Here is a 240,668-nt window from a genome sequence, read left to right as displayed (position 1 = left end):
CCTTGACTAGATGGACCGTAGTCGGCAAAGTAATGTCTCTGCTTTTGAATATGCTATCTAGGTTGGTCATAACTTTTCTTCCAAGGAGTAAGCGTCTTTTAATTTCATGGCTGCAGTCACCATCTGCAGTGATTTTGGAGCCCCCCAAAATAAAGTCTGACACTGTTTCTACTGTTTCCCCATCTATTTCCCATGAAGTGATGGGATCGGATGCCATGATCTTCCTTTTCTGAATGTTGAGCTTTAAGCCAACTTTTCCGCTCTCCTCTTTCACTTTCATCAAGAGGCTTTTGAGTTCCTCTTCACTTTCTGCCATAAGGGTGGTGTCATCTGCATATCTGAGGTTATTGGTATGTCTTCCGGCAATCTTGATTCCAGCTTGTGTTTCTTCCAGTCCAGCGATTCTCATGATGTACTCTGCATAGAAGTTAAATAATCAGGGTGACAATATACAGCCTTGACCTACTCCTTTTCCTATTTGGAACCAGTCTGTTGTTCCATGTTCAGTTCTAACTGTTGCTTCCTGACTTGAATACAGATTTTTCAAGAGGCAGGTCAGGTGGTCTGGAATTCCCATCTCTTTCAGAATTTTCCACAGTTTATTGTGATCCACACAGTCAAAGGCTTTGGCATAGTCAATAAAGCAGAAATAGATGTTTTTCTGGAACTCTCTTGCTTTTCCCATGATCCAGCAGATGTTGGCAATTTGATCTCTGGTTCCTCTGCCTTTTCTAAAACCAGCTTGAACATCAGGGAGTTCACGGTTCACCTATTGCTGAAGTCTGGCTTGGGGAATTTTGAGCATGACTTTACTAGCATGTGAGATCAGTGCAATTGTGTGGTAGTTTGAGCATTCTTTGGCATTGTCTTTCTTTGGGATTGGAGTGAAAACTGACCTTTTCCCGTCCTGTGGCCCCGGCTGAGTTTTCCAGATTTGCTGGCATATTGAGTTCAGCACTTTCACAGCATCATCTTTCAGGATTTGAAAGAGCTCAACTGAAATTCCATCACCTCTACTAGCTTTGTTAGTAGTGGTGCTTTCTAAGGCCCACTTGACTTCACCTCCAGGATGTCTGGCTCTAGATTAGCGATCACATCATCATGATTATCTGGGTTGTGAAAATCTTTTTTGTACAGTTCTTCAGTGTATTTTTGCCACCTCTTCTTAATACCTTCTGCTTCTGTTAGGTCCATACCATTTCTGTCCTTTATCAAGCCCATCTTTGCATGAAATGTTCCCTTGGTATCTCTAATTTTCTTGAAGAGATCTCTAGTCTTTCCCATTGTTGTTTTCCTCTATTTCTTTGCATTCATCACTGAAGAAGGCTTTATCCTTTCTTGCTATTCTTTGGAACCCTGCATTCAGATGCTTATATCTTTCCTTTTCTCCTTTGCTTTTCGCCTCTCTTCTTTTCACAGTTATTTGTAAGGCCTCCCCAGACAGCCATTTGCTTTTTTGCATTTCTTTTCCATGGGGATGGTCTTGATCCCTGTCTCCTGTACAATGTCACGAACCTCAGTCCATAGTTCATCAGGCACTCTATCTATCAGATCTAGTCCCTTAAATCTATTTCTCACTTCCACTGTATAATCATAAGGGATTTGAATTAGGTCATACCTGAATGGTCTAGTGGTTTTCCCTACTTTCTTCAATTTAAGTCTGAGTTTGGTAATAAGGAGTTCATGCTCTGAGCCACAGTCAGCTCCTGGTCTTCTTTTTGTTGGCTGTATAGAGCTTCTCCATCTTTGGCTGCATAGAATATAATCAGTCTGATTTTGGTGTTGACCATCTGGTGAAGTCCATGTATAGAGTCTTCTCTTGTGTTGTTGGAAGAGGATGTTTGCTATGACCAGTGCATTTTCTTGGCAAAACTCTATTAGTCTTTGCCCTGCTTCTTTCCGCATTCCAAGGCCAAATTTGCCTGTTACTCCAGGTGTTTCTTGACTTCCTACTTTTGCATTCCATTCCCCCATAATGAAAAGGACATCTTTTTTGGGTGTTAGTTCTAAAAGGTCTTGTAGGTCTTCATAAAACCGTTCAACTTCAGCTTCTTCAGCATTACTGGTTGAGGCATAGACTTGGATAACTGTGATATTGAATGGTTTGCCTTGGAGATGAACAGAGATCATTCTGTTGTTTTGGGGATTGCATCCAAGTACTGCATTTTGGACTCTTTTGTTGACCATGATGGCTACTCCATTTCTTCTGAGGGATTCCTGCCTGCAGTAGTAGATATAATGGTCATCTGAGTTAAATTCACCCATTCCAGTCCATTTTAGTTTGCTGATTCCTAGAATGTCAACGTTCACCCTTGCCATCTCTTGTTTGACTGCTTTGAATTTGCCTTGATTCATGGACCTGACATTCCAGGTTCCTATGCAATATTGCTCTTTACAGCATTGGATCTTGCTTCTATCACCAGTCACATCCACAATTGGGTATTGTTTTTGCTTTGGTTCCATCCCTTCATTCTTTCTGGAGTTATTTCTCCACTGATCTCCAGTAGTATATTGGGCACCTAATGACCTGGGGAGTTCCTCTTTTGGTATCCTATCATTTTGCCTTTTCCTACTATTCATGGGGTTCTCAAGGCAAGAATACTGAAGTGGCTTTCCATTCCCTTCTCCAGTGGACCACATTCTCCACCATGACCCGCCCATCTTGGGTTGCCCCGCAGGCATGGCTTGGTTTCTTTGAGTTAGACAAGGCTGTGGTCCTAGTGTGATTAGATTGACTAGTTTTCTGTGAGTATCGTTTCAGTGTGTCTGCCCTCTGATGCCCTCTTGCAACACCTACCATCTTACTTGGGTTTCTCTTACCTTGGGAGTGGGGTATCACTTCACGGCCACTCCAGCAAAGCACAGCCACTGCTCCTTACCTTGGACAAGGGGTATCTCCTTACCGCCGCCGTTCCTGACCTTCAACGTGGGATAGCTCCACGTGGAGAGTTTAGGGACATAAAATGTTCATCTTCAAAATTTTTCCTATGACATCTTCCTATGGTGTCTACAAAAGTCCAGGTTTTAAGGGGTTAGTATATTTTGACGTTTTAATTTGTGTCCATTTGTTACCAGCGCAAAGCACTTGGCAGAACCATCATTCTTATACTACTGCTTAAACTAGCTTAAGCAATGTTTACACGACACAGATATGAAATAACAATCTAGCTGATAGATTTACTATCTGGAAAGTTGTGAGTGTGCGTGGACATGTTCAGCCGTGTCTGACTGCAACCCCATGGACTGTAGCCCCCCAGGCTCCTCTGTCCATGGGATTCTTCAGGCAAGAATACTGGGGTAGCTTGTCACTACCTACTTCTGAGGATCTTTCTGGCCCAGAGATTGAACCCGCATCTCTTGAGTCTCCTGCATTGGCAGGTGGATTCTTAACCAGCTGCACCACCTGAGAAACCCATATAGAGAGTTACTATGTATTAAGGAGAGTGTCATTAGTAGCTATTAAAGAAAATATTATCTTACATCTGTCTAGTGTCATTTTCTTGAAAAATATTTCTACATATATACTTTCATTTTTTTCTCATCTTTGAAGTAGAGAGGAATACTACATTTACTTTATTTACTGCATAATATGAATAATAGGTCAGAGATTAGGCAGAATTGTGTAAGTTCAGTCAGTTCAGTCAACTCAGCCATGTCCGACTCTTTGTGACCCCATGAATCGCAGCACGCCAGGCCTCCCTATCCATCACCAACAACCTGAGTTCACTCAAACTCACGTCCATTGAGTCGGTGATGCCATCCAGCCATCTCATCCTATGTCATCCTCTTCTCCTCCTGCCCCCGTCCCTCCCAGCATCAGAGTCTTTTCCAATGAGTCAACTCTTCTCATGAGGTGGCCAACATATTGGCGTTTCAACTTAACCATCAGCCCTTCCAATGAACACCCAGAACTGATCTCCTTTAGAATGGACTAGTTGGATCTCCTTGAAGTCCAAGGGACTCTCAAGAGTCTTCTCCAACACCACAGTTCAAAAGCATCAATTCTTAGGCACTCAGTTTTCTTCAAGTCCAACTCTCACATTCATACATGACCACAGGGAAAACCATAGACTTGACTAGATGGAGATTTGTTGGCAAAGTAATGTCTCTGCTTTTGAATATGCTATCTAGGTTGGTCATAACTTTCCTTCCAAGGAGTAAGCATCTTTTAATTTCATGGCTGCAATCACCATCTGCAGTGATTTTGGAGCCCAAAATATAAAGTCTGACACTGTTTCTACTGTTTCCCCATCTATTTCCCATGAAGTGATGGGACCGGATGCTATGATCTTCCTTTTCTGAATGTTGAACTTAAGCCAACTTTTTCTCTCTCCTCTTTCACTTTCATCAAGAGGCTTTTGAGTTCCTCTTCACTTTCTGCCAAAAGGGTGGTATCATCTGCATATCTGAGGTTATTGATATTTCTCCCAGCAATCTTGATTCCTCTTGTGCTTCTTCCAGCCCAGCGTTTCTCCTGATATACTCTGCATATAAGTTAAATAAGCAGGGTGACAGTATACAGCCTTGACGTACTCCTTTTCCTATTTGGAACCAGTCTGTTGTTCCATGTCCAGTTCTAACTGTTGCTTTCTGACCTGCATACAGGTTTTTCAAGAGGCAGGTCAGATGGTTTGGTATTCCCATCTCTTTCAGAATTTTCCACAGTTTATTGTGATCCACACAGTCAAAGGCTTTGGCATAGTCAAGAAAGCAGAAATAGATGTTTTTCTGGAACTCTCTTGCTTTTTCCATGATCCAGCGGATGTTGGCAATTTGATCTCTGGTTCCTCTGCCTTTTCTAAAACCAGCTTGAACATCTGGAAGTTCATGGTTCATGTATTGCTGAAGCCTGGCTTGGAGAATTTCAAGCATTAGTTTACTAGCGTGTGAGATGAGTGCAATTGTGCAGTAGTTTGTGCATTCTTTGGCATTGCCTTTCTTTGGGATTGGAGTGAAAACTGACCTTTTGCAGTCCTGTGGCCACTGCTGAGTTTTCCAAACTTGCTGGCATATTGAGTGCAACACTTTCACAGCATCATCTTTCAGGATTTGAAATAGCTCAACAGGAATTCTATCACCTCCCATAGCTTTGTTCGTAGTGATGCTTTCTAAGGCCCACTTGACTTCACATTCCAGGATGTCTAGCTCCAGGTGAGTGATCACATCATCGTGATTATCTGGTTCGTGAAGATCTTTTTTGTACAGTTCTGTGTATTCTTGCCACCTCTTCTTAATACCTTCTGCTTCTGTTAGGTCCATACCATTTCCTTTATTGAGCCCATCTTTGCATGAAATGTTCACTTGGTATCTCTAATTTTCTTGAAGAGATCTCTAGTCTTTCCCATTGTTGTTTTCCTCTATTTCTTTGCTTTGATTGCTGAGGAATGCTTTCTTATCTCTTCTTGCTATTCTTTGGAACTCTGCATTCAGATGCTTATATCTTTCCTTTTCTCTTTTGCTTTTCACTTCTCTTCTTTTCACAGCTGTTTGTAAGGCCCCCCAGACAGCCATTTTGCTTTTTTGCATTTCTTTTCCATGGGGATGGTCTTGATCCCTGTCTCCTGTACAGTGTCACGAACCTCTGTCCATAGTTCATCAGGTACTCTATCTATCAGATCTAGTCTCTTAAATCTACTTCTCAGTTCCACTGTATAATCATAAGGGATTTGAATTAGGTCATACCTGAATGGTCTAGTGGTTTTCCCTACTTTCTTCAATTTAAGTCTGAGTTTAGCAATAAGGAGTTCATGAATTGTCTAAGGAGGAAATTAAATATGAAATAAGATTTTTCACCTAGTATAATTTATCTGATGGTTTTATGACTATCTCTGATTTTTATCTGAAAGTATGAGACTCATCTGCTTGTCTCATACCTTAATAGGACCCTTAAACTTGAGCAGTAATTAAAATTTACCTTGTTTTGTGCCTTCTGTGGGGGCCCAACCAATCAGGCACACAAAAAGAGATACTGCAACTAGGTTCAACCCTAGTTAGGCATGCAGAAAACCTGTGTTGTTGGAATTCTCTGTATTCTCTACTATCAGTATATCCTAGACACTTCTAGAGAGTAAAGTGGTTGAGACATGCTCTTTGTTTTACAGAGGAGTCAAGGCCACAGTCAACACTCTTGGCCATCTTCCTCTTCTAAAATGACATGGATCTGAACAATTTTATATATCATATAGTTTTTCATTTATATGCTATATAAACAATAAAGCATATAGACGCATATACACAAAGGTTCAAAGGTTGATAAGCTACATCCTATAGGCATAGATACAGAGACTCAGGGCATGGTTATATCTGTTGATTTGTGTCTAATAATCAGAAGTCTTTCTTGGTGTGACTGAAGATTTTAGTCAGCAAGAACCACAGTTTACAGATACAAGAGAAAACCAAAAAACTATACAGCAGCAAGGTCCATATATCTTACACAAGTTATCCACTAGGTGACTTAGAAATGAAATGCATTGATTTTTTCTTAGCAGCAACCCTTTTTGTACAATATTGTGTTAGCTCGGTTCTTAATTTTCTTTTCATTTAAAAGCTTAACATTGCCACATGTTCTGTATAATACTTCTGGTTGATGACATTTTATGAGAAATGTTGCCTTGAAGAGGAAACTTTGGAACCGAGGGCTTAGGCACATTTTGAATTGAATACATTGAAACTTCGAGAAAACCTTGATCTGCGAGAAAATGGCTCAGAGAGCAGTACCCTTATTACTCCTTTCTCCTGTGAGGGAAACAGCCTCTAAGATTAGACTTGGTGCAGCAGAGCTAATGGAGGTGCAATTACAGGTCATTAAATATCATGATGCCAAAGTGTTTTGTTTCCATTATGCTGTTTTTGTTCTTTTGAAACCCAAGGTGAGAGGTCAAGCTGAATTGAACAGTCATGTATAAAAGCAGACAGTAAACTTTTCACACCTTGACATTTTAAGAGTTCTGAGTAGTGCAATCCTGGGAAAGTTCTTACTTCTCCTTCTTTATGCTTTGAAGTTTTTTTTTTTGTTGTTGTTTTTGAGAATGATACAAGATTCTTTAGGTCTTCCCTGGTAAGCTCAGATGGTAAAGAATCTGCTTGCAATTCAAGAGACCCAAATTCAATCCCTGGGTCAGGAAAATCCCCTGGAGAAGGGAATGGCTTCCCACTCCAGTATTCTTTCCTAGAGAATCCCATGGACAGAGGAGCCTGGTTGGCTACAGTTCACGGGGTCGCAGAGTCAGACGTGATCGAGCAACTTAGATTTCACGTCACAGGATTCTCACCTGTACATTTAAGATAGTCTGAGCACAGAAAAACAGATTTTTATATTGTTTATATGTCTTAGATTACTAAACAATGTACATAATATGAAATTAACTAATATTTCTGTGCATATATCTGTGAGTTTTGACAAATGTATGGAGTCTTGTAGCCATTACCACAATTAAGATAAAGAACAGCTCCTTCATTGCCAAAAATCCCCTCATGCTGCCAGTTTGTAGTAAAAACCTCCCCATCCCCAACTCCTGGGAACAGTTATCTGTTTTAGTCTCTATAATTTTGCCTTTTCCAGAAAGTCGTACAAGTGAAATAATACAGCCTGCAGCCTTTTGAGTCTGGTGTCTTTCCCTTAGCAGAATGCAATCGTGATTCATCTGTCTGTCAATAGTTTGCTTCTTCTTACTGCCGAGCAGTATTTTATTGTACCAGAGTTTGTTGATTTACTCACCAGTGTAGAACACTCAGACTATTTCTAGGTTTGGGGGATTATAAACAATGCTGCTGTAAACATGATGCACTGTCAACACAGGGTTTTGTGTGAATGTGAGTTTTCATTTTTCCAGGGTAAATGAATTCCTAGGAATGAGGTTGCAGCTAATATGGTAAATGTGCATTTAAGTTTATAAGAAACTGCCAAATTGTTTTCCAAACCGACTTTACCAATTTGCATCCCCACCAACAAGATGTAAGAGTTCTTGTTTCTCTGCCTCCTTGTCAGCACTTGGCACCACTGGTCAGTTTTATTGTCTGTCTTGTTCTTTTCATTTCTTATCCTTTCTAAGAAGTGTGTAATGGCATCTCATTATGGCTTTAAGATGGTGAGCATTTTTTCACGTGCTGATTTGTGATCTGAATATCTTTTTTGGTGAAATGTCTGTTCAAAACTCTTGTCCATTTTTCATTAGATATTTTTTCTCTGGTGATGCAAGTAAAATCCAATGATGCAAAGAACAGTATTGTATAGGAACCTGGAATGCAGAGCCATGAATCAAAGAAAATTGGATGTGGTAAAGCAGGAAATGGTAAGAATAAACATCAACATCCCGGGAATCAGTGAACTAAAATAGATGGGAATGGGCGAATTGAATTCAGATGACCATTTTATCTACTACTGTGGACAAGAATCCCACAGGAGAAATAGAGTAGCCCTCAGAATCAACAAAAGAGTCCAAAATACAGTACTTGGGTGCAACCTCAAAAATGACACAATGATCTCGGTTCATTCCCAAGGCAAGCTATTCAACATCACAGTATGCTGAATTCAAGTCTATGCTCTTACCACCCATGCCGAAGAAGCTGAAATTGATCAGTTCTGTGAAGATCTAGAAGACTTCCTAGAACTAACACCTAAAAAAGATTTTCGATTCATCATCAGGGACTGGAATGCAATAGTAGGAAGTCCTGATATACATGGAGTAACAGGCAAGTTTGGCCTTGTAGAACAAAAGGAGGCAGGGCGAAGGTTAACTGAATTCTGCCAAGAGAATGCATTAGTCATAGCAAATACCGTTTCTCAACAACAGAAGAGACAACTTTACATGTGGACATCACCAAGTGGTCAATACCGAAATCAAATTGATTAGATTCTTTGTAGCCAAAGATGGAGAAGCTGTATACAGTCAGCAAAAACAAGACCTGGAGATGACTGTGACTCAGATCATCAGCTTTTCATAGCAAAATTCAGGCTTAAACTAAGGGAAATCAGGAAAAACAATATGCCAGCCAGGTATGATTTAAATCAAGTCCCATATGAATTCGCAGTAGAGGTAACAAACAGATTTAAAGGACTAGATCTAGTTACCAGTGTGCCTGAAGAACTGTAGACAGAGGTCCATAATATTGTACAGGAGGTGGCAAACAAAGAAAAATAAAAGCAAGAAGGCAAAGTGGGTGTCTCAGGAGGCTTTACAAATAGCAGACTAAAGAAGAGAAGCGAAAAGCAAAGGAGAGAGGGAAAGTGCATCCAATTAAATGCAGAGTGCCAAAAAACAGCTAGAAGAGACATGAAGGCCTTCTTCAATGAGCAATGCTTATAATAGAAGGAAACAACAAAAGGGAAATGACTAGAGATCTCATCAGGAAAACTGGAAGCATCAAAGGAGCATTCCACCCAAAGATGGGCACAATAAGGGATAAAAATGGTAGAGACCTAGTAGAAGCTGAAGAGATCAAGAAGAGATGGAAGAACTGTATGAAAAATGTCTTAATGAACTGGATTACTACGACGGTGTGGTTAGTTACCCAGATCCAGACATTCTGGAGTGCGAAGTCAAATTGGCCTTAAGAAGCACTGCTGTTAATAAAGCTAGTGGATGCAATGGAATTCCAGCAGAACTTTTCACATCTGTAGCAGATGATGCCATCGAGGTTTTGCATTCATTATGTCAGCAAATCTAGAAGACCCAGCAGTGGCCACAGGACTGGAAAAGGTCAATCCTCATTCCAATTCCCAAGAAGGGTAGTATCAAAGAATGTGCTAACCACTGGACAGTTGTACTCATCTCCTGTGCTAGTAAGGTCATGCTTAAAATCTTGTGTGCTAGGCTTCAGCATTATGTGAACCAAGAACTTCCATTTGTCCAAACTGGGTTAAGAAAAGGAAGAGGAACTAGAGATCAAATTGCCAACATTCGTTGGATTATAGAGAAAGCAAAGGAATTTCAGAAAAACATCCCTGTTTCATTGACTACATTAAAGCCTTTGACTGTGTGGATAATGACAAATTATGGTAAGCTCTTAGAGAGACAGGAATACCAGACCACCTTACCTGTCTCCTGAGAAGCCAGTATGTGGGACAAGAAGCAATAGTTAGAACTCAGAATAGAGCAACTGATTGGTTCAAGATTGAGAAAGGAGTATGATAGGGCCATCTGCTGTCACCCTGTTCATTTAATCTATGTGCTGAGCACATCCTGTGTAATTCTGGGCTGAATAAGTTACTAGCTGGAATCAAGATAGGCAGGAGAAACATCAACACTCTCAGATATGTGGATGATATCACTCTAATGGCAGAAAGAGAAGAGGAATTAAAGAGCCTCTTGATGAGAGTGAAGGAGAAAAGTGTAAGAGCCAGCTTTAAGACTCAAAATTTAAAAACCTAAGATTATGACATCCGACCCTATTACTGCATGGCCTATAGAAGGGGAAATGGTGGAAATAGTGACAGATTTTCATACTGTTCATGGGGATGGCCATCTGATGTGAAGAACTGATTCCCTAGAAAAGATTCTGGTGCTGGGAAAGATTGAAGGCACGAGAAGAGGATGACTGAGGATGAGATGGTTGGATGGCATCACCGACTCAATGGACATGAGTTTGAGCAAGCTCCAGGAGTTGGTGAGGGACAGGGAAGCCTGGCATGCTGCAGTCCATGGGGTCACAAAGAGTCAGACACAACTGAGTGACTGGACTGAATTGAGCGACAGATTTCCTCATCTTGGTCTCCAAAATCACTGCAGAGAGTGACAGCAGTGATGAAATCAGAAGACGATTGCTTCTTGGCAGGAAAGTGATGACAAACCTAGACAGTGTGTTGAAAAGCAGAGACATTACTCTGCCAACAAAGGTCTGCATAGTCAAGGCTATGATCTGCCCGGTGGTCACGTACGGTTGTGAGAGTTGAACAGTAAAGAAGGCAGATTGCCAAAGAATTGATGCCTTTGAACTGTGGTGCTGGAGAAGACTCCTGAAAGTCCCCTGGACAGCAAGGACATCAAACCAGTCTATCATAAGGGATATTAACCCTGAGTATTCACTGGAAGGACTGATGCTGAGCCGGAAGCTCCAGTATTTTGGTCATCGAATGTGAACAGATGACACATTGGAAAAGTCCCTGATGCTGGGAAAGATTGAGGGCAGAAGGAGAAGAGGGCATCAGAGGATGACATGGCTGGATGGCATCACCGATGCAATGAACATGACTTTGGGCAAACTCTGGGAGGTGGTGAGGGACAGGGAGGACTGGAGTGCTGCAGTTCCTGGGGTCACAAAGAGTCAGACACGACTGGGTGACTGAACAACATTTGTTTTCTTACTGTTACTTTGAGAGTTCTTTAAATTATTGGTATAAATCCTTTGTTGGTTTTGTGAGTTGAAGATATTTTCTGTAGTTTATTTTTCACTTTCTTCACCATCTTTTATTGAGAAGATGATTTTAGTTATGATGCAATATAATCAATCTATTATTTTCTTATGGATCAAGCTGCTAGTGTTATTCATAAGAATTCTTCACAACCCAAATTCATGAACATTCTCTCGCGTGTTTTATCAGAAGATTTATAATTTTATGAAGTATAAATTATAGGTCCATGATCCATATATAAACTAATTATTTAAATAGGATATGAAGTGTGGGTTGAGGCATATAATTTTGCATATGAATTTCCAATTGTTTCAGGCTTCCCAGGTAGCACTAGGGGTAAAGAACCTGCCTGCCAATGCAGGAAATTTAAGAGACACGGGCTTGATCCCTGGGTTGGAAAGATCCCCTGGAGGAGGGCATGGCAACCCATTCCACTATTCTTGCCTGAAGAATCCCATGGACAGGAAAGCCTCGTGGGTTATAGTCCATACAATCACAAAGAGTCTGATACAACTGAAGTGACTTAGCACACACACATCCAACTGTTTCAGCACCATTTGTGGAAAAGATTTATCTTTTATCCACAGAATTGCTTTTGCACTTGTATTAAAATTCAATTGACTATATTTTTGTAGGTCTCTTTCTGAGCTCTCCATTTTGCCCCATTGATTTATGTGTGTAAACTTTCACTAAAGCCATACTGTCTTAAGTAGATTCTTTACTGTCTGAACCACCAGGGAAGCCCTAAGTATCTGATATTATAAAATAAGCTCTTTTATCCTTATTCCACTATTATCAGTAACTGGGTATAGTATAGTTTTCTCCAATAAAACCTAGACTCCAAGCAATTTTGATAATAAAAAGAAGCAAACACAAATATAGAGAATAAAGAAGCAACAAGCACAGTGGGAAGAGAGAAGGGAGGAGGAGCAATATAGGGACAGGAGAGTAAGAGGTGCAAACTGTTAGGTGTAAAGCAAGCTACAAGGATATACTGTACAGCACTGGAAATAGCAAATATTTTATAGTAACTCTGAATGGAGTATGACTTTAAAAAGTTCCTAATCACTATATTATATACCTGTAACATATAATATAGCACATCAAGTGTACTTTAATTTCAAGAAAAAGGAAAAAAAATTAGGAGGCCCATTTCTGTTTGACAGAGTAATATCATTTTACTTTTAAAATCTTCTGAACAGATAAAACTACCTACTTGTACGATGTGTTTTTCACCTTTTCTGAAGCGAAAAACAGACTTGAAAAGATAGGTTGCAAATAGAGGTGTTGTGTTTCGTATTCAGTTCACACAAAGGAAAAACACCTACCTCTATGTGAAAAGGTTGTATTTCTCCCATTAAGAAACAGCCATGAGCCGCGCTCAAACACGTCCAGTACAATAGCGTCTGGATTCCCTGGTGGCTCAGTGGTAAAGAATCCGCCTGAAATGGATGCAGGAGACACAGGTTTGATCCCTGGGTTCAAAAGATCCCCTGGAGAAGGAAAGGGCAACCCACTGCAGTATTCTTGCCTGGCAAATCCCACAGACAGAGGAGTCTGGCAGGCTAGAGTCTATGGGGTCACGAAAGAGTTGGACAAGACATAGTGACTAAACAACAACAGTGATAACGTCTGTTCTAAGTGGCTTGTGTTGTTAGCTGACATACCTTTCTCACTGGTCAGTGCTGATGCAGTCTTTTTTTTTTTGGCTGCACATCTTGGCAAGTTGGATCTTAGTTCCCTGATCAGGTATCAAACCTGCTCCCCCTGAGCTGGAATGGTGGAGACTCAGTCACTAGACTGCCAGGGAAGTCCCCTGATGCATTAATGTTTGTTAAATACTCAAAACTCACTCCACTCATGAATATTAACATAATATTTAAAATTTCCCTTTGGAACATAGTTCATTTAATTCATCTTCTATATGGTTGGAATTAGAGATTGAGGATAGGCAACATTCAGACACACCACCTACAATCCTTTTAGGGGGCAAGGAAGGAAGACTGTCAGAGAGACTTAGTTTATGTATTTATTTTTATTTTATTTTATTTTTTATGGTTGGAATTAGAGGTTGAGGATAGGCAACATTCAGACATACCACCTACAATCCTTTTAGGGGGCAAGGAAGGAAGACTGTCAGAGAGACTTAGTTTATGTATTTATTTTTATTTTATTTTATTATTTTTTAATTGGATGCTGATTACTTTACAATATTGTGGTGGTTTTAGCCATACATTGACATGAATCAGCCATGGGTGTACAGGTGTCCCCCATCCTGGACCCCTCTCCCACCTCCCTCCCCATCCCATCCCTCAGGGTCATCCCAGTGCACCAGCCCTGAGCACCCTGTCTCATGCATCGAACCTGGACTGGCGATCTGTTTCACATATGATAATATACATGTTTCAGTGCTTTTCAGAGAGACTTATTTTAAAGATGTTTAAGGTCATCTCTTTTTGCATTGTCAGTTTTTCAAAATGCTTGGGTATGTTCCTTGGAGAATACTCCAGCTGGTTTGCCTCTGCTATGCTTTTCTCCCTTTCTTTGATGTGATATTATTGTTTTGCCTTTTAAAAAGGAAAAAAAAATGTTAAGAGGATTTAGTTCATTATTCATCATAGATCACTTGGTCAAAGTTCGTAGTATTAACTGTCTTTCCTCCCTTATTGAATGGATGTGCATCTTTCATCATTTGTGGCAATCCTTTTGTAGCTCATTAGCTGTCCTTCAGAAGTGTGATGCTTTGGATATTTTCAGCGGAGCATTCTTTGAGGATAGTTTTGTGCTGTAAACCCCATTAATACTGTTTGGGGCCAATTTATTGGGTAAGTGTATCAAGCTTAGAGATATTATTAATAGTCAAAGATAAAGTCTGATTATAGAGACTTTTAGACTACTTCAAGACTACCTTTCTTGAATGTCTACCTTTCTTGACTGACAGCACGTGTTTTCTTATGGGGCTTGTATGCCATCTCAGAAGCCAACTTCAAAAGAGGGATTCCAAGAATATTTTCAGCATTAGTCCTTTAGATGTCAATGGTTTTCCAGTGTGATTGTTTCAAGATGGTAATCATTTAAATGTGGGAATTCTAGAAAGTTTCCTTTATACTTTATTCTTTGTTCCCATCATATGGGTGCGTGAGTGCTAACTCACTTCAGTCGTGTCAGACTCTTTGTGACGCTATGGACTGTAGCCTGCCAGGCTCCTCTGCCCATGGGAGTTCTCCAGGCATGAATACTAGAGTGGGTTGCCATGCCCTTCTCCAGGGGATCTTCCCAAACCAGGGATCAAACTCCCGTCTCTTATGTCTCCTGGATTAGCAGTGGGGTTCTTTACCACTAGTGCTGTCTGCGAAGCCCTCCGATCACAGACACTCAGACAAATAATTAGGATTAAAAAACCTTTAACTAAAATGTCGTACATAGGTTATCACCTCTTAATTTCATTTATAAGAATCCTGATCTGCCTAACACTAATAATCAAATCCATTTTGATAGTGAAGAGATTGAATCATTTCAACAGCTTCAAATGATCCAATTTTTAAAAAATCACAGAATGCATGTTTTCATTGATAGATGAAAGCTGGATATTGGATATTAAGAACATTTTTTAAACTTTATGGTAATCGTCATCTATGTTTGGACAGTGAGAAAAATATGCTGGAGGTAGTCATGTGAAGTGCTTATGATTTTCAACCTATAAATTTGAATGTTTAAGAAATATGATTTCATTTTCCTTTAAAGTAAACTTAACTTTTAGTTTACATTCCCTGTTTTACTTGAGAGAAATTTAATCTTGGGTCAATTTGGAGTTTTTTCCATTGTTTCAGGGTCTTTTTAGTCAATTTAGGATCTTCTCAAATCCTGGATTTGGTCGATTTCAGCAGTCTAAGTCCTTGGCATGGATATTTTGCCATCTCTCCTGGTAGCACTGGCAAGATTGTGCCATATCTGGTTATTGAGTCCTCAAAAGTTGTATCTTCCTTGTCCTAAACATCAGCATTCATCGAGTCTGTTTTGGCAATTGCTCAGCCCCTCTCAGGAAGACACGGGAAATATGTGGCTGTTCCCTTATGCCACTCTGGGTCCACAGGGGCTCTCTGATGCCATGCCCATCCTTTTTTGGCTGGAAACCTTAATGCCAGCCTTTGCTACTCAAATGCTACCATGCCAAGCATGGCATAATGTATTTTAAAGAAATTTGCTGCTTACTGAAATCTGCAAAGTGAGTTTTAGGTTGCAGGCTCCTATGGGATTACCCAAACCCCAAAACCCAAACCTGTCTAAGGAGTTGGATTCTCCCCGTGGCTGACTTGGTCTGGTGTCAGGGGAGGGTACAGGGCCCCTTCCCAAAGATTCAAGAGCATCTAATCTCACTTCCTCTCTCTGCTATTTGTCTCCTCTTCCCAGCCCAGATTATTTTTACATTCTCTGAAATAGAAAAAAATTAACCTTGAATTTCATACATCATGATTTTCTCACCTTTAATGTTTTTTTTTTTTTTAACATTTTAATTTGTATTGGAGTATAGTCAATTAACAAGCAAAGTTGTGATAGTTTCAGGTCCATCCACCTTTAATGTTTATATAAAGACTTTGGCTTCTGAAACGCAGAAGTCAGTGCTTTATTTTGTTCTTTTCTTCCTAGAGGCTGTAAATTTAGAATTGATTTAGTCAATGGGAGTAGAATCACATGAGTAAGAAGAAATGACTAGGAATGAAGAGAGACCATCCAGTTATATAATATCAAAGTAGGAAGAGTATGGTTGTGTATGCATGGCGTTCCTCAGCTTACAGAGTTTTAAACTGAAGGAAGTGACCCTAAAATGCGAGGCTTCCACTTTAATGGAGCTATTGCTACTGTGAAACAGCTGTGGAAATCCCTTTCAACTGACCGATCTTGTCTTTTAGCAACTTTCTCTAAGGCTTCGTTTGCTTTTTGTTGTTGCATTTCTTTCCCCCGTACAGTTAAATTAGGAAAGAAATCTTTTCTTGGAAATACACAGGCCCTTTGGGCTCTAGCCAACTCTATTACAAAGACATCTTTCTGTGTACCTCTATTTAACAAAGAGAATTCCTGCTGTATTATCCAGCTGTGCATAACCGAACGTGTCAGTTCAGTGACTCTTTAATGAATCTCCTTTTAGTGTCTGCCCTCTGGACATAAGTATGTCACTTAAATATTACTTTATGGTTTGAATTGAGTTACATGGAAACATTTTGAGAATGGAAAGACACGAGAGTATTTTACTTTAAATAACTCCAGAACAATCATAGTCAATAGTTGAGTGTCCTGGTTAGTGAACCTGGGCACGTTGCAAGCAGAGTTAGCATCTAAGGATATGTATCACAGCTAAAGCCCATCCATCAGCAGATGCCTTTTAGTGAGCACCAAATTCCTAAATTGGTTTTGATGCTGGTGTTGACTAATGATGGGAGGGGTGCAAAACAATTATGCATCTAAAGAAAATAATTTTTAGTTTACAAGACACTCTTTCCCAGGTGAGAAAATTTGGATGAGGGATGCTCAAAGCTTGGTTAATCTATTGCAGCGGCTATGCTTGACTCCACATCAGTCAGTTCAGTCACTCAGTCATGTCCGACTCTTTGCGACCTCATGAATCGCAGCACGCCAGGCCTCCCTGTCCATCACCATCTCCCAGAGTTCACTCAGACTCACGTCCATCAAGTCCGTGATGCCATCCAGCCATCTCATCCTCTGTCGTCCCCTTCTCCTCCTGCCCCCAATCCCTCCCAGCATCAGAGTCTTTTCCAATGAGTCAACTCTTCGCATGAGGTGGCCAAAGTACTGGAGCTTCAGCTTTAGCATCATTCCCTCCAAAGAAATCCCAGGGCTGATCTCCTTCAGAATGGACTGGTTGGATCTCCCTGCAGTCCAAGGGACTCTCAAGAGTCTTCTCCAACACCACAGTTCAAAAGCATCAATTCTTCGGCGCTCAGCCTTCTTCACAGTCCAACTCTCACATCCATACATGACCACAGGAAAAACCATACCCTTGACTAGCCAGACCTTAGTCGGCAAAGTAATGTCTCTGCTTTTGAATATATTATCTAGGTTAGTCATAACTTTTCTTCCAAGGAGTAAGCGTCTTTTAATTTCATGGCTGCAGTCACAATCTGCAGGATTTTGGAGCCCCCCAAAATAAAGTCTGACACTGTTTCCACTGTTTCCCCATTTATTTCCCATGGAGTGATGGGATTGGATGCCATGATCTTAGTTTTCTGAATGTTGAGCTTTAAGCCAACTTTTCCGCTCTCCTCTTTCACTTTCATCAAGAGGCTTTTGAGTTCCTCTTCACTTTCTGCCATAAGGGTGGTGTCATCCGCATATCTGAGGTTATTGATATTTCTTCCAGCAATCTTGATTCCAGCTTGTGTTTCTTCCAGTCCAGCGTTTCTCATGATATACTCTGCATATAAGTTAAATAATCAGGGTGACAATATACAGCCTTGACCTACTCCTTTTCCTATTTGGAACCAGTCTGTTGTTCCATGTCCAGTTCTAACTGTTGCTTCCTAATCTGCATACAGATTTCTCAAGAGGCAGGTTAGGTGGTCTGGTATTCCCATCTCTTTCAGAATTTTCCACAGTTGATTGTGATCCACACAGTCAAAGGCTTTGGCATAGTCAATAAAGCAGAAATAGATGTTTTTCTGGAACTCTCTTGCTTTTTCCATGATCCAGCGGATGTTGGCAATTTGATCTCTGGTTCCTCTGCCTTTTCTAAAACCAGCTTGAACATCAGGAAGTTCATGGTTCACCTATTGCTGAAGCCTGGCTTGGAGAATTTTGAGCATTACTTTACTAGCGTGTGAGATGAGTGCAATTGTGTGGTAGTTTGAGCATTCTTTGGCATTGCCTTTCTTTGGGATTGGAGTGAAAACTGACCTTTTCCAGTCCTGTGGCCACTGCTGAGTTTTCCAAATTTGCTGGCATATTGAGTTCAGCACTTTCACAGCATCATCTTTCAGGATATGAAACAGCTCAACTGGAATCAACAAAAACAAGACCAGGAGCTGACTGTCCCTCAGATCATGAACTCCTTATTACCAAATTCAGACTCAAATTGAAGAAAGTAGGGAAAACTGCTAGACCATTCAGGTATGACCTAAGTCAAATCCCTTATGATTACACAGTGGAAGTGAGAAATGGATTTAAGGGCCTAGATCTGATAGATAGAGTGCCTGATGAACTATGGAATGAGGTTCGTGACATTGCACAGGAGACAGGGATCAAGACCATCCCCATGGAAAAGAAATGCAAAAAAGCAAAATGGCTGTCTGGGGAGGCCTTACAAAAAGCTGTGAAAAGAAGAGAGGCGAAGAGCAAAGGAGAAAAGGAAAGATATAAGCATCTGAATGCAGAGTTCCAAAGAATAGCAGGAAGAGATAAGAAAGCCTTCTTCAGCGATCAATGCAAAGAAATAGAGGAAAACAACAGAATGGGAAAGACTAGAGATCTCTTCAAGAAAATTAGAGATACCAAGGGAACATTTCATGCAAAGATGGGCTCGATAAAGGACAGAAATGGTCTGGACCTAACAGAAGCAGAAGATACTAAGAAGAGGTGGCAAGAATACACTGAAGAACTGTACAAAAAAGATCTTCACGACCCAGATAATCATGATGATGTGATCACTAATCTAGAGCCAGACATCTTGGAATGTGAAGTCAAGTGGACCTTAGAAAGCATCACTACGAACAAAGCTTGGAGGTGATGGAATTCCAGTTGAGCTGTTTCAAATCCTGACTCCAGATAGCCGAACCTAAATTTTACATTATGTGCTGATTTGTTTCGTCTCCCACCACTGCACCCTGCTGCTTTTGATGTCTTGTCATTAGGACACAGAAGAGAAGGGCCAAATCTGCATAACCAGCCCTGGGGATCCCCGCCTGCCTCCCACCAGTGCAAGTATAACTACCATGGGCAGCAGCTGCTGCCAAGAAGCAGGCAGGAGAAGGGACTTGTGCCCCCTTTCAGGATGGGGACATTTATTTTGCTTCTGACAAAGTAGGGGTGGCATGAAGTTCCTGAGGCAGGTGTAGGGACCTGATGGGGTGAAGGCTTCTGCCAGGCACACCCTATGGAGTCATCAGCCACATGGACTAAGAGAATCCCTGGATGGGCCCGTATTTATCGAGGACTTCCAGGCTGGGGCCATGTCAGGTGCCCACACAGCATCTGTGTCATCTTCTCATGGTGTGTGGTTCACAGTGTTAAGAGGCTCAGTGTTGCGGGTCCTCCTGCCCAAAGAATGTCCTGGCACTTGGCACTGTGTAGACCTCTGCACTCCTCTAGGTTTATCAACACTGCATGCATGTGTGCTCAGCTGCTTCAATCGTGTCAGACTCCTTGCCACCCCATGGACTGCAGCCCGCCAGGCTCCTCTGGCCATGGGATTCAGGCAAGAATACTGGAGTGGGTTGCCGTGCTCTCATCCAGGGGCATCTTCCCCACCCAGGGATCCAACCCGTGTCTCCTGCATCTCCTGCACTGCAGGTGGATCCTTTACCTCTGAGCCACCAGGGAAGCCCCTCATCAACCCTGCTTTCACGAAGAAACGCTTGTGCTGGCCCAGGCTCCTGCAGCAATGTAGGTTTTGAAGATGACTTGCAGTTTTCTGCTGAATTTTTTCTCACACTATTCTATGATTTCTCAAAATCTTACCTATACACTAAATATCACCTCCTTCATAAAGCTTTTCATGTCTGAAATTCCCACTGAACAAATGTTACTTAAATGTTAAAGAACTCTAAATGAGAAAGAAAAAAAACCCTCAATGATTCAGGAATTGTTTTTGCTGTGTAGGAGACTATCTGACTACTTATTAGACATGTATTAGTGATACAAAAGTCTTTATCATCATCCCCACCTACAAGAGCTAATAAATTAATAGCCCACAACCAACCTAGCAGACTTCTGCAAATTTTTTTCTTGCTCAGACAAGCATACATATCTCTTGGAGTTTATCTTTTTATGGAAATAAAATTATATTATACCCATGACATTGCAGTTGTGTATTTAGCTTAACAATAAGCCCTGGACATAAACTGGTTACAAAGCAATATGCCTAGTGGCCAAGGCTTCAGGGTCACACTGCCTGAGTTCAAATACAAGCCCAGGAGCTAAATATTGTGTAACTTTGGGAAAGTTATTTAACCTATTAGTGTTCTCATTTGTTAACTGAGCAGTAATAAATCATTTGAACCTCTTGGGGTTGTTGTGATGGTTAAGTAAGTTAGTACATACAGAGTGCTTACAAGAGCACACTCAATGACTGTAGCTGTTACACATTGCCTGTGTGGGTCAGAAAATATGTATATATACACACAAATATAGTTTTATGTAAATGAGATTACCAAAATGCTTTCATTTCAGTATAATATTTCTTTTTTGTTTCTCCTTTTAGTCTATTTCTTTTTCTTGCCATATTTGCTTCTTTTGCTCCTACCACTTGAAGTAATATCAACCTTAGCAAGTATAAACCCTCTTCACAGGACTTCCCTGTGGTCCAGGGGCTGAGAATCTGTCTTGCAATGCAAGGAACATTGGCCCAGGCCCTGGTCAGGGAAGGAAGATCCTACATGGCCCAGAGCAACTAAGCCCTCTAGCTGCAACCACTGAGCCTGTGCACCACAAGAGAGTCTGCGCCTCAAAACAGAAGACCGTGCATGATGCAGTGAAGATCCTGCATGCTGCAACTAAGACCCAGCCAAATAAAAAAATTTAAAAAAAACCGTAACTACGGTCATCGTACACGAATTGTCTGTAAAGTCCCTGATGACTGTTGAACCAGATCTCACACGTATGCTTATACATTTAATATATACATGTGCCCACAGATGCTCATGTGTGTATGTTTGTGTCATTGTTTGCTCTGCAAAAGTGAAACCATAGTATATACACTTTTTTGGCATCTTACTTTCTTCATGCACTCATTGCTTTTGGGAACCCCTCAAGCTTAGCATATATGAACAATAATATTGTGCCCTTTGGATTACCTGAATTTTCTGAATTATCTGAATAATATTGTATTCTATGGATTACCACAGTTTATCCCTTTGTATACACATTTATTGCCACTATCAAGAGTACTGTAATAAACATTTGGGCTCACATATCTTTCGTTACTGGTGATTATATTGTAATGGGATATATACCTAGGAGATAGATTGCCCTGTCAAAAGGTTTGTGTTTTTAATTTTAATAAATGCTGCCATACTGCTTTCTAAAGAAGCTGTACCCATTTGCATTTCCACTAGCAAAGTAGAAAAGACTCTTTTCCACATATCCCATGGACAATGTTACCATTATTTAAAATTTTTACCAGTCTGCTAGGCATAAAGTAATAGTTTATTGTTAACTCTGTTTCAATTTCCCTATTAGCGAATTTCAAAATATGCTTATATGTATTTACTGGCCATTTGGATTTGCTCATCTATGAATTGCCTATTTATATCTGTTGCTCATTTTCCTCTTAGGCTGTTGCCTGTTTCTTTTCAATTTTTAAAGCTCCCTTTATATAATTATAGCTTTTAAACCCTATCTGTCATCTGCATTGCAAACATGTTTTCTAGGTCTGTTATTTGTTTACTGTCTTTATTGTCTTCTGCCATACCACAGTTCTTTGTTAATTTTTATGTATTCCCTAAAGTCCTGATAAGATATTTAAATAAGATTTAACACTTTTAAATAATCTACCTTTTTAATATATGACATGAACTAGGATTATTACTTTAATGTTTTCAGGATGGATGCCCAGTTTGGGGAGAAATTTTGTTAAATACAGATTTTTTTCCTCTTGATTCTCTCTTCTACTTTCTCTTGGTTTGTTTTATCATTGTCATTCTAATTCTCAGGAAATATACTAAGATGAGTTATTTTAGTTCTTCTTTAATAGCAGAGACATTTAAACTATGCATTTTCCTTTGGCTGAAATTTTCACTCTTATAGGTTTTTGCATTTTTCATAATTGTGGTTTATAACATTTGGTGAGGTGCACAGATTGTAAGTGTACAGTTCTGAGTTTTGACAAATGCATTCAGCATGTGACTATTAAGATATTCATTCGGCTTCTGAACAGGACGGTTTTGAACTGTGCAGGTCCACTTACACACATTTGTTTTTCAGTATATACAGCAAGCCCTCCATATCTGTGCTTGTGGAATCCAGGGATACAGAGAGCTGAGTATGTTACTTGAGCATCTGTGGATTTTGTATGGTTTTAGAGTATTTCCATCAACCTAGAAAGCACACTCGTGTCTTTGTCTGGTAAATTCCTTACAACACCTAGGAAAACAGTGCTCTGATTTCTGTCACTATAAACTAATCTTCCTGTTGTAGGACTTCATATAAACTGAATAATTTAATGATTCTTTTGAAATTCTGATTTATTCCATTTAGAATAATGTTTCAAATTCATTCATATTTTTACATATACCATTATTCAATACTTTTCATTGCTTAGTAGCCAATAATATATGGATAGAGCATAATCTATTTATACTCTCCATTGCTGCTAGATATTTGTGTTGTTTCCATCTACTTTACTAGTGTGAATAAAGCTGCTATGAATATTGTATACTTCTTTTTCTGGTCTGTTTAACTATTTCTCTTGATTAAATACTGATGAACTTTGTAAGTAACTTCCTGTTTCTGAAGGGGTTTTTATCATTTTACATCATCACCAGAGTGTGTAAAAGTTCCGGTTGTTTCACATGCTTGCAATATTTTCTGCTGTTAGTTTCTGTAATTCGAGCCTTTCTAGTATTTGTGAAATGATATCTCAGTGTGGTTTTAATTTGCAGTTCCTTGCAAACTAATAATGTTAAAAAAAAATTAAGCACTTCACATTTGCTCTATTCTGTCTCTTTTTTTGTGAAGTAGCTGTTGGAATTTTGTGCCAATCTGGGGAGAGCTGTTTGTATTTTTTAGGCTTTAATTTAAAGAATAGCAAGGAGAGATAAGAACACCTTCCTCAGTGATCAATGTAAAGAAATAGACAAAAACAATAGAATGGGATAGACTAGAGATCTCTTTAAGAAAATTAGATATACCAAGGGAACATTTCATGCAAAGATGGGCACAATAAAGGACAGAAATGGTATGGACCAAACAGAAACAGAAGATATTAAGAAGAGGTGGCAAGAATACACAGAAGGACTATACAAAAAAGATCTTCAAGACCCAGATAACCACAGTGGTGTGATCACTCACCTAGAGACAGACATCCTGTATTGCGAAGTCAAGTGGGCCTTAGGAAGCATCACTATAAACAAAGCTAGTGGAGGTGATGGAATTCCAGTTGAGTTGTTTCAAATCCTAAAAGATGATGCTGTGAAAGTGCTGCACTCGATATGCCTGCAAATTTGGAAAACTCAGCAGTGACCACAGGACTGGAAAAGGTCAGTTTTCATTCCAATCCCAAACAAAGGCAATGCCAAAGAGTGCTCAAAATACCACACAGTTGCATTCATCTTACACACTAGCAAAGTAATGTTCAAAATTCTCCTAGCCAGGCTTCAACAGTACGTGAACCATGAACTTCCAGATGTTCAAGCTGGATTTAGAAAACGCAAGGAACCAGAGATCGAATTGCCAACATCCGCTGGATCATGGGAAAAGCAAGAGAGTTCCAGAAAAACATCTATTTCTGCTTTATTGACTAACCAAAGCCTTTGACTGTGAGGATCACAACAAACTGTGGAAAATTCTTAAAGAGATGGGAATACCAGACCACCTGACATGCCTCCTGAGAAATCTGTATGCAGATCAAGAGGCAACACTTAGGACTGGACATGGAACAACAGACTGGTTCCAAATTGGGAAAGGAGTACATCAAGGCTGTATATTGTCACCCTGCTTATTTAACTTATATGCAGAGTACATCATGAAAAATGCTGGGCTGGAAGAAGCACAAGAGGAATCAAGATTGCTGGGAGAAATATCAATAACCTCAGATATGCAAATGGCACCACATTTACGGCAGAAAGCAAAGAGGAACTAAAGAGCCTTTTGATGAAAGTGAAAGAGGAGAGTGAAAAAGTTGGCTTAAAGCTCAACATTCAGAAAACTAAGATCATGGCATCCGGTCCCATCACTTATGGCAAATAGATGGAGAAACAGTGGAAACCGTGAGAGACTTTATTTTTTCGGCTCCAAAATCTCTGTATATGGTGACTGCAGCTGTGAAATTTAAAGATGCATGCCCCTTAGAAGAAAAGTTATGACCAACCTAGACAGTATGTTAAGAAGCAGAGACATCACTTTGCCAACAAAGGTCGGTCTAGCCAAAGCTATAATTTTCCCAGTAGTCATGTATGGATGTGAGAGTTGGATTAAAAGAAAGCTGAGTGCAGAAGAGAGTGTTTGCTATGACCAGTGCATTTTCTTGGCAAAACTCTATTAGTCTTTGCCCTGCTTCATTCCGTATTCCAAGGCCAAATTTGCCTGTTACTCCAGGTGTTTCTTGACTTCCTAATTTTGCATTCCAGTCCCCTATAATGAAAAAGAAATCTTTTCTGGGTGTTAGTTCTACAAGGTCTTGTAGGTCTTCATAGAACTGTTCAACTTCGGCTTCTTCAGCATTACTGGTTGGGGCATAGACTTAGATTACTGTGATATTGAATGGTTTGCCTTGGAAACGAACAGAGATCATTCTGTCGTTTTTGAGATTGCATCCAAGTACTGCATTTCGGACTCTTTTGTTGACCATGATGGATACTCCATTTCTTCTAAGGGATTCCTGCCCACAGTACTAAGATCATGGCATCTGGTCCCATCACTTCATGGGAAATAGATGGGGAAACAGTGGAAACATTGTCTGACTTTATTTGGGGGGGCTCCAAAATCACTGCAGATGGTGACTGCAGCCATGAAATTAAAAGATGCTTACTCCTTGGAAGAAAAGTTATGACTAACCTAGACAGCATATTGAAAAGCAGAGACATTACTTTGCCAACAAAGTTCCGTCTAGTCAAGGCTATGGTTTTTCCAGTGGTCATTTATGGATGTGAGAGTTGGACTATAAAGAAAGCTGAGCTTTGAAGAATTGATGCTTTTGAACTGTGGTGTTGGAGAAGACTCTTGAGAGTCGCTTGGACTGCAAGGAGATCCAACCAGTCCATTCTGAAGGAGATCAGCCCTGGGATTTCTTTGGAGGGAATGATGCTGAAGCTGAAACTCCAGTACTTTGGTCACCTGATGCAAAGAGTTGACTCATTGGAAAAGACTCTGATGCTGGGAGGGATTGGGGGCAGGAGGAGAAGGGGACGACAGAGGAAGAGATGGCTAGATGGCATCACCGACTTGATGGACGTGAGTCTGAGTGAACTCCAGGTGTTGGTGATGGACAGGGAGACCTGGCGTGCTGTGACTCATGGGGTCGCCAAGAATCAGACACGACTGAGCAACTGAACTGAACTGAGTGCAGAAGAGTTGATGCTTTTGAACTGTGGTGTTGGAGAAGACTCTTGAGAGTCACTTAGACTGCAAGGAATTCCAACCAGTCCATCCTAAAGGACATCAGTCCTGAGTATACATTGGAAGGACTGATGCTGCAGCTGAAATTCTTTGGCCACCTGATGTGAAGAACTGACTCATTTGAAAAGACCCTGATGCTTGGAAAGATTGAAGACAGGAGGAGAAGGGGATGATAGAGGATGAGATGGTTGGATGGCACCACCGACATGACAGACATGAGTTTTAGTAGGTTCTGGGAGTTGGTGATGGTCAGGGAAGCCTGGAGTGCTGCAGTCCATAGGGTTGTAAAGAGTCAGACATGACTGAATGACTGAATTGAACTGAATTGAAGTTTTAATTTGGAATATTTTTTTATTTATATAGAAGTTGCAAAGATGCCATTGAGTTTCCTCTATGAAGATGAATCCTTCTCCAGCTTGCCTTAATGTTCAGTTCAGTTCTGTTGCTCAGTCGTGTCTGACTGTTTGCGACCCTATGGACTGCAGCACGCTAGGTTTCCCTGACCATCACCAACTTCTGGAGTCTACTAAAACTCATGTCCGTTGCGTCAGTGATGCCATCCAACCATCTCATCCTTTGTCGTACCCTTCTCCTCCTGCCTTCAATCTTTCCCAGCAGCAGGGTCTTTTCCAGTGAGTTGATTCTTTGCATTAGGTGGCCAAAGTATTGGAGTTTCAGCTTCAGCATCAGTCTTTCCAATGAATGTTCGGGACTGATTTCCTTTACAATTGACTGCTTGGATCTCTTTGCAGTCCAAGGGACTCAAGAATCTTCTCCAACACCACAGTTCAAAAGCATCTATTCTTTGGCAATCAGCTTTCTTTATAGTCCAACTCTCACATCCATCCATGACGACTGGAAAAACCATAGCTTTGAATAGATGAACCTTTGTTGGCTAAGCACTTTTTAATATGCTGTCTAGGTTTGTCATAGCTTTTCTTCCAAGGAGTAAGTGTCTTTTAATTTCATGGCTGCAGTCACCATCTGCAGTGATTTTGGAGCCCCCCAAAAGTAAAGTCTGTCACTGTTTCCATTGTTTCCCCATCTACTTGCCATGAAGTGAGAGGACCTGATGCCATAATATTAGTTTTCTGAATGTTGAGTTTTAAGCCAACATTTTCACTCTGCTGTTTCATTTTCATCAAGAGGCTCTTTAGTTCTTCATCACTTTCTGCCATAAGGGTGGTGTCATCTGCATATCTGAGATTATTGATAATTTTCCCAGCAATCCTGACTCTAGCTTGTGCTTCATCAAGCCCAGCATTTCATGTGACGTACTCTACATATAAGTTAAATAAGCAGGGTGACAATATACAGCCTTGACGTACTCCTTTTCCTATTTGGAACCACTCTGTTGTTCCATGTCCAGTTCTAACTATTGCTTCTTGACCTGCATACCGATTTCTCAGGAGGCACGTCAGGTGGTCTGGCATTCCCATCTCTTTAAGAATTTTCCAGAGATTGTTGTGGTCCACACAATCAAAGGCTTTGGCGTAGTCAATAAAGCAGAAATAGATGTTTTTCTGGAACTCTCTTGCTTTTTTGATGATCCAGCGGATGTTGGCAATTTGAAATCCGGCTCCACTGCCTTTTCTAAACCCAGCTTGAACATCTGGAAGTTCATGGTTCACGTACTGTTGAAGGCTTGCTTAGATTATTTTGAGCATTACTTTGCTAGAATGTGAGATGAGTGCAATTGTGTGGCAATTTGAACATTCTTTGGCATTGCCTTTCTTTAGGATTGGAATGAAAACTGACATTTTCCAGTCCTGTGGTCACTGCTGAGTTTTCCAAATTTGCAGGCATATTGAGTGCAGCACTTTCACAGCATCATCTTTTAGGATTTGAAATAACTCATCTGGAATTCCATCACCTCCACTAGCTTTGTTCATAGTGATGCTTCCTAAGGCCCACTTGACTTCACAATACAGGATGTCTGTCTCTAGGTGAGTGATCACACCATTGTGGTTATCTGGGTCTTGAAGATCTTTTTTGTATAGTCCTTCTGTGTATTCTTGCCACCTCTTCTTAATATCTTCTGTTTCTGTTTAGTCCATATCATTTCTGTCTTTTATTTTGGTCATTTTGCATGAAATGTTCCCTTGGTATCTCTGATTTTCTTGATGGGATCTCTAGTCTTTTCCATTCTGTTGTTTTCCTCTCTTTCTTTGCCTTGATCACTGAGGAAGGCTCTTTAACCTCTCTTTGCTATTCTTTGGAACTCTGCATTCAAATAGGTATATCTTTCCTTTTCTCCTTTGCCTTGTGCTTCTCTCCTTTTCTCAGTGATTTGAAGGCCTCATCAGACAACCATTTTTTCTTTTGGCATTTCTTTTTCTTGGGGATAGTCTTGATCACTGCCTCCTGTACAATGTCACAAACCTCCATCTGTAGTTCTTCAGGCACTCTGTCTATCAAATCTAATCCCTTGAATCTGTCACTACCAAAGTATAATCTTAAGGGATTTGATTTAGGTCTTACCTGTGTGGTCTAGTAGTTTTCCCTACTCTCCTCAATTTAAGTCTAAATTTTGCAATAATGAGTTCATGAGCTGAGCCACAGTCAGCTCCCGGTCTTGTTTTTGCTGACTGTGTAGAGCTTCTCTATCTTTGGCTGCAAAGAATATAATCAATCTGATTTCGGTATTGACCATCTGGTGACGTCCATGTGTAGAGTCTTCTCTTTTGTTGTTAGAAGAGGGTGTTTTCTATGACCAGTGCATTCTCTTGCCAAACTCTGTTAGCCTTTGACTTGCTTCATTTTGTACTTCAAGGCCAAATTTGCCTGTTACTCCAGGTGTTTCTTGACTTCCTACTTTTGTATTCTGGTCCCCTATAATGAAAAGGACATCTTTTTGGGGGTGTTAGTTCTAGAAGTTTTTGTAGGTCTTCATAGAAATATTCAACTTCAGCTTATTCAGCATTACTGGTTGGGGCATAGACTTGGATTACTGTGATATTGAATGGTTTGCCTTGGAAATGAATAGAGGTTATTCTGTCGTTTTTGAGACTGCATCCAAGTACAGCATTTTGGACTCTTTTATTGACTATGATGGCTACTTATTTCTTCTAAGGGATTCTTGCCCACAGTAGTAGATATAATGATCATCTGAGTTAAAATCACCGATTCCAGTCCATTTTAGTTCACTCATTCCTAAAATGTCATTCTTCGCTATATAACCATGTTAACTAGAATGTTAACATTGGTACAGTGCTTTAACTACATTGCAGACTTTACTCAAATTCATCAGTTATTGCAATTAATGTACCTATATTTATATAGTATTATTCATTAAAATCTGTATATTATTCGAATTTCTCTAGTTTTGACTCTCTGTGTTCTGTTCCAGGACTAAATCCGGAACACCACTTTGCATTGAGTTGTCATGTCTCTTCAGTCTCCTTCAGTATGTGACCACTTCTCAATCATTTTGCTTCTGTTTTTATTTTTCATGACCTTGATAGATAGAAAAGTTTTACTGGGCAAGTATTTTGTATGATGTTCCTAAGTTTGAGCTCATCTGGTATTTGCTCATGATTGGACTATAGTTACGGTTTTTGGAAGGATATCACACAAATGAAGCTCCCTTCTAATCACCTCATGTCTGATTACACACGGTCTCAACATGGCTTTCTGATGATGTTAGCCTTAATCACTTGGCTAACTTAGTGTGTCAAGTTCCCACTATAAATTTACTATTTTCTTTTTCCAAACTCAGTCTTTTTGACTCCATTCACTAAGTCCATCTCACAGTCAAGGGGAGGGAAATTAAGTATCACCTCCTGGAAGAAATATCTATATATACTATTTGAACTTTTCTGTAAGAAAGATTTGTTCCTTCTCCACTATTTATGATTGACTTATTCATTTATATCTGTAGGGATTTGTATATATTTATTTTATTTATATTATAACCTAATCCAATTACTATTTTGGTTCACTTTATTCCACCTTTGGCTGCTGGGAAGTCTTTTGCCTCCTACCTCCTTTGGATATTCAATATTCTTTTTCTTCTCCTTTTTCTCCTTGTTACCATTTTTCTTCTTGCGCTTTCTTATTTTCTAGCATGAGGTGCTCCAGGCTCATCTTGTATCTTCCCTGAACGAGCCCTAAATTCAACCTTTTTCACAAAGAACCATGAGTCCTTTTATTGGACAAAGATATTAGAAAGCAAGATGTAGACAAATATGCATCCATATATTTATATTTATCTATATGTATATACTTTAAAACATACATGAATTCATGTTGACATTGATGATCCTAATCCAGCATCACAGAGTTCATTCTAATTAACCTACTCCAACCCCTACCACTTGCTCATTTGTAACTTCTTCCTCAGACAGTGAGAAAGCTGGATCCTGTTAGCACAATTTGTTTACTTTTTGTTCACCTCTGACATACGTGCAGTTTCAGAATTTCTAAACTACAGCCCTGTGAGAAACAAACTTGCCAACTAGAGTTAGTGTTTGCTTACAAATCATTTTGGTTTTTACTTACACTGTCTAGTAAAAACACAGTTTTCCAAGTTACTCTTTTCCATTCCCACTTTAGTGATGTTATGTCATACATATTTAATACAGTCAGACTCATTTATCACAGTCTGCATTCCATCCTGTCACCACCTGACATCTGGTTGAGTTTTTAATATTTGCATATGGTAAAGTTACTTTGTATTGTACCATTCAATGGGGATTTGACAGATGTCTAAGGTCATGTATCCATCATCCCAGTACTATACAGAACAGTTTCATCACCTTAAAATTCCTTTGTGTAGCTTTATTGTCAATTTCTTCTTAATTTCCCAATTCCTAGAAACCATTATCTGTCTTCCATTTCTATAGTTTTGCTTTTTTCCCGGCATATAATCGAAAGTTTATATATGTAGACTTTTGTTCTGGCTTCTTCTCCTTAGCAAAATACACTTAAGTTTCACCCATATTATTGTTTGAGTAACTTGAGTAGTAATGCATTGCGTAGATATACCACAGTTTGTTTATCCATTCACCTGTTGGAAGGTATCTTGCTTGTTTCCAGTTTTCGACCATAATGAATAAAGCTACTATTGACATTGGTGTACAGGTTTTTGTCAGAACCTAAATGTTCAGCTCACTTGTATAAATTCCTGGGAGTTGAATTTCTGGTTTCTTTGGTAAGTATATGTTTACCTTTATAAGAAAATGTCAAATTACTTTTTAAAGCAACTGTGCATTCTGCTTCCCGGAGCAGTGAATCATGGTTTCCGTGCTCTGCCTCCTGTTCATCATTTGGTGTTGTCAGATTTGTGATTGGTTTACAGAATTCTTTATGTATTCTGGACACTGGTCCTTTGTGAGATACATGCATAACAGATATTTTTTCCTAGTTCAGTTTTTATCCCTTCATTTTCTTAACTGCCTTTTGATAAAATTTTAAAATTTTTCATGAATTCCAATTTATTAATTTTTTGTAGTTAGTGCTTTCTGTAAACTATGTGAGAAATCTTAGGCTATTTCAGGTTTGTGAATACTCTATGCTTGTTCTAAAATTTTATAATTTTAATTTTCACTTTTAATCTGTAATCTATCTAAAATTAACTTTTGTGTATGATAAGACGAGCATGACTATAAGGTCCATTTGTTTTCCATATGGATATTCAGTTGTTCCAGCATCATTTGTTGAAATGATATTCAAATACTTAGGTTTATTGAAAACCAGATTGTGTACACAAATATGGGTCTATATCTAGACTTTCTATTCTTTTCCAGTGATCTATTTTGCTATACATCAATATCATACTGTCTTAATAAAAAATAACTTTATACAAAATTTTAAAACATTAGTGTAAGTCTTCCAACTTGGTTCTTCCTTTCCACATTGCTTTAACTATTTTGTATTTTCAATTTTTTGAATTGGTTTGTTAATTTCTTCAAAATACCTACTAAGGTTTGAATTGATTTGTCTTTGATCTATAGATTATCTGAGAAAGAATTTGCATGTTTGCAAGACTGAATCCTCGAACATACTATCACACTTCATTTATTTAAATTGTCTTTGATAATTTTTTTCAACAATATAGCATTTAGTTTATAGACCTTGAGATTTTTCATTAACTTTTCCATTAGTATTTCAGTATTTTTTAATGTTGTTGTATATGGTATCATTTCCTTGATTTCATTTTCCAGTTGTTTGTTACTAATAAACAGGAGTTCAGTTGACTTTGTGTTTTGACCTTATATTCTGCAGCCTTAATAAATTCACCAATTTGTTCTCATACTTGTTCTGTAGATGGTTCAAATTTACTAAATGTATAATCATATCATCTGTGAATAGAGATTATTTTACTTTTCCCTTTTCATCCGTTATGTTTTTTATTTTTTTTTTCTTGCCTTGTTGCACAGGATAGAACACCAATTCAGTATTGAACAGAACTGATGGGGATGTGTATCCTTACTTTGTACCTGATCTTTGGAGGGCAAAACACTCAGTGTTTCATCCTTAAATATGTTAACGACTGTAGCATTTTGAGATTTTTGGCAGACAACTTTTATAAGGTTGAGAAAGTTACCATTTATTCCCAAGTTGCTGAGAACTTTTTCAATTTTTTTTTTTATCTTGAATGGGTATAGAATTTTGTGAAATGATTTTTCTATATTTACTGCATAATCACATTTTAATTTTTTCTTTTAATATTTTAATGTAGTGTATTATGCTGACTGGTTTTCAAATAGTAAGTCAACCTCATGTTCCTAAGATAAGCTCTAATTGGTTGTGATGAATTGACTTTTTATGTATCTCCAGGTTTGACTTATTGGTATTGTTAAGGATTTCTAGGTACAAATTCATATAGGATATTGGTTTGTAGTTTTATTTTCTTATAAAATCATTGTCATATTTTCATGAGTTGTACTTATTGACCTTGTAAAATGTTGTAAAGCATTCCATTCTCCTTTATATTTGGAAAGATTTGTGTAAGATTATACTATTTCTTCTTTAAATGTTTGGGTGAATTCATAGATGTTACCCAAGCCTAGAGTTTTCTTTTTGGTAAGGTTTTAAATTATGAATTCAACTATTTACAAGTTAATATTTTGATATTAACATTATGATTATCTAAGTCTTTTTATTAAGTCTGTTTTTATAATCTGTGTCATTCAGGTCATTATCAATTTTGTCTGTGTTATCACATTTATTGGCATCATATTTTTTAACACACCCTATTTCCTTTTAAGGTTTGTAGAATCTGTAATGATCTCTTTCATTTCTGATACTGGTCATTGTGTTTTCTCTCTCTCTTTCTTTTTCTTTTTTTTTTGAGAGATATTCACAGTGGTAGGAAGTAGTTATGTATGTTACAGCAACAGGTAGGTTGTCAATGTCTCTTTTGAGACATAAGAGGAAAGCTTCTAGCTGTTCATTCTCCTTGTTCTCCTAACCTCAATGGTAAAGAAAACTTAGTCCCCATGTTTATCTCTTCTGTAAATCTTAGAGACCAAAGAGACCCCACATCTCACTAAGAATATCATAGACCCACCCACCCATTCCAGGGTCTTCATCCATCCACCCTAAGTTGCTTATGTCCAACTCTATGACCTATGGATCTCAGCCCAGCAGGCTCCTCTGTCCATGGGATTCCAAGCAAGAATACTGGAATAGCTTCACATTTCCTTCTCCATGGGTTTTCCTGACCCAGGGATCAAACCCACATCTCTTAGGTCTCCTGCATGAGCAGGTAGGTTTTTACCACTAGCACCACCAGGGAAACCCTTCCAGGGGCTTAACGACAAGCCTTCTCCTGGATCCACCTCACTTAGTTCCTTGATGTAGGGCCCATCAGTGATGTCTTTTGAGTCAGGCCTCAAATGATACAGATTTATGACTCATTGACTCATGCCCTTTAATTATATTTTGCTTGCTGGTACCAACAGCTGCTGGTCCTTCAGGAGATTGTAGGGTAGCGTAAGAGTTGAAAGTGAATGAAGTTGGTATATGTTAAGGTGTCCAAATTTCCATTTCAGGGTCCAAATTTTATTCCTTAAAGTTCATAAACATTGTCTAGAAGACTCTATCTAAATATTCCCACGGCATTTCTAGTACTATAGTCAAGCTCCAGAGTCACTTCTTATTTTTAACTCCGTATATTTCATTTTGTCCCCAAAGAATTTGCAAAGGGACACAGAAGCCAAATCAGTTAATTGTACTCTTGGAATAAGGAACTCTTTTCCTTTTTTCCTCAGAAAATTTTAAAGAAATATTATTTATTTAAAAATTCTAATCAAGAGGCATCACTATATGACATTTTCTCTCAATTTGACCCTTCCTCAACATTCCTGAAATGACTGAAAATGTTGCATTCCAAGCATTTCTGCTTGCTGAATGCCACTTCGTTTGCTTCTATTTCTCTCCTTTCTCTCTTCAGTTATAAGACCATTTACATGAAGATGGCATCTTAAGATGGCTTATCAATACGTTATGATTATTTTCACCTGTAGCAAGGAATGCTCTCACATCTTTTATTGTTGCCATGGAAGAAATTATGCTATAAAATAAGAGAATTTATATTTCAGTTAGAGTAGAATTTAGGTTGGATAGATAATGTTGAAAAAATGAAAATGTGTCTGCTATTTGTACCCAAAGAAAAACAAAGTATAAATTAGATAGTAATTAGTTATTTCATTTTGAGACTATGTGTAAGAATATAAAAAATCAAATGTGGAGCTAAAGTGTGTGCATTTTACCCATTCAATAAAGCTAAGGAGTGTCAATCTGTGTCTTGACTGCTCTTTAATCTTTGTCAATTGAATCGGGTCACACACAAAAAATCATGGACTGCAGCATACCAGGCCCCTCTGTTCATGGGCTTTTCCTGGCAGGAATACTGGAGTGGGTTGCCATTTCCTCCTCCAGAGGGTCTTTCTGACCCAGGGATTGAACTGGCATCTCCAGGGTCCCCTTCATTGCAGGTGGATTCTTTCCCACTGAACCACCTGGGAATCCCTCTATCTTGAATATACTTCTGTTTTAACAAGCTAGCCCATAACTTAGATCATGATTCTTCCAGCAAGACAGGAACAATTCCATCTGTTCATGAAATTTCTCACAAAATTAATCTTCAAAAATGAAGTGTAGTCATTCATCACAGAGGTCACTGAGTTATACAGTAATTTCCTTAGAGTCTCTACTCGGGAGAATCTTTTTTCTAGTTTTCCAATAAAATTCATCCATGCTTGTTATGTCTTCATTATCTTCCAAATTATAAATAAATATTGTCAAAGAAGGTAGTATTTGAATATTGAAGAGAAGTAACTTGAAGGTAAGCTATTTTGAAAATTGATAGAGACACTATTTAAATGGAAGGGTAAATTACAAAATTTAACTTGAAGTTGAGGCATAGTAGGTAAAATATATGACTTCAAAATATTTCAAAAATTATTGTCAGAAACCAAACACAATTATGTCTAATGGACTATTTTGAAAGTTTTCTCTTTAATTTTATTTCTACAAATATTTTTCTTCTTTTAGGCTATCCATAGTTCAGTATTTGGATCCTTGCTATCACATATAATTTGCTTTCTAATAGTTTTTTAATTTATCCTCTGAAGAACTCAATTACTCTGAACCTTCTGAGACTGGGGTGTTTGGGACAGAGAAAGAATAAATGAAGACTTTTTCTATGCTTGTTTTCTTTCAGAAGAGCTGATTTTATGCGGCACATCACGATTAACTAGGGACTGAGCAATCTGACTATGCCGCTTTGCAGAACAGTATGGAATGTCATTCTTTGGACAGTTTTAGAAATGGGCAAGGATATGCATGATGTAATTGAAGGAGCTCTGAGTTGAGTGTTTAATATGTTGTAGTTCCTGCGCTAACTACTTTATATTAGAGTATTGTATTGGTCACAGGCTTCTGAACCAGTCTGGTTTTGAATTTAAACTCCACTTACTGTTACGAGATGGTGGGCAACTTATTTAACCTATCTCTGCCTTTTATTAGTTAGGAAAATAATACTCTGTCTACCTGTAAGACTTGTTGCAAGGCACATAATCGGGGCTACATAATATTTGCAATTCCCTTTAACATTTAAACCTAAAAGAAAGCACTGCTACTACTTTTGTTTTACAGATGACAAAGCAGATGGTTAGAGAGGCTCCACAGCTTGCCCTAAGTCATCCTCCTAGTTCAATGGCAAGATCAGAATCTGAATCTAGGCCTATTTGCTTTTAAAGACATTATTCTTTATGATTATACCAGATGTGACTCTGCTTCTAAATAACTGTACGATACTGGGGAAGCTAGTTAACCCTTCAGAGCCTCCCTTATACAACTGTATGACTAACGAGAGCCCTGGGACTTAATATAAACAAAAAGACTGACCCACTTAGAGGAAGTCTCTTGTTTATGAAGTGAGGAAGTCTCTGTCACTAGAAGTGAATTGACATGATGCGGTAGGAAGCTAGCTACTTGCTAGCTGTAAGGTTTTGGGCAAACAAACCAGTTTTCTCAAGTCTAATTGAGATTCAGTCATTATCAATTTTCAGTGCCTGCCAGTGTTACACCAGATTTTCCAGGCAAGAGTACTGGAGTGGGTTGCCATTGCCTTCTCCGTTTCTAGCTGGACTGAGAAAACCATTCGATGCTCAGCAATAGAGTTCCATGTTTTAGGAACCAAACTGTCAGGAAATTATACTTTATTCCATTCTTCTATTTTTTATATATTTTTGGAGTGGCTCTGCCACTTCTTAGGGATTCATTTTGAGTAATTACTTTTCTCACTAAGCCTCAGGTTTTTTTTTTTTTTCCTTAAATTCGTGAACTGAGGATAATAAGAACCACTTCCGTAAGTTAAATATGGTAGAAGAATTAAATATGATAATGCATATAAAGTGCAGAACAAAGTGTGTTCTAACAATAGCTCACAGTGTGTGCTAACTGTAAAAAGTTAACTGGTGAGAAGAGCTCTGAGGATATGAAATGAAATAAAATTTGAGTGTATAAATCTTGTTTCTTGGAACTCTGATCCAAGATGATAGAAAAGGCCAACTGTTTTCTTAAATTATGATTTTGAAATTTTCTGTGATTCATGTTTTCTTTGTCTACCGTTAATATGGATAATCAAGGAAATCGTATATAATCAAAATTTGATATTATTATTTTGCTAAAAATGTTGGATTTTTAAGCACAAATGTTTGTCCTCAAAACTGTGTGATGAATTATTAAGTATATATAGGCCGGGGGAAAGGCAGAATGCCTACCATTGATGATTTTCAAATGAATGAAGGAGTTTGCAAGTGTTTTCTGAGGTGTAACTCATCAGCAAGGGCATGAGCCCATTAAACATGGTTTTGTCTAGAGTATCAGGTTTTTTGAAAGCATGCTGAAATCGTCTTTTTTTCTATAGGAGTTCACAGTTTCACAAACAATATTTCTGAAGAAAGTCATAGAGAGGACATAAGCACAAAGGAACAAGTATTGAAGAAATCTTTGAATTGCATTTGCGGGCATGGCTTGCCCAGTGAGGATATTTTATTGGAGGCACTGCTTTAGACAAACTGAATAGGAAAAGGAGTTTGAGAAGGTTCCTAGAGAAGCTAGAATTCTGTAAGATAGATCAGTGATGGAGTCAAAGAGCCTGCCAAGTTGTGAAAATAAAAAGTAGCACATTCATGTCCCAATGTAACTTTGGGAAGAGGCATCAGCAGGAGTAGAACGGATGGACTAAGGGTGTATTGAGCTAATTTGCCTAAGAATAATATTAGGACAGCAGAAAGTACACTGTCTTTATATTCAATTTTAAAATTTCTCTTAGTGGCTCCCCTGCCAGACAGTCAATCAAGATGCTAAACTTAGAGTCACCTTTTATTCTTCTTTAAAAAAAATTTTTTTTTTGATGTGGAGCATTTTAAAAGTCTTTACTGAACTTTTTGCAATATTGCTTCTGCTTTATGTTTTGATTTTTTTGGCCATGAGGCATGTGGGGTCATAGCTCCCTGACCAAGGATTGAATCCACACCCCCTACATTGAAAGGTGAGATCTTAATCACTGGACCACCAGCGAAGTCCCTCTTTCTTCTCTTTTACCAAACTCTTTTGGGTTGATTTTACTCTGTTCTCATGAACTCATGACTGGTTTTGCCATTTCCTATATGGGCTCAACTCCAGAAGAAATTTCCAACAAAAATGACCATTTCTTACCTCAAATATTTATTTTTTTCTGAATTCACAATGGCTCCCACTTTAACAATGGACAAAGTACAAACTCATCTTTCCATTCTAGGCTTTCTCTTTGAATGTAGTCTTCTCTCTTACTGTATATAATAACTCCTTCCTAAGCATCCAGTACTCTTGCCTGGAAAATCCCATGGACGAAGGAGCCTGGAAGGCTGCAGTCCATGGGGTCACTGAGGGTCGGGCACGACTGAGCAACTTCACTTTCACTTTTCACTTTCATGCACTGGAGAAGGAAATGGCAACCCACTCCAGTGTTCTTGCCTAGAGAATCCAGGGACGGGGGAGCCTGGTGGGCTGCCATCTATGGAGTCACACAGAGTCAGACACGACTAAAGCAACTTAGCAGCAGCAGCAAGCATTAGGTATGTATCACATGTTCTCTTAGGTATCCATGATCATGTGATAAAACACTGTGTGCCCTTGTGGGGCTACAAGATCAATATTTGAAACATTCCTTAAATCATAAGTTACTTGACACCCACTAACATTGCTATTATCAGTTCACTTCAGTCGTTCAGTCATGTCTGACTCTTTTCGACCCCATGAATCGCAGCACGCCAAGCCTCCCTGTCCATCACCAACTCCCAGAGTTCACCCAAACTCATGTCCATCGAGTCAGTGATGCCATCCAGCCATCTCATCCTCTGACATTCCCTTCTCCTCCTGCCCCTGATCCCTCCCAGCATCAGAGTCTTTTCCAATGAGTCAGCTCTTCACATGAGGTGGCCAAAGTATTGGAGTTTCAGCTTTAGCATCAATCCTTCCAATGAACACCCAGGACTGATATCCTTTAGGATGGACTGGTTGGATCTATAAGCAAACAAAAAAGAAAGAAAATAACAAGTGTTGGAGACGCTATGGAAAAATTGGAATCTTTGTGCACTGTTAGTGGGAATGTAAATGTTGTAGCTGCTATGAAAAAGAAGCACAGCAGTTCCTCAAAACATTACACTTAGAAAAAAATACACAATCCAACAATTCCACTTTTGGACATATACTCCAAAGAATTCAAAGCAGACTTTAACAGATATGTGCAACCCTTGTTCACAGCTGCATTATTCACAATAGCCAAAAGGAAAGCCACCCAAATGTCCATTAAGGGGTGAATGGAAAATATGGCATATATGTATGCAATGGAATATTATTCAGCTTTAAAAAGGAGGGAAATTCTAAGACATGCAATAAAATGGATGAACCTTGAAGGCATTGTGCTAAGTAAAATAACCACTCACAGAAGGACAGACACTCTAGGCTTCTAGTTACATGTTAAGATAACAGTTGTCAAATTCACAGAGATGTACGGTGAAATAGTGGTTTCTGGAAGCTGGGGAAGGATGGAATGGAGAGTTAGTGTTTAAAGTGTCCAGAGTTTCAATTTGAAAAATGAAAAAGTTCTGGAGACAGATGATGATGATGAATTTAAGTGTCATGTATATTTTACCACAATAAAAATAAGAGAAAGAAAATATTAGATAATAATTAGCAAGTCATATACTCCCCCAAAAATTGAGTTAGCAAGGTATATGAAATCCATGTTGTTGTTCAGTCTCCAAGTCATGTCCAGTACTTTGTGACTCCATGGATTGTAGCATGCCAGATTTCTCTGTCCTTCCCTGTCTTTGGAGTTAGCTCAGATAGAAGTCCATTGAGTTGGTGATGCTTTTAACATCTTGTACATCTCATCCTTTGCCATTCCCTTCCCCTTTTGCCTTCAGTCTTTTCCAGCATCAGGGTATTTTCCAGTGAGCTGTCTTTTCCCATCAGGTGGCCAAAGTATTGGAGCTTCAACTTCAGCATCAGTTCTTCCAATAAATAGTCAAGGTTGATCACTTTAGGATTCCCTGCTTTGATCTTGCAATCCAAAGGACTCTCAAGAGTCTTCTCCAGCACCACAACTCAAAAGCATCAGTTCTTTGGTGCTCAGCCTTCTTCATGGACCAACTCTCCCATCTGTACATAACTACTGGATAAAAATCATACCCTTAACTATATGGCCCTTTGTCAGCAAAGTAGTGGCTTTACTTTTTAATACACTGTCTAGCTTTGTCATAGCTTTTTTTTTTTTTTTCTCAAGAAGCAAGCATCTTTTAATTTCATGGCTGCAGTCACTGTCCACAGTGATTTTGGAGCCAAAGAAAATAAAATCTGTCACCGTTTCCACTTTTCCCCCATCTATTTGCCATGAAGTGAGGGACAGGATGCCATGATCTTGGTTTTTGAATTTTGAGTTTAAAGCCAGTTTTTCACTCCCCTCTTTCACCCTCATCAAGAAGCTCCTCAGGTCCTCTTCGCTTTCTGCCATAAGAGCTGTATCAGTGCATATCTGTGGTTGTTTATATTTCTCCTGGCAATCTTGATTCCAACTTGTGATTCAGCCAGTCTGGCATTTCTCATGATGCAATCTGCATATAAGTTAAATAAGCAGTGTGACAATATACATCCTTGCAGTACTTCTTTTCTAATTTTGAGCCAGTTAGTTGTTGCATGGTTCTAACTATTGCTTCTTGAGCTGCATGTAGTTTTCTCCAGAGACAAGTAAGGTGGTTGGTTCTCTCATCAATTTAAGTATTTGCCACAGTTTGTTGTGATCTACCCAGTCAAAGGCTTTAGCGTTGTCAACGAAGCAGAAGTAGATGTTTTTCTGGAACTCCCTTGCTTCTCCATAATCCAACAAATGTTGACAATTTGATCTCTGGTTCCTCTGCCTTTTCTAAACCCAGCTAGTACATCTGGAATTTCTCGGTTCACATGTTGCTGAAGCCTAGCTTGAAGGATTTTGAGCATAACCTTGCAAGTATGTGAAATGAGCTCATTTGCATGGTAGTTTGAACACTTTTTGGCACTGCTTTTCTGAGACTGGAATTAAAACTGCCCTTTTCCAGTTCTGTGATCACTGCTGAGTTCTCCAAATTTGCTGGCTTATTGAGTGCAGCACTTTCACAGTATCATCTTTTAGGATTTGAAATAACTCAGCTGGAATTCCCTCACCTCCACTAGCTTTGTTTGTAGTAATGCTTCCTAAGGCCTTCTTGACTTCACATTCCAGGATGTCTGGCTCTAGGTGAGTGACCACATCATTGTGTTATTCAGGTCATTAAGATTTTTTTTTTTTTTTTTTTGGATAGTTCTTCTGTGTATTATTGCCACCTCTTCTTAATATCTTCTTCTTCTGTTAGGTCCTTACCGTTTCTGTCCTTTATCATGCCTATCCTTGCATGAAATATTCCCTTGATCTTCCCAAATTTCTCGAAGAGGTCTCTAGTCTTTTTCATTCTATTGTTTTCCTCTACTTCTTTGTATTGTTTATTTAAGCAATAAACTTTTCTCGCCTTGCTAGTCTCTGGAACTCTGCATTCAGTTGAGTATACCTTTCCATTTCTCCTTTGCCTTTCACTTCTCTTCTTTCCTCAGCTATTTGTAAAGCCTCCTTATACAACCACTTTGCCTTCATACATTTCTTTTTCTTTGAGATGGTTTGGTCACTGCCTTCTGTACAGTGCTACAAATCTCCATCCATGATTCTTTAGGCACTCTGTCTACCAGCTCTAATCCCTTGAATCTATTTGCCACTTCTACTGTATAATCATAAGGGATTTGATTTAGATCATACCTGAATGGTCTAGTGGTTTTCCTTACTTTCTTCAATTTAAGCCTGAATGTTGCAGTAAGGAGCTCATGATCTGAGCTATAGTCAGCTCTATGCCTTGTTTTTGCTGACTGAAAAGAGCTTCTCCTTCACTGGCTGGAAAGAACATAATCAATCTGATTTCAGTGTTGACCATCTGGTTATGTCCATGTGTAGAGTCATCTCTTCGGTTGTTGGAAAAGGGTATTTACTATGACCAGTGTGCTCTTTTGACAAAACTCTGATAGCCTTTGCTCCACTTCATTTTGTACTCCAAGACCAAACTTACCTGTTACTCCACATATCTTTTGACTTCCTACTTTGGCACTCCAAAACTCTATGATGAAAAGGACAGTTTTGGGGGGGTGTTAGTTCAAGTAGGTTTTGTAAGTCTTGTGTTCATAGAACTGTTTGATTTCAGCTTCCTTGGCATTAGTGGTTGGAGCATAGACTTGGATTACTGTGATGTTGAATCGTTTGCCTTGGAAACAAACCAAGATCATTCTGTCATTTTTGAGGTTACACCCAAGTGCTGCACTTTGGACTCTTTCATTGACTATGAGGACTATTCCATTTCTTCTAAGGGATTCTTGCCCACAGTAGTAGATATAATGGTCATCTGAATTAAATTTTCCCCATTCCTAGCCATTTTAATTCACTGATTCCTAAGATGTCAATGTTCAATCTTGCCATCTCCTGCTTGAGTATGCCCAATTTACCTTGATTCATGATCCTAACATTCCAAGTTCCTATGCAATATTGTTCTTTACAGCATCAAACTTTAGTTTCACCACCAGACATATCCACAACTTAGCATTGTTTCTGCTTTGACCCAGTTGCTTCATTCTTCCTGTATCTATGAGTAATTGCCCTCCACTCTTCCCCAATAGCATATTGGACATCTTCCAATGTTCTGGTGTTACATCTCTTTTCCATTTCATACTGTCCATGGAATTCTCCAGACAAGAATACTGGAGTGGATTGCCATTTCCTTCTCCAGTGGACCACATTTTGTCAGAATTCTTCACCCAGGATGGATGACCCATCCATCTGGGTGGCCCTGCAGGGCATGGCTTATAACTTCATTGAGTTAAGTAAGCCCCTTCACCACCACAAGGCTGTGGTCCATGAAGGGGAGAGGAAGTCCACAGACAATGACAAAAAATATTATCATGATGAAACAAAATGAGAGGAAAGATAAATATATAATAAAAGTTCTCCAAATAGGTAGAGAATAAAAGGATAAGACAAAGATAATTAATAAGATATAAGAGAAGAAAATATAATTGAATTGAGGAAGAACACCAGTTTGAAAAGTGTACAGGCTCTTTATTAATAAGTATAATAAATTAATTAAAAAGAAAAACACATGCTTTGGGGCCATTTTTCCAAAAATACATTCAGAAAACACTAGTCCTATATGACGTTCTGAGTGGAGAGAAAAGGTTACTATATATTAATATATTTTGGAACTAGTATGTATATATTATCTATCTCACAGTGTTAGTTGCACAGCTGAGTCTGACTCTTTGCAACCCCATGAACTGTAGCCTGCCAGGTTCTTCTGTCCATGAGATTTCCCAGACTGGAGTGGGTTGCCATATCCTTCTCTAGCGGATCTTCCCAACCCAGAAATTGAACCCAAGTCTCCTACATTGTAGGCAGATTCCACTTCATAGATGTTTACAAAACTCATGAGCTCTGAGGATCCCTATGATGAAAAAACTGTTAATTTGTGTCTAACCCAGCATTTTCGTGATCTATTTGAGCAAAAAGTCTGTTAATATTCTAAAACACACCTTGGAAAGAATTGTATAACTGAAAGCACATGGGTGACTTCCCTGTAGCTAAGACTCCACACTCCCAATGCAGGGGGCTAGGGTTCAATCGCTGGTTAGGGAACTAGATCCCACATGCTGCAGCTAAGAGTTTACATGCTACAAGTAAATATCCTGAGTGCTTAAGACCTGGTGGTGCTGGTTCAGTTGCTCAGTCGTGTCCGACTCTTGTGATCCCATGGACTGCAGCCCGCCAGGCTCCTCTGTCCATGGGATTTTCCAGGCAAGAGTACTGGAGTGCATTGCCATTTCCTTTTCCAGGGGATCTTCCCGACCCAGGATTAGAACCCGGGTTTCCTGCATTGCAGTCAGATTCTTTACTGACTGAGCTATGAAGGAAGACCTGGTGCAGCCACACAAATAAGTAAGAAAATAAATAAATATTTTTGAAAAGTAGATAGGATTTTTTTAGTTGCGAGGCCTGGGTTTGAATGCCATTTTTCTGTGTCCCAGTTTTCTCAGTTATGAAGTGAGCATAATAATAATAATAATAATAGCATCTACTTTATGAAGTTGAATGCTAGAAGTTAAGATTGCTTGACAAAGTAACCCATTCGTTGATTTAATTAATCAATTAACCAGTTACCACCTATTGACATACAGTATAAGGTAGTATCTTGAAAGATTAGGATTCTGAAAGGGCACAAGTTGATAGGGAGATACGAAAATTGAGTCTATAATTGGGGATCGTCGTTGACCTGAGTGATGTCAGCTCTATAACTGACACCTGGGAGTTTGTTTGTGTGTGTGTTGATGGTGAGTTGACCAGAATTTCTTAACATATGAACAAAGTTAAAACAAATTTGGGATTAGCTAAACTATGAGTCAGTAACTACTCCTACCAATAAAATAAAACTTCGTGATCTCATATAAAACTGAGTACTGGCCTAGGAAACTAATTTGTCTGGGTCTTTGTACCATTAATTATGTCCCTATATGAGCTGCTGGAGAGATCTAACCTTTTTCTCAATGTGACAGTTTTCCTTTGCAAACTAAAATTCAAAGAGAACTCTAATGTTGCTTATTGCAGTTCATCAAAGGATGACCTTGTGTGTAATACTTGAGATAAGAAATTTTAAGGATTATGCATATCTTGGGTTTTTCCTAAGTGCACATAAAATAATTCAAATATGCATAAAACCTTTGCTTAATTTGATAGACTGCATCTGAAATTCTGTCCTTGAATGATTATCTGAAAGTCCTGTTCTTCAATCTATGTGTTTCTGACCTTGGGTAATTTTTTAAATAACAAAATGGCCTTGACTAGTTATCCAAAGTAGGACATGTGTTCCCAGCAGGTTTTCCTGGGCTCTTGCCCATAAATAGATTTTCCTTCCTGTGGTTCCCTCATATTGCCATGCTAACAAATGCATGACTTCTGTAAGAGTGTTGACGTGTGCTCCATGATTATGACCATTAATGCTAATAATGGTGCAATCAATTTGCATTAATTACCTTGTTAAAGGACTCACCATTGGCAAAACAGAACAAAATCCATTATATTGTAAAAACAGTTCCAGAATGTTAACAAGTAGAATTTTATAGCATTCTGTGTGATGGATTACACTTTTAATACTTCAAGTAATCACGGGAAACTCTACTATCCAAGAATTGGTTATAATTCACAAATATTTAGATCTTAAGCTAACTCAGACTTGTAAATTCTAGGTCATATCCAGGAAAATAGAACCTAATGGAATTGTCCCTTGGGATAAATGGTTTTGATTTGCAAAATATGGTTTGAGAAATACAGCAGCTCTACATTTTATAGAGACGGCCCTCGGCATAAAAAAATAATGTATCTAAGAAAAAATTTAAAGGATTAAATATATACGTATTCATGTACTTTAATTTTTGATGCTATATAAATTTAATATTTTTCAGGTATTATGAATATGTTTGGGAACTATATTCGACTAAAGTCAAATCTGATGTATAAGAATGTGTCACTTAGAAACTTTATAAGAAAGTTTCATTTTCTGACATAAAATACTTATTCTGATGCTTTTGTTTCAACTTTGAAAGTTCAGGGGCAATTAACTTCATTTGGCATAGTTAGAATAAAGTTGTTCTCAGAATAAACAGATTCAGATTGTGCTGATTATTACCATATTCATAGAATCAGATTAGTTTTCCTAGGATTTTTAAACATACACTCTTTTATAGAAACAAAATCTTATATCCTACTTTCATATTATAGAAAATTTACAAATATATATGTAACATGACTTAAAAATTAACTTGATAAAATAAATTTTACCTCAAAAGGTATATTTCTTGACTTTATCATGTGATATAAATTTAAGGCTTGACTTGGCTTGATTGTGAAGTGTGAGCAGAGTGTAGATCGATTTCATGTTAAGTTTGTGGGAAAAGAGAAACTAACCTCTCTACAGTGATTTTCTAGCAATTGTCTAAGGTGATCAAGTCACACGATTTTAAAACTTCTTAGAGCCTGGAATAGATTGAAAATGATTAAGAATAAGGTTCCTTGAACATTCAAAGTGGGAAATTTCAGCATCATGACAGGAAAATATTGTCTGGTTTCAATTTACAGAAGAATAAATATAATTTAATGTTCTGCTTTAGAATATTTTTCACAGAATATAGACAAATATATTAGCACTAATTCCTATAGTGATCATTGATTTGGATGAAGTAGTTAGGATTATTATCTTCATTTTAGAGACGAAGTTGAGCAAAGTATAGTACCTAAGACTTAGATTAAGTAATAGCCCCAGATCACACACCTAGCAAATGAAAGAACCTAGATTTGAATGTAGAGCTCTTTGACTGCCAAGTCCCGAATCTTGATCATAGCCTACGATATACATGATCGATACTATGAAGCAGTGCTATGATGTTTGCTCCCTCTATTAATGCATTAAAACTTAAGATATCCCTGGGAAATTTGCCAAAAACTTCTGAGAATTATTTCCTACAATTGGAGTAAAATTTCGCCCTTGTTTTAACAATGCAGAAATTATAGCTTATATGTCTCCGATCTGATCAAGCATATTTTCTTTAGCAATCTCTATACAGAGTTAAATATAAAGATATTCTTTATGCTGCTACAATCAGGTAGCACCTCACACCCACCAGAATGGCCATCATTAAAAAGTCTACAAACAATAAATGCTGGAGAAGGTGTGGAGAAAAGAGAATACTCTTACACTATGGGTCAGAATGTAAACTGATACAACCATGGTGGAGAATTGTATGGAGGTTTCTTAAAACACTAAAAATAGAATTACCATATGACCCAGCAATCCCGCTACTGGTCATATACCCAGAAAGTGAAAGTGAAAGAAAGTGAAGTTGCTCAGTTGTGTCCAGCTCTTTGTGACCCCATGGACTGTAGCCTACCAGGGTCCTCCGTCCATGGGATTTTCCAGGCAAGAATACTGGAGTGGGTTGCCACTGCCTTCTCCAAGAGATCTTCCCTACCCAGGGATTGAACCTGGGTCTTCTGCATTGTAGGCAGATGCTTTACTGTTTGAGCCACCAGGGAAGTCCACCATATACCCAGAGAAAACCATAATTCAAAAGACGCTTGCACTCCAATGTTCATTGCAGCACTATTTATAATAGCCAGGACATAGAAGCAACCTGAATGCCTATCAGCACAGGAATGGATAAAGAACATGAGATACATATACACAATGGAATATTGCTCAGCCATAAAAAGAACAAAATCTGCTCATTTGTAGAGATGTGGGTGGACCTAGAGTCTGTCATAGGGAGAAAGTGGGGCAGAAAGAGAAAAAATATATTGCATATTAATGCATATATGGATAATCTAGAAAAATGTTATAAATGATCTTATTTGCAGAACAGAAATAGAGAATAAATGTATGGGCACTAACAGGGGGAAAGGGGAGTGGGATAAATTGGAAGATTGGGATTGACATATATATACCCTATTGATACTGTGTATAAAAATAGATAACTATGAGAAGCTACTGTATAGCTCAGGGAACCCTACCCAGTGCTCTGTGGTGACCTACATGGGAAGGAAATCCAAAAAAAAGGAGGGAATATATGTACACATAGAGTTGATTCACTTTGCTGCACAGCAGAAACTAATACAACATTGTAAAGCTACTGTACTCCAATAAAAATTAATTTTAAATGGCCATCAGTAAAAAGTCTACAAATAATAAGTGCAGGAGAGGATGTAGAGAAAAACGAACCCTCTTACACTCTTAGTGGGAACGTAAATTCATGCAGCTGTTGTGGAGAACAGTGTGGCATTTCCTTAAAAAAACTAAAAAGAGAGTTATATGTGAGCCAGTGATTCCACCGCTGGGCGAAATGTCTGTATATTGAGAGAAGACTAATACAAAAAGCTACATGCATCCACTCCAAAGTGTGGGAGCAGCATTCACACTATAGCCTGCATGAGAATCTTCAGTGATGAGGTTTTTTGTTTTTGCTTTTAATGCTTAGTGATTAAAAGAGAAGTTTCTGTGAACTTCCTATAGACTTTGTGGCTTTATTTCTCACACTGGCTGATAGTATGTGCTACACAGAATCATGCTTTGCAACGAAACAAACAATAACAACAAATAAAATATAGCCCCTCACACTTTTTATTTTTAAAAGGGCTTTTATGCTTTTCGATTCAAGTTTTCCTCAAGTCAAAGGGGCCCTGCTGTTGTAGACAGATAATAGCCAGAGTAAACTCTATTTCCTTCTTTGCTAGCTCTGTGACTTAACCATTGAGCACTCAACCAAAGGGACAGGGGAGACAGGAATCCACCGCTCCCCATGCCTTGGTCAAGCTGTGTCATCCAGCAAGAATTCCTCCAAGCTTGGAGATGCATTCAAGTTTTGTGTGTGTCAGTAGTTTATAGTTTTGTTTTTTTAATTGCTGAGTAGTATTTCATGATATACCAGAGTTTGTTTAACCATTATCCTCTTAAAAGCCTCTGACTTGCTCCCACTGTTTGACTACTGTGAATAAAGCTTCTATGAACATGATATAAAGGTTTTGGGGAGCACATAAATTTTAATCTCTCTGATGCTGAACAGCACAATTTCTGGGTCATATGATAATTATATGTTTTGTTTCATAAGAAACCACCAGACTGTTTCCCAGAGTGGCTGAACATTTTCCATTCCCATCAGCAATATACGAGTGATTCAGTTTCTCAGCATCCTTGCCAGCACTTGAGGTTATCACGAAGTTTTATCTTGGGCTTTCGAGGGGGCTCAGTGGTAAAGAAACTGCCTGCTAATGCAGGAGATGCAGAAGACATGGGTTCTATCCCTGGGTTGGGAAGATCTCCTGAAGGAGGAAATGGCAACTCACTCTAGCATTCTGGTCTAAAATATCCCATGGACAGAGGAGCCTGGCAGGCTACCATCTGTGGGGTCACACAAAGAGAGTCAGACACAGCTCAGCACTCATGCTAAGTTTATTTTAGCTGTTTTGATGGGTATTTGGTGATGTCTCATGTTGTTGTGTTTTCAATGTGCATTTTCCTAATAGGTAGGTTAATATATATATATTAATAGGTTAATATATATATATTATGTATATATATATATATAATGCTATGCTAAGTCACTTCAGTCGTGTCCGACTCTGTATGACCGCATAGACGGCAGCCCACCAGGCTCCCCCATCCCTGGGATTCTCCAGGCAAGAACACTGGAGTGGATTGCCATTTCCTTCTCCAATGCATGAAAGTGAAAAGTGAAAGTCAAGTTGCTCAGTCGTGTCCGACTCTTCGAGACTCTATGGACTGCAGCCTACCAGGCTCCTCCACCCATGGGATTTTTGAAGCAAGAGTACTGGAGTGGGGTGCCATTGCCTTCTCCCATATATATATTAGATAACCTAATATAAAGGTTAATCATATTTTCATGTGCTTATTTGCCATCTGTACATTCTCTTCAGTGAAAGGGCTCTTCAGGTCTTCTTTTAAAATTAATTAATTTTAACTGGAGGCTGATTACTTTACAATATTGCGGTGGTTTTTGCCATACATGGACATGAATCAGCCATGGGTGCAGATGTGTGCCCCCATCCTGAACCCCCCTCCCACCTTCCTCCCCACCCCATCCCTCTGGGTTGTCCCAGAGCACCGACTTTGAGTGTCCTGCTTCAGGCATCAAATTTGCACTGGTCATCAGATTTACACATACAAATTTCAATCCTGTTCTTTCAAATCATCCCACCCTCACCTTCTCATAGTCTAAAAGTCTGTTCTTTACGTCTGTGTTTCTTTCGCTGCCTTGCATATAGGATTGTTGTTAGTATCTTTCTAAATTCCATATATTTGTGTTAATATACTGTATTGGTGTTTTTCTTTCTGACTTATTTGACCCTGTATAATAGGCTCCAGTTTCATCCACCTCATTAAAACTGACTCAAATGCATTTCTTTTTGTAGCTGAGTAATATTCCATTGTGTCTCTTTCATCTCTTTTAAAAAGTACTTATGTTTCTGGCTGCGTCAGGTCTCCGCTGCAGCACACAGGACCTTTGTTGTGTCATGCAGGATCTTTTGTTGCGGTGCACAGGCTCTCCAGTTGTGGCACGGGCTCAGTAGCTGCAGCACCCAGGCTTAGCTGCTCTGTGGCCCATGGGATCTTAGTTCCCTGACCAGGGATCAAACCTGCATTCCCTACATTGCAAGGTAGATTCTTGATCCCTAGGCCACCAGGGAAGTCCCATTTCTTCATATCTTTTGCCTGTTTTCAAATTGCATTTTTTAAAAACTGTTGTTCCCAGAGAACTTTGTTTACCTAGGTAACAGTCTATTGTTGAATATGTAGCATGCAAATACATTTTCTCACTCTGCAACTTGTCTTTTCATCCTCTGAACAGGATCTTTGCAGAACAAATGCTCTTACTTTTGATGGGATCTGAGTTACCAAGTTTTCCTTTGATGTCCAGTCTGATAACTCTTTGTGTAGCCGTAGATCCCAAAGATTTTATTTTTTCCCCTATAAGTGTATTATTGTTGTGTATTCACCAAGTTGTGTCTGACTCTTTGTGACCCCATGGACTGTAGCCTGCCAGGCTCCTCTGTCCATGGGATTGCCCAGGCAAGAATACTGGAGTGGGTTGCCATTTCCTTCTGCAGGGGATCTTCCTAACCCGGGGATCGACCCTGCATCTACTGCATTGGCAGACAAATTCTTTACCACTGAGCCACCAGGGAAGTGCGAAAGTTGTATAACTTTATGTTTTACATGGATGTGCATGCTTAATTTTGAGTTAGTTTTTGAGTAATGTGTGATGTTTAGGTTCTTTTTTTTTTTTTGCCCATGAAAGTCCAATTGCTTTGGCATCATTTGATGAAAAAGTTGTCTTCCTTCCCTTAAATTGCTTTACACCTTTGTAAAAAAATCAATTGGGCATAAATGTTGAATTATCTGTACTGGTCATTGAACCTGTGTATTTATTCCACTTACTATTATAGCTTTTCAGTGGGTCTTTGTATCAGAACAATTCCTTCTATTTTATTCTTATTTAATTTAGCTATCCTATAGCTTATACCTTTCCATGTGAATTTTAGAATAAGCTTGTCTATGAATTTCATTAAGCTGGTTGTTCAACTTTGGGGGAGATCTGACATCTTCACTGTTTTGAATCTTCCAATTCATAAACTTCCATTTGATTTCTTTCATTAGCATTTTGTAATTTTCAATATACAGATCTTGTGCATATTTTTAAAGTGTAAATCTAAGCATTTCATTAGCTTTCAGAATAAATGTTGCTAAATTTTGATTTGTTTCTACAGGTTAATATATAGAAATCTGACAGATATGTATGTTGGGATGATTTTTTTTAAAGTTGTTCCTAGTGCAAAGACCTCCTGTAGTATTATAAGTTTTCATTAGTTAATTCATTCAGCAGATATTTCCTGGGAGCCTTCTGTATGCCAAGAACTGTTCTAAGTAATAGGGATAGAACACTAAAAAAAAAAAAAAAATTTAGAATTCCCTAGTGGTCCAGTGGTTAGGACTCTGAGTTTTTACTACCAAGGCCTCAGGTTCAATCCCTAGTTAGGGAAATAAAATCCTACAAGCCATATGGTGAGGCCAAAAAATTAGGTAAAGTTTCTGTACTGTGGGAATTAAATTCTAGTTGAGGAGTAGGAGTGGGGGGCAGGGGGTACAGAGAGGAAACAAACAAAAAGTATCATGTTGTAGATGGTGATAAGGGTTATTGTGAAAAATAGTGCAGATTAAAGATATGGTGACCACATCATTTATCTTCCAAAGTGGGACATCTTTCAGGGTGACAGATGGCACTGACCAAGTGGTGCATAAACAAGAGGTGTACACTTGGATCCTCCCAGCAACCTGGTGTTTATTGACATGTTCCTTAAAGTCATGGAGCATGCTTCTTGAGGTTGGTGATGCTATTGTTGATGCCCCCCACCCCCCCAACCAGGCAAGATCTAACATAAACACACCTGTAGTCACACAAAGTTGGGTTTATTAACTCATAGCAATGAAGAAGACTGCACATCATAGGAAGCTGGGATGTCTTGGTAAGAGGTTGTTAAGACAAGCCTTATTATAGGGTTTGACCTTGTGTTGTGTGATTTTGGAGAACTTTCAAGGAAGTGAGGTTTTGCTCTTGATTGCTTACTGTTAGAAAGTCAAAGCAATTCTATGATTTCCTTAATAGTCTTAATATGTGAGGTGTAGGGCACAAAGTGGAGCTACGGCTGAAATTGATAAAGATGCAGCAGTCACTCATATTAGCAGGAGAAAGGAGAGTGTTTGACAGTGTTCCTCTCTCTCTCTCTCGGTCTCTACTCACCACAATTACAGACTGCTTTTGTTTTTGTCTTGATCTATCACATCACAAAATAGCCTTGTCTAATGGTGGTGTTCTGTAAAATTGTTTGTAATTCAAGAGAAAAATGCATTTGCCTGGCTATTATAGCGAGGACAGCTCCAAGCTGATGGTAGATGAGGGCTGCATTTTCTTTCTTACTTTTTTATATAATGTAGTCAGGGCCAGCCCTTCTAACAAGAGGTCACTTGACCCAGCGGATGTGAGAATCATGGGACGTCTAGGGTCCAGCATACAGACTGGAGAGCAGCCAGTGCCAAGGCTCTGAAGTGGGCATGTGCTGGGCATGTTTAGGAGCAGAAGGAAGGCCAGCATGTGGCTCAAGTTTCGAGAGGCAAATGTTAGGAAATCATGCAGGGAAGGTACATGTGGTCCAGATCATGCAGGATCTTGCAGGTAATTGGAAGGGCTTTTGTTTTAACTCTGGATGAGATAAGAATCCTCTGAATTCTTTTTGTTTTTCAGTGTGTACAAGACCTTCCAAAGTCCTCAACTATCCTTTGCCCCTGCAACCATAAGTTCATTTTCTAAGTCTGTGAGTCTCTTTCTGTTTTACAAATAAGTTCATTTGTATCATTTCTTTTTAGATTTCACATACAAGGGATGTCATATGATATTTCTCCTCCGTCTGGTGTACTTAGTATGACACTCTCTAGGTTCATCCTCGTTGCTGCAAATGGCATTACGTCATTCTTTTTAACAGCCAGGTAATATTCCATTGTATATGCGTGAAGTGAAAGTTGCTCACTTGTGTCCAACTCTTTGTGACCCCATGGACTATACAGTCCATGGAATTCTCCAGGCCAGAATACTGGAGCGGGTAGCCTTTCCCTTCTCCAGGGGATCTTCCCAACCCAGGGATCAAACCCAGGTCTCCCACATTGCAGGTGGATTCTTTACCAGCTGAGCCACGATATATGTACCACATTGAATTGATTTGAGTAGAGTTAATCATATAAAAATTATATATTATTTTAAATGTGTAAAATGAAAATAATATAAATGAAATGAAAAGTAAAGTAAAAAATGAAAAGTGGCTTGTAAATCCAAATAAAGATGATTAGATGAGACTGCAATACAATTAATATAGGGTAATGACATATAGTGTTTGGGGGAGAAGGGAGTTATTTACAGATGATGATTCTGGAAAAACTTGCTGAGAGATGATACTTCAATAAACTCTTGAATACTACAAAAAGAGTCAGCATTCCAAGGAGAGTATATGAATGTTCTGAAGTGGAAAACTTGGCAGGTTTGAAAAATAGGATAAAAGCAATGACACTTGAGAACCATGAACAAGGGGAGAGTGCTGGGAGGTGAGATGGTGAGCAGTGCCCAGTGTAGTGAGAAGCCACTGAAAGGTTTTAAGAAGAGAAATGTTATAACGTGATAGAGATTTTTAAAAGATCATGCTGACTATAGAACAGAAAACAGACTGAAGGGGTTACAGTGAAAAGCTATTGCTGTGGTCCAGGTGAGTGGTGAGAGCTTAGATCTGGGTCAGATGATAGATTTAGATTCAAGATAAATTTTGGAATTTCAGCTTTTAGGATTTGCTTTTGGGGTTCAGTGATTCTTAGTTGAGAATGATTTTCAGCCCTCTCCCCCAGGGGATATTTGAAAATGTCTGGGAACATTTTTGGTTGTGATTGCTGGGGATGTGCTGTTAGCATGAAGAAGTCAACCAGTGCTCAGTTGCTCAGTAGCATGTGACTTCTTATGGCCCCATGGACGGTAACCAGGCTTCTCTCCCCGTGGAATTCTCCAGGCAAGAATACTGGAGTGGGGCACCATTTCCTACTCCAGGGCATCTTTTCAACCCTGGGATTCAGCCCATGACTCTTGTGTTTCCTGCACTGGTAGGTGGATTCTTTACCACTGGTGCCACCTGCAAAGCCCTGGATGCTGCTAAATATCCTGCTGTGACCAGGACAGCATCCCCACAATATGAATTATTCAACTCCAAACATCGGTGATGCGAAGACTAAGAAACCCTGGATTAGAAGTTGCGGGAGAAGAGTCAATGATGATTTCTATGTTTGGGACATCAGCCATGAATGATGTTCATTAGTCATTAGTTTTATGATGAGAAAGAAGGGAAGAGGAACAGTTTTGCATTGTGACTACCACATGGAATGAAGTAGCATACTGTGGATGAAGAAATACTCAGGTATTTCACTGAATTTGTGCCAAGGTACTCAATTCCTGTCTTACCTGTAAATGATAGTTATGTTAAAGTCAGCTGAGTAGATTCAAGAACCCAAACCCAGAGAATTCAAGCTTCTCAAGTTTTCACTTGCAGAGTTTTTTGTATTCTGGGTTGAGCCAGTTAATGATGGCTCAACCATCATTATGCAACTCCCATCTATACAAGAGAGGCATGAAGAATAAATCCGTGTAGACACATGAAGCACAAAACTCCTCTCAGGAAGGATGCTTGCTATGTGTCTCCTGAAATTTTTCCGAGATAAGAGTGACAATGACAGATATTTTTCCTAGATACTTTGGGTAATAAGTAGGAAGGTACCAACTGAAAAATGTTTGAGGCCCTGGGATGTATGAGGACATGAGGTTAGATGTTGGAAAATGTATTAAATGAGCAGTGAATAAATGAATGAACAAACCAGCAGGCAGGGAGAGCGAAAAAGGCCAAGGCAAATTATTACAGCTTGTGGAATTTGTTAAATGTACTTTTTTTTTTGGACAGAAATTTATCTGAAAAAGTGATGTTTCATGCTTGAACTCAATTCACAATCACAACTAGGAAATTCTACTGCTACTGCTACTGCTAAGTCACTTCAGTCGTGTCCAACTGTGTGTGACCCCATAGATGGCAGCCCACCAGGCTCCCCTGTCCCTGGTATTCTCCAGGCAAGAACACTGGAGTGGATTGCCATTTCCTTCTCCAATGCATCAAAGTGAAAAGTGAAAGTGAAGTCGCTCAGTCGTGTCCGACCCTCAGCGACCCCATGGACTGCAGCCTTCCAGGCTTCTCCGTCCACGGGATTTTCCAGGCAGGAGTACTGGAGTGGGGAGCCATTGCCTATTCTAGTAAAGAGAAAATGATAAATGAACACTTTCTTCTTCATTGTGTTTCTAGCTTACAAAGGTAGAAATAAAGTCTTAGATACATATTTGTGAATGAAGCACAGCCCTAGCTGTTGGATTTTGATTTCTTTTTTTTTTTATTGCTGCTTTTCAAAGATGTCTTTTCTTAGTCAGTCAGAATGGTCTTCTACCTTACGTAAATGATGGCATAGATACCAGAAAAATCTATAAGTTTGAGCTGCAATTATATTTTTGAATTTTTCAATTTCTGTTAGTATTAATTCCCCGATTAAAGAAATCTATGGTGGGGACTTCCCTGACGGTCCAATGTTTAAGACTTAGCCTTCCATCTCAGGGGGTGTGGGTTTGATCCCTGGTGGACTTCCCTGGTGGCTTAGACGGTAAAGCATCTGTCTACAATGCGGGCTACCCAGGTTCGATCCCTGGGTTGGGAAGATCCCTTGGAGAAGGAAATGGCAATCCACTCCAGGACTATTGCCTGAAAAATCCCATGGACAGAGGAGCCTGGTAGGCTACAGTCCATGGGGTAGCAAAGAGTCGGACACGACTTCACTTTCACTTTCAGAGGAGCTAATATCCTCCCACAGGCCTGGTGGTCAAAAAACCAAAACATGAAACAGAAGCCATATTGTAACAAATTCAATGAAGACTTTTAAAATGGTCCACATCAAAAAAATCTTTAAAAAATAAAAGAACTCTACAGTTGCTGAGATTTCATTTAATTCAGAATTATCAATGTCACTTTCCTTGATGGAAGGGAATTGGATAGTTAGGAGACTGTTAAAGGGAGTTTTGAGTCTTTCTCCTCCAAGTCGGAAAGGCTTATAAACAGCTCCTTATTTTTAGCTCTGACTGCTAAAGCCCCCAGGTCACTTTGAAAAACTTGAGGGGTTTCAAAGACTGCTTTGTTTTCGGCACCATCCTTCCACCAGGACACTGTAATTCATCATGAGTAAAAAATGAGCTGTAGTCTCTTCAGTATAACTTAGCTTCCCCGGGCATGTACCAAATACCCAGTGGAGTTGGTTGGTTCTCCTTGCAGGGGCCAAGAAGACACCAACTGTGAGTTATGCATGAGGAAAAGTCTGCAAGCTTTGTGTCAAGGTCACTGGCATGTCTTTCTATAAATAGCAAGTGATAATGCAAACCATGAAGATATATAAAGACAAGGAAACTATTGCTTGACTGGGGAGATTTTCTTGGCTTTTCCTATACAAACCAATCAAGGCTTGTTCAAAAAGATGATTCTCAGTGCACATATATTGATACTGTAAACTATTTTTCATTTTTTCCTTGTGTGTTCTTTCCACTAGGTTTGTTTTTACTTGTTGTTACCAAATACTATGTGTTCATGAAACTGTATTTGAAAGCACTAATTTGACTGTTGAGCACAGGATTCAGGTGTAAGATCCCTATTGTAAATAGTGAACGTAGAATTGAAATTTCATGATCATTGGACTGAATGAACTGCTTATCTCAGCATATTACAGGACTGTCATAATTTCTCATTAAATCTAAAATACATCAGAATCCTGATAAGTCTGACCTTGAATGATTAGTTTATAATATAAGAAGTGTCTATGACACTCTGTCTTTCAAAGAACATTGCCATTATTCCTAAGTGAGTGAATGTGTATTAAGTCACTTTAGTCATGTGTGTCACCCTGTGGACTATAGCACCCCAGGCTCTTCGTTCATGGAATTCTCCAGGCAAGAATACTGGAATGGGTTGCCATGTCCTTCTCCAGGGAGTCTTCCCTACCCAGGGATCAAACCAGAGTCTCTTACATTTCCTGCATCGGCAGGCAGTTTCTTTGCCACTAGCAGAGCCTGGGAAGCCCATTCCTGAGTAAACTTCAATAGAGACTTTTTAAATGGTTCACATCAGAAAAATCTTTTTTTAAAAAATGTTCTGCGAATAGTAACTAGAAGAGCATGTCCCTTTTCTTTGCTGCTCCACCTAAGCTTCTGAGAATATGCCTGTAACTATGGAGGCAGTTCTTTAGGAATGCTTTCCTGTAACTTGAAAATCAACGCCCAGTGCAACATCCATATGTTAGTCCTTTTGCATGGCTTGGGGAAGGATACACGTCCTATTCTGTCTGAAATGGGAAGATATTCCGTGCACGTAGTGAGAATCTCTAATCCCACAAAGTTATTGGAAAATATAAAACACTTCTCTGAAGGTGGTATAAAAATACCCAGATACTGATAAATCTTTTGCTCTGCTGTTTACTCAGGGATGGGCTTCCCAGGCCATGCTAGTGGCAAAGAACCTGCTTGCTAACACAGGAGAAGTAAGAGACGCAGGTTCCATCCGTGGGTCAGGAAGATCCCCTGGAGGAGAGCATGGCAACTCACTCCAGTATTCTTGCCTGGAGAATCCCATGGACAGAGGGCCCTGGCAGGCTACAGGCATAGGGTTGCAGAGTCGGACATGACTGAAGCGACTTGGCACGCATGCACGCACATCATCCGCACTATGTTTGTAAGGTAGGATGTGCCTTAAACCAGGGGTCCCCAACCCCAGGGCCATGGACCAGTACCATGGATAGGAGCCAGCCACACAGCAGGATGTGAGTGGTGGGCACACAAGCGAAGCTTCTTCATCTGTATTTACAGTCGTTCCCCATTGCTCGCATTACCGCCTGAGCACTGCCTGCTATCAGGTCAGCAGTAGCGTTAGATTCTAGTAGGAGTGTGAACCCTATTGTGCTGCAATCATCCGAAAGCCATCCCCCCACCCTCCCAGTCCGTGGAAAAACTGTCTTCCATGAAACTAACTGGTCTTTGGTGCCAAAAAGGTTGGGGTCTGCTGCCTTAAACACTCAGGCTGTGGAGACAGCAGAATCAGATCTAGCTCCCAGGAAACTTACTATCCTGGAGACTCAGCAGTAGAATAGGAATTATTTAATAACTATCTAAAATGTTTGTTGGAAGAGCTAAATGTAAACAATTCATCACTTGTTTAGCTCAGAGTAGGTGATAAAGTTTCTTACTTGTCTATATTACTCCTTTTTGGATTTCTGAAAAATCCAAACCTGCTCATTTCCTAACCTGTTCTTAGCCAGCTTTCTGCAGTATGCAATTGGATTACCCAAAAGTCAGGTGAAGTCTGCGCTTGGGGTAATAGCAAACCAGAGGTACAAATATAGGTTTGGAGTGAATTTGAGCTTTTATATTTAAGCAGAGAGCGGTTATAGGATAATCACAACTCTTTTGGACATTCTTGCCCTTATTTTGGGGGTCAATATTATTCTTGTTTTGAATTATACATAGTGAGTTATGTAGAGACTTGTAGGTGTAGCAATGTAGGTGTAAGTGTAGGAAAAATGATCTTTTAAGTGCTTATAAGCCTGGTTGAGTATATGACAAAGGTCCCACATGTACAGAGGGCTGGGCTAGATGTCAGGGCAGAAAGAATAGTTTCCACAAATGGCCTGACTCTGGATGTGAGCGTCAAGGCAGGATCTACCAGGTGACAATGAAAAAGGATGGTTTCTGCCTCCGTCTGTATTTCTATGTTAGGAGCAGTGTTTCTGTGGAATAGAAGCTACATTGACCTGCTTTTAAGCCTTAGCTCTGCTCCTGAAGTTCTCTCAGTTCTAATAGTCCATAACTTCTAATTTCTATTTGTAATAATAAAGCAAATTTCAGATCAGGAATAGCCAGATAAGACAGAGGGACGAGGCAGGGTAGTCTGACTAGAGTAGAAGAAGGCAACGGAAGAAGAGAAGAAGAAGGAAAGACAGGCCAGGAGGAGGTCAGGGGAAGCCAGAATGAAGGGGAGAAAGAAGAAAGGAGAGAGGGGTGGGAAAGAGAAGACAAGGAATATGAAGGAAGGAGAGAGGAGTCACAGAGCCTGAGTGCTTAGGCAGACAAACTTGTTTCCACACTCAGCTCTGCCCCTTCCTGGCTGGGTGACCTAGCCTTGGGTAAGCTGCTTTGTCTTGTCAAGCCCAGGGTACCTTTCAAGGGGTCTATCACATCTCCCCCAGGGAAGTTTCAGGAAGTAATACAAACTGTCAGTGTGTGCTGGTTTAATGCTCCATAAATAACGGCAGCAATGATGGTGGCGCTGATGGTGATGATTATGATACGATCACGATGATGAAGGGCAAAACTAACAAATTTTCAGAAGTAAGAAAAAAAGAGGGAGAAGAAACCTGGAGAATAGCAAAGTATATTAGGAATAAAAAGGGAAAAAGCAAACATGAAAGAGGTTCATTTTTTGAATGCCATGTAGATTCGGTTGAGGCTTCACCCCAACCTTCTTCAAGGAATAGCATCTCTTTCTCTTCCCCGTGATGGCAGCCATGCCCCTCCACTAGATAGATACAGGTCATTTACCTATTCACCGGCTGCCAGAGGCACTCAGTCCTCACGTCTGTGATATTTACCACCTCCTTGCGGACAGAATTGTGTCTTACGAGCTGCAATCCAGGACTATAAGTTATGCAGATTGGGGATGGATATATGCTCATTCTAACGCTATATATCTTTTCAGAACATGCCAAAAGCAAAGAAATTATTCTTGATTCCTCTTTCTATCATTCATCAAAAAATCCTGCTGATTTTACCTCCAAAACGTGTACTAAATGCATCCACTTTCTTTATACTACTATCTCTCTAGCCTGAGCCTTCCTTGGCAGTCACCAGGTATTCTAAGACAAGCTTTGCTTCCACTTTTGCTTCCCACAGTCTTTCCCCAAAGGTAAAATTATTCCCCTATCAAAAGCATCCTATGGGATGGCCTCCCTTTGCACTTGAATAAAATCCAAACCTTTTCTCTTTGTTTACAAAGCCCTGCATAATCACTTTCATTGACCTTTCCAATTTCTATTCTGCTTTTCTCTTTGCCTTTTACCCTCAGGCCAGACTGAAGACATTTCTCTCTATTTCTTGAACTGGCCAAGTTTTGATGTTTCCCTTTAGGGCTTTTCAAATGGCTCTGTCTTTTCTTTCTTATCTTCATATGCCAGATTCCTTCTTGTCATTCTGATTTTAGCTTAAAAGTCACTATATGAGCAGCTTTAGATTGCTACTCCATGCAAAAGTCACCCAGTCTCTTGGGGCATAGTAAACAACTTTATTTCTTCACACCAGCTCTTCTCACTTCTGTTTCTCTCATGTATGTATCTGGGCATATGTATGTATGTGTGTATATGTGTATGACTCCTTGCCCAAGAATTTCAGCGCTAAGAGTACAGAGGTCACACCTGTCTTGCTTACAGAATGTGTCCTGGTGCCAAGAGTTATGGCTAGTATATAATAGGAACTCAGTACATAATCTGTTAAATTAATGATTCAGACTCTGAATACAGAATCCTTGCCAGTATTTGAAATTCTTTGTAGGTAATCAGCATTCCAATAAAGCTGTTAATCCAGAAAGCTTTTCCATCCTTCTTCTAATTTAATAAGTTAATAATGAGTAAAATTTGCTAAGTCAGTAGAGATACAAATAGTAAGAAATGCTCCTTAGAAGAAAGTTCAGATGCTTTTATTTTTTACTTTCAACATACAAACAACTCAAGGCATCCATCTGCCTTGAGGTGAAGTGGGATTAAGACTGTTAAGGAAAGAAAAAAAATCATTTATTTTATGACTTTCAATACAGACTCTTGCAGCAAATCGGTGGCTTTAAAAGCCAGAGGCTGTTGAAAGAAAAAGAATTTTCTAAATCTCTATAGCTCCCATTTAACAGTCTCAAATGCCAGGCCTGGCCAAACTAGATCAGATAATTTTATATACAGGCAATCTGTGATAGAGAAAAGATGAAGTAGAAGAAAAATCTGTCTAATCGAACCCTGGAGAAGGGGAAGAAAGATAAAAAGAAAATATGGGTAAAAGTCAGAAACATACCCTCTTGGTCTGAACCATGAGGCCATAGGAGTGTGGGTTGTTGACATTCTTAGGCCTTGCTTCTCTTTTGTGACATGGTCCTCATGCATGGAGGGGCTGAGGCAACACAGAGGGGTGGGCTTGGGGCCCAACACAGTTGACAGGACAAACCAGCCTGGTCAGTGTGCCTGGGGACTCTGCAGTCTTGAAGCTTATATAGATGGCAGTGTACGGCCCAGCTTCAGTTTCCCTGAAGCATGGGTTCCAAGGTGAGAGCCAGCAGACCCAGCCTAGGGACTGTAGTCTTGGCCAAGACTCAGAGGGTCTGCAGGGCCAGCCAGCCAGAGCTGAGGTGAGGCTGAGTCAGCAGGCAGGGCCTGGACCCCAACCCACAGGCAGAATAGAGACGCTTGGTGTATTGACTCCAGAAGTCACGTGTTGATACTAGCAGAATGCTCTGGAAGAGACTGGCCTGATGACACTTCAGGGGATCAACTAACTCGCAGCAAAGGAGGGACATGCCCTCCTCTGTGGCTTCCTTCCTCCCAGTACCAAGAGACGAAGTAAATGTTGTCCTGATCCCTAGACCCCATCTCTGAAAGAAGCAAGGAGAAGGTGTGACTGAGGACAGAGCAAATATTCCCAAAGGACAGGTTATATAATACCCAGGTGTCTGGTATAAATTAATGGCTCAGACAGACATTTTTTGTCTTTGGCTGCATCAGATCTAGGTGTGGATTCTGTTGTGGCCCATGGTCTCCCCTCTCGTTGAGGTGCTGCATGCTCAGTAGTTGTGGCTCCTGTGACTTAGTACACAGACTTAGTAGTTGTGGTTTGTGGGTGTGTGGGATCTTAGTTCCCTGACCAGGGAGCAGAACCCACATCCCCTGTGTTAGAAGGCAGATTCTTAACCACTGGACCACCAAGGATGTCCCTCAAATGGACTTTTGAACTGACTTGAACTCAATTCTTCCCTCCCTCCCTCCCTCACTTTCTCCCCTTTTCTTATGCCATAGAGCAGGTAAGGAATTTGGGGAAGATCAGAGCAGTTTCAGCCAAAATTATGAATCTACATTTTCTCTACATACCTATCATGTGAGTTGCTTTTGTAACTCATTTTACCTTATTAAATGGAAACTCGTTCTTCATTCTGATTCCTTAAATATTTACTGAATATGAATTATCTTCTCAAACTGAGACTAATAATATCAACACTGAATATGATTTCTTAAATGTTTCACTGTTTGTGTGGATATAAAAACATGAAGGAATACATTTCGGAAGACATTTGTCTATTTAAGCCAAATATTAAGAATATATGATTGCACAGCTAGAAGATTATATATATTGTTGTCGTTCAGTCACCAAGTCATATCTGACTCTTTGCGACCTCATGGTCCACAGCCTACCAGCCTTCCCTGTCCCTCAACATCTCCTGAAGTTTGTCCACGTTCATGTCCGTTGCATCGGTATATATGCATATATAAAATATTTTTAAAATTCTCAATAAATTTTCTAATTACAGAAGACATGAATGTTAGGAAAATTTGTTATATATATTTAACCATATATAATAGAAACAGATCGAGCACAAAATTGGTAGCATGTTATACATTCTGTTTTTACCACCTTTTTAAAAATTGATATTATAGTAGCTGGTTTATATATCATGCTATGTACCATGTTCAACTTCTAAACTCTTCAAATATTCATTTAATCAGATTGAGAATATTTTCCCATACCATTAAAATATCTTCAAAAAACAGTTTTTAATTTGTGTGTAATGTTCAATAATGCCTATATATCATGATTTATTAAACCATAGCTCTAATGATGGATGATAAACATTTCTTCTATAGAAATAATTCTGCTTATAGATAAAACTTTGTGTATATCTCCCAATCATAGCTTGTATGAGAGTGAGGTTTATTATTGATGGATTAGCCTATTATCAGCTATTGTCACCTTCAAACAATATGGTCTTTGCTTATTCTCAAAATGCTTTGAAGCATCTGCTTTAAGCATCCACGTAAAATGAATGAGGTTTGACATACTTTAAATTTTGAAATTAGTTACAAATATGAATCTCTCGAGTATTTATATAGTTTATTTTTCAAATTAAGTTTCAATGCCCCTTTTAAAAGAAAAAACCTCCAAAGAACAAGTTTTAAATTGTATTATTGATTATTTTTAAGTGTCTGTTGATTTAAAAATTTATGGTAGCTTGTCAAATATGCAAATAGTCTGTGGATTAAAACTTAATTAATTCACTGGTGCAAACTCTTTAGGCCTTTCATAAATATCTTAAGAATTACTTTGTATACCTGAGAGGATTTAAGAGATAAGTGAATTCCTTTAAAACTATTCCAGATGTATTGTTTTTCTCTAATAAAAAATAGTTGTCCTTATAGTTAATTTAAGTAATTAACAGTGGCTCAGCCTGTTTCTTTGGAAACATGTTATTTAGGAAATAGTCAAGGGATAGTTGGGATAAAGAAGGATTTGTTAGCATTTGTTTTATTTTTAAAAGAAAATAATCTTAAAGTTATAGAAGCTTTAATTAAACACTGACTTTAAATTCTAAAAATTATTTATAAATTATTAGGCAGTTTAAAGTAATTTTACAGTGTAATAATAGATACTAACAATCCTCAATGCAATATTATGATTTTAACAGTAACATTCTTCCTTTCGGCTCTAGTCAATACATGGCATTCATTAAATTCTACACAAGTCTCTGACAGAGTTAATTGTCTAAGCCTGTTCAAAAGGCCAAAATTTCTCTCAGGGAATCAAAACATTATGCTGGAAACCAAGGACACAGATAAGAGAGTGGACTTAATTTAAAGAAAAGAGATGAATCCTGCTCAATAAACACTCTCTACTTTGGTTTTAATAGCTACAGCTTTTTTTTTTTTTTTTTTAAGCACCACTTCAGATCAGTTTAAACCCTTGAGATCCAAACAAGACTCGCGGTCAGCTCATAAGCCAAACTCACTGAATTTTGTGTCTAGTACCTTAGCAATTCTATAACATCCAGTATTTTACCCGTAGGTGGAACATAGTGGGAAAATAAATATATCAAGCTTCCAAAAGGCCAACTCTAAGAAGGAAGGTAAGACAAACATAGAATCTACAATCCCAAAATGCAAAGTAAAATCTTTAAGCTGGTACTCATGATCCTTAGATGTGGAGTGGACTGAAGTTTAGTTCAACACTATTAATTAAACAGTGTAGCAACTGTGCAAATAAAATCACAGAAGATTAAGACCTGCTTTGAGAATCTTTTAATATGTTTAAAAGTAAAACTGCTGATCCCAAACTCATTTTATACACTCTTCAAACATTTATTAAAACTTCCACTACATGTTGGCCCCTGGTCTGAAATTTGTGGATCTAGAAAGTGAAAGATGTACGCTCTGATTTCAAAGGAGAATGAACGTACCAGAAAACAGAAGAATGTAATACAGTGAAATGGGAATGGTGAAAGAGTAAACTTGGTGCTGGAAGGAAGAGTCCAAAAAGTTTCCTGTGAGAGAAGAGGGAGATGGTAATGCTCAGTCTTGGAAGGTGTTCTGAAGGATGAATGCAAGTTAGCCAGATGGATCTGGGTCAAGGAGCAAGGAGATCTTCTGCAAAGAGATGTCAGCTTGGGAGAGCTTGCGCTGTTTGGGGGAACATAGCAGTAAAAGGCTGGGAACTAGAGTCATAATATGTGGAAGCAAGATAGAGCGTGAACCTGAAGAAACATGCAAAGGAAGAGCCTCTGTAACTTGCCAGTAGCTGGAATTTTATTTTGAAGGCTATGGGAAGCCACTGGAAGGTTTATAGCAAGGTTGGATTCTGACCAGGGGGAGGGAAAAGGTTAGAAAGAGATATGGCAGAGGCAAGGGCACCAACTTAGAGCCTACAGCAGGAATCCAGGTGCAAAATGATCAGGTCACCCTTCCCTGTCCGCAACTCCATGCATACTCATATTTTGGACTTTCTACTCTGTGTGTCGTAAGCATTTGAAAGATGCTTTTCCTGCCTCTTCGGAGAGTAACTGTGCTAATGATGATAATGAATATCTGTGTGTCAGACACTTCCATACCCTTTCCAGTTCACAAATGACATAATCCTCAGAACAGCCCTGTGAGGACTATCATTATCTCCATTTTATAGGGGAAAAAAAGGAACAAGGTAGTCACAAGTGGGTGGCAGAAACTTGCTTGAGTCTGTTTTTGACCAATTTGCTCTCATTACTGTCTTCAGTAACATCATTCTTTGGATAATTTCTTTCCTTTGTCTTGATTACTCTCCTTAGTTTGATTTTGATTTTGTTTTGGCTTAGTGAGTTTTCAGTCACCCATGCCCACCCATTTTTCAGTTTCTGCACCTAGACTTGATCCTGGTAGGACCCTGGGTTGACCTCTCAGCTGAGGTCACCCACGTCCAGGTAAGACTTCGCACTATAAACCATGAGATGGAGAAGAAAGGGTGTAAGGTTCTCACAGGCTAGAATCTGGGGGATTTGTTGACTAAATGCACATATTGGGTTAGGAAGCAAACAGGTACAAGGGTGTTAGACCACAATTATTGGTTGTCAATATTCAGTGTTTACATTATTAATATTTAAAAATATTATTCACTGTGACCCACATAGTGAAATGTGACTATATTTCCTTTTTAGTATTACTTGTCTTTTCTCTGAAATTAATAATTGCCTTAGGGCTTCCCTGGTGGCTCAGAGGTTAAAGCGTCTGCCTCCAATGCGGGAGACCGGGGTTCAATCCCTGGGTCGGGAAGATCCCTTGGAGAAGGAAATGGCAATCCACTCCAGTATTCTTGCCTGGAGAATTCCATGGACGGAGAAGCTTAGTAGGTTACAGTCCATGGGGTCGCAAAGAGTTGAACACGACTGAGTGACTTCACCTTCACCTTATTTTTTTAATTTGCTGTTTCCCATGTACGTATCATTATATTGTTCCTCAAGTCTCTGACAGAAATAGAAATCTTTTCTCACTGTATCACCCATGAGGAAATCTGTCAAGTTCATTTTTTACTTGGAGACATCTCTCTGGTCTTCCTTATATCCTCTTTTAATCAGACAATTTGCTCCTTAAGGCTGTCTGATCTCTGAAGTCCTGGACTTTCCTTTACCATCTTTCTGTGAGTTGCTTTTGCCTCATTTCTATATCCTGTATTACATGTCTTCCAATTTCTTATTCTGTCTCTTGGCTTTGTTGGAGCATGTGTGCTAAGGTGCTTCAGTTGTGTCCGACTCTTTCCGACCCTATGACTGTAGCCCACCAGGCTCCTTTGCCCATGGAATTCTCCAGGCTAGAATGCTGGCGTGGTTTGCCATGCCCTCCTCCAGGGGAATCTTCCTGATCTAGGGATTGAACCGTCATCTCTTATGTCTCCTGCATTGGTAGGTGGATTCTTTACCGCTGTATTATCCCACAATTGCTGAGAAAGAGCTCACGAAAAACTGGGCAGAATCCACATTATGCCCCACATAGATAGACATAGATAGTTAATGATAGACATGCATTCTGATTGATGTTGGTCTTCTGTCCTGATCGTTTTTGAATGTTTTAAATTTCTTGTCAACATATAAGGTAAATATTTTGAGAATTTGCATGTCTGAAAATAACTGTATTCTAAGAGATAAGCAAGTATTGTATATTAATACACATATATGGAATATAGAAAAATGGTACTGATGAACCTAGTAGAGACCAGACTTGTGGACCCAGCAGGGGAAGGTGAGAGTGGGACACACTGAGAAAGTCTTGACATATATATACACTATCATGTAGAAAATAGATAGTAATGGGAAGTTGCTAAATAACACAAGGAGCCCAGCCTGGCACCCTGTGATGACATAGAGAGATGGGGTGGGGAGGAATGGGGAGGCTCAGGAGGGAAGGGGTATATATATATATATATATATATATATATATATAGCTAATATATATATATATATATATGTGGCTAATTATCCCTGGTGGCTCAGAGGTTAAAGCATCTGCCTGCAATGTGGGAGACCCGGGTTCGATCCCTAGGTCGGGAAGATACCCTGGAGAAGGAAATGGCAACCCACTCCAGTATTTTTGCCTGGAGAATCCCGTGGATGGAGGAGCCTGGTAGACTACAGTCCACGGGGTTGCAAAGAGTCAGACACGACTGAGCAACTTCACTTTGTCTAATTATGACCAACTATGTATATATACATATATATATATATATATAATTATGACCAATTTGCAATTCATGGCAGGAACCAGCACAAAATTGTAAAGCAATTTTCCATCAATTGAAAAAAAAGGTAAAAATAATAAACTCATAGGATTAGTTTAGTAGGTATAGAATTCTCATTTGGACATCATTTTTACTCTGAAATTGCAGTTTTTGCTAAATTTTCTTCAAATTCTGGTGTTAGGGTTTATATGTCCAAGTGAAGTGAAAGTCACTCAGTCATGTCTGACTCTTTGTGACCCCATGTACTATACAGTCCATGTAATTCTCTAGGCCTGAATACTGGAGTGGATAGCCTTTCCCTTCTCCAGGAGATCTTCTAAACCCAGGTCTTCTGCATTGCAGGCAGATTCTTTACCAGCTGAGCCATCAGGAAAGCTTACTTATACATTCAGAATAATTCTAAATTCTGCTTTGTAGTAAGTGACCTCTTTCTTCTCTTTTGAAGTGTTATGGATCTTTTTTTTTTTTAATCTCCATTGCTCTGGGAATTTCTACTTTTTTTCATTTATTAAGATGTATGTTCCATGAGGTATTTCAGTATGATAACTTTTGGTCTTCATTTCTGGAAATTTTTCTATTATTTCCCTGACAATTTTCTCTGCTAAAGTCTCTTTTTCCAGAACTACTACTATTTTAACACTAGAACCTCTGAACTAATACTCCATCTTATATTTCCTCTTTTCTATTCTCTGTGTTTTCTGTTAATTTCCAAGGAGTACCCTCAGATGTATCTGCTCAAACTTCTCTGCAATTTTTTATTAGGGCTACCCAAATTTTGATTTCCAAGAGTTTCTTTTTGTTTCCTGATCACTTCTTTTTTATAACCTCCTGTTACTTTTTGGATTGTCTTTTTTTGATCAATAATTAATTTTATTGAATTTTCACTAAAAATATAGGTTTATCTCTTTATTTTACTGACATATAAACAACAAATAAAAATTGTATTTATCTAAAAAGCACAGTATGATGATTTTGTATAAGTATGTATTAGAAATGATTATCACAATCAAGCTAATAGTCACATCCGTCATCTCACCTAGTTACTTCTCTTAGCTCTAAGAATAAAACTTATAGTTTCTATGAAATTATCATTTGGTCTCTGGATTGTCTCTGTGTGCTGAGATTTTTTTTTTTAAGTTGTTTTGCTCTTTTTTGCATTAAAGGATTTCCTCTTACATTCAATGATCCCTGGTGGTCCATTTGTGTTTATGAGAACTAACATCAATGTGTGTGTGTGGTGGGAAGTGCCTGTGGAGTGGTGAGTTTCTGAATAGCGACTTTACTACAGGGATCAGGCAGACAGTGAGCTCCAGACCTTTCTTCTTGGGCCTGTCAACTTCTCCATAGAGGAATTACCTAATCCTTGGCCTGGGGAACTGACTTAAGCCTGCTGTCAGCATTCTGGGAGCCAAGTGAGGGAAGGGAGCATTTCTTCAAACTATCTGAAAAATAGCACTGACTCTTGTTTAATTTGTTCTGTATTTTGTCCAGATTTGTTGGGATTACTGAGACTTCTCTTCATGAACAATTATGGTAAACATCTGGGCCAATCCTAGAAACTGTGATTGTCACTATATACTCTAAACACTGTAAGACTCTAAAAAATCATCTTTGCAGGTGATTAAGTTGTTTCATCAATTTGCCATAATGACTGACATTTTTAGCACTAAACTTTGTGAACAAAGCTGCCTTTATATGCACCTATGTCACCTGAAAGAGTATACGTCATCGAATAATATACAATGTTAGCTAGTTATCTCTTAATCCAGATTCTCTGAATGGCAGGCAGACAGATTTCTTTTGATTGGGAAGAGAGTAAAGGAAACACATAAAATGCATGATATGCTAGCCTTCATTTCCCTACTGGAATATCATAACTGAGGAACCTGGCAGATTTTGTGCCGAGTAGAAATGGAGAAAGAACACAAAGAAATAGAACCACCAGAAAAATTAACAAAATTAATAGCTGGTTGACTCTGTAAAAGTAAGAACTTAAAAGTAACCAGAGTGGAAGGGGCCCCGTAGAATGTGTCTGGGGGTGTTTTATGGATCAGTTCTCTCGAGCAGTCCTAAAGTAGAAAAAGAAATATGATGTGGAGGTGACATCACTGAGAAAAAGGGATTGTTATCTATCTGTCGAAATATCTATCTATCTACCAGGTTATTAAGCATTTTCTTGTAATCTAAGTAAGCTATGTAGACTCACAGGTACTCATGCAAAGAGAATTAGAGAAATAGGGTTCTACATGAAATGTTAGAGTTAAAATACCACATTTATCTGAAATATCTGAACTATCCTGATCATTGAGACAAAATTGTGTCAAGTCTGCATTTTTAAAAGCTTATGTCTGTAAGTATTTAATATGGTTGGATCCAACCAAAGAAAATAAATAACTGGATTTCATAGAGTTCAGAAAATTCAGAAACTTCCCGAGTCCCAGAACCAGTGTTTGGCTGCATCACCTTGGTGATGAGGCTGCAGAATCCAATGTCTAGAACAGTTTTTATTTCCCTGGGTGATTCCAACAGGCTTGGCTTGCTCACTGTTTTCTAAGGACCTCGCTGCTCGGACACTGAGCTCCTCCATAAAGGGATGCAGGTAACTGGGAAAGTTATGGCTTGCTCTAGGTACAGCTGGAACCTGGGACAGGGAGGAAGCCAGCAAAACTACTACTGAGTCTGCCCTTCCAGGAGCTGGGAAACAGGCCACTCTTGTTTTCTTAAACATCAAGGCCAAGCTTCACTGAAGGCAGGGTTGTTTAATATTCAAGAGCTCAGGCTGAAGTCCATCTCTACCAATTATATTACTTACACTTGAATTCCTTTGCTGTTTCAAAGAAAAGGTCTGTCTTCTTTCTGCTATTGCTTTCTTCCCACTGCTAGCTCTGTGCATGCTCAGTCACGTCAGACTTTCTGTGACCCCATGGATTGTAGCCTGGCAAGCTCCTCTGTCCGTGGGATTATCCAGGCAAGAATACTGGAGTGGGTTGGCATTTCCTTCTCCAGGGGATCTTCCTGATCCAGAGACTGAACCCACATCCCTTGTGTCTCCTACATTACCACTCCACCACCTGGGAAGACATACATCCCGTTTATTTCTTGTGTTTGTGGGTTGTGCAGAGTTGTGGTGCAGTGTTTAAATATTAGCTGTGTCTTATTAAACAGATTAGGTTATGATCTGATTTGGGGAAACTTTACAAATGAAAGGTAATAAAGGATGAAAAATTTGCCAGTAATGCAATATACTACTTATTTAAACTAATTTTAAATTGAGGGATTAGGCATTATATTATCAAGGCTTTGCATTCTAACCCATAGAGATTTATCTAATGTTTTAAGCAAGTATTTTTTAGACTTTTTGTAAACAGAACTTTTAAAATGGAACAAGATTTTTAGAGGTACTCTAATTTGAAGATGCACTCAGATAAATCCTCTTACAAAGCCAGAAGCTGCCACCTATTTTATCTGTCTTCAAACACTGGATTTGAACCAGAAGTTAGAGAGAATTTCAGATGTTCTTTAAGTTTTTTTCCAAAAGACTTTTTATTGGTCCTTAGTCTTAGCTAGATTTTTTAGGGGAAAATAAAAAGAATGAAAAGTAAGAATTTCAAGCATCTAATTTGCGAGTTGAGTTATATGAAATACATTTATTGAAACATTTAGGATTTCAAAACTAAAGTTCTTTCCCTTAGCAGTACTCATCTGGTTATTGACTAGAGGTAAATTATAACTCAGTGTTTTGGTTTCATGTTAAATGAGAATTAGGTGCCTAGGCGGAGAAGGCAATGGCACCCCACTCCAGTGCTCTTGCCTAGAAAATCCCATGGATGGAGGAGCCTGGTAGGCTGCAGTCCCTGGGGTCGTGAAGAGTCAGACACGATGGAGCAACTTCACCTTCACTTTTCACTTTGATGCATTGGAGAAGGAGATGGCAACCCACTCCAGTGTTCTTGCCTGGAGAATCCCAGGGACAGGGGAGCCTGGTGGGCTGCCAGCTATGGGGTCGCACAGAGTCGGACACGACTGAAGCGACTTAGCTGCCGCAGCAGCAGCAGCAGGTACCTAAGAGCCAAATGATAAAAAGGACTTTGTGTAACAAAATGTTTTTAGGAAACTGTGCATGTGATTAACAAGCAAGTCTCTTCTAAGCTGCTGCTTTGTTTTCACAAACACTACAATCTTATTTGATGGGAAATGAGGACAACTTACATTAGCAACCCATGTTCTGAGTTAATAGCCTGTCTAACTATTAAGTCATATATGTGTCATTGAGGTAAAAACTGAGAGGAAAGGAAAAGAAAGATGTCTCTTCTTAAATTTCAAGAGAACTTCCCACCTCCTTTTCTTGCCAATACTCTAAACTGGGCGTGAATTTGGTGACTGCTGGACAGTTTTTGGTGTGGATCTTTGGGTCAGTCTGCAAAGTACATGCCCTGTCTATCATTTCTAATCCCTGGTTCTTAACTCAGGACTTTTTGTTTTGATAAAACAGTGAGTAGAAAGGGCTGGTCAAGGTAGTTTAACAACGTGAAAAGGCATGAAAGAGACTCTTTGCCTCATATTCATAAGACTTTCTTTCATTTTTATAACCTAAGGCAAATATTAGATTTTAAGTGATAAAGATTTTTACTCTAAATTTGATTAGGGATCATTCTGAAAAAGCTCTGCATATCTCAACATGGGTAAATCTTGACAAGGTAAGCTTTAAGTGAAAAAAAAAAAGCCAGTTGAAAAGAATTAATTGAATACAGTACCACTTATGTAAATTTTAAAATGCTTGGTATTTTTATGGCTACATAAGCACATAAGAAAAGCATATTTACAGTCACAAGAAGGATGAGCACCAACTCTAGGAGGGCCTCCTCCTTTGGGAGGAGACAGAGGAGAGGAACAGGATGGGCTCAGTGAATCAGGACTATGGTTGTCATATGTTTTTTTTTAATCAAAAAAGGTGAAAAAATATATCTGAAGCAAACATGGCAAAATGTTGGTAACTTTTAAAATCCAGGTTTACACTATTTTAGGTTATTTTGTAATATTTGCTACTTAAAAATTGGCAAAATTTTTATAAACAAAAAAGTCTCCAAGGTTGCTAAAATACTGGAGATTTAGCAAGGCTTTGTTGAGAATCTACTGTGTATTAGGTATTAGGGAGAGTGGCATGAGGGTGACTCCATCCCTACCCTAAGGATTTCACTGTCAAAGGGGAAAGAGATACCCTTGACATAATAAATACCCATAATCATGTTATATGTGGTCATCACAATCATGTTATACATAATGGTTTCTACATGGAACGATTGACTCTGAGATGATGCCTTTACTGGCTGAATGTTAATGAAATCTAGCCCAAGATAATGACAAAAAAATCATCACGAATTGAATTTTAAAAATAACATCTTCATATTTAATATTTCAAATGGATTGCTAACAAGGTATTCTCAAAGAGAGGTTCTCAAATATAACTGGCATATGCTCCCGTGTAATTTATTTAAATAAATATTCATTATGTACCTTAGCAGGTTTCCTTTGTGGTACCTTCTAGCTCTGTCTTTATGATTCATATTTTTGTTCATGGAAATGTTGTCTTCCCAGCTAGATAAATCTTTTCAGAGAGGGTTGTCTGGTTTTTATATTTTTATCTACCAATCCCTAGAGCTTTAAGTATATATGTATTATTTATGTGCAAACAATAGCAATGGTACAATAACAATACACAATAGCAATGGAAAATTTTTATTGAATGCCTACTATATGTTATAGGATCATAGTAAAAGAGTACTTAACTCTGAACTCAGAATTGAGGGTCAAGGGTAGTGGGAAACATACATAGATTTAAAATCTATATTGCCAGAAATATGTGGATATAGTATGTGAAAAATGTAATGCCATATATGAAGACGTTACAAACAACATACATCACTGCAGGCAAAAGAAATACTGTGGTTAATTACCAAGAAGTTTGGCAAGGCATTTTGGAATCTGAACAACACACTGCTGGTTCCCCTTCTTAAGAAAATATTAATGCAAAACAGTGAAGTTTTTTTATACCCAACTTTTGTCCAAAAAAATACTACCACAAAACAGCATTCTACTGTTGGGGTAGAAATAAAAACAAGGAAAAAAGGCCATTTATTCTGGTTATGGCTGTGCTTGGTGGCTAACAGATCTTCATCAGAAATTGTTAAAAATAAAACAGTAAATATTTGACATCTCAATTTTAATTAAAACGAGCATAATGTGATACCAAGGTGAGAAGAATAGAAGAGATCCCTGACAAATCGGCGAAGAGGGAACAGGTACAGTATCTGAGTCACAGGAGTAAATACACACCACACCTGTTGCCTCAACAGAAAACCCCATTCCTGGAACCCTTACTGTGTATGTTATTTGCATACATTGGTCCCCTTAGCAACCAACTTGGGGTTCTAAAAATTTTACCTGAACCGAAGACCTGTTTGTGGAAGAGTTTTATCTGTGTCCAGAAGACAACATTGATAACAATGAAAGGGGGGAAGAATCAAGCAAACCCAGAAATGTTGAAAGCAATTATAGTTGCTAAGGAGATAGAAAGTAAAGTCAACACAATTTAAAGGCCAGTTGTGGCTCAGCTGGTAAAGAATCCACCTGCAATGAGGGAGAATGGGGTTTGATCTCTGGGTTGGAAAGATCCCCTGCAGAAGGTAAAGGCTACCCACTCCAGTATCCTGGCCTGGAGAATTCCATGGACTATATAGTCCATGGGATCACAGAGAGTTGGACACAACTGAGTGACTTTCACTTTCACTTCAGATAGCAACAGTTCAAAATGTTGGGGCCATAGCCAAAGGGAGATCCGAGTATGTGCACGGTAAAGAAAGTGGCAACATCCCATCTATAACGATGAGAAGAGAGCTTTAGGTCTGTTTCTGGGCTCCCAGTATAGCCTTATGAGCCCCGTCTACTGACTGTCTGCCTTCCTAACCCAACTGGATCTCATCCATCCACCTTTGTTGGCTACATCCTTGTAAGGACTTCTCTGCCATCAGGTGGGATGGGCAAGGCTTCCTGCTCTAGGAAGAAGCCTTCTGAGTTGCCGAGTCCTCTTCATTCTAGAACAGAAAGGCTAGAATATGACCCCATCTTTTGCAGCTGTATTTTCCTTCCTGAATCCCTGTTGTTCATTTGGTTCCTAAAAGCCAGTTTCCAGGTGTTTGCTGACCAAGCCCCAGAAGATTAATGATCTCCTTTTTGTTTTCACTTACCTCGGATCCATCACCTTTCCCTCTCTCCATGGTTTAGGGCTATCGGTGCGAGTAATACTATTAATAGTGACCAATGTTTACTGAGTTCTTACCCTGTTTAGGGCACTGTTCTAATACTTATCATGAATTGATTCTTTTAGGTCTCATTAACAGGTTGAGGTTGATTACTTTTCACCCCCATCTCACAGATGAGGAATTAAGGCACAAGTAAGTGCCTTAAGTGGCTGAGCCTAGACTTGAATCTGGGCAGCTCACAGTTTTCACCAGTGAACTACACTGACCTTCATGTGAATCTTATGTGAAGACAGAATTATATGAGATAATAAAGAGCATGAAAGAAATACAGTGACTTTCAATGTGCTAAAAATACCTTGATGTGAAAAATGCTTTCTGATGATAAATGTCACAGTTACCGTGAAATCCTCTTTGAAAATCATAAGAGCTGGTGATTTTGTGTGTTGGGATACTGGTGGTCTTTAATTTACACCAATTCAAAAAAAAATTGCATATACTATGTGTTTTAAGAAATAAAAAAATTCAGATAAGATACTTGTCTTCAGAGAGCCTTAGTCTAGTAGAGAAAGCATGACATGGAGACAAATATACACACAAGAGTAAAAGATGCTATGAATTTATAGCAGGATCCATAGACAATTGCGATCAAATTTATCAGAGGTTAAGAAGGTTTCACAGAGCAGGATAGTCAGGATATATGGTCAGGTAGCTGTCCTGATCAAATTTTCTAACTATATTTTTTTGTTTTCCAATGTCTGAAGACCCAGATTTCACAGGAACTTGGGACTTCATTATATCTTGTTCTTATTCAAATTACGGTTACAGGGATTAGGCAGTATTGAAGTGTCTATGCTAGTTCTGTTTTCCCAGTGAGTGTTTTGACAATTCATAAATAGATTCAGATCTCCCTTTGGCTATGGCCCCAACATTTTGAACTGTTGCTATCTGAAGTGAAAGTGAAAGTCACTCCGTTGTGTCCAACCCACTCCAATATTCTTGCCTGGAGAATCACATGGACAGAGGAGCCTGGCAGGTCATGGTTCATACAGTCGCAGAGTTGGACACAACTGAAGTGACTAAGCACACAAATATTATTTGCATAACTGGGTATGTTAGTCCTTGCATGAGGTTGACATGTCTTATGGCTCTTAAGCTTTGAAAAAAGCTTTCTAGAGATTGTGACAACCCTGAATTAACATTTTGCCTTCAGTTATTACCTAATTGTGCACATTAATTATCTCATGGAGGAGTCTGCTGTGATGATGGGTGAGAAGGTCTGTATTGTGAGTGGCTGCTTAGGAAAGGTCACAGTGTTCTCTATAATGTCTAGTTTTAAAACATTTCAGATGTGATTTCTCAGCTGAAAGCTGAACCACCATAAGAGCATTCCAGGGTTACGAACCTGCATCTGTTGGACTCCACTGGCAAGCTGTTGCAGGGCTAGAGACAGATCTCCAACTGAAGTATCTGGCAGTGTGGCAGAAGTAAGCAGGTATTAAGCTGAAAGTATAGTTAAGGCAATTCCATCAGAAATGAGTTGCAACATCTCAGAGGAGAAGAAACAACAGCGCTCAAGAGGCATTCTTTCCAAGGAGGAAGAAAAACTTGAGATGCCACTGGAAGTGTAAGTTTTTTCATCATATGTGCAGTGCAATGCACATTTGAGCACAGTATTTTGAGTAAGTGATAATTGCTTCCTCTGCAATACACACTGTACCTGGAGCTCCAGGAAAGGGACACGTAAGCAATAAAAGAGAGTTCCCATGTGTGATCTAGCAGGGAGGGTGAACAGCAGCGAAACAAGACAGCAGGACCAGGACTAAGGTGAGGCTAGTGAGGCCAGCCTCTGCACGTGCAAGGTTGGATCCTCTTTATTCAAAACTGCAAGCTTTTTGTTCGCCATGTATTTTTCACATTAAGATTGATTTTTAAATACTGTATTCAAATATTATTTATCTGTGTTTTGATGCCCATTTAAATTTTGTGCCCCAGGCGAGTACCCTCTCACTCACCTTAGCCTAGTGCCAGCCCTGCATGACTACAATTGAAATGATATTTCAACACTTGCCATAGCCTAGAAGATAAAATCATTGCATTCTATTGCAGATGTGACCTCACAGGGCATCTGATGTTACCTGAACCCAGAGGCTGGAATCAGAGAGCCTCAGGACCATGTGCAGCCTACAGATATGTTTTGTTTGCCATTATCATTGTTTATTTTGGGACAATGACTTACCCTCCTTGCTAGATCACACACACATGGGAACTCTCTCTTATTGCTTATGTTTCCCTTTCCTGGAGCTTCAGGTACGGTGTGTATTGCAGAGGAAGCAATTATCACTCACTCAAAATACTGTGCTCAAACATGCATTGTACTGCACATATGATGAAATAACGTATACTTCCAGTGGCCCCAGACATGGAACAACTGACTGGTTCAAAACTGGGAAAGTAGTATGACAAGGCTGTATATTGTCACCTTGTTTATTTAACTTAAATGAGGAGTACATCATGCGAAATGCCAGGGCTGGATGAATCACAAGCTGGAGTCAAGATAGCTGGGAGAAATATCAACAACCTCAGATACGCATATGATACATTCTAATGACAGACAGTAAAGAGGAACTAAAGAGCCTCTTGATGAGGTTGAAAGAGGAGAGTAAAAAAGCTGGCTTAAAACTCAACATTAAACAGACTAAGATCATGGCATGTGGTCCCATCACTTCATGGCAAATAGTAGGGAAAAAGTGGATGATTTTTATTTCTTGGGCTCCAAAATCACTGCAGATGGTGACTTTAGCCATGAAATTAAAAGACACTTGCCCCTTGGAAGGAAAGCTATGACAAACCTAGACAGAGTATTAAAAAGTAGAGACATCACTTTGCCAACAAAGGTGTGTATAGTCAAAGCTATGGTTTTTCCAGTAGTCATGTATGGATGTGAGAGTTGGACCATAAAGAAGACTGAAGGCCAAGGAATTTATGCTTTTGAATTGTGGTGTTGGAGAAGACCCTTGAGAGTCCCTTGGACTGCAAATCAGATGAATTAATCCTAAGGGAAATCAGTCCTGAATATTCATTGGAAGGACTGATGCTGAAGCTGAAACTCCAATATTTTGGCCACCTGATGGGAAGAACTGACTCACTGGAAAAGACCCTGATGCTGGGAAAGATTGAGGGCAGGAGGAGACGAGGGCAGTAGAAGATTAGATGGTTAGATAGCATCAATGACTCAATGGACATGAATCTGAGCAAACTCTAGGAAATATTGAATGACAAGGGAGCCTGGTGTGTTGCAGTCCATGGGGTCACAAAGTCAGATGTGACATGTGACTTAGCAACTGAACAACAACAACAATTTGAAATTGAAAGATGTCTTCTAAGACAATCTGGATATCTGACTTCTCTTGGAAAACTGGAAGGTTTAACACACTGGATCCATGTTCTTTCATGGATTGACTAAATATGACTAGAATATCTCCTCCAGTTCACTGGTTCACTAGACCCAGTTCATGCATATATGTTCCTGCCTGATGCTGTGTGCATTGTGATTCTGAGCCCTAATTAACTGCAGGATTCTTTCAATAATATCTCTTTATAGTGGACTTTCATTCATTTAAGGAGTATTTATTTTTGTGCTTATTGTATGTAAGATATTGTGCTCAGGAACAAGACGATGAGATCCCTTCTCTGTTGGAACTTGTTTTAGTCCCACACACAATGTTATGGGTTGAATTGTGTCCCTCCCAAAAAAGGTATATTGAAGTCCTAGCCCCAGTACCTGAGAATGTGACCTTATTGGGAAAAGGGGTCTATACCAAAGTAATTAAGTTAAAAATGGGCTTCTCTGGTTGCTCAGTGGTAAAGGATCTGCCTTCCAATACAGGGGACACAGGAGACACATGTTAGATCCCTGGGTCAGGAAGACACCCTGGAGAAGGAAATGGCAACCCACTCCAATGTTCTTGCCTGGATAATCCCACGGACAGAGGAGCCTGGGGAATTACAGTCCATGGGGTGGCAAAAGAGTCAGACAGGACTTAGCAACTAAACAACATCAACAACAGGAGGTCATTAGTTGTGCCCTGATCTAGTATGACAGGCATCCTTTAAGAAAAGAGAAATTGGGACACAGAGCCAGACACAAACAGGGAAAATAATGTGAAGACATGCAAGGAGAATATGCCCATGGGGCTGGAGCGATGCACATACAAGGCAAAGAATGCCAAGGGGCAGCAAGGATTGATGGAAAATACCAGGAGCTAGAAGCAGTGAGAAGGGATTCTCCCTGAGTGCTGTCAGCTTGATTTCTGACTTCTCGTCTCCAGAACCGAGATAAAAATGTCCGGTGTTCTTAGCCACCCAAGTCTTTGACACACTGTCATGGCAGCCCTAAGAAACTAATACAGGCCAGTGACTAAATAATTTGAAGAAGTAGTTAAATAACAATTTTGACCACAATAATGAGGGGAGAGTCCAGAATGGTACGAGAGTGTATCTGTTGGGGTGATGGGTTGGTCTTGTTAAGAGGTTATGGGGCCTTTTTTGAGGAAGGAAAATCCCATGAACAGAGGAACATAATGAGTCTCAGAGTTGGACACGACTAAGCGTGCACACACACACGTCTTAGCTGAAGCCTGAAGACATAGTGTAAGTTAGTTTCTATAGTAAGGGAAACAGGCAGAGTCTAGGCTAGAAGGACTGGTATGTGTGAAGACACTAAGGAAAGAAGGAACAGGGGATACTCAAGAAACTGGAAACGAGAGGAAAAGCTGGTGAGCTGGGCCTATATAGTAGGTATATTGATTAATCAGCTATGTTACATTGGGGAAATTATTTTAACTACTCTGAGGATAATCACAGTGGTAGCTCAGAGGTTAAAGCATCTGCCTGCAATGCGGGAGACCCAGGTTTGATCCCTGGGTTGGGAAGAGCCCCTGGAGAGGGAAATGGCACCCTACTCCAGTATTCTTGCCTGGAGAATCCCATGGAAGGAGGAGCCGGGTGGGCTACAGTCCGCAGGGTCTCAAAGAGTCAGACATGACTGAGAGACTTCACTTCACTTTCACTTTTATCTCATTGGTTGTTCAGTTCAGTTCAGTTCAGTCATTCAGTCGTGTCTGACTCTTTGCAACCCCATGAATCGCAGCACGCCAGGCCTCCCTGTCCATCACCAACTCCCGGAGTTCACTCAAATTCATGTCCATCGAATTAGTGACACCATTCCCCCATCTCATCCTCTGTCGTCCCCTTCTCCTCCTGCCCCTAATCCCTCCCAGCATCAAAGTCTTTTCCAATGAGTCAACTCTTCGCATGAGGTGGCCAAAGTACTGGAGTTTTAGCTGTAGCATCTTTCCTTCCAAAGAAATCCCAGGGCTGATCTCCTTCAGAATGGACTGGTTGGATCTCCTTGCAGTCCAAGGGACTCTCAAGAGTCTTCTCCAACACCACAGTTCAAAAGCATCAATTCTTCAGCACTCAGCCTTCTTCACACTCCAACTCTCACATCCATACATGACCACAGGAAAAACCATAGCCTTGACTAGATGGACCATAGTCGGCAAAGCCTCTGGTTTTGAATATGCTATCTATGGAGGATTAAATGAAGAAGTAAATGAAATGATCTTAAAAGAATGGCCAACACACATGCTCTGTTAGATGTTACCTCTTGTTACGAGTCCCATTGTTCTTGTTGTTACTATGATTATTCACAGGGTAAACACTTTCAAGGCCCTGAGAATGCCCCTAGACTATTAGTCTCTATGGTGAAGGCAATGGGAGATTAGTGTATGCTTCAGGGCTTCAGCTTAACTGGGTTTTATCTCTAAAAGCTTCCTCTGGCCACACTGTGGAGGATGGATCAGAGGTTAGTGGAGATGAGGCCGCTGGTGAAGGTCCTGGGGACAGGTGGCCGTGGGGGTGGCAGTCTTCTTGCCTGGTTCACTTTGTAGAATTTGGAGAGATTGCACAATCAGCTCAACAATTTTAAAAATTCAAGAAAAAGCTGCCTTCTTCCTTTCTTTCTTATAGAACAAACATGCCTTGGGTGATGCATAGGTTTTTAATCTCAATTCTTCCATAAACTTAGTAGAAGGCCTTGAGCAAGACTTGTATATGCTCATTTAATCATAGACACAGAAACGTATGAGGGAAAGTTAAATTCTATGTGTGTATGGTGACACTGGGCTTCCCTTGTACCTCAGCTGGTAAAGAATCTACCTGCAATATGGGAGACCTGGGTTCTATCCCTGGGCTGGGAAGATCTCCTGGAGAAGGGATAGGCTGCCCCCTCCGAGATTCTTGGGCTTCCCTTGTGGCTCAGCTGGTAAAGAATCCACCTGCAATGCAGGAGACCTGGGTTCAATCCCTGGGTGGGAAGATCCCTTGGAGAAGGGAAAGGCTACCCACTCCAGTATTCTGGCCTGGAGAATTCCATAGACTGTACAATCCATGGGGTTGCAAAGAGTCAGACACAACTGAGTGACTTTCACTTACAATGACATTAATGGTGATCTGACATTAAGATCTCTGGTTACTGAACACATTAACAAATATCTTTAAAAGAGTTCAAACCTCACAGTCTCTATTTGCTTTTCTATTGCCTTTCTATCTTGTGACTTAATTTTAGAAGAGAAATTGAATTGATTTGTTCGTCACACACAAAAATTGATTTGTTCTTCATTGTTGTCAGAATCTGCGTTCTCAGGTGAAGACAAAATGCTGGATTGGCAAGTTTTCATAACCAATACAAGTTAAATAAAGTACTGGATGTGCTGAAAATTCATTAAGAAATGAAAGCCATCAAGAAAAAAATTTAAGTTTAGTTCTCTCTGAATTTATGGCTGATTTTTATAAAAAGCACCACATTTGATATAATTAGTTTGCCTAATGTTGGCAGACTTTAAAAATTATTTAAAAATGAATCCATTGTTAGTCTAGATACATATCAGTGAAATGTTCATTTCCTGGTGATAGTGTATGATACTCAGCTTTGAAAGGAGGAAGAAAATTTGGAGTAGAATTTCCTCTTTGTAAACTAAGTAAATTCTAATGTTTTCGGAATTTAATCGTAACAGAGAACCATTATGATAAGGATTTCTTTACAACACCCTTAATCAAGACCTTATTTTCTTTCGAGCAAAGTTATATATGAATGTTAACTTATTTTTATAAGTAACACTTAAATGTACTTACGGTTTAAAGAACTGATTTTATATGCAAAAGTTGGGTGTTTTGATTTTCATAAATTTTCAAAACTGAAAAGAAATCGCATGGGACTAAGAATTGCCATTATAAGAGAGAGTCTTGTTTACATTTTAAAATCTTATCACTCTTCATATTTTTGTGTAAACATGTATAGTATCATATATGAAACGAATCTCCAGTCCAGGTTCAATGCATGATACTGGATGCTTGGGGCTGGTGCACTGGGACGACTCAGAGGGATGGTACGAGGAGGGAGGAGGGAGGGGGGATCAGGATGGGGAACATGTGTATACATGTGGTGGATTCATGTTGATGTATGGCAAAACCAACACAATATTGTAAAGTAATTAACCTCCAATTAAAATAACTAAATTTATTTTAAAAAATAAATAAAACCAAAAATAAATTAAAAATAAAAAATAAATAAAGTAAGCAAATATATAAAGCCATTAAAAATATTGCTGAGTGTTATATATTTTAGAGTGACTTTAATTTTTGCAAAATGAACCTCTTGATAAATTTTGCAAAGTTTAGTGGAAAAAAATGACTTTTTTTTTTTTTTCATTTTTTAGGGTGAGGTACTTTAATCTGAAACCCCCTCAGTAACTTGATGACATTTTTCCAATAGACACAGACATGGTTTCACTGGTGTGATTCTTTCCTTATTTTGACTCCATGATTAGAACGATTTGGTGTGTCTTTTTTCCTAGAGTGTATCCCTAAGTACTAGAAAAATGCCTGTCTGATACATGTGCATGCCTGCTCAGTCACTTCAGTCATGTCCAGCTCTCTGCAACCTCAAGGGCTGTAGCCCGCCAGGCTCTTCTGTTCATGCGATTCTCCAGGCAAGAATACTGGAGTGGTTTGTTGTTCTCCAGGAGTTCTTCCTGACCCAGGGATCGAACCCTGGTCTCCTGCATTGCAGACAGATTCTTTACCGCTGAACCACCAGGGAAGCCCCATCTGATACACAGTGGTGCTTAACAGTGAGAGTGAATGGTGATATGCGCCAGTGCCCCGCGTGATTTGCCAACCCTGGGCAGAGGGCCCGAGTTGTCATCTCGCCCAATTTCTTATCACTGCAGAAACCACCTCTGTGATGGTGAGCGTCAGTAGTTCAGTTCAGTTCAGTTCAGTCGCTCAGTCATGTCCGACTCTTTGCAACCCCATGAAACCAACTCCCGGAGTTCACTCACACTCACGTACATCGAGTTGGTGATGCCATCCAGCTATCTCATCCTTTGTCGTCCCCTTCTCCTCCTGCATCACTCCAGCCTGAGACCTACTGCTCGAGACAATTCATGTATGGGCACTGCCTCCATCTACCTCTTTGTTTTCTTTGCTCTTCTCCTTGTAAGTCCAACTTCCCTTCTGATCGACATATTTCAACTTTAGGTTTATGAATATTTCAAAATCAATACATTTTGGCCTTTTTTAAAAATTGTAATTTATTTATGGTTGTGCTGGGTCTTCCTTGCTGCACGGGCTTTTCTCTAGTTGTGGTGAGAGGGGGCGGCTCTCTAGCCGGGATGTGCTGGCTTCTCACTGCAGCGGCTTCCCTCGCTGCGGAGCACGGGCTCTTGCGGGGGTAGACTTCAATAGTTGTGGCTCCTGGCCTCTCGACACAGGTTCAGTAGTTGTGATGCATGGGCTTAATTGCCCTGAGCATGTGGGATCTTCCTGGATCAGGGACTGAACTCGTGTCTCCTGCATTGGCAGGTGGATTCTTTATCAGCTGAGCCACCAGGGAAGCCTCACTTCGGCTTTTGAGGAACTGCTTTCTTAAAGTAACTTTCACAACTCAGGTCTGACTGATACTTCACAGCTTACTTGGAATTTAACTCTTAGAGGTTGTATTACTATCTGTTGCTGCATGGAGAATTATCCCAAAACTTAGCACCTGAAAACAAAGAAACATTTATGGTTCATAGTTTTTCTTTTTTAATGTTTTCAATTGAAGTATAATTGATGTACAATGTTGTATTAGTTTCAAGTGTACAGCAAAATAATTCAGTTATATATTGATATAGACTAATATGCATATGTGTATGTATATATGTACTGTTTGTGTATTTTGGAAATTAATCCCTTGTTGGTCATCTAATTTTGCGAATATTTTCTCCCATTCTTTAGGTTGTCTGCTCATTTTATTTATGGCTTCTTTTGTTATGCAAAAGCTTTTAAGTTTCATCACTTAAGTTTCATCATTTGTTTATTTTGGTTTTCATTTCCATTAATCTAGGAGATGGATCCCCCCCCCCCCCAAAAAAAGTACTGCTGCAATTTATGTCAAAGAGTGTTCTGCCTATGTTTTCCTGTAGGTGATCTCACAGTTTTTGAGGCTTAAGCATTTGGAAGGAACTTACTTGGGTAGTTGTGATTCACGGTCTCTCAAGAGGCTGTACTCTCAAAAGGTGTTATCTATGACTATAGCGATCTCCTGACTAGAAGGGAGAGGGATCGGCCTCCAAGCTCACTTATGTGGCTGTTAGAAGAGCATAGGAGACTCACTTCCAGGTTCACACAGGCTTCTCCTCTCCCTTACGACATGGAAGTTGGCTGCCACCAGAGGGAAAGATCCAAGACCCTTACCCCAGAGTAAGAGGGCACGCACAGGAGGAAAGCCACAGTCCTTTTATAACCTAACCTGGAAAGAGGCATCCCATTGCTTGCACTGCATTTTGTTCATTGAGGGGGATGGGTTTACTGCAAGGCATGAATACTAGCAGGCAGGAATCATTGGGGGTCAATTTAGACATCCCCATATAGGTAAATCATTTCTCTCTTCCTCCAGTTCCTTGCTTTATAATGTTTTGATTAGGTCTTTCTAGTATCAGAAATCTCAAGACCAATTGGTTTATACAAAAAGAAAATGTGTGTGGCTTATGGTGTAGTTTGATACAGGGAACTGATCAAATGTTGTCACAAGGACCTGGTCATTTTGGTTCTATCTGCTCTTTACTGGCTTCATTCTTAGGTAACTTCTCTTCTCTTGCTGGCATAATAGTCTCCCAAACCTTCAGGTTCAAGGTGAGAGGTATAGCAGGAAAGCCTCTTTCCTCGGAAATCCTGGCATAGGTTCCATTGACTGAGTGGGCCATAGGCCTGTGCCTGAACCAACTGAAAGACCAAGAAATCGTGACTGTGTTACTGAGGCCCAGGACACACACAGCACCTGCAATCAGGGGTGAGTCCCACAGGAAACATAACAGCCATTAGCAGGGAAGGTAAGTGGCCCTGGAGGGACCATATCAGGCAGGCATTTCACAGAAGTACTGCCTATAGCTGTCGACTCCTCTGAGTTTGCATGAACTAGAACCTCGGATAATGGCCACATTCTCCCCCAGCGTTTCCTCCCCACATGCAGGGGATCACGGAGTCCCGTTGATCTACTGATGCCACCTCTCTTATCCCCTCTTCCGCTCCCATCCAAGTCACCACAAAGTCCTCACCTGGACTAAGCAAGAGCATCTAACTCCCTGGGTACATGTTTCCACTTTTGTCCATCTCCTGTCTCTTCCCCGTGTAGCAACCAGAGTGATTTCTTTTAAATGCCATGTGATGAAGTTAGATGAAAATTCATCAAAGTCCCAGTAATTAAAATCCAAGGCGTTAATACCTGGTCTCTGCCTGCCTCTTTAGCTTGACTGCGGTCTGTCACCAGTCTTCCTCTCTGAGCTCCCCACATTCTCCAAGCTTCTTCCCACCACAAGGAAGGGCCACAAGCTTCACCTTCTGCTGAGGAAGCTCTTTCCTTACATTATGTCTCCCCCTCTCTGCCCTTGCTCATCATCAGGGCCCAACTGTGATGTCACTTTTTACAGGCCTTCCTGGACCGTCCAACGTTAGGTACTCTCATTGTGTTCCATACCTTCTCTTTATTGCACTTTTCAGAATTTTCATTTTAGGTTTATTTAGCACCTTCCCCCTCTGGACCATAAGCTAATGAAAGCCGTAGCCTTGCTCTAGCCACAGAGCTTCTGTTTGGTTCCTCGTAGGTACTCAATAGACATTTGATAAACGTGATGCATTTCCCTTATTTTAGACTTGTGCAACTGTGTTCTCCAGAGGATTAAATAGATGACGAGATGTACTACAGAGTTGAGATCTGTTGGTGGTCTTGTTCGGCCGGGAGCCCCCTGGTTCATTGGGTTAGGTCAAGCACAAGAGAGAATGAAATCTTTTTGAGGACCTGCAATGTTAAACATATATATGTGTTTAGTTCTTACAACAATCTCTTGCAAGTTCAGTGTGGTATTCTTATTTTATGGATGAGGGAACTGATGGTCAGAGAGAGAGAAGGACTCCCTCAAATTCACATTGTTCACAAGTGGCAGAGTTAGGATACTTACAGAAGTGACCTTGATTGTAAAATTCCAGGTCTGAATGGAACTATGGAAAAGTCAGTGGCATGTTCTGTTTTGTTTTTTGTTTTATCTTTGAGTAGGGCAAGGTCAAAAAAGAAATTAAACGTGAAAGTGAAGTAGTGTAGATTTCTTGCTTCTAGTTGAGCACAACAGAATCTGAAAGCACTGGAATGAAGGGAGTATGGAATTTGGGGTGCAGAATTTTTATTATGTATTTCAGGGTTTCCCATCCAGTAAAATAAAGTTAGCAGGTGTTGCATAGCCTGGGGCTGGGAGCATGAAAGAAATAGAGTTCATCTAGTCTTTCTAAACCACCTTTGTAGATGAAGGTGAAGTCGCTCCGTTGTGTCCGACTCTTTGCGACCCCGTGGACTGTAACCTACTAGGCTTCTCCATCCATGGGATTCTCCAGGCAAGAATACTAGAGTGGATTGCCATTTCCTTCTCCAGGGGATCTTCCTGACCCAGGGATTGAACCCGGGTCTCCCGCATTGGAGGCAGACGCTTTAACCTCTGAGCCACCAGGGAAGATGCCCTGAAATGCAGACGTAAAATTAAACAAGATAAACCATCTCATTTCCTTGTTTCTCGAGTTGCAATGATACACAAACTAGTCTATTCCCCCTTTTTCCCTTTTATCTCAAACATGGTGAGTAAGCACAAGAAGGCTCTTAAAGGAGTAGGAGGCTTTAACTGAGGGACTGTATGGGGCTAGAGTCAGTGTGGAGACTAGTTTCTTGGTTCTTTTGAATTAGTTGTGAGGTGAGGCTAGCTTGTTGGAATGATTCCTACTAATGTCAAAGATTTAAATTTTGTTTGTTTTTAAAATTTTAACTTAATGTCTCTGTAAGTTAAATCTGTGGCCCCCTACCCCCGGCCCTATATGTACGTGTGTGTGTGTCTGTGTGTAAGTGTCTCTGTGTGTGTGTCTGTGTGTAAGTGTCTCTGTGTGTGTGTCTGTGTGTAAATGTGTGTGTGTGTGTGTGTGTGTGTGTGTGTGTGTGTGTGATATGAGGATATGCAAAGGGGACCTGAAAGACCACTGCAGCACCTGACTTGAGAGAAGGGAAAATGGCCAATCAACATTTGGGACTGGTGGTGAGTCTTACATCCCATGAGTAAGGGAGGCACTACATAGGCACATTTATTTATTTTTATTATTTAAAATATTTATTTACTTACTTATTTGGCATCATCTGGTCTTAGATGCAGGCCGCGGGATCTTCACTACATTACTCAGCCTTTTGTTACGGCGCACGGACTCTCTGGCTGTAGTCCACAGACCCCAGAGTGCATGGGCTCAGTAGCCGCTGTGCAGTACATGGGCTTAGCTGCTCCACGGCATGTGGGATCTTAGTTAACTCACCAGGGATTGAACTGCTTCTCTTGCATTGCAAGGTAGTTCTTCACCACTGGACCACCAGTGAAGTCCCCACAGGCAGATTTAAACTATGAGTTAATCTCCCACTTTAGCAAGCATTAGCCAACTGGACAGAGGACTAGTGCTTGGCAAAGGGTGGCTAAATTTGCAAAAGACCCAAATGCAACAGAAAAGAACCATCAAGTTGTTAATTAAAAGGGGAAAAGTAAAAAAAAAAAAGGATATGCAAAATGTTTAGGGTCATTTTACTAGGAGAACAAGAAGCCTATAATACGGTAGAAAATGATTCTGAAGTGAATTCATTTCATTTTCTATAAATGTAAGCTACCTAGTTCCAAAAGCCTAGAAGGAGGTCAGGTAAATGATGTCTGCAATCACACTTTCATTCATATGTTTATCAAACACCTATTTATCTGTAGTCACTGGTTACTGTTGATACTATGGGGAACATAGAGCCATGGTTTATATCCTAACTGAACTGTAGTCAGTTCAGTCACCTAGTCGTGTCCGACTCTTTGTGACTACATGGGCTGCAGCATGCCAGGCTTCCCTGTCCATCACCAACTCCCGGAGCTTGCTCAAACTCATATCCATTGAGTCAGTGATGCCAGCCAACCATCTCATCCTCTGTGGTCCCCTTCTCCTCCTGCCTTCAATCTTTTCCAGCATCAGGGTCTTTTCCAATGAGTCAGTTCTTCGCATCAGGTGGCCAATGTATTGGAGTTTCAGCACCAGTCCTTCCAATGAGTATTCAACTGAGCTTACGGTCTGATTAAGGAACTGAGCTTACTGAACTGAGCTTACAGTCTGATTAAGGAACTGAGCTTATTGAACTGAGCTTACAGTCTGGTTAAAGGAGCACAACACAACGTGAGAGGTGCACAGACAGAAGTATAAGTGTGACGCCAGACTAGGGTTCAGGAGACACTTCAACAGCTGGGGGATCTGGAGAGTAAGACCTACGATGGTTAGTTTCATGGGTCACCTTGGCTCGGCTATGGTGGTGGTGGTTTAGCCGCTAAATCATGTCTGCCTCTTGGGACCTCATGGACTGCTAGGCTCCTCTGCCCATGGAATTCTCCAGGCAACAACACTGGAGCGAGGTGCCATTTCCTCCTACAGGGTATCTTTCCCACCCAGGGATAGAACCTGGGTGTCCTGCATTGCAGGTGAATTCTTTACAGTCTGAGCCACCAGGGAAGCCCCTGGCTAGGCTAGATCACCCAGCTATTTCATCAAATACTTGCCTAGGTGGTGCTGTGGAGGTATGTTGTAGATATGGTTAACATCTACAATCAGTAGACTTTAAGGAAAGATTACCCTTGACGATGTGGGTAGGGCACAACTAAGGTTTTCCAGAAAAAAGGAAATTCAAGACCGAAGCATCAACTCTTGCCTGATTTTCCAGAATTATCCTAGAGATTTCAGATGGACCTGGCAGCCCCCATAGTTGTGTGAGCCAAAATAAAATTCACACACACACACACACACACACACACACACACACACATCTTATTTGTTCTGTTTCTCTGGAGAACCATACTGGTGCAGGATCTTAGTCATGTAAAGTTGGGAAGAGGACTGGGAAAGGTGTGTGACGCAAGCTGACAATATGTACAGAAGCCAGGAATGAGAAAAAGCAGCCAGACCAGGAAGCGCCTTACATGAAAGGGTTTTACCTCGGCGAGTGAGAGGATCAGATTCACAATTTACAAAGGACATCCGATTATTTTATTATTGAGAGCAGAAGTCAAGAACGCCGTTTCAATTCCACCAGGAAGGAATTCCTAGTAAGGGAAATATTTTTAATAGGAGAAAGAAGGAGACAGCCAGCTGAGTCTATTCTGGAATTTAAAAAGTAATTTGGCATTTCAAATCGTCGATGGCCACAGCCTCGCATACAGCGTTCTTTTTACAATCCAGAGCCTTTCCGCTTTACCTCCCTCCTTCACGTCTATAGCTTTACGCGAGGAAATTCTCCTGGTCCCTGGGGAAATGCTCCAATCTGACCGAGCAGCGGTTCTGGAACATAAACTCTCTCACAGCGCTGGAGGTGGGAGGGCGGAGGTCAGCAGGGGATTCCCGCTGCGCAAGTGGGAAGGAGGAAAGAGTTTACAAACCGGCTGAAGTTCCGTTACAGCCTGTGTGCGGCGAGAAGACTCGTCCATCACAGCTGCAGCCGGGCGTCTGCCCACTTTCTGCCCGCTCTCGTGCGGGTTCGGTTCCCGCCCCACCCCCCTCCCGCTCCCCGATCGCCGGGAGTCCAGCTGCCCCAGCGCGGCGGTCTGCCAGTCTGGGAGACGTCTAGGTTCCTGACAAGCTAGGATCCGGGTGCGGAGGTGCGCGCGGAGCACCGAGTTCAGACTGAGGTCCGAGGGTCCTCACCGACCACATTCGCAACCTCTGTGCCCGGCCAAAGAGGTCTTGCCCTGAGAACCAAATGGATTTTTCTTTCATTTCCTTTGCATCCCTAAATGTCTTCACCCTGGCTCCCGGTGCCCTCCCCGATTCGATCAACGTTGTGCTGACAAAAGCTAGTTGCCCAGGTCCAGCACCCTGGAAGATGGGGGGTGGAGGTCGCTGGGGCTTGATAAACCTTCCCCAGGCGCGGGCTGGAAGAAATCAGCATCCTTATTACTGCCCCCACTCCAGGGATCTCAGGGGGTACGTTTCTGTACAGCCCTGGTGGGGGAGGGAGGAGAGGATGCCCACGTGCTGGAGTCCAGGACCCCGCTCCCCAAAGCTCGGTCCCACACCTTGCAACCCGACCTGGAAGGAGACAGGTTGGAGCCGGGTGTACCCGAGAGCGTGAGTGAGGATGTAGAGAGAGGGGGCAGGGTTAGCGGACCGGTCGGAGAGAAGAGGCAGCAGGTGAACCCAAGGGCTGGGCCCGCAGGCAGGGACGCGGATTGAGGGGGCCCTCGGAAGAGCCAGGGGAGACGAGGCGAGGGTTGGGTTCGCAGGGCTGGCGGGGAGGCGAGCCCAGGCGGTGAGACGGACGGGGAAGGGGGGGCGGGGAGCCCAGGGGGAGGGAGTTCCGAAAGGAGGGAAAGGAGCGAGCCTGGAAGGGAGAGCGGCGGCGGCCGGCCGAGCTGCGAGCTGGAGGGCGCCCGGCGCGCCCAGACCGTGCCATCCCCACCTTCGCCCCCGGGGCGCCGAGGGCTCTGCCGGGGAGACGCACAAAGACATGCGAAGAGGGGCTGAGCGAGGCTCGCGCACAAAGACGCCAGGGCGCACAGCCGCTCGGGCTGCACCCACCGCCCCCGCGCCGCGCCGCGCCGGGGCCGGGCCAGCGCGCGGCCCGGGGCGGAGCGCGCGGCGGCGGCGGCGGCTGCGGGCCGGCGCGGGACCCGGGTCGCCCGCGCTCTCCGGGTGACCCGGGCCCGGCCGCAGGCGCGCGCGGGGGCGGCGGCGCCCCAGCCCAACTTGGCCTCGGCCTCGCCCTCTGCCCGGCCCGCGGGTGTCCCCTCCTTCCCGCGATTCCGTGTCTTCTCACGCTCCCCTCCTCCCTCCCCGCGTCCAGCCCTGGCTCTCCCCACCTTGTAAAACAAAGCCGGGGGAAAAAAAATGCCTGCCTGTGCAGCTTGGAGCGCGCAGCCCGTCTCTGAATAAGTGAGTACAATGGCGTGTTGTTTGTAAAAGCTTCAAGTCCGTCTTTTTCCAAAAACAAACAAAAAAAATTGTGAATGCTGCATGCCTCATGCTTCCCAGCGCCTCGCGGGAGAGAGCCGGCTATAGAGCAGGAGGTGAGACCCCCGGGTACCCCCCCTCCCCATCTCCCGCCGCGCGTTTTCCGTCCCAGCCAGTCCCGGGAGGGTTGTAAAAGCCCCGCTGGCAGCACGCGGACGTTTTCCACCTTTCGTTTCCCGTCCAAGGTGCTGGATCCCAATCTGGGGTTGGAGGTAAATCTATCCCCGGATCCACTCCTGGCTGCTTCTCCCCACTCTCCCGCGGGTGCCTGGGCGTTTTGCATCTGTCTTGGGTGTAGGTTTGGGACACTTAGGGGAGTTTCCGAAGGAGGAGGGTCAGCTCTTGGGAGTCGCCCGACGGGTGACCCTGGTCACACTTGTTGCCTACAGCGCGGTGGCATAGGCAGTGGTGCTGAAAAAAAGCCCATTTCTCCTGGAATTGAGTCGTCAGTTGTGGCCGGGAGCGAAGAAGACAGACGTGGGTGCGGATGAGAGGCTGGGATTAAGCGGAGGCTGTGAGGTGCTGCAGGCAGAGAAGGGAAGGCGTGATGGTGCCCAGAGTGTGTGGAAGGGGTGAATCTTTGATTCCTTATTCTAAGGAGCTTCTCTTCATGATCATACATCAAACGACATGGAGATGGAAACCCAGAGGGTTCCCCATATTCGTGCGGAAAGACTCTTGTTTTTTATTTTGGTGTTTCACCAGGTTCTGCCCATTCTGTCTGCCAAATGTGCATTATATATACTTCTACTAATTAAAAAGAAAAAGCAATAACTTAAAAGAATTAAAATACACCAGGAAATGTTTTAGCTTAATAATACACACAGTACACACACAGTCTTAAAAATCTCTTCCTTTTCCCCCTAACCATATAATATCTTAATTTGGCATTGCAATTTAGGATTGGGATTTGGAAGCATCAAGGTCTTGGTGTTTTCCAGTGCTGCAGACAAGAAATCAGTGATGGGAAAAATGAGAAAGATGAGAAGAGAGCACAGAGAACTGGGGAGGAAAGGCTTGGACAGCTTCCTTCAGAGAGATAATGTGGAGTTTCTGAGTGATTTTCTGTTATTTTTGTTCCAAAGATGGCTTAATTTTAGATGATGACCTTTATTTTTCACTGAGACTCACTAAGCAGCTTGGAGGTGGGGTGAGGTGGCTAGACAGCAGATGACAGTAATTTCAGCTGTTATCAACATTTCTATTAAAATGTTTCAAAAAATTAAAGCCTTGAACACATGCTGTGCCATGCTTAGTTGATCAGTTGTGTGGGACTCTGTGGTCTACAGTCCAGACCCCATGGCCTGTAGCCATGAAACACATATCCAATGCTTATTTGAGATGAAGTTTCCTTTATGAATATCACATGTTAAAAGGTGTCTGCTAATTTGTGGTTTTATTTGAAGCAGGTGACAGTATCAGGAGGGAAATGTGTACATATCTGTGCATAGCAGGTTGAACCATTTGAATCTGCTGAAATGACCTGTACTTATGTGGAATCCCTACTTGGAGCCCAAGCCACAGTTACTTCATCAGGGCCCTGACTTCCCTTCAAAGTCCGAATCATTCAGAGTTATGCTGATTGAGCAGCGCTTTGTTACCTGCCATCATTACACAACACTCCTTACTTAGTTCTGGTGCTTCACATAGCTTTGTTTGCAAAGCTTCTTTCAGATGGGCACAGATGATTTATTTTATGAACGCCAACTGTGGCGGTCCTACATTTAACTCACAGTGGTAGACAAGAGGGCAGAGTATGTAGTCATGTGAAAATTGACACTCCTTATTCCCTTCTTATTTTCAAGTAATTTCAGCTACCTGTATGATGTTTGGGTGCAATTGCATAGGTATTTCTTATGTACTTACCTAAAAAGTGTTATTCAGATTGCTGCTGCTGCTAAGTCGCTTCAGTCGTGTCCGACTCTGTGCGACCCCATAGATTGCAGCCCACTAGGCTCCTCTGTCCCTGGGATTCTCCAGGCAAGAACACTGGAGTGGGTTGCCATTGCCTTCTCCAATGCATGAAAGTGAAAAGTGAAAGTGAAGTCGCTCAGTGGTGTCCAACTCTTCGAGACCCCATGGACTGCAGCCTACTAGGTTCCTCTGTCCATTGGATTTTCCAGGAAAGAGTACTGGAGTGGGGTGCCATTGCCTTCTCCGGTTATTCAGATTAGGTTATAATTTTATTAAACACCAAAGTAATTTTGGGCTTCCCTCATGGCTCAGCAGTAAAGAATCCACCTGCCAACGCAAGAGACGTGGATTCAATCCCTGGGGTCGGGAAGATCCTCTGGAGAAGGAAATTCCAGTATTCTTGCCTGGGAAATCCCATGGACAGAGAGGCCTGACCGGCCATGGAGTTGAAAAAAGTCAGACATGACTTAGCAACTAAATAACAACAACAATAACAAAGTAATTTTACTTATATTTGTAAGAATTATGGATGGTAAATCAATTATTCTGTCCGAGTTAATGATATTTTGAAGTGTCCCATCTTACAGCCATTCTATTACCCCTTTTGGTTCAGTGTTGCCTTTCCAATCAAATACTCTGTAGTAAATGGCTTATTTTCCCTTTAGCAAGTGGAAGTCTAGTATCTCTTGAATTTTCTAAAAATAAATCCATTAATGATATTTTGGAACAGCTGAGATAAATAATAAATGGATTTAGAGTCACCCCAGAGTATATGGGAATTTGTAAGAGAAACATAAATCCTCTCTAATGGAGCAATTAGCTTTGTACAGAGCCTGTAGGTCTAAGGTGTGAGACAAGGTTTTAATTTTTTTTTTCTTGATAATGTTCATTGTTGAAATGGAAAGAACATGTCATCTCTTGGCTGCACCTGTGATTGAGCCAGAATGGGTGACAGTGCTTTTGTTTTTCTTTTTTCAAGATATCAGAGATTGAATAACAAAATACAGAGAATACTTAATCATGAGCCCACTTTGGATGCGGGCAAAAAGAAATGATAGAGCTATTGAGTGGTTTATTTGCCATCACGTTTTACCAGATAATTACTAATGTTTTACTTCGAGCAACAATGTCTGGAGTGCAAATTCACTTATAATACAGTCCCTTTATTGTAATGAATTTTTAGATAATTTGCTTGTGATATAGAGTGTTCTTGAGAATAGGAATAATACCTTAGCCTTCTTTATGAGCATTCAGATAGCTAGTTTTAGTACCATCAACTCTTAGGAGTTCTGCAAATGTGTTCACTAGCACGTTGGACAGGTGTACATTGTTAAATTAATTAGGAAGACCGCAGGCATTCTTTTATTCATTTTTTTAAAGGTTCTTGGTCCACCTCCTGGTTTTTTCCTCCTCCTATTGGAAACCCCAATAGCAGCAGAGAGCTGAGACCCACCCCCTTCTCCCTGAACCTCATATACGGTCCTGGATGCGACCTCATGGGCACACTTCTGGTTTAGGCTCTGGAGCTCTCACCAGGATAGCAGGCGGAGTCCAGACCACTTTTGCTGACCCCTCTAACCTCCCTTCTCTGTTGTTGGCAGTGGCGGCCCCTGATTTGCTGGATCCTAAGTCTGCTGCTCAGAACTCCAAACCCAGGCTCTCCTTCTCCACCAAACCCACTGTGCTTGCTTCCCGGGTGGAGAGTGACACGACCATCAATGTTATGAAATGGAAGACGGTCTCCACGATTTTCCTGGTGGTCGTCCTCTATCTCATCATCGGAGCCACCGTGTTCAAAGCCTTGGAGCAGCCTCACGAGATTTCCCAGCGGACCACCATCGTGATCCAGAAGCAGACGTTTATTTCCCAGCACGCCTGTGTCAATTCAACCGAGCTGGACGAACTCATCCAGGTGAGGCCCCCAGGAGTTGTTACTCCGTTTTCCCTGCGGGGAAGACAAGTAAGAAGAGGCAGTAACTCAGCATCTGCCTGTGGGGTCCTCTTCCCTCTTCTCCTTAGCCTGGGCCTCTTTGGCCACCGTTTCTTTTTCTTGGTATTGTGCTGCCTCTCTCTTCTCCTGCTTCTCCTTTATTCTCTGTCTTGCTGCTCCTTCTCATCCCCTCCTGCCCTTGTGTTTCTCTGCTTCTTTCCTATTGTCACCTCCCTTCTTTCCGTTTGCCTTGTCTTGGAACTGCCAGTGAATGCCCGTGCACGTGGGGTCACCCTGCTGGAGGCCCTCAAGGCGAGAGGCCCCTTGCTGGCTGAGAAACTTGGCTGTGACGAATGAAGGGAAAACGCAAGGCGGGAAAAGGGCAGTAATTGTGGCGCTGGCCGTCATAGGAAAGAAAAGATGGGTTTGTGGTGCGACCCGCTTCAGGTGGGCACCCCTCATGGTCAACAAGCCGTAGCTCACTTCTTTAATCTCACCGAAGTATAACTCCAGTAACTGGCTTTTTAAGGTGTCTGGGCAGAAGTGATTAATCATTGCTTCTCTAAACCCCAACTAAAAGCAATTTACTACTAACACAGAAAAATGGAGTTTTTGAATAAAAAGTAATTTAGTTTTAATTTACTCTATAATGGCAGAGTAGTATCCTTATGGAAAAACTTTTTTTTTTTTTTTTTTTCAAAAAAAAGTTAATCCCAAAATGATGTAAAAATTTCAGTTAGACTCCTTGGAGATGGCTATATTTTTGTTGTAGATTTCTTTTGTTTAAAAGAATACATTGGTCCAACCAAGAATCTTGGTCAAGATGAAAACCCTAGAATTTTATTTCATAGTTGAACACATTTTAATGATATATATATATTCATTTTTCTATGGAGCCTATTTTTCTCACCAGTTTTAAGTCAAATGAGATTGAAAACCATCTGTGAGTCATCAACTGAGCAGTTTCTTCCTCATGTTATGCTTGGTTTTTTGCATCATTTGAGTGAGCTGGGATAGTCGATTGAGGGAAGAAATTATTAGTGATTTTTTATCCAGTTTCTTGCTCTATGGCTTTTCTTCTCATATTCCCTCTTGCCATGGATCCCCAAATGTTACTTCTGTCTTTTATCACCCTATTTATAGAACACACACACAAGTTCTCATTCAAGTTTTGTTAAAAGCTATGAAAGCTCGTACGCTCTTTTTCTCATCTACCACAGTCAGCACTTCTGCATCTCACCTATTGGACTTAAATTTTGGAAAGGTTCTTTAGCCACTAGATACTGAATTCCCTACTATTTGTAAATGATGGCAACATTTTCAGTATTGACAATGTACCTGCCAGAGAATATTGATTCAACCATCCCATTTCCTATTCCTGCATAAGATCATTTCCACTTCACTCTTGATTTGTGCATATCATCTGTAGTGGTACTAAAAATCTTTGAAGAATCCCCACTTCCCTTGAGTTTTAGAAGAGCTCCTGGTTATTTTGGCAGAGGGAACATGAAGTTGTGGTAAAAATCTAAACTTTGGGGTTGGATAAGATGTTTTAAACTCCATTTGAGTACTTTACTAGAGGTTTTATCTTGAACAAGTAATTTTCCTCTCTAATTCTTAATCTATCTAGAATGAAGGAAGAAAAGCTATCAAACAGGTTGCTGTGAGGAGTAATGAGATAATCCATGTAAGGCATTGAGGTGCTCAAGAAGTGTTAGGCTTATTTGCTGCTGTTGTTATTTTTCCTTCCCTGCTTATCTCTTAATTGGGTGGAAGCTTCTGTTTCAGGTAGTTGCATTCTTACCTTCTCCAGAGAGATTGTTTGTCTTTGGCAGAGAAAGAAAATGTTACTTTTTTTTTTGGAATAAACACAAATGGAGCTCAGTATATGACCTAATTTTTATTTCTTTCTGCTATCCACAGGCAATCCATTTTAGCCTTATTGATATTCACTGCTGATTGAGTATTTTTGCTTCTCAAAAAATCTTAAGGATTTTGGTGCTTATTCAGTACTTTTAAATGCAGAGGTTGCATGTTATTTATAGTCATATCCATCACCTTTCTAACCCTGTGGTTTAAATAAATTATTTTTCTCTCTTTGAATATAACTTGTTCTTATCAGAGAAATCTTTGTAATGGCATGGCTCCAAGGGTCAAGATCAGTGTCTAAATAGGGAGGAAAGCGAATGAGCCAGGAATCGTATATTAGAATTACATTTCATTTGTGTGATTCTCATAAATTTCCAAGTGTTTTCCCCATGTTTATTTTCCTTTTTACTCCTGCCTTAAAGCCTCATGAGTAGTCATATTAAGCAGTCATATTGCAGCTCTAAGGATTAGAAAACTAAGACACAGAAAGCCTCATTGACTTACTCCGGACAGTATCATTAGGATCAAAGTTCAGGTCTTCAGATCTGGTTTTATTCCTAGGCGTTTGCACTCTTCCATGGCTTTCAGAGCTGAGGGTGTGACAGGTGATAGAAGTTCAGGCCTAGTGCTGATAGAGAAGGAATTCTGGATTCTTTTTGTAATGAGTGGGAAAGGAGGAGGAAGTGGATAGTAAGACAGTAAGACCAACATCAGTTAACCTTAGGTTACCTACAGTTAACCTAATCTTTGTTGTTATTGTTCAGTCGCTAAGTCATGTCCAACTCTTTGTGACCCCATGAACTGCAGCATGCCAGGCTTCCCTGACCTTCACTATTTCCTGGAGTTTGCTCAAACCCATGTCCATTCAGTCAGTGATGCCATCCAACCATCTCATCCCCTATCACCCACTTCTGCTCCTGCCCTCAGTCTTTGCCAGCATCAGGGTCTTTTGCAATGAGTCGGCTCTGCCTCAAGTGGCAAAGTATTGGAACTTCAGCTTCAGCATCAATCCTTCCAATGAATATTCAGGATTGATTTCCTTTAGGATTGACTGGTTGGATTTCCGTGCAGTCCAAGGGACTCTCAAGAGTCTTCTCCAGCACCACAGTTCAGAAGCATCATTTCTTTGGGGCTCAGCCTTCTTTATGGTCCAACACTCATATCCATACATGACTACTGGAAAAACCATATCTTTGAGCAAATGGACCTTTGTCAGCAAAGTGATGTCTCTGCTTTTTTTTTTTTTTTCCTATTAATTACACCTCTCAGTGGGCGATTGCAACCTCATTCCACGCTGCGGTTGTCTCACAGGGTAGCCTAGGCTTGGGGGCAGGGGGGAAGGGGAGATAGGGGGATGCCGCCTTAAGGCACATGAGAGCGACTTCCTCTTCTCTTTTGATTCCCAACATGTGTGTTCCATCTAAGTGCTGTTTTTGGCACAGGCCCTCTAAGGCAAGATTGAGGTGGCGGCAGAGATATCAAGACAAAGAGATCTATTCTGGGATGAAATACTTTGAAAACTTTGATTTTTCAACTTTCTTTACATTTGTTAGTTTGATATCAGTACAGAAAAATATATGGAAACATCTTTAAATTTCAAGAGTCATGAATACATTAATAATAGCCAAAATTTAATGAGTAATTTCTATGTGCAAGGCAATGTTCTAACTCTTTATATGTGTTATCTCCTTTAATTCTCTTAAACAACTCTATGAGGAATGTGCTTTATTATGTATATTTAACTTATGTGAAACTGAATCAGAAGGAGCTAATTTTCTAAAAGTTAGACTGTACTGTTAGTCAAAGCTAAATGGACAGACTCCAGAGCCTATGCTTTTAGCTCTTGAATTTACTGCCTCTTAAAACAGGTAATAAGAATTAAAGTTTGCTGCAAAGTTCTATATCACTTTATTTAGTAAAGTGTAATGAATATCAAATTGTAGTCCTCTGTATGCAGTGATTTATATTCTATAACATAGCTTTCTCTCCATATACATAGAGAATATATAACCTGTATTTTAACATTCTTTTTGGACAACACTGTTTGAATGTTGTTGTAAACCAGTAGAGGCATAGTTATATTAGATATGTGAAAAAAAGTAAAAGTGTTAGTTACTCAGTCCTACTCTTTGGGACCCCATGGACTGTAGCCCACCAGGCTTATCTGTCCATGAAGTTCTTCAGGCAAGAATCCTGGAGTAGGTTGTCATTCTCTTCTCTTGGAGATCTTCCTGACCCAGGGATCAAACCTGGGTCTCCTGCATGGCAGGCAGATTCTTTACCATCTGAGTTACAGGTTGTTGTTGTTCAGTTGCCAAGTTGTGTCCAACTCCGCTCGATCCCATGGACTACAGCATGCCAGGCATGCCTGTTCCTCACCATCTCCTGGAGTTTGCCCAGGTTCACGTCCATTGAACTGGTGATGCCATCCAACCATCTCATCCTCTGTCGCCCTCTTCTCCATCTGCCTTCACTCTTTCCCAGCATCAGAGTCTTTTGCAATGAGTCAGGTATTTGCATCAGGTGGCCAGAATATTACAGCTTCAGCTTTAGCATCAGCCCTTCCCAAGAGTATTCAGGTTTGATCTCCTTGCTGTTCAACGGACTTTGAAGAGTCAGCTCCAGCACCACAGTTCGAAAGCATCAATTTTGCAGCACTTAGCCGGAGAAGGCAATGGCACTCCACTCCAGTACTCTTGCCTGGAAAATCCCATGGATGGAGGAGCCTGGAATCCCATGGATGGAGGAGCCAGTCCATGGGGTTGCCAAGGGTCAGACACGGCTGAGCAACTTCACTTTCACTTTTCACTTTCATGCATTGGAGAAGGAAATGGCAACCCACTCCAGTGTTCTTGCCTGGAGAATCCCAGGGACGGGGGAGCCTAGTGGGCTGCCATCTATGGGGTCGCACAGAGTCGAACATGACTGAAGTGACTTAACAGCAGCAGCAGCAGCAGCAACAGCCTTTATTGTCCAGCTCTCACATCCATATGTGACTACTGAAAACTCTTTAATTAGATGTACCTGGTTTTGATCTAGTTATTTCCATGTTTGCTGAATCAATTATGAGATTTAAAAAAAAGAGCAAAATTTTTTGATCTATACATTGATCAAAAGTATTTCATGGGGTATTTTACTCTTGTTTTACCATCTGAGCTCTACCCTCTGTGAGGTAGGTAGGGAAGGTATTTATTCTATCTGCTCTTTGGGTGAAGAAACGGACACATTTAACATGTGGTAGGTCATGTAGTAGCCTCAGATCTAGGTCTTGGAGTTTTCCTGTTGGGGGATTATATTCTCTGCATGGTTCCCTCCTTTCAGTTTTGTTCTTATGGATTCATTCAGTGGTGTTTATTGAGCACTTCCACTGTGTTGACCTTTGTGCTGGATATTGAGCCAAGTAAAGTGACGGAAATAACTTGGCTTCTCTTAAAATCCTCTCTCCTCCAGAGTCAATGGAAGAGACTGTTATGAACTTAATCATGAGATAAGTACTTACAGATTGGAGCTGAGCTGCTGAGGAAGAAATTAACCACCCAGTGAGAGTGGAGAAGACACAGAAGTAGTGAAAGGGAAACTGGATTTTCATTGTGGAATCAGAGCTCTCTGGAGGAAACCTGGGGATCAGCAGATGTTTGAGGCAGAAGGCATGGTGTAACTGGATTGTCTGGGTGTGAGGGGCGGCATTATGAGCAACTCTGGTAGAGCAGAGCAAGGCCTCTTGTTCCATATGAAGGAGGTGGGCTTTATCCTAGGCCTGGTCCCCTCCTTCTGGAGGAGGAGTGCCACTGAGGGCATTGGCTGGGTACCAGGGGATGCCTGGAGCTACCTGCCTTAGAATGCCAACAGACTAGACTTAAAAAAAAGAAAAACTTTGCTTTATATTAATTCTACTATCATTATTAGTTCACAAGTATTTATTAAATCCCTGCCATGTGCATTGTCCCAGGCACTGAAACACAGTAGAGAATAAAACGTGAAAATTCTTGCTCTGGGTGAGCTTGCATTCTCCTAAGGGAAGACAGTTTATTAGGGAGTGATAAGTCTCAAGAGAAAAACATAACAGTGAAGAGGGATAGGAAATGTTGGATGGTCCTGGTGATGAATGTTAGATAAGGTCACTGAAGAAGCTCCATGGATAAGGTGACTTTTAATGAGGGAATTAACTCAGGGGCCATCTGGGGAATAACACTCAGCAGAGGGCTCAGCGTAACCCAGAGATGAGAGCGTCCCTTGTGTGCAGAGGAGCAGCTGGGATGCTGGGAGCGCATGGTAGAGAGGGATGTCAGGCAGGTAATGATGGCCAAGTCCTGTAGGGCCTTGTAAGTGATAATCAGGAGTTTGGCTTTTTTGGTACAGATGAGTGTCCTCTCGCGTGTGTTTCACCAGGATCCCTCTGGCTGCCGACTAGAAGATAGACTGCAGGAGGCGACGGGCAGAAACTGAGAAAGCAGTTCTGAGGCTCCTGCGGTAATCCTAGTGATGGATCAGGGATAAGGGGAGCTGGAAATACGGTAGTTGTGGTAAAGGTTGTAAGATATGGTTAGATTCTAGATATGGTTTGCAAGGCTAGCCAGTGAGACTTACTCACGGACAAGATGGGCAGGGCAAAGGTGAGGCGTTGAAGATAACCCCAATATTTTTGTCCTGAGGAACTAAGAGAAGGCAGTTTTCATTTTTCTGAGATGAGGAAGAGTGCTGGGGGAGCTTAGTTTTGGGCTCTGATAGTGTCCATTAGACAGACTTTGGTTACTGAAGAAGAGCTGTGCGTGTGTGCACGCTAAGTTACTTCTGTCATGTCTGACACTTGGCAACCCTGTGGGCCGTGGCCCACCAGGCTCCTCTGTCTATGGGATTCTCCAGGCAAGAATACTGGAGTGCGTTGCCATGCCCTCCTCTAGGGGATCTTCCCAAGCCAGGGGTTGAACCCACCACTCTTATGTCTCTTGCATTGGTAGACGGTTCTTTACCACTCATGCCAAAGAAGATTCATAGGACCCCCAGTAACAGTGCGGGAACATGGCTCAGTACTGCAGACCCACAGTCCATGCCAGGCCATACTCTTAGAACCCCCTGTGTGTGCTTAGAACACCATGGGACCAGGAAGACCAAAACGGCGTCTTAACTGGAGTTTCCAGTCCCCTGCTGGCCACTTCGGCATTTTCTTGTCATATCATCAGCCTCGGTGGCACCGCTTTCCAGGAGACTTTCTGAGACCAGGTGCAAATCATCTGTCATACTGTTATCCGCAAATAATGCCGACAAGCTGGTGCTCACCTCCCTGAAGTGCCTTAGGCCGTGGTTATAAAACAGCAGTCTTGATCAGTGTGTCTCATGCCTTTACCAGGGGACGGTGTTGTGTGGTTATTTTAGCCCAATGGCTCAGGCTAATTCTTGCCCAGCCAAGTCAAATCTGAGATGCCTGTGAGCACATCCAAGGGTTGATGTTGTGTGGGATCCTGGAGATGTGTTGGCCTTTGGGGGAGTGGTCAAGAGAAAGATATCCTTTTGGAACTCATCTTTATGCCAAAACCATTTGAAGTCAAGACTTTGGGTAAAATCACCTGGGGAATTGGTGTAGGTTGAGATGAGCAAAGATTATAGTAAACTCCCAGGAGAACGTCAACATGTCGAGGTTGCTAAGAAATAGATCCCAAATTTACATGAATGATTGATTTACAACCTAAGATTTCAAGGATGTTTCCCTCATTTTAGCAACGTGTATCACCCCATTCCCCCAAGGTTTCATTTTTCTTTGCATAGGGACCCTTTAAAGAAACATGTAAAAAGTGGTCTCTAATCATGGGAGCCACTGAAAATGTTTGAATGGGGGAGCAATTATGTTTGGAACTGTGGCTCTCTTAATGGCAAATAGGATAGTTGGGCATATGAAAAATGCACTTAGACCTGATTGTATATGGTGGTGAGTGATATTACATGGTTCTACGTATAGTATTGTGATTCACACCATTCTGTGTACAATTAGGGTTAGGGTTAGGGTTAGAGTTGTATAAGCATCCAGGTATATATATTTGGCTTCCATTTAGGGGATGAACCCACTTCTCTTGCATCTCCTGCATTGACAGAAGAAATCTTTACCACTTTACCACTGTGCCACCTGGGAAGCCCGATATATATTATACACACACACATATGTTCATCTTTGATCATTTTATTTATGGATACAATATCATGTTGTCCAGAGAGCATCTAAAATGGCTGTCTTTTCTTTTGGATGAATTTTGACTTTAGAACATGATTTTAACAAAAAAAAATACCCCCCAAATATTTAAACCATCCCATAAATACTTTTGGGTTAATCTCTGGAGAAGGCACTTTTAGATAGCATAATGTGTAAACTTCTAGTTGCTGTTCGTTGTTCAGTCGTTCAGTGATGTCCAACTCTTTGTGACCCCATGGACTACAGCACACCAGGCTGTCCTTCACTATCTCAGGTTTACTCAAACTCATGTCCATTGAGTTGATGATGTCATACAAACCATCTCATCCTCTGTCATCCCCTTCTCCTTCTAGTAGCATGGATTAGTTTACCAGAATATCTAGGAGTTATTTAAAAACCTGGGCTTCAAGGGTGAGGATTACTCAGGAGCACTGTCTTCACAGTTACAAGAAGGAATAAGGTATCAAGGGTGATACAGAAGTCTTAAGGAAAACCTTGTCAATTTCCAGTTTTCCTGGGATTTCCTGGAATTCTGTCATTTGCTACTTTCTTAGTGAGATGTGTTTGCCTCCCATCTCTCCCTATATTTTAATGCTATCTTGACTTTCAGAGTGAAAGCATTGAAATGGAAAACTTTTTTTTCCATGTGTAAGTACATTAAGTAACAACTGAGATATTTTCATTCACTGTTTTCTAATTACACTTAAGTTTTTGTATAAAGCATAAAAGTAGTTGTCAGAAAAATATTTTATCTCCAAAGGATATATGAAAATTAAGTAGTTAATATTTGTTAAAAGATTAGTAAGGTACTATATGAATATTATATATCAATAAAATATGACCCAAACTGATATGATTAAAAAGGAATATTTTCAAATAATAATGGCATGATTTGATAGCTGGAATGGTTATTGGAGAATATGAGAAATTCTTTTGCAAATACATTGTGAAACATTTAAAAATAGATTTTGGCTGACAATTTATTTGGGCTAAACTAAAAACATGACGTAAATGTAAAGCTCCAATAGTATTAGAGTGAAGCTTGACTAGAATATATCTGTCAATATCAATTATGATGGTGGCTGTAAAATTCTTAGAGTTGTGTATCTACATTTTCATTTTGTCATATATTTGAATACTATTTTTCATGTTAAGGCATATTATATTACTTAATTCACACAGCCCCTGACATGTATATTTTAGTTCACATTTGTACAATGAGGAAACTGAGGCACAGACAGATTAAGTGCCTTGTAGTTCAGGAAGAGACAGAATGGTACCTTGATTAGATTCTTCCTTGTGACCCCATCTCCAGGGCCTTTTGCTTAGATGGTTACGCAAGAATGTGTGTAGCATAATGTCTAGTGATAGTAAATACCCAATAAGTATTTAGTTCAAGGGTGTTGGACTGTGCTGTGCTGAGTCTCTCAGTTGTGTCTGACTCTGCAACCCCATGGACTGTAGCCCACCAGGCTCCTCTGTCCATGGGATTCTCCAGACAAGAATACTAGAGTGTGTTGCCATGCCCTCCTCCAGGGGATCTCCCCAACCCAGGGATCGAACCCAGATCTCCCACATTGCAGGCAGATTCTTTACTGTCTGAGCCACCAGGGAAGCCCAAAAATACTGGAGTGGGAAGCCTATCCCTTCTCCAGATCTTCCCGACCCAGGGATCCAACCAGGGTCTCCTGCTTTACAGGTGGGTTCTTTACCAGCTGAGCTAACCTGGAAGCCCTAGGTCAAGAATACATCTTTTAAAGAAGTAATTTGATTTTGTTTGGTCAGGAAGCAGAGAGGTTATTCTTCATCATCCCCTTTTGTAGATAAGGAAACTGAGGCACAGAATGTCTAACTCTAGGTTACTCAGCCTTTTTTGTCTTAAGGTGCTGACAGTGGCATAACCAGCATTAGAATTGTGGAGTTGTCCTTCTGGTGATTCTGTAGTTCGTTTCCACTGTTCCAAAAGCCTTTTCGAAAGCAACATTATTTTCTTGTGTGTTCTCACCCTGGGCCCCGGTTTTATCCAGTCCTGCAAACTAAATCAGATTTCTGACTTGTGCACCAAGGATACACTGTCTTCATTTGAAGTTGCTAGTGCATCTATACACTCCACGCTGTTCTTAGATCAGCAGCAGAAGGTGCAGCAGGTTTGTAAGTGTGAAGGCAAGATGTATGCTTGTGGAAAGCTAGACTACAATTATAAGGCCACAATGAGCAGCTAAAATATAATGCAGAAACACGTGTTTGGGCGCAAGTCATGCTGAAGCCTGAGCAGGTGAGGTAAGTCAGGGAAGGTGATTTAGAGCTGGTGAATTCTTACCTGGAAGGAGGAAGGTGGACAGAAGTGAAAAGTGGAAAAGCAGAGGGAAATAATGGCAAGAACAGACTAAGTTAACATTCTGTCTGTAGGATTATAGCACTTGCATCCCTTTCTTGATTTCTAACATTCACAATAGTATCTTGTACAAAATCCAGATGATTCCAGTAGATATCAAGAAGAAGGTAACAGTCTGAAATCCTTCCCCCAGAGTTGGCCAAGACCTCTCTTTAGGCATTTATATAAATGGAATAGACTGGTGTGTGTGTGTGTGTGTGTGCGCGCATATATGCATATGTCCGTGCAGAACTATACACACAAGGAATCACATAGGCATGCCATTTTGCCATCTCCATTTTTTTGCTCACCGTTGTGTAGGGGTCAATTCAGGAATATTCCAAGTCTTCATGTTAGATATCGTCTGAAGGGTTTTGACATAGAAGCCTAACAGAGAGTGCTACCCGCCCCCGCAATGTCCCTTGTGGTGGGGGATTTAAATTCTCTTTTGGTCCTTTGGTCCAAATGGTTCATTCTTTTCATAAGCAATGTGTAGAGGAAACTGAAGTATTGACTGAAGGGTTCAAGTACGGAGTATTGAGGAATATGCAGTAGAGCCTGTGGCATTGCAAGAGAGAACTACTCCTCTCTCTAGATCTTGGAGTAGCAGAACTGCTATATCCTGAAAGGTTTTCATCTCAGGAAGTGAACGATGGTTCTTTTTAGCCATTAAACTGGGAGCCTCTGGTCTAAACTCAGAGGCATGGCCCCATTCATTCCTATTTTGTTAATTTTAAGTATTCACATAGATTAGATGATATCCTTTTCAGTAAGGGAATGAGATGATGTTTTCTATCTTTTTTCAGCTGTTTCCCTGCCTTTTATTTTTATGCACATTTGAATATCTTGGCTGAATCAAGAAGAGTAATTTATCTAGCTTAGGATTTCTTACTCTTAACAATGGTACCAAGGAACATTTAGAAACAGTTCCATGGTTGCCTTTATAAAGCCAGCTTTAAAAGGGATATGTCTACCCTGTGCATCCTGACATTATAAAAATCTGTCATGGATCTAATATCCATAAGCTTAATTTATCTAAACCCTTTGAATTTAGCTGTATTTCATCCTGTACCTTCTCTTGAGATATGTCTTACTTTCTATTCAATAAAGTTTTTCCTTTCAGTTGCTCTTTTATAGAATTACATCCCTTAAGTTTTAAGCCATTTGCCTAGTGAATTTTGCAAACAAAGAAATGTAATTCCCTTCTAAAGAGAGGGACACTGTCTTTTTTCTTTTCATTCCCTACCGCATCTAAATTCATTCTCACTCAGCTTGTATGCTTTTATAATTCTTGATAATGTGTCTTGGGTCTTTGACTTTCTGGTAGTAATGATTTTTCATCTTTTCCTTAGCTTACAGCGTCTCCTAGATTATTTTACTTATCCTTTTTTGAAGGATAAGTTAACATTTTGATAAGTGTCAATTAAATCTGTGGGCAGTATTCCAGAAGAGGAGGAATCATTATGTAGCACAAGAGTGGCTGTCGGTTTTGTTTCTTTCTCTGTCCTTTTTTTCCCTTCTGTTTTACTTCTGTTACCTGTCTAGTTATGCCTAGTGTTTGTATGCTGGCATTGTTGAATGATGCCTTCAGGCAAAGAATCGCAGTGACTTGAGGCTTCTTCTAGGTTACTGAAAACACTATTTGAAAAGGGTGCATGCATGCATGCTCATTTGCTCAGTCGTGTCCGACTCTGTGACCACATGGACTGTAGCCCATCAGGCTCCTCTGTCCGTGGGTTTTCCCAGGCAAGAATACTGAAGTGGGTTGCCATTTCCTCCTCCAGGGGATCTTCCTAACCCAGGGATCGAACCTGTGTCTCCTGCATTGGCAGGCTGATTCTTTACCACCTTGAGCCACCTTGGAAGCCCATTTGAAAAGGGTAACCTAGGTTATTTTCTCACCAGTCCATTAGTTTTCACTTGACAAAGATGAGCTTCAATTCTCATTCATGTGCCTCTTCACCCAGGCACGTGAGATTTTAAAAATTTAATTGAACATCAGGCATTTCACAATCCTAAAGATCATAGTAGTACTTCCACACTTTGACATTTCCCTTTTTAGTGTAAAATTAAAACTGCAGAACAGATACCTTCAAACAGATTTAATCCTTTCAGATATCTATTTATTGTATCTACATTTCTAAACTATTAAAGCCTTTCCTTTTAGATCTGTAACCAAATGTATGCATTTTTACAAAGAATGTTTGTTTCTCAGTCTTTAGTACATACTCTTCTTTTTATGACTTCTTACATTTTACTAATTAGTTTCTCTCTATGTACTCGCTTATAATAGCTGTTTGATTGGTGAAGCCTACTTTCTCTATGCACAACTGCTTTATTTCCCCTCTATGATTAGTTATCTTGCATCTGTGTTCAAAAATATACTCTATGTGCTTTCATTCTGTTCTGCTTTTAATTTTTCTCAGAAGACTCCAGTTTATTTAGAATTTGTTGTTATATGTGAGAGAGCTCCAATTAGTCCTCAGTCTATAATGATGTTTTGTGAAAGTGCCGATATTTGCAGAGTGTTAAGTTTAAAAATGGCTTCTCAGGTGGCTCAGGTAGATTAGCAGGTAAAGAATCTACCTGCTAATGCAGGAGACACAGGAAATGCAGGCTTGACCCCTGGGTTGGGAAGATCCCCTGGAAAAGGAAACGGCAACCTACTCTAGTAATCTTGCCTGGAAAATCCCACAGAGAGAGGAGCCTCGCTGGTTATAGTCCATGGGGTCACAAAGAGTTGGACACGACTTAGTTACCGAGCAGCAACAGCAGCAGCCAGCAAGCAAGTTTAAAAATATGTGCTTCTTTTTAGGGGTACCTAAGAAATCACAACTTACCAGAAACTTATAGAAGTAAGTTATGTTCTCTGGTGGTGTGACCATGAAGGGAACTCTGGGCAATAAGTAAAGTGACGAATGTGAGCACTTTGGACAAGGTGAAGGACCACAGTAGACACTGTCCCACGACCAGGTTGGTTGCAGTGATGCACATTTCAGTAAAAAGAATTTTTAATTCTTAAATGTTCCCTTTTTAGGGTCCCCACATAGTTTCTTGGCTATCGTAAAACCTCTTTTCTCCAGTTATGCATCTATTGTTATTTTGCTAAAACTCACTTCAAGGAATATGGGGGGCCATTAGAACTCATAAGCTAAAACAGGGCATGTTCCTTTTGGGCAAATGAAAAGTTCTCCTTTCCTGTCACTGTTATTCATGTACATATAGAGAGGGTGATTTAAGTGACATTTGATTTAAGTGACAGATATGGTAAAAGGAGCTCCTTTCTCCTTGACACCATGTACATTTGGCCCAAGCGGACTCTAATGGTGCCAAGGAAGCAGAGTCTGAGATTCGTGGGTGAGGAGACACTGGCCTGTGTCTGTTTTGATATTTTGGTGTAGTTCTGAGAGCAGAGGTGCCTCACTTCTCCTCCATGTTTGAAGGGGCATCCTTAGGGAGGTTTTGTGTTAACCAAGAGTCGCGTGTGTCTGTGGTTCTGTGTGTGTTTCCAATAAGGTGACAGTGTACTCAGGATTCACTAACAGATTTCCAAGCAAGGCAAGGCCAAATGGGTTAGAAAGGAGAAGCATTGTTATTAGATGGTAGAGTTCTTATGCTTTATTTTCAGAGGGAATAAAGGGAAGGTCTTATTTTTTTTAAAATAGCCCTGGAGATGAATAGAAATTATGTTCTTTAGTGGGCAGCATATTTTCACATAGCAGCATCCAGATGTTTCTCGAGCAAAGCAGCAGCTGGTGAATATGGCAGAAATCTCCTTGGCTTTGACTTTAGAGCCTGCTCGGGCGATTGTGCCGTTTTCTGGTAAAACAGAGTTTACAATGTTAATTGCATATCAGTCCATAAGGAAATTTAAAGGTGTCTGGGTGCAATTCTGAAGATCTTGTTGGGTGAGGGAGGAATTTCTCTGAACATCTGTTTTACCCTTGCTTCTCAGAAGGTGAGGCAGGCTGCTGCTCTTCTCCATCTGTCCCAGTGGATGCACAAATCAAGAGCATATCAAAAATGGAGACATTTATTCCCAGGTTTTATGAAAAAATTTTATAAGACAAAATTATATTTTGATTAGTCAACTTATCACTAATATAGGAGAAAAATAATTGATTTGTAGCATAGTTTTGTGAATTCGAATTTTTTTGACATTTGGACATACACTGAACATCCTGAGTTCTCTCTTTCTGAATCATCAGTTCAGTTCAGTCGCTCAGCTGTGTCCGACTCTTTGCGACCCCATGGACTGTAGCACGCCAGGCTTCCCTGTCCATCATCAACTCCCTGAGCTTGCTCAAACTCACGTCCATCGAGTTGGTGATGCCACTGAATCCTCACTCGGAAACATTTTTGCATTCATCTGTCATGTTCAACGGAGAAGGCGATGGCACCCCACTCCAGTACTCTTGCCTGGAAAATCCCATGGACAGAGGAGCCTGGTAGGCTGCGGTCCATGGGGTCGCGAAGAGTCGGACACGACTGAGTGACTTCACTTTCACTTTTCACTTTCATGCATTGGAGAAGGCAATGGCAACCCACTCCAGTGTTCTTGCCTGGAGAATCCCAGGGACAGGGGAGCCTGGTGGGCTGCCGTCTATGGGGTCACACAGAGTCGGACAGAACTGAAGTGACTTAGCAACAGTAGTAGTCATGTTCAGCATACCAGCTCTTAGAGAGACCTGAAGTAACATGATGTAAAGATCTACCCGTCTAAAGGAAGTAGTTAAAATGCACTTTCATTTTGCAGCAGTGTTTTTTAAAAGGTGTGGTTTTAAGCAAGAGGGATCATCAACATAGAGCTATACTGACAGAGTGCTCTCTTGAAGCTGTTACACTAGTGGGAAGTGGCTGAAAATAAAGAAGCAGCTGAACAAGATAATTTCAGGAAGTGCAAATATTCTAAAGACCAAAGAATGACCCAGTGAGATAGGGGAAGGGCTCCTCTAGAAGGGCTGTGTTCAGATGAGTTTTCTCTGAGATGATGCCAATGAGATGAGGTTTGAGTGAGGGAGTCAGTCATGTAGAGATCTTGGGAGGAAGTGTTCCAGGAGGAGTTGGCAGCAAATGCAAAGGTGAAGAGCATCCTTGGTGTGTCCTAGGACCTATGCAAGCACTGGCGTGGGTGGGCCATTTTTTGTGAGTTGAGGGAAGCCGGCCAAAGCTTTCTGCTGCTGCTGCTAAGTCACTTCAGCTGTGTCCAACTCTGTGCGACCCCATAGACAGCAGCCCACCAGGCTCCCCTGTCCCTGGGATTCTCCAGGCAAGAACACTGGAGTGGGTTGCCATTTCTTTCTCCAATGCATGGAAGTGAAAAGTGAAAGTGAAGTCGCTGAGTCATGTCCGACTCTTAGCGACCCGTAAATGGTCTAGGTTTTACATGCAATGGAAATCAACAGATAAAAAATTAAGAAAGAAACAAATGTAATTATGTCATAGTAATGCTAGGCAAATAATACAGTGATTTGTTAGGGAGATTTAATCAAATAAAATTTGAAAGATTAGTTGGATAAATTTTAATGAAAGTTGATTTTGTGAAGAATTTTAAGTAAGGGGGAACAAACGAGGTTTGGGCTAGTAGGAGAGGAGAAAGTCCTTCAGGAAGACATGTTAAAGGGTGATGAGCCTGGTAATGTGTGTACTTTTGGGGAAGATAAGGGAGGACAGATGACTAAGGGTTCTGAAGCTGATACTAGATATTCAACATAGTGTGTGTAAGATCCATTGGGAAGAAGATCATTTCAATGAGCATAGTAATTGCTAGATGATTTGCATGGGCTCTGTGTGGCAGAAGCCCTTTATTTTGTTTTTATTTTATCAAAATACATCATAATCTCTTTTAAAATATAAGATGTATATTTATTGCTTAAATTTTTTTTTTATTTAAAACTTCCCACAATGGTGATATTTCTGGTCATGTTACAGCTTACATGCTACTGTAAAAAGTTGTATAATTACTTTTTCCTTGATAAATATCAATGTTCTTTTTTTTTTTTTACTCTGGTTAATAAGTTCCAAAGCTTCACACCAGTTTTCATTTTTCATTTCTGGAAGATGTTTATCAGATGATGACATTTGACTCCTAATTTGAGCAGGCCTGAAGAATCTATTTCTTGAGGCTCGTTTTAAATAAATTGGTTTAATTAAAATTGTGAATAGTGTTTTTTATAATATTGGTATCATTCCTGGGGCATAATTTTCGTGGACAGCCATACGGTGCTGTCTGTATGCATTATGCAAAAATAATGCAAAACCCTTTTTTTGAAAAGACAAGACTTCCTGCTTTATTCTCCTTTTGTTAGTACCTCACAGTCTTATTATTTCTTGATCCATAGAGAACTTGTGTGTATGTTTGTATGTTTGTCTCTGTGTTTTATGCCTTGTGATTCTTCCCTTATGCAGGATTACATTGCTTCAGATAGCCTTCTTCCTTGAGCAAAAAGAAAAAAAAAAAAATTAATCTCATTATTAACCAAACTGCAATGTGTGTCTTTGAGTCTCAAAATACAGAGAACAAGCAAAAGTGGTAACTTTTATATCTGAAAGTCAGGGAATCTCTGAAAAACATCAGATTTTTCTAATAAAATCATCAAATTTTTTCATAATGTATTTTGAATTAATTGCATGCAACATTTTAAGGAATAAACTTGTTGAATTTGTAACTTGGAATCTACATTGCCTAGTCAAACTCTGTCATTTTAGAACTAAACAACAAAAAAACAGTTCAATAATTTTTCTAAGAGCCTGCTACCAGTTAGGAACAGAACAGTATTGGATCCATGAATTCAAACTCCCTAAAACTTCCCCCACCTCCCAATTTATCCTTTTTCTTTTTCTCTTATAAATATCAGCATCTTTCTACAATCAGAGCTGATAGACTAACATTTTTTATTTTGTTGAAATAAATAATCCATATATTTTGCTTTTGCCCTCTGTTTATAGTTTATATTTTCATACAGATATGACTCATTATTTGCACCTATCCATTGCTTACTGCCTCTTACACTGAATGAATGAATGAATGAGACTATGATTTAAAATTGTATTTTATAATATGTAATTTTTATATCCTTATTGTCTCACTTTACAATATATCATGAATCTATATCTATATCTTTCACTATAGGTTTATGAAATCCTTTTAAATGGCATTTTAGTATGCCATTTTATGGAAGTATCATATTCTGTTATGATTATTCTCCTATTTCAGGGACTTCATCTTTTATTATTATTTCTTTATTGTGGAAAAAGCACATAGCCTGAGATCTGCCTAGTTGACATATTCTTAGGTATGAAGTGCAGTGTTAACTGTAAGTAGTGTTGTTCAGCAGACCGCTGAGCTCTTGCATCACGTGTGACTGAGGCTCTGTATCTATTGAAAAGCACCTGCACTTGTCCCCTCCCCCAAACCCTGACATCACCATCCTACTTTATGCTTCTGTTGTTTGACTACTTCAGATACCACATGTAAACGGAATCATGAAGTATATGTCCTCCTGTGACTAGTTCATTTAACTTAGTGTAATGTCCTCAAGTTTCATCCAAGTTGTTGCATGTGAAAGAAAGCCTTTCTTTTTGAAAGCTGAATAATATTTCATTGTATGTGTATACCACTTTATTCCGTTATCCATTCCTCCATTGATTGACATTTAGATTGTCTTCACCTCTTGACTCTTGTGAACAATGCTATGATGGCCAGCGTCATCTTTGAGAAACTGTTTTGTATTGCTTTGGTTGAACATTCAGAGGTGGAATAACTGGATAGTAAGCTAGTTCAATCTTTACTTTTTGAGGACTATCCATACTATTTCCTATAGTAGCTGCACCTGCACTGTCTTACAGTCCCACCAAAAGTGCCCAAGTGTTGCAGTTTCTCCACACTACTGGCAACACTTTTTTTGTTCTATTTTTTTGTTTGTTTGTTTGTTTTATAATGGCCATCCTAACAGGTGTGAGCTTATATCTCATTGTAGTTTTGATTTGAATTTCCATGATGAGTAGTGATGGTGAGCATTTTTCATGTTATCTCTTGGCCATTTGCATATCTTTTCTGGGTGAATGTCTGTTCAAGTTTTTTGCTTATTTAAAATATTTAAATTTATTTATTTATTTTGCTATTCAGTTGTAGGAGATCCTTATATATATTGGACATTTACCCCTTATCAGATAAACAGTTGGCAGATATTTTCTCCCATTATGTAGGTTGCCTTTTCACTCTGTTGATTGTTTCCTTTGCTGTGCAGAACATTTTTAGTTTGATGAAGTCCCACCTGTGTATTTTTTGTCTTGTTGCTAGTGCTTTTGACAACATGTCCAAGAAATCGTTGCCAAGACCAATTTTATGAAGTTTGTTTCCTGTGTTTTATTCTAACAGTTTTATAGTATCAGGTCTTATGTTTAAGTCTTTAATCTATTTCAAGTTGATTTTTATGTATGATGTAAGATAAAGGTTCACTTTCATTCTTTTGCATGTGAATATCCAATTTTCCCAGCACCATTTGTTGAAGAGACTATATTTTCCCTGTTTGTGGTCTCGGTACTCTTGTGGAAGATCATTTGACCATGTACTTGCTGTGCTGTGCTTAGTCGTTCAGTCGGGTCCAATTCTTTGTGACCCCATGGACTATAGCCCACCAGGCATCTCTGTCCATGGGGTTTCTCAAGGCAAGAATACTGGAGTGGCTTGCCATACCCTCCTCCAGGGGATCTTCTCAACTTAGGGATTGAACCCAGGCCTCCTGCATTGCAGGCAGATTCTTTACTGTCTGAGTCATCAGGGAAGCCCAAGAATACTGGAGTCAGTAGCCTAACCCTTCTCCAGGGGATCTTTCCAAGCTAGTAATTGAACCAGAGTCTCCTGCATTGTAGGCAGATTCTTTACCAACTGAGCTACCAGGGAAGCCCTTGACCATGTATGTGTGGATTTATTTCTGGGCTCTCTCTTCTGTTCTGCTGTCTATATGTCTGTCTGTATGCCAATACTATACTGTTTTGATTAAGTAGCTTTGTAATATATTTTGAAGTTAGGAAATGTGGGGCCTCCAGCTTTGTTCTTTCTCAAAATTGCTTTGGCTATCTGAGGTCCTTTTTAGTTCCATGTGAATTTTAGAATTTTTAAAAAAATTCTGCAAAATGTAAAATTCCAAGTTCAATAGGATTGCATTGACTTTGCAGATAATTTTGCATAGTATGGACATTTCAATGATATTAAGTCTTCCAATATATGAACACAGGGGTGTATTTCCATTTATTTCTGTTTTCTTTAATTTCTTTCAGCAAATTTTGTGATTTTCATTATACAAGTCATTCATCTGCTTGGTTAAGTTTATTTCTAAATGTATCCATTTTGATGCTATTATGAATAAGAATTGGTTGTCTTTTTGTGCATTAACATTTTATAGTTATAGTTATTTTTTATACTCTGGTATTTTGACTTCTATATCAGAATTAAAATAATTTATACACCACCTTAACAGTTCAACAATATTCTATATTTGTTTATCTGTTTACCTTTAATAATGAAGTCTGTGCTTTTATGTGCTGTCTTGTTGATCTCTAGCATCCTTTCACTTCAACTTGAAGTATTCCCTTGACATTTTTTTAAAGCAGGCTGGGTACCCTATTACCAAAACCTGACAAAGATCCACAAAAAAGAAAACTACAGGCCAATATCACTGATGAACATAGATGCAAAAATCCTTAACAAAATCCTAGCAATCAGAATCCAACAACACGTTAAAAAGACCATACATCATGACCAAGTGGGCTTTATCCCAGGGATGCAAGGATTCTTCAATATCCACAAATTAATCATTGCAATACACCACATTAACAAATTGAAAAATAAAACCCATATGATTATCTCAATAGATGCAGGGAAAGCCTTTAACAAAATTCAGCATCCATTTATGATAAAAACTCTCCAGAAAACGGGAATAGAAGGAACATACTTCAACATCACAAAAGCTATATATGACAAACCCACAGCAAACATTACCCTCAATGGTGAAAAATTGAAAGCATTTCCCCTAAAGTCACAAACAAGACAAGGGTGCCCACTTTCACCGCTACTATTCAACATAGTTTTGGAAGTTTTGGCCACAGCAATCAGAGCAGAAAAAGAAATAAAAGGAATCTAAATTGGAAAAGAAGAAGTAAAACTCTTACTGTTTGCAGATGACATGATCCTCTATATAGAAAAACCTAAAGACTCCACCAGAAAATTACTAGAGCTAATCAATGAATATAGTAAAGTTGCAGGATACAAAATCAACACACAGAAATCCCTTGCATTCCCATACACTAAAATAATGAGAAAATAGAAAGAGAAATTAAGGAAACAATTCCATACACCATTGCAACGAAAAGAATAAAATACTTAGGAATATATCTACCTAAAGAAACAAAAGACCTATATATAGAAAACTATAAAACACTGGTGAAAGAAAGCAAAGAGGACACTAATAGATGGAGAAGTATACCGTGTTAATGGGTCAGAAGAATCAATATAGTGAAAATGAGTGTACTACACAAAGCAATCTATAGATTCAATGCAATCCCTATCAAGCTACCAGCGGTATTTTTCACAGAGCTAGAACAAACAATTTCACAATTTGTATGGAAATACAAAAATCCTCGAATAGCCAAAGCAATCTTGAGAAACAAGAATGGAACTGGAGGAATCAATCTGCCTGACTTTGGCTCTACTACAAAGCCACAGTCATCAAGACAGTATGGTCCTGGCACAAAGACAGAAATATAGATCAATGGAACAAAACAGAAAGCCCAGAGATAAATCCATGCACCTATGGACACCTTATCTTCAACAGAGGAGGCCAGAATATACAATGGAGAAAAGACAATCTCTTTGACAAGTGGTGCTGGGAAAACTGGTCAACCACTTGTAAAAGAATGAAACTAGAACACTTTCTAACACAAAAATAAACTCAAAATGGATTAAAGATCTAAATGTAAGACCAGAAACTATAAAACTCCTAGAGGAGAACATAGGCAAAACACTCTCCAACATAAATCACAGCAGGATCCTCTATGACCCACCTCCCAGAATATTGGATAAAAGCAAAAATAAACAAATGGGACCTAATTAAAATGAAAAGCTTCTGCACAACAAAGGAAACTATAAGCAAGGTGAAAAGACAGCAAATAGAAAATAGTAGCAAATGAAGCAACTGACAAAAATTAATCTCAAAAATATACAAGCAATTCCTCCAGCTCAATTTCAGAAAAATAAATGACCCAATCAAAAAATGGGCCAAAGAACTAAACAGACATTTCTCCAAAGAAGATATACAGATGGCTAACAAACACGTGAAAAGATGCTCTGCTAAGTCACTGCTGCTAAGTCACTTCAGTCGGTGTCTGACTCTGTGCAACCCCATAGACGGCAGCCCACCAGGCTCCTCCGTTCCTGGGATTCTCCAGGCAAGAACACTGGAGTGAGTTACTATTTCCTTCTTCAATGCATGAAATTGAAAAGTGAAAGTGAAGTCGCTCAGTTGTGTCCGACTCTTAGCGACCCCATGGACTGCAGCCTACCAGGCTCCTCTGTCCATGGGATTTTCTAGACAAGAGCACTGGAGTGGGTTGCCATTGCCTTCTCCACTCATTATCAGAGAAATGCAAATCAAAACCACAATGAGGTACCATTTCATGCCAGTCAGAATGGCTACTATCCGAAAGTCTATAAGCAATAAATGCTGGAGAGGGTGTGGAGAAAAGGGAACCCTCTTCACCGTTGGTGGGAATGCAAACTAGTACAGCCACTATGGAGAACAGTATGGAGATTTCTTAAAAAACTGGAAATAGAACTGCCTTATGACCCAGCAATCCCACTGCTGGGCATACACACTGAGGAAACCAGAATTGAAAGAGACATGTGTACCCCAATGTTCATCGCAGCACTGTTTATAATAGCCAGAACATGGAAGCAACCTAGATGTCCATCATCAGATGAATGGATAAGAAAGCTGTGGAGTATTACTCAGCCATTAAAAAGAATACATTTGAATCAGTTCTAATGAGGTGGATGAAACTGGAGCCTATTATACAGAGTGAAGTAAGCCAGAAAGAAAAACACCAGTACAGTATACCAACGCATATATATGGAATTTAGAAAGATGGTAACGATAACCCTGTATGAAAGACAGCAAAAGAGACACAGATGTATAGAACAGGCTTTTGGACTCTGTGGGAGAGGGCAAGGGTGGGATGATTTGGGAGAATGGCATTGAAACATACATATTATCATATGTGAAACGATCACCAGTCCAGGTTTGATGCATGATACAGGATGCTCGGGGCTGGTGCACTGGGATGACACAGAGGGATGATATGGGGAGGGAGGTGGGAGGGGGGTTCAGGATGAGGAATACATGTACACCTGTGGCAGATTCATGTTGATGTATGGCAAAACCAATACAATATTGTAAAGTAATTAGCCTCCAATTAAAATAAATACATTTATATTAAAATATATACACACAAATAAATAAAGCAGGCTGGGTGATAATGAACTCCATCAACTTTTGTGTATCTGGTGAGGTTTTTATTTATTTTTCATTTTTGAAGGACAGTTTTATCAGATGTAGTATACCTGGGTGGCATTTCTTTTTTCTTTCAGCACTTTGAATAAATATTTCTGTCCTGCAGATTTTCTGTAAGTGGGCTCCTTTGTATGTAATGAGTTACTTCTCTTTTGCTGTTTTCAAAATTCTGTCTTTGACTTTCAACAATTTGATTATATGTGTCTTGTGGGGACTTCTTTGGATTCATCCTGTCTGGAATATTTTGGGCTTCTTGAATTTTTTATTTTCTTCTTCAGAATTGGGATGTTTTGGATCATTATTTACCCAAATAAACCCTGCTTCTTTTTTTCTTTTACTTCTGGGTCTTTGGATGTATATCGATCTACTTGAAGGTGATCTCTAAATCCCTTAGGTTCTCTTTGCCCTCTTCTCTTTTTTGACCATGCTGCTCAGCTTAAGGGATCTCGGTTTCCTGACCAGGAATTGAACCCAGGACTTGGAACTGAAAACACTGAGTAATAACCACTGGACCACCAAGGAATTCTCTCTCTAGTCTCACCGTTTTTCATTCTTTTTCTTTTTGTTCCTTTGACTGGGTAATTGTAAATATCTTGTCTTTAAATTCCCTGAACCTTTTTTTTTTTTTCCTTGCTTGGTTGGGTCTGTGGTTGAATGCTTCTAGAAAATTTTCCATTCAGTTACTGCATTTTTCAGATCCAAAATTCCTGTTTGTTTCTTTTTTATACTAATTTTTTTTCTATTCTCATTTTGTTCATGCATTGTTTTCTGGAGCTCACTGATCATCTTTATGATAGCTATTTTGTATTCCTTGAGGTAATTCATATATCTTTTTTTCCTCAGTATTTGTTTCTGTAGCTTTGTGTTGTTGTTTTTTTTTTGATTGAGCCATGTTTCCCTGTTTCTTTGTGTGTACTGTAACTTGGTGTTGTGATCTACACATTTGAAAAAACAGCCACCTCTCTCAGTTTGTACAGACTGATCATGTACAGGGAAAGACTTTCATCAGTCTGCTCAGAATGAGATTTGGTGGGCCTCTCAAACCTTGTATGTGGATATGTATGTGTGTTAGTTGCTCAGTTGTGCCTGACTCTTTATGGTCCCATGGACTGTAGCCCGCCAGTCTCCTCTGTCCATGGAATTCTCCAGGAAAGAATACCAGAGTGGGGAGCATTCCCTTCTCCAGGGTATATTTCTGACCCAGGGATTGAACATGGGTCTCCTGTATTGCAGACAGATTCTTTACCATGTGGGCCACCAGGATAGCCCAGACTTGTGCATATAAACTCCCAGTTAGATGGACTTGCCTGTTTGTAATCTCTTGCTACCTCTGGAGTATATGTATAGTAACTTCAGGTTTTCTAGAGCTACTGCAGGCTTCCCAGGTCTTTTATTCTCAGTAATCCTATTGTTTCTAGAATATGATGCATCCTATTAGTGGTTTGAGTCAGATGAGATAGAAACCAGTCCTTTGAGTAGCCTCCCAAGAAGCCAGAGTATTAGACACATGCTCCACTCTTGTCGGTGCCCTGATGGAGAGATCGTTAAGATGTAACTGATTGTCTGCTCTACCATGGATCCTTTGGGGCAAAAGCAAGCTTCAGTCTACTTAGCACTTTGGTTCTCAGTGTCTGCTAAGCATCTAGAGTGTATGGAGTCCTCTAAGTGCTCTAAGATAGGCAAGACCAAAACATGTCCCCTGGATGGTACCCCCAAAATCCAGGACATTAGATGTGTGTTCCAATTTCTTTCCTAAGGAGAAGCCAGAAGCTGAGTTTTCTCCCAGTTGCACCACACTGAACTGTAAGGTGGGGGGGGGGGGGGGGGAGTTGTGCTAGGATTTTTTCTACCAATTTTGATGCAGGTGATAGCATGCTCATTTGAAGTTTAGGAACTTCTTAACTGATTTCTGGATTTCTTGCTAAGGTAACTGATCTGTGCATTGTTGAATTAATATCTCTTTCTGGGGAGGCAGGGTGGGGTTGGAGAATCTTGGGATTTCTATTTTACCATCTTGCTGATGTCACCCAACTTAAGGACATGAACATTAAAGCCATGAATAACTCAGTAAGATTTTTATAGTTATCTTTATAGGAGTAATAAATAAGTAAACTAATAAATATATAAGGTAATTATAAATAAAACCCCCACAATTCTAAGTGTTTTGAGAAAGTAATGTAGTTTGTGTGATAGAGAGTCACTGTGAAGTGAAAGTTGCTCAGTCGTATCTTACTCTTTGTGCCCCCTTGGACTGTATAGGCCATGGAATTCTCCAGGCCAGAATACTGGAGTGGGTAGCCTTTCCCTCACTGCCTTGGCTAATTAAATCAGCAGATCAGGGAATGCAGATATTTTAGCATGGATCTCGAAGGTAATAAATAACTATACAGACATGTGAATAACCAGGGGAAGGCATTCCAGGTAGAGAGAACAAAAGCAAATGTCCAGAGATAGGCAGATTCTTGGCAGACAGGCCATGTAGTTAGAGGGGATAAATGAAGGGGAAATAAATATTTAAAAAGGTTAGAGGAGTAACAGGAGCTCAGATCCTATTTGTTGTTGTTGTTCAAGTCACTAAATCATGTCTGGCACTTTGATACCCCATGGAATGTAGCTTGTAGGCTCCTTTGTCCTCCACTATCTCCCCAAGTTTGTCCATTGGGTCAGTGATGCTATCTAACCATCTCATCCTCTGCTGCCTTCTTCTCCTTTTGCCTTCAGTCTTTCCAGCATCAGGGTCTTTTCCAATGAGTTGGCTCTTCACATTAGGTGGCCAAAGTATTGGAGCTTCAACTTCAGCCTCAGTCCTTCCAATAAGTATTCAGGATTGATTTCCTTCAGGATTGACTGGTTTAATCTCATTGTAGTCCAGGGGACTCTCAAGAGTCTTTTAGCACCACAACTTGAAACCATCAATCTTCAGTACTCAGCATTTTTTTATGGACCAACTCTTATATTCATGTATGACTACTGGAAAAACTATAGCTTTGACTCTATGTACCTTTGTTGGTAAAGTGATGTCTTCACTTTTTTTTTTTAATTTAGTAAAGATATTTTAATGTAAGACTAATTTTTCTCAGGATATTTTTTAAATTTATTTTTTATTGAAGGATAATTGCTTTACAGAATTTTTTGTTGTTTTCTGTCAAACCTCAGAGATGTCTCCACTTTTTAATATGTTGTATAGGTTTATCATAGCTTTCCTTCCAAGGAGTAAGGGTCTTTTAACTTCATGGCTGCAGTCATCATCTGCTGTGATTTTGGAGCCTAAGAAATGAAAATCTGTCACTGCTTCCAATTTTTCCTCTTTTATTTGCCATGAAGTGATGGGATCAGATGTCATGATCTTCGTTTTTTAATGCTGAGTTTCAAGTCAGCTTTTTCACTTTCCTCTTTCATCAAGAGGCTCTTTAGTTCTTCGCTTTCTGCCATTAAAGTGGTATCACCTGCGTATCTGAGATTGTTGATATTTTCCCCTCGATTACAGCTTGTGATTCATAGGGCCTTGTAAATTGGTATATGGCATCCTAGATTTTGCACAGAGTGACTGGCAGGACCATGAACAGACTTAGGACAGAGCAGGGACATGATCTGACATATAGCTTAAAGGGATCACTGTGGTTGCCCTGTGAGGAGTAGAATGTAGTGGATGAAGCTGGAAATCCACTGCAAGAGCCCAGGGGGAGATAGTGGTGGCCTGGATAAGCAGGGAAGAAGCGAATGTGATGAAATTTCACATTGGGATCTTTTGAGGGTAAAACTAGCAGATTTTGATGTGAGGTGTGGGAGAAAGGAGTCAAGAATGATTCATAGGTTTTGGACCTAAAAAACTGGAAAAATAGAGTTGCCAACTGTTGAGATGGGAAAATCTCATATGGAGCTGGTTCACGAAGGAGCGTAGAAGTTGGACTTGGCATGTGGTTGGTTTAAGTTGCCTTTCAGACATCTATGCAGGGAATGGTCCAGGATGAAGAATACCTCTGGGAGTTATCATCATATTGACAATATTGAAAGCCTTGAGTTTCAATGAAATCACTTAGGAGTGTGTGAATAGATAGAGAACAGAATTGTGGGCTCAAAGGTGAGGGGGATGAGACAGAAGTCAGGAAGATTTGAGGAAGGCTAGACTGTGGTGTTCTGTGAGCCAGACATGTTGCCAGGTGGGAGAGATTAGCTGTGTCAAATGCTACTGCAAAGTCTTACTGTCTTTATCATGACCTGTAATATGTAATTAGAACTCTTATCAGCTAATGTTAGTGATTTTATGTGTACTTAGAAACCAATAAGCACAGCCTTTGCCACAAATAATCCTCGAGCAATCAATATTATGCTAGACATACAGGCCATGTGTGACATAAAGATACAAGACAAGGCCTGATGAGCATTTGGGGTATATTATACACAGGTAGACAAAATAAACAAGATGTTCACCCCGCTTCAAACTTATGAATGGGACTGTTACTTTAAAATAATTCATTTATAAATGTAATTCCTACTTGGAACTTTCAAAGTATTATCACGTATAAATAATACTATAAATAATAGTTATCTCTAAAGCTAGGTACCCAAAGCTATGCTGCTACTGCTGCTGCTGAGTTGCTTTAGTCGTGTCCAACTCTGTGTGACCCCATAAACGGCAGCCCACCAGGCTCCCCCGTCCCTGGGATTCTCCAGGCAAGAACACTGGAGTGGGTTGGCATTTCCTTCTCCAATGCATGGAAGTGAAAAGTGAAAGTGAAGTCACTCAGTCGTGTCCGACTCTTAGCGACCCCATGGACTGTAGCCCACCAGACTCTTCCATCCATGGGATTTTCCAGGCAAGAGTACTGGAGTGGGGTGCCATTGCCTTCTCCAACCCAAAGCTATAATACAGCTAAACTGTAACATCGAGACCAGTGACTTATTTTTCTGGTTATTTTATTATTTGTTTACTTACTTTGAAACTCATGATCCATTTAGTCTCTCTATACCTCAGCTTTTGTGGAAAATACACTTGAGACATCTAATTCCTGTAAAATGATACCGTTACCGATAGTGGTCAGAGGGTTATTTATATAAGATGATGAAGCATCTCAGGTCTTGCACTGCTGGTTCCCAAGAGTTACTTAAGGAGAGATAGCTGTCTGGAACACACACAATAGTTGCACACAGCAGGGGACTAAAAATGAAAAAAGTGAGTAAGTGTTGCTTTACTGTGACTTTTCATTCCTCTCTCTTTCAGCCCAGTTTAAACATAGTCTGTCCTGCTCATCCCACTAGCACAAACACATTCTTGTTCTGAAGGAGTTTGAGGGGCAGGAGAAGTGAAGATCACAAAGTATGTTTAGCCCATCTTGGTACCTCTCCAGGCAGTAGACCCAGTCTCCAGCACAGATTGCCCTGGTAATGGTGTCTTCATATTCCAGACTTCTGAGCATAGGGGACCCTCTAGTCTCATGCTTATCACATGGATTTTAGGGCATCTTCCCTTTTGTAGGTCCCTGGGCCGGGAAGATTTCCCTGAAGAAGGAAATGGCAACTCATTCCAGTATTCTTGCCTGGAAAATCCCATGGACAGAGGAGCCTGGTGGGCTGCAGTCAATGGGGTCACAAAAGAGTCCGACAGAACTTAGCAACTAAACAACAACAGCGACCCTTTCCTAGGTTGCTGTGCTCTGAAATGGTCTTGGGATTGGTATCCTTGTGTGAATGAAGATCAACAATACTGCATATGTGAGTGACTAACATAAAAAACATGAAGAGAATGCCAGGCTCATTTTCAGTGCAGATGAGTGGTGTGACATTCCTAAGTCAGGCTGAGAGGTGCCCGAGGGAAGAGTTTAATTGCATTTTTGTGCAGTAACTACTGGACAGGTGTCAAAGGGTAGCTCCATCATTCCACTTGGCTTGAAAAAGTGTAAGAAATTCTATCAGGTTCCTATTTTCGACAAAATGGATTTCCACCAATTCACATTTGCTGTAACTGGTGAGTGTATGAGTGTGTAATTGAGAAAGATGGGGGAAATTTTGAGAAAAGCTAAGAAGCTAAGACAGAGTAAGTATGAATCACTACATTTTGGGAAGTTATTCATATATTATTTTTTTTCTGACTTGATTTTGTGACATTAAGAGCCCAGAAATATTAACATATTAAGCAGTTTTACAAAACTTCCTATTCTCTGCGTAATGTTAGCAAGTCATTGGTAAATTTACTCTGCGATGTGTTAGGAAGTTTTACCTGGATCTTGAAAGCACAGACATTTCTTGTAGGCTTATTAATGGCAATGAGTCAATTCAGTTGAAGTGAGAAATACATAAACTTTGTGCTGCCTGAAACAGAAGGACTGTTTATCAGAATATTAATGGAATGTTTTAGTATTGTGATATTTTGCCTTTAGTATTGTGATATTTTGTGGTGTGAGAATTTTGGTTTACTTTAACACAAACTGGGTTAACTACTTACTTTGTTGGCTCTGCAGGTGTACATAGACCTTAAGATTTTTAATCCTTGTCACGATGTTTTACGTATTCAGGAAGGGCAGGAAAAATTCATTTGTTTTTAAAATATATTATGAAAAAGAGATTGCCTTTCTGTGAAAACCTGAATAGCTTCCCTAACTATATCCCCTGGGATCGATTTTAGTGTAGGTGTTAAGCACTTTTTGGTTTAAACTGGTATCTATTATGGAAATATATGCTTAAGTGTGATGGAAAATCAAATAAGTGGAAGCCTGTGACATTCTGTGGAAAAGGCCAACAGAATCTCCAAATTTGGGAATTCTATGGATGTGTGTAATTGACGGAATAAAACCGCCTTTGTTCCATCTTGGACTATTTTTTTTTCTCATCAGTTTAGAACTTCAGGCTTTAAAAACAGAGCATGAATAAACGCTGGTTGGTGGTGTGCCTTGGGCAAACTGGTGTAAAAATATTGCCTAGTGCTGTCTCCTTGATCTCACTCTTCCACCTACCCAAATCCTATTTTAAGGATAACCTCTTTCAAAAGAACTTCCTAGACAGAGTGTGACGATAACTTGTATTAAGTTCCTATCTTATTCTTCTAGACCTGTCTTTTTGTTAACTAAACAGCCTTTATCTTTTTCTTTTCTGCTTGTTCTTTTGTTTCTTTCTGACTTCTTGCTCTGTCTCCTCTCTCCAAAGTTTCCTTTTCCTCCATTAACCTTCCCCCCTCCCCCTGCCCAATTTATGCTGAGATGAGGTGGAAAGGGACAGATAGACAGAGATTAATATTCTGATAGAATATTAATGGACCATAATATGGAATGTAGGAAAGTTCATGGAAAAATGCACAGCTGGGGAAATGCAGGGTTGTCTGCTTGCTTGTACATGTATTTTTTCTGGCTCTTTCAGAGTTACAAGGACTCAGATCTTGGCCATGTTTTATTGTTTCTACATCACAGTGTTATTTCATGCAAGATTAAAAGAATAACAGAATTTCAGTGTTTCCAGCTTGATCTTTGTCTGATGTATAAATCATCTCTATAATCATCTTTCAAATGATCGCCTGAACTTGGATTCTGTTATACAAATTCATTTAATGATAGAAGAGTAGTATGTAGCTACTCAGTGAGATTTTGATGATTTCAAAATGCCTTGGAACATGCTTATACTAGATGAAAACTTGAAAGCACATTGATTATGACAACTATTAAAACCAAACATTGAATATATGCATGTTGTAAAAAAAAACATTTTCAGGGACAGTGAGTGAACATTTTGATTCTTGTTTTTCCAAATGTTCAATATTGTATATACACACATGTATGTATATCTATAACTTGTATGATTTAAAAACAGCTTCCAGAGTGGATAAAACAGGGAAGGTGACCCTCATACCCTGTAATGTGCTTCTTGCTTCTGGCCCTGCTGATTACATCCACCTCCAGCTTTCTGCTGTTTCCTACTTTGAACTTCAAACTTTTGTTTCTACTAATAGGAAATACATTTACACTTACAAAAGAACGAGAAAAAAGCTGTACACTTCATTAGTCTGTATAAAAATAGCTTTGACATGCAATGGCATAATCCTTAAATAGAAAGAAAGTCTTGGGAAGGTAAGCAAGATGTTTACTTTTAGAGGTGCTTTCTAAAATCTGGTATGTGGAAATTGCTTTCTGTAGGTAATACTCTCCTTTCTAAGCATTAAGAATTAAGCTTTTTGCGTTTTTTACAGAAAGGACTCTTCTTTACAAGAAGTTTCTAATTAATGTGTGGTTAAACTTTAGGTCATGCATTGTGTGGAAACACATTCTAAGGGCTTTGAAAGCCTTTTTAAGATAATAGGAAATGTGTTTTGACTCAAATTGTGTCCAACAAAGACGAGATTAAAAACATTACTGCATATTACCTTTCTGACTTAAAAGATATACTCTGGGGAGACCTTGAAAACTTCCTCCTTTACCAGACTCTAAATATAGAATTATATAATCACCTGTGTTCTGTATGAAATATGCAAATGTTCTATTCCATCTTTTTTTCTACATATAAAATCAGAAATATATCTTTAAAAAAAATAAAGAAAATAAAAATATTGATGTAGATTTAGAAATCTGACCTTTGCCAATACTTAAAACAGTTCATTTAATTGAGATATAAAATTTTGGGATGTATCTTTCTTTTTTGAATTTATGTAGGTGCCTCTAATTTTCCTAGACAGGAAAAAAAAGAAAAAAATGTCATCTTTATGTAACTATAGAATTTTTCTTATCTTGACTGATTTTTGTTAGGAAATAAGTTACATAATGTGTTTCAGTTTCATCTATCAAACTGGAGGTTAGAATGTACAGTAGTATGAAATATTTGATCAAAAGATGAATATATACATTTACTGATAGCAAATGTTATCATCTTAAATAGTAGATAACATCACCTGATTTCTGAGATGTGTGCAAAAGTTGGACATAACATGAATTTCCGATAAGGATGCAATGGTTGGTCCATATTTTCTCAGAATAGCATTCTAAACCATATAGAATTCTTCTTAAGCTAACACATACATATCCTTCACAGTAGGACTGTACGCAAGACCATACTAGATTAATTTGCTGTTAATAGTTTCCTGCTTATTAGAGTTAGCTTTAATTCTGCAGTATGATGGCTCAGTGGGTAAAAAATCCGCCTCCAGTGCAGGAGACTCAGGAGACGTGAGTTTGATCCCTGGGTCAGGATGATCCTCTGGAGAAGGAAATGACAACCCACTCCAGTATCCTTGCCTGGGAAATCCCATGGACAGAGGAGTCTGGGGAGCTACAGTCCAAAAAGTGGCAAAGAGTTGGACATGACTTAGCAACTAAACACTTAACACAAGTGTTAAGCTCAATGAAATTTATCATGTTATAAACTCTTAGTGAAAATATATATACCATTCTGTTGTATGCTATTATGAAATTGTCATTTGATAGATCAAAAAGTGCTTGGATATTGGCCATTTGGCGTAGTTCAGTCAGTATCGTCATTAGCTGAGAGCTACTGCTGGAATGTTTTTGTGGAGCTGTGTGCTGATACTGTATGGTTTTCAGAAAGTTGTTTGATTCCTTGTTGGATTGTCAACTATCTCAACTGACATTCTGACAGAAATATCTCATGCAGGGAAGCCTGTGGCACTGTTTAACTTTCCAGAAGACCAAGAAAGAACCCAAGTCGAAGAAGATGAGTTTGGTTTCTGGGGATTTTTCCAGTGGTACAAAGGATATCATGGGTTGCCTTTGTATGTAAACTTGCAATGAAACCCTAGAATGTTAGTTCTTGGCTGAACCTGATTTCGTTTGTAGAATGGCCTGGGAAGCAGCCCCAGTGATTAAGACTACAACCTATCACTGACATTAGAATAGAAGCTTCTTATGCAACAGTTGCCTATAAATAACATTTAAGACAGATGTGTATGGCTAATAAAGATTTTCCAAAAAGCACCTAGGAAATGGATAAACAAATGTTATTATTCATTGATTAAAAAATGCCGATTGAGGTTACCTAGGATCTCCCAGTGTTGCATCTGAATGCTGAGTCTGTAAGAGTAAAGGCCATTTTGAGATACTCTCTGGTTCTATCTGGGGCTTCTCTGATAGCTCAGTTGGTAAAGAATCCACCTGTAATGCAGGAGACCCCAGTTTAATTCCTGGGTCGGGGAGATCCTCTGGAGTAGGGATAGGCTACCCACTCCAGTATTCTTGGGCTTCCCTTGTGGCTCAGCTGGTAAAGAATCTGCCTGCAATGCGGGAGATTTGATCCCTGGGTTTGATCCCTGGGTTGGGAAGATCCCCTGCAGAAGGGAAAGGCTACCCACTCCAGTATTCTTGCTGGAGAACTCTATGGACTGTATAGTCCATGGGGTGGCAAAGAATCGGACACGACTGAGCGACTTTCACTTTCACTTTCTGGTTCCAAAGCAGCTCACATCATCTGATACTAGGTAATCATGGTGTATTGGTACATAGCCAGAAGGTTAAGGATAAGCGTAAGGATCCTGTAGCCGTTGGCAAAAGTTCTCAAGCATTGCTGCATATTATTGATGGATGTTGATTGTTTTTTTGTAGTGTAACAATAAATAGCAATGATACCTACATAATATCGTCCCCCACAAAGTCATTTGGCAACGAGAACATAATTATTTTGCTTTCCTCATTATGCATCTTCAAGTCTTTCAAAATAGTCTTGTTTACATGGTTGAAGTGGTCAGACCTGTGTGAAATGGTCAGATGTGTGATTTGACTTCTTTCCTAAAGAAGAGCCTCCTCAGGATGAAATTAGTTCCCCCACAAGGATATAATGACCAAAAAGGTATAAAATTGTGTCTTACACAAATTTGGCAAGAGAATATTTGTTCCTCTTTGTGGAACTTTGTAATTATACAGATGTCAATATAACTCTAGTTGGACTTAGCTATTATATCAGTTTAGTAGAAATAATGTCCTTTTTCAGAGGAGAAAATGTGAGATCAGTCTTAAATATCCAGTTAAAAGAAGCTGTCACTGAACCAGTTACCTGTACATCATTGTGCCTTTGCACTCCGTTGCTTCAGTCACAGCTGACTCTTTGTAACTCTATAGACTGCAGCCTGTCAGGCTCCTCTGTTTGTGGAATTTTCCAGGCAAGAATACTGGAGTGGGTTGCCATGCCCTCCTCTAGGGGATCTTCCCAACCCAGGGGTTGAATCTGCATCTCCTGCACTGCAAACAGATTCTTTACTGGTGAGGCACTGGGGAAGCCCTGTACATCACTGTAGCCCAATTAGATGCCAGTGCCTTGTACCTGCAGTCTGAAATTCTTGTATCACTTCAAATTTTCAGATTACTAGCGTGACCCTACTTTTAGGATTATAGGTATAATAGCATATTTTAGTGACATCTTGATTATAATATTAACAGGAGAGGAATCTGTAGTAGGCTTTCAGGACAATCTGTATTGTTCTGGTAAACATGAACATCTGAGCATCTGAGCAAAGGAGGGAAAGTCGTGAAATCAGAAATTGTATTTTAAGATTCGCAATATAACCTACTCTGAAAACAATGTGTTCTTCAGGCCTTCCCTGGGGTTGCTTACTTTCTAATAAGCTATTCCTTAAAGCTAGTCGAGTACTTTAATACACATGTGAAAATTATTCCTAGGCATTGGACCCCCAGGAACATTTTCATGTTTGTCATTGACTGCCTTGAGTTCCAAGCCTATACTAGTCTCTTACAAATAAGTGTGTCTTAGCATGGTTTGGTGTTAAAGCTCGATACAGTTCCAAAATGCCAGTGACATTGAGACACAAACAGTACAAGTCAAAAATGCACAAATTCCCATTAGAACTCAGTGAACTTTGATTCTAAAGCCACCATTGTCAAAGAAACCAAGATTTTTTAAATAATTATTTTTAAGAGCAATTACCTTTATCAACTCTAGAAGTATAAGCCTCTCAGAGCTCTGTTTCTTAAGTTTAAGTTCCCATTCTTGAATAGAATCATGTATGCAACTGCCTTTCATTTCCTTTTTTTTTCACTATACATATATATTTACTTTGTTAGATTTCACTATACATATATATTTACTTTGTTAGATTTGTACAATTTTTTTGTAACTTAGTGGGTATATCTATATCTATATATATGTATATATATATTTAATGCAACTGCCTTTCCTTAATGCATGTTCTATGATTGTAGATGAGCTGAAAAGCAAAATTGAGTATGAATCCATTGAAAATTATTTTATACTATTTCTACTGTAGGTTTTATGTTTGGAAGTCCTCTCGTAATCAATACTTCAGGTAATAATATGTTAGGATTAAATGCAGAGGATCCTACATTTCCTTTACCCTAACCTAAAAAATATAGCTTATTCGTAAATTGTCAATATGTTTGTTCACAAGAGTTGTCTTTAGTGGAAAAGTGAGTCTTTATTGTACATGAGGTGATTGTTGCTTTAATCACATAATATGGCGCATACAGGAACACTTCTTAGGAAGGCACTTGTTAAGTGCTCCGATGGCCCGAGCTGACATGGAAATTACAGTCTCTTAGGTCTGTGTGAGTGCCCTTGCCAAGGGCATCTGATATCCTTTGGATGTTGACCAAGGGACCTTGTACAAACAGATAAAATGAATTTATAAGAATATTTCAGAGAAAGGACCTCATGGTAGACTCATTCTCAGAGTGATTTGACATGTTCCTGGTTCTATCTAAAGCCTCTGTTGCAATAATCACAGCTCTGTGATAACTATTTACAACCCACACGTTGCCAGACATTACTGTCTCTAAATCTACATGTGCTTCTTTTGGATTTAAATAATTTGTGGAACTTATCCAATTGTCTGGGTAATGCTGCGAACCTTGTCATCGACAAGCAAAAGAATGAACTAAAATGATGATGCTGCCTATGGATGTTATATTGTTGGAGGACTTAGCTGGCTTCTAGGAAATAAAATAATTAATTTTACTTAATTAAATGGAATCAACAGACATGTCTTATCTTTTCTCATAATTATATCACCCGTGTTTTTACTTCTCTGTTGTCTCTCCATTGCCTAGCACCATAAACAATTGGTAAATATTTTTGAATAAATGAATATGTTGAAGATATACTTTTTAATTAAAGTACAGTTAACATATAATATTCATTTCAGTTGTAAACCAAATGATTCAACATTTAAATATATTACAGAATAATCATCCTGATAAATCTAGTAACCTCCTGTTCTATACAAAATTATTAAAGTATTACTGACTATATTCCTTTTGCTATATATTACATCCTTGTGACATTTATAAGGAAGTTTTTGTTATATATTACACCCTGGTGACTTGTTTATTTTATAAGGAAGTTTGTACTCTTAGTCCCCTTCATTTATTTCACTCAGTTCCCTGCCCTTCCCCCTCTAACAATCACTAGTTTGTCCTTTGTATCTATGCTTTTATGTTTCGCTTTGTTTATTTTTTAGATTTCATATACAAGTGAAATCATATGGTATTTTTCTTTCTTTCTGACTAATTTCACTTAGCATAATACCGTCTAGGTCCATTCATGGTGAGGTTTCACTCTTTTTATGGCTGAGTAATATTGCATTGTACATGTATTCATTTGTCTATTGGTGGGCCCTTAGGTTGCTTCCATATCTTATATCTTGACTATTGTAAATAATGTTGAATTGAACACAGAAATCCATGTATCTTTTTGAATTAGTGTTTTTCATGTTTTTTGAATAAATACCAAGAAGTAGAACTGCTGGATGGTATGGTAGTTCTGTTTTTAATTTTTTGAGGAATTGCCATATTGTTTTCCAGATTGGATGCAGGAGCATATATTAGAGTGTGACTGTTTTATATTAAGCCTGGCATTTCAGAGATTTATAAAATCCTAAAACAATGCCTGTCTTCTCACTAAATCTTTGTTTTGGAAAACATAATTCTTTTTCATAAAAATGTGTTAACATTTATTGTTATTTTTATGTGAATTAATCAAAACATTTGAAAGTTAGAAATCCAACCAAAAATGCAAGTATCAATAGCTGTAACTCACATTCCGATGTTCCTGGATGTTTGCAATATTTTTTGAGACTGTAAACTGTTTTGGAGATAAAAAGTCTGAGAGTTGCTGGCTCAGAGAAGGGAAATAAATATTTGTGTCTGTGTGTGTGCTCAGTCACTCAGGTTGTCCCACTCTTTGTGGCCCTATGACAGTAGCCCGCCAGGCCCCTCTGTCCCTGGGATTCCCCAGGCAAGAATACTGGAGTGGGTGGCCATGTCCTTCTCCGGGGATCTTCCCGACAAAGGGATTGAACCCATGTCTCTTGCATTGGGAGGCAGTTTCTTTACCACTGAACCACCTGGGACGCCCATATTTGTGTGTACAATAGCAATAACCAAGTGTAATTTAAAATATAAAAAAAGTAAAATACCTAAAAATAGCCTTACAGGTCTATTTGAAGTATAATAAAAAATGCTCTATCTCAGAATATTAAAGAAGATTCAGTAATTGAAGATTCACAGCATGTTATTTGGTGGGAAGTTTCACTATCATAGTGGTATTCATTTTCCTTACTTAATTTATAGATTACACATATATCTAAACAGCAAAAATATTTTAAACCAGTGAAAATGAAAATTTCTATAAAAGTTAACTAAATAATTCTAAAGTTTATGTGAGAATAATAGGTTAGTAGCTGCAAAAAATATTTTTCAGTATTTTTAAGGAGACCTGTTTATCTGATATTATATTTATAGTAGAGAGTCAGATAAACAAAATCAGTGATCTCAAAACTAGCTTCATTGTGTGCTATGCATATATGTGTACATATATATATTCATGTGCATTTAGTATATGTTAAAGGAAACAGGCAATGGCAACCCACTCCAGTACTCTTGCCTGGAAAATCCCATGGACGGAGGGGCCTGGTAGGCTATAGTCCATGGGGTTGAGAAGAGTCGGACATGACTGAGCGACCTCACTTTCAATTTTCACTTTCATGCATTGGAGAAGGAAATGGTAACCCACTCCAGTGTTGTTGCCTGGAGAATCCCAGGGACGGGGGAGCCTGGTCGGCTGCCATCTATGGGGTCGCACAGAGTCGGACACGACTGAAGCGACTTAGCAGCAGCAGCAAAGGAAACATTAGCACTCAACTTTGCTCACAATAAAAGACATATAAATGTAAACAATTCCTATCAGTTTGGTTAGGATAGATTATTAATATTAGAGGTAAATTGCATTTGTAAATTGCTGTGGGGGCAATTATAAATTGTAACTGCCTTCTTGGATAGCTACTTGCTATTATATATCAAGTGCTTTAAAATATTCATAATCTTCAATGTGGCAAATTTATTTCTAGTAATCTCTTCCACAAAAAATATTCAGAAATGAAAAAATATTTATACACAAATATGTTCATAACAGCAGTTTTTATAATAAGATAAATTTTAGAACAGCATGTATGTCTACATATATGGCAGTGATTAAGTAAATGTGGTAATTGCAAGGAAAACCACATGTATAATAATATTAAATAAAAATAGAGAATACATTTCATATAGTACATAAGTCTGGCTATGTAAAATGTATAACAGAATGCCTGGAGTAGACACCTTAATACATTAACTGTAGTTATCTCTCAATTCTGGAATTGTGAATAATTTGTATTATCTTCTTTATTCCTTTCTGTATTTTCCTAAACTTTTTAAACAATGAATATATACTGTTGTTAAAGTAAATAAAAGCTTGCAATTCAATTAACTATTGAAGTTTCAACCTGTAGATTAAGACAAGTCAGACAAATGTAATTTTATATTGCATTTCAGCTCGAGATTACCTGCTGTTTTACATTTGACAATAAGTTCTTTGGGTAGTACGTCCGTTTTCCAGTGTAGCTTTTGTCCATTTGCAAATAAACTGTATGACTTAGTCACTTTACCTCTCTAGGTCTTTAATTCCCTTGCCTATCAAATGAAGTTCCTTCCAATTTTAAAATCTGGAATTGCGTGATAAATATTTAAAAACTATATTTCCAACGGAAACGCCTTTTGCCGCAATCTATATGTATCTCTCTCACTATACATTTTCTCCTTATTCTCTTCTGTGTTTGTGTTTCTGGAGCTCTGTCTTCCCTCCCTAATATCTGGTGATTGAGAAAGTGAAAGTGAAAGTGAAGTCGCTCAGTCCTGTCCGACTCTTTGCGACCCCATGCCTACCAGGCTCCTCTGGCCATGGGATTTTCCAGGCAATAGTCCTGGAGTGGATTGCCATTTCCTTCTGATTGAGAAGGGATTATAATATCATCTTTCTATCTCCCAGTATTACTACTCAAGGCAGCATCTAGATTCTAGTGTTCTTGTATGAATATTGTTGACTGTCATTTACAAGTCATCAGTGATGTACACTGTCATAGAATTTATAAAAATCTGTAGAGATTCTATGAATCTTGATATCAGTGGATTGATTTAAGCTTGATGGTGAAGGGCAATTGCCTGTTCCTTGTCATCTTAGCCTGTATTATTGGACCTGACTGATTTTATCATGAGTTTGAGCAAACTCCGGGAGATGGTGAAGGACAGGGAAGCCTGGCACACTGTAGTCCCTGAGGTCGCAGTGTCGGACACAACTGAGTGATTGAACAACAACAACTGATTTTATACTCTATACTGTTGTACACAATCCAGGATTGGATACTTACATTTACCATTCAAAATGACTAGCATTTTGGAAAAACTTCTTTTTTTTTTTTGATGAAACTATTATATACTACTTAAATTGTAGTTGGCAATCTGATATTTTTAACTCGGTGGTACTTATTAAAATTATTGCTATATTTAGTTGTTAATTCAAATAAATTGCTAATGGTACTGGATGATATTATGAATACATATCATAACACTATATGATAAACTTTATGCAGATCCATTCTCTTGATATCAAATATACTTTTCTTATAATTTAATGTATTAAATTCTTTAGTGTAAAGTTTTAATCTATAGTGTATACTTTAAATGGAAGAGTAGACCTTAGAATTGATGCTTTTTGACTAACTGGTTGTCTGGGGGGGGAATATATGCTGTTTGATGCCTCCATGTGATTCATGTGTACTGATAAATTTCTTTTTAAACTTGCAGCAAATAGTGGCAGCAATAAATGCAGGGATTATACCTTTAGGAAACACCTCCAATCAAATCAGTCACTGGGATTTGGGAAGTTCCTTCTTCTTTGCTGGCACTGTTATTACAACCATAGGTAGGAGACAACTTATTTTGTTGTTTAATTTTGGTACAGCTTGTGAGTTAAAATTCATTTGTTTGAATTTTTTTACGGTTGGTCAAAATGGTCTTCTCAAGGTAGAAAACTTGAGTCTAGTAAATTGATTTTGAAAAGAGAGTTTAAAAGTTTGAACAAAGGAATGATGAAAATGAATTACTGATTCAGAATACCGAGTTGTTTAAAATCCACCCAAAATTCGGGAGCAGTTCAGTTGAGTCCTTTGACTAATGGACAAGAACATCAAAAAATGGCTTGAAATAATGGTTTTGGTAGAGGGGACAAGTAGTTTAAAAATTTCCTGCATCTTTGATTCTTTAGTACAGAAAGAAATGATTTGAGTACAGTTTTGACATTCTTTTCATGAAGTTCTTATTGTATATCACTTTCTTCAACTTATAAAATTTAATTCTACTTTTTAGCAGATTGTTCTATTCTTATGTGGTTGTCTATTATGACTGCGTCAGACCTTTTTATGCATTATGTTTTTCCAAGAACTCAAATCTGTAAAAAATTAACAGTGAAATATGAGGATTACAGAAAGAATGAAACTTTAAGCCTTTTATCTTTTCATCACGTTGAATGTCATAGTGTTTGAAAGTGGAACATGGTCTCTTTTGGGGGACTGACTGCATCCACTCAGCACGCCCTAGGCAGCAGAATGGGTACATGTAGGCAACGTCTCTTCTGTTATTCTTCAGTGCCCAAGAAATATTCCGAGGATATAAACGCAGACCCCATAGTGAAAGCTATGCTTGCCATGCTGTGAGAATTGGGAGGGGTTACAGTTATCTTATTTCATGGAAGGAGGTAGGTTTAAAGAATAATTTTCAACAAAGGGAAGAAAATGGACCCATCACAGTTATGTAGAAAATATGTGTGCAAAAGGAATTCTCTTGCACATATGCTTGTGATGAGATTTCCTCTCATGAGCCTGACCTCTGATTTGGGCACATGAATTAATTTTCTAAAGGCTTTAATTTTATTGTTTGTCATAAGTAGATTATGAAGTGCCTACAGTTTTCAAATGAGCATTTCTATCAAAGTCCTGAATAAGAGAACATGGACAGTTTATGGATGAACTCTTGCTTAAATTTTCCTTTGAGAAGAATTTGTCGTGTCCTGTCATTATGTGGATCCACTGTAATGCCTTTTTGTGCTGAATCACTTGCCAGTGAAATAAATCCCTTAGCATGTTGATGTTTGGCTTCGTTCAGAGGTCAAAGAACTATGTTTACTCTTACATTTCCATCAGCTAGGTCAAAAGTTGTGTGGCTGTGAAAATCTGGAAGAATGGCAACCTTGATTTCTAACCATAATAATAGGTTAACCGTGGAGCTTAGACGGCTTGGCCATTTCTACTTGGAAATAACTGTTTATTGGGTAAACTACTTAGAGTCTGGAAGGAAAAAAAAGCTCACAGACAGAGTGAGAATGGTTTGTTTCTGCCCAGTGAAAACTCAAAAAGTCCACGTTATAGCTCATTGTGACCACCTCTAAATTATTCTCCAAGAGACTTAGTCATTATACAGACTCACTGTTGCGTCCTATGTTTATAAACAGTCTCATTTTTTGAATCCCAAATTCAGTAAGTTTTGCAGACATATACTTCAACACATGAAAAAAATAAACCATTATTACCAGCCTTACCCCAAATTATAGCCATTAAGCACAGTAGCTGATTATTTAGGTTGTTTAGGTAGCTCCCTGACAGCCCACATCTCTTACTGTTCTACCTCCGGCTTTAATCTTAGGTTGATTATGTCATTCTAGGCCACTGACATTTACTCCATGGTCTTCTACTCTAAGGTCAAGGCAGTCTCCTCTAACCTTAGACTAGGTTTATGTCTAGGGCAAGGTAAACGTTTGGCCTTTTTCAGAAGTGTCCATTTGACATCCAAGTCATTATTTAATAAAATTCAGTGTAATTATTAATATTGCTAATGATAATAATTGTCTGACCTTTGAAGTGGCTTTTAGAAATTGAGGAAATTGTAACCTCTAGCACTAAGCTGCATTGCATTAGTTGTTTAAACAATAAACTTGAGACAGTCTGGGAGAATCCGTTTCAGTGGCTTCTTGTAGGGTGCCTGATACGGGCAGTGTTTCATGGAGCTTCATTGACTGACACTGTCCCTGATTTTTCTGCTTAGTGTAGACAATTTATCTAAGATGTCAAAGTGACCCTTACTATTCATTACAAATATGCCCAAGAGAAGTTCAGTTATACAAAATAGAATGTTAACATTTAAGGTCTAATTTAATCTCTTCATATATCTACATGCTCTTTCCAAAACCATACTCTTCCAAACCCTTCACAAATTCCATTTCACAGACTAATGTACATTGTTGAGTATTCTTTTTCTCTCATTCCTTACCCCCAGTTCATCAGTCAGTCCTGCTGGCTATGCCTTTAAAAGAGATCTAGGATTTAACTACTGCTCCCCATTCAAACTGCCACCATTTTTGGCCCAAGCCGGCATCATCTCAGTGCCAGCATTCCTGTATAGGGAAACCTTCGGCCCAGAAATACTCTCTGGATTCCAACTAATTCAGAGTAAATGCTGTTCTCCGTTGCTTAGGTTATCTAGTAAGATGCACGTTCTGGGTTTTTATGTATTTGAGTCTTTTCTGTATCCCCCAATGCCTGACACATAGTGGCTGCTGCTGCTGCTAAATCGCTTCAGGCGTGTCCGACTCTGTGTGACCCCATAGACGGCAGCCCACCAGGCTCCCCCGTCCCTGGGATTCTCCAGGCAGACACATAGTGGATACTTAATAATTATTTTTGGAGTTAAAAAACAGAGGTAGATTCTAAATGAGATGAAATACAGCTTGTTGGAAATTACATAACATTAAATTGATAACTTATTACACTAAATTCTTAATTCCTTAAACAGGTTACTAACATTTTTGTTCATTTATTTATTCAGTAAATAATAAAACATGATTTGTCTGCCACTGTAAAGATAAGAGGTAAATTATTTGGGACCAAGTGGCACACAGACCAGTCAGGGAGGTCAGTAGGCAAATTGTCATTTACCATGTAGCCTGCCAGGTGCTATGGCTTAAGAGCATTTAATGCAGATATACTGGGAAGATTCTTTGGAAAAAGAAATGGCAACCCACCAATATTCTTGCCTGGAGAATTCCAAGGACAGAGGAAGGAGCCTGGCAGGCTACAGTCCATGGGGTCACAAAGAGTTGGACACAACTGAATAACTAAAATTTCACTTCAGGTAATTAAAGGCATTAATAAAATGAGAGCTTTGTAGGCATCGGGAGTTCATGTGGGAAAGATTAGAGGTAACAGAGAGTATGATCTGTTCAGGAACTGTTGTTGAGTTGCTCAGTCATGTCCAGTTCTTTTTCAGCACTATGGACTGTAGCCCACCAAACTCCTTTGTCCATGGGATTTCCCAGGCAGAAATACTAGAGTGGGTTTCCATTTCCTCCTGTAGGGGAAGCTTCCTCACCCAGGGATCGAACCTGCACCCCCTGCATTGCAGGCAGATTCTTTGCCACTGAACAACCTGGGAAGCCCGTTTAGGAGTTACATGCCATCCCAAATGGTTGTTTGTAGTTGAAGGGATTCATCTTTAGGACTGTGTAAATCAAGTCAACATAGTAGCTCCTACTGAAATCTATGCTAGTTTTGCTGCTGCTGGGAGTGTAAAAGGAAATAAGAACACAGTTTTGGTTTGCAATCTAATTTGAGAGATAAAATTTATGGTTAGGAAATAATGGGATAATGACAGAAATAGGTCTTGTAGAATCAAATATTATATGGAATGATTGTTTCAGTGCTATAAGAAGAGAAAAAGGAAAGAACATGTGGGCTAGAACAGGGGGAAAAGGCTTAATTAGAGAAGTTGGGTTTGAGCTATGCTTTGAAGAAAATGTTTTGGTTTAGATTGGTGGAGGGAATAAAAGCCTCCTGGTCTGTGAGATAGCCAGGGAAAAATACCAAGAGAGAATGAACCTGACTTATTTTGAAGACAGAGAAGTATTCAAGTAGACCGGAGGAATTGTTTAACCGGGTAGTGGGAAATGTTATTGACTGATTCAAATGGGAAGAACACAGTTGAATATAATTTGGTTTTTGAGAAGTTTGGACCTACTGTACTAAGACAGAACAAAGGAGTTTTTTTTTGAAAGTGAGTTGATAGGTTAAAAGTAACCTTAGAAGATGCATCTGTCTGGAATGGAATATGTGGAGACTTCAGTGAGGGAATAGTTAAGAGGCCTTTACCGTGATCCACAGAAGAGTCAGACTATTGACTGGGAGGATTGGAGCTGGTGTTGAGAAATGGGATTCGGACGAAAGGTTGAAATAATTAGATGCAAGAATCAACAGGCCTTGGGGAGTAATGCGATGAAGAGAGAGGTGTCAAAATGTTGACTATTGAATATTTAGGCAGCAGGTCAGTACAGTTCGTAGGCAGTGCTAGTTGATGCTGTGAAGAAAAAGAAGTTTTTAAAAATGGTCAATTAAAATAAATAAATTGATTTTTTTAATGGCCAAAATTTTATACATGTTGTTGTCTTAGGAAGCTTCATTTTAGTTGTTTTCCTTCCTCAAATTTAAATTTGTTGGTTTATTCTTCAATTCAGACAGACTAGAAAGACAAGTTAAACAGGCTCCCTCCTGGAGCGCTTGGCTTTGAGGAAACTCAAAATCAGTCAGTGCCCTGAAAAACAAAATCAGTGGTGATAAGTGCTCCATAAAAGTTCATGTGTGTGATGGAGAGTCGATTGTGGAGCCAGGGCAAGGAGTGGGAGGTGCTCTAGAGCAGACTGATTCAAGAGCTCTCAGAGCAGGTAACAGTTAAACTAAAGATTAAAGGATGAAACAAAATCAGCCAGGAAACCAACGAAGATGCGTGTGGGCTCAGTTGTGTCCAACTCTTTCCAACCCCATGGACTGTAACCCACCAAGCTCTCTTGTCCATGGGATTTCCCAGGCAATAACACTGGAGTGGGTTGCTGTCTCCTTCTCCAGGGAGATCTTCTCGACCCAGGGATCAAACCTGCACCTCCTGCAATTGGCAAGCTTTGGCAGGTGGATTCTTTACTGCTGAGCCACCCGGGAAGCCCAAGTCAGGAAGAGAAGAATGCAGAGATGAGTTCAGGCAGAGGGCACAGCATGGCAAAGAAGAAGCAAGGTTAGCAAGATGAACAGGGGCTGGAGCATGTTAGGACCTGATAGTTGTGACAATATCCTCAATTCAGTGGGAAGCCAAGGAAAAATTTCAGCAGAAAAGAGTCCTAATGTGACTCATGTTGCTGTTCAGAGGGCAAAAGGGAAAGCAGGAAGGCCATTGTGAAGGTTATTGCATTAATCCATAAGAGAGAAAGCAACATAGAGACTGTCATGCTGAGTGAAGTAAGTCAGACACAGAAAGACAGATGTCATATGAGATAGCGTATATGGGGAAGGGGATCTAAAACAAAAGAGTATATATGAGCTTCTTTACAAAAGAAAAGCAGAGTCATGAATGCAGAAAACAAACTTACAGTCACCAGGGGATAAGGGAGGGGAGGGGGATACACTGGGGTTTGGGACTGACATATACACACTTCCATACATAAAACAGGTAATGGAATATCAGTAACCTCAGACATGCAGATGACACCACCCTTATGGCAGAAAGTGAAGAGGAACTAAAAAGCCTCTTGATGAAAGAGGAGAGTGAAAAAGTTGGCTTAAAGCTCAACATTCAGAAAACGAAGATCATGGCATCTGGTCCCATCACTTCATGGGAAATAGATGGGGAAACAGTGGAAACAGTGTCAGACTTTATTTTGGGGGGCTCCAAAATCACTGCAGTTGGTGACTGCAGCCATGAAATTAAAAGACTCTTACTCCTTGGAAGAAAAGTTATGACCAACCTAGATAGCATATTGAAAAGCAGAGACATTACTGTGCCAACCAAGGTCCGTCTAGTCAAGGCTATGGTTTTTCCTGTGGTCAGGTATGGATGTGAGAGATGGACTGTGAAGAAGGCTGAGCGCCAAAGATTTGATGCGTTTGAACTGTGGTGTTGGAGAAGACTCTTGAGAGTCCCTTGGACTGCAAGGAGATCCAACCAGTGCATTATGAAGGAGATCAGCCCTGGGATTTCTTTGGAGGGACTGATGCTGAAGCTGAAACTCTAGTACTTTGGCCACCTCATGCAAAGAGTTGACTCATTGGAAAAGACTCTTAATAAGGACCTACTGTATAGCTCAGGAAACTCTACTCAGTACTCTGTAATGACCCTTATGGGAAAATAATCTAGCAAAAAGAGTGGATATATGTGTATGTATAACTGTTTTTTGAAATTGATACAACATTGTAAATCAACTATATTCCCATACAATTTTTTTTTCAAAGGAGAGTTTATGAATAGAAATATACTTGTCTCTGAGAATAGTGCCATGAGAAGTTTAATGTTTTAAATTTTAAGTTATTTTAAAGCTAATAAGAAATCACTTAAACTCTAGGAAAGTCTGTTGGCAAAAGTGATGTAATGGAAAACTGTATTCTATTTTGAGGTCAATTTGAAGATTAGAATAAGATGTAAGGTGATTTTGTTCCCAGAAGGCATTAAAATATAATGCAATTTTCCCCAGTGGAAAGTAAATTGAAATGCCAGAGCCAGGATTTGCCCAAGCTTATCACTGAATCATCATGATCTCTGAGTGTCAGAATGCGAATTACAATATAGCACTATGGTCTATAGCAACTTCAAGATCTCAAAGCATCATGTTAGGTCTTATGGAAAACATTTCCTCAGAGTCATGTTTCTTGTATTTACAAAGGACTCTTGTTTTCTTCCCCTTGAGTTATAGAGATTGGATTCAAGTATATAACTTCTGTGTTTAGTTTTTCTGTATTTTGAACCAGCCACCGAATCTCTCAATTTCCTTATACCTTGATTGAATTATTGAATTGCTGACACTGTTAGGACAATAGTCACAGATTTTTTGCAAGCTCCTGTTTCACCTGTTTAGCATAATGCTTACTTGAGTAGACAAAAAGGACAAAAAACTAGAGAGTAGTTTAAACAAACAATTCCTGATAAAAAAAAGAAGGTCAATTTTGAAAATGCCAGAAGTATATTGAAAAGTGTAAAGCCTTATGCATATCTTTATCAGGGAATCTAGGGCCTTCCTGTTGGACATGATAAAAAACAAATAAACAACAGCAACAAAAAACTATAGTTTAAAAGGTGAGGAAAAAGTTGTAAGAGCTTTTCTGTACAATTTTGTTATCTCATGAAACCACTAACTGAACTTGGAAATGAGCAGACTTAAGGCAGTGGGATGTAGAATTTGACAGCCAGCGTTTTCCTGGGGGTGATGTCATTGCAGCTTTGGTTGTTAGGTGCTATCTTATTTATTTGGTATACTCGTAATTCGGTGGCATTTCACTACTCTCTTGGATATTTTCTGAGAACTGCATATTGGATTTTGGGAACCTATTTTAAAGGAAAGCTGAACTTCTTTCAGGCAGCTTAAAAGCTGAATTATCTCGCAAGGTGACTTCCAGCTCTGACTCTACAATCTCCTTGCATTTTTCTTTATACCAGTTTGTTAAAGTAGATTATTCTTTTTCCAAAATCTGTAATTCTAATGCTGTACAGTTGAAATTCAGAAGTTGAAATTAAGAAATTGTTTTGGGTCATTGAGGCTCTGTTTCTCTTCTAATCACTAAAATGAACAAAAGGAAAACCTGTCTCAAGATATTTGTGTATATATATATATATATGTTCCTACCATTCAAAATCTTCACATAGGTTTATTTTCTAAGTTAAAATGCATTTCTTTCTCAGAGAAGAAAAATGCCTTCTGAACAGTAGTTAAGTTTGCAGAGTGTAAGATTATATTTGATAGACAATAAAGCAGAATTTTTACTTAAATAGTGTTACAGACTCTAAAGCAGTAATAATGAAATAGATTAGTCATCTTCTTTTTTCATTATGTATGTTAGTATGTATGTTAGTCATCCACAAAGAGGTTTAATTCAGAGCACTGAGTATTTAGAATCCTATGCTAGTTGAAAGGAGTGTTATGGATGTAGTCTTCCCAGGAGTGAAGCAGTGTTTATTATTATTATTTTGAGGTAGTAGAATGCAGAGCAAGAAAGTGTAGATATAAAAGAAACTGGAAGTGCCAGTGAGAGGAGGGCTATGGTATCAGCTTAGTAGTCATCCATATCTTGGGTGTATTCAAGGCAGAAATTGCTTATATTCTGCAACAAAATAAACTTTTATGTATTTCTGTCTACTTTCGAAAAGTTTGCGTTAATATTCTTTTAATCTTCTGGAAAGCAATCACTGTTAAACCGTGTGATTGTGAAATTACCTTAAAGTTGGAAGCAAAGAATTGTCGTGAAGTTCATGCCCTGAATAAATACAGAATCTATTTTTAATCTTGTCTTTTCTCCTTTCCCAACCACTGACATGCAGCACGTTTCTCATACATTATAGGTTTTAACGAACATCTGATTGACCCCTAAATATGCAAGTATTGCTCGGAATGTGATTAAAACTATAGGTGGGATGATTATCAGAAAAACATTTTTTTAAATTGTCTCAAGTACTGCATTTGATAGGGAAGGAATGTAATAACATTTGTCTGGGCCTGTCTACTTTAAGCTAGTAATTATATTACATATTTGTTTTCTTCCCAATCCTAAAAAAAAAAAATCTAGACTTGTGCAATCTTACTCTTGGAAATTGGCATTGTTATTTATGTGGTACCGAAATTATAACATGATATATGCAAAAGAAGTGCCTGTGCCAAATGAGGTTCATGAGTAATTATTGTGGTTTGTGTGCACATAAGGTACAATGCAAATAAATAATTTTAAACAGAAAATAATTCCAGGCAGCCATCTTTTGGTTCTAAAGTACCACTGGAGGAAATATTGATCATATAAACTTTTGAAAGTCACAGTTCAGTTCAGTTCAGTCGCTCAGTCATATCTGACTCTTTGCAACCCCATGGACTGTAGCACGCCAGGCCTCCCTGTCTACCACCAACTCCCGAAGCTTACTCTAACTCATGTCCATTAAGTCGATGATGCCATCCAACCATCTCATCCTCCGTCGTCCCCTTCTTCTCCTGCCTTCAGTCTTTCCCAGCATCAGGGTCTTTTCCAGTGAGTCAGCTCTTCACATCAGGTGGACAAAGTATTGGAGTTTCAGCTTCATCATCAGTCCTTCCAGTGAATATTCAGGACTGATTTCCTTTAGGATGGACTGGTTGGATCTCCTTGCTGTCCAAGGGACTCAAGAGTCTTCTCCAACACCACAGTTCAAAAGCATCGATTCTTTGGTGCCACAGGTCTCAAAAATGCATCTTAATTACTAATCTTAAACTTCTTTCCCTATTAACTTTATTTTTAAAGCAAAAACAACAAACAAGTGGACAAGTTTGGTTGATATGTTGTGCCTTTCCTCTCTAAGTTTAATCTTCCCTTATTGTAGATTCTAACAAAGAATTTCCAAAGGCAAGCAGCAAGAGAAGGAAAAAGAGAGGGTATGGAATAAATCATGATCCGCTTAAGCAGCTCCTGTTCAAACAATGCAGGTTTTAATAGGTCATTTCATTGCTACCTGTAGATGACTTAATAGAAACTCTGTTTAAATTTCATTTGATGCATGAAAAAAACAGATGTAGACATGACCTCCTAATAAATATTATACTGCAAGTCAGTGAAGTTCTGTATGTATTCATGCTAGTTTTACTTACATTGTCCCTCTCAGAATGAAAATATTTCTCCCTATTTTTTTAAAGAAGTGATGCAGGAGAAGGAACATCAGATTTCATTTCAGAGACGTTGTTTAGGTTTTGTCTTTACTGTTAACTAGGGTTGTGTTCTTTTAAGCAAATCACAGTTCTTCTATTATCCTTAACTTTCTTCTTTATCAAAGAGGGCTAATGTTTCTCACAATCAAAATTGTTGTGAAGGTTAAATAAACGTATATGTAGAATCAGTTTGTATACTGAATGACAGTATAATAAATTGAAACTAATTTTGTTACTAGGGTAATTTTTATTTCATTATTAAACTTTATATTACATTTATTTATGTTACTAATGTTAACAAAGAAAGTTCATTCTTTCTTAAAGATTTGATCCACTCATTTTAATTATTATAATATTTATAATGTTGCCTTCACATACTTAAGGTGTGCTCAAACCAGTTATTCTCACAATGCTCAGTGCTAGATTTGACTAGTTTCTTCATCTAGTTAATTTGTAGTTTGATATAACAAAATGAGTTGATTTTAATGATATTTAGGTGATGTAAAATGTGATCATCAGAATAATATATAATGAAGCAAGGTGTTAACTATTAGTTGAGAATAATAAAAGTTAGTGAAAGTCAGACAGTCGTGTCCGACTCTTTGTGACCCCATGGACTGTAGCCCACCAGGCTCCTTTGTCCATGGAATTCTCCAGGCCAGAATACTGGAGTGGGTAGTCATTCCCTTCTCCAGGGGGTCTTCCTGACCCAGGGATCAAACCTGGGTCTCCCACATTGCAGGCCAATTCTTTACCAACTGAACTACTATTTGAATAAATGTTTTTCTATATCATGAAAAAAAATCTGTGCCTCTGTATTAGTATCTGCCAAGTTATTTTCTGTAGTAAACAACCCTCACATTTTGTTGGCTTTACAGAATTAAATGTTTATTTCCTGATCACATTGTATGTCCAGTGTGGATCAATGGGAGGGCCCTGCCCTTGTAAGAAGGAGGGCGTGGAAAACTGACCGCTGGTTGATCATACTTTGTGTGTGTGAACACACTGTATTTACCAACATGACATTAGCCAGACTACCTTCAAGAGTATAGGTGGGGAAGTACTCTCCTGCCCTGAGATCAGAACAACCAGGGTATTTTGTGATAGCCCTACTAACTTCCACAAGCAAATATACTAATTAGATACTTCCTTGAATGTTCTTTGATAGTCAAAGTAATTAAACATCATAACAAAATATAGTTTGTATTTTAATTCGCTTTTTCAAATTGTGTCTCCTTAACTCCGTCACTGCAATACGATTCTCATTTTTCACATCTAATATTGTGCTACTGAAGGAGATTGTGTTCCAAATTTACCTCCGTCTACAGTGTTTCATCAGTGTTACTATCTCAAAATGAAAATAAGAATCAATATATAAAATTCTAGTTTTAGTTTCTTGGCAGAGATTTTGCTGTCACTCATTAGTGATATTGCATAGGGTTCCATTAGCATTTAGAGTACAGTCACCTTTTGATATACATGGAAGAATTGACTCCAGAACCCCGACAGGTACCCAAATCCATAGATACTCAATTCTCTTATATAAAATAGTACAGTGTTTGTATATAACCTATAGATTATACTTTAAATCACTTCTAGATTAATTTTAATACCTAATGTAATGTAAATGCTATGTAAGTAGTTGTAAGTATGATATAAATGCTATGGAAATAGTTGCCAGCATTTGCCAAATTCAAGTTTTGCTTTTTGGAACTTTCTGGAAATTTTTTTTCAAATATTTTTGATCCGTGGTTCATTAAATCTTCAGATACAGAAACCAAAGATATGGAGGGCCAACTGCATTTTATTAATGATCATTTATCAAGGTCAAAATTATGATGATACAAAAACAGTAAAACCATTTAGGAAAATAAATTAAACAACTAAGTTTACCTTTGATGTAGAAGTGAAATAATGCAGGGGTCAGCAAACTATGACCCTGTGGGCAAAATCCAGCCTTGCTTCTGTTATGTAATTAGAACACGGTGATGTCCACTTATGTTAGTACCCTCTTTGGTTACCTTCATGATGTAATGGCAGAGTTGAATAGTGCACCAGAGGCTGTATGGCTGCAAAGCTGAAAATTTTACTATCTGGCCCTTTATAGAAAACATTTGCCAAGCACTGGACTAAAGAACATAAAGCAAAAAAAAAAAAAAAATACAATTTGTAACTAGAAGACCCGGGTTTGTCCTGATTCTAACATTATTCACTGTGTACTTTTGACCAGATCACTGAACATCTTTGAATTATTTTCTCATGTGACTAGTCCATATGATTTCTTAATAAATGAATAATAGTTGTGCTTCCCGTCCCCCAGGATTTTATGAAAATTCAAAGGATATTTAATAATGCTTCACTACTATGCAATTAAAATTCATCATTTTAAAAGAAGATGCTTTTTTTTCTCCATTTTTCCTCATTGTCCAATAAAGGTTGAAATGCGCTCTGTGACTCAAATTCTGTGAACCTCTGGAACGTTAAGCCTAGGGGTTTATAATCTTATTTTCCAGAGAGATGACCCGTAATGTACATTAGATCCTCAAAGTGTCCCATAATTCTTAGAAGAGTTTAAAACCATTGGCTTGAATAATTTCTCTTTTAAATTTTAGACTGATAGAAAGTAACATTTTGTAGCACTTGAAAAATTTAGCAAAAGTACTGTGCCAGAAACATTGTAGTGAAATGCTGGTGTTGATGCGGCGGACAAAATAACTGCTTAGAGAACTGAGTACAGTGGTCAGAAAGAAGCCATGTAAGAGCACATTTCTAAAAATAAGAAAATCTTATGTTACTGCTGAGCTCTGAGTGATATTGTAGTGTCAAATATCTTCAGTTCTTCCAAAATCCTGCAGATTCTGAATTGTTTTCTGTAAACATGAGAAGAAATGTTATGCTTTAGAAAACTAGAGTATTACAATTCCCAGCCATGACATTCTGGATTTTAAGAATCCAGCCTTCCTCCTGTTCTGTAATTATTAGAACACAGCTACATCAGTTTATTTCAGTATTGACTTGACTATCTACACACTGTGTTGGCAGAGTTGAATAGAGAGCAGAGGCTATTTGGCCTGTAAAGCCAGAATCTCGAAAAGAATACACACACACACTCTCACACATGTATAACTGAATCACTTTGCTGAACACCGAAACTGACACAGAATTATAAATCAAGTATGTATGCGTCCTAAGTTGCTTCAGTCATGTGCAACTCTCTGTGACCCTATGGACTGTAGCTCGTCAGGCTCCTCTGTCAGTGAGATTCTCCAGGCGAGAGTACTGGAGTGGGTTGCCATTTCCTCCTCCAGGGGATCTTCCCAACCCAGGGATCGAACCAGTGTCACTTAGGTCTCTTGCACTGGTAGGCAGGTTCCTTACCACTAGCGCCACCTGGGAAGCACCCCGCCCCCAAATTAACTGTATTTCATAAAAATTAAAACAAAAACAAGAAAAAGGAAGCATGCAAATATAACAATTAAAAAAGTGGTACTGGATAAAGGAGAAAAAAAAGACTAGACCAGGAAAATAGGCTGGGAATGGGAGGCACAATTTTAAAGGAGTTTAAAAGATGATATTTCTTTTCCAGTTTTTATGTTATTTGTTCTTGCTTTGGATTTGTGTTTCTAAACTGTGAACATGGAGTGTGAATGGGGGCCTCAGAAGTTCTTCCCACTTAATTCAATGTGGGCAGGCTTAGTAGCAGGATAATATAACTAGAGTTAGCTACCAATTAGTAATTTCAGTGCACTGCCTTCTACCAAGGAGAAGGCAATGGCAACCCACTCCAGTACTCTTGCCTGGAAAATCCCATGGACAGAGGAGCCTGGTAGGCTGCAGTCCACGGGGTCGCACAGAGTCGGACATGACTGAAGCGACTTAGCAGCAGCAGCAGCCTTCTACCAAGTGGAAAAGCCTCCCATATTCTCTCTCTAGAGGCTCTGAATTGTTATGGAAACAAGGAAATCATGTTTTTATAGCCATTATCCTGAGCTATCTTTAAGAGTGTCTTGTTGATTTCTTACTAAAATGTATGGCAAAACCAATACAATATTGTAAAGCAATTAGCCTCCAATTAAAATTAATAAATTTATATAAAATAAAATAAAATCTTGCATTCCAGGATTAGGTTTTCTAATAGACTGAATTCAAGGTATGGGGCTTAATCCGAGATAGTCTTCATAGCTGTAAAGAGATCATAGAAAAGAGAAAAATATACTCAAGAATTCACATTTCGGGCACGATGAGGCCTTCTTGTAATTATTTGTGTGAGTGTGTGTGTGTGTGCATGTGTGTTCATGCTTCAATTCAAGTTCAAATGAGACTGTATAAGAAATTAAGAAGTAAGAATGCAGGTGGTGAGAAACAGCAGTGGTCATACTCCTTCCCTGTCTACCACCTCTTGAATCCTTCCTTTAGATTAAACCCTAGGAATGTCAAATAATCTAAAACAGGTAGATGGAATTATTTGTGTGTGTGCATGTCTGTCTGTGGCAGGGCAGGGAGAGTGGATCATATCCAAGAGCAGGCAGCCTGTCTCCATAGTTGGGAAAGGCTTCCAGGTCGCATAGATGTGCATTTAAATGCTGGTTGTGCCACTTTCAATTGCTCATGTCTGTTTTACTTAACATTTCTGAGCCCTAAGTTTTAAGACACCTTTTCCAGAATGTTACTTTGGGAATTAACTGAGGAAAACATACCCAAAGTGCCTAGGATACCACAGTCTCTCCCTCATAATAGATTCTCAGTGTTAAGTTCCTTTTATACATCTTTCCAGTTCAGATGTTCCCGATGAGAGTTTGGGGGATGGGCCTTTCCCCACCCTCTTCTCCTAGTCCCAAGGCTGAGAAGAGCACATTTTCTACTATCTGTGGGAAATAAATTCTAGACACCATAGGAAATGACCCACATAAAGCAGAACATTAGACAGAACAAAACCAATGAAAATTAATAGCCTATGATTGATGAATCACCAACAGTTGTTGGGTGGGTTATTTGAGCGTTTGATCGTCAGTTGCTTGACAGAACTATGTAATAGATGTAGATTAGTTGTTGTTTGGTCACTAAGTCATGTCCGACTCTTTGTGACCTCATGGTCTGTAGCCGGCCGGGCTCCTCTGTCCATGGGATTTCCTGGGCAAGAATACTGGAGTGAGTTGCCATTTCCTTCTGCAGGGGATCTTCCCAGCCCAGGAATCCTACCCAGGTCTGCTGCATTGACAGGTAGATTCTTTACCACTGAGACTCCACTAGGTGTAGATTGGTAAGACTTATAAAGCCAGTGCATGAGACATGAGAGACACAGGTTCCATCCCTGGTCAAGAAGATCCCCTGGAGGAGGGCGTGGCAACCCACTCCCATTTTTGCCTGGAGAATCCCATGGGCAGAGGAGCTTGGCGGACTACAGTCTACAGGGTTGCAGAGAGTCAGCGACTTAACACACGTGCATAAAACCCAAAAGACATTGAGAAATCAGCAAAACTGTGGCATCAGACTGAGATACTTGTCTTTTATATGGTCCCTCATGTAATAACATAGTAATAGCAAAGAAGTGTAACATTCAGTGGGCTTCCCTGGTGGCTCAGATGATAAAGAATCTGCCTGCAGTGTGGGAGACCCAGGTTCAGTCCCTGGGTCGGGAAGATCTCCTGGAGAAGGGTATGGCAGCTCACTCCAGTTGTTCTTCCCTGGAGAATTCCATGGACAGAGGAGCCTGGTGGGCTCCAGTCCTTGGGATTGCAAAGAATCAGTCACAATTGAGTGACTAACACTTTCATAACATTCAGTATGTGCTAGGTACTGTTTTAAGTACTCTATGTATATATTCAAACATTTTCATCCCTACAACAACCTATAAGGTATTGCTGTCATTATTCCCATTTTAGGAAAAGCAAAGGGAGGCATTGAGCGTTTAGATAACATGCCTGGGTCATGCAGTGAGTAGATGGCATTTAGTGGGGTTTTAAATCCACCTGGTTTGGCTGCAGGGTCCACATTCATAATCTCTGGCCTCTATTGCATTATACGTTGAGAAAAGCAGGATATATGTGATTTACTGTAAACTCCTTCTGAACTGATCGTATCTGTCCACCTGTCTCTCCTAATGGTTAAGGACTGTTTCAGGACTCTACCTTTCTAGGTGAATGAATGATGCCATTGTTACCTTTGGAAAAATGTATAAGTAATTTGGAGAAAATCAACTTGAAAAGTGCAGGGCTCTGATGGATCCTCCTACACTTGTTACTTGTGAATATTGGATTAAGTAAAGCATATCTGCCATTACCATGTGTGGAAAACCTTTTATATAAATGGCCTTACTCTCTTGATGTTGAGGATATAAATTTTTAGACATGAAAATAAGCATCCTTAATTTTCATTTTTTAGTGTATTTAAAAAAAAATAAGATACACAAATAAATTAGTTTGAAGATATTTAATTTGTCAAAATCAAAGAATGCATGGAAATCTAATCTCATATCTGAGGTGCATCTTAAAAAAATGTTGGATATTAAATTTAAATTGAATTTACCCAATGTCTCTTAATGGTTTGGGTGATATATTCTTTCATCTCAGTGACCCAGCTTCAGCTGTCATCACTCAGGTTCAGTATCTGGATAATCATACATCTTTCAGGTAGGTTGGCTGTCACATTCTCTTTCTTTCCCTTTTTGACACTGGCAGTAGTTGATGAGGTTTGAATTACTGCCCCAGGGTAATAGCCAAGACGAGCATAGAAAACTCCTTATACCGTAATTCAGTTTTAACGTAAATTGTATTAAATATGGACACGCAGCACTTAAAAACTTTGCATTCCGTCTCTTCAGCGTCTGCTACCTAATTACCACCAGTACTTCAATTTTCTTGGTCTCAGCTTTTCGTATTTGTGTAATCATGGGGTTAGAATTCTATTTGCCATTTCAATTCTTACATCTTATAATTTTGTTCACTAACCTAAGGTGACTTTTCCCTCTTTATTTGTGGTACTTTATAGCATGAATACAGAAAAATAATAGGCCATTTCAGATAAGATACTATCTAGAGGTCCTGTGAGAGATGTTGAAGTAGTTCCTCCAGAACAGTAGGTTTTGCTGTGATACAGTTACTACGTTTGCTGCTTGCTAATGACGGATGAAATATCTAATAGCTGCCAAGGCCTGGTTGGCTGTGACAGTAACCAGTGAATTGCAGTAACACAGAGCACTTTGTTCATTATTTGCTTGGTATCATATAACTGGTTTTGTTCCATGGTGTAGTCTGCCCAGTGAAGAGCATGAAAAAAGAGCATGGTATGTGATTCAGCCACAAAAAGGAACAAAATGATGCCATTTGCAGCAACATAGATGGGCCTAGAGATTGTTATATTGAGTGGACTAGATCAGACAGAAAAAAAAACAAATAACATATAATATCACATATATTATAAGTGGTCACTTATAATATATGTGGTATAATAATATATATATAATAATATATAAGTGATATAATATTACTTATATGTATAATCTAAAAAAATGGTTATAAGAACTTATCTATAAAACAGAAATAGAGTTACAGATGTAGGTAATAAACACGCTTACCGGAGGTGGGGGGGCGGGCAAGGGGAGGAGGGAAAAATTGGGAGGTTGGGACTGACATATACACACTACTATATATAAAATGAATAACCAACAAGGACCTACTCTATAGCACAGGGAACTCTACTCAATACTCTGTAATGACCTATATGAGAAAAAAAATCTAAAATGGAGTGGATATATGTGTAAGTATAACTGACTCACTTTGCTATACACCTGTAACTAACACCATATTGTAAACCAACTATACTCCAATAAAATTTTTTTAAAGAAGAAAAATCATACTGGCTCAACTCCTCCTTACTCTAAACACATTTCAGTGGCAGAAGTAGCGTCAGCATAAGCACCACTATCTTTACCACCTTTGTTTTCATCAACAGTGGACATTTATTCCCCTGAAGAAGGAAATGGCAACCCAGTCCAGTATTCTTGCCTGGAAAATCCCATGGACTGAGGAGCCTGGTGGGCTACAGTCCAAGGGGTCGCAGAGGGGTGGATACGACTGAGCGACCGAGGTGTGTGTAAGATGGACATCTATTCAGAGCACCAGTGGCAGGGCCTGAGCCAGCTTTATGGCAGAACAGTGGCATTGGCCAGCTGATACTCACCAACTGTTGGCCACGTGCCAAGCACCATAACATGTCCTTCCTGTGTCGTATATCACACAATCCTCATCACTCTCCGCAGATGAGAAACAGAGGCACAGTGTTTTTTCAAAAACTTTTTAGTAACTTTCTCAGTGACAGAGTGGCAAAGCTAGAATTCAAACCCAGTTTTGGGGGCTCCAGAGCCTGCAGTTTTAATCACTATGCTATATTGCCCTCCGTATCCTTGAAGGGAGATGCGAGTGAGTCTGTTTGCAATTGAGGAAAATTATTGCGTATCAAAGATAGTGTAGCTTTCTTGGCAGTTCAGATTATCAGTGTCGTCCAAGATCCAACTCTCTAAAATGAAAAAGAGAAAAAAATTACACTTATCATGTCTAATATATTCTTTTTAAAGGTATTGTATAGTTTTATCATTTTACTGCTTATAATGTTAAAAAAAAGATTTATTCAGTGACACTCATCAGAGTGGTAAGGCAGACTTCATTCAGGGCCGTGTGATAGCTGTAGGAACCTCTGCAGTAGTTTTGTAGTAAGGCAGAGAGACTGGGCTCAACTCTGAATAATGCAAAGCAAAGTAGGGATTTATAGCCAAAGAGCACAGGGTGGGGAATCCATAGATAGAAAGTGACTAAAAGGGGACATGAGGACACACAAGGGGCTGATTTTCACCAAACCACCTTAACAGGAGTTTTTCTTTCTTCCTTAATATGGCTGTACCAGGTCTTAGCGTGGGCTCTCAGTTGCAGCATGTGGGATCTAGTTCCCTGACCAGGGGTCGAACTCAGGCCCCCTGCATTGTGAGCGCAGAGTCTTAGCCACTGGACAACCAGGGAAGTCCCCCTAACAAGACTCTTGCTAAAGGCCTGTCAGAGGTGATCAGGTATCACCTGGGCAGTGATGAAGGATAAGGAAAAAAGATGATCAAATACTGAGAATGGGGGTAGGGGGCGCAGTTCTGGATATACTGAACTTCAACAGGATTCTTACTAGAACTGAACTTTATAAAAAAGGACATGGGAGCCCAAGGCTTAGTCAAAAGAGAACTCAGAAGAGCCAGACCAGAGTTTGGTCCAAGACAGAATGTTTTCCAGGGTTTGGTCCAAGACAGAATGTTTTCCAGTAGACAGTATGGTTTTCTTTCTTGCTTTGATGATTTGTCATTTGATGCCATGTATGACCAGGAAGATAACATCAAATTATACTCAAATTCTTATCAGAAAATTCTTTTAACAATAACCTTTAAAGTATGATTTCCAGAAAATGCATTTGTCATAGTTCAGATTCTTGATTACAGTCTCTATATGTGTGGGAAAATGTAAGTTATTCAATTTGCTTGCTCAGAAATAGTTTTTGCCACTTCCTTGATGCTGTTGGATCATCTTTCTCCCCTCTTGGGATAAGAGGAGAACCAGATAATAAGAGGCAGTTAAATAGCACGTGAATTTGCTGCCATTTATAGAAATATCATTTCATTACACTTTGAACAGATCTCTGTTTATTGGCTTGAGCTTCAGATGAAATTGTTGACCAACATTTAGTGGTCATGTTTCATCACAATGCACATCTTTGAACACTGAGAATCTAATCCAGGACAATTAGGTGCTCTCACTAGGAGAGGCAGATGGGGACTTAGAAGAACGTTGAGGTGAGATGTTTTACTTCTTCCTTGACCCGTACGGTCTAGGCTGTCCTCACCAGTGGCTGAAGCTCTGGTGCTACTTAAATATGCTCTCTTGCTCCCACTCCCCTCACTGGATCTCTTTCCTTCCTCCCACGTATTTGAATCGGTGAGAGGAGAAAGGGTGCAGTTCCAATGTATTAAGTGAAAAGCTAGAAGCAATGTACAAGTAGATGGCTACTGCTCCTTGGCAAGATTACTTTGCAAGAGAATTTCCCTCCAACCTTTACCTGCAGGTGTAGATTTTTATAACTGTATCTTGTTAGCAAAAAATAAAAAAGCAACTTAAGAAATAGGGAGCTTCTTATACATTTGCCATTATTCAACTGGGATGTAGGATTTTATGATGTAAGTTGCAACTAAAGATAGCAAGGGAGCCATCTTGTGAAACACTGTTTGAACTGCAGGCTGGTGGCTTCTGGGCCAAGAGGAAAGCTGGTGATAGTAATGGTGAAACAGAAGGTCAAAATTTAATTCTTTTAACCGACGCAATTGTTCTGGTGCTCCTATACATTCTTTCCCAGTCTATGTAAATCAGCAAGTATTGGAGGAATAGTATGTCCAGGGATGGTTCATATTCACTGGTTATTTAACTGAGAAATCCCTTAAGTTTGAGGAATGATACTTGTAGCCTTTTTAATTCTAAATACTTGCTGTAAGCGATTGAATTAATAGTTTAAATTTCAGCCTTAAAGTCTAGTAAGTATTTAACCTTGTACACATAACTTCAGTAAACCTGTTTGTTTCTGAATGAAGATAATTAGCAGTACTACTCTCATAGGGTTGTAAAAGTTGAATGGAGTGTACACACGCGTGAAGCACCTGGGCTTCCTTGGAGGTTCAGATGGTAAAGAATCTGCCTGCGATGCAGGAGACCTGAGTTCAATCCCTGGATCGAGAAGATCCCCTGGAGAAGGGAATGGCTACCCACTCCAGTATTCTTGACTGGAGAATCCCATGGACGGAGGAGCCTGGTGGGCTACAGTCCATGGGGTTGCAAGTAGAGATGGCTAAGTGACTAACACTTTCACTTTCATGAAGGGACTAGCATTGTATCTGTGATGTAGTGAGAGAGAGAAAAAGAGTGTGTATGTGTGTCAATAAATAGTGTTAGCCATTATTTTTATCATTGATAATGACAGTTATTTTATTTTTATTTTATTGTTTTATTTTTGGTAATGAAAATAGAGTAATAAAGTAATGCCATAGGCTGGTCTAAAAGAGGTACTCTGTGATGAGATGGACGAAACTGGAGCCGATTATACAGAGTGAAGTAAGCCAGAAAGAAAAACACCAATACAGTATACTAACACATATATATGGAATTTAGAAAGATGGCAATGACGACCCTGTATGCAAGACAGGAAAAAAAGACGCAGCTGTCTATAACGGACTTTTGGACTCAGAGGGAGAGGGAGAGGGTGGGATGATATGGGAGAATGGCATTCTATCATGTATACTATCATGTAAGAATTGAATCGCTAGTCTATGTCTGACGCAGGATACAGCATGCTTGGGGCTGGTGCATGGGGATGACCCACAGAGATGTTATGGGGAGGGAGGTGGGAGGGGGGTTCATGTTTGGGAACACAAAGAATTAAAGATTTTAAAATTAAAAAAATTAAAAAAGAAAAAAAAAAAAAGAGGTACTCTGATCACGGTCATCCTACATACAATTTGCTTCCTAATTTTGCTTTCTTTTCTCCTGAAGAGCCCTACCACACCCCTCCCCCCATATTGAAGAGCTTTAGACCCACAAAACCATGCCCATGTCACAGAATGTAAATCAGAATCACATCTGTAGATATTTAAAAATACATGAACAGAATCCCCTCCTCTCCCAGGGGAAGATAAGAATTTAGGTGTTCTGGGGTGGATTTTTGAAATTCCCTCTGTGATTCTGATCTGCACCCTTGGTTTAAAAACAATGACCTAGAAGAACAATGTACTACTTTGTGAAAGTCCTGAAATGAATATTTCTTTTCTCAAAACATTGTTTAGTTGTCTCTTAATTAAAATCATATTTTTTCTAGAACTACTGTTTCTTATTCAGTGTTCGGTTAGCTTGTCTGTCAGTGCTGTGGGTTTGACTCACTTTTTAAAAATGACCAGGTGTAGGACTTTCCTGGTGGTCCTGTGGTTAAGACTTCACCTCCATTGCAGGGGGTGTGGGTTCGATCCCTGGTGGGGGAACCAAGATCCCACATACCTTGAGGCCAAAAAAATCAAAAGATAAAACAGACGCAATACTGTAACAGGTTCAAAAAGGGTCCACGGGGGAAAAAAGAATCATTAAAAAACAAATAAATAAAAAAGACCAGGTGTGATTATCATTTCACTTTGTTTTCTGAATAGTTTCCTCTTTTTCTTAGGTTGCTAACAGAGGACACCCCGAATTTACCCTGTTCTTCTTACCCTACCTCCAGTATTTTATCCTTATACCCTACTCTATTGATATTTTTCTGCATCTAAAATAATGTAAGTTGTTTTATATTAAAATACCATTTTAGTTGTTACTTTTAGGGGTTACTTTTTAAAGAATACAGTTTGCACAGATATGGAACTCTCTTTTTACTTGTCAGCTCCAAATAAAACTAAAAGGAGTAAAAAAGTACAGTAGAACTATTTAGATCTGAGGATGTCTATTTAATTAAAATGTATTAATAAGACCCATAGATGTTTCTTCTTAATTCAATATATTTTCTTGGGCATCTGCTCTGAGCAGAGCACTACACAGTTTTGTATGTAAAGGAAAGAAAAATATCTCTGCTCCCAAGAAGTTTGTCATCCAGAAGAAAGACAAAAGCATGTAACCAAATGGCAGGAATTCAAGTAAAAGTCATATATAATCCCTGAAAAGGAAATAGCAAGTGTTATGGATGTTCAAAGAAGCAAGATCACAGCTGGCTGAAAGGAACAGGAATGACCATATATTGGAAGTGATGTGTGAAGGGGACAGAAAGGACAGAAAAGATTTCAAATCATGATCGAAGGAGCCACGTTCGTACCAGTTAGAAGGAGAAAACAATATAAAACGTGTAAGGAATCAAAAAAGGCGAGCTAAGTTTTTTTTTTCAATGAGTAATGATGACTCTGGTGTTACTGAAGGGGGTACAATTGCATAACAGGGAGTTTGGGGAAATAGGAATGGTACTTTGTAAGTAAAGGCCTTGGAACAGCTAAGCGTTTTACAGATTACAGAGTATAAACACCTAACTGTGCTTTAGGGAGAATGAACTGTGGTGAGATGGGTTTGACTGAGAAAAGACCACGGTCAGGCTGTTTGGATGGCCTGAGGTAGTGGCAGAAGAACCATCGAGAAGCAGAGGTGGAGAATGGAAGGATTGTCATGGACTGGGGATCTGCTTCGTTGCCTGCAGAGCTATATGGCTTTGGAATCTTACGGGATTTACACTACAATGCATGAAATAGCTAGCTAGTGGGAAGCTACTGTATAATACGGAGAGCCCAACCCAGCCATACATGTATATGTTGGCTCTTTTGGTTACACGCATATATGGCTGATTCATATTGTATGGCAGAAACCAGCATAGCATTGTCAAGCAAATATCCTCTGATTAAAAATCTTTTTAAAATATGGCACGACAAAGTGAGTGAAAATGATAGTTATCTGCTAGTCATCCACTAAGAACAAAATCCTGAATTACCAGAGGGAGGGAAGTTAGACATGCTAATCTGATTATTTTTAAAGGAAATATACTGTTCAGAAGTCAACACAATAAAGAGAAACCTCAACTAACAACTTAGGCACAGAGGAGATTTTGAAGGAATAACGAGAATCAGAAGGATTCCATTGTGAACATCTTTCCATAACCCGACCATTTCATGAGAGCCACAACAAACCAGCTGTTTGAAGGCATTTTAGGTCTAAGCTCTGAAAGTGAATCAAGTATTCTTGAAATCACCAACATTTGAAAAATGGAAACTGCCTAAATAGAAAGAAGAGAGGGCTTGCAGTTTCCTTCCCTGAAAGGGAGTTTCAGGAAGAATATATATTCTTCAATTTTTATTTTTTAGAATTGAGCTTTGTTTTTGTTGCTGTTGTTATTTAAATTTTATCTTGTTTATTATTTGGTTGTACTGTGAGTTCAGCATGCAGGATCTTAGTCCCCCAGCTAGGGATCAAACCCATGCTCCCTTCAGTGGCAGTATGGAGTCTTAACCAACCGGACCACCAGGGAATCCCAGAATATATTTACTTTAGATGGCCAAAGGAAAAGCCCTAGGGCTACAATGAGGACCAAGGAATGGTCCCTCACAGAACTTCTACTTATGGAACTGATGGTTATAATCTAATGAGATGATTCTTAGGATAAAGGGAATGTGTATACAGGAGGGGGACCAAGCCCAACCTTGGGGCTGTATAGTGAGGGCTCAAGCAAGGCTTCTTGGAGAAATTAATTCCTAACCTAAGTAATGATGGAATCTTAAGGATCAACCAGGTGAAGAGTTGTGGGAGGGGGAAGGTATGCATTTGAGGTAAAGGAAGAAACATAATCAGAGGGGATCAATAGGGAGGTAGTTCAGTTTGGTTAAGTATCTTTCATCTGCATGGTACTTATTTTTATATAAGGTGAATTTTTCTTCAAAATAGTAGTCCATTTTCTCAGCCTTATTAATTGTATAATTATTCAACTTTGAATTTATGATGCTTTAAAAAAGGTGCTATGTCTAACCTTATTCTGGTCTTTTCTGTTCTTTTCTGTTTTCTTGCATTGCACTCTAAACTAGCCCAAACTCTTCTCTAAAGCTCTTCCATATGTCTTGATAAGATTACTTTTAGGTATTTCATAATTCCCTTATATTAAAAGTAAGGTATTTTTCCATTTCAATTAGCAAATTTGAGATTGTGCTAAAGTAGCATAATGCTGTTGGTTTCTGCATATTTATCACGCATTCAGCTATTTTACTGAGCTTTTTACCTATTTGATAATTTTTAATATTCTTTTGTACTTACTAGATATTTAATTCCACCTACAACTAATATATTTGTCTTCTTTATAATAATCATTCCTTTTATATGTTTACTGTCATTATGCCTGCTAGAACTTTCAGAATAATTAAAAAAAAAAAGTAAATTGTGAAATGGACATTTTTCCCCCTGACTGTAAGGGGATTCCTCTTATTGTCCTTTAATAGTAAGTATGATATTGAATGTTTTGAGATAGTCACTCTTTGTCACGATAAGAATTATTTTCTGTTTATCACTTTTAGAGAATTATAAGAAATTATACAGATTGTTAATCAGATTGCTTTTTTAAAAGCTGTATAGTAGATATCATGTAGGGCCTTCCCTGGTGGCTCAGATGGTAAAGAATCTGCCTGCAATGCGGGAGCCCTGGGTTGCATGCCTGGTTGGGAAGATCCCCTGGAGGAGGGGATGGCAGCCCACTGCAGTATTCTTGCCTGGAGAATCCCCATGGACAGAGAAGCCTGGCGGGCTACAGTCCATGGGACTGCAAAGAATTAGACATGACTGAGCGACTAAGCACAGCACATATATCATGTAGAGCAAATCTTCCTACCTCATTTCCCCCCAGATATTCTTAGCTATTATTGGTTCTTTACTTTCTTTTATTACTTTTATAAAATTCCATTATTTTGTACTGAAAACTGTTGCAAAATATTTATTGCATCAGGGTCTTTTCCACTGGACCAGTTCTTCCCATCAGGAGCTTCAGCTTCAGCATCAGTCCTTTCAGTGAATATTCAGGACTGATTTCCTTTAGGATGGACTAGTTGGATCTCCTTGCAGTCCAAGGGACTCTGAAGAGTCTTCTCCAACACCGTAGTTCAAAGCATTAATTCTTTGGTGCTCAGCTTTCTTTGTAATCCAACTCTCAACATCCATACCTGACTACTGGAAAAACCATAGCTTTGACTATACGGACCTGTATCGGCAAAGTAATGTCTCTGCTCTTTAATGTGCTGTCTAGGTTGGTCATAGCTTTTCTTCCAAGGAGCAAGCGTCTTTTAATTTCATGGCTGCAATCACCATCTGCAGTGATTTTGGAGCCCCCCAAAATAAAATGTCACGGTTTCCATTGTTTCTCCATCTATTTGCCATGAAGTGATGGGACTGGATGCCATGATCTTCGTTTTTTGAACGTTGAGTTTTAAGTCAGCTTTTTCACTCTCCTCTTTCCCTTTCATCAAGAGATTGTTTAGTTCCTCTTCACTTTCTCCCATAAGAGTGGTGTCATCTGCATATCTGAGGTTATTGATATTTCACCCTGCAATCTTGATTCCAGCTTGTGCTTCACACAGTCTGGCATTTTGCATGATTATTTATTATTAACATATATAAATAATAAATTGATCTCTGTACTCATGGAACTCATAAATGATAAACTCATGAAATAAAAAATATATATCTATAATAAATGATCTCTACACTCATGGAACTGATAGTCAAGTGAGGAATATATATAGATAACAGATATTAAATCAGTTGTTACAAATAATTATATAATTGCAAGTGTGCAAAGTATTTGAAAAGGGTCTTATTTGTTTGTAGTATTAATAAATTCTGTCATAAAAGTGACATATTCACTTGGAGCTGTTCAGATGGGGGTGGCATATATGGGCCTCCTCTAGGTATTCCACTAACAACGGACCTACGGCAGCTTTCTGCAGAAGGCCCTTCCCTGAAAGTGATGTGAAGGCAAGATGATAGCTGTTCTGATGATATATTCCTATAAATGTCAGCGGTTGGCCTAGAGGCATTGGTTTGGCTTCCATTCAGATCTCTAGCACAGACTGTGTACAGTCTCCCAAATTTGGCTCTTATTCTGTACTATATTGGTCAATATTAAGTAGCTGAAAAGGGCGAAGTCCTAAATTGTAGTGTTTGGCAATTTCTGAGGAGAAAATATGTCTATTATAGTTGGTTTCAGACTATCAGTGTGAAGTCAACTGACTTATAGCATTCCTGAGAATTTAACCACTGATCTCTCAAGATAGGGTCAAGATACCGCGGAACCCTCTCCTCCTCCTCCCAGGTCCTGTCCCCTGGTTTCTGCCCCACCCAACCTCTTCCACAGTCAGGCCCCTTCAGTCTTCAATCTAGTCTGTTCCCTTAAGCTCTTCGGAAGCTGGACCGACTGCCAGTCCTTTAACTTGTTGCCAAGCATATGTGATGCTATAAACTGACAGCTGCTCTCCTCAGGCGAAGCATTTTGAGTGTGAACACCTTAATTTAGGAGTTACAACAAAACTTAATATTGTTTCTTTTCCATTTTCTTCTTGCCAAAACAGTCTGTTTCACCCTGAGGCAAGGAAGATGCTGCTGACTAACCAAGGGAAAGAGTCAGGATGTCCAGACAACCACTAAAATTAATCTTTTACAAGCTTGGCACACTGTGTTGCTTAGAGTCAATAAATACTTTTCATAAGTCCATTTATAGTATCAAGTCATTTAACTGGGGTCTACTCATTGCTTAAAATGTGGTAAACGCCTGGAGTGAAGACTGCTCTTCTTTTATGGAAGACAGGGAAGAAAACACGAGGAACATCCCTTGAACAGCCATGTGGTCCTCTCACTCAGGCAAATGTCCGGGGCATTGCTGGCATGTCCTTAATGTCAGAAAACTGCTTGGCGGCTTTGTGTGTGCATGCTGGGTGGCTATGTGAGGGCTTCCACCTCTGAGGCACAGGTTGAGGAGGAGAGATCAGCGTAACGTTATCGAGAGAAGGTTCATGTTTGGAAGATGAAGCAGGAAGAGACTCCCAGAAGAGTTATATCAGGCTCCCTCAACCCTACTCCTTTCATTCTCCCGACTGCTAACTTTGGAGATAATAAAGATGAAGCATAGAGATGCCACAAGGAACTGGTCTCTGTCTTTTGATCAGTGAAAGGTAGATCGGCTTTCTTTACATCTAGAATTCTTTGGATTGGGGGCCATCTCATGCAGTGACCTAAACAGGATTTCTGAGGAAATCCTTTGTCCCCTTTTCTGAAGATGTTCTGGTTTCTTCTGGCCGAATCTGTCAGTGATGGATGGAAAGTTGGAGTCTTGTTTCTTATGTCCTTTTAACTCGTGTGGGGCAGATCAAATTGAGCCCTCAGACACTTAGGCTTTTTATTTTTTAAATGGTAGAGCCTATTTTTAGTGATACCCCAGTCAGTATTTGTTTTCATTGTATCTTCTTTCTGATCCTTGATCCTTTCTGGTGGTAGGTTACTTCTCATGGTTGTAACTCTGAAGATGTTTATCCTCTTCTGCAGAAAGAGAAAATGGGATGATGTGGGATAACTCAGATGCTTGGCCCACTTCAGGTCACATGGTTGTTCCTCTGGTGGTGGTGGTGATGGTTCAGTGTCTTGGTCGGGTCCGACTCTTTGCTGCCCCATGGACTGTAGTCCCCCAGGCTCCTCTGTTCATCTGGAGAGACAATAGAAAAAGTGTTGGATCTTAGCAGGACTCTGGAATAATCAGAGAATCCAGGTCAAAACAGTCCACCCTGCAGTCTTTCTTGTTATTGATATGCTGCTTATTGATGCTAGAATACAAGACAGGGTTGAGATGGTTGAGTTCCATCTTGGACAGTGTTAAGAAATGCTACTCTTCCAAACAGTCCGGGTTAAACATTCTACCTAACTTTTGTGATGGCCTTTCCTTCTTCAAATTACCTTGATACAAGACTTCTGGGACTTTTTCACACATGCCCTGGATGCATCTTTGTATATATTGCCCTGATGCTCAGCATTCCAAAGCATTAGTAGACAAGAGCAGATGCAAGGTAAATGTGTAGGAAGGTAAATGAGTTAAATGCATAGACAGCTTACATCATATTCTCCAAGCCGTCAGTGGGTCTGAGAAGTAGTAAGGCAGCTTTTGAACTGGAGGCTTAAAAAATAAAAAAGATTTGTCGACTAAAAGAAAAAAGCACAACATAAGAGTTGCAAGTTAAGTTTTATTTGGGGGCAAAATAAGGATGATAGCCTGAGAGACAGCCTTTCAGATAGCTCTGAGAAGCTGCTCCAAAGAGGCAGGGGGGAAGGTCAGTATATATGTGATTTTGGTGAAGGAGGAGTATATGTAATTAAGCACATTATTTATTTTTTTGCAGAAGGTTTCTGCTGGTCACAAGGAGTAGTCATCACCATGAAAGATTTAAGGATTTTAGTGCTTTTCTAGACATGAAAAGATACAAAAATTTGGCTCATAAAATTGGCTCCTGGAAATGTCTGACTATATGCAGACCTGTTCTGCCAGATTTCCCCAGAGCACAGAGCACCTCATTTCTGCTCTCTACTCTGAACTCTTTGCAGGGGATTTTGAAAATCAGCAGTAACAGCTGCACATGATTTAATCCTTGTAAATGTAGATGGCAAGTGCCAATTTGTAATTCACAGGGTTGTTAATTTTAAGTTTTCATTTACTGCTTTTTGGTAGATACTTGAATGAAAAAAATTTTTTAAGTTGTTATTAAATGTTTAATGATTTAAGCGTATTTGAATACTCTAATAAATGGCAGCAAAAGCTTTGTAGTCAACAGCATTGGCAGCATAGAGAGGTGGAAGTAAATTGAATGAAAACATTGACTTTATCGTGTGTGTTACTCCCTCAGTTTTCATCATCTAGTTTAATTGGAACATTAGCTATACTTTGGAGATTGTTAGAGTGCTTGTTTATATGAAGATTTTACATTAAAAGCTTATGTGGCATAAAGAAATTCTTAATTGGTTGAAATCTAGGATTGATATTTTATAATATTTGGAAATTTTTGAATCAAGTTTGAAGTCATATGTTTTAAACTATTACTCATTTCTAAACAACTGAATTCTTCTTCTTCTTTGTATTTTTAGGATTTGGAAACATTTCACCACGCACAGAAGGGGGGAAAATATTCTGTATCATCTATGCCTTACTGGGAATTCCCCTCTTTGGCTTTCTGTTGGCTGGAGTTGGAGATCAACTAGGGACCATATTTGGAAAAGGAATTGCAAAAGTGGAAGATACGTTTATTGTGAGTATGATAGCCATTTAACTGCATATGTTAATTGTCTCATTTTTCAAAAATATTATAAGTTTTCTGTTCACCTCAGATATAGTTAGATGTAAGCTATTGGGTTTTCTATAACAATTTACATGAGCTTCTTTTTGCAAATAACTCACTGTATAGTTGTTTTTATACTTCTCTGAATGAATACATTAATGAATGAGAAAAAGTGAAATATACAGAAAAGTAGAAATCTGACAGTCCTGGGCTCAAATTCCAGATGGATTGTATCCTGGCTATATTCACTTAAGCTAGTTATTTTACCCTTAAATCTCCATTTTGCAATAATAGTACTGATGATGAGGCATTACTCTGAGATTTAGAGATATTCTAAGTGAAAGCTTAACATAGCTAGTAAACCTTAGCCCTTTGCTGAATGATTGAATAATATATAGCAAACATGATAAAGGGAATCTTATAACTTATTTTAATAATGTTGCTGATAGAAATTTAACTAAGGTATGTAATTTAGTAGGACCCAAAATAATATAATGAAGATGTTCATGGGCATATGATATTCAGTAGAAAAAATAAAATGAAAATGCTCTTAGAATTTTAAGTGAAAAATAGTAATAATACCATGATGACAAGCTTTTATTCTTGAAAATTATGAATGAAGAAAATAATTGTGTTAGAGAGTCAGATTATAGATGATTTGTTACTTCTGTCACTACTATTATGTTTTATTTATTATTTGATAATATTTTATCTTTTCATAAAAAGTTCGAGTATTTAACTATTGGTGAAATAAGATCACTGAGTGTTAGGTTTTCAATTGAAATTATAATTCCAGTTTTAACATTAGATATATTTCATATTGGGGCTTCCCTGGTGGCTCAGTGGCATAAAAAATATTCCTGCAATGTAGGAGCCATAGGGGATGTGGGTTTGATCCCTGGTTTGGGAAGATCCCCTGCCGGAGGGCATGCAACCCACTCTAGTATTCTTGCCTGGAGAATGCCAGGGACAGAGCAGCCTGGCGGGCTACAGTCCATAGGATTGCAAAGAGTCAGACACGACTGAAGCGACCTAGCATGCACGCACATGCTTCATATTAAATTCAGAGGTGAAGCAGTGTGGGTCCTCTGAGGGCAGCTCTAGCTTAGAGGTGTTGAAGACTTCTCGTTGTCTACATATCGTGTCTTGTATATTTAGTTGTACAGTTTGAGGTCACAGAACAGTGAGATGGTTTGTCTAGTTCACATGGAAATCAACTGGGGACTTTAAGACTGCTAGTATTCCGCTGTAATCAGTTGAACAATGATAGGAAAATGTGGTGGGAGAAGGGAAAAGTCTCCATGAAATTAATGATTTTATCAGTTATCAACAGTGGATATTTAATTTATGCTTCAGTTTTCTCAGTTTTCATGTATTTCTAGGTTGTGTTTGGCCCAAAGTCAGTTGTTTGCTTGTGGAATAGAAATATTTAAAAAGTAGTTCCGGTAAAGAAAGAATGATGTAAACCTGAAATTTTGTTCTCTGAGCAAATATTATGTACCTTAGAAAGTATTTTACCTGTTGCAAAGCTATGTAAAAGTAAAGTAGCATCATTATTAGTGCTGGTTGTTTACAGTTATTCATATTATACCTAATATATTTTAAAGACAATTGAAAATTAATTATAAAAGAATAAAATACCATTCTTATTTGCTAATTTGCTGATAACAGTGTGTATAGGTTATATGCATAAAATAAATATATAATACGAATATAAATATATAATAAATATAAATATAAATAAAATAAATATATAATAAGTTCCCGTATCGCTCCGGGAACTCTCCTCAGAGCTCTGTGATGTCCTAAATGTGAAGTAAATCCAAAAAAGAAGCGATATGTGTGTGTGTGTGTGTGTGTGTGTGTGTGCGCATGTGTATGTGTGTGTATGTATATAAATATCTATATATATAGCTGATTCACATTGTTCTACAGTAGAAACTAACATAACATTGTAAAGCAACTATACTCCAATAAAAAATAATTTAAACAGTATATATAGGTTAACTTTGCAGGTACATCACTAATCGATCTCAGTCAATTTCTCTCTCTCAGTATCTATCTCTCCCCCACCCCTCTCTCACTCTCTCATCCCTAGAAGTGGAATGTTAGTCAAACCAAGATACGAATCATCTCAACAATCATCTTTATTCTGTTTGGCTGTGTACTCTTCGTTGCTCTGCCTGCGATCATATTCAAGCACATAGAAGGCTGGAGTGCCCTGGACGCCATTTATTTTGTGGTTATCACCTTAACCACCATTGGCTTTGGCGACTATGTCGCAGGTAAGTTTTTGAAGAAACATTGCTCTCCTAACCCTTCTCCTTTAGTTAAACTTTTTCTCTTGGGTTTGCAGACAACACAGTGACTGCCTCTATTTCCCAGGGCTGTCATAAGAAAGTACCACAAACTGGGTACCTTTAAACAAAAGAAATTCATTCTCTTACAGAAGTTCAAAATCAGAGTGCCAGCAGGGGCAGAGTCCCTCTGGGACTGGTAGAATCCTCCCTTCCTTCTCCCCAGCTTCTGGAGGCGGAGAGCATCAGTCCCTGCTGGTCCTCGGGTGGTAGCTGCGTCACTTCATCTCTGCTTTCGTCATCATATCGTGTTCTCCCTGTGTCCCCGTGCTGGGATCAAATTTCCCTCTTCTTATAAAGACACCAGTTACATCAGATTAAAAGCCCACTCTACTCCAGTATGAATTCATCATAACTGATTGTATCTTATTTCCAAATAAGCTCATGTTTCAAAGTGCCAGGGTTGGGACTTCAACACATATTTTTGGAAAACACAGTTTCATCTGTAACAGTGACGGAGCCAAAAAAATAAAAAAAAGAGATCATTCCATGACAGTGAAGGTCAGCAAAAGGGTACAGTTGAATATTTATTTTTCATTCCATAAAAGAAATTTAAATTGCTGTCTGTTCAGAGTGTTATGCTGCTAAGTCCCTTCAGTCATGTCAGACTCTGTGCGACCCCATAGACAGCAGCCCACCAGGCTCCCCCGTCCCTGGGATTCTCCAGGCAAGAACACTGGAGTGGGTTGCCATTTCCTTCTCCAATGCATGAAAGTGAAAAGTGAAAGGGAAGTCGCTCAGTCGTGTCCGACTCTTAGCGACCCCATGGACTGCAGCCTACCAGGGTCCTCCGTCCATGGGATTTTCCAGGCAAGAGTACTGGAGTGGGTTGCCATTGCCTTCTCCGACCACTCTAATTTCAGAAACCACTTCAGTTCAGTTCAGTCGCTCAGTCGTGTCCGACTCTTTGCGACCCTATGAATCGCAGCACGCCAGGCCTCCCTGTCCATCACCAACTCCGGAGTTCACTCAAACTCACAACATCGAGTTTGTGATGCCATCCAGCCATCTCATCCTCTGTTGTCCCTTTTTCCTCCTGCCCCCAAATCCCTCCCAGCATCTGAGTCTTTTCCAATGAGTCAACTCTTCGCATGAGGTGGCCAAAGTACTGGAGTTTTAGCTTTAGCATCATTCCTTCCAAAGAACACCCAGGACTGATCTCCTTTAGAATGGACTGGCTGGATCTCCTTGCAGTCCAAGGGACTCTCAAGAGTCTTCTCCATATATGACCACTGGAAAAACCATAGCCTTGACTAGACGGACCTTGGTTGGCACAGTAATGTCTCTACTTTTGAATATGCTATCTAGGTTGGTCATAACTTTCCTTCCAAGGAGTAAGCGTCTTTTAATTTCATGGCTGCAGTCACCATCTGCAGTGATTTTGGAGCCCCCCCAAAATAAAGTCTGACACTGTTTCTACTGTTTCCCCATCTATTTCCCATGAAGTGATGGGACCAGATGCCATGATCTTCGTTTTCTGAATGTTGAGCTTTAAGCCAACTTTTTCACTCTGCTCTTTCACTTTCATCAAGAAGCTTTTTAGTTCCTCTTCACTTTCTGCCATAAGGGTGGTGTCATCTGCATATCTGAGGTTATTGATATTTCTCCCAGCAATTTGATTCCAGCTTGTGCTTCTTCCAGCCCAGTGTTTCTCATGATGTACTCTGCATAGAAGTTAAATAAGCAGGGTGACGATATACAGCCTTGATGTACTCCTTTTCCTAATTTCAGAAACCACTTATCTGCCTCTTATTTGTTTTTTTAGTGGTACAAGAATTCAAGTTTAAATTATCTTTGCTCTTTTTACTAGGCCTTTCTATATCTTAGTTTTTCCTCCCAGCTTTCTTGAGAAATATTTGACATACATCACTGGGTATGTTCAAGGGGTAACAGCAGGATGGTTTGATTTACATAGATCATGCAATGAAGTGATCACCACAGTCGGTTCTGCTAACATCCATTCTTCTAATGCAGTCTGCCTTGGTGTCTGGGGTCCCAGGGTGCTTCAGCCCCACTCCCATGTTCTAGGATTCTCTCAGTGGTGTCTTGTCCTTGAATAGTTGTTAGTTTTTCTTCTTGTGAGGGGGCAGTGAAGCCAGGAACAAGCTAGTCACCATCTTGGTAATGTCACTGTCATATTTTAGTTTTAGAAACATCTCAAACTTTGGAAGATGTGCTGAACTACTTAAAACCTTCTTTTCTCTAAGATATTTCTCTCCTCTAATTTTCAGTTCTAATATCAGTGTTTTTCATCTTTTTAGCAATTTATCCTTATTTTAAAATTCATGATTTTAAGACATGTTTCCTTTGTCTATATATGTTATTTCTGTTGCTGTTTGCTTTATTGTTTTATCTCTTAGATCTTATATCATTTCATCTCTCTTTTCCTATTATATTATCTCATTATTGTTACTGTTCAGGGGCTGCCCCAGTGCTCAGCGGTGAAGAATCCACCTGCCAGTGTAGGAGACTTGGGAGATGCAGGTTTGATCCGTGGGTTGGGAAGATCCCCTGGAGGAGGAAATGGCAACCCACTCCAGTATTCTTGCCTGGAGAATCCCATGGACAGAGGAGCCTGGTGGGCTATGGTCCATGGAGTCGCAGAGTCAGACACGACTGAGCACACACACACATTATTGTCCTAACTCCAGTATTAAGTAAATTGTAGTAATAGTGGTAAAAGTAATGTAGTAATTCTCTGTCATGCATCATTTTGACCAGCTCCTAAAAAATCTAAATTTTTCTTTAAAAAAATAAGTTTGAAGTGTTAGAAAAACATGCTGATAACCATTATAGTAGGAATGTGCTAGTAAACTTCCCAGAATAAACTAAGTAGCCTAATTTAATTTTAGGAGGGTTTTATACTTTCAAGTTGTTTGCTCTTCTTTTTTGACTCAAACCTCTTACTTAAATATTATCCAAAAAGAAAATATGTTGTGTAGCTTTATAAAAATTTCAGAGAAGGCATCTGTTTTTATTATTTGTTAATTACAGTTAAACTTGGCAAAGCCCTTCTTTCTGGGGAATGTATAATATCTTTGAAGACGGGGATGCTTCTGCAAGCAAAGATTTGCTTTTGGTCCAAAACAGTACATTCACATCTCTGTGCTGGATGGGAAAGGGTGGAGATCTGTTTGTTTCCTAATTAGCAAAATGCAGAGAGAATAATCTCAGACATTTGTAGCTCAATATTGGACAACAAGCTTTTGTCCTAAAATAACCTTTTTTCTACCTTTCATTAATGTCATAGATATAGTTAGAAATGGAAAGAGCTTTAATGTAGCAGAAAGTGAGATGTAGGGATGTCAGGCAGAGTGAAGTAAGTCAGAACAAGCAAAACAAATATTGTATGTTAATGCATGTATGTGGAATATAGAAAAATGGTACAGATAGACGAACCTATCTGCAAGGCAAGAAAAAAGATGCAGACATAGGGGATGGGTGTGTGGACATAGAGGGTGGTGTGGGATGAATTGGGAGATTGGAACTGACATGTGTACAGTGCCATGTGCAATGCAGATAGCTAATGGGAAGCTGCTATATAACACAGGGAGCTCAGCTCTGTGCTGCCTGTTGGCCTAGATGAGTGGAATAGGATGGGATGGGGAGGGGCTAGGAGGGAGGTCCAAGAGCAAGAGGATATGGTGTATGTGTGTATGTATAAGCTGGTTCACTTCACTGTATAGCATAAATTAACACAACATTGTAAAGCAGCTGAACCCCAATTAAAAAATATTGTACTTGTGTGTGTCTGAGGCTATTGTGCGTGTGTCCTGTCACTTCAGTTGTGTCCAACTCTTTGAGACCCAATAGACTGTAGCCCGCCAGGCTCCTCTGTCCACGGGATTCTCTAGGCAAGAATACTGGAGTGGGTTGCCATGCCCTCCTCCAGGGCATCTTCCCAACCCAGGGATCAAACCTGTGTCTCTTGCATCTCCTGTTTTGGCAGGCAGATTCTTTACCACTAGTGCAACCTGGGAAGCCTGGGGTATTGTACTATTCTGTAAATATAATTAGTGATTATATTTAATTATAATTAGCAATTTTATTTAATTATAATTAAATTATGTGTAATATAATTAACCAGAGGTCTTATAGTACCTGTGGAATATATAGGTATTAGGTGACAAGTCTTCCATTTTCAAGCCAACAGCCTTGTATTGCACATGTTATTATATCCTATTTAATTTTTGATGTTTTATGGTAATACATAGTTGTGTTTATTTATTAATGTATTTATTTTTCAGCTTTATTGAGGTACAACTGACTGATAAAATCATAAGATATTTAAAGTGCACATCATGGTGTTTTCATATACATATATTATACATTGTGAAACAATCCAATTGATTAATACATTCCTCACCTCACTCTAGGCTTCCCCAATGGGTCAGCAGGTAAAAAATCTGCCTGAATGCAGGAGACACAGGAGATGTAGGTTCAGTCCCTGGGTCATGAAGATCCTTTGGAAAAGGAAATAGCAAGCCACTCCAGTATTCTTGCCTGGAGAATTCCATGGATAGAGGAGCCTGGTGGGCCATAGTGCTAAGGATTACAAAGAGTCCATCACAACTAAGCAGCTAAGCATGCACATCTCATTTATTTATTTGTTTGTTTAATGAGAACTTTTAAGTTCTTTTATCTTAGCAGATTTCAGTGATACAATATGGTGCACATGTTATTTTAAATAAGTGTCAGTCCAGCATGAACCTCATAGTCTGAGACTCTCTAAAAAAAAAAATTATAAATAAAAATGTGGGTGGGTGGAATCCTAAAATAGTGTTATATTTGTGACCACAGTATAAACCAGCTTAAAAAAAAGACAAACAAATATTTTTACTTTATGGTTTTGGAGAAGATGAAGAAAGTGAGTTTTAAATTTCCCTTAGGAGACCAACACTCTGAAACTGGCTGGATTGCGTTAGTCTTTCTGTAGCCTCTCTCAGCTGTCTGAAAACATCTTGTATATCAGTGGGAACCCTGAATACAGTCATGGTCACAGTATTGGAGAACAGGGGAACAGAATATTTGCATGGCATTAGATATAGTCTAAGAAACATTGTTATTACTACTAAGGTTTTATTTTATTATACCCCTCTTTATGCCCATTATTTTAATTTCATTTGTACAGAGGAATAGTGAAAAATGGTAGAAATATGCTTTGTGAATAACTTGCAAAGGAATTTAATGTGTTCGAAGTGACAAATGCTGAGAAAATTAGAGAAGCAGGATGGACACTACTTTTGTTGACTTATCTCTGTCTCCTTAATTTACATATTTTGTACCTATTTTGGTCTTTGTGAAACTGTAGAACCCTATTCCTGGTCCTATAGTCTTTACATCCTATATCTGCGTGCCCGGGAAGCATTTTTTTATTGAAATGGTGGACAAGGGAAAGATGTGGCAAAAGCTGCCTAGGAAATGTGTGCCCTTCATGAGAGTCTTTTGGAAAAAAAAAATTGTGAGTTTTTTAAAGGATCTTGGAAAATAACTGCTATAGTTAAGTAGAATACATAAAAATAGTCTTTCCTTCTGCGTACCTTGTGACAAGTAAAATTAGCCACTAAGTTAAAGCGACGGCCCCATCTGGGAAACATCAGTTGTTTACTTTTTAGAGCCTTCCCTCTTGCTATTAGATGTCTCTACAGATAGGACTCGCACTTAATTTTCATATTTTTGCCAGGAAAAAGCAAGCAGCATTGCTCAAACTTGAACCTTCTCATCTTTCTATTAGACTATAAATCTCCAAAGGAAACAGAGACATACTTCTCTTAATAGACACCCGCTGTCTGATGCCTTTCTCAAGTCTGCAAGTGCTACTCCAAACGGGATTAGAATTCAATTATATTTTTGTATTAGACTTCTTTGAAGACAACTTGAAAAACATACACTTCAAACCATGGTGTTATTAAAGTAAAAGGAGTAACTTTTGGAATGTGATATCTAAATGTTTAGGATACAGGTTGTAACATTGGTGTAAGTATTAGGAGCATCTCAGAAGCAGCAAGAGATGATGTGATGTGGCAGTGCAGACAGCTCTGAAGCAGAGTGCTCATCCTCAGGGAGTGAGCATGAAATTACATGCAGCTAGACCTTTTGCCACGGGAAGAAAACAGGTCAACCCTTGTTGCTTTGTATTTTTAAATGTCCATTTCTTACTTTTTATTTTATTTTTTGGCTTTAGATCTATTATGTTGCTATAGTCCTATGATTATTATTATTTTTTTTTAATTTGTAGTATAACTACCTTTGGACTTCCCTGGTTGCTCAGATGGTAAAAAAAAAATATCTGCCTGCAATGCAGGAGACTGGGTTTGATCCCTGGGTCAGGAAGATCCCCTGATGAAGGGAACGGCTACCCATGTCAGTATTCTTGCCTGGAGAATTGCATGGACAGAGGAGCCTGGCGGGCTACAGTCTATGGGATCGAAAGAGTTGCACACAACTGAGCGACTAACGCTATACAAAGATAAAGCTGCTTTACGATGTTGTGGTAGTTTCTGCTGTACAGCAACGTGAATCTATCCTCTCTCCCTTGGACTTCCTTCCCAGTTAGGGCACCACAGGGCATGAGTAGAATTCCCTGTACTCTACAGTCTGTTCTCATTCGTTGTCTGTTTTATACTAGTGTGTACATGTCAATCCCAGTCTCCCAGTTCATCCCACTCCCTCCTTTCCCCACTTTGTATCCATGTATTTGTTCTCTACATCAGTGTCTCTATTTCTTCTTTGCTAATAATATCATCTACACCAGTTTTCTAGATTCTACATAATTTCATATTAATATCCACGTCTGTCTGCCTCTCTGCAAATGGCACAATTTCTTTCCTTTTTATGGCTGCGTACTTTTCATTTTTTGTATGTCATAATGTTCATGATATAATCTATTAGGGCATAATATATTTCTAATTCATAAATAAATGTAAATTTACATTTGCACCCACCAGTCCTTTCCACTGTTGGCTATACTGTATCAGAAGCATTTAACAACTACTAGTAAAGGGCAGCTTTCTCTGTGTATGTGACTGAACATAAGAATTCAACATTTAATGGTTTTTCTTCAGGAAGAACTCCCCCAGCAAATTTCAAGCTTACATTTATGTTAATGGAAGAATGTGTTTTACTGGCTGATTGGTTGCCTTAGTAATTTGTGTTTACTCCTTCCTGATGGGCTTTTTTGTTCTTTTACTAATGCTCAATATTCTAGAGCTAAAAAAGACCTGGGAGCCACAGGTCCAATGTAACATTTTTATTTTACATATGAATAAACAGACCCTCTGTTGCTAACTGGAGTTCACAGAGCAACTCTTCCTAAAAGATAAAACGAGAAAGTACATTATTTAGCCAAGTATCATTTACTTGATTTTAACAATGTCTATAATAATCTGTAGTCGAATTCGTAGAGCTAAGTTAAGTGTTACTCACTCAGTCTTGTCTGACTCTTCCCAGCAGGCTCCTCTGTCCTTGCAATTCTCCAGGCAAGAATATTGGAGTGGGTTTCCATTTCCTTCTCCAGGGAAATCTTCCTGATCTAGGTTTCAAATCCAGGCCTCCCGTATCGCAGGCAGATTCTTTACTGTCTAGACCACCAGGGAAGACTGGTAAAAATTATATTTGACAGCCTACTCTTGGTTTCCTATATTTCATTTCTTAACTTTTGTCATGTTATTTCTCATTTGATGAGAAGTCTGAATTGATAAGTTATTAAATCATGCTTGCCTTATAGGCCGAGAGTTAGATCTCATTAAAATCTAAGAAGTTATATTAATTATATAGAAATGTGTGAAAGATTGACCTCTACTTATTTAGGCTTGCTTATAAAACTTGTTGTCTAAATCCATGATTTTAAAAAATCACTATGGGTTGGGGGATGGGCAAAATAGGTGAAGCTGATTAAGAGGCACAAACCTCCAGTTATAAAATAAATAATACAATAAATAAGTTACAGAATAGGGAGTATATTAACTAATATTATAATAACTTTAGTGACAGTAACTAGACCTATTGTCATGATCATCTCATTTATATATATATATATATATATAAATGTTGAACCACTATATTATACACCTGAAACTAATGAAATGTATGTCAGTTATATATCAGTAAAAAATTAGTTGATGATTCTTCAGAAGTGAAGTCAAATAATTACCTAATTTAACATAATTTAACATTATTTTTCAAAGTTAGCATCCTCTTTAATATATACTGTTAGGACTAGAGTAAGTCATGGAAACCAAGAAGTGCATTTCTATGAACTGATAGGCATTGCCCAAAGAAGTCTTTTTGTTCTTGTTTAGTCTCTTAAGCCTTGTCTGATTCTTTTGCAACCCCATGGACTGTAGCCCGCCATGCCAGAAGTCTTCAGCAACGCTCTTTTGTAAGCCAGGTTAGTTCATAAGAGATAATATGATTGAGTGAAAGCCAGATATAAATACATAGTTTCACAAAGCAATGTCCTCACATTAGATACTTTTCTAATAAAAACCAAAAATTGTAACCAAAAGTTTAGATGTATTCTAAGAAACCCTTGTAGTTGATATTATGAGAACACATTTTCGTTCTGAGCATAAATTTACTTTGCCATCCAAATATATATTCTTAGAATTTGGATCAGTGAAATTTAGTATATTTAGTTGAATAATGAAACTTTTTTTGTCTCACATGTAGTTTTGAGTACTTACTGGGTTAATCAGGCTTTAGGTGTAATGTCATATGCTTCTCTAAATAGAAAAAAAAAAAAAGGGAAATTAAAGCAGGTAAAACTGGCCTTCCAGCGCATTTATCCTTTCAAAACTTTATAGATTTTCAGTTTTTGAATCTTTTGTCTTCATATTTTTTGACTTGGGGAAAAAAACATATTTGTTTATCTCATATTAAGAATTAAGTCTTCTTGGAATTATGTTTCCAAAGTCATTATTGGAAATGCAGTTTTTTGTAACCAAGCCATTGCTTTCTGTTATAACCAAAAACATGACTAATTTAGTGGAGTGCTCAGAGCTTGCTTAATGGAAGATGAGTTTATTATGAAAACATATAAATCTCCATTGAAAAACCATGACAAGCATTTTTTGTTCCAGTTTGTCCTAATAGACAACTTCGAGAAAACAGTTACTGATGTGGTCTAAAAGTTTTGCAACTATTCAAAGGCCAGGTATTAAAATTGCTGTTTATTGGGCTGATCACTGAGCAGAGATTTGCCAGGAATTTAGCAAATGACAAGGAAAATACCTGATCAGAAGTGAGGTCAACTGAAGAACAGTCAGTTCTTCAGCACCACCATAGTGGCTCAGAAAATTTTCTCTGATTGAAAAGAGAGGGCTTACATGACTGTTAGGGAGATGCCTTATAGTCATCAGTCATATGTGCATTCATTCTGATGTTTAGTGAGCACGTATTCTATATTAGATAACTGTGCATAGCACTTAGTGGTAATGATTGCACTAGTCTTGTTCCTATGGGACATAATGTTTGAAATCCAGGAGTAACAATTAAATAGGAAATTATTTTCTCTTCTTGATAGATCTGTGTGTTAAAATGGAAAAATTCTGTAAGACATCTGGTAACCCCCTGAATCAGCTGGTGACTCTCAGAGAGCTCAACTCATCAGAAAACTGAGAGCTATATGTGTAATTAACTAAATGGGATTAGACCCAAGCAGTTCAGAAGTTAAGGACTGTGGGCAAACCAAGGAGTTATTTAACTTCTAGGATTCAAAATGGATATATAGAAGAATTTTAGAACACGTGGGAAAAAATGACAAGGAAAACATTGATTGACAGTTGATTCTCAGTGAGCTAGGCAGTAAATTGTACTAAGTTCAATGAAAAAGATTGCAAATTACTGTCTATTGATATATAGGCTTAAATATAATTTGTAGATGTAACAGTAATGTACATCCTATATCCTATAGATTTCCATCCTTATAAAGGATGAGTAAGACAATGTGTTGATTTTTCTTTCTTTATGATCATGAGACTGCTGTTTTTCTGATGGCAGTTTCTTTAGTCCTTAGACCAAGTACCTACCAGGAAATGGACAACTTCTTGAGTGCTGAAATTGAGAATCTCCAAATATAGGTTCAAATGCTAGAGAGATTTAGTTACCTTTTTTGGTCTTGTGTTGTTTTTTTTTTTTTTAACTTGATAGCATAGGGAAAGCTTGATTTAGTGGGTGAGCTGTTGTTTAATACTGAAGTCATATTTTCATTTGTAAAAAAGGAAACATAATTTACAGCATTATTGAAAGAGCCTCTTAATTCTTGCTGCATTAAGAAAAGACTTTATTAAGTTAAATTGCTTTACTATAAAAAAAGAAAATATACTAAAGCAGAAAATAAGTTTTTGCCCCTTAATATTAAGACAGCATGCACGCGTGTCAGTCATGTCCAACTTTTTGCGACCCCATGGACTATAACCCGCCAGGCTCCTCTGTCCATGGGGGTCTCCAGGCAAGAGTACCGGAGTGGACTAACACGCAGCTTTCATGAATAAAAAGAAAGTCAAATGTATCCAAAATACTGAAATCCATATTTGATACCTATATTAAAATACAGACCCATGTAAAACATGACCTTTATTTTCTTTAAAACAAAGTTGTATATTTTATCTGTATTCTATAATATATATATCATTTTAGAAAAGCTGAGGAGAAACATGGAGTTTGATCCATAATGGCTAAATCATTCTTTAAATCCTTATTTGTAAATATTCTGTGAGTCAGCATCATCCAAAGAAAGAAAATTAAATTTAAGGGAGAGAGGGCAATGTACATTCAAGTGTTGTAGAGCAGAATAGGACCTACTTTTGGAAACTGTTGGAATGGGGACATAAGACAAGAAGCTACTAGTAAAACAGTGCTGACCTCAGACCCACCTGGTTTCTAGGTAAGAACCTTGAGGGAAAAGAAGCACCTTGTTTGACGTAGCATCTCCAGCGCCAGCTAACTGTCTGCCATACAGTATGGATGAAAAAAAGAAGGTGGGAAAATGGGAAGGACAGTAACTGAATGGGAATGACGGGAAGGACAGTAACAGGTCACAGGTGACATAGCCAACCTGGTTCAATGACAGGAACCCCTGTTAGGAAGCCAGACAAGCCTGAGTGTGAATTCTAGCTCTGCTGTCCCCTTTGCTGTGTGACCTGACAACTGTTATTATACTTACCCTACAGAGAGGATGGCTTGTCTGTTGGAAAATGGGGTTACTTACTATTGGGATTTTAGGAACCCAATACAAATCTTCCATCCTTGAGTTCTGAACAGACTGTGAGAATTATGGCACTTAAAATATCAGCTTAACTACTGATAAAAACATCTGGAGATATGGCCTAAGGCTCAATGACCAATTGGTCTTACCAAGAATCTTGTGCTAAAAAAAAACAAACGAATCTTGAGCTAAATCAGTGGAAATAGGAGGAGTGGGAAGGGCTTCCCTAGTGATTCAGACAGTAAAGAATCTGCCTGCAATGAAGGAGATCAGGTTCAACCCCTGGGTCTGGAAGATTCCCCTGGAGGTGGAAGTGGCTTCCCACTCCAGTAGTCTTGCCTGGAGAATTCCATGGACAGAAGAATCTGATGGGCTACAGTCCATGGACTTGCAAAGAGCTGGACACAAATGAGCAACTAACACTTTCACTTTCATGAGGAGTGGAAATACAACGCCCTGTAATACCTTCCTACTCATGTATTTAGTACGGCATGATTTCATTCAGGTAGACCATCAGTAAATCTTAGCTCTCATTCCCTTCTCTCCATCAGAGTTTGAATATTCTGTAAATCAGCCGCAGTGAGCTTATTAGCTAGGACTGGGTTATCTAGGACTACGAGGCCAAAATAAGAACCTCAACCAACAACTCTTTGATACCAGATAGGAAAGGGCTTCATTAATGCTGGAACCAGGTAAGAAAGGGATTGTTGTGGGACAGTGTTTGGGAAGCTCATCTTAGGAGAGAATGGGCTCCTAGGAATAATGCCAGACTGAAATTGAAACTTTGCTGGGCTTGATGAGCTTTATTAGGCTCTGGTGATTTCCTTATTGAAGTCTCAAGGAGAATAATTCCAGACAAAAATGGCACCATCTAAAAGAGGCCATCATGTGAGAGTCAGAAAGAGGCTTATTTTAACTATTTTTAAAAGTTTATAAGATTCCCCAAACCTTGGTACCTCCACCCCTCTTCGCTGTTTTTATTACCATCCGCCTGCTCTCTTGTAATGATCAGCCAGAAAGCTCTTAAAATGGAAAGGACTTCCATGCATGTTTTCAGTGGCAACACAGAACATGGCAGTGAGGTGCCAGATGAGGAGGGAAGAGCGGGTTGTAGGAGCCCACAGGCCACGGTCTCAGGAGTCTGGGCAAGAAAGAAAAAAAACAATGGAGTGGTGGAATGCAGATGGGAGTAGGGGCCAAATAGGGAGGGACTATGCCAGGACAGAGAGACTACGCTAGGTTTTTTTTGGGGGGGGGGGAGGGAGGGTTAGAGTTGCTTTACGATGCATTAGTTTCTGCTGTACAGAAACGTCAATCAGCTATATGTATACGTATATCCCCTCTCTCTTGGTCCTCCCCTCTCCCGTCCCATTCATTTAGGTCACTGAGCTGAGCTCCCTGCACTATGCAGTAGGTTCCCACTAGCTAGCAAGAGACCCATGTACAGATTTCTTGAATGTGCGGAACTAAAATTAATGCTTATAATTACATTTTAAAAATATTTCCTAATTAAAAAAAAAACAACTTTTTCAGCAAGTTATCTTGACATTATAGATTTTTAAAATTTGGCTAAGGTCCTTGAATCTAATAGATTGAATACTGTGAAAATTAATTCATAAATCTTAGATATTAGAACGTGTAAAGGTTTTGTGAGTATTGGATAATACTTGTATATACATTAGCTTTCCCTGGATCACTTGACTGCCAGTATTTCATCTTAAGAGTGGCAATTAAGAGTGAAAAAACATCCCCCAGCCCACACTACCCCCAGCCTAGAATCCACTAAAACTTGTGGGATGAACATTTTACCCAAATATAGACCTTTTAGTGATTAAGTTAATTTACTCTTTTCAAACTGTGACATCCTGTTTATAAGAAAGAAAACTTATAAAAAGTCATCTTGAGCATGAACTAACTTCTAAAATCAACATTTTGGTGAACTTATGTGTTAAGTGAGTCACAACTATTTGGATGAGGACTTTCTGGTTTTGAAAGAGAAAGTACTTGGGGAAAAAATGTCATTTTGGTTTCTTTGAAATGGAAACATTTAAAAAATGGAATTCACTAGTGAGCCTATCATGTAACGGATTTCCACACACATTTCCTAAGTCACTTCTGTGAATTTGTAGCACTGCATCCCCCATGGGCCAAGTCTTCACCATCCCAAGATGCATTTAGCCTTTATAGTCCTTCCCAGAAATGATATTTTTAAAAATGCTGCACAAGGTAATTTTTTTTTACAATATTTTGAAGGTAAATATTATTGACTTTATAAACTGAACCTTGAAAATTTTTCTTTGTCCCCAACAACGGCTGAACTTCTTTCTGTTCCTATTATTTGCCTGATGGAAAAATATTTTCTTTTACTCTGACCCTTTAATATTTGAAAATGTCATTGTGGGTAACTCACAGTCTAAGTTATAGAAAGTATGTTATATTCAAATTTTTATATTTGATTTTTAATGTATACTGGCTGTTTATTAGCTGTTCTTCTGAATATACAGGTGGAGTTTTTTAAATTATGTCCACAACCCCTGTTTAAATATCCCCAGTCTTTATGCTTTTGATTCTAAAATCATTACCCGCTCTTCCCTGTTGTGTGTGTGCTAAGTTGCTTCGTCGTGTCCGACTCTTCGTGATCCCATGGGATGTAACCCACGAGGCTCCTCAGTCCATGGGATTCTCCAGGCAAGAATACTGGAGTGGGTAGCCGTTCCCTTCTCCAGGGGACCTTCCCTGACCCAGGGATCGAACCAGTGTCTCCCGCATGGCAGGCAGATTCTTAACTGTCTGAGCCACCAGGGAAGCTGTGCCCTGTTCAGTGTTAGATTTGTATTTAAGGATCCTGCTGCTTGTCTTGCCTGTTGGTACCTCAAGCACTTCAAAATTGTTTTGCCCCAGTCTGAATGGCTTTTCCTTTTATTGTCCCTGTTCCTTCTCCTGTGTTTGCTGTTGAATTGCTGGTACCATCCACCCAGTGAGGGTCTCTGGCCTCTGATAATGCTGGAGCCCTTCCTTTCACTCACCACACCAGCTAAGTAATCGTCAGTTCCTGACGATTCTGCCTCCGATCTCTTTTCTTTCCATCACAGTCTGACTCTGCCTCAATCTTTCCTTAGCTAGCCCAGAACAAAGTTTCTCACTGGGCTTCCCTGCCAAACTTTCCCTCTCTGCCCCTAGATCTTTCTGAGCATGTAAGTCAAACACCAATCTGCCTAAAAGCCTTTACCTATGCCCCACTGCTTTAAGAACAAAGCAGTGGTTTTTGTTTTTTGTTTTTTTCCTAGATTCCTCTCTTCTACCTGTCTGTTCTCCTGACCTCCTTCCAAATGTTGCTTTAGCTGATACTGGCAGCACCTTTGGGGTCTTTGCTGCTGTGTAAGGGCCTCCTCGAGTTGCAGCATGTGGTCTTCTCATGTTGCTCCCGCGCAAGCTCTGGAGCGTGAGTGCTCAGCAGCTGCGCCAGGCTCGCTTCTCTGTTGAGGCATGTGGGATCTCACGTCCCCAACCAGAGACTGAACCTATGTCCTCTGCATTGGAATGCGGATTCTAAACCTCTGAACCACAGGGGAAATCCTAGTTCTTTGGATATATCAAATGTTTTCACACTAAATGTTTTTCTGTTTTGATCCTCATTGTTTGACTCACCTTCTGTCTTCTCATCTACGCCCTTCCAGAAGAAAAAATCATTTCTTCCGTGTCCTGTCACAGTATTTTTAATTCTTTTTTGCTGTCCTTTGATATGTCACATTGTGATCAGTTGTCTATGTGAGGCTTTCTCAGGCTAAATTATTAATTTCTCAAGAGAGAGACTGCTTACCTCTCCTGTGAAAAGTATAACTGTTTTGAAACTTTAAGTTTCAAACATTATTAAGTTTGAAACTTAGTAAGTGCCCTATTAATATGTGCTAAAGTTGGGATACATTGAAATGTATTCAGATTCTCATAGGTGCAATTACTGCACCAAATAAATGGAAAAGTAACAAAGATTAAAACAGAAGAACTCCATTGCCATTTTTTTTTCCTTGAGAGTAAGGGATTTAAATTTATGACAAACATGGGTATTCCCTTGAAACTTCAGATAATAATGAATGGCAGTATCATCTGAAAATTGCTTCTTATTCAAATTAGACCCACCAAAATATTGTCACTGGCATTTGTTATCAATCCATTGTATTGATGATTTTAAAGTTGGAACTAATTTCTGTCCAGGTTGTCTTTGAATTGATTGGTTTGCATGTACTGATTGGCTAGCATGAATTGATGAGAAATAGGATAAAAATACTAAGCTAAATGCATGCTAAAAAAGTATCAATTCTGTTCCCTATCACCAGAGAGGTGGAAAGAAAACTAATACACATAATAATTAAGTGCTAGACTAGTTGAGATTCATTACAATAAACAGAAAGAAACATGGGACAAGGAAAAATTGTTATTACCTGAAGTAACGAAAGGTCTTATTAAGAACTTATTATATCTGAAACCAATATAATATTGCAAATCAACCGTCAGTTCGGTCGCTCGGTCATATCCAACTCTTTTCAACCCCATGGACTGCAGCACGCCAGGCTTCCCTGTCCATTACCAGCTCCTGGAGCTTTCTCGAACTCATGTCCATGGAGTCGGTGATGCCAGCCAACCATCTTATCCTCTGTTGTCCCCTTCTACTCCTGCCTTCAATCTTTCCCAGCATCAAGGTCTTTTCCAAAGAGTCAGTTCTTTGCATCAGGTGGCCAAAGTATTGGAGTTTCAGCTTCAGCATCTACTATACTTCAATTAAAGATGAATTAATTTGAATGGTTCTTGAAAACTAGATAAGGATTACTGCATGAAAATAAGGAATTCCTTATGAAGTAAACAACACGGATCAACTGATAAGATTTCTGTGTTCTGAAGGCCAACATGCAGTTGATAATTTCAGTAGGAATCTATGTTGTTTATTTCTATAATATGAAGTTATTCTGTTCTGCTTTGGTTTTGTCTCACAGGTGGATCGGATATTGAGTACCTAGACTTCTATAAGCCTGTCGTGTGGTTTTGGATCCTTGTAGGGCTTGCTTACTTCGCTGCTGTCCTGAGTATGATTGGAGACTGGCTCCGAGTGATATCAAAAAAGACAAAGGAAGAGGTGAGAAATAAAAATGTGTGTAAAAATATGATTTAATTAATTCAGGAAAGGTTACTTTTAATGTTTTTTAACAGTTTTTTAATATTAAATATTTACTAATTCATTTAAATATTTAAAAATATTTGAACATTACTTAAAATTTTTAATGTTTATGTTTGGTGTGCATTTGCTACAGGAGGCTATCAATCATATAAGGTGCAATTCATTGACTTAACCAAAACTTTTAAATACTTCTCCATGTCAGATGATATCTTGGTGCTGAGAGTAATTTGTAATGAAAAAAAGATGCAGTTGAAAACATTTTCTTCATAATTTCTTTTTTTCTTGATTTCCTCAATGACATAGAGTAAATTTTATTCCATAAAGAGACAGCAGGAAATATTTGTGTCAAGATATCAGTAGCATGAAAAAGTGAAGGTAATATATAATATTCAGTTTTCATTGTATTCAATTGTTTTCTTTTCTCCTAGGTCTGTATAAGTGTGTACACATGCACATGTACACACACACATGTATTCCCCAAAGCTGTTTGCATTAGAACCCATTACCCTGTGTACAGATTTCAGCTGTTCAAAAAGATATCCTTTTATCTTTTTGTTGCAACTGTATATACAGAAATGACCATTAGAATTTTTGACTCATGAGATTTTGGAAAGTTTGAAATTTCAGTCTTGACTGAAATTTTTTATAGTTTAGGAGTTACATTTTAATTTATTTTGAAAGGTGCATAAGTACTACTAGTTTGAGTGTGACAGAGTAGTGTTTTATTATGAATTCTATATTTTTTGCTTCTGGGTCTTAGCCAACTTTACTAATTTTTTTCACAGCACAACAAATTCATAAGACTTACAAATATAGTATCCACAGTCTTCCTTTAATTATCCCTTCATTTCATTATCTGGTGAAATTATCCCTTCATTTCATTATTTATAGACCAAGAGACATCAGTGTCAAAATCGTTGACTGATATAGCAATTGTGATTCTTTAAACATACACCCAAGAGAAATAGACTAGAATAATAAATGATAAAATTAATTTCTCTCTACAAACAAGTATTTTCTTTGAGCACATCAAGTCATATCAGTTCAGTTCAGTTTAGTCGCTCAGTCATGTCCGACTCTTTGTGACTCCATGAACTGCAACATGTCAGGCCTCCCTGTCCATCACTAACTCTTGGAGTTTACCCAAACTCATGTCCTATAATTTCTTATTAATACCCAAGGTGCTTATGGTAATTAGAAGGAGTGTAAGTTATCCAAGATTTCCCTTCTTGGATACCATATTTCTCAGTTGGTAATTCATATATTCAATCTGTGTATATTAATCTATATCTTAGTTATACCATAAAACCAAAAACTTTATTATAAACAAGTCAGCAGGACAATATGCTTGGTATTCTAGTTTAACTCATGTGAAAGGTACTTTGAATAGGACCTCAACTGATTTGCCTCAGTCTTATTGTGTGTGTGTGTAGCCCGGGGGGAGAAGGGAGAGTGAGAAAGGGAGGGAGAGAATAAGGTGGATGGAGAGGGAGAGAATTATGGTTATTTTAACTTCAGTGTACATTTAAGGATCTTGAGATGCTAAGGGGGACAAAAGAAATTATAACTAGGAAATATGCTAGATAACATAGCTAAAAAAGGAACTTTCAAACTTTTCGCATAAGATGGCATTAAAATGCATTTTTAAAACACACACACAAACTTTTTTTCTAAATAAAATAGAGTCAAACAGAGAATATCTATGTTAGATAGTTTAAAATGTATTGTTTTGTGGAAATATCTATTTCCACATACACATATATAATAAATGTGGTATATATTATATATATACATACACAAACACACACATATATATGTATGTATACACACACACACACACACACACACACACTAAGATTATTATGGATCACACTCCAAAAGTTTGAAAGCCACCAAGGCATGTCTAGTCAAGGCTACGGTTTTCCCAGTAATCATGTGTAGATGTGAGAGTTGGACTGTGAAGAAAGCTGAGTGCCAAAGAATTGATGCTTTTGAACTGTGGTGTTGGAGAAGACTCTTGATAGTCCCTTGGACTGCAACAAGATCCAACCAGTCCATTCTAAAGGAGATCATTCCTGGGTGTTCTTTGGAAGGAATGATGCTGAAGCTGAAACTCCAGTACTTTGGCCACCTCATGTGAAGAGCTGACTCATTGGAAAAGACTCTGATGCTGGGAGGGATTGGGGGCAGGAGGAGAAGGGGACGGCAGAGGATGAGATGGCTGGATGGTATCACCAACTCGATGGACGTGAGTTTGAGTGAACTCTGGGAGTTGGTGATGGACAGGGAGGCCTGGCGTGCTGCGATTCATGGGGTTGCAAAGAGTCAGACACAACTGAGCGACTGAACTGAACTGAACTGATTGTTAAAAAAAAAAAAACACAAACAGTGCATTTTCTGATAGGACTAGCTAGTACAAAGTACTAGCACATTTTTTCCAGAGCATTGAGATAATCATCTGTATTACTCTCCTTGGGCTGCCATAACAAGGGTGACTTAAACAGTAGGAATCTGTTTCCTCACAATTCAGGAAGATGGAAGTCTGGGATTAAGGTGCTGGTTTCTGGTGAGAGGTCTCTCCTTGGCTTGCAGGTGGTGCCTTCTTGCTGTGTCTTCACAGGGCCTTGCCTCTGCACACGTGCCTGCAGAGAGAAGGTTCTCTGTCGCCTTCCTCTTCTCACAGGGATACCGGTGCTGTTGGATTAGGGCTGCACCCTTATGACCTCATTGAACCTTAGCATGTGTGCTAAGTTGCTTCAGTCGTGTCTGACTCTTTGCGACTGCAGCCCACCAGGCTCCTCTGTCCGTGGGATTCTCCAGGCAAGAATACTGGAGTGGGTCGCCATGCCCTTCTCCAGGGGATCTTCCTGACCCAGGAATGGAACCCGTGTCTCCTGCATTGGCAGGCGGGTTGTTTACCACTAGCGCCTGGAAAGCCCCACTGAATTTTAATTACCCCCTTAAAGGCTCTGTCCCCAGATACAGTGACAGTGGGGATTAGGGCTTCAACAAAGGACTTGCTGGAGGACCGGATTCAGGCTGTAACACAATTGTTTCAAAGAAATTTAAATTTCTACATTAACTGGCTTGTTTAATATGAGAAACAAGTTTGTTTGCCTCCTTTTGAATGATCTTCTTGATTCTCAGCCAGAAGTGTGAGATGTATCATTGTGTGTTTCCAACACTGAAAAGTAGAAAGCTCTTTTCTTCTTTTACCATAAGTCTTTTGGCTTGTCCCTCGTCTTTGGAGTGACATGTCCTTTCTGGTGACTGCATCTGGAGAAAGCTCACGTGAGGAAAGGCCATGAACAAGTTTACGGAAACCCTCTGGAGCTGCAGCTGCTCCAGACAGTTGAGCCAGTTGCAATGGAACTGTCACTTTGAGCAGATGTGTGTTTTCTAATTTGTAATCCAGTTTAGGAAAATGACAAAAGTGGGTCACAAATTCAACAGAGAATGTAAAGAGAGGAAGGGAGAGGGGATTTATAATTGTGAAAAAAGAAAGAGAAAGACAGTTTATAATTGTGAATGTATAGATTGTTAGGGCCAAAATTTTTATAGAGGAAATATGACTAAACATTTCTACAGCAGTGGAAAAAGATTATTGAATAAGTTTAATCTTGAAATAACTCACTAAAGTTAAATAATTAAATAAAAGCCAACTAAATACATCCTAGGCGTCATCTTTACACACACAAACCATATTGGGTGACTGCTCACTATGTATTCAATTACTTTTTGTACTTAAACCATTCCAAACGCTCCAACTTTTAAAAATTGCCTAAATGTTCAGAAGCAACAAGAATATTTCCAGTTTTCAATTCCGTAAGAATGCTAAATAATTGTTGATAACTTGGAATCCTTGTTATTAAAAATGTCATTGGTACAGAACATTAAAAAATCAAAATAACATTTTAGCAAATTTTCAAGTGGTGATACAAAAACACAAGCTTTCCCTCCCACAAAAGATTCTGGCTAATAGTAAGTTCCAGTCTTGCATTACTTTTTCAAAAACAAATCTCCTTAAATCATATCAGGTAAGTGCAAACATAGAGCTCTAATCATATGTGACCTTATTTCTGAGTTTTATTTTTATCTTAAAGTCTGTTCTGTTTCCAATGAAGATTAATTTTAATGAAAATATATTTAGAAGTAAGGACAAAGTTTTTGATGAACATGCTGAAACAAAACATTGATACAGCTAATCTATCTGAACTGTTTGAAAGGAAAGGGTTCAAACTGAGAGAGTAGCATTGGCGTGTATATACTACCGTGTGTAGTAAAATAGCTAGTGGGAGCTGCTGTGTACCACAGGGAGCTCAGCTCTGCTCTGTGATCACCTAGAGGGGTGGGCTGGGGGGTGGGAGGGAGGCTAAAGAGGACGGGACATTCATATACATACAGCTGATTCACATTGTTGTACAGTGGAAACTGACACAACATTGCAAAACACTTATAATCCAATTAAAAATAGAGTTAGTTGGAGCAACACTGTGTAGTTTCAGAAGTGTCACATGTAATTATAGTTGATCTGCCTTCCTCACGGAAAAGAATAATGACCTCAATAATTTTTCCATGAAGTCATATGCATCTCTGTGAAAGGATTTATCTGTTTCATTATATCTTAAGCTCTAATGGAGAGTAACAATATTCAATGTGGAGAATTGATACAACTAATTATCTTTTTCTGTGAAGCCATGTACCCTCTTTTGAGGAAATAATGTTTCCATTTAGAAAATAAAGATTATTTATATATTCTAAATAACACAATAATACTGATATCTGAGGCAGGTAAAATAAAAAGTGACCACAAAATTCAGAAGGTAAATTCCTAAGCAGGCAGGGGATAGTGCGTCCTTATGTAGATGTAGTTCAGTTTGCTACTGCTGACTTTCCTTGAGTTTGAAAGACCTGTAATTTCTATATCGTTCTTGTACTGATGTACAAGCACCACAGTTTGTTGGGATGGTCTTGTCCAAATGTGTGACAAGCACCACTTCAGCCCCTGTATCAGCTGGCACTGTTGTCTGTAGTGCCAGTGGCAGTCTGTTGTTGCTGGTTGATGGCTGAGTTGTGTCTGACTCTTTGCTACCCCATGGACTGCAGCATACCAGGCTTCCCTGTCCTTCACTATCTCCTGGAGTTCACTCAAATTCATGTCCATTGAGTTGGTGATGCCATCCAACCATCTCATCTTCTGTCATCCCCTTCTCTTCCTGCCCTCAGTCTTTCCCAGCATCAGGACTATTAGTTGGCTTTTTGCATCAGGTGACCAAAGTACTGGAACTTCAACTTCATCAAAAGTCCTTCCAATAAATAGTTAAGGTTGATTTCCTTTATAATCTATTGGTTTGATCTCCTTGCAGTCTAAGGGTCTCTCAAGTGGCACTGTAGCTAGCCATACTGAATGAATACCCAAGAGTTGCTTTTTTTTTAACCAGTGAACTATGATGTGCTTAGTTGCTCAGTCACGTCTGACTCTTTGCGACCCCATGGACTGCAGCCTGCTCCTCAGTCCATGGGGATTTTCTAGGCAAGAATACTGGAGTGGGTTGCCACGCCCTGCTCCAGGGGATCTTCCCAACTCAGGGATGGAACCCAGTTCTTCCACATTGCAGGCAGTTTCTTTACCTTCTGAGCCAGCAGGGAAGCCCTTTTTAACCAATATCATTTCTTTAACCTCTGAAGGTGTTTGTGCAAGTAACATTCACTTGAGTAAGTTGACCTTATATTATGAAAACTCCCTTTGATTAGGAAGCCCTAGTGCTAAGCAGCCTTGAAAGACTGTTCCTGGAACTTGTATTTGGCTCCAGCATTGTGCAGGGACCTGAGAATACGGAGGGACATAGTTTTTCTTCTGGTAATGACCTGGCCAACAGCATTTGGTCTTCCCTGGTCTTCACTCAGGGTGGTAATGCCTCCTGATAGTGAAAGAGCTGGGATTTAACAGCTCTTTATCTTGTCTAGAGATGGAGAACTAAAGAATAGTTGCAGCCTGAGCCTTGGAAAGCTTACAGAAGAGTACTTTATCATTAGGTCTTATGGGAGAAGTGCTTTTAAGATGAAAGGTTTCATATGCCTTTTGAAATAAGTTAGACTTTATTCTGAAAACCTTAGGGAGCCATTGAAGAATTTTAAATAAGTGGAATGAAATATCTTGTCAACAGGAAGGCAGATGGATTATAAACAAAGCCTGATGCTGATAAATCAGTTGCAAGATTATTGAGATTATTGAAGGAATCCTGGTAGTGCAGAATGAAGAGTCTCTGGTGGCAGCAGAATAGAGATGAAAGTAAGAATTTCAAAATTATTTGGGGGATAGAAGAGATAGGTTACCCTTTAGCCGTGGACAATAAAGAGAAAGGGGGGATGACATTCATGATTCTAGCTTTGGATGGAATTACAAAACACAGGAGAGAGAGATATTCTGAGTAGACGAGAAGAATGAGAATGTCATTTTGGACATATTATGATTGAGGGCTGTGTTGGACATCCAGGTAGCTTATCAAGTGTAGAGAATGGGATATGCAAGCCTGGAAAGTAGGAAGGGCGGGAGTTGCAGAGAGCTGGCTGGGTTGGGGCTGGGGAGAGGGCACTTATGACAACATGCATGACAATGGAAGTTCTGATTCTAGATGAATTCACCTAATGAAGACTTGGAAAGGAGCCAACCATAGAGCTAAAAATGGAACCTGGAATAAAATGGTTAAGAGGGTGGATGGAGAGACCATGAAGAATGGGGTAGCAAATAATATGGTCAAATAAATTGATTCATGGAAGGGCAAAGGCATTGAGGTTTTGAAGAGAGGATGGTTCAAATGATGGATTAGACTGGCTAAAGACAATGGGTAAACAAAGGAACCCAAGAGAAGATTGACACAGTCACCTAAAAAATAAATTAGTGAGAGTTCTCTGTGAGGTTGTGCTCCAAGACTGCCACTCCTGTAGCAGAAACTTTAAATATTTACCTCTGGATTCTTGGAGGAGGAAATGGCAACTCACTCCAGTATTCTTGCCGGGATAATCCCATGTACAGAGGAGCCTAGTAGGCTACGGTTTATGGGGTTGCTAAGAATAGGACATGACTCAGAGACTAAAAAACAACAATAAGCGACTAAGCAACAACAATAACTCTGGATTGTACAATACATTGGATATATCCTATGAACATTCTTTAGGCACATCAAGAACAATTCCAAAGGGTAATATTCACAGAATATTTTATGGAAATGGGAGCATTGGAGCACAAGTAATAAAAAAACTGTTGATTGAGCAGTGTAGCAGCGTTGACACTGGGTACTGCTGGGCATGCATCCGTGGTGAATATGGACAGTGTGGTGGGGTGGGTGGGACTGTGGAGAGACAGTGCCAAAGAGGCAGGAAAAGGAAAACTAGTCTCGTGGAGACCAGTTAGGGAGTTTAGTTAATGTCTAAGTAAGCGTTAGTCGCTCAGTTGTGCCCGACTCTTTGTGATCCCATGGACTGCAGCCCACCAGGCTCCTCTGTCCATGAGATTTTCCAGGCAAGAATGCTGGAGTGGGTTGCCATTTCCTTCTCCAGGGGATCTTCCCAACCCAGGGATTGAACCTGGGCAGATTCTTTACCTACTGAGCTACAAGGGAAGAGCTAGTAAATAGTTAAGATAGAATTCAATCTCAGTTTTAAGGGTTCCAAAGCCCATGCACATTTTAGAAAGGATACAAATCATTTCCAATCATTTAAAAGAATTTCAAAGCTTTAGATTTCACTGATCATAACATAACCAGCGACCAAACTGATTTTATAAATTCACGAAGCTCTTCTCTGTGTCTCCATTTTCTGAGAAAATGCTATTTAACTCCCTTTATGGGGGAGCCTGGTGGGCTGCCGTCTGTGGGGTTGCACAGAGTCGGACACGACTGAAGCGACTTAGCAGCAGCAGCAGCAGCAGCAGCATGGGGCTGCTGTAAAGATTCAGCGGGTTGAGTGTGGGATGTGGCTAAATTCTTCCTGAATGCTTATTCTTTTCCTCATGGGTTTTCTGAAGGAATTAGTATCAAATTATTGTCCCAAATCAAATGACCTGTAACATTCAAAGACTATCGTCTATACGTCATGATGTATTGTTCTCTATAGAGTATAAAATGCTGTGAGTGCTTATATGTCTAAACATCTTATCTGGTTGAAATGATAAAAACACAAAAGAAAAGAACTGTGTACTGCCTCTGTTCATGGGATTCTCCCACAAGAATTCTAGAAAGGGTTGCCAGGGGATCTTCCCAACCCAGAGATCCAACCAGCGTCTCTTATGTCTCCTGCATTGGCAGATGGGTTCTTCACGACTATGGCCACCTGGAGGCCCAAGGAACAATTAAGGTTATGTATAGTGCTAGAATTTGATCATTATCACAGAGTCCAAACTAGTCTAAGAAAAAGGTGAATTCAAAGATTTCAAATATGTTGAATGTTCTCTGGACTTGAAAGCTAGTTTTTGCATTAAATATTCCTCGTTTAGGCATAATCTACCTAATTACTGCTATCTTAATTCTTCCCTTGATTTAGAGCTAGAGATTTTCTGCTGTTCTGATGTGTGGACTGAGGTAGAACCCACTTTTATTTTTCCTTTTATTAAACTGAGAGTGAGTAGCTCAGTTGTTATATTAAAAAATAAAACCATGAAGGAAGATTCTTTTTTTTTATGTTTTAGATTTTAGATTGAACCCTCACTGGTTATAAATTGTAACTTCTTTTTGCTTCAGTCATTTCACAGAACATCATCTGGTAATGAAAATGCAGAGTAATTTTTTCTTTTCATTTGTACACAGTAGGAAAATAACTTAAGATAATAGTTTTTGCCTCAAAGCACTTTATAAGTAATTTCATTTTTTTTTTTTTAGCTAGAGAGCACATTATGGAATTTAATGTAACAAGATGTAATGTTATCTCTCTCTTTTGACTGTTTCAACAATGTCATCTGTTCTGAGATTTTGTGAGAAAAGTGACCGCCATGAACTTGGCTTTCAAAATTGTTTTTGGACTTCCTGCATCAAAGTAAAGTATTGTGCTCTCCTGTACTCAGGGCTAAAATCAATCACATCTTACAAAAAAAAAAGAAAAGAAAAGAAAATCAGGCCTATGTTTGTTGAAAACACAAGCAAGTGTGTTTTCAGAGATGGAGCAACACAAATAATTCACTCTTATTTCCTCCATGGATGGCTTTCTGAAAGAATATTAGTTTGTGGTCAGTCAGAGCTGAGAGTAGGTAGAGCACTTTGAAGTTTAATCAAGGATTTTTATTCATCTTTAGCAACAAAATATGGTGATTTGTTTAGTGTTTAGTGGACGGCATCCTAATTTTAATAAGGCAGTTTCATTGTCCCTGCCTCAGTCTTGATTTGAACCAAAACAATGGCTTCTCATTAATGATATCTGTGCCTTTGCACATACACAGTAAATCTCCTGCTTTTGAACAAGGATGAACCCGTTCTTCCTTCAGTAAAATTGTTAGTCATCAATGCTATTCACCTATTAGACAAGTTTTATATGTTATTTATTATACAAATAGTTCCATTTGTCTGTCCATCCAGACATATGGTAGGATTGCATTTCCTCTTGCCCTTGTGGTTGGTGAGCTATGGGAATGGTTCTGGCCACAGTTGTGGGCAGAGTGGGAAGACGATTTAATTGCACCTGTGAGTCCCTCAAGGGCTTACTTGCCTCTGGCTCGGTGACCATAAAGATCACGGTGCTGTGTCAACCTGGTCCCTGAGTAACCCCAGTGAGCAGAGCCTGATGCCCTCGTGTCGTGGGGATTCAGCAGTCGTGAGGCATTAGCCTTTGTTGCCTTAAGCCACTAATATTAAGGAGCTGTTTGTTCTATGTTATAACCTCGCCTGTCCTGACTAATCCAGTAAAACGGTAAAATACAGTTGCTCTAACAGAGTTAAAGTAGCAATAATAATTTAGAAGATTTAAATTTTATGAGCCATACTCATATTTGGTGAATTTTGTATTAGTTTCCAAATCACTGATAGGATTATGTTTATTATCTGCATTTATATTATTTAAGATATATTATCTGTATTTATCTTACATAAGATTCGCTAGTGGTTTTACTAAAATGGAAGCATCAAGTTAAGAGCTGAAGTAAAATAGAGCAACCTGCCTTTTAAAGAAAGTATAGGTGGGATTTAAATTACCCAGAGACCAAATATTCCTGTTCCTATTTAAAACAAAAAACACAACAGTCTCTCTCTCCCACTATTCAGGATTATGTACCCACTCAAAATTGGGCCAGTGATATTAAATCTGTTGTGTATGTAAGCTCTCTGAAATAAAGAAATTTGAACTGAAATTTAAGTTTCAAAAACCAGTGCATCATACCAGAGTAATCATAGATATGAAAAACGAGGATCTCCTTATATAATTATTTTTGAAATTTATTCGGTTGAACTGTTGACATTCAACTATTTTTGACCTTAAGAATCACAATTTCATATGATTGAACCTAATATTCTAACATTCAACTGTATTTCCAAACCAGTTTCTATAAATAATTTTCATGTTATAATTTATCATTAGATTGTGACCTATACATTATGCAGAATCACATGGCTAGACATTGCTGGTATCCTTTCTTTATTTAGTACTTGGCTAAAACTTTGCCAAATTCTATTTTTATTATGTATAGACTGTAGACTGATCATCTCAAGTCAAAGACAGACTCATGTATTGTACTCTCACATTCCCAGATCCATCCCTGTCACTTGTCAATCCAAACTGCAGCTCAGAATTTCCCTCTTCTCGCTCCCAGCCACGTCATAACTGCAGAAGTTCTCTCTGGGACTGCTTAACTGCATTCATGGTTTTAGACTCCTTACTCTGTTTCCCAGAAAGCAGCTAGTGTGGGGCTGAAACAATTTATATAGTTTTGTGGAAGGCTTGGGGATAACTTAAGGGAATTACAGAGTAGAAAAGGGAACGCTTTAAGCTTGGGCAATTAGACAGTATTGCTGCTAGAGTTCACTGGTCATCTTCGCAAAGGGTTCCCCCTTGGCATCTCACTCTTCAACCCCTGGCTCTGAAGCGTATTCCTGGGGTCTGCTTATCACCCTAGATCCATTCATTCTAACTGGGTATTCCTTATCCTGAGTGCAGGAACTGGGGCTTCTCAGGTGGCACTATTGGTAAAGGATCTGCATGCGGACGCAGGAGACGCAAGAGACAGGGGTTCGATCCCTGGGTCAAGTAGATCCTCTGGAGTAGGAAATGACACCCCAAACCAGTATTCCTGCCTAGAAAATTTCATGGGCAGAGGAGCCTGGCATGCTGCAGCTTGTGGGGCCACAAAGGATCAGACACGACTGAGCCACTGAGAATGCACACACACACACACACACACACACACACACACACACACACACACAGGGACCAAACCAGCTGCAGACAAGTTGATGCAATGAAGAGAACAGACTAACAGACTTGGGACACAGGGTGGAAGTCAGGGTACGAACTGAGAAAGTAGCATTGACGTATATACACTGCTTAATGAGACTCTGCTCTGTAGCACAGAAGTTGAGCTCGGTGCTCTGTGATGACCTGGTGGAGGGGGGAGGTTCCAGAGCGAGGGGATATATGCACACATATGGCTGATTCACAGTGTTGTACAGCAGAAACATTGGAAAGCAGTTATATTCCACTTGTTTTAAAGAAGCATTCTACTGAAATAGAAAAAAAAAAGAATTCAATATATACTATATACATATATATGTATAGATATATATTACATGCATACACAATATATGCATATATACTCTCCCACAAATGGAGATGGCTGTTTAAATTCTTAAACATGATATTAGATATCTTAGCCTAAAGCAACTTCATTCTTCAGTGAAGATTGTTAGTAACTGTGGATCCGTATTTGACTGACATTTCTGTAGTTAAACAAAACAGACAGACAAATAGACAGGCTCACCAAGACAGTCATGTTTATAGTGAAAGGAGTTCCACTACAAAGATAAGCTCTAGCTCCAGAATATCAGGCTGCACGTGATCCCTGAAATGTCTGTTTTTTCACCTGTAGAATTAAAACAAAAAGCTTCTTACATCTTGTAGCTGTTTATCACTACCACACCTAGTTCATGACCACTCTGGTCTTTACTAGTTTCATAATCTCTCCATATCAGCTGCACCTAGTTATCTTTTAAGCAAAATGTTTCTATGAAATGGTGGCTCAGACGGTAAAGCGTCTGCCTGCAATGTGGGAGACATGGGTTCAATCCCTGGGTCGGGAAGATCCTCTGGAGAAGGAAATGGCAATCCACTCCAGCACTCTTGCGTGGAAAATCCCATAGACGGAGGAGCCTGATAGGCTACAGTCCATGGGGTCGCAAAGAGTCGGACACGACTGAGCGACTTCACTTTCACTTTCTGGGAAATATTGCCCTAAAGTTAGGTAGAAAATCAGCCATATTCAGAAATCTTACTATACCAAGGAATTTATTTCCAAAATTGGAAGCTGCGTGTAAAAATATGATGATGTTTTTCATGGTCTTTCAAATGGCAACCCACTCCAGTACTCTTGCCTGGAAAATCCCATGGACTGAGAAGCCTGGTAGGCTAGTCCATGGGGTCACAAAGAGTTGGACACGACTGAGCGACTTTCCCTTTTCTCATACTTGCCAAAATTTGGAGTGTGTCTATGGCGCTTTCAGTTTTCCAGTGCCTATTTGTAAGAAGCTAAAATATTTCTGTTAGTGAGGGTGTTTTTATGTCATCCAGCATTTCATACATTGTTGGTGTGAATGTGTGCTCCATCATGTCTGACTCTTTGTGACCCCATGGACTGTAGCCCTCCAGCCTCCTCTGTCCATGGGATTTTCAGGCTTGAATACTGAAGTGGATTTCTATTTCCTACTCCAGGGGATCTTTCTGGCCCAGGGATCAAACCCTCGTCTCTTGTGTCTCTTGCCTTGACAGGTGGATACTTTACCACTGTGCCACCTAGGAAAATATCACACATACTCATCTTTATACATAAATACAGGGCTTCCCTGGTGGCTCAGATGATAAAGAATCCACCTGCAGTGCAGGAGACCTGGGTTCAATCCCTGGTTTGGGAAGATGCCCTGGAGGAGGGCATGGGAACCCACTCCAGTATTCTTGCCTGGAGAATCCCCATGGTCAGAGGAGCCTGGCGGGCTACAGTCCATGGGGTTGCAGAGAGTTGGGCACGACTGAGCGACGAAGTACAGCGCAGCACATAAATATATGGATATTATATATTCATCTTTACTCCAAATTGTGCCATTTCTACCATGCTTTCAGAGCCTGTTGGTTAACCTAAATATAAGTTCAGCTTAAACGCTACTGTTTTGTGTTCAATATACATTTCCAAATGAGCTATAAAGTCTACAAAGACATACATAATCAGGGCAGGATGAAAATTGCTTTCCTATTTTGAAGCCACATGGAAGCAACATGCAAATGTTATGGTAAATGTGGATTGATCCAAAGGCAGTATGGTCTAAGTCTGAGTATAGGACAAATAAGGATTTCACTGAGTTGTGCTTCTGCTATGCTAGTTGTAGACTGCTATACCACACCGCAAAAATATGCACAACGGGCTTCATTCCATAAGAACTAAGTGACTGGTCTGTTCATCAAACATGTTTTGATTGTCCATGGTACTCCAGGCATTTTAGTATTGGAAATGGACACATAAAAAAGTGAAAGCATTTGCCCCTAGTGAGAAATTTACAGGTAAGATGATGCTGTTAAAATGCTGTACTCACTATGTCAGCATATTTGGAAATTTTTCAGCAGTGCCCACAGGACTAGAAAAGGTCAGTTTCTTTATTCCAATCCCAAAGAAAGGGCAGTGCCAAAGAATGTCCAGACTGCCATACAGTTGGGGTTGTTTCACATGCTAGCAAGGTTATGCTCAAAATCTTTCAAGCTAGGCTTCAGCAGTATGTGAACCAAGAACTTCCAGAAGTAAAAGCTGGGTTTCAAAGAGGCAAAGGAACCAGAGATCAAATTGCCAACATTTGTTGGATCATGGAGTAAGCAAGGGAATTCCAAAAAAAAAAATCTACTTCTGCTTCATTGACTACGCTAAAGCCTTTAGCTGTGTCGATCACAACAAACTGCGGAAAATCCTTAAAGAGATGAGAATACCAGACCACCTGACCTGCCTCCTGAGAAACCTGTATGCAGGTCAAGAAGCAACAGTTAGACCGGACATGGAACAACAGTCTCTAAATTGGGAAAGCAGTATAATAAGGCTGTATGTTGTCACTCTGCTTACTTAACTTATATGCAGAGTATATCATGCGAAATACCAGGCTGGATGAATCATAAGCTAGAATATAGATTACGGGGGAAAATATCAACAACCTTAGATATGCAGATGATACCACTCAAATGGCAGAATGTGAAGAGGAACTAAAGGACCTCTTGATAAGAGTGAAAGAGGAGACTAAAAAAGCTAGTTTGAAGCTCAGCATTAAAAAAACTAAGATCATGACATCTGGTCCCATTACTTCATGGCAAATAGATGGGGAAACAACGGAAACAGTGACAGATTTTATTTTCTTGGGCTCCAAAATCACTATAGAGTGTGACTGCAGCCATGAAATTAAAAGATGCTTAGTCCTTGGAAGGAAAGCTATGACAAACCTAAATAGCGTATTAAAAAGCAGAGACATCACTTTGCCAACAAAGCTCCATCTAGTCAAAGCTATGGTTTTTCCTGTGGTCATGTATGGGTGTGAGAGTTGGCCCACAAAAGAGGCTTAGCACCAAAGAATTGATGCTTTTGAACTGGGGTGCTGGAGAAGATTCTTGAGAGTCCCTTGGACTGCAAGGAGTTCAAAGCAGTCAATCCTAAATGAAATCAGTCCTGAATATTCATTGAAAGGACTGATGCTGAAACTGAAGCTCCAGTACTTTGGCCACCTGATGTGAAGAGCTGACTCATTGGAAAAGACCCTGATGCTGGGAAAGGTTGAAGGAAGAAGGAGAAGGGGGCAGCAGAGGATGAGGGTTAGATAGCGTCACTAACTCAGTGGACATTAATTTGAGCAACCTCTGGGAGATAGGGGAGGACAAAGGAGCCTGGCGTGCAGCAGTCCATGGAGTCACAAAGAATCAGACACGACTTAGCGACTAAACAATAACAAAAAAAGATGTGTTACAGGGTAGGAACTCTGATAGAAGTATAAAGAAGAAGCTTTGTGTTCAACGGTGTACAGAAGTGGAATTACTAATCTAGTTGAGTGAAATGGGGAAAATTACATAAACAAGATGATATTCCTGACCTCTCTCTTTCCAGTTTTACTTTCAGTCCTACAGGATTGATTGGAAAACACATTCTGACTCAAACCACTTCTCACTTTGTCATGATCGTTTTCCATGTCATCACTAACTCACACCTGGGTTATTCCCAAAGCATCCTAACCAGTCTTCCTGCTTCTGCTTCTGTTTTCTATGAAGTTTATACTCAACCAAGATGCTAGAGTAGTCCTTTGAAACAAGTTGTAATATATCATCTCTCTGCTTATGTTTCCCAATGTCTCCCTATTGATCGCAGAGTGAGAGTTGGTCCGTAAAATGATATAAAAGGTTCTGTATAATCTAGTCCCCTTTACCCTGACTTCTCTTACTATTCCTCCCACCATAGACACACCCTCTCCCATTGCTTTTGGGCTGTTTCCTGGATTAGAAATACTCTTTTCCAGGATATCTATTTGCTTGCCTCGCTTCCTAATATCTTCTAGTCTTTAAAAAAATAATAATAAATTTTTAATAATGAAAACAATTCACCATTCCAGAAACAATTTTAGGGGAGAAAACTCTTTTGTATGAAAACAAACTCATCAAAATTATAAATAGTATGACTTTTTACTTCTTCAATTTAAAATCCTCCCCTACTGTTCTACCCCTCCATTCAGTATCTTTCCTGTGCCATCTCATATTGAAGATAAACAGTATTATAGCAGACCTTGATAGTTTAACTTAACAGAAGAATTTGTGCAGTGAGTTTTTTAACACATCTTTGGCTTTAATGGCTTTCCTTCTATGTTGGAAGTGCTGCTGCAGTAACCATTGTGGAAGATATCTGCTTAAAAAATACACAACATGAGAGCTGAGAGTCAAGTTTCATTTGGGGCAAAATAAGGACGATAGCCAGGGAGAAGACACGTCAGACAGCTCTGAGAAACTGCTTCAAAGAGCTAGAGGAGGTCAGTATGTATGTGATTTTGAAGGGGGAGTTCATACAATCAAGGATATATTTTTTGCAGAAGGTTTCTGCTAGTCATGGGGAGCAGATGTCACCATAAAGAATTCTGGGGCCTTTCTGGTCCTCAGGAAATACAAGAATTGGGCTCATAAAATTGGCTCCTGCAAATATCTAACTACCTGAAGACCTGTTCTGTCAGCTTTTCCGGAGCAGAGTGAGCGCCTCCTCTGTGCTCTCCACCCTGAGCTCCTGTCGGGCTGCGGTGGCACATGATTAAATTCTTGTAGAGGTAGATGGCAGGTGCCAGTTATAGCTGACAAAGAGAACATTCTCATCACCTACCATTTTGTCAGTGAGGCCACATCGACCACCCTATTTAAAGCTGAAACCCCTTTTCCCCCAGCTCTCTTGACTCATCTTGCCCTGTTCTAGTTTTTCATTATACTTACTAAATTCTAACATTCTAAGTGATTTACTCATTGATCATTTCATTGTTTAATTGCCTGTTTCTCATTTCAGAAGGTATTATTCATCGGAAATGAATTTTTGCTCTTAATCCATTGAAATGAAGTAAAACATGGCTTGGCATATAATAGACACTCAGTAAATGCTTGTTGAGCTGAGTGAATGCAAAAGTGTAGAGATAAAATGATTCAGAATTCAAAGAGTGTACTTTGGAATTTGGAAAAATTTGGAGATATCTAAAATAACATATGGAATTAGTTTTTCATGCTTATTTTCAATTTTAGCCTATTTGGTGCTTCAGTGCTAAAAGAGGAAAGGGCTAGTTTTCCTCTCTGTTGAATCAGATGATTTTAATTTTATTCATTTTTTAATGTTTTCAGTAGAACCCAAGTATACTTACTTTAGTGGTTTTTATTCAACTCTGTTATTGTGTATAGGAATGAAATAGATTATAATTAATATTTAAGAGATTAATAGCTTGACATATACATGGGTTATAATTTCCCGTACGCTAAAACAATTCATGTTTAAATTTTTAAAACTTGAATCATTACTGTAAGATGTAGTACAAAATTTGATACCATTAAGCTAGAAGTAGTTCAAATAGTTAAAGCTTTAAGAGCTTTAGTCATGAGCCTTTAACATGTTAAATAAAATTGTGTGCATGCTCAATCATGTCCAACTCTGCAACCCCATGGACTGTAGTCTGCTAGGCTCCTCTGTCCACGAGGTTTTCCAGGCAAGAATACTGGATTGGGCTCCTCCAGTATTTCCTATTCCAGGGGATCTTCCTAACCAGGGGATCGAACTTACATCTCCTGAGTCTCCTGCATGGCAGACAATTTCTTCACTAGTGCCACCTGGGAAGCTCTGAATAAAATTAGACTTGGCAAAAATTCTGTGTCATCCACGTTCTGTGATTGTTGGTTTAATGTGAAAGATAATGAATCCAGATGTACTTAGTATCAAATCAAAAACAACAGGTAACTCTGGCATTTGAATTTGTCATTGCTTCTCCCGGCCTCTTCTCACATTCCTGTATATTCCTTCCCCTCTAGGACTTGATGTAAGGCAAGCTTTCTAAAATAACCAGACCCAAGTATAACAGAGATCCACTATAACACAGCTCTCTGTTAAATGGATACAAACAAAAATAGGTCAAATTGTGTTCTCTAAAGCATGAAGTGATATCATAAGTGCTATATGGGAGAGTTAGCCTGGAGGAGATTCGCGGAAGTGGAGAGGTTCCATTTCATTCCTTTTTTCAGTAGATTTCCGTACTCTTTGTATGGTGGGAATAGATGCTTTGGAAGCTCCGGCTGCCACAGTCATGGGGCATGTGTGCCCATTATGCTGCCTTTCGGGATATTATTTAGAAGCATCTATTGAGGGAGATTAATGTATGGTTCTTTAGCTTTTTTTCACAGTGGTTGCTTCCTATGTTTTATCCTTACATTCTGTGACATTGTTTTCTCCTAAATTCTAAATCCACCATCAGTAGACACAGCTGGGGACAGAGGTTCATGGCCTTCCTGATGCGTGTACATCACTCAGGGAAAGCACCTGCACTCAGGTGAGAGGCCTGCTGTGCCTTGCTGTCCCATCCTCAGTATTTCCATTGCCCCTTCCTTAATTTTCTATCTTTCCCTCCTGTTTCTTAGGCAGCCTCATCATAGTTTGGCCAAGTTAATTGGAATATGGCGATATGCTTGTAAGACAGAGCCTCTCCAGCACAGTGAACAGCCTTTCCGTAGGATTATCTTGCCATTGCCATTGTGATCAGTGCCATCTTGCCATTGTGAAGACTGGTTCCATATGCAGTGAGCATTGTATTATTCGACCTTTTCTGCCAGTTCGTTTTCTTTTGGCCATGTGGCATGTAGGATCTTGGTTCCTCGACCAGGGATTGAACACATGACCCCTTGCAGTGGAAGCATGGAGTCTTAACCACTGGACTATGAGAGAAGTTTATTTATTTATCCATCTGGCAGATTTATCCATCTGTCAGTTTTATTTGTTGAAATAGAGTGGGGGGGGGGGGAAATTGCTTATTTTGTATTATTTTCCAAAATTACATGACCACTTTTACTTGTTTTCTGAAAATTTTTGTGCACATTCATAAAAGCATAAAAGCATGATATTTTGAGTTCAATTTAAAGATGGCATTGGAAGGGCATTCTATAGACCAGTGCTGCCCAATAGAAATAGAATGCAGACACAAATGCAGGTCACATGTGTAACTTTAAATTTTCTAATGGCCTAATTAAAAAAGTAAAAAGAAACATGAAATTAATTTTAATATTATATTTTATTTAATATATTCAGCAACTATCATTGTGATATGTAAATGTTGAAAATAGAAAACATAAATGAGATGCTTTACATTTTTTGTAATAAAATTTTATTATCTGATGTGTATTATGCATTTACAGTGCACCTCAAATCAGACTGGCCATCTTTAAAGTATTCAGAAGCCAGAATGATAGTGGCCACTGAAGTGAACAGCACAGCTATAGACTAAGATGAAAAGATAGACTGTAGCCTATAGTATAGAATAGAGACTAAGAATCTCAGGCCATAACTTGTTTTAAAACAGCTGCTTCTTCTGTGCTAATGATATAGATTGTGTTTTTTCCTTCTAGAAATTTTATTGTCTTAATTGATATCATTTCAAGTAGTTAGAAAGAATAAGAGCAAAAGGCAAGTTGCAAAGGCAGTGACATACACGTGTCAATTCACCTTACTTGCTCTTTTCCCTATTTGAAGCAGTTCTGGGAGAATACCTTTGAGCTTAATATTAGGGTTACTATTGCTGCCTCTGCATTTCATCTCAAGTGTCAAGGTGAATAGCTATATGTGGATCATCAAATATTTCAGAGGGTTTCTGTAAAGGTTGACCACCCACACCCATGCAGTTGTACAGAGGAGAGTTTACTCTGTAAGAGCAATTTTCTGGAATCAGATTCCCCTTTGAAAAAGAAGTTGGAAATATGATTTTTCCTGGATCTGTTTGCTTAGACCATATTGAATATTATCTTCACATTCCTTTATGTAAATTTTAAATATGAGAAAACTATTCTTAAACTAATAGAGCATGTCTTTAGATACAAATGCATTAACTTCTGAAAATAACAACAGACAACGACAAAATGAAGACATTCTTCTCTCACTTCTTTATTACTCACTTCCCTTCTTTTTCACACCCTGAAATCCTCCAGCTCCTCATCTAGAACTTGCACTGACACTGATTCTAGAAATGCACCTGATCAGACACTGGTTTATCCCTGGAAGCCTAAGTAACTTTTTTTAACTTTCATAGGAAAAAAAAAAAGAATGCATAGCTGGCATTGCTTGGAATTGGATTTCTAGTGCGCTTAAATTTCATGAATACAGACTAGATTTAATGCTTTAAATGTTTTTTTTAGCTTTTTATTTTATATTGGAGTATAGCCGATTCACAATGCTGTAATAGTTTCAGGTGGACAGTGAAGGGACTCAGCTATACATATACAAGTATCCATTCTCCCCCAAACTCCCCTCCCATGCAGCCTGGCACCTGACATTGAGCAGAGTTCCCTGTGCCATACAATAGGGCCTTGCTGGTTATCCACTTAAAATATAATAGGGTGTACATGTCAATCCCAAACTGCCTAACTATCTCTTCCCCCTTGGCAACCATAAGTCTGTTTTCTAAATCTGAGTCTGTTTCTGTTTTGTAATTAAGTTCACTTGTATCATTTCTTTTTATATTCTGCATAGAAAGGATGTTATATGATATTCTCCTTCTGTTACTGACTTCACGCAGCTTGACAATTTCTAGGTCCATCCATGTTGCTACAAATAGCATTATTTCATTCTTTTTAATGGCTGAGTAATATTCCATTGCATGTATGGACCACACCTTTATTCATCCATCTGTCCATGGACATTTAGGTTGCTTCCATGTCTTGGCTATTATAAACAGTGTTGCAGTGAACACTGGGGTGCATGTACCCTTTTAGAGCATGTTTTTCCAAGGAATGGGGTTGCTGGATCATATGGTATTTTATTTTTAGTTTTTTAAGGTGCGTTTATACTGTTCTCCATAGTGGTTGTACCACTTCACATTCTCACCATCACGGTAGGAGGGTACCTTTCTCTCCACACCCTCTCAAGCATTCATTGTGGATTTTTTTTTTTTTTGATGATAGCCTTAATGGCTTTAAAATTTAAAACAATTACCTTTAGTTTACTGACTGAACTGGATTCTTGAGCATTGATAGGTATCATTTACCTATTTCAATAGATTTAAGGTAAATAATTAAAAGAAAAAGCAGTTATTTTTGTAAGCACAGTTCAGTTTTTTTACAGTTCTAAGGGGCAGCCACTGTGTTCAGACAATGAGACTGATGTTGGAGATTAAAAAAAATGACCCAGTTAGACACAGTCTCAGGCTTCAATGATGAGTTCAGTTCAGTTCAGTCGCTCAGTCGTGTCCGACTCTGTGACCCCATGAATCACAGCACGCCAGGCCTCCCTGTCCATCACCATCTCCCGGAATTCACTCAGACTCACGTCCATCGAGTCCGTGATGCCATCCAGCCATCTCATCCTCGGTCGTCCCTTTCTCCTCCTGCCCCCAATCCCTCCCAGCATCAGAGTCTTTTCCAATGAGTCAACTCTTCGCATGAGGTGGCTAAAGTACTGGAGCTTCACCTTTGGCATCATTCCTTCCAAAGAATCCCAGGGTTGATCTCCTTCAGAATGGACTGGTTGGATCTCCTTCTAGTCCAAGGTACTCTCAAGAATTTTCTCCAACACCACAGTTCAAAAGCATCAATTCTTCGGTGCTCAGCCTTCTTCACAGTCCAACTCTCACATCCATACATGACCACAGGAAAAACCATAGCCTTGACTAGACAGACCTTAGTCGGCAAAGTAATGTTTCTGCTTTTGAAAATACTATCTAGGTTGGTCATCACTTTCCTTCCAAGGGGTCAGCGTCTTTTAATTCATGATGAGGGTCCAGTAGAAAATGTAGTAGATGTAAGCCAGTAGCCACGATATGATTTGTGACTATTAAAGTAGGTGTACAGATAGTATTTGAGGGAATTTATGGGGTCCTGGGAGGGTATAGAGGTGATGCTTTATGGGGAGTAGCTAGAATAGCAAAGGAAAGAGTCAAGATAGACCAGTGGACTAAGACGCTAATGAACCGAGTGCCTGCGAGGCTCAGTGCAGTCACCATATGGGATATTGGTGATAAGAGAGTAAAAGAGCTAGAGAGACTGGACTTATGGTCAGAGATTAGGTCCAGGATAAGGCCATGCCAGTGGGTGCTAACCTAAAGCTAAGGTTATGGTGCCAGGGATGCTGGAGGGGGAGATTGGTGGGGCTCCTGTGCTCACTGGAGATGGAAATTCTGCTGAGAAGTTGGCAGGAGCTGCTGTGCAAGAGATACTTTATAATAAACCACTACTTTATCATCTCGAACTTAAGATCTCATCTCAGGTTCCAACCCTTAGAAAATTATCACAACATATATTCATTTGCTTATGCCAAAATCTTTGCAGTCATTCTTTTTTTTTTTTATTTTGATGTGGACCATTTTTAAAGTCTTTATTCAATTTGTTACAATATTGTTTCTGTTTTGTGTTTGGTTTTTTGGCCATGAGGCATGTGGGATCTTAGCTTCCCCGCCCCCCAGGGATTGAACCCACATCCCCTGCATTGGAAGGGGAAGCCTTAACCACTGGACCACCGTGCAGTCATTCTTGATACTTTGTTTTCTTCACCTCTGTGGTTTGTGCATCACGAGTTCTAATGATAATGTCACCAAAACACATTTAAATGCTTTCCTGTACATTCTGTGTCCATACTCCTCTTTTAGTCTGCCTGATCCAGCACAGTTAGCATCCTAACTAGATGTCTTCCTTCCCTCCTCACCTTTCGATTTCCTCTCTTCAGTGGTTTCCAGAATTTTTACTGTGAATTGTTATTAGTAAAAAACGTTTTGGGCATGTACCTCTACAGTATGCATATGTATTTATAAATTACATACTTGTACTACTGTATTCCTGTACCGATATTTAGATATTTATTTACACATATGTAAAGGGAGAAATTTTAAAAGAGGAAAATTAAGCAGTTTAAAATGTATTAATTGTGTTTACTGGTAATTCAAATTTTTGCTCTCACAAAAAATTAATAATGAGAATAGTATGATTTGAATGTCTTATTACTTTGTCAGATCTGGATTTAGCACTCTACATTATAGTAATCCCCAATTCTAGTCCATAGTGTAGTTTATTTTGATTCTTGATTTGATGGCATGTCAGAGAAAGGTAACTCATAGTGCAAATGAAAGAAGTACATTTAAAATTCTGCCTTTTAAACATTGAACTCATTTTAAAACATTATTCACTAGTTGTGAAGATTATTTTGTTAGGAAATATCCATCTTCTCTGATGCCAAACCATTGTTTTTAAGGTTAGCCCATTTTCAATATCCATGGAAGCCTTTTGTTTGAGAGTCTTTCCTACAGGTGGTAAAATCCTTCTTCCAAGTTTGCTAAGTATTAAGATATGTGATTTGATAAGTAACACCCCATTTGAGGGGACAAATATAACAATGACCATATGTGAAAACACTCATTAAGATTTTTTTTTCTTCCATCATTGTACACACAATTTTTTTCTTTGAATAGCAGTTACCATCTTATATATCTTATATCCTTTGAAGGGGCAGGCTAAATAGTTTCTTTGTTTCAAAATATCTGCCAAGTAGCATCCCATGGAACACCTTTCTCATCACAAATTAGGTCATCAAATTTTAAGGAAGAAAAATGCATAGATTATACCATGTGTCATTTGCCACCAGTATGTTGGTGACAGAGATTTTCATGGCCACGCCCCATCTCATTACTTACTTTTACAAAAACTCTATGATTCAAGAATTTTGGTTTTATCAAAGTAATCATATTGCTGATATCCAATAGGCCATAAATTCGAATGCACTAGAATACGCTAACAGCAAGGGAACAAGCGAGCCCCTGTCCCCTAGCCCATCAGGGAGATCAGGTTCTTCCCCTGGCATTCCTCCATGGAACAGGGACCAAGTGAAGGCCCTAGGGGCATCCCATACAGAAAATATTAGTAGCCACTTAATAAAAATAAATGAAACTAGAACTGTGTTTCTTTTTTCTGCATTCCCAAGAATTTTTTGTCAACATGTGGTGCATGCAGAGAAATTAAAGCCCAGATCTGACAGTGTTATTCTCTGTTGCATATTGTTGAGTTGCCTCAAGCTCGAAATCTGTTGATGACCATGATTTTTGCATTCATGTGATTTGGGCCCTACCTCCCTTTCAGGTCTCATCTTGTAGATTCACTACAATCATGCCACATAGGTCTTCTTTCAGTAGTTCTCTGATTGCACCAGACTGTCTTTTTACTCATGTCCCTTCCCTTCTTACACATTGTACCCTGGCCTTGAATGTTCTTCTCCACACATTGCCCCCTTGCTGACTACAGAGCTGCTTCAGATCTCAGATCAAATGTCACATCTCTGCAGACATCTCATCTGACCTCTTTAATATGAATTATTCCTCCCCTTTATATGCACTCTTCACATTTCTTATCTTGGCTTAACTACATTTAATCATGATTTGTGATTAGGTGTGAGTATTTATTTATGAGGTTATCTTTCTCACCCAAGAAGTACCATGAAGTCAGTAGCTTTTCTTCCAACCCCTTTCCAGTGGGTCTTTGTGTCATGGCACACTTCATTTGAAATTGATAGCATTCTCCATAATCCTGTCTACCATCCTCTCCTCTGTTATCTACCCACCTCCTTATGACATCTAAAATTCATTTGGCTTCTGGGACATTTATTCAGCAAAAATTTAAAAGTGTTTACAATATGCCTGTACTGTGTTAGGCAGTTGACATAAAACAGTACACACCATGAAACTTAGAAAACATAGTGCTTTGAATGATGTTCCACTTTTAGTAAGGAAGATTCTACTTATAAACATCAGTGTTGAATTTACTTAATAGAGCAGGAGTTTATGACCTTTTTAGTGGGTCACATCCTCTTTGAGTTTGTTAAGAGCTCTGATCCCCTTTCACAGTGAAAAATGTTCAAATCCTAAGTGCATATACAGTTTTAAGAGGTTCGACTAACTCATAAAGCTCATGGTTGGGTGACATTTCCTGAATCAATCATGTTCTTGGAATGTAAAAAATATTTACATTCTCCTGCTAACTATGGGATAGAGAAGGACAAAAAGGTGAAAAGGAGGATAAAGAAGTGAATCACAACTTCTGTCTCTGGAGGAGGGGAAGGGAATGGATGGTAGGAGAAAACCTATTCTCATTGCTGCCTGATACCATAGTTATGAAATACTGGTCCACAACAACAGTCTGTGTGAATTCTCTGAAAGTATTTTGAGAAGTGGGGTCTGCCCACACATATTTTTAAGTTAAAACCTAAAATATTTTATTTTAGGTTAAATAATTTTCATTGTAGGTTAATTTCAAGGGATTTAATTATCAGTGAACTTAAACACTGACATTTAACTATGACTATTACGTGGGGGTTTCCCGATGGCTCAGTGGGTAAAGAATCCACCTGCCATGCGGAGACACAAGAGACCAATGTGTCAGTTATGTTTGTTGCTATTTCGTTGCTAAATCATGCCCGACTCTTCTGCGACCCCAAGGACTGTAGTCCACTAGCCGCTAGGCTCCCCTGTCCATGGATTCTCCAGATAAGGATACTGGGAGTGGGTTGCCATTTCCTTCTCCAGGGGATCGTCCCAACCCAGGGATCGAACCTGCGTCTCATGAGTTGTAGTCTCCTGCACTGCCAGTGGATTCTTTACTGACTGAGCCACCAGGAAAGCCTTATATACTTCTATTAAAAAAATAATAATTACAGAGAAAATCATGAATTCAAACTGATATTCCCAGTTCCAATCTAACACAGGAGTTCCTTCTAATCTGCCTTTTTTGTATTTGTAATTACTTCCTCTTACAGTAAAATACCTAATCCTTGTTATTCCCAATATTTTTTTTCTTCCTGTATATAGCCAGGCTTGAATTGCCTCTGCTGCACCCACTCCCAGCCCCAGGGACGCCCTCTCCCCGCTGCTTGGTCTCCAGCTGTATACCCTGGACTTACTTGTGGGGTTGTCCTCCTTACCCCGCTCAGGCTCTGAACCCCACACTGGGTGCCACTCCTTGTGTGGGTGCTCCCTTCATGCTGATCTAGCTCTGACATTTCACTCTGGTACCAAGGCCCCCTCCCCAAACCCGTCACACTGATGTCTCCGCAGTTCTGTTCATCTAACTGCTTTGGGGCTCATTTGTTTAGAAAGGAAACTGCAAGAAGAAGGGAAGCAAAGCTATTTTTTAATACACAGGTCTCGTATTCCTTATGGCTTCCCTGCTGGCTCAGTGATAAAGAATCTGCCTGCCAGTGTAGGAGACTTGGGTTTGATCCCTGGGTTGGGAAGATCCCCTGGAGAAGGAAATGGCAACCCACAACGTATTCTTGCCTGGGAAATCCCATGGGCAGAGAGCCTGGCAGGTTATAGTCCATGGGGTCGCAAAAGAGTCAGACATGACTTAGGGAGTACACAGCAACTTGCATTCCTATAGGAACATAAAATACCCTTTTGTTATAGGTAAACTACTGTTAACTCCAGATATCCTAAATGAATTTTGAAGTGTAATTACGTGTTTTGGTTTTATTAATTATATAATGAAGATATTTTGTGGAGAGTGCCTGTAAGATTTTCAGCCCATCCTTTCATTTGAATGGGTGTTTTTTTTTTTTTTTTTTTTTTTTTTTTTTTTGCACAACTATACACGTTTAGTTTAAGGAATTAAATAACAAACAGATGATGACCACCTCCCGGCACCACCCCCCAAAATCACCCCCCTCCATCATAGAGTGTCCACACTTACTAACAGACACATATCTAGTTACTGTAACTCAATCATATAAAAGTGTGGAGAATTGTATTAAAACGTATATAAATTGCTTTGCTTCATGAATTTTAATTCCCATATTTTTATAACATAATAAAATGTTATTTAAGTTGGATGAGCTCTGTAATATAGGTTGTTAAAGTAACCCCAGACCAGGGGGGAAGCTTTCAGAGGTGTTCAGTGGAGAAGGAAATGGCAGCGACCCCATGGACTGCACCCACCAGGCTCCTCCATCCATGGGATTTTCCAGGCAAGAGTACTGGAGTCGGGTGCCATGGCCTTCTCCGAGTATGTCACTACAGTAACAATAATTAAGAAGCTGAGTTTACTGTACAACGAGCGAGTATCTGATTTTACAACCCCACCTTATTATTAATGCAGTTAATAATATACATTATCCTTTTGCAATTTTCTATGAACGATAAAATCATGGTATCAGTATTATTATCCTTCTTGACTTTTTAAATTAAAACTATTGTACTTAATCTTTACACAGTTGTGTTAATATGTGTGGTATTAAGAAGTGGAGAAATTGCTAACTAAAAAAGATAGCTTTGATTAAGGAGACCTTATGAATATTACATATACTTTCCTGAAAACGAGAGAAAAACATCATGTATTGTTCTGTCAAGATAATGTGACACTTTGTAATCCTTTCAGTTGTTGGGTGTGTGCTTTTTTTTTTTAACCTGGTTGATAAAGAGAATACTTTGAATTGTTCTTTTAATAGTACAGTTCAACAATACAATGAAATGGGAATACTTCAGAAAATGAATTAATGATAATTGTCAGAAATTATAGTCTAGGCAACCTTTGAAATCGGAATACAAAGTAGGCTTCAAATTATTTTTACATATTTAACCAGAGGGATGATTTCAACTCAGCTACTTGCTTGTAATATTTAACTTTCCTCAAGTCATTAAGGTAGATATGTTTCTGATTACTGAGAGGAGTAAATTAAAATCCCACTCTCCAAAGGGTCAGGAAAAAACATTGGTCAAAGACAAGAAAAACCTCTTAGTGTTATGTCTGGCGAAGGATGTTACTTAATGGCTGTTAAATACTCAGTGTTCAGCTTTGCTTTATATCCTTAGGGAAAAGGATTTCTATTCATGCTACTCTGATCAGTTCTGCCTGTAAATGGAATTTTTTTTTTTTTAAAGAAAACTTGAGGCTAAAGTATTATCCAATATTTGAGTTGGCTGTGGGTAATTGTGAAAACTTTACAAAAACCTTCCAACATTTCAGAAAAAATTTCCTCATCCAGTTATGACTCCATAAGAGGGATTAGGTTGCCTATAATGAGTGATTATTATTCATAGTTAATTGAGTGCACATAGGAAGAAAAAGTAAAGCCAATTAGAACAGAAAATATGGGTAAGGCAGGGTAAGATCTCCAGGGAAAAATCTTTTGGAAAAGATTGTAGCTCTGAAAAAAAAAAAATGTTCTTGTACATGAAGTGATAATGGGGATGGAGTGATGCAAGGAAAATGATTGTTGGGAGGGACTTTAAGGAAGGAAAATCTGAATTATCACAGAGGACCAGCAGAGTTGCCGCTGCCAGCTTTCCAAATCATGCCACCAGTTTCTACTTGGAAGTAGCTGCCTGCAAATAATTGCTGAGATACTCATCTTTGGAAATGGGTACTTTAGAATATTAGCAAATTTTTATTATTACTCATCTATTAATGATCAAAACCCAAATCTCTATAAAGAGGATCGTAGAAATTCAAAGCTAGTAAATAGTTAGGCAAAGTGGGTAGTTATAATTCTGGTGAAAAGCTGATGCAGAGAACACTTTCCGATATAAGGCTTTCAGATATAAGGGAAAGGTACAGAGGGCTAAAGATTTGTTCAAGATGGTGGAGTTTGGGGTGATTCTGAGGGTCATAGTGAACTAGAGAGTTAATGTAAATAAATGATTAAGGTTAGAATTATTCTAAATTTGAGGAATTTCACAGGTTTACCTCTTATCAAGAGTCAAAGTAGCATTAAGACTTCCTGTCAAAGAAACATGGCTCAGAAACAGATCAGAGGGGAAAAAAGGAAAGTGTAAAAAAGTACTGCTCCCCACGAGTCAGATATTTTTTGTTGTTTGGTTGCTAAATTGTGTCCGACTCTGCGACTCCAGGGACTGCAGTACGCCAGGCTTCCATGTCCTTCACCATCTCCTGGAGTTTGCTCAAAAGTCAGCTTTACTCTCTTGGTAAAAAACATTTTGCTGATGTTTTGTACAGTTGTTTGGAGGAAATTAACCTTAGAGATGCAGTTGATAAAGATCAAGCATTTAAAAGACATACTATTTAAAATACTCTTTTCAAACTGAGAACACTGAAAATTCTCTTAAGTTCATGTTGTACTTTTTATTACTAAGAAATGACTACTCCAGTGAAGATTGACCAGGGGTAGGGACAAGCATACTTTCAGGAGTGAAACTGTTAACAAATATGAAAAACACAACAGGGAATTATCCTTCATCACACTCAGGTGTATAATTATATATATATATATATATATATATATATATATATATATATATAAAACTATAGTAAACAATTTAAAGTTATGATTTAGAAATATTAAACATTCTCAATCATTCCCAACTCAGGGATCAAACCCAGGTCTCCCGCATTGCAGGTGGAGTCTTTACCAGCTGAGCCACAAGGGTGGGTAGCCTATCCCTTTTCAAGGGAATTTGCCGACCCAGGAATCCAACTGGAGTCTCCTGCATTGAAGGCGGATTCTTTATTCTTTGAGCCATCAGAGAAGCCCTAGATGCTTCGTAAGGATTGCTAGTTAGTGATGAAGATGTTAGTGATTCTTCTAAAGTTAAAAGGTTGAACCTTCTTTATCTTTCAAAAGGTTACATCCCTTGAGGATAGGGAAGCCCAGGATCCAGGATAATCTATTAAGGTATTATCATGCAGAGTGATAAAAACAATAGGAAAGATTAAGGAGCCAGTAAGGAGAAGGGCTCAAAATTCTCTAAGCCAGGCTTCAGCAATACCTGAACTGTGAACCTCCAGATGTTGAAGCTGGTTTTAGGAAAGGCAGAGGAACCAGAGATCAAATTGCCAACATCCACTGGATCATAGAAAAGCAAGAGAGTTCCAGAAAAATATCTACTTCTGCTTTATTGACTATGCCAAAGCCTTTGACTGTGTGGATCACAATAAACTGTGGAAAATTGAAGAGATGGGAATACCAGACTACCTGACCTGCCTCTTGAGAAATCTGTATGCAGGTCAGGAAGCAACAGTTAGAACTGGACATGGAACAACAGACTGGTTCCAAATAGGAAAAGGAGTACGTCAAGGCTGTATATTGTCACCTTGCTTATTTAACTTCTATGCAGAGTACATCATGAGAAACGCTGGGCTGGAAGAAGCACAAGCTGGAATCAAGATTGCCAGGAGAAATATCAATAACCTCAGCTATGCAGATGACACCACCCTTATGGCAGAAAGTGAAGAGGAACTCAAAAGCCTCTTGATGAAAGTGAAAGAGGAGAGTGAAAAAGTTGGCTGAAAGCTCAACATTCAGAAAATGAAGATCATGGCATCTGGTCCCATCACTTCATGGCAGATAGATGGGGAAACAGTGTAAACAGTGTCAAACTTTATTTTGGGGGACTCCAAAATCACTGCAGATGATGACTGCAGCCATGAAATTGAAAGACACTTACTCCTTAGAAGGAGAGTTATGACCAACCTAGATAGCATATTGAAAAGCAGAGACATTACTTTGCCAACAAAGGCCCATCTAGTCAAGGCTATGGTTTTTCCAGTGGTCATGTATGGATGTGAGAGTTGGACTGTGAAGAAAGCTGAGCATCGAAGAGTTGATGCTTTTGAACTGTGGTGTTGGAGAAGACTCTTGAGAGTCCCTTGGACTGCAAGGAGATCCAACCAGTCCATCCTAAAGGAGATCAGTCCTGGGTGTTCGTTGGAAGGACTTATGCTGAAGCTGAAACTCCAATACTTTGGCCACCTCATGTGAAGAGTTGACTCATTGGAAAAGACCCTGATGCTGGGAGGGATTGGGGGCAGGAGGAGAAGGGAACGACAAAGGATGAGATGGCTGGATGGCATCACCGACTCGATGCACGTGAGTTTGAGTGAACTCTGGGAGTTGATGATGGACAGGGAGGCCTGGCGTGCTGTGATTCATGGGGTTGCAAAGAATTGAACGCGACTGAGTGACTGAACTGAACTGTAGGAGAGGGCCTGGAGAAGGAAATGGCAACCCACTCCAGTATTTTTGCCTGGAGAATACCATGCTCAGAAGAGCCTGGTGAGCTACAATCCAAGGAGTTGCAAAGAATTGGACACAAGTGAGTGACTAACACACAAGGAGAAGGGAAGTTCTTCACAGGTGGCACTGGTGGTAAAGAATCTGCCTGCCGGCACTAGGAGATGAAAGAGACATGGATCCAATCCCTATGTTGGGAAGATCCCAAGGAGAAGGACATGACAACCCACTCCAGTATTGTTGACTAGAAAATTCCTTGGGCAGGGAAGCCTGGTGGGCTACAGTCCATGGGGTCACAAAGAGCTGGACCTGGCTGACCATGCACACACAAGGAGAAGGGAAAGGAAAGGAAGATTGATTTAAGGGAGGATCTGTACAAGAAGCATGATGTTCTTCACTGTGAAAGAAGACATTGGCAGCATCATAGGCTTCTTAGAATGCTGAGGAAGCTCTCCAAAGACTAAAAACTTTGAGGAAACATGCTTTGAACCTTTACTTCAAATAAACCTGGCCATGTCTCCCTCCTGAGGTAAACAAGATTATCCCAGTACAGTCACTAAAAAGCAGACTCTTTTTCAATGGAGTATATATTCAAACCATGATTGATTGTCATTCACTCGTCTCAGTTCAGTTCAGTCACTCAGTCATGCCCGACTCTTGGCATCCCCATGGACCACAGCATGCCAGGCCTCCCTGTCCTTCACCAACTCCTGGAGCTTGCTCAGACTCATGTCCTTTGAGTCGGTGATGCCATCCAACCATCTCGTCTTGTCTTCTGTCGCCCCCTTTTCCTTTTGCCTTCAATCCGTCCCAGCATCAGGATCTTTCCCATTGAGTCAGTTCTTTGCATCAGGTGGCCAAAGTATTAGAGCTTCAGCTTTAGTATCCGTCCTTCCAATGAGTATTCAGGACTAATTTCCTTTAGGATGGACTGGTTTGATCTCTTTGCAGTCCAAGCGACTCGCAAGACTCTTCTCCAACACCACAGTTCAAAAACATCAATTCTTTGGTGCTCAGCTTTCTTTATGGTCCAACTCTCACATCCATACATGACCACTGGAAAAACCATAGCTTTGACTAGATGGACCTTTGTTGGCAAAGTAATGTCTCTGCTTTTTAATATGCTGTCTAGGTTTGTCATAGCTCTTCTCCCAAGGAGCAAGCATCTTCTGATTTCATGACTGAAGTCACCATCTGCAGTGATTTTGGAGCCCAAGAAAATAAAGTCTCTCACTGTTTCCAGTGTTTCCCCATCTATTTGCCATGAAGTGATGGGACCAGATGCTATGATCTTAGCTTTTTGAATGTTGAGTTTTACGCCAGCTTTTCCACTCTTCTCTTTCACTTTCATCAAGAGACTCTTTAGTTCCTCGTTGCTTTCTGCCATAGGGTGGTGTCATCTGTTTATCTGAGGTTATTGATATTCATTTGTCTAACAAATGCTTATTGAACTTCCACATGTATACCCCTCCAGGTTCTGAGAATACTGAGTAGTACATGGCAGACAAAACCTCTCTATTATCATGAAAGAGCCTCCCTCGTGGCTCAGGCAGTAAAGAAGCTGCAACTCACTCCAGTATTCTTGCCTGAAGATTTCCATGGACATGATGAGAGTAATGTCAGGGAAGTACAGAAGTACAGGCTTATGTAGATACCGGTATCAAGTGATCTGATGTCTAAAGAATCAGAGAGTGGCCCCATAGAGATGTCTAATTTAGGATGAGTAGAAACTGTCCCAGAGAAAGACTGGAAATCACCATTCTGGATAGAGAAAATAGTAAGTAATGAATGAATGAAAGACAAGAAAGAGTGGCATGTTTGAGTAAATGAAAGAAATGTTCAGAGACTTCCCTGGTGGTCCAGTAGGTGAGACTTCACCTTCCAATGCAGGGAGTGTGGCTTCAATCCCTGAGCGGGGAGCTAAGATCCCAAATGCCTCACTGCTAACAGCAAAACAAACAAACAAACAAACAAATAAGCAGTATTATAACAAATTCAATAAAAATTAAAAAAACAAATGTTCAGAATGGCCCCAGGAGTAGACTTTTGAGAGGGTTGAGAGTGAGGATTGAGCTGGAACAGTAGGTAAGCCTTGAAACATATGAGCCACTTTAAGGAATTTGATAACCTCAGATATGCAAATGACACCACCCTTATGGCAGAAAGTGAAGAGGAGCTAAAAAGCCTCTTGATGAAAGTGAAAGAGGAGAGCGAAAAAGTTGGCTGAAAGCTCCACATTCAGAAAACGAAGATCATGGCATCTGGTCCCATCACTTCATGGGAAATAGATGGGGAAACAGTGGAAACAGTGTCCGACTTTATTTTTTTTGGCTCCCAAATCACTGCAGATGGTGACTGCAGCCATGAAATTAAAAGACGCTTACTCCTTGGAAGAAAAGTTATGACCAACCTAGATAGCATATTGAAAAGCAAAGACATTACTTTGCCAACTAAGGTCCGTCTAGTCAAGGCTATGGTTTTTCCTGTGCTCATGTATGGATGTGAGAGTTGGACTGTGAAGAAGGCTGAGCGCTGAAGAATTGATGCTTTTGAACTGTGGTGTTGGAGAAGACTCTTGAGAGTACCTTGGACTGTAGGGAGATCCAACTAGTCCATCCTGAAGGAGATCAACCCTGGGATTTCTTTGGAAGGAATGATGCTAAAGCTGAAACTCCAGTACTTTGGCCACCTCATGAGAAGAGTTGACTCATTGGAAAAAACTCTGATGCTGGGAGGGATTGAGGGCAGGAGGAGAAGGGGACGACTGAGGATAAGATGGCTGGATAGCATCATGGACTCGATGGACATGAGTCTGAGTGAACTCCGGGAGATGGTGATGAACAGGGAGGCCTGGCGTGCTGTGATTCATGGGGTCGCAAAGAGTCGGAAACGACTGAGCGACTGAACTGAACTGAACTGAAGGAATTTGAACTAAGTGAAATGAATGTCAATTGTATGGTTTACGCAGGGGAAATAGTTGATTGATTTGTGTTTATTAAGGGGCACTCTGGCTGCTGTGTGAAGAATACACATTTGGGAGATAGACTTAGGTCAGCAAAACTTGTTAGGAAGCTGCTGAAATAATATAGATGAGACAAAATGATGGATAAATAGTGTTAGCAGTGGGAACAGAGAGAAGTACGTGGAATAGTTAGAAAGAGGTAAACCAGCAAGACTTTGGGTTGATTTGGTGTTGATTGGGTGAGAGGAAGAATAAAGGATTATCACTGAAGTTCCATTTAGGAAACTTGCTGGTTAATGGTGCTATTCACTGTGATAAGAAATTAAGTAAGAACAGGTTTAAGAAGTTAAAGGATTTCATTTGGGAATGTGCTGTATTTGAGATGCCTGGGGTCCATCTAAACTGAAGCTGTTTCATAAGCAGTCAGTTTTACAGATACAGAATTCAGTAGGGAGACTTGATCTAGAAATACGTATTTGAGAGTTGTCAGCAAATAGATTTCAATGGGCATGATTGGAAGGATATGGTTATCCAGGGGAAATGAGAAGAATACAAGCCTAAGGTACAAAGGTAGAGGAGGGTGAAAGGAAATGATCCCTCTAGGTTGATAGAGAATTAACCTGAATGGTTTTAAAAAAAGAAAAGAAAAACATGAAAATGTACTGATTTGGAAATTAAGAGCAAAGACTGACTGGGAGGGATGGAGTCTTCACCAATGCCTTTTTTTGCTACAAAGGCCAGGAGAAAGAGGGACAGAGAATGGTGCAACTCCATTTAGTCACAAGGATGAGAGCATTTCCAGTAGCATTTAGAAGGCAAGCGACCATTTGTAGCACTCCATTTTCTTTCTTTTCTTGTACATCAGATTGCCAGGCTGTGAGAATTAAGTGAATGTTAAGAATACATGGAATACAGAGGAAGATCTCTTCTTTGAGTCACGTGCATGAGCTGCAGGCAATCCCCTAGGAGCTATTTCTGCTCATGTTGGAGTCTTCAGCTTTGTTGTTATTGTTTGTAGATTTGCTTAGTTTTAGGGAGATGACATACTTCAGTATTTGAATAAGTTCTTGAACAATTTTTCTAAAAACCTGATGAAACAAGCATGCTTTAATGCATAAGGATTCATTGTAATTATCCATAAGCATTAACATTTCAATGGAGGAAAAATTTACTTATATAAACGTACTGATCTCTGGACCTTATTTTTTAACGTCTTTGAAATCAAAAGAGCACCTTCAGAGTTGGAACGTATAATTTTATCATCATTTAAAAATATGAATCTGTTCTTTAGGATACGATGTGCTATTTTATGAATAATGAATTCATTGGTATAGACAGTTCTCTCAGGTCAGGAATGTTTTAGACAAATGGGAATAAGTAACTATGTTGGTGGCCTTAGTTTTGTTTTTGAGAGACTCTCCTTTCTTTTCTTTTTCTTTTTTTTTGCTTTGAGTTTGAATTGCTGTGTTCCTAGTCTAGTATCGCGAGGAATAGCAAAAGCAGAAAAATAAGGGCACAATAGAGAGGAAATAGATCTCATTATTGAATTGGTAAGTGCTCCTAGTACATTTTTTTATGAAGAAATTTTCATTCTTTTCAATATCTTTAGGAAATTATGGTGGTAGATCCTCACTGTAATAACCTGCTATAGGGTGGATTTCCACATAATGTGAATTTGCCTTGCACTCCTCCCAAAGATGTTTATCCTTTAGAATTAACAAGATTTTCCTGGTGAGGCAAAACAATATGCTGGAGTTAGACCTCCAAATTTGAATCCTGGCATATTCATTGTGTGTCTAAAGTTTTTTAACCTCTCTAGCCTCAACTTCTTCTGTGAAATAATAAAAATCTTCCCCAGAGTTGTAAATATTAAATAAGTTCATATTATTTAAAAGAACAATGCCCAGCACATAGTGGGCTCTTATCTGTGCATACAAAATTTACTCCTTCCCACCACATAGACCTATATTAATAATGAGAGTCCATTTTATTATGAGTTATACATGTTTATTGAGTGATACAATAAATTCACTATTATATTTTACAGTATTTGTTTAGTTGTAATAATGAGGATAAGGCCAACACAAACAATCTCTTGCCTTGACATTCATTTGAGTGATGAAATATCTCATTCAGTGTCTCTGACTGGGATGATTGGCCAATTGAATTTTTATGTATGTCTCCATTCTCAAGCACCTCATGCCTTAAAGATCTCCAAAACTCTGGGTTGGTCCTTCTGTAGCACAGAACTTGGACCATGCTGCCCTTGGGTGCTTAGAACCTGTGAATTGTATTCCAGGGGAAAATGTCTCATTGTTTTTCAATTCTATATAATTTATTCTGTATCTGGTACTTTTCTTTAAGCTGTTTAAGTGCCCTTAGCAAACCATATCATCATTACCCAGTGTTATCATCATAATCACTAACTGTGCAGTTCTTTATGTTGTAAGAACACAGACACCCACACACATACACACACATGCATACACACACCGTTTGTTTCTCCTGTGAAATAGATTATTATAACCTTATTTTATGGATAAGGAATCTGAAACTCCGAAAAGGTTAAATTGCTTGGCTGCAGGCACTCAGCTAAGTGACAGAGCTGGAACTGGAGGCTTCTTCTCCCCTCTTGCTAACCCCTCCTATCCCTGTTTGATGATATTTCCAGCTGCAGCCCTTATGACCTCCAGAGATGGCATTTCCACCCCTGGGAACTCCAGAAAAATTAGGGGGGAAAAAAACAACATTGTCCCTAGAAGCGGTATTCTACCAGCGTCTGCCAGAGATTGAGTGCAATTAAAGATGAGAAATTAAAGAGTTATGAACTCAGACAAGTCTGAGCTTTACTTGTATTTAGGCTTTTACTAATTTGCAGGAATCACTAATTTGTGGAAGCACCTTGCTCTGCAGAAAGCTGTGTGTCGTCAGTGCAACCTGAGTGATCATGGTGACTTCAAGAAACCTGCTTCTGGAGAAAAATCAGATGAAGTTAAGGAAAGCTTTCACTTTTCAGTCAATTTTTTATGACCAATTAAATTTCCAGTCACAATAGAGATGATTAAAATCTCGAAAAGAGTTTCTACGCAGGATCCATGATCTGGTGCTTTTTTTGCTGTGAAAAGACAGAGGTTACCTCAGTGTGCAAAAAGAGGAAATAGTGGGGTGACTGGGAACCTTGAGTCTGAAGACAGTAGGGATTAGATGGAAATTTCAGCATCCTCAAAGTCTGAAAATATATGTGTCTTTTGACACAGTTTTTCTACTTCTAGTAATACTTGATCACATTAACCAAGATATGGGTATAAGAATATTCACTGAAGTATTATTTTCTATAGCAAAAAAAGACAAATGAAAAACAAACCCTTATTCATCAACAGGGGCATGCCACATTCATCATCCCATGGAATGCTGCTGCTGCTGCTGCTAAGTCGCTTCAGTAGGAAGCTAGTATAAACTATGAGGTGGTGTGTGTGTGTGTGTGTTAGTAGCTTAGTTGTGTCCAACTCTTTGTGACCCCATGGACTGTAGCCAGAGTGGGTTGCCATGTCCTTCTCCATGAGGTAGTATAATGACTACTCATAGGAAAAAAAAAAAAAAAAGACTAAAATTGGTTATGTGAAAAAAATCCATTTGCAAAACAATATGTTTAATATAAGACCATTTTTGGAAAAATATTAATGGTCACCAAAAGGGAGGAGGAATAAGGTTAGAACAGAGAAGAAAGACCAGTGGTGGTATGCATGCTATCCTATGGCTCTAGTTACCATTCAGCTGCGCGATGACAGAGAACATGAATTTGGGGGCCATATACTCGTTCATGTAACAGGTATTTCTTAGAAGTCAGCCACATACCAGGTACTATCCTAGGTGCTGGGATATACATAGAACTTACATCCTAGTTGTAGGAGGTAGAAAGTTAGCAAATAAAAGTATTAATACCTGCATTTTAGATACACAAAATCTATTATTAACAATAAGAGGATTTTTATTGAAGTATAGTTGATTTACAATGTTGTTTTTATTTCAGGCGTACAGCAAAGTGATTCCATCATACATATATACATATCTATTCTTTTTCAGATTTTTTCCCTTATAAGTTATTACAAAATATCGAGTAATGTTCCCTGTGCTATACAATAGGTCCATGTTGGTTATCTGTTTTATATATAGTAATGTGTATCTGTTCATCCCAAACTCCAAATGTATCCCTCCCTCTAAATTGGGAGATTGAGGTGGACATACACACACCACTGTATATAACATAGATAACTAATAAGGGCCTACCATATAGCTCAGGGAACTCTACTCAATACTCTGTAATGACATACAGGAAAGGAATCTAAAAAGCAATGGATATATGTATAGGTATAACTGATTCACTTTGCTGTATGGCAGAAATTAACCCAACATTGTAAATCACAATTCACCAGTAAAAATTAATTTCAAAAAGAGAATAGACCTAATTTTAGGTCCATCAGTTTTGACAGTGCCTCCAGACTTGAGGCATGATTTAGGGGCCTACTCAGATGGATGTCCTCTAAAAAAGTGATTATTTCTAGTTAACCAGTCATTTATGGGAGGAAATTGAATACAGTAATTAATTCTTACACTTTTCACAAACATTTATTTAAACAAATATGTAGACTCTTAGCTCTTTTCTTTATAATATGAACCATACTATTAATATAAACTCATAATAGAAAATAGTATATTAGTATTTTTTCTTTTTATACTTAGAAAATTATGAATTCTCAAATAGAAAAGGTTAATTCCTTTTTAATAAAATCATTGGTAAGATGGGACTATAAGTCAGATGGAATGTTTAGTTTTTCATCAATAGCAATTGTTTTATTTTAAACAGTAAATTTCACACTGCTTGAGATTATCTATTTGTAATGTAAACTAGGAGAATTTAATGATATGTTGGACAATGAAAACTGTTTTGTTCAAGACCATATTAATCAGGTTCTCTCTGTAAGCATACGGCAATTTTAAGTCTTTAAAATTAAATCAAAACTGACAGAGAAACAACTGAATCTCTTAACTTTTTTACGTTAAAGATATTTATTTCAAAACTTTATGAATAGTGTTTACTTATTAATTCAGTGCAATTCATCAAATTTCTACTGAGTGCTTTTTCTGTTCCAGACACTAGATGTGTTATATACACCAATGAATATAGTATAGACCCTAGACTCAAAAATGCTTAGTCTAATGAAAAAGACAGCTGGGCAAACAGAAAAAGAATATAAACAGTTGGAGGGTTTATTTATAAGTGTGTTTGGAGTGATTCAGCATTTCTAACCACTGATCGATACTGCCTAACCAGAGAGTTTCCCCAAAGCAGAATTAAACTTTTAATAATTGTTTTTGGAGCTAAGTGCAGTCACGCACAGTCCCTTATGGGAAGAGTAAGAATCTTCAGGCTGAATTCCTATAAAATTAGCACTTCTTTTCCTGTAGGTTCCCTCTAAGATGCCTCAGTGATTAAGGAATGCTTGATCTTGCGAATTATGTGTGCCACGAACTCCTCGTTTTTCCATTTTTGCTTTTTCCCAAAACCAGATCCGGAAAACAAGCAATTATTCCTTGTTAGGACAATACAAGTAGAAAGTGGACTCTTTTTAAATAAAAAGTAGATCATGAAATGCATGCATGTATGTAATTATGGGTGGATGCAGAAGAATTGATCTGCTATGTGCTACCTTCCAAGGATATTTGAACAGTTCCATCTTGTGTAACACCCCCTCCCCACCCTGCAACCCACACACTTATCTATGACTTTCAGTGTAAATATTTAGAATCTCACTTAGTTCCATCAGGCTGCTATAACAAAATACCACACACTGGGGATCTTATAAACAACTTGTATTTCTCACAGTTCTGGGGATTCAAAATCATAGTGTCAGCATGATAAAGGACTCTCTTCCTGGTTTGGAGCCAGAACCTTCTTGCTATGTCCTCACATGGTGGAAGGGGTAAGGGATTTTTCTAGATTCTCTTTTGTCAGAATGCTGCTCTCATTCATGAGGGCATCACTCCATGACTTAAGCGCTTCCCAAACGGCCCACCTCCTGAGACAATCACCTGTGGAGTTAGGATTTCAATATATGAATTTTTAGGAATTCAAACTATAGCAGAAACTATCAGTTATGTTTCCCATATCAAAATTTAAAACAAAAAGCAACAGAAGTAAAACAAGACCAAACAAAGCTGTAGTTATTCACTCGCCAGGTCAGGAGGTGCCCACATCATTTAAAAAGTGAGTGAAGTGGGCCCCCAAAGCAGCAGTGCTACCGATGATGGATGGGGGACTTGTCCACCTTAGGAGATTATTCTAGGAAGTCTTCTTGATGACTGAGTTCTTGTTGATTAAGAAAAAGTTTAGCATGGGATTGGTCATTGTTCTGTTTTAGGTCACTAAAGTACAGAATCATTTTAAACAGGTCAGAGAGAACATTATTATGCACATGCTTGAAAGGGAAAGTGTTAATCCCTCGGTTGTGTCTAACTCTTCGCGACCCCATGGACTGTAGCCCACCAGGCTCCTCTGTCCATGGGATTCTCCAGGCTGGAATACTGGAGTGGGTTGCCATGCCCTCCTCCAGGGCATCTTCCCAACCCAGGGATCAAACCCCAGTCTCTTGCATTGCAGGCAGATTCTTTAGGGCCACATGGTTAGGACTTGGCAATGTTTTTTCTTTAACCTTCAAACAAAGGCTACATTGCAGTTGAACTACATTAGTCCAACCATCTTGTTAGGAATATGCTGTAAAGATGCCTGTTCTGTTATAGCCACGCGTTCCAGGAAACAAACTCACTCAGAAGGACAATGCAGACAGTGGAGTGCAGTTTATTACACCGGCGGGCCCAAGGCAGAGTCTCCTCTTAGCCAAGGACCCCGACCAGCATTTGTGAGAATCTTTTATACCCCATGTGCACATGTCTGAACCCACCACCCCAAATTCTTTGAGACTTACATAAACCAAGGAAAATACAATCCCAGTAACCCCATCATTCACGTGCTATGTGCTCATGTGCTCAAACAGTCAAACAATTGGCCAATAATCAATAAGCCCGAGGTTACACTCCGATAGATACAGAAAAATTTATGGCCTGTCTGGAGGAAAGGGTGATCAGTGTATGTTTTCTCTTAGGCAATGAGTAACCTAGATACAATCTTCAAGGTTCCCCTGTCTGGAGGGGGTCTTATCCTTCTGTTGTTGTTTTTATAGGCACTAAACACAGAGTTCAGAGTCCATTGGAAAGGTGGCCGGGCATGGTCAACATGAACAGGCCTAAGATGGAGTCCAGGCCCTATGAATTCCTTCTTCAGTTCTACAGCTGATGAAATGGGAGCTCAGACAGGTTACATTAATTAATTCCATAGACATTCACTGAGGAACTATTTCTTGGAAATTCTCCAAATGGGCCTCACAATAAATTTGTCAGTACTTTTCTATTTGCTTTCCCTGGAAGCAGAGACAAAACATTTTGTTGCTTATTTAGTAAACAGAGGATTCCTAAATGACAAGTATGGGGTTGAATTCAGAGTTCTTGCACACACCATTTCTGGTTTCTAAAATCTGTGTTTACATCCAGAGCAAATAGCATCACTGCTATGAGAACCAAGTCACCTGGGTTCACGTTTCTGTCTTGCTGCTTCTCCTATGTCTTCCTGACTTCTTCACATTCAAATACTTCTTAAAATTACAAATTAAAAAAAACTCACAGAATTTTAAAAAGTTAGAGATTGCCTTTTTATAGCATCAGTGACAGGACTCATCTCCAGAAACAAGGACATCTAGTACCTCTCATATAATTTGGTTAATAGAGTTTAAGTTCATAGATTCATTTTTAGAGTTGTATCTGTATAGAATAGAATCTTGCTCTTCACAAATTGCACAGTGACCTCAATTCTCAGATGGCTCCTATTACAAAAAGCTACAACCTCCTTTTCAAAGCTTCCAAATACAATGATCAGAGGATAAAGCACACAGAATGTTGACTGTCCTGTTGGTATGTCTGTCTTTTCTCTGCATGCGTGTTCCAGGTGGGAGAGTTCAGAGCCCATGCTGCTGAGTGGACGGCCAACGTCACGGCTGAATTCAAGGAAACCAGGAGGCGGCTGAGCGTGGAGATTTATGACAAGTTCCAGCGCGCCACCTCCATTAAGCGGAAGCTCTCTGCAGAACTGGCTGGAAACCACAATCAGGAGCTGACTCCCTGTAGGAGGACCCTGTCCGTGAACCACCTGGCCAGCGAGAGGGATGTCCTGCCTTCCTTACTGAAAACAGAAAGTATCTATTTGAACGGACTGACACCACACTGTGCGGGCGAGGAAATCGCTGTTATTGAGAACATTAAGTAGCCCTCTCTTTGAAGAGCCTCAGGCATAGCAATTAGGTGAGGACTTCTATATGCTCTTTATGACTGTTGCTGGTAGCATTTTTAAAATTGTGCATGAGCTCCAAAGGGGGAAAAAAATAGATACACCCATCATGGTCATCTGCCATCAAGAGAATTTGGAATTCTGAGCCAGCACTATTTTTTTTTTTTTTTGATGATGCTTGTTGAACAGTCCACTTTCTTTGACAAGTGGAGTAAAACAAGCGATGTCTGATGCCTTTTTGTGCCCAGACTGTTTTGCTCCCTTTTCCTAACGTGCCATAAGGCCTCAGAATGAATTATAATTGTTTCTGGTAATAATGTAGCTTTGAGGGATCAGTCCTTACTTTTCAGGGTCTACCTAACTGAGCCTAGATATGGACCATTTATGGATGACAACATTTCTTTTTGTAAATGGCAAGAAATTCTTATGCAGCCTTTTACCTAAGAAATTTTCTGTCAGTGCCTTATCTTATGAAGAAACAGAACCTCTCTAGCTAAGTGTGGTTTCTCCTTCCCTGCCCCACCCCTAGGCTCAACTCCACAGTCCTTTTCCCCGCAACTCCCGTTTGAATACCATACCTTGCTGGAAACAAGTGTGTAAAATGACCCAAGTGATGATACCCGAAGAAGGAACAGAGGCCAAATTAAATGGACACTGAAGCAACACTCAGAAACCCTAGCATTATAGGCACTGCAGAGAAATGAGGTGCAAAGATGGCCCCTCTGAGTATTTATTTGACTCGGGTACCAATGGTACATGTATACAGTGTAATTACCAGGCCAGTAAAATTGACTGCTCCCAAACAGTCCCTTCTTTTCCTGGCAGTATTTAAAACTTATCATTTATTACTAACTATGTATGTATGTATATATATATATATATATATATATATATATACACACACACATTTTTTAAAGGTGGAAGAAGAAAATCTATCTATATATATATATCCATAAGTGATCTGACAAAAGAAAACTGTTAAAATGGATATTATTGAAGATGAATTTAGACAATTGGTGTGAATTGCCACTCAGATGACATGAAGAGAGCCAAACAATGTGTTATAAGCATTTGCTAATAAACATTATACTGCCAGCATCTATCTGTTTTCTGATGTCTGAAAGGCTTATATGGTTTTCTTTCCCTGGGTAACTTGTGCCCAGTGAGGGGAGGGGATGTGTAGGCAGAGCTGGGCATGGCCCTCGCCTTCTGTGGGTGTACCTCTGGAGTTGTGGCTGAGTGTGAGAGCAGAAGCTGAAACTGGATCACTGTGATTTTGCACATGGAAAAATGCAGATTGCAGGCATAATTCATCTCTGACATTAGAGAAAAAGCTGTTATAGCACAATTTAAATCTTGAGAGCATTTTTTTTTTTAAGATAGAAAAGGCTGTTAATCCTCTTTAGTTTAATTTTATATCCTGCAACTCTTTGGAGGTTTTCAGGATTCAGAAGAAATTCAGTAAAGGCACCTAGTGGATCACTCCTCTTTCTTTTATTTTCATACATAGATCTGCTGTACATTGTAAATAAAATTTTTAAAACACAGAAAGAAAATGATTTCCCTAAATATAATTGCAAAACATGACTTTTATTCTTGGGGGTGGGAGTATTTGAATAAGTGGCATTCATATTAGGGTCTTAAAAAATAAATCCAGGATCTTAAAAAAAAAGGAACATTTAACAGATGCTTATTTTTCAAAATTTAAGCTAGAAATGTAAATATTCAGCTAACTTGTTGACGGTACTTTTATAAACTTAAGAATTCTAACCAAAATTTTGGAAAATCAGGCTCTTTTAGAAGGAAAGCTACACCCATTTCCTCGATAACTATTCTGAAAGTTCATATGGTGGATTGCACCATGTATAAACTGTGAATTGTGTTGACAAATAAAGTTTGTAATTAAAGTCAGCATCTTCTGAGTCTCCTGCTTGCTACTGAGGGTTTGGATCTGATCCTGGCTGTGCAGAACTCCAGGATGTCACAGTCCATGCTGAGTTTTTGTGGCTCCTTTGTTCGCAGTATTCAAGAAATATTTTTGATGCAGTATTTCCACCCTTGTTAAACACATGCAAATGTTCTTCTTAGTGGCTGTTAATCAAAAGTAAGAACCCTGAAATTTCACTTTTGAAATATGATATTTTAAAGAGCATATAAATTCAAGATTGTTTCTATTAAATTGTTATGTCAATGTCTTATTTTGTCATTGTTAGATCTTGTCTTGACCTGCCTGAAGTAATTGGAATGCTGAACATGGGCACCTGAATGTTTTGTAAGGAGAAAAAAAAAAAAATGTCAAACATCCTGGCAGTATTAAAGCTTAAAGAAGGTAGTTGCCAACTAATCTTCTAGACCTCATACCCCAAATATTTGGGCTATATACCTTGTCAATAGCTTACATAAATTTAATTTTTCATTCCCAAGCACCTTGCTATTCAGTAAATATCCTAAAACTGGTCCCCAACATTATCCTTCGAATTGGGGGAAATCTAAGGAAGTGTGTACATATCGTAGCAATTTTGTTTTTCAAGCTTCATTTTGTTTACCTCTTGTGGAGAGAACGTTGATTAACATTTTGACATAACCTATGAGTTTATTTTTAAAACAGACTAGTTTAAGAATAAGTGGTTTTGCCCTGAAGGATATTTGAAAACAAAAAGTACCAAGCCCAGCAAGAGTTAGGACTCTCTTATCTGGAATCAGACATGGATTCTAGACAAGGCTTTTTACCTGCCGTACAACTAGTAACTGTTAAATGATTATTTTGGAGTTCTTTTAATTTATTACATAAATCTATGTACTCTACTACCATAGTTCATGTCACACAGCCTTTTTTCCCAATAATATTTCATTCTTTCAATATAGGAAAAAGTGAAACTCCTAAAGCCAAGAGGGAATTGAATAATATGTCATGACCTTCAAAAGAACAACAGGCCATAAGGCTTGGTTTCTTTCTCAAATTCTAAGGAACATATGACATACATGAAGAACTAAATCCCACCTCACTATGTATAAAAAAACCTGTAGACTGCTTTGATTCTGAAGGCTAGGAGTTCAAAGAGATCAAGAAAACTTTACATGGAACACCAGAAAAAAAAAATGTAGACATTCTGAATATTTGAGATAGTTATTTACGCCTAAGAACTGGAGGCCTAGATCAACTTTTGTTTTCCTTTAAAAATTGTTTGCTGTTCTAGTAAAAATCATAAGTTATTTGTGGTTTGCGTTCCTTATCAAAGTGTGAGTATAAATTTGCTTTTGTATAAAGTAAAAGATGTCTCTATTTGAATACTCATAACTGCATTAAAATTAATATATGACTTTTGCTTCAGCATGACTTTACTTAAAAGGGTCTTTTCCAGAGAAACTTACCGGTCTTGCAATATGCTCATGTGTTGGTTCCAAGATGGCATGGAGTAACCTGGTTACTTTGGGTAGGAACTTTTGAGAGTAACTTATTGTGGCTATCTTAATAAGGGGAAAGCTTCATAACTCCACAAGCCACCTTCATCCCACCCTACCTCAAAGGTTTATACAGCTTTTGTCACACATGATACTTCCCCACCCAGATCTCAGCTACCCCTTCTTAAAACACAGGGATTAGTTCCAATGACCAGGACTTTTGACTCCGCTCTTTTGTTTGACTCAATACCATTTGTTCACTAGGCCCCACTTCTTATTATATATCAAAGATTCATAAAACCATTTATTTTCCTAAGATTAGCCTTATAAAATACATTCACTGTTTTATGCTTGTCTCAGTTTACAAGTATTTTTTTTTCCTCTTATCTGTCATTCTTTTCCAAATTATTGATACTTCGCTGCATTGACAGAAAGCTCACTGCCTGGTCTTTATTCTTTTTCTTTGCCCTCTCGGACTTGGATTCTCTCTGAGTTCTGTATTCATCTAGCTAACTCCAGTTGGATTTCTCCACTTCTCAAAAGCACTTCAACATAGCTAAAGACTCTCATCATCTTTCCCCAGACCTGGACCTCTTTAGTGTCTATTTCTGCAAATGGCATCCCCATCCATCCAGTTGGGCAAGTCATCTTTGATGTTGTCTTCTCTCCTTCAACTCCATACCCACCTATCATCAAGCCGTATTGACCTGTGCCCTGAATGTGTCTTGAATTTATACACAGTCATCACTTTAATCCAAGCCACTCCCATAGCTGCCCCTTCTACTAACTGCTTTTGTTTCATGCTCCAGTCATTGATGGAAGAGTGGTCTTTTTCATATGCAGATCTGATTGTGGTCACTCTGCAATTTAAAGCCACTAACTGTCTTTCATTTCTTTAGCAGTAAGATCAGAATCTCTCAAATAGGACTTCTTTTGGTCTCCCTTTTGCCATCCTCTCTGGGTTCATTCTTGGGCTTTCCTTGAGGCTCAGCTGGTAAAGAATCTGCCTGAAATGCGGGAGACCTGGGTTGGGAAGATCCCCAGGAGAAGGGAAAGGCTACCCACTCCAGTATTCTGACCTGGAGAATTCCATGGCCATATATTTCATGGGATGGCAATGAGTTGGACATGACTGAGAGACTTTCACTTTCACTTTCTGGGCTCATATTGAATCTCTCTCTCTCTCTCTCTCTCTCTCTGCATTTCAGTCCCAGTGCTTTCTCTTTTTTTTCATGAAGCTGTTCCTTGAATGCTTGCTCTCTTTTTCATCCTCAGCCTTTTTCATCTAACAAACTCATTCTTCATAACCCAGCTTAAGTATTCCTTTCCCTGATAGGCCTTCCCTGACACCAATTCAGGCACCTTTATAATATACTCTATAGAACCCTGTTTATATCCCTGTTTATGTTTAGCTATCCATCAGGATTCCTCTTTGATTATTATCTATCTTTCCCACTAGAATCTAATTCATTTTTTTCACTTACTAAAGGTACTTTCATTTCCAAATATTAGCAAAGTACATATAGTGAGTGTTCAAAAAACATGCGATGAACAAATGAAAATAAAAACAGGGATTTAACTATTGTAACCATCTGAAGTATCCTCATGTATAAGTATCCCACGTTTTCTCAGCTCTGGAAACATTTATCTGTGCTCTTCTACAAGTTTAGTTGTAAATGAGATACAAATATTTCTCCTATTAACTGACAAGCTGGTAATAGTTAACTCATTGTATATAAAAAACTCAAAACCAATTCTTCAACTAAAGAGGCTTGCAGTTTGTCATTATACTCTTACTCCTTCTAAACAAGGGTTTCATTATTTTCATTTTCAAATTTTGGCTTATAATAGATACTATCAAAGCTTTTCAATTATAATCCTGAAAATTTGTTTAGAAATTAATTGTAAAGCATATTTGCTAATACTTGTAAATGGGTGCCTTTTATTAGTAGAAAGCTAAATGCACATTTATTATCCTTGCCAAATAAAATTCAGCTTTTTCATGCTTAAACAAATTTATAAGCAGTCTGGGAAGAAATCCATTATTGGGTACATTTTGAACTGTATCCAATTGAGAATATTAGTCACTTACATGGTATAATTTTGAAATCAACTCATAGAATAAACATTAGTTTCCATCCCATTGACACCTGAATTTTGTAGGTGGTATCCATCTCTGCTACTGCTGCTGCTGCTAAGTCGCTTCAGTCGTGTCCGACTCTGTGCGACCCCATAGACGGCAGCCCACCAGGCTCCCCTGTCCCTGGATTCTCCAGGAGTGGATTGCCATTTCCTTCTCCAATGCATGAAAGTGAAAATTGAAAGGGAAGTCGCTCAGTCGTGTCCGACTCTTAGCGACCGCATGGACTGCAGCCCACCAGGCTCCCCCGTCCATGGGATTTTCCAGGCAAGAGTAAAGAGTAGAATGCAGACGATGTTTACCATACTACTTACTCTGTTAAAAAACATTTTAGACTTTTAAGTATTATTGACATTAGACTGTATGTTTCTGGAATTTTATCAAAAATTCAAAGTGAGCATTAGTAAGGGGTAGTATCTGGTCCAGATTCAAGTTTTATCACTACCCAAGTATTAGATGGGAAGACATAGCATCAAGACACTATCAAGATATCTATCAAACCCATTCTGTCCCTTAGTCAGGTACACCAATTAAGAGTGTATACACATGTGAGAAAGTTTAATATTGCTAAAATATTAGCAATATTTTAGATTATGCAGACAGATATATGCAGATTAGCCAAGTGTGTGAATCTCTTCAATAATTACTTTGTATGTGCAAACAAAATATGACTCTGTTCATGGTTTACCAAGTCAACATTTCCCAAGAGCTCTTAATGTGCCAATCACTGGAAATACTAAGCCAAAGAAAAGTCTGCTCTCTAGGAGATGGCAAACATGGACAAGCAGCACGGATGGAGGGGAAGTCTTGGTACAGAGGAGCCCTGAACACAAGGACTGTTTATGACCCTGGGGAGCCGAGGCAGAAGGAAAGGGAGAAGGGCTCACAGTGGAAAGTTACTGAGTCAGAGTGGAGAAAAGTGCCTCAGTTGAGGCCCCAGTAAGGAGGTAGAGGTGCTTGAGTCTGAGTCCTTGACTGCAACTTTCTCTCCAGACGATTGCATTGCACTCTAGTGGGAGGGCAGGCCAAGGACGCCTGCCAAACAAAACCTTGACGTTGTCTATGCCCGGGGCTGGGAGATCACACAGGGCATTCTGGCCTGGAGCCAGGCTGCTCAGAAAGAACTGTGAGGCGTCTCCAAGAATTTTGCATTTGACAGTGGGAAAGCCATTTCAAACTTTCAGGAATGAAATGAATACATCTGTCCTTCTAGAACAATCACTCAGGCAACCGTGTGGACTAGATGCTGGGGGAAATGAGGTGTGATGTGTGGCAGGAAGTCCCTGAGAGAGACTGAGCCTTGAACCCCATGAGGGCACTGAGGGGATGCTGCTGCCTTCAGCACAGATTAGGCCAGGGGAAACGGGGAGGCTTCACACTCCTTCCCAGTAGGAGGCACCCTACTGGGTCACAGAAATGAAAACCCTCCATGCACAGTTAGAATATGCCCATGAACTCAGGTCAGAAATCCTAGGAAGAGAAATGAATGTAGGAATCACTGGCATTAGAAGTCTGCACATTGAAAATTAGAAATCGATGTCACCACAGTTAACATTGTTAAGTATATTTCCCCTTGTAAATATTTGGTGCTCCAGTAATGATACTTGTGTGCATGCTCAGTTACGACAGTTATGTCCAACTGTTTGTAACCCGACAGACTGTAGCCTGCCAGGCTCCTCTGTCCATGGAATTCTCTAGGCAAGAATACTGCAGTGGGTTGCCATGGCTTACTCCAGGGGATCTTCCTGACCCAGGGATTGAACCCACATCCCTTAAGTCTCTTGCATTGGCAGGTGATTCTTTACCACTATGTAGGTTAGGTATATTTTAATGCAAGTGAAAAAAAAAAAAAAAAAACTCTCTCATGTGAGTTAAGTAAGTAGACCTTGGAACATTTTCAACCTAAATGTTAGTCAAGAATTATTTGAGAACAGGTCCAAATGGCAACCCACTCCAGTATTCTTGCCTGGAGAATCCCATGGATGGAGGAGCCTGGCAGGTTACAGTCCTGGGGTTGCAAAGAGTCGGACATGACTGAGCGACTTCACTCTCACTTTTCTAGTAATACTGGAGTGGGTTGCCATTTCCTTCTCCAGGGGATCTTCCCAACCCAAGGACAGAACCCACGTTTCCTGCATCTCCTACATTGGCAGGCAGACTTTTTTTTACCACTGAGCCACCTTGGAAGCCCATCCTCTCTTCTTAGAAAGGACAAATTTAACTTAGTCTTGCTTTAAAATAGAAAAACACAAATGAAAACACACATGACAGCTTTAGTGGACAGTGTTGTTGTTACTGGGCCAGTGGCCCCATCACCAGCTGCTCTGAATGTTGGATACTAACACTTCACAGCCTCCTTTTCTGGAAAGCAGCCATATGCAGATTAGAAGCCTCCTCACTGGAAAGTTACCTAGCCCCAGCCCCACCCCAATATGGGTGTGAAAAAGTGAATGTTTGTCAAGTCTTTGCGACCCCATGGACTGTAGCCCATCATGCTCCTCTGTCCATGGGATTCTCCAGGCAAGAGAATGGAGAATGGAGTGGGTTGCCATTGCCTTCTCTAAGGAATCTTCCTGACCCAGCAATTGAACCTGGTCTCCTGCATTACAGGTGGATTCTTTACCATCTGAGCCACCAGGGAAGCCCCAGAGTGGGGTGACCCAGGGCCAATAACTGACGTGGGGGTAACAGAGCGCAGACATCTTTGCCTTAGGTGGCAGTACCTCTGTGATACAGCTTCCACTCCACAGCTCTCTGTGGGGCCAGGCTGAGGCCAGATTCCAGCTGAGACCACATTCTGGCTTAACACTTCCTCCCTTCACTCACATTTTCCACACTCCCTTTCTCCCAAGGGCAAGTCTCCAAATACCTCATGTACCCAAATCCCTGTCTCAGGTTCTGTTTTGAAGACAATCGTAGAAATTATCTATTGGAGTAAGGTCCAAGGTAGGGAGAAATAAAACATTTTTTAATAGATGATAACTTTGAGGACTTATTTGACTTCTATTTTCTAGATAGCCACATTGGAAAGTAAAACCTTGATCGGTGAAACAATAACTTGGTTCTCATTGTCCATGATGAGAAAGTATATCCATGTCTCATGAAAACAATGCCTTTTCAGGGCGGAGCTTTAAATATAGACATTTTATATGGGGCTTCATCCAGGTAATAGAGAAAAATGCAAAGTGAGACAAAACATGACATTTATACAAAAAGTGAATTTATAGTGAATTCTATGACTCTTTTAACATTGGTTCTAGATATAAGGTAATAGAATGGCACCAATTCTAATTTCATAAAATCATTTCTTTTACATGGGTCAAAATTATGTGATTCAAGTGTGCATCTTTCTAATATCTGCCTTAGTAATATTTGAACCCACCTGCCAATGCAGGAGACCCAGGAAACTCAGGTTCAATTCCTGGGTGAAGCTGATCCCCTGGAGGAGGAAATGGCAACCCACTCCACTATTGTTAACTGGGAAATTGCATAGACAAAGGAGCCCAGGAGGCTACAGTCCATGGGATAGCAAAGAGTTGAACATGACAAAGCAACTAAACAGCAACAAAACAATGGCTGATATATTATCTAGAGCCCTTGAGAAGGGACTAAAACCCCTTGATTTTGTTTAATGGCTAAACTATTATTATTTTGTCTTGGTTGACTATTTTCTGTTGTTTCTTTATGTTCTCATTTCTCTGATTAAATTTATTCTTTGGAACTTGGGGAAAGCCTAGCAGGCTAAAGTTTTTCCACAAACAAGAGGCAGGTAGAGGGCATGGAATGGGCAGGTGATCTGTCCTGGGAAGATCCTGTAGGTTCCTACCCAGTTACCAGATGTCCCCTTGGGAGCAAATTACTCCTAGTTGACAATAACTGAACTACACATTTGTATATGTTATAGTAAGGAGTTTAGTAATATTCAACAAAGAGGAAAAGAAATACTATAGCAAAATAAATGGGTGGGCAGCTAATTAAATATATGCAGTTGAGAGATACTCACAAACCAAGGAATGCTGTTAGAGAACTGGTTCAGACTGAAAATGTGTGTTCACATCAAAGCAATGAAACCAATGGATGAGAAGAGCTAGCCACGCTGCCTGCAATTCCTTTTGAGTTGACTTGATTCAATTGAAGTGTTAAAGAGAGAGTGCTCCCTTGGTTAGGTTTAGATTAAGTGGAATTAAAACCATTTTTAACACTGTGGTCTGAAATTCTTACATTGCCCATCCATGGGCAGCCATTATAACCAAGGGAAGTGGTCAGATAAGTGGTAAGCAGTTCCATCTGCTATGATTGCCACAAGCTTGGATAAGCTATATCTGCATTTTGGAGGTTAGTAGCCTTTCTCAAATCCCTTTTCTCCTGAGAGTCATGGAAATCCTCTTTGAGCTTTTCCCTCATGTGTTGTCTAAGGAAGACTGCTGCGATGATGTAGACTCTTGTAAAGGTCTTACTCTCATCTGAATCCCAGCAGCAATTTCCTTCAGCAAAACAAGGATCTTTGAGTTTCAGCTTTGAAATTTAAAAAAAAATGCATTTCTTAATCATGTGTGGCTGCTCGCCCCGTAACAGAGTTGACTTTTAAAGATTTAACATTCACAATTTATTAATTTCTTATGATCAGCTATGGAATATGACCAACCTTACAGAGATGGACTCTAATATTTGTGAATTATTTTGGCAATGGTTGTTGGCAGAAAAATACCTATTTAATCAGATATCGATAATCTTCTGCCAATTAAGTGCTAAAATGCCCTCTGCACAGGAAATGCACTGAAGATTAGGAATTTGGAATGCTTTGACTTCTGTGCCTTACTCAGCCAAGTGCATCTGGGCTTTTCCAAATTTCTCTGAATTGACTGCTCTGAAAACTTTACTTACCTAAATGGATCTGATCTTTTCTTAATGTGACTGTGAGGCGTGACTGGGGCAGGGAGATCTATGTCGAAGATGATTCATGCACGTGGCTGCTGGCAGGGGGCCTGTTATTTATCGGGTGCACCTCTTCACAGAACTCCTGAGGGTCCTCCTGACATGGCAGCTGGCTTCCCACAGAATGAGGCATCCAAAAAATCAGAGAGCAAGCAGAAAGCCACAGTATGTTTCATGATTTAGCTTTGAAGTCATACACGGTCACTTCCACTACGATTCTATGGGTTGGAAGTGAATCACTAAGTCAAGCTAACATTCTAAGGCAAGGGAATTAGGGAGCACTTTGAAGGAAGCATCAAAGAAGTTGTGGGTTTATTTTGCTGCTGCTGCTGCTAAGTCACTTCAGTCGTGTCCAACTCTGTGCGACCCCATAGACGGCAGCCCACCAGGCTCCACCGTCCATGGGATTCTCCCGGCAAGGACACTGGAGTGGGTTGCCATTTCCTTCTCCAATGCATGAAAGCGAAAAGTGAAAGTGAAATCGCTCAGTCATGTCTGACTCTTAGCTTCCCTGATAGCTCAGTAGGTAAAGAATCTGCCTGCAATGCAGGAGTAAAGTGAGCAACATGAAGTCGCTCAGTCGTGTCCGACTCTTTGCGACCCATGGACTGGGGCCCACCAGGCTCCTCTGTCCATGGGATTTTCCAGGCAAGAGTACTGAAGTGGGGTGCCATTGCTTTCTCCAGGATTTGTTTTGAACCACCACCTAATCAAATGGTTTAATCTATCACTTTCTTAATTTACTTGGCCACAGAATTCTCTCTGCCCATAATACCTACCAGCATAGTTAACAGTCCTGTAGACGAGAACATAATCAACGGGATGCTGAATTATACTTTTTTATTTTCACTCACTGAAATGTGGACAAGAAAAGATATAAATGGTGTACATAAATTGGTAATTTGACAAAATATCATCTTCATGTTTTATATTTCTAATTTTGCAAATCTATCTTAACACATTTTTAGAGAGAAGTTAGTTAATGTTACTAAGAAAATTATACAATATAAAAACAATCCTTTTCCTCACATAACACTTGTAATGCTATGTACAACTTGTTATGGTTGGAGGTACTTTTGTTGTTTAAACAACATTCTATACCAAAGGATTTCCCCAAGTTCAGCATAGAATGATAACTGTTGCAGGAAGGAAGCAATGATTACAGCCTCTGGGAACATTTCTCTTGAAGAGGTCTTGAGAGTTTGCAAGTATACGAATCCTCAAAATGAAAGCAGAAGGCTCATACGTGCACAGGTCTGTTAGATACTGATACTCTTGATTAAACCAACTGAAGCTTATTTTATTTTTAAGAAAATCAGTTTGGTTTTCATAGGAACTCAGGCTTTTTGGCAATGTGAAGTCATGACATAATAACAGATAGTTATTTCTCAGTTCACAATCCATTCTGTGTACTTAAATGTAAATCTTGAAAAAAAAAGAAAAACTGGTTATTAGAGATCCAGGTTATATTGGTTTTCCATAAATTAAATGCATTCCATCTTGATGCACCATTTAAGTATGCCTTTATTACATTATATAAATATGTATTTATTACATGGTTATATATATGTATGGTATGGAGTATATATATAAGGTATATAGTAATATATACAAACACTTTATCATCAGAAAATATTTTTCATATGAATAACAATTCTAGAAATATCTATAATTCCTTTTTGTCCAGCATGGGAAAAAAAACAGACTATCAATTACCCTGTGAGAGTTGGACAGCTTAGACAACATCAGTATGCATCTTAGGTGAAAACTCTGACAAATCTATTGTAGATCCAAATGGTATATGTTACAGGTGAATATGTGTCAATGGTTCTTAACAGAGAAAAAAACTGTGAATGATTAGCCTAATCAGTGTGGGTGGTTTGCTCCCTTGCAAAGAGTACGAATGGTGACAGTGTAAATCCTCTTAATTGCTAAAGAGTTACCCTCTATTTCATGGGCACAGTCCAGTGTTCCTGACTAGTCCTTTTTTTTTTTTCTTTTAGAAATTTTTTTAATTAAATTTATTTTTTTACTTTACAGTACTGTATTGGTTTTGCCATACATTGACATGAATCCACCACAGGTGTACATGAGTTCCTAACCCCCCTCCCACCACCCTCCCCATATCGTCTCTCTGGGTCATCCCAGTGCACCAGCCCCAAGCATCCTGTATCCTGTATCGAACCTAGATTAGTGATTTGTTTCTTACATGATAGTATACATGTTTCAATGCCATTCTCCCAAATCATCCCACCCTCTCCCTCTCCCACAGAGTCCAAAGTCTGTTCTTTACATTTGTGTCTCTTTTGCTGTCTCGCATACAGGGTTATCATTACCATCTTTCTAAATTCCATATATGTGTGTTAGTATCTTTGACAAAGGAGGCAAGAATATACAATGGATTAAAGACAATCTCTTTAACAAGTGGTGCTGGGAAAACTGGTCAACCACTTGTAAAAGAATGAAACTAGAACACTTTCTAAGACCATTCACAAAAATAAACTCAAAATGGATTAAAGATCTAAATGTAAGACCAGAAACTATAAAACTCCTAGAGGAGAACATAGGCAAAACACTCTCCGACATAAATCACAGCAGGATCCTCTATGATCCACCTCCCAGAATTCTGGAAATAAAAGCAAAAATAAACAAATGGGATCTAATTAAAATTAAAAGCTTTTGCACAACAAAGGAAACTATAAGCAAGGTGAAAAGACAGCCTTTGGAATGGGAGAAAATAATAGCAAATGAAGCAACTGACAAACAACTAATTTCAAAAATATACAAGCAACTTATGCAGCTCAATTCCAGAAAAATAAATGACCCAATCAAAAAATAGGCCAAAGAACTAAATAGACATTTCTCCAAAGAAGACATATGGATGGCTAACAAACACATGAAAAGATGCTCAACATCACTCATTATCAGAAAAATGCAAATCAAGACCACAATGAGGTACCATTTCACACCAGTCAGAATGGCTGTGATCCAAAAGTCTACAAGCAATAAATCCTGGAGAAAATGTGGAGAAAAGGGAACCCTCTTACACTGTTGGTGGGAATGCAAACTAGTACAGCCACTATGGAGAACAGTGTGGAGATTCCTTAAAATACTACAAACAGAACTGCCTTATGACCCAGCAATCCCACTGCTGGGCATACACACCGAGGAAACCAGAATTGAAAGAGACACATGTACCCCAATGTTCATCGCAGCACTGTTTATAATGGCCAGGACATGGAAGCAACCTAGATGTCTATCCGCTGACTAGTCATTTTAAAGAAGTCTGCTTGAAGTAATTGATAAATGATGTGAGAGAAAGTAGATAGCGCAATAAAACACCACAAGTTATAACTGGACTGGATAAGACAGAAACAGTCTAGACAGTCAACAGCAGCAGCTGGATTAGCTTTTAACAGTAAGAGACCCTGGACGTGGATGATAGCTACCATTAGAAGAACCCACTCCAGGCAGGAATAGTCTGGTCCTAAGATTCTTACTGTATCCCTGGTGGCTCAGACAGTAAAGAATCAGCCTGCAATGCAAGAGACCTGGGTTTGATTCCTGGGTCGGGAAGATCCCCTGGAGAAGAGAATGGCTGCCCACTCCAGTATTCATGCCTGGAGAATTCCATGGGCAAAGGAACCTGGTAGGCTATAGTCCTTGGGGTGGCAGAGGGTCAGGCATGACTGAAGCGACTAAACATGCTGCAAAAACAAAGCCTGGGGTTGAACTGTGTGGTAGATCCAAAAATGTGTGAAGTCTAAGGTATCGATCAGCTATACACCGTGCAGCAGGTTTTCTTGAGGTGAGCTCTGAACAGGGCTACCATGTCTGACACCAGTTGTTTGTTCCACACACCCTGTGGGGGATGGAGAGATCAGGGAAGTGGGCAAAAGGACAGACACCCAAAGAGACACCAAACAGTTCCTTGTTCCTGTTTTTGTCCAGATCTCCACTGACTGAAGGGCTGAATGTAGTTAATAGGATGACTAGAACTTGTGTTCTCCTTCTTCGAAAATCCAGAACTCTCCCACTTTTATTTCA

General features: G+C 39.3%; 1 protein-coding gene and 1 non-coding gene across 2 annotated transcripts; one reads left to right on the top strand and one right to left on the bottom strand.

Annotated features, from left to right (window-relative positions):
* Positions 1 to 46,964: 46,964 nt before the first annotated feature.
* On the bottom strand, positions 46,965 to 47,036 carry TRNAC-ACA (transfer RNA cysteine (anticodon ACA)). Its single transcript has one exon. It is a non-coding gene; the product is annotated as a tRNA-Cys (tRNA).
* Positions 47,037 to 91,417: 44,381 nt separating this feature from the next.
* On the top strand, positions 91,418 to 226,123 carry KCNK2 (potassium two pore domain channel subfamily K member 2). Its single transcript, XM_052653991.1, has 7 exons — positions 91,418 to 91,463; positions 94,923 to 95,233; positions 135,323 to 135,440; positions 164,948 to 165,108; positions 167,237 to 167,423; positions 183,690 to 183,829; positions 225,806 to 226,123. The coding sequence occupies exons 1-7, from the start codon at positions 91,418 to 91,420 to the stop codon at positions 226,121 to 226,123; spliced, it is 1,281 nt and encodes a 426-aa protein (XP_052509951.1).
* Positions 226,124 to 240,668: the final 14,545 nt, after the last annotated feature.

This window comes from Budorcas taxicolor, chromosome 16 (assembly GCF_023091745.1).
Source record: "Budorcas taxicolor isolate Tak-1 chromosome 16, Takin1.1, whole genome shotgun sequence".
NCBI classification, from domain to species: Eukaryota; Metazoa; Chordata; class Mammalia; order Artiodactyla; family Bovidae; genus Budorcas; species Budorcas taxicolor.
This window is presented reverse-complemented; position numbering and strand designations above follow the sequence as displayed.

Excerpts from the sequence above, each read along its gene's own strand:
- KCNK2 (XM_052653991.1), top strand. The coding sequence starts at position 91,418 with ATGCTTCCCAGCGCCTCGCGGGAGAGAGCCGGCTATAGAGCAGGAG. Across the intron at positions 91,464-94,922 it reads AGCCGGCTATAGAGCAGGAG|TGGCGGCCCCTGATTTGCTG; the intron begins GTGAGACCCCCG and ends TGTTGTTGGCAG. Across the intron at positions 135,441-164,947 it reads CACTGTTATTACAACCATAG|GATTTGGAAACATTTCACCA; the intron begins GTAGGAGACAAC and ends TTGTATTTTTAG.